Source organism: Acinonyx jubatus, chromosome C1 (genome assembly GCF_027475565.1).
Source record: "Acinonyx jubatus isolate Ajub_Pintada_27869175 chromosome C1, VMU_Ajub_asm_v1.0, whole genome shotgun sequence".
NCBI classification, from domain to species: Eukaryota; Metazoa; Chordata; class Mammalia; order Carnivora; family Felidae; genus Acinonyx; species Acinonyx jubatus.
The window spans coordinates 133,932,031-134,220,388 of record NC_069381.1 but is presented as its reverse complement, the minus strand read 5'-3'; the positions used below and the strand labels follow the sequence as shown (position 1 = coordinate 134,220,388).

The following is a 288,358-nucleotide window of genomic DNA, read 5'->3' as shown; positions in this document are numbered from 1 at the left end:
TGAGGAAGAAGAAAAAGTTGCCCAAGGCACTCACAAGCCCTACAAAGACTTTATTAAAAAGAAAAATACCCACAAATTTATTACCGATCCATCTAGATCTTTTACCGTGTTATGTCATCTCTCATGAGGGAACTATAACTTCAGAGATTTAAAAGCAAAAAAAAGGCACAAAAGCAAATTTTACAATGTAAAGAGTAAACCATTTAAAGATACGATTTTTTCTCCTACATACTTGAGAGAAAAATCAGAAGCTGCAGAAGGATCAAATCTGCCTTCCTCAAGGTCAACGAATGCTCACTGCAGTCGGTACACTAAATATTTACTAAAATCACAACTTGTATAATATATATTTTATTATTACGAAGTGTATTTATGACATTAGTGAGGCTTCCAAACAAAGGAAATAAATGTGAAGAAATTTAAATTATAAAGGAAAAATCATGGCACAATTGCATGTTTCAGTAATAGTTTATGACTTTAAATATTTTAAGGGTTTTTATGTCCTTGTTATATCTAAATTGTTGTCTCAAAAGCAGAAGGTGAATGAGAACTGTCATTTACCACGTGCATTTTGTAATAAATCCTCTCAGCTCTCAATCCAGTTAAATGCAATAATAATCTCAATCATACCAAAAGAGTAGGGATTCTCCTGGTTAAATTTTAACTCAGGCTTGTAAATAACTATTTTATAGTGAAATTTGTTTAAAATGCTGAAAGTACTAAAAGGCTGAAGTGAGTGGTAATAAGTAATAGTCTTACTGAAGGCGGTTGGGGAACTAGTAGGGCTCTGATTTTATAGAAGGAGAAATTAAATCATGGCTGGGAAAATTCAAGCATGTCAGACAGGAAGAGAACAGATAGTTCAAGTCCTGGTATTATTCATAAGTTACTCTGTTATATCAGATACAATTTTTGCCACTGTTTTCTAATCTCTGAAATGGAAATGATGGTTCCTACATACCTGAATGAATTCTCCTAAGAGGAAAACATGATAATAAAGATACCTTGGAAAATATCATGTAACCTAAGTGGTTTTATATAGGTAGTGAATCTCACACAGAGATACCATATATGAAAGTGCAACTGAAATTTGAAGAATCTAAACACAGGTGAAGTTTCTCCTTAGGATTATAACGACCTTGAAAGAGCAACCCATGCGACCTTACAACAACAAAATGAGCAAATTCATGTTTTTGTTTTTTTCCTAAACCTAGTGAAATGCTGAAGTTTAAGGATAACCAAGTAACCTGCAGTCTGAGAGATAAGAGATAGAAGACGTGAACACTGGTTTACCAGGGCAAGATCAAGGCAGACCCCAGCAGGAACTGTTCTGTGAGAGTGATTGGTGGGGACTGAGAATGCACGGGGAAGAGCTTGAAGTCCCTGGAGCCTCACATTAGTACCTTCTTGCAAGTATTTTCTCCATGAACCCCACGGGATGCTCAAAGAAAATACTGGGAGAGATCTGAAAATGTCCCCTCTCATGGTGCAGAATTGGGGGAAGAAGTAGCAGTCAGTCTGAAAGGGGCATCAAATTCTATTAGGACCCTCCTCCCCATGTCCCCAAATGGAACAAATGCCTTACTATACAGGAGAAAGGGCAATAACACTGTCACCTTTTGGGCCCTTTTGAAAACTCACTGAAACTACGCAATGGGAATGGGAACAAAAGCTATATCCTGGGCAAGGGGCAGGAATACAGTCTGGGCTCAGAACTACAGCTTTAGGGAAGAGAAGAAACACTGAAAAAACAACATCCATGAGACACAATGCAATGCCCACCATAGACACTTCATCAGAATAACAAAGAACACTCCCTCACACTCCACTGCCAAGCTGACATGTCATATCACAAGTAACTGACAAGAGTCAGACCTTCTTTGATATTCAGTGTAAAGAGATAACAAAAAGCTAATGGTAGACAGTGAAAGGAAAAAAGGAAAACACGTTGACACACCAGCCTTCACCATAAACACAACATATTACTAGCTGGCTTGAAGACTTTGGTGTCCTGAGGGTAACCATACCAATTACAAAACTCAAATCCAGCTCCACTTCTAATTAGATTAACTCAACTCCCTCACCCAAGGCCTAGAAGAGAAAAGCTAGGTCCATTTTGAAGCATACAACCTACTACTTCAATTTCTACTGTCTTACATAAAATGTTTGGCTTCAAACAAAGTTTAAAATATATGAAAGCACCAGGAAAGAAAAACAAACAAAAAAGTCCCAAACTCTTCCATAACAAAAAACCAAAGAACCTAATGAAAAAATAGGCTAAGGACTTGAATAGATATTTCTCAAAAAAATACATACAAATGGCCAAAAGGTATATGAAAATATGGTCAACATCATGAATCATCAGAGAAATGGAAATCCAAACAACAATGAACTGTCACCTCACATCTGTTAGGATGGCCATTAAGAAAGAAAGAAAGAAAGAAAGAAAGAAAGAAAGAAAGAAAGAAAGAAAGAAGAAAAAAGGAAAGAGAAAGGAAGGAAGAAAGAAAGGGAGAGAAAGATACAAGTATTGGGAAGGATATAGAGAAACTGGAACCCTGTACATTATTAGTGAGAATGTAAAATGGTGTAGCCACTGTGGAAAATAGTAGAATGGTTCCTCAGATAATTAACAGTAGGATTACCACGTGATCCAGCAATCGTATTTCTAGGTATATATCCAAAAAAAAGAAAAAATGAAATCAGGATCTTAAAGAGATATATGCACTCCCACATTCATTGCAGCATTATTCACCGTAGCCAAAAAATGACCTAAATTTCCATAAATGGATGAATGTATAAATAAAATATAATGTACACACACACACACACAGAGAGAGAAATATTATGCAGCCTTAAAAAATAAGAAAATCCTACCATGGGAGACAATGTGGATGAACCTGGAGAACATGATGCTAAGTGAAATGAGCCAGTCATAAAAGCTAGTCACTGCATGTTGCCATTTATCTGAAATATCTAAAATAGGTAAATTCATAGAAATAGTAGATTGATGGTTGCTAGGGTCTGGAGGAGGGGGAAATGGGAGTTGTTCAACTGGTATAAAGCTTTAGTAATGCAAGGTGAATGAGTGCTAGAGATCTGCTGTACCAAAGTGTCTTAGTTAACAATACTGTATTATGTACTTAAAATTTTATTAAAGGAGTAGATCTCATAGTAAGTGTTTTATCACAATAATAATAATGTAAACAAACACTTCCAAGAGACCTTCTTGCAAGCATCAGAAGTAGACTTGGAAATGATGCAGAAATGATGCATCTATCAGAGAATTTTAAATAATTCTGATTTTAACATTGTAATAGGAAAATATGACAACATGCAATAAAAAAATTTATCATTTCAGCTAGGACATGGAAACCATAAGAAGAAATCAAACAAAAATGCAAGAAATGACAAAACAGTGATAGAGATGAAGAATGCGTTGATTAAAAAAAAAAAAGGAAATAGAACACAGTCTCCAAGAACTGTGAAATCATATCACATTGAGTAACTACACATCCAAGAAGCACAGAAATACCAAAAAGGACACCCAATCCCCAAAACCTAGCCATATCAAACAAACAACTAAAGAGAGGGAGAGAGAACTTGAAGGTATCTAGAGAAAAAACACATTACATACAGAATATCAAACATAAGAATTTTGCAGATCGCTTCTTAGAAATCATGACAGGTAAAGGACAATGAAATGAAATAGTTTAAAGTGCTGTAAGAAGAGTAAAAAAACCCAAAATATTCACAAAAGCAAAAGTTTGGCTTCTAGTTAAAAAACGCAGATTGGCTGCCCATGTTTAACACCTCTCCCTCCTGAGGATTAAGTAAAATGATGCAAAGGGATAATAAGAACATGAATCCACTACAAGAGAAAGTTTAAGAGGATGTTCATTTTATAAAAATCTTCAAGATGTAAGTGAAAACCAAAGATAAACATGCAAAAATTAAAAATAATAAAAAAAACTTCTTAAGAAAGAGAAATCTAGGAAAGAGAAGAAAAGTTTGGCAAAAGGTTTATTATTGTACTCAGAGAAATTTTAGAAGATTCTGCATCATAAAACAAAAATAGGGTGTTATAAAAGGGAATAATCAGAGAATAAGAAAATGACATGTACAGTTTTTAATATAAATAATACCACAGAATACTGGAAGATAAATTTGAGGAAATCTTCCAAAGGGCAAAATGACAAAAAAAAAGAAAAAAGAAATGGGAAAAAATATGTGAGAAGATCCATTCCATCAAAGATACACACAACTGTGGGGCGCCTGGGTGGCTCAGTCGGTTAGGTGTCCGACTTCGGCTCAGGTCATGATCTTGCAGTCTGTGAGTTCGAGCCCCGCGTCAGGCTCTGTGCTAACAGCTCAGAGCCTGGAGCCTGTTTCAGATTCTGTGTCTCCCTCTCTCTCTGACTCTCCCCCGTTCATACTCTGTCAATCCCGTCTCAAAAATAAATAAATGTTAAAAAAAAATTTAAAAAAAAAAGATACACACAACTAGGAGGTGGAGTTATGAAATGAGAAATAAGACAACAGGAAAATTAAAATGCTCAAAACAGTAATAGAAAAGACTTTCCTAGAATAGGGAAAACATGCATATTCAGGTCAAGAATACCCAGTAAATGCCAATTAAAATAAATGAAAGTATAAACACAATAAAACAATTAGAATAAAAATTTCACATCAAAATAATATCAATTATTGTTTTAGACCACAGTTTTGTAAGCTGAGCTGAAACAAGGACTGAATGATATACTGAGCTTCAGAATGCTGCTTAGGTAATTGAAAATTAAGCAGGAAAGTGAGAATTCTTTAGGTCTCCCTCCCTGCCCCCCACACTCTTTCCAGGTGTCCTCTGGGTTCTTTTAGTTTGAGGTGGGACAGACGATTCCTTAGAGTTTTAATATAAACTTTGATGTGATTTCTTTAACCCCCATATTCTAAAATTTCCAACTCAGAGATTGCCTTTGTTTTTTGTGCCCAAGAGTTGGGCTCAGGAGACAGCAATTTTTCTGCAAAGAGCTAGACAGTAAATATTTTAGGCTTTAAGGGTCACACATTACACCTTCTTCTTCCCTCTCCTCTTCCTTTTCCTCCTCTTCCACTTCCTTTGCTTCTTTCCCACACTTCTTTGTCTTCTCCTTTTGTTTCTCTTTCCTTTTTTATTTTTCACAACCCTTTACCAATGGAACAAACATTGTTATCCAGACACTTACACAAAGTAGACTTTGGGCCCCAATTTTCTAACCCTGTGCTAAGTCGCTATCAGTGACTTTAGAAAGTCAGAGTTAGGGGTGCCTGGGTGGCTCAGTCGGTGAAGCATCTGACTTTGGCTTAGGTCATTATCTCATGGCTTTTGAGTTCAAGCCCTCCCTTGATCTCTGTGTTGACAGCTCAGAGCCTGGAGCCTGCTTTGAATTCTCTGTCTCCCTCTCTCTCAGCTCCTCCCCTACTGATGCTCCCTGTCTCTAAAAAATAAATAAACATTGAAAAAAAAAAGATTATTAAGCCGACTGGGTGGTGGATCTCCTTAGTCCCTTATGTAAACTGCTACCTTGAGTACATATAACTCATCAAAATGACTTAAGGACCTGATGCATCTATTGTCCCTGTTTTGTTTTGTTTTTTCTTTCCTTACTTTACTTTCTTTCATGTTTTCTTTCTTGCTTGCTTTCTTTCATTTTTCTTCCTTCCTTTCCTTCCTCTCTTCCTTTCTCCTTCCTTTTCTTTCTTTCTTTCTTTCTTTCTTTCTTTCTTTCTTTCTTTCTTTCTTTCTTTCTTTCTTTCTTTCTCTTTCTTTCTTTTCTTCCCCTTCAGTTCTAAAATTATTTCACCATTGACTTTTGCAATTAGATTGATTTAATAACTGTGTTCTAAACAAACCATGTAAAATCACCTTATGACACTGTGCTTCCATGACTGGGGTAGGTAGAAATTGTAAAACAGTTCCTTACATTTTTACCTCTGTGTACACAAGCTGTGGCAACTCATCCCATGGAATGGGGCAGGATTTGTGAATATGATTGGATTTCACTCTTGATACTAATCAGGCTGACTAATCTGCTGCATCTGAGTTCATTAATAAGGAGATTAACCTAGATGGGTCTGATTTAGTTCAGTGAACCTTTATAAGAGAGACCAGGCTGTCTCTGAAGAAGAAGGCTTCAAGCAGCAGACATTCTCCTTCTGGCCTTGAAGAAGGAAGACAGCATCTGTGAGACAGCCTATGGAGGGGCCACATGGCAAGGACTGAGAGGGGCTTGTAGGAGGGGAGAGTGTCCCCTAGATAACAAGGGCAAGAAAACGGGGACCTCAATGACATAGATGCAAGAAACCATATTCTGCCAACAACCCCATGAGTTTGGAAGAGGACCCTGACCTACAAATATTAATGCCACCAGGATGACACTTTGTTTGCAACATGGGTGACATGGAATGGAGATCCCAGTCAAGGCATGTAGGACACCTGGCCTACACAACTGGGAGATAATAAGTAGATATTCTAAGTAGCCAGGTTTTTGATAATTTGTCATGCGATGGAAATAATAAAAGCAATAGAAAACTAAAACAATCACCATGCTCAAATGCCCCTTAAAAAAATTAATGTCTGGGGCGCCTGGGTGGCGCAGTCGGTTAAGCGTCCGACTTCAGCCAGGTCACGATCTCGCCGTCCGGGAGTTCGAGCCCCGCGTTGGGCTCTGGGCTGATGGCTCAGAGCCTGGAGCCTGTTTCCGATTCTGTGTCTCCCTCTCTCTCTGCCCCTCCCCCGTTCATGCTCTGTCTCTCTCTGTCCCCAAAATAAATAAAAACGTTGAAAAAAAAATTTAAAAAATTAATGTTTATTTATTATTGAGGGACGGAGAGAGACAGAGTATGAGCATGGGAGGGGCAGAGAGAGGGGGAGACACAGAATCCAAAGCAGGCTCCAGACTCTGGGCTCTCAGCACAGATCTCAACATGGGACTCAAACTCACAAACTACAAGATCATGACCTGAGCCAAAGGTGAAGTTGGACGCTTAATTCCCTGAGCCACCCAGGCACCCCTACTCTCCTTCTTTTTACTTCTACAATTCCTATCCATGTTTCCAGTCCTACCTTCTTCCTGAAGTTCTAACTGAATCAATATTTTTACATAGTAACCTCCCATGTCTTATTAGCTTTGGCACGTATTGTCTGTGCCAGGGATGGAATATGTGATATAAACATTTTTTTTTTAAATCCTTGTATCATATCTTATTTCCCCTATTAAGAAGAAAGCGACTTCAGTACAGGGACCATCTCCTATACTTCTTTTTTTTATGTTTATTTAATTTGACAGAGATAGAGCACAAGTGGGGGGAGGGGCAGAGAGAGAGGGAGAGAGGGAGAGAGGGAATCCCAAGAAGGCTTTGTGTATCAGTGCAGAGCCCAATGCAGGGCTTGATCTCATGAACCATGAGATCATGACCTGAGCTAAAACCAAGAGTCAGATGCTTAACTGACTGAGCCACTCAGGATCCCCTTTTATAATTCTTTCTATTGCTCACAGACTCTATCACTAGCTGTCAGATACCCAATAAGCATTTGACAATTGCTTATAGCTTCACTTTCACAATATACCATTGCCATGATCCCTCTATTCAACCCATTCCTCCTGGATTCTAAATTAAATGGCCAGGAAAAACATGAAAAATCTAGAGCCACAGAGTCAATTGACAGGATGGCATTTTAGATTTCAAAATACTGTATTTGGGGCACCTTGGTGGCTCAGTCAATTAAGCTTCTGACTCTTTGTATTGGTTCAGGTCATGATCTCACGGTTCGTGAGTTTGAGCCCTGCGTCGGGCTCTGTGCTAACAGCGGGAAGCCTACTTGGGATTCTCTCTCTCCCTCTCTCTCTGCATGTCCCCTCTTTCTCCCTCTCAAAATAAATAAATTAATTTAAAAAATACTGTATTAGCAAACCCTGATCTATATCAATTCAACATAAGATTCAGCAGGAAAAACAGAGCAAAACTTTTGGACCATCTTTTCTGGCCATAGTATTTGCAAAATGGAGAGGAAGATTTGTAGATTATGACTTGGTGTGTGCACATTTAGAAGACGTTGCAAAGAGGCTCGGGCAGAGCACATACGTGCTGTTGATAGCCAGGCACATGCGACGCCATCTGCTGCCCAGGTGTCCTTGTCTCCTCTAACACTTTGATGGTGTCAAGTAACCTGTTTAAAACTCCCACAGTCTCCTAACCACAGCCACCTGGCTTATAATTATAGACTTTATTATAAATAGATACAAGGTTTGAGTGATTAGTTATTGTGTACAAAGTATTCAACCGTGGACCACCTGATTTTCACATACTGCCTTACCTTCTCCTTCCTTTGATACATCCTGGCTGTTAATAGAAAAACACCTGTTTCCTGATAGTCTTCCAAGCTATAGAGAACATACATTTATGTAGAAACAGCTGGGAGAAAGATCCTTGTGAAGGATGACCAAATACAATTCTTACCATCACGAAGCTTTCTCCTGCCACTGCTGATGGAAGCAGGTAAGCCTGCCTTGCATCACTTCAAGCTACAACAAAGTGAAGCTAGGGATAGTCTTTAACTACTTTGGGAGGATTAAGAAAATCCAGCAGCAATAAGGCTAGGATTTCCATCCCATCCTAGAAACAAACAAACAAAAAAATGTTTCTAAAACCACAGGTGAATGACATAAACTGAAAGCCAGGAGCTAGATTGCAAGCATTCACCGCTTCCCCGTCATGTCTTTTGCCTGCACCTGCACACACCTACACACTTTCCTTCCTGATACACAGACACATGGGACATCCAGCTTCAATGATAAACTGGGAGCAGCTAAAGAAAATGAATGATGACAGGAAATGAAAGTGGCAGTGACAGTTTGTGGTTGTTTGATTACTGAAATGCAATGAATGGTGGCCGCGGAGTTTCCTGTCAACAAGTGTCTGTATAGAAAAATAAGAAAGCAATCAAAACAGTAACTGACATTTCAGGGCATTTCAGAGAAGCCCAGGGTTTCATGCTCAGCAAAACCATCTGTTTGGTATTCTTGATAGGCACTACCACTCACCCTGAAAGGAGTCAAGATAAAGCTGAGGTGGGCACATGCTATGCTAGCTCAGGATTTTAACCTCCAAGGGAAGGTGGGCCAGAAGATGGAAGACCAGCGTAAATGACCTCTTTGTCACATCCAAAACAACAATTCCAGAAATGCTGCAAGATGTCAAATTGGGACATTGGTCCTAATGCAAATCTCATTAATAGTGTACTTATGTGATCTTAAATCACTTAATTTACTCTCTGTGTCTTAATTCCTCCTCATATAAAAAATGCTATGTTCCTTTCTTGCCATTAAGCCAGGACTCTGCTAGACCTCTGAGGTATAGCAAGAAATTCCACAGAATTAGAGGTATTAGGCATCAGTACACCATCATGCGCAAGTATGAATCTGGAAAGAAAGGAGAGACGGCATACAAATCTCAGTGCTGTGCGCAACATTGAGCACATTTTCTTGGCTGAGTGAACAGATTCTCATCCCACCATACTTTCAGCTTTCCTCTGAGCCTTCCCCACTCTCATGCCAGAGTTCTTGCCCTTTTCTCCTTTGACTCTGGGTCTAGTCCTGCCTCTTAACTTGTCCCAGTTAGATTTCTACTTTCACCTGCTCCAGCTAAACACCCCACTCCCTCCTGTCCAGGAGACAGCCCTACCAATTGCCTTCCTGCCAGTAAGCTCCTCCCACTCAGAAAAGTGTGAACCTATACAGCATGGCTGAGCCTTTGTCACTGAAATGCTTCTGTTCCTTTTTTTTTTCTCCTTAAAAAAAGAAAATGCTTTAGAGAAATATGACTGTAATTAACAACTGACAAAAATATCTGGGCTTGAGCTGAAGTGGGAAATCACAGAGGTTAGTTACTTATTTTCTCATGCATTTACCATTTGTTCTCTTTTCTCAGGGAAGTTGAAAGACCTGAGGTTCAAACTTAATAAGGCCTCATACTGTTTCTAGGAGTATTTACAACATACAAAGTATAATCCAGTGCATTGCTTATATTTAAATTTGTTTTCACTCATCTGAGTTATTACACAGTATGCCATCCCTAAACCTTTTATAATAAGGAGCACACGTTTCTCAGCCACGAAAGGGAATGAAATGTTCAGTAATTTGAGCTCTCTGGTACTGAGAAGGTGACAAAACATTTATATGCATCCCATCTATTCTACTGGTTCGGTTCCAGCATTAGGAGGGATTGCCTGGGGCAGAGTCCTTTCACTGTGTACATGTTCCTGGGAATTAGCAGGTGAACCAAATGGTCCATAGTGATGATAGTAACATTTTTCAAAAGACTCAACTTTACTAAGTGGATTCCCCAAATGCATTTCCCTTTCTGAAAAACAACAACAATTTTTTTTAAAAAATTTAATTGATAGTACAAATATTTTTTGCCCTTTTAAAAAGAAAATTCTAAGAACGCAAAGACTAAGCTATAAACAAATTGTTTTCACTTATGTAAGAATGTCTATGCAATCCACTTTCTACTAGGCATCTTTATATTTTTTTGCTGATTTTTTTAAAATCCACAGTCCATGGCAAATTACTCTAGAAGAATATCATGCTGTGATAATGATGACCTGGAACTTAATATTTACATCACTAGCCCTTAAAGATACAAAATAAGTAGAAACTTTTTCACTTTCTGGATCATTTTTACTCTTTGAATGGGGAGTAAAGAGATCTTTGCATTTGGGTCTCAATCTTGTAAATAAATATTTATGATATCTTGAGTAAGTCACTTAATTTTTCTGGGCTTAATTTTTCTTATTTGTATAATAGGAAATTTTAGATAATTCTTAAGCTCTCTTCACAAATTTTATGATTCCATTATTTGAGAATTTTAGTGCATTGAAGAATATATTTCCAAAGTTTAAAAGGTTTTACTTTTAAATTATGCTCGTAATACTACTTGTAGTTCTTGTATGTTTGTAATACTATAATCACCATTACTCATACCTTATTTAATATTAATAAAAATAGAAATAATACTTCACACTCAAAATATTTTGATTTTTTTGAAAATACTTTGAATGTTTATTAATTTTGAGAGAGAGAGAGAGCACCCCTGTGAATGGGGGAGATGCAGAGAGAGGGAGGAGAGAATCCCCAGCAGGCCCTGCACTTATAGTGCATGTGAGGTCCCACGAACCATGAGATCATGACCTGAGCTGAAATCAAGAGTTAAATGCTTAGCCAACTGAGCTACCCAAACACCTCAATTTTTAGAAAATATTTTGTATGTATTATTGCACAGAATAGCCTTATATGGTCAATGGGATAGAGATAATTATTACCATTTTAGGGTCATGTCTGTTCATGGTCAGACAAGATGTTAACAGCAAAACCTAGAACCAGGAATTTTAAACTTTGAGAGCCACATTCTCATTATAATTTGTATGGCACTGTGTCATTCAAATAGCAGCTCTAGAAAAGGAAATTTAAGAAACCATCCTCTTGAGCAGTCATTTACTTTCTGCCATTATATAGAGCTGGCCAAGAGGTGTCTTTGTGGCATTTTCTGCCCACATTATTTCTCATGAGTCATGAGTATGTTTTTCCAAGTTTCCAAGGTGAAGGCATGTGTATATAGCCACTGGAAATTCTCTAGGGGATAGTCGGATTTATCTTAACTCAGATATGTTTTTTACTTCATATACATTCAGAAAATGAAAAATAAGTGAATTTTTTTAAATTTTATTTTTATTATTTATTTTTTGAGAGACAGAGACAGAGCGTGAGTGTGGCAGGGGCAGAGGGTGAGGGAGACACAGAATCCAAAGCAGGCTCCAGGCTCTGAGCTGTCAGTACAGAGCCCAACGTGGGGCTGGAACCCATGAACCACAAGATCATGACCTGAGCGGAAGTCAGACGCTTAACCAACTGAGCCACACAGGCACACCAGTTTTTAAAGTAACGAGACAATATTGATAAGTGTCTTCCATATTACCAATAGCCACCACCCTCTCTTTCTCATTGCCACCCACAGTTCAGTGTTGTGATCTCCTGAACTAAGCAGCTGGATCAAGGACTACGCCTCAATGGCTCAACTGATTGGCGCAGACCCACTCAGGTCATTATCTCCTGGTTCTTGAGTTTGAGCCTCATATCAGGCTCACTGTTGTCATCACAGAGCCTATTTCCAATCCTCTGTCCCCTTCTCTCTCTCTGCCCTTCCCCTGCTCATGTGCTCTCTCTCTTAAAAATGAAAATTAAAAAAAAAACTATATTAGGATCAAGATGTTTTCCTTTTTGTTTATATTATACTCCATAAGAAAGTAGTTGGCACTGTTCTGTGGTCCTTGGGTAGACATTCACATCCCTAGATGAGAGGTTTTATTATAGGTAATTCAGTAGATATGATATTATACTAGTATGTGTACAATATCTCCCTCTTTGAATATCTCTAGAAGCTTACAGGCGGCATGACATTATTCATCTTTGGTTTGAGTGACCCAATAAAATTGAGACAGATATGGAATTGGCCAGAATGTTTGGTTTACTCTATGATGTGTTGAGAATCAGATTCACTCATTCTTTTATTCCTTCTGTAAATGTCTGTTGAGTTCTTTGAATCTTCAAGGTATGCTATTTTAGGTGCTGGTGATACACTGCAAACAAGACAGACATACACCTATTCCTGTGAAGTTGACATTATGTTTGAGTGCAGTGAAAAATGCCCAAGAAAGCATGAATAAACAAGGCAATTTCAGAATGGAATGATGCTATACAATGTGATATGATAAAGACTTTGCTTGGTTGGGGAAAGTGCTACATTACTTTGGAGGGTAAGAAAGTCCACTGTATGGACACTTGCCCATTCTGAGAAAATGAAAAAAGTAAAAATCCAAGATGTATAGGTAACCCAGTCAGCAAATAGAGAAATAGTGCTAGAGCAGTCTCAGGAATCTTCCCTGCTTCCACATTCATCAATCCCCAGAGTCTAGCAAATACCTGAAAATCCACTATTGAAAGGTTCTTTTTTTTTTTCCTGCTTGTTAAACTATTAACATTCAAATGCTCTTGAGAGGAGAACCTTATTAAGTCTATCCTCTTAATTTTAGTCTAAATTGGCTTAATAGATTTTTTCTACCAACAGCCATTTTTTTTTATTTTTGGCAATCATTTAATTCATCAAAGTATAATTTTCATGTATAAAATATTACACATCTTTGGTGTATAATTGTCTGAGTTCTCACAAATGCATACCCATGTTCCTATTACCCAAACCAAGATATAGAACATTTACATGACTTGAACATTCCTCCATGTTCCTTTCCAGTTACTCTTCCTGTATTTTCAGGGATGATCACTCTTTTGATTCAAATCATCTTGGGTTACTTTTGCCTGTTGTTGAACTATAGGTATAAATTGAATCATACATTAGTGCGTGTATTTTAATATCTGTCTTTTGCAGCCAACATAATATTTTTTAGGTTTGCTAATATTGTTGCATGTATAGGTAATTTGTTTTTGTTCTCTTTTAAACAGTCAGACAGCATTTGATGTGGGAAGGCCAAACCCAGAGACTGTAAAGGAGAAATGTGAAAACTAGTAGGCACAATGGTCCTCAAAGTGTGCTCTATGGACCAGTGGAATGAACATCAGCAACAATGGGAATTTGTTAGAAATATATATTCTTTGGTCCCACCCCAAATCTATTGAATTAAAAATGCCGGGGATTAGTTTCAACAATATGTTGTTGTTGTTGATGGTGTTTATTTATTTTTGAGAGAGAGAGAGAGATCACAAGCAGGGGAGGAGCAGAGAGAGAGGGGGACAGAGGATCTGAAGCGGGTTGACAGGAGAAAGCCTGATGTGGGGCTCAAACTCATGAACCTTGAGATCTAGGCCTGAGCTGAAGTTGGAGGCTTAACCAACTGAGCCACCAGGCACCCCCAACAGTGTTTATTAACAAGCCCTCCAGGTGATTCTGAAGCACACTGAAGCTTGAGAAGCAATGAGTAAAACAAAGCATAGATAGGGAATAAAATCTATTTAAAAGGATCTGAGAATCTTGAAAAACAAAATGTGTTTGTTTTGCTTTGCTGTTTTACCTAGAACCCCTGAGGTTCCAAGAAGAGAGGAGCAGGGTTCACAGAAATAACCTTTGCAAATCCTCTTCAGTACTAATCCATATCTATGCTTCACGCAGTTCAGTGGCCACTTCTGATTTAACCTCTGAGTTACCCTTCCATAATTCAGAAAAGTCATCCAAGATAGGTGGGTGACTTGTGGTAATTAACAATAGCATCCAATATCGAGTGCTAATCTAGTTCTCACACACAAAAGGAAGACTCCAAACTGTGAAAATGAATAAACCAACTCATCTGGACTTCGAAAATATTTTATATTTCTTACAAATTAACACAAATAAAAAGGCACCCTGTAATGCAAGCCTTTTAAAAATTATTTAATAATACAGGAATGTCTTTGCAGGAAATTCATTTTACAAATCTGTGTCCAAAAAAAAAAAAAGACAAAGAAAAAGAGGAAGAATTAACTATAGGGGAAAGCTTTATAAGAATACTAATCATTGTCTTGAAATTAGAGGAAAAGATCAGCAATCTTCATGAGGGTTTGAAAGAAAATATCACTCAATTCAATTCAGAATCAAAACCAAGTGCAAGGAAGTTCCAGCCGGACTTAGGTTCCTGTGACAAAGCCTTCTCTATTCTAGGAAGACCTTGACTAAAGTTATCTGACACGTTAGTTGTTATTTAACTTAATTTAATTATATTAGGGTTAGTTTTATCTCCAGATAGTCCCATGAATAAAGACATTAGAGCAGCGACAGCATAGTGCTTTAATCAGAAAAGACAAAAAGAAAAAAATACATATAAACGTACACATACATACGTGGATAGGTACAAAATCCATTTCTATGTAAGGGGCACGGCTGTCTAAAACACAATTGTTATACCCTTGAGGCACCCGAAGCAAAAGGACTAGACAATAAAGCAGAACTGAAAGGGGACATGGGTGATAAATGAACTTTCAAAACACACATTTGATTCTCATCATCAACCTTGAGCTACCAATTCTCCACTGGTCATAAAAGTCATTTTTCCTTTAAATGGAAACATACAATAAGCTAATCTATTGACTAGTTTTACACTGTATGTCACTCAAGAACATGTCACATCAACCTTTTTCCAGAAGACGTTTTCTGAGTCCCTTAAAAATCCGTTCATCAAGCTGAACTGAGTACATGAAAAGCAGATGATCAATTTGATACTGCTTGAGGTCAACACTGGGAGTTCGAGTAGGAATGCTTTAGTTACAGAGAGTCATAGACATCTCCAACATCTGGAAATAGTGATGGTCACCAAACCAAAGGATAGTTCCAAGTTCATGTGGACTAAAAGCAATCTCCTTTCTATAACTTTTGTAAATATCAATTGCAAGATAGGTAGATAGGTAGATAGATAGATAGATAGATAGATAACAAAGAGAACTGAGAAAATGGATTTGCTTTTATGTAAACCCCTACATCTTCAAAGGGCCCATATTCCCAAAAGACAAAGATACACATGTAAAATGTTCTCCCTACTAAGTGTTCTGAATGGATTATAATTTTACTACTCAGTGTTGCATGAATAATCAGTATCATCTGGAGGCTTGCTTGAAATCCAGAATTTCAGGCCCTAGCCTACAACTAATGAATCAAAATATACATTTTAACAAGATATCCATCAATTTGTGTGTACTTGAAAGTCTAAGATATACTATGCTGCAGGATTTTAGGTTATTAGTTTCTCTCTGGGATATTGTTTTCTCATGTTTACCTGATTATGATATTTACCTGAGAACATGTTAAAACTCTATCAAGCTACCCATAGTGACTGAATTATAATCTTCATATGTTTAAATAGTGTCCTAGTTTCTTATAACCCAAGTAAGTTTGGAAAATGATTGCTTTAGGCAATCATGGAAAGTCTTATTCCACATCTTTGTGTCTAAAACAGAGTCAGTTCACATGCAATTTAGTCTTATTTTTGTTTTCATTTGTGTAAATTTTGAGTATGTTTGGTTGTGGCAAAATAAATAAATGGGAAATATAAGGGACTAGAAAGAAATAAGGAAATGACAAGCTTGTTAAGATGGACAGTGAGAAGCTTCAGAGAGATTATGCGTACATGTCCTTGGGTGCATGCTCTCCCTGTATAAAAAACACCTGGTCAAATCAGTGAATGGTGTTTTAGACAAAGAAGGTTAAGATGGATTTCCCATTCTCAATCAATTGTATTCCCTTATAAACACACAGCCTTTTTTTTTTTTTTTTTTGTCTAAATATCTTAGGTTAGGTTCTCTAGGAAACAGATTCTGAGTCTAAGATTTGTATGCAAATGTTCATTGGGGATACTCTTAGGATCAGTTCTGTGGACAGATGGGTGTAAAAGACATAGGACGGGGTACAGGGAAGATATGAATTTGATGTAGTAACAACAAAAGACATTCCAGAAGAGAGACTCAGCTAAGAGCTGTCAGCTACCAACACTTTGCAGCTGGGGGAATAAATGCCTAGTCCTGAAGGGAATCTGGACAGCACTTCACAGCATTCATTACAACACCATCCACGACAATGGTAAATAAATTTTCCATTTTTAAATCTCTTAAAAGCTGGAAGAAAGGCCTCATGTCTGTCTTCTATCTTGGACTCTTACTTAAAGAATAGTCAGTGCAATTTTGTTTGTATTCTCTAGTTTCTTCTGCTGGTTGACAGCTTTTAAATAAACCCTTCCACATTTTGATTGTTTGGGGAACTACAAAGTACAGAAACTCTTTTTTTTTCTTCTTTTTTTAAAATCTGCTTTAGTAACAGATGAAGATTTTGTTTTATGTAGTCTGAAAAAGAAATCCTCAAAGGTGTCAAAAATTAACTAGGCCATTAACTAAAGTCCACATCATTTTCCTTAACTTAATTTTTTGTAAGATTACATGATTCATGTCATAATTTTCTGAAGGTGCTCACATTCCTGATTGGATTATTAATTTGTGTTTATTATAGAGACTATGGTATAATGTTTTATCTTAATTAGTATTTTTATGTGTATGATTTTAAATATGTATATAGACAGTTTTTATGCTGTTTTCCTTTCTAACATAACTAAGGTTAAGTGTTTTCTTTCAACAAAGGGAATTTATATTCAAATTAAAAGTAATTACAGATGCTTTATCAAAAATAAAGCAAATGGCAGTTCTGTGAATAGACATCTTCTCCACAGTTATAAAATGCAAACTGGGCAACCTCGGAGTTTATGGTTTTGATGATGTTTCTTCTAGAGAAAAAAAAAAGCAAATAATAAGTTTTATGTATAGAATATATTTGCCAACAGGGAACTATCTGTCTTCAATTCTTAGTGGGAGAGAAAGGTGACTTTTTTCAGGAGAGAAAGGTGACTGGCCTTCATATTCAAAGTATATCTAGAAAGTAGATTTAAATTATATAAAGACTGTAAAATAATGGATGTATTTTTTTTACCCTTTTTACAATGAATTGAGCAATTTTCAAAATATGTACACACCTAACATGTACTAACTACCCTTCTTTTTGTTAGCTACTGTGACAAATGCGGAGCTACAAAAATAAATAAAACAGAGTTCTGGTCCATCAGGGGTTCAAATTCTAGTGGACAAATTGTGTTGAGGTTCAATGATTAAGAAAATCAACAGAATTGAACAAATGTTCCATTTTCTATTTGTTTTCGTTGTCAAAAATCAGCTACTGCAGTAAATATAACCTCAGAATTATTTGTTTCCAAGGACAGATGAACAGTTCATTTGGACATTTAAATATTCACCAAATATAAAATTTTAATCCACATTTTAATTTTTTGAATAACAAAGGAAACAACTTATTTAATGATGTTAAAAAATGTAGATGTGACCATTCTTTATCCTCTGGCCCTGACTCTGTATTCAAAGTGTTAGCAATCTGAGAAAAAGACTAAGGAACAGAGCCCTGATCTCACACTGCCATCAAAATTTAATAATGCCTGTACTCCAAAGTTCTTAAGTGCAAAACTCTACATTCATAGCAGCTCGAGTCAAATGAAGCTTCAAACCACTGGCAGAGGAAGGACATGTAAAAGTTGATGTAACGTGGTGTCCTTCAACATGCTCTCAGAACCTTAATTTTCTCATCAGAAAAAAATGAGAGGGCCATTTATTTATTTATTCAAAAATATTTCTTGTTAATGTGCCAGTGAGGAGATTACACTTTGAAGATACAATTCTAAACAAAAGTAACGCATTGCCTGTTCTTACAAAGCTTGGAGACTTGTGGGATCTACCAAAAAGAAGATGGGAAATTGCAATGTGGTATATAATTACTACTCTGACTGATAATCAGTATGTTAGAAGGTCACATGTGATGGCTATACAAACTAGATTTTACAGTTTAGGGAACATTTCCTGAAAGAAGTGAAGTTTAACTGGAGGTCAGAGAGGTGACCAAAAGTGCTATGGTTTACGGCTAGGTGGGTATGGGAACAGGATTGTTAATGTTATACATAGGAGGGAAATTACGTGTAAAGGTTTAGTGACCGTGGCTGGGACCAACAAAGCTGGTGGTGGGGTGTGGGTAATAGGGGTGCAGAGGATGAAGCTAGAGAGGTGAGCAGGGGGTGAAGGGGAAACTCTTTAGTGGACGTTTTCCTAATTGAGGGAATTACATAACCACAGTTAAATTTTTGGAATATAATTTAGCAACGTAGGGAAATGGCTTGTAGTTCCTATGTAAGAAAAAGAGCCTTCCTTTCTAAAATGGAGATGCAAAGAAGTTCATAGATTTAAAAGAAGTTCAAATGTACAGCTAATAGGCCTAGTCAATGTTTAGATATCGAGAATGAGGGAAAGAATAGGGTCAAAATGATACCTGAGTTTCTGACTTTAGCAATTGGAAGAGTAGTCTTGCTATTTACTTAAGAAAATAGAACAGGCACATTTAGCAGCCAAGATAATGCACATTCCTTTGGACAAATTGTTTTGAAAAATTTCGAATCATAAGCTCACAAGGGGGTCACCCAGGAGAGTATGTAATGTGATATAGGTACTCCTCTATCTTTAGCAGAGGTTGGAATGAAAGCAAGTTGCAGGAGCAAGGAGAGGAAGAAGACAACAAAACTGGAGTTGGAAGAAGCAGTTGGAGATGTAGAAGAAAACTTGGAGGACAAGTCATAGTAGCCAAAGGAACAGAACATTTCAGAAAAAAAGTAGTGGTCAACAAAATCAAGGATTGAAGAGAAATCAAGTTAAATAAGAGATAAAGGATTCCCGAAGGATATAGTAAGAGGGGAATATCCAGCTGCCCCAGGACAGTCAATTTCACTGGGGGCAAGGCTGGTGGGAGGAAGCGAATGTGAGGAAAAGAGAGTGGAAGCAGTGCACGTTAGAACGTTCTCAGGAAGCCTGGATATTCAGGAAAGCTCAGAATCAAGGCTGCAGGATAACATGAAATCAAAATGTCTTCACTTGTCCAATGCGGAAAATGTTGAACGGTAGCAAAATACTACATGGAGGAACACAGTAAAGGATAGGCTGAGGATGAAATACAGAAGTGAAGGAAACTGACAGAGTAACTGAAGGGAGTTTCCATCGGGGGCTCCTATATTTGCTGTGGCCTTAGGAGGTGAGTTTATCTGCTGAGAGGGAAATTAGTTTTCTTGGTCAAAGGATTGAAGAAAAGGGAGTAGGCTGAAAACATTTGTGGACAAATAAGAGAGTGTAGGTATGGAAGTACTGGATTTCTGAGCAGGATTCAAACCAGCTGAGGTTGCAAATCATGGGATTATAGCTGTGATCAGAAATATAAGCAGACAAATGAGTTGGCCCATGGTAAACATTTTATCTGGAAAGTCAAAAAAAGATCAACAAGTCTTGAAGATGGGCATAATAGCAAGGATGGAATTAATGGCAAATGCCCCTTTAAGCTAGGTGTATAAGTAGGTGTTCTGATTTTATTAACTGCCATGTAACAACGCCCCCCACCCCAATTAGTGGCATTAAAACAACAATCATTCATTTTGTTGAAAAATCAGCAGTTTGGATGATTTCATCACTTTTTCATGGGTCATTATCTGGTGGGCTTGACTGGAGATAAAGAATCCACTTGCAAGATGTTTTACCTACAAGGTATTGCTGGGGAGTTAATGCTGGCTGATCTCTGGGAGCTTAGCTGGGCTGACAGCTAGTGGCCTCATCTCCCTCTGAGTGGGTCTCTTCAAGGGACAAAATGTTAGCTGGGTTCTAAGAGGAACTATTCCAAGAGACAAGAAGTGGAAGCTGATGGTCTCTTGAGGAATAGGCCTAGAAACTGGCATAATGTCGAGTTTCCTTCATTTTCTTGGTCACTTTTCAAGAGTCTATCAGGGCTTGTAGGAAGTCAGTTGAGTCTCGCTGGACTGTCTAGATTTCTAGAGTGTGTCTGTTGATATCCAATGCTGATATTCAGTGACACCCATTTGTGCATCTGTGTGTATTGTGTGTGTGTGTACATACACATGCTTAGACTCCTGTGCAGGGGCTAAAGGGTGAGAAGCCCGGGGTGTGGTGGAGGCTTCTGCTCTCTGAGTGTTGGCAACACCCTGTCCAAGGTGGGTTCTGCTGAGTACAGTCATCACTGATCACAAGCCCCGCCTTGCCAGCTACTCTGGGCAGAGATATCTGGAAAATGTGTGGCACAGGGATGTACACTTTAAGAGCAAAGATACAAATCATAATTCTAGCAATTATTGCAGCTCAAAAGGACAATGAATGAGTTAATCTTTTATTGAAAACTGAACTTGGGTAATCTTAGATTCCCATTATTTTTTAAATTGAAGTATAGTTGAAATACAAGGTTATATTACTTTCTGATATATAACATAGTGATTCAACAATTCTGCCTCTCTCTCTCTCTCTCTCTCTCTCTCTCTCTCTCTCTCTCTATATATATATATATATATATATAATATACTATATAATATATATAAATTATGTACATAGTATAATATATATATTATACTATGCTCACCACAATAAGTATAGTTACCATTTATCACCACACAGAGTTATTACAATATTATTGACTATATTCCCTATGCTAAACTTTTCATCTCCATGACTTATCTATAACAGGAAGGTTGTACCTCTTAATCCCCTTCTCCTATTTTACCCAACCCCCCACCTTCCTCCTCTCTAGCAACCACCAGTTTGTTCTCCCTATTTATGAGTATATTTGTGTGTGTGTGTGTGTGTGTGTGTTCATTTGTTTTGTTTTTGTGGTATACACACACATGCACACACATACACACAATGGAATATTACTCAGCTATAAAAAAGAATGGGATCTTGGGGTTCCTGGGTGGCTCAGTTGGTTAAGCGTCCAACTCTTGATATTGGCTCAGGTTGTGATCTCACTGTTTATGGGTTTGAGCCTTGGGATTCTCTCTCTCCCTCTCTCTCTCTCTGCCCCTCCCCCACTCACACACTCTCTGTCTCTCAAAAAATAAACCTAAAAAAAATGATATCTTGCCATTTGCAACAATATGGATGGACCTAAAAGGTATTATGCTAAGTGAAATAAGTCAGACAATGAAAGACAAAGACAAATATCATATGATTTCACTTTTATGTGGAATCTAGACTCCCGTCTTTAACTCATAGAAAAACGCTTGTTAATTCTACACTCTAGGTAAGTTCTCTTACCCTCTTCAGGGTTCTGAAGTATCCCAAACAAGAAGCTCATATTCCCTTTACTTCTTCTTTCTTTGTCCCCTGTTCTCTCACTTGTTCTCACCAACAGATGCCTTAGATTATTTCTATGATTAAAGATTGATAATTTCTAGGACGATAGTTCTTCCTTAACCCAGCAGTTCAAGAAGAGGCAAGGGTACCCTACAGGTTATGAAAAGATTTTTGAGTGGCACACAGGCATGGATATTTTGGGGGAATCAATTTCTAGTAATCCAAATTCCATATAAAGTTTCTTCCAGAAAATTAATTTACCTAAGAATGACCCTACTTTCAAAATAGTCCTTTTAACCATTTTACAGAAGAAATACACATCTCCAACCCATGCTAAATTTTAAGATAATGCATTGTCCTGCTGTATAAAAATCTAATGCTAGTCAAAGAGAAAATCAGGACATGGGGTTTGAGACAGCTTCTTTTACAGATTAATCAAAGCTTTCATTCCTTGTCTTACACATATTTCTATAAAAATGAAGAGTGGCATTAAAAACAGATTGTTTGGCCAGTATTGGAATGTCTCACATTCAAACTGCCCAAATAATATGTTATTGACACTGATTATTTTAAATGTAACTGGAATGTTTTCCAAAACAATTAAATTTTTCCAGATAACATTGAATAAAGCCAAAGATATAAAATTTTACGTGAGTTCTTTCAGATTTAGTGTACTTTATTTAATAAGGTATTTAAAACCTATCTTATCAATATATAGAATTTTCATTCCAATTATAGTCAAACCTCATCATATTTCATTTTCTCAAAGTGTACAATATTTTAATTTTCTATTATCAAAAGTTAATCTTATATAAACCTGTAACAAAAATCTTTATATGTCTTATGAATATGCAAAGAGAAGCACATAAATTTCAAATTTATTTTATAAGCGACCTAAGTACAAAAGTTTGAAGTTAGCAGTTTTTATTTGGCATAAATATATTTCTTGGAGGCTTAGACCCAGGAGCTCCTGGGGAGTCCCCAAACTTCCTCATTTTTCATCTGAATGAGTGTGTTCTGTTGAATACAGGCACATGAAGATGGTGACCTCTGTTCTGGGCTCATTCTTGGTGTGTTTCTCTTAGCAGGGGAAATTGATTCTACTATTTTTGGTGCAGAGTTGTCTAGAAGGTGTAGTCTTGCAAGGTCCTATGCTAAGTAATTTAAGTTTACTAGAGGGATAACTTCTGCATGGAAGCATTACGGGTCACCCTCAGGCCCTTCTGTTTCTATTGTCAATGGGTGCAGGCTGGGTGCAGGCCAGCAGACTGCATCCTGGCTCAATCTGACCATTCAGAACTCCCCTACATGCTCAGAGGCTGAGGTAGAGAGGCAATTAACCATTGGAGCTGTACCCTTAATTCTGCCAACATTTCTACATCCAAGAAGACAGAGTTCATGATATCATACAGTCTTTCAGAGAAGAATTGACTCACTAATTCTTTGTCACAAATAGGAAACATTCATTTGCACTAGCTTCCGATTCAGATCATCTAGAAAGAATTTCTAAATACTACTTTTTTGTACCAAAACCCATTAAATTAGGGTATGCATTAATGTGAAATTAATTATAAATAGACATGGACTAGATGGAAGCTTAACTTTTTAGAAAACTGTGTAAGAGCAAATGCAGTATATAACATTGCATTAGAATCCTTTTGAGAACATTTTCCCATGTGGATTTTTATGCGCATACAGTGGTAATAAGAAATGCTTTGTTTCTATTTGTTTTTTAAAGACCCTGGAGAACCTCCTTTTGTAAGCATTTAGATTTTATCATATGTACTGAATGTAATTGTCTGAAATGCGGCCTTGTGGCCCTAATTCCTAATAAGAACAAAATTAAATGAATGAAATATTTTTAAATATTCCAAAATTAAGAATTTTTATAACTTCCTCCTACTTAAATATAAAATAAAATTGAAATATTAATGAGTGAGGACACATGCAACTAATAATATTTAATAGCTTGCCTATTGCTTTTATGAGAGGCAGAATCATGTAATGATTAAAAGCATGGGCTTTGGAAACATTACTTCTTAGGTGCAAATTCCAGTCCTACTGCTTATCAGCTGAAAAACACATTAAAATAGCAATGCATTTTAAAAAATATATTGACATGTATTACAAAATATACCTACTTTTTCTTTATACTCAGATGGCCTTTCTCTCATTTGAGCACACAAATGTCTCTCATGTGGCTGATTTTGTGCTGTTCTAGTAACAGCAACATCTTACCTGGAAACATTGTTCTCCTTCCCTCAAGGCCCTATTGCTTTCCCTCCTCTAATTTCAGGGTGGATTTTTCTCCTACTGATCCTATAATCCTTTCAGACATTCATATTGGTTTCCACAATTTCATCAGAGATTCAGGTATACATCTGAGCCTCAAAAATTGAAAATGTCTTTATTATTTACCTAGGGGACTTTTCAACAAGCCCATGTCAACAGATTGAGGAAAAAAGAGCTGAAGGGTGGGAGAGTAGAAGGGATAGTTTCTAGGCTCACAGTAATAATCCTAGTTTATATATAGGGAACGAACTGAACAAATAGTCCAAAGAAAGAAGAGCATTTGTTTCCATATTATGAGATTATTAGAGATCAGGCATTTTCTATTTTCCAAACTTTCTAAAATGGTCATACCTTACTGGTAATTTACTTTTTCTTGACAAGATATTAAACAGTTAATATATCCATTGCATCCTCTGACTTTTGGCTGCTTCCTGGGTCCCTCTTCTTTTTATTCCACTTGGTCATTTATTCCTTTTTTATTTTTAATGTTTATTTTTGAGAGAGAGCGAGTGAGACAGAGTATGTAAGCGGGAGAGAGGCAGAGAGACAGGGAAACAGAGGATCCAAAGAGGGCCCTCCACCAATAGCAGAGAGCCAGATGAGGGGCTCAAACCCAAGAACCCAAGAGCCGTGAGATCATGACCTGAGTGAAGTTGGACACTTGACCGACTGAGCCACCCAGGCGCCCCATCCTGTTGGTCATTTCTGACAAGAAGTGAACAGGTCAAAACTGCATCTGAGATGACTATACATATATATCTGTCTTAGTAGGACATCCCAAAGCTACACATTAAAAGTCTGATAAAACCTCATTTTGGTGAAAAGTTTTTTTTTTCTCCAAATGACTGATAAAACTTCAGTCTCTTCTAAGACCACAATATTGGAATTTTAATAGAAAAAAAAAAAACCTTTATATTTGATTGGGCTTGAACTGAACTACATTATGAGAAGAAAGAGTTAAGAAGAACAAAACCCCAAAGATAATATTATAAAGGCTTTCCACAGTTATCAGACAAATGGAGAACAAGAGAAAAAGAGGACAAGCATGGAGAAAAATGTTCCCTTTCCCAAAAGCTCTTTTTGAAAATTACTTGGAGACTTAGAGACTCTGTTGACTTTAATTAAGTGCTTATTAGATTGACAAACTTTTTAAAAAAGTGATCCAGCTTGCCATGTGGGTTTTCATATGCTCTCCCGGCTTTTCCTCTAAATTACTTTAGAACCCTTTCAGAATAACTTGTTTATGCAAGGGAAATTACTCATAACCCTTTAAAGAATTCAGATAGATTTTTACGTCCTGTGGTTACTGCTTTATTATTTTTACACAGTTTTATAATTTTCACTGAAATCTCTTAACTCCTCCATGCAAAGTCAAAGTCTTCTTAAATAGGACTTAATTCCTCTGGTACCAGCAGGGAAATAACTTATAATCTTTGCAATCTCCAGAGTCAGATGTCAACTCAGACATAATTGAATAGGTAAAGTCCTGGAGGCTGGGGCCATCCCCAAATAAACAACGGAACAGTTCTTCCAACCATCCATTTCAACAGGAACAAAATAAGTTAAATTGGTTGTTACTGTGTGGACACATTACTACTATCTTGTGATCTAATGTTTTACTTTTAATGTTTTTACTTTTTAATTTTAAAGTAATTTCTATAGATCGTCTTAGTTTACCAAGGTGCTAGAAAACCTTAAAATAAACCTTGGAATGGATCACCACTAGGACATCATTCCTGGTCAGTTGTAAAAATGGCTACTTGTAGACAATATTACTTTAAAAAATATTAACATTCATTAACTATGATAGGGATTGTCTTTCATGGTTCTTTTCTTGTTTTATACTTCTCTCCATTTGTTATAGTATTAAAATTTGGTGTACTCTTTAATATTAAAGGAGTATTACTTTAAAAATAGGATTTAGAAACCAGAAAATGTATTGACAGCTACTTATTTTATACCTATTGTTTTTATTTATTTTTTTTTAATTTTTTTTCAACGTTTTTTATTTATTTTTGGAACAGAGAGAGACAGAGCATGAACGGGGGAGGGTCAGAGAGAGAGGGAGACACAGAATCGGAAACAGGCTCCAGGCTCCAAGCCATCAGCCCAGAGCCTGACGCGGGGCTCAAACTCACCGACCGAGAGATCGTGACCTGGCTGAAGTCGGACACTTAACCGACTGCGCCACCCAGGCACCCCTATACCTATTGTTTTTAGATCTTTTGGCTAATATCGACATCAGTGTATTACTGAAGGGTTTCGACAGACTGAAAGTTATGCCCGAATTCATACTGCTTGTTATAGCTATACCATTATATATATATATATATATATATATATATATATATATATATAGCTATACCATTATATGGTATAATGGATTTGCCTGGTTACATGGTCACAATTGTTTTTATTATTCACAATTTATTTTTAAATTCATAACTATGAGACTCCTAGTAAAGATAGAAAAAACTATATTGAAATTTAAAAACGAGGAGAATAAATATTGAATAATTCTTAAAACATGCTTAAAATGTTCTATACTATATCTGCTCCTTACATTAATGAATCTGATCTACATTCCTCTGGTACATGGAAAACTATGTCTAGCATTGCGGCAAAACAATGCTAATGAAGCTAGAATGAGATACCATTTCACATCAGCTAGAATGGCTAACATACAAAACACTGACAACAGCAAAGGTTGGCGAGGATGTGGAACGGATAAAGCTTTCATATGTTATTGATGGGAGTGGAAGACGGTACAACCACTTAGGAAAAGTGAATGTAGATTTTCACAGTTATGCATGCATCTGCTCTATCAACCAGCAGTTCCACTCCTAGGTATTTTCTAAGAGAAATGAAAGCATATATCCTCAAATAGATTTTGTTCCAAGAATGGATTATAGCAGCTGTATTCATAATAGTTCCAAACTGGAAACCACAAAAATGTCTATTAAGGGAATAGATAAAGAAACCAGGCTCCAGTCATATAATTAGACCCTACACAGCAAAAAAAAAAAAAAAAAAAAAAGAAAAAAAAAAGAAAAAAAATTATGGATGCCCCATATGAATAACATCGTTGGAGTTCAAAGATATTGTCATGGGAAAGGAGACAAAGACAAGATTACATACTATATGATTCTATATAAATGAAGTTTAAGAATAAGCACAGCTAATTTATGGTGCTAGAAATCAAAATCATTGCTGCTTAGCAAGCTGAGAACTAAATGGAAGGGGCATGAGGAAACACTCTGTGGTGGTGGAAATGTTCTTGATTCTGGATTGGGTGGGGCCTATATGTTTATATGCATTTATTCACTATGCATTGAATTGTACTGTCAGGTGTAGTAACTGATGTTATTAGCTCATTGAATTGTATACATATGATCTGTAAAATTATTCAGATATACACTTTAACCTCAATTCTTAAAAATATTAAAACACATAAAGTAATTATTATATCCACTTTGGCTTTTTGCTTATTAGAAATAAAGACTCTCAATACCCATTGTGCTAAGAAATGCTTTTTAAAAAGTAATCTGGGGGGAGGGGAGGGAGGAGCCAAGATGGCAGAATAGCATGGAAGTTTTTTGTGTGTCTCACATCCATGAAATAAAGCCAAACCAACACTAAACCATCCTGCATACCTAGAAAACTGATCTGAGGATTAACACAACAATCTGCACCACCCGGACCACAGAATTCAGCAGGTACGTGACATGGAAAGATGAACTGGGGGAGAGAGAAGCCGCAGAGGGCAGGGAGCCGCTTTTGTGTGTGGAGAGCGGACAGAGACAGGGGGCGGGGAGAATATGGGAAAAGCACCCCCCTCCAAAGTAGCTGGAGAGAAAGTGGAAAAGTGGAAACAGCCTTAGGGACTGAACTAAAAAGGGAGAAGGGAGAAAGGAGAAAGGAGAGGGTTTAAATTCCATTAAGAGTCTATAAACAGGAGAGTGCAGAGTCTGAAACTCCACAGCTGGTTACCTGGCGATGCTCTGGTGGGAAGAGCGAATCCCGGGAGCAGAGTGGGGTCCAGGAGGTTCCCCTGCTCGGAGGACACCTGGTAGAGGCTGTGTGCATCTCCCAAGGCAAGGCCCCAGTGGACCCAGGAAAACAACCACATTCGCTGGTGCTGGAACAAGGTCCTTAAGGATGAAGCCTCGTGCCAGATGTGTGTGGTAATTTTCCATAATCCCTGAAATGCTGCTGCTACACTGTCTCCCGAGCTTTTTCCAGGGCGGGCTGGCACCCGGCCACAGTCTCAGGGCACCGGCAGCAGCAGGGCCCAACAAGCGTTCCTGGGTGCAGCTGGCATTCAGCCATTGCTCGGTGAGACCCTCCCGCAGAGGGACGGAACAGGTAAAAGCCGCAGTCCCTCAGAAGTAAGGGGCTGGGGAAAACAGCCGCATCTGAGACAAAACTCAGGAAAAGGTGCTGCCTGCGGCTTGGTCACGGACCGTGTAAAAGCAGGGAGTGGATGGAAGCCGAAGACAAAGGACAGGTGCGTGATTGTTGATCGGGCAGAACAGAGCTCTGACACTAGAGACTGGCTAACCGGGTGACGTCATTTTCACCCGCACATGCGCATACGCACCTACAAGCCCCTCAACAGTCTACCATAGTAGGCTAGCAGCGCCATCTAATGGAGACGGAGCCATTACACTAAGCCCCGCCCAACGAGGCCAACTTCGCTCTTAAGGAACACAAGTCTCTCCACCTGCTTAGTTTACGGACTACAGCGCTTCATAGTTTGACTTCTAGGGTAAAACAAAGTAATTTCAGTCATATTTCAGTCTGTTCGCCAGTCCATCTATTCCATTTTCTTTCTTTCTTTCTTTTTCTTTTTTTCTTTCTTCTTTTATCTCTTTTCATTTCTTTTCTTTTTCTTGAATACAGAAAGAGAAAAAAATCATTTTTATTTTCAATTTTTATTAAATATATTTTTCTTTAATTTTTTTCTATACATTTTACTTTTGTGTAAATTTTTTCAAATGCTATTTTACTTCCATCATTTCACTTTAGTCGACTTCAGTGTATTCATTTTTTCAAATTTTCAAACGATTTCCTTTTTTATTTTCTTTCCCCTTTTTTCTCTAATCTATCAAGCTCCTTTCAACACCCAGACCAAAACACACCTAGGACCTAGCATCATTTATTTGATTTTGTGTGTGTGTGTGTGTGTGTGTGTGTGTTTACTTTTTTAATTTAAAATTTTTTTAATTTTAATTATTTTTAATTTTAATTTTTTTACCTCATTAATTCTTTTTCTCCCTTCAAAATGATGAAAGGAAGGAATTCACCCCAAAAGAAAGAGCAGGAAGAAATGACAGCCAGGGACTTAACCAACACAAATACAAGCAAGATGTCTGAACAAGAATTTAGAGTCACCATAATAAGAATACTAGCTAGAGCCGAATATAGATTAGAACCCTTTCTGCGGTGATAAAAGAAGTAAAATCTAGTCAGGATGAAATAAAAAATGCTATAACTGAGCTGCAATCTCTAACGGATGCCACAGCTGCAAGAATGGCTGAGGCAGAACAGAGAATCAGTTATATAGAGGACAAACTTATGGAGAATAATGAAGCAGAAAAAAAAGGGAGATTAAGGCAAAAGACTACAATTTAAAAATTAGAGAAATCAGTGACTCATTAAAAAGGAACAATATCAGAATCATAGGGGTCCCAGAAGAGGAAGAGAGAGAAATAGGGGTAGAAGGGTCATGTGAACAAATCATAGCAGAAAGCTTTCCTAAACTGGGGAAAGACACAGACATCAAAATTCAGGAAGCACAGAGGACCCCCCATTAGATTCAACAAAAACCGACCATCAACAAAGTATATCATAGTCAAATTCACAAAATACTCAAGCAAGGAGAGAATCATGAAAGCAGCAAGGGGAAAAAAGTCCCTAACCTACAAGGGAAGACAAATTTGCAGCAGACCTATCCGCAGAGACTTGGCAGGCCAGAAAGGAGTGGCAGGATAGATTCAGTGTGCTGAATCAGAAAACTATGCAGCCAAGAATTCTTTATCCAGCAAGACTATCATTCAAAATAGAAGGAGAGATAAGTTTCCCAGACAAACAAAAACTGAAGGAGTTTGTGACCACTAAACCAGCCCTGAAAGAAATTTTAAGAGGGATTCTCTGAGGGGGGAAAAGATGAAACAACAACAACAACAACAACAACAACAACAGCAACAAATCAATAAATAAAGACCAAAAGCAACAAAGACTAGAAAGGACCAGAGAACACCACCAGAAACTCCAACTCTACAAGCAACATCATGGCAACAAATTTATATCTTTCACTACTCACTCTAAACGTCAATGGACTCAATGCTCCAATCAAAAGACATAGGGTAACAGAATGGATAAGAAAACAAGATCCATCTATCTGCTTTTTACAAGAGACTCACTTTAGACCTAAAGACACCTTCAGATTGAAAGTAAGGGGATGGAGAACCATCTATTGTGCTAATGGTCAACAAAAAAAGCCGGAGTAGCCATACTTATGTCACACAATCTAGACTTTAAAATAAAGATTGTAACAATATATGAAGAAGGGCATTATATCATAATTAAGGGGTCTCTCCACCAAGAAGACCTAACAGTTGTAAACATTTATGTGCCAAATGTGAAAGCACCCAAACGTATAAATCAATCACAAACATAAAGAAACTCATTGATAATAATACCATAATAGTAGGGGACTTCAACACCCCACTCACAGCAATGGACAGATCATCTAATCAAAAAATCAACAAGGAAACAATGGCTTTGAATGACACCCTGGACCAAATGGACTTAACAGATATATTCAGAACATTTCATCCTAAAGCAGAAGATACATTCTTCTCCAGTGCACATGGAACATTCTCCAAAAGAGACCACATACTAGGACACAAATCAGCCCTCAAATAGTACAAAAAGATCAAGATCATATCATTCATATTTTCAGACCACAATACTATGAAACTCAAAGTCAACCACAAGAAAAAATTTGGAAAGGTAACAAATACATGGGACTAAAAAATATCCTACTGAAGAATGAATGGGCCAACCAAGAAGTTAAAGAGGAAATTAAAAAGTTCATGGATGCCAATGAAAATGATAACACCACAATCCAAAACCTCTGGGACACAGCAAAGGCAGTCATAAGAAGGATGTATATAGCAATCCAGGCCTTCCTAAAGAAGGAAGAAAGATCTCAGATACACAACCTAACCTTATGCCTTAAAGAGATGGAAAAAGAATAGCAAATAAAACCCAAAACCAGCAGAAGACAGGAAATAATAAAGATTAGTGCAGAAATTAATGCTATAGAAACCAAAAGAAACAGTAGAACAGAGCGATGAAACCAGAAACTGATTCTTTGAAATAATTAACAAAATTGATATACCACTAGCCAGTTTGATCAAAAAGAAAAAGGAAAGACCCAAATAAATAAAATCAAGAATGAAAGAGGAGAGAACACAACCAACACAGCAGAAATAAAAACAATAATAGAATATTATGAGCAAATATATGCCAATAAAATGGGCAATCTGGAAGAAATGGACAAATTCCTAGAAACATATACACTACCAAAACTGAAACAGGACCCATAAGCAGTAAAGAAATTGAAATAGTAATCAAAAATCTCCCAAAAAACCAGAGTCCAGGACCAGATGGTTTCCAGGGGAATTCTACCAAACATTCAAGGAAGAGCTAACACCTATTCTCTTGAAGCTGTTCCAAAAAATAGAAATGGAAGGAAAACTTCCAAACTCTTTCTATGAGGCCAGTATTACCTTGATTCCAAAACCAGACAGAGATCACACTAAAAAGGAGAACTATAGACCAATTTCCCTGATGAACATGGATGCAAAAAATCCTCAACAAGATATTAGCCAAGGGATCCAACAATGCATTTAAAAAATTATTCACCACGACCAAGTGGGATTTGTACCTGGGTAGCAGGGCTGGTTCAATATCCGCAAAAACAATCAATGTGATTCATCACATCAATAGAAGAAAGGACAAAAACCATATGATCCTCTCAATAGATGCAGAGAAATTATTTGACAAAATATAGCATCCTTTCTTGATAAAACCTTCAAGAAAGTAGGGATAGAAGGATCATACCTCAAGATCATAAAAGCCATATAGGAAATACCCAACACTAAAATCATCCTCAATGGGGAAAAACTGAGAGCCTTCCCCCTAAGGTCAGGAACAAGACAGGGATGTCCACTCTCGCCACTGTTACTCAACATAGTATTGGAAGTCTTAGCCTCTGCAACCAGACAACACAAAGGAATTAAAGGCATCCAAATCAGCCAGAAGGAGTTCAAACTCTCGCTCTTCACAAATGACATGATACTCTATATGGAAAAGCCAAAAGATTCCACCAAAAACTGCTAGAACTGATTCATGAATTCAGCAAAGTTTCAGGATATAAAATAATGCACAGAAATTAGTTGCATTCCTATACACCAGCAATGAAACAACAGAAAGAGAAATCAAGGAATCGATCCCATTTACAATTGCACCAAAAAACATAAAATACCTAGGAATAAATCTAACTAAAGAGGTGAAAAATCTATACACTGAATACTATAGAAAGCTTATGAAAGAAATTGAAGACACAATAAAATGGAAAAAGATTCCATGCTCCTGGATAGCAAGAACAAATATTGTTAAAATGTCAATACTACCCAAAGCAATCTACATATTCAATGCAATCCCTATCAAAATAACACCAGTATTCTTCACAGAGCTAGAACAAAGAATCCTAAAATTTGTATGGAACCAGAAAAGACCCCGAATAGTCAAAACAACCTTTAAAAAGAAAATCAAAGCAGGAGGCATCACAATCCCGGACTTCAAGTTATACTAAAGCTGTAATTATCAAGACAGTATGGTACTGGCACAAAAACAGAAACTCAGATCAATGGAACAGAATAGAGAACCCCGAAATGGATCCACAAACGTGTGGCTAACTAATCTTTGACAAAGCAGGAAAGGATATCCAATGGAATAAAGACCTTCAGCAAGTGGTGCTGGGAAAACTGGACAACGATATGCAGAAGAAGGAACCTTGACCACTTTCTTACACCATACACAAAAATAAACTCAAAATGGATGAAAGACCTAAATGTAAGACAGGAAACCACCAAAATCCTTGAGGAGAAAGCAAGCAAAAACCTCTTTGGTCTTGGCCACAGCAACTTATTACTCAACATGTCTCTGGAGGCAAGGGAAACAAAAAGCAAAAATGAACTATTGGGACCTCACCAAAATAAAAAGCTTCTGCACAACAAAGAAAGCAATCAGCAAAACTAAAAGGCAACTGACAGAATGGGAGAAGATATTTGCAAATGACATATCAGATAAAGGGTTAGTATCCAAAATCTATAAAGAACTTCTCAAATTCAACACCCAAAAAACAAATAATCCAGTGAAGAAATGGGCAAAAGACATGAATAGACACTTCTCCAAAGAAGACATCCAGATGGCCAACCGACACATGAAAAAATGCTGAACATCACTTGTCATCCGGGAAATACAAATCAAAACCACAATGGATATCACCTCACACCTGTCAGAATGACTAACATTAACAACTCAGGCAACAACAGATGTTGGCAAGGATGCGGAGAAAGAGGATCTCTTTTGCATTGCTGGTGGGAATGCAAGCTGGTGCAGCCACTGTGGAAAACAGTATGGAGGCTCCTCAAAAAATTAAAAATAGAACTACCCTATGATCCAACAATTGCACTGCTAGGCATTTATCCAAGGGATACAGGTGTGCTGTTTTGAAGGGACACATGCACCCCAATGCTTATAGCAGCACTACGGACAATAGCCAAAGTATGGAAAGAGCCCAAATGCCCATTGATGGATGAATGGATAAAGAAGAAGTGGTACATATATACAATGGAGTATTACTCAGCAATAAAAAATCTTGCCATTTGCAACTACGTGTATGGAACTAGAGGGTATTATGCTACGCAATATTAGTCAGAGAAAGACAAAAATCATATGACTTCAGTATATGAGGACTTAAAGACACAGAACAGGTGAACAGAAGGGAAGGGAAGCAAAAATACTATAAAAACAGGGAGGGGACAAAACATAAGAGACTCTTAAATATGGAGAACAAACAGAGGGTTACTGGAGGGGTTGTGGGAGGGGGGATAGGCTAAATGGGTAAGGAGCGTTAAGGAATCTACTCCTGAAATCATTGTTGCACTATATGCTAACTAATTTAGAGGTAAATTAAAAAAATAAAATGAAACAAATAAACAAACATAAAGGTAATCTTGGGCGCCTGTATGGATCAGTCAACTAAGAGTTGAACTCTGGATTTTGGCTCAGGTCATGATCTCACTGAGAGTTTGAGCCTGCATGGGGCTCTTCATTGACCATGTGGAGCCTGCTTGTGATTCTCTCTCCCCCTCTCTCTGCCCCACCTCTGCTCATGTTCTCTCTCAAAATAAAATTAACTTAAAAAATAAAAAGTAATCTCAAATATGTATTCTTATTTTTATTAATACATTTAAAATATTAGTAAATAGGGGTGCCTGGGTAGCTCCATCGTTTGAGCATCCTGACTCTTGATTTTGGCTCAGGTCATGATCTCAGAGTTTGTGAGTTCAAGTCCCACATCAGGCTCTGATGCTGGCAGTAGAGAGTCTTCTTGGGATTCTCTGTCTCCCTCTCTCTCTTTCCCTCCCTCGCTCTCTCTCCCTTTCTCTCTCAAAAAAAAATAAATAAACATTAAAAAATAAAATAAAATATTTGTAAATAGGTAATTTTGAAGAAGAAATAGTTGAGAATTTAAACATAAGATCATGGAAGCTTTTTGTTGTTTTTTTTAATTAAAAAATTTTTAACATTTATTCATTTTTGAGAGACAGAGAGTAACAAAGCATGAGTGGGGGAGGGACAGAGAGACAGAGGAAGACACAGAATCCAAAGCAGGCTCCAGGCTCTGTGCTGGTATGGGGCTTGAACCCATGGACCATGAGATCATGACCTGAGCCCAAGTAGGATGTTTAACAGACTGAGCCACCCAGGCACCCCTTGTTCTTTTATATGATGTTACAACACAGAGTTAAATTCCAGTCTTATTTTACTCTATTACTCAGTCCTAACACCAAATAAGACATAATATGTGATTTTAATACAGTTTTCAGCAATCATGCATCTTGTTATATGATTGACTTAACGTTACTTTAATTGTATATGGCACGTATTAATTTGTTGAGTGACTGAAAACGGCTTTGTATATTATAAATACAATTAAAATTGGACTTTATGCTTAAAACACTTCTTAAACCATAATCTAAAAATACATAAATTCAAAATTAGTTATTATGTTCTATTCTGAACTGAGCACATGATTTAAAAGCTTTTGCTGTTTGGATATATGGTGCTTTCAGACTAAAAAGGTGGGTAACTGTGGTTTAGTATATGGGATTAATTTCCTTTTTGATTTTGTTCATTATCTCTGCTAAATCACTGTGCCTTAAATTTCCATTTCCTAAAGGACCCTTGGTGATTTAGCGAGCTATATATGTAATATTCTACAGCTATGGCCAGAAAACTCAGCATCAGGTGCATAACTTTTGAGGCTCCCAATTCCTCATCAAAGATGTTGAAATTTCATTGTCCTGAACTCATGGCTGTGAGGCAGAACTTCCAACCACAGTTCAGATTAGATGTTCGTGTGTGTTGCCCCTCCCCAATAATATTTTTTTCTTGACAGAGGCCATCATTGCTTTGGCCCCAGGCATGAACATTTTGGAAATGTTTTTAGAGGAATTTTCCTTGGTTGGAGATTCTCAAAAGATAACGCATAGATTGCAGTCTTCTATCTACTTCACAATGTAAGTAATACCACCTAAAGACTACTTTAACAAAACATAGCAGCCATCGGGTTGTTTCTGTGATTCTCTGATGTCCCTGGTAATTGGCACCACCAAGATAATCTCTCCAAAGACCAGCAATCAACCACCCATGTTCCTGCTTGCTTGGTTTATCTTTGCCAATTCAATTAAGGGCATCTCAGCTTTTAGTTGATTAGGTCCTTAATGCTTACGTCCTAAAGCTTTAGCTAAGCCTGCACTTGCATGCGATTTGGATATGTTCATGCAAAACTGTAAGTATATTAGAAACTAAAAACATAAAATATTGAAACAAAATGTCAACTTATCAAATATTGTGTTTTTCTACAGTGAACGCAAATTAGTTGAAGGCAGTTCACTTTTAGTTAATATTTAATTTTTGCTCACATTTTGCTACCAAAAAATTGATTCGACTTCATATTTACCTGAATTAGAAACTAATTATTACTGAGTTACCAGGATTTACACTTCAGTGCCCCAAGTCAGCTCTCAGGTTGGCCCAAATAGCCAGATCAACTATTTTGTGGCCCATTATGTTCAACATGGAGCCATGGTCTGAAGGAAATGCCAAATTTGTGTTTCCTTGCTTTAGATACAAACTGACAAAAAGTTTAGATGACATTTCCGTACCGACAGCAACCACTGTAGCGAACAGGGTAGAAGGTAGGTAATAGCTTATACTAACATGCCTAGTGGACAAAAAAGGGCCCGTTTTCCATAATTCACTCAAACTACAAACAGCAACTTAATTTTCTTTCAGTTTTCAGTTTGAGATGCACGGCAGGGATCTCCTCCCCAAGCAAAAGGCAATATGAGGTGAGAAGAAGAACATGCTGCCAGCACAGGTATAGGCCTGCATAACGGAGCCACGGCACTCAGAAAGAGGCTTTTCATTTTAACAACTGTGATAGCAAGGAAGGAAGCATAATGAAGACGATGTAATTGAAGTGGGAGAAGGAAACATTAAACATGCATCACAAAGAAGACTTTGGGGCTTATCTAATTTGGACTTCCTCATTTGATCAAGCACTGAAACTGGTTGTGAGGTCAAAAGACTCCAAGAGGTTAGCACCTGAACCGTGGCAAACCACCGGCTGGATTCTGCAGTTTGTAGGCTTTTTTGTTTTGTTTTGTTTTTATAAATTATGTGGAGCCAAATTGTTCTGTTCTGTACTGCTCTGCGTTTTCTCATTTTCATAGGCATGTTGACTCTGGGATACAGACACCTGTGACAAGGATTTAAGTTATACATGGTCTGATGATGCCCAAACACCTCTCTTTTCTGATGCATGTGTCTCTTTGCCACCCCAAAATTCCATAGCCTGCACAAAGAAAGAGAAGAATAAAAACATTTGAAAATATACAACAGAACACAAGGAAATTGAGGACATGAGAAAGGATGAAAGCAAGAAGAAAACATACCAAGGTCTGAAGAAAGCAAGAAACACAGATGGTTCCAAAGGAGATTCAATTCAAAAGAGCTTAGAGAATCTTATAGTCAGATTTACAAAGGTGATACATGAAGTTAAAATCATGGGAAGTTGTGTTTAATTGGTGAGGTCAAATAATTTCTCATTCAGACAAAAATCGTGATCATGGATACATTTATGATCAAAACTTACAAAACAAAATCACATTTTAAAGGTATCTGTTAAATTCTTAGTAAGGAGAAATGCACATAAAAATGTCTGATAGTTTTCTATCAAAGAGTTTAGCTAATTATTTGGATTTCTAACCAATAGGTTTTCTGAACCTGCCAAACCTTCAATAAGTCTTTGGAAAAACAACCAACACAATTGAATGCACTGTGGACTTTACCCACGTTAGAGAACTCCTGAGGCATGTTTAATAGGAATAAACAAGAGATCTCTAAAGGAAAATTATATTTGTGTTTTACCTACAGGAAGCTCCTGAAGAATCCATTGAGGATAAGAAAGTCACTGTTTATTTTAGTTAGATTCTTATGTCTTTGACTCTATTGATCAATATCACCCCTGAATAGGTTACTATGGGATTGAGGCTTTGCTTGATTCAATAAACCCCAAGTTTCTTAACCCCTCCCATTTTTTTTAAAGAAAGGTGAGCAAAATACTTTTAAAAGAAGACTTTATCTTTTTTTAATGCCTTGAGAGATTCTTCAGCCATCACTTTAAAGGTATGTGGATGTTTTTGAAATGCATCTTATTTGGGTGTAGCCATAGGCTAGAAAGAACTTAAAATAATTTGTTTAGCCTTAAAAATCAATGTAGAAAAAAAAATGACACTCATGTAGGTACCAAGTAAACAAATACTATTTTATGCTGCACCACATATTTATAAACTAATATTTTAAATAAAAAACAGATCACATGTATAATCACTGAAACTCTGCCCACCTGCAAATTTGTTAATTTCTCTATCTGCATGCATTCATCTCTGTGTTAATTCATCCAATCAACTTTTATGCATCTATTGTACCAGGTCCTGTGTTAAGTATCAGAAATATGTGTTCTTCCTATGAGATCAAGGCCTAACATTCTTGGAACTCTATATAGAATTCAATAGGTCTCATGAGATATAATACCTGAGGATTGAGGATGAGATGATTTTACTTAAAACTCAGAGTCATGAACACGCAATTCTTATTTTACATTATAGAATTAATTAATCAAACTGTTAATTATAATTTAAGCATATTTTTATTGCACTCTAGTCCTGGGAATTTGGCAAGCCATGTAGGTGATATAGAATAACAGGAATGTTTAGTCAGAACATCTTTTTCCAAATTATTGTGGACTAAAACTGACTAACATAATTTTTCCATTTGTTGAGTATTCCCTATGTATCAAGCAATATAATATATCTTATATATATTTGTGTAACACTTCCCCTTAGCATATTCAGGCAAGTAGAGAGATCATGCTCACTATTTTGAATATTCATATTATCATTTGTTATAGTTTGTTGATTGCACATACATCATTAATTGACTATAAACAACACCTATCTATAAAGCAAGGCTGTTCTCAGTTATCCAAGTTGATGGAAGTGACACTACAGCACAGCAGACATTGCCGTTGCACTTACAATGTAATCTTTCTTTGAGTTCATAAATAATATTCGGAATTGGTTCATACGTATGAAAGCCCCAATCAAAATCCTCCCCTGCGACACCCTCCAATGTTGTTGCACCAATCTGTGCAAACTGTCTCAATAGATGTCTAACAGGTGGGGGCTTAGTTTTCAAACTCTCAATACTTTTTTAAGAATTCATTTATTTTGAGAGAGAGAGATAGAGATAAGTGAGGAGGGGAAGAGAAAAAGAGGAATAGAGAGAGAATCTCAAGCAGGCTCCATGCTGTCAGCACAGAGCTAGACATGGGGCTTGAACTCACAAACGATGATATCCTGATCTGAGCTGCAATCAAGAGTCAGACGCTTAACCAACTGAGCCACCCTGGTGCCCAAATAATTTCTAGGTAATTGGGATGTTTCACTCATTTTTATTGCAGACAAACTTTGCACTGTATCTGACAACAATGGCTGGTATAATTTAGGTAATTAGTTTATGTAAACAAATCACATGATGAAAATGACTCCTATCTTATACCGTTACTGAGAATAATGTGAGATGATCTAATACATAAGTGACAGGACTTATTTCTGGACCAAATATGAACCATTGCAAAGGTTTTTGTCCCCAAGTCTTGTAATACTTTCCTGGAAGCTAACTAGAGAATGCTCTTCAGTTTCCCTCTCAGGGCATTTCTTATCTCTCATCTCTCTCTCTTTTTTGCTTTGTTTGTTTCATTACTGAGATCATAATCCCTCCAAGTGATCTTTGATTTTTTTTTTTTTTTTACTTTTTCGGCCCTGCTTTTCTGTCCTCTCTCCATGTTGCCAAGTTTTTATCCATTAGATATTGACATCCTCATGCCCCACCCCTGCCCACCTCCAATCCCATGACATTAGCCGGTGTCAACATCACATCACCTCTACCTGCAATATGGCACTAGCCTCTTGTTAGCCATTTCTAGCCTCTCTTTTCCTATATTCAATGCATTGCACACGCTACTATTTGGTCAGTGTTCCAGAAGCCTGCTTGCATGCATTTAAATTCCCTGTAAGTTTAAGCCTCATTTAGGCAATCACGACCCTTTATGCTTAATCTCCTTCTACCTTTGTAACCTAAAATTTTATACACACTATTCATTTATTCACTCAACAAATACTGGACATATGTCATGCAAGGGGCTGGCTAAAGCATGGGCGGCTGCAGCATTAAAGACCTTCTTGAGCATCTTATTTCACTGGAGACCGTTGGTGCTGTGATGCTCTGCCAAGACATCCCGGTCAGAACAGACACGGTTCCCCCGCCAGCTTAAGCCAACTGACTCTTCCTACTTATGCCTTGGCTGGCAATTGTGTTCTATGGCAGGGAACTCCCTTGAGCAAGGTCCCACTCCCTTTTAGGAAGATGCTGGAAACCAATGGCCATCAGATGTGGAAATAAAAAGGCCTGGCCCACTAGCCTCAATTTGAGACAACCCCAAAGGGCCTTCCAAGCTCCAGAACTCCTTGTGTGGTGGATTGAGGCTTCAGCTGCAACCATACTAGGTTGCATAGGTCAGTATTTCCCTCTGCCCAACCCTGCTTTCCTCACTTCTACACAGGTATAATTCCAAAGAACACTCCCTTTCTGGACACAGTCTCTGTTTCAGAGTACATTTCCAGGAAACCTTATCTAAGATATGAAGTGAAACAGGTAATAACCAAGCAAATAGCATAGATATGGCACGTAATGCAGTAATTATATAACTGGTTGCAAATATTAGAATGCCATGCCCCTTCCTGTGGTGCATGAGAATTATATTTCATCACCTCATCGATACCAGCTTCAATGATATTTCTTGCTCTGAACACTATGAAATGTATGTCACTTCCGGGAAAAAGCTTAAGACTCAGCTTATGGTTCACCACTTTCTTTTTCATATTCCTCTGCCAAAACAATGAGTAGTGTTCCATATAGATGTTATTTATTATCCTGGGTCCCAGGGAAAAGATTGCATATAGTGGAGCCACAAGTGATCTGTATGGCTTACAGCATGTTGTTTTAAGATACTGAGCTTCGAGAGTCTCTAGTTGCCACAGCAGGGTCTAATCTAGCCTGTTGGAAAGGCCTAGTGATAGGTACTCTTCAGCAAAGAAAAGCAGGCAAGAGGAATAAGGGAGTAGGATGGGGGCCAGAGACATGGATTTAATATATATTTTTTTAATGTTTATTTATTTTTGAGACAGAGAGACACAGAGCATGAATGGGAGAGGGTCAGAGAGGGAGACACAGAATCTGAAACAGGCTCCAGGCTCTGAGCTGTCAGCACAGAGCCCCACGCAGGGCTCGAAATCACGGGCCCTGAGATCATGACCTGAGTTCAGAGTCAGACGCTTAACCGACCGAGCCACCCAGGTGCCCCCAGAGGCATAAATTCAAATAGGGTTGTCAGTGATGACCTTATGGATAGGGTGATATTTGGACAGAGTCCTATACCAGATAAGAGAACAAGACATCGAAAATCTTGAGGGAGGAGTGTCCTAAGCAAAGAGAACTACAATGTAAAGGTCCTGGGGCCACTGCCTGCCTGACATAAATAAAACGAATAGTGTGGCTAGAATTCCAAGAGAAGGGGAGTTTCAACAAAGATGAACTGGATCAATAACAGAATCCAAAACACACAGAGCCTTGCTGGTCATTTAAAAATTTGTCATTTTTCTCTAGTAAGAAGGGAAGCCTTTGGGGCTGTAAGCTAGTAGAGACTGAGAAAGAGTTGGATTCTGGTTATATTTTTGAAGTTAGAATGGGCATATTTTACTGACAGGTTGGATGTGGGTTATATGAGAAAAAAAAATCAAGGATAACTCTTTTTTTTTTTTTGACCTTAACAAATGGCAGGAAAGACTTGCATTTCCTGAGACGCCAACATTGCTGAAGTGAATTTTACAAACCCAGTCTTGTCAAATTTCTTTGCTTGTTCTCCTTATATTTCCTACACACTCTTTGTGTTTTTATCTTATCATTCACCAATCTCCATTATGTCTACATTCTATCTACTATTCCAAGTTCAGCTCAGATGCTACCTCTTCCATGAAACTGCCTATGAATATCTCCATTTGGAGTAAGGTACCTTTTTCTTTTTTTATTATTTTTTTAATGTTTATTCATTTTGAGAGACAGAGCATGAGCGGGGGAAGGGCAGAGAGAGAGGGAGACACAGAATCTGAAGCAGGCTCCAGGGGGATCCAACTCACAGACGACTAGATCATGACCTGAGCGGAAGTTGAACGCTTAACTGACTGAGCCACCCAGGTGCCACTAAGGTATCTTTTCCTTTTTTTTTTTAATTTATTAAACACTTATTTATTTTTGAGAGAGAGAGAGAGACAGCACATGAGCATTGGAGGGGCAGAGAGGGAGGAAGACACAGAATCTGAAGCAGGCTCCAGGCTGTGAGCTGTCAGCATAGAGTCCAACCCGTGGCTTGATCTCATGGACCATGAGATCATGACCTGAGCCCAAGTAGGATGCTTAACTGACTGAGCCACCCAGGAGCCCCAGGAATCTTTTTATATTATCATAATATTTTGTTTATGATTCTTTGTATTAATAACTTTTTCTCTTGTTTTATATTGTTTTTATAATTTTTGAGGTTCAGTCAAATAGAGATGAAATTGTTATTTATATTACTAATTAAAGATAACTTCAGATAGCTGCTGTGGTGAGATTATTATTTCAATTCTGTATTAGATTCACCCTAGCACATTCCCAAGAATGATCTACTCGCTCTCCCCGCCCCCACATACTCCTTCTCACAGTAGGTGCTTTCCATTGCAAAATTATTGAATCCCAATGTATGGAGACAGTTGGATCTAAGGTAGGTTTGTAGCTTCTTTTTAATTTCCAATTCACTATTTAGATAAATCAGCCTTCTTCACCTAAGGAGGTTTCCTAGTCCACTCAGAATTTTATGAAAAATTCCGTAGACTGGATGGCTTAAACAACAAACATTTATTTCTCACAGCTCTGGAGGCTGGAAAGGTCACGGTTAAGGCACTAGCAGATTCTATATCCCGTGATAGCCCCACATGGCAGAAAGAGCAAGGGAACTTTTGGAACTTTATAAAGGCACTAACCTCATGTATGAGGTTATGCCCATGACCTAACCATCTCCCCAAAGTCCCACCTCCAAATGCCATCACTTTGGGAATTAGGTTTCCACATATGAATTTTGAAGGGACACAAACATTCAGTCTATGGGAGGAGAAGTGAGCAAGGACATGAGCCAAGAGGTCAAGACTTTATTCTTTTGAAGAATAAATATCTGTCCACCATGCACACAATGCTTTCTGTCAGTCTTAGTCTGGTCTTGAATAAAATATACGTATGTTTTCATTGAATAACCTCATAGCTCCCAGTATAATATCTGTGCACATAAGACATCCTAAGTGTTTCTGAATGAATGTACCTCTTGACATCATCAAGAATACATGGAATAAAGTAATGGTGATAATGGGACCATGAAATACCATGAAATAAGATTTTTAAAACTTTAACTACAGGGGCATCTGTGTGGCTCAGTCGGTTGAACATCTGACTTCAGTTCAGGACATGATCTCACAGTTCATAGGTTTGAGCCCCACATCAAGCTCTGTGCTGAAAGCTCAGAGCCTGGAGCCTGCTTCAGTTTCTGTATCCCCCTCTCTCTCTGCTCCTTCCCCACTCATGATCATTTGCTCTCTCTCTCGCTCTCAAAAATAAATAAACATTTAAAAAAATTTTAAACTTTAAACAAATTTGGTTCCTACTTTTATTTTTACATATCTCTATTGCAACATGAAACTTTAAATATCATTTTCCTACTTACTTCTGCACATGACCTTATGCTAATTACAAATTTCGTACTAAAGAAAAATCACTATGCATATGTTACTAGTTTTTAAAGCCACAAGATGTTCAAATGTTATTTTAAAACCATGGTTGCATTTCCAACCATCTTTATCAACCATTAGCCTTTGAAATAAGAAATAAACTATGACTTTGACACTTTTAGAAATGAATGAAGAGATTTATTGGCCATACAACCTCTCACTATAGATTGGTCACTAGCCTATCATGGGAATTTAACCAGTTTGTTTCATGAACATATATATGGAGAAGAGGGGAAGGCAGTGGAGAAATTACTATTCTATTTATCTTAATATATATTGAATATATTTTGAATATATATTGAATATATTTATGTGAATGGTAAAAAAACAGTGGAATAGAGAAAGTCTTTCTGAATTAATTGAAATAGGGGAGAACTAGGTCATTCCCAAGTAAGAAGGCACTGGTAATGCTAGAAACCTGGCTTATAGTCTAAACACACAAACTCTATGCTCCATTTTAAAAGATCTCTCTTTTACCCCTATTTTTAAATCATGCCTACCATAAACTTCCAAGTTAATCAGTTTTAAGAAACTTTGAAATTATGTTAGTGCTTAAAAGTTAATAACAAAAGTTGACAAAAGAAAATGGTTCCTCATATAAAGAACACTTAGCAAAAGCCATCTATTATGCTGATGTGTCAAAATCAGTAGTTAAAAGTCAACACTGACTTTTAGGTTATTTGCATGCACTGAATAGAAAGAGCACTTAGCCAGGACTCTAGAGCCTTTCCTTACACTGCCAGAATTGTGTGAGTTTGAAGTTCCTTGATCTCCCTGAGTCTCAGTGTTGCCAAAACAAGAAGAGAGTTGCATTAGGTAATCTACTTGGGTTCCTCAATGGTCATGACGTCAGATTTCCTGATTTCATGTCCATAGATATCTAGTATGTTACAAGCTTTATCTTTAGATGTGTAATGCTTATCAATATGTAATCACTGATATATTTGAATGCATTTTTATGAAATTATCTGAGATTAGAAGAAAGTGCCCTCTGCCAATTAAAGGCTATGTTTAACGTACACCATATAGAGTGCTATCTTCCTAAATCTGCTTGATGCCATTAATAGTTCTATCCCCACCTAAGGACACGGTAGACTTGTCCAGCTAAGGCTGTCTTCCTCTGCAAATCATCTGTTCTTGAACTTGAATCCTCTTATTCTAACTTGCTTGACTCAAGAACAAGCATAATTCTCATTTTTTGTATCGAGTTACTTCTTTCAATTTGTTCCTTTTAGCCTAGAAGATTTAGACCCCCTTTATTTTCTTAGATTACTTCAGATGTGTACCATTTAAAATGAACTGAAGTCACCTCTGGTGTGTTGTTTTCCTTTAAGCCCCTGTGTTTCATATGGCACAGCTATTCCTATCCTCACTCCATATCACTGTACTCAAGTGCTGTATTTCAAAGAATACTTGTTATCACCCAACCTATTTTATGCCAGGTTGTTTATTAGAAAGAAAAATAAAATTTGTCCAGATAAAATAATTTTGTACAAATGCATATAGTTTGAAATTTTATGCAATTCTTCCATTTCATAGAATAGAATACTTCATACAGTCATAAAATGAGCGATGAGGATGTGGTTTAAGTTTTAAAGGGAAATAATTTTTAAATCAAAGAAACAAAGTCTTTATGATTGGTTAGATCTTGAAAAAGTCAACAGATTTATTGTAAAATGTGTCTAATCCTACATTTCAAATTGTAGCCAGATTGGAACCTGAGCATCTTTGGAATCCGTAATGACTCATGCAGGACACTTGTGTATCATTCAATCTTGACATGGTGCCAAAGCAACTGGTCACATCAATCAAACAAATTAGTTGAGCAATTCTTCCATGCCATGAAGACAATGTCCAGTTGGTTGTATTTTTCATCCTTTTACTAATGTCTGCATAATGGCAATTTGGCTGTGCTTCTGGTGAATGTGATGCTGTGTGTGTGATATATAGGACCTAAGGCTCAGTTCTTTGATGAAGCCTTTCCACAGAAGCTCTGAAGACTCCCAGGTATTCAAACTTCATGCCCCTTGGAACTCTAAGATTTTTGTATATTCCTCTAGAAAGCTCTGGTTCAACAAATCATGAGATCATATAGCACAAAGAGGCCCTTGAGAGAGCCTTTGGTCCAGCAGATGATTGTGTATATTTATTTCTTGGAGTCACTTGTGTTTATATCCATATATTTATGTTGGTGCTGTGTTCCCATTATATCAGAAGGTCTTTAAGGACTTGCCCTGTTTCTTTCTTTCTTTCTTTTCTTCTTTCTTTTTTTTCTTTTTTTTTGAACTCCCCACAGTCCAATAGAGTACTCTAAAATAGTGTTGGACTACTTTCTGTGAGCTGTCTGTGAAAAATTCCTATCATGCCAGATAACTAGGCAGAATTTACAAGGGTAGCAAAAACACTGGTCCTCTCCTCTCCAATAAATGTATATCCAAAGTATGGGTCACTTCACAAGCCACAAGATAATTTTAATCACAAGATATTTTTAAATGTCTCAAAATGTTCTAATTTTGCTTTCGACACAGGTTTCACACTTATTATTGGCCAATTCATACAGCCATATGAATTTGCATAGTTAAATAATAATAGAAACATGAGTGGGAGCTCATTGTTTGACTACTTTAGGACAATAATTAAAGCTAGACCTTAAGTGGCATGGGACAGGAAACAGGTCTGTCTGGCTGAATAGAATGACACATGGCAGGTATTCAGGTAATATTGGCTGAATAATTACAAAAGTAAAACAAAAGAGTGAAAATAAATTTACTATTATTTCTTCTAGAATTACTCTTTTATTAAAAAATAGAAATATTGGCCTACTTTAAGAAAGAAAAGCTACTGATTTTTTCTTTTATTATATGTGTTTTATAGTTGACTTTCGAGGTTTCTTAATTATCACTGCTTCTAAGCAATGGTTTTATTTATTATACAGTCAGAGAGTGAGTAACTTAGTATCCTTTCCCTTATTGAATTTTGTTTACTTTTTATGGATTCAAAAAAATCTATAATAATAGAATTGCTCTAATTTCATGATGATATAAACAGTATTGTATATGTGCTTTAAAAAATATTCATTTTAATTTGAGATATTTGGAGTTTGTTAAAGTCAAGAATCTAGCCAAAAAAAAAAAAAGGAACAAGGAAAAAATGCTCTTCAAAGCTGTTTAAGATACCAACCCAATTAAATATCTGATATAAAACCAACATATTCTCTTTTAATATAGTATGTTCTTTCTGATTAAATCTAAATAATGTTCAAACCACCATTTCAGATAAAGAAGTACACTGATAAAGTATAAAGATAATATAGCTCTTAATATTTGCCAATAACATTTTTTTCCTCTGGTCAATGCGTCTTTAAGGGGAAAGAAAAATTTTAACTTGTAAAAAAGGATCTTTTATGATTGCCTAGAAATTACCAGCTTGTTGAACTCACCTTTACTGGACAGATGGCAGGTGACAAACTGATCTCAGCCAATATAATCTGTCAAAACAATCTGCCATGAGCAGGTGTCAGATAATTATCTAAATGAACAGATATGTAAAGTAATAAACAAACTAGAAATAGGTACTAAACAGGGAACTTAAGCACCTACATTTCCGACCTAACCTTCAGTCATACCTAAAATGCAAAAATTAACTGGTACTTGGAGGGTATTGTGTAACTCTGAACAGCAGCGTATGTTTTCTTCACCTAATTTTTGCTTTGTGAAAGTAAATTTTAAGACTTCTATTCACACAGAACTCTGGTTACATCACTGTGATATGTAAATAAAACAATTTTTTTGTCCAAAATTTAAAAACATTTTCTTTAATGTTTATTTATTTTTGAGAGACAGAGTGTGAGTGGGGGAGGGGCAGAGAGAGAGAGGGAGACACAGAATCCAAAGCAGGCTCCAGGCTCCAAGGTATCAGCACAGAGCCTGACGCAGGCCTCGAACTCACAAACCATGAGATCATGACCTGAGCTGAAGTTGGACATTTAACCAACTGAGCCACCCAGGCACCCCTGTTCGTCCATTATTTTTAATCCCATATCTGAAGTCAAAGCAATAACTTGTATTCAAAGTTATTGTTGTAAAACATTATAGATGTCTATATATGATGTAAAATATTAAATACACAAAACTTATACAATCAAAGATTTAAAACATATACAACCAAATATATTAAGATCTTTAATTTCTTATTGACTAGTTCTACAAATTATGAGTGATACCCATATACACTGAACTATGGATATTTTTGTAAAAATGGCAATATCCTGGCTTACTTCAGTTGAAAGGTAACAATTGATCAATATGTATTTAGGAAAATATTATTTGCCTGCATAGTTAGACATTAAGTTTGCATTCTTTTTTTTTTCGTAATGTTTATTTATTTTGAGAATGGGGAGGGTCAGAGAGAGAGAGAAGGAGAGAGAGAATCCCAAGCAGGCTCTGTGCCAACAGTGCAGATCCTGACATGGGGCTCCATCTCACAAACTATGAGATCATGACCTGAGCTGAAATCAAGAGCCAGAGCTTAAGCGACTAAGCCACCCCAACTTCACCATTCTTAACAGCAAAATATTCTCTGCTGACCTGGTTAGTCATTTTGATTTAAGTTTATCTTGGAATCTTATCTTGCCATTAGCAAATCTGATGAGTAGCAGGGGCAGGGGGGTGGGAGGCAGTTAGATGAAACTTCATGTAGAGAAGCTGCCATTTACAAGTTTTCTCTTGTAAGGATATTTCTTACCTCTGAAAAATCACTTGCTGTGGCATCTTGCTTATGCAAATCTAAGTAACTTTAGCCAGCCACTCCCAGGCAGGAGAGATGTGTTATGAAAGAGCCTGTGACGGGTGCCTGGGTGGCTCAGTCGGTTGAGCTTCCAACTTCGGCACAGGTCTTGATCTCGCAGTTCTTGAGTTCGAGCCCCATGTCGGGCTCTGTGCTGACAGCTCAGAGCCTGGAGCCTGCTTCGGATTCTGTGTCTCCCTCTCTCTCTGCCCCTCCCCTGTTCTCACTCTGTCTCTCTTTCTCAAAAATAAATTAACGTTAAAAAAAAATTTAAAAAAAAAAAAAAAGAGCCTGTGACTGCATCCTAATACCTCTCCCAGAGCTGTAACTCAGGAGTGGTCACAGTTGTGCAGAACAAGGATTTCCTGGAGAGAGTGTTCCTTGGAGCTGTGACTCCATCCTCCTAATTATCTGCAGTGGCTCTGAGTTGTGAATGAGAACTGCCAAGAGGCAGTGCTTCTCAATCATTTAGCCTCAGGATCCATTTACACTTTTAAGTTTATCAATGCCCCTTAAAAAGCTTTTGATTATATGAATTGTATCTCTCAACATTTATCATATTAGTTGTAAAAATAAAGACATTTTAAGGTGTTTTTTTACTAATCATTTTAAAATAATAATGATGTTAAACCTGTTAATATAAAGTGCATATCTTATTAAAAATGGAGTTTTCAAAATAAAGAAAATTGAGATGGGTGACACCCTTTACACTTAGCAAATATTTTTAATATCTCACAAAAGACAGATAAAGTCTCATCTTGGCTCTGCATACGATCTCAGGTGTGCTATTCCAGTTGAATTATATGAAGAAAATTCAACGTCTCACAGCTAGGTAGTTTGAAAACTGAGATATAATTTCAAAGTTTATATACATATTTTGGATATATTTTGAGAAAACAAAACCCAACAAGTAGTAGTTTCTTAAAAATGAGTTGCAATGTGGACTCTAAAACAATATCAATTGTACTCTCTTACGTTAATACCAATTGATCTATCATTCATTTTGAATGAAAATTTTACCCATGATTTTGTTACATCGAGTATCAATCATCTAGAAAATATTGGTTCACTGAGTCATGTAGGTCTCCACAACGCATGTAGAAAACTATACAATGGTTTTGTGAAAGAATGGAAGTTAAAAAGTCAAGTAATGTCTTAGTATCATTACAAAAATCATTTTTGCCTCACAGACAACCCAGAAAGGATCTCGGGGACACCGCACTTTTAGGATCATTGCCATGAAGGAAAGAACAAATGCGACTTAGAGAACAACTCTGCACATCACAGACCAGATCACTGACAATCCTAAGCACATGGACAATAAAAACCAGTGAAGACAATGAGGTGCAAAACAACCAGCGAGAAGACGGCTGGTTCTCAGTTGCCTTGTAGGAGTGGGGATCAAATGTTGTCTCACCTAATTGTTAAAGATAAACTAGAAACCTGAACTTCTATAAGAAATCTGATTTGTAAAAGCTGTTTAATGATTGACTAACACTTAATGAGCCAAGGGGAAACCCCCTGCGTATTTACACCATAAACGAGTCAGGGACATGCAGCGGCCGGCGCGGTCTTTACATTGTATGTGCCTAAAGCCTGAAGTCATCCATGGAAGCTGTAACAGAGCAGGAGAAAGCACCTAAGAGCTGTAAACTTCCATGAACTTGGCACCCCTAATCTAGATATTCCTTAGTTGATGTGGGAATGTGCAGGAATCATGAGCTGGTGGAATCAAACTCCTAAGTCTGAAAAGGCATCATGACAGCAGTGGACAAAGGTACTGCAAATTACCTGGGACCGATTTCCAGTAGGGATGTGTATGCAGCAGTCAAAATAAGCATGGCAGAAAACTGGGCCCATGCATGGACGAGTCAATTTCTCCACTAGTCTTTCTGATTGGTATTTGAAAGACAGGGTTTATAGACTGAGAAAGCTCTGGGTTTCATAGACTATTTGAAAGGAGAGGCACTAAAACATAATGGTGCCCTGCCAGTTTAGGTAGATGGGAATTTGTGAAACAATTATTTCAATGTTACAAAGAGATGAATCCTTAACTGTTACTCAAACTTGGGAAGCAGGTTATGCTGGTATAATTCATATTTATATTATATTTATATTTATTTATGTATAATATAAATATCTAAATATATTACATTTAATGCAATAATAAACATAATTATTTACCTAATAATTATGCGTTTCATAATTTGTTTATGTTTGTTATTTAAATGTATTTAATAATTATTTATACAGTGATTATTTTATAAACTATATTAGCTATAACTTATATGTTAATATAAATATATTTATACTCATGACTTGCATTGTATAGTATACGTGTTTATGTGTAATTTGTTTTGTATTTTATATTATTAAAATAATAAAACACTTATTACATAGAGATATATTTATATATACTACAAATACATTTATATATGTATATTCCCTGAAAACAGAAAACAAAAGACAGGAATAACATATGTGACTCTATTGGTTCAGTCATTACTCTCTCGAAATGATCCCAAATAATTCTACCTTATCTGTGTGTATGCTACTCTTGTCATCAAGAGTCATCCCCTCTCAGGGCACCTGGGTGGCTCAGTCAGTTAAACACCCAGCTCTTGGTTTCAGATCATGATCTCACGGTGCATGAGCTGGAGCCTTGCTGTCAGTGCCCAGAGCCTGCTTGGGATTCTCTCTCTCTCTCAATCTCTCTGCCTTTCTCTCTCTCTCTCTCAAAATAAACAAATAAACATAAAAAAAAAAAAAAGAAAGAGGTGTCCCCTGTCACTGAACCACAGCTGAGCCAGGGAGTGAAACAGAAATGATGTTGCAAGACTGCTGAGACAAGGTCTTAAGCCTTCAACTTGTACCTTGGCCTCTAGGAATGTTCACTTGGAGTAAACCAGCTGCTCTATAAAGCCTGCATACCCTGAGATCACCACGCTATGAGGAAGCCAATCTAACCACATGGAGAGGCCACATAGAGAGAGAAGGATGCCTACCCCATTGAGAGCTCCTCTGGCCATCCAGGCCTAGACACCAGACGTGTGTGGGGCAAACAATGTGGGGTATTTCAGCCCCAGTCAGTGCCAGGTAAGGAATAACCTACCAAAGAACTGAGCAAACAGCCAGAACTGGGGGCTCATTATCACAAGCCCCCAGTGATGTGGACAAGTTATCACAACCATCTCAGCTGTGTAAATTAGCCACACTGACGCCGTGGGCATCATGGAGCAGAGACCTGTTCTGTCTGTGCCTACTTGAACTGCTGACCACAGAATCACCAGCATAATAAAACCAGTTGTTTCATGGACCTGAATTCTTGAGTGGTTTGGCACACATCAATAGATAACTAAAACAACTATGTTTCAGTTAGTACTTACCATATACTGTGCATAAGCCATGACGTTTGATTCACTCAGAACTATTATAATGTAAATATGATTATTTCTACTTTAGTTTGTGGAAGCAGAACCAGAAGTTTCCTCCTATTTTGGGATAAATTACCTATAATTTGCTCAAAGTCACACAATGATAAAGTAGTGATTGGAACATAGATTTTTGGGGATCAGTGGTCCTAGGCTTTACTAGGACTAAGTCCTAGGTCTCTACTCAATTTCACAATCTCAGGTTTAGTACAAAACATGGATAATATTCCAGATGTGAAACAGTAGGAGGAAAGAATTGTATCATAGCTTTACATTTTTCTCCCATAAATCTTATACCCATCTTAAAATTTAAAAAAAAATGTTTTTGATATTGTAAGAGTACAAGCCAGCCATAAGGTATGAGTGTAATTTAATTTGAACTATACATATATACACACATATGAAAGTATATAAATATATATAAATATGTGTATATAAATATTCTAAATATATAAGTATTGTATAAAATATTATATATGTATAGGTTCAAATGTATAGTCAAGTGTTTGGCAACAGCTATTTTTGGTATTGGCTGAACAGACATCACTTTCAAATTATGTATAGGTAAATGGATGATTTGGAATAATTGCAATGTGTATATATATATATATATATATATATATATATACATATACATATACATATATATATATATATATATATATATATATGTTCTAATAGTGAGCTTATTTGTTTGTTTTTTTCTACCCATAATATATCTGGAATACTCACAAGAGTCCTTGACTCCAGTAAAACAAGTAATTTATTTCAAAAAAGGGATTTCTTTTTTTAAGAGAGAGAGAGCACATGCAAACTGGGGAGCGGGCAGAGGGAGAGACAAAGAGGATCTGAAGCAGGCTCCTTGCTCAGTGCAGAACCTAATATGGGGCTCGATCCCACGACCCTGTGATCATGACCTGAGCCAAAACCAGATCAGACGCTCAACTGACTGAGCCACCCAGGAGCCCCCAAAAAGGATTTGTTTTTCATTTTTAAAATTTCACCCTAACTCAAAATTTTCCAATGCTGATAACTATGCTTTTCGTTATACACCATAGAATGGCCTAGAAAATAGTCCTTTATCTATGTACCTTGTGGAGGAATTTGCTGCTTTTATTTGGAGCTGCTATTTAAATAATATCGATTTTACCCCTTTTGACTCAGAGAGCTATTTGCTCACCAAAATATTTTTTCCTGTTCTTCATGGTAATAGAAACATAGCGCCTAGCTTCCCAGGAGTCTTCCATTGAAATTTTTCCATTGCACTTTCCTACCTCCTTTGCAGCTATGTGCAACTACAAGATGAGGTTGTAACAATGTGAACCGAAGTAATGTGTGCCATTTCCGTATCTGGGCCTATGGACAGGGGGACGTCTACTCTTTTTCTCCTTCCCATGAACACAGTCATGCCAACTGGAGCCACGCAGATACGGACAATAACTAGAGGTAGGTGAATACTTAGACTCAAGAAGGCCTGGGCCTTGAAAAGCAGTGTGGAGCAGGGCTACACTACCAAGCTGAACTGTTCACTATAGCACTAGATGCTATTACATAAAAGGCAACAAACTTCAGTCTATAAAACCATTGCAATCTTGAGTCCTTTTCTTTTACCTGTGAAGTCTTCAGACTAATTAATACATTCCCACTATTCTTTCTAAATTAGCTATGAAAAATATGCTTGGGGAACATCGTTACATTTTATCATTAAGGGAGCCCTCTTTGTGCATGACCTTGTTTATCCATGTAACAAAGTTGGGGGAAATTGATCAACTCCAATGTGTTACTGATGAAAATGCAGCAGTTCAAAACTAAACTATTCTGTGTGGTTTTTTTTCATTTTGGGTGTGTCTGCCCACCCAAAGGATAATGAGCTATAAATATATATGCTGATGTTAATTAACTCTTTTCAATACATTTTTATTGAGCATTAAGGGTGTAATTGAAGAAAGAATGATAAGAATCACTCTAGAAGTTTTGTCTATTTTCTACCCCCCTTGCAAATAAGCTTGTATTCAAAAGAACTGATCTCCCATAGGCAGATCTGTGATATGCATAGCTTTGTGCAGAAGAAAAGATTAAACCTTAAAAAATCATGACAGCATACAATGCTTTATATTTCAAAAGCAAAGCTGACCAAAGAAAGTACATTTATCCTTCTGAGATGGGTTTGACAGGGCTGATGGCATGAGGGTTGGGATTTTTCCTTCCCTATCGCGGTTAGCAGTCAGTTTTTCTCAGCCTATTAACTGGTTTCATTGCCAGCTCGTTCATCTAAGGGCACTTCAACCTGAGTGAGCACACTTAGACTGTAAACATTTAGGAGAAGATTGGAAATAAGAGTGCTCATTTCTACATCCAACAGAAAGATCTGGTAGCATCATGGAAGACCATGTCATGTTTGGTAATATAACATTGTAAATTAAAATAAATTTTCAAAATTGCTTTGCTCAACTACATGCTTGGGATTTTTTACCCTAACTCAAATGATATATTTTTTTAAATAAATAAGTAAGAAGAAGGGTCACATCATGAATCAATGGTCTACCATATTCTAGGTGATTTATAGGCATGATCTCATTTGGTCACCATCATTTTATGATGTCACTATAATTCCATTACATAGGTAAGTAAAATGAACACTGGGTTATGTGACTTAAGAAAGTCATGTTGGTAAGATGGGAGGCCAGAATAATGCCCCAGAAATGTGTGGTAATTTCCACACTAACTCCAAAGTTGTTAATTAAAAAATAAAATCAACCCTACACATAAACATCTTTTGAAAGAATACATCAATCACTCTGGATGGTACTTTACCCTGTATCATATTTGATTCTCAGTTACTAAAATAATTTACAGTTTTTAAAAGGTTTATTTATTTATTTTGAGAGTGAGAGTGAGAGAGAGAGAGAGAGAAAGAAAGAGAGAGAGTATGGGGGAGGGGCAGAGAGGGAGAGAGAGAATCCCAAGCAGGTCCTATGCTGTCAGCACAAAGCCTGACTCAGGGCTTGATCCCATTAACTGTGAGATCATGACCTGAGCCCAAATCAGGAGCTGGACCCTTAACTGATAGAGCCACCAAGGCACCCCTAAAACAATTTTACACTTAACAAATTTCCTGAGATGTTCTCAATCTAAGAACTTTGCATTTCTGATCCATTCAATGCATTCACATTTCCTGGTCCCTGCAGTACCACTTTACTGCAGATAAACTTCTGGACCTCTTGCATTGCTCTATGAACTCTATCATGCCATGGCCCCCTCCCCCACCCCCAAACACACCAGTTTCATTTCTCCAGTAATTTCTCTTCTATCAAATGGAGCCCTAAAGTTTCTTGTTCTGCAGTTTCATTGGTTGATCCTTCCTTTTATCCATGGACTTCTTAGCTAGACTCCATGGTGCCAAACTGGAAAAATCGTCTCACCATTTTAATGGCTATTGATTCTTTAGTATTCTATATTTATTCCTTCATAGTGCCCATGAAATAAATCACGGACTTGAATTCGTTCTAAAGTCAGCGTTTCTTCTTCCTACACTTGGATGATGAGTTCTGCTACAGGAAACCCCAAAACTCCTAAACTGGTCCTAAACAAATTCACTGGTCTTGATCTTAGTTGAGCTCTTAGCACTTTCAAGACTCTTTACTTGTTCTTGGTCTATTTTCCTGACCAGATACTCTAAATCTTTATATCTTTCTTCAACCCTCTGGTCAACACTTTCTCCATAAGTCTCAGAATGACATATTTGATAAATTTGAGTCAATGATATGTGAACTGCCTCAACGTATGCACCCCTCCCGCATTTACAAATATGTTTGTATTTCTGTTCTGTGAGCGGTTACTTCTGAAGTGGTTCCTAATGATACCTGCCTCATTGTATTCAGGCCATTGTGTGACCTTCTCCTGTCGTGTGTGGGATGGACCTAATAACACCTCTACAGAAGACAATATGAAAAAGTCATATAGTGATTATTATTTTTTATATTATAGAAACCTGAGAATTTTCATAAAATTCATAAAATATTAAAAATAATAAATTAATGCATAATATATGTTATATATAATAGTGTGTCATATGATTACATATTAATATATCACATAAATACATTCTTATATATTAATATATAACATGTTAATGTCAATAAAACGCAATAAAATATATCAGCTTTAATGTAAAAAAGCTACAAAACTGAAACATTTTTTGAAAGAATTTTTTTTTTCAATGTGCAAGACACCCAAATGTGTGTGGCAAATATTCTCTTGGTCTAGTTTGTGGAACTGACGTGGGAGGGTTTCAGAATCCAGACAAATTAGTGATAGGTCAAGGACAACAGCAGGAAGATTTGCAGATTTAGATAGGGTTTTGATTTTGCTACCAAAAATAAAGCACAGAAGTGTTCTAAGAGCACCCTCGACCAACAGAATATGTCCTCGCTGAAGCAGGTGGTCTGAACCAGGATCAGCCACAGCACTCAAGGGTGGGAATGCGGGGAACACAAATGTTCAGGCTGCACCAGAAGGAAATGATGAGACTGCTCCATCTCAGGTCCCAGGCAGACCAGCATTTCATTCATTCCAGCTCTTCCCATGCCATTCTTCAAGGGTGATTTTTATCACCTTAAAATAAACTATAAATGCTGCTTCTTTTATTAGGTGGCATTAAAACAAAAACAATTCCCTACTGCTTGGAGAAAATCATTTGGAGGCAAGAGGAAGAATATGCCCAAGTTATTTCAGTTAGGGTTACACACCTCTGTCCTTATAATCTGAAGCAGAGAAACCGGCCTATTAAAGAAATATTTTCCATGAACTCCTTAACCTCTTTTTAAGTAATTAAGACACCATGTATGATTTGTCTCCTCATTTACAATTTGTTTCTGTTTGTTTACAAGTTCTCTGAAGTGTGTGAACAGTTTAATAAATGACTGATGCTCACAAAACTCATTGGGCACCTTTCCCTGGAGACATCTACAGCCATAAAACAGTCTTGAAATAACTCAGTTAATGCCTGCTGCCTATGAATGGTCCAGACAGAGGACCTTTAGGCTCAGAGATCAGAGAGACTGTCCCTGGAAGCTGAATAACAGAGGCACCTGGTTGCAAATCCATAAAATGCAATCTCATAGGATGGTTTATCATTTCTCTCTTGTTTCTCCTTAGTTATTAAGCAAAAACCCTGACGAAAGGTAATATAACTTAAAGGCAAGAATATTGGCAACAGCCCTGGACAAACTGAGTTCTTCCCTCTCTGGTTTTGAACACTTCAACTGTTGAATCTGTAAAATGGGGGCAATAACACCTATTTTGCAAAGGATTCACGAGTAGTACATAAAATATATGCACAGTGGCCATTACATGCTGTGTACTCTTTAAATCAAAGCGATTTACTTCTTTGACACAATTGCATTTTTAGATAGAAAAAGTAGAAAAATTCCAAAGTGGAAACGTGTTCTTGACTGTAGACTAGAAAAGCTTTTGTTATCTAAGTGTTCATTGTCATACTAACCCATTAGGATGTTCTTACAAATAGATGCATTAACTGAGTGTGAGATGGATCATAGATACTTAATCATGGCTTACAACTGATGCATAAAAACGGGAGAATGTGTACTCTGCCTTTCCTCTTGGAGTCACTTCTGCATTATTTAGGGGTCAGAGGAGAGGCTACCAGGACACAGGATGCTCTGGGCCTTCTCTGATCTGGGTTTTGTCAGGACTAAAATTGTTATGGCATGAAAAGCACATTCCTCCTGAACTCACAGTTCTTTTTTTATTTAAAAAAAAGGGGGGGGAGAATTACTATAGTTCCTTTGATGATTGTGAAAAATAATGCATTTTGTTGCAGAAAGTTTGACTACAAGAAGCTATAAAGGATAAAATAAACATCACCAACCAGCGAAAAATCTTTGTTAAAATCTGTCTTTTTTTAAATGTTTTCTTCCTCCATGTGGATATATATATATATGGCTATCTACTACCTATCTATCCATCCATACATACGCATAATTACATGTATTATAAACATATATGTATTTATACATTTAATAGAATTTGATCATTTTACATTTAAAAATAAACCATGAGAATTCCCTACAATATTCAATACTTTTAAAAACTATCACCCACTATTTTGACAATATTTCATAGTCTAAATATTTTAGCTCATTCCTGATTATTTAACTTGTATAGTTTTGTTTCTTAACACTACTATAATTTATGCTGTGATTAATATCTACATGAAAACATCTCTGTGCATATCTCAATATTTCCTAAAATAAGTATCATTACTGGATCAGAAAATTAAAAAAAAATAAAAATAAATATTTACTAAGGATGTGATGCTTTGCAAATTTATCCATAGCTTATTATTTACATTTTAAGTATTTTAACATAAAAATTTTACATGCACGTTGTCAAATATATTAATTATTCCCCCTTTAGTATTCTCTCTGTTTTATACTTAAGTTGAATTTTCTTATTTGAGTTTATACTTATTTTAGTTTTATAAGTTGACTTATTTTATAGTGTTGAATTTTCCACAACATTTCTCAATGCACCTGGCTATGACTTTAGTATTGCTATAAGACAGTAATGCAATATTCTTTGCATCAAGGATCTAATGAATTTCCTCAACACGAATGATGGACTAGGTCCTTTTTTTTATTATTGATTTAAACATCCACCTGTATAATTTACTAAATTTTTTTCTATTAGGACTTCTTTTTTTCTCACTGTGCTGTGTTCTGGTGACCTATAGCTCTCTGGAGTTGTCTTTCTAATTATTAATTTTTTGTTAACTTGTATAGACCTCACTCCCCAAAGAATGATCTGCTAACTGCATCACCATTGTGGGAGCTTGTTAGAAATGCAAAATCACAGAACTACTCAATCAGAATCTCTGCATTATTCATATATACCTTCAAGTTTGAGACGAACTGGTACACAACAGTTTCTTTTAGCCATTGAGCTGAGTCTTGTTTTGCTGGCTGAGAGGAGAGTGTACTGAGGTCAGGAGGACTGCTAAGCTAACTTCCCATTGGTTTGCTGCATTTGGAAAAACATCACTCACGGAAGAAGAGGGTGCCTTTGCCCATCCCTGCTGTCATTCTGGCAAGTTCTCTTGCACTGTAAGACCACTTTTTGCAATAAAACGTTGACCTCTAGGAGGCTTCTGTTCTGTTTGCTTTACTTACAGCCAACTCAAACAGGAAAGAATAAAAGAAAACCATAATTTGAGAAATCAAAAAGGTACCAACCCAGGTACTTAAATTTCTAAAACGTCAGCTCTTGATGAAATAAAATAATAAAATAAAAAGTAAAAGAAAATGGAAATTCCAGTCCAGTCTATGAAATCAAAGTTGCTCAGGACTCTGCAGAATTTAACGATGTCTCAGTGAACCATTTTGTCTGCTATTGTTGAGATGTAAGCATTAAAGCAATGTAAAACTAACTAAGCCCTTACAAAAAAAGGAAAAAAAAAAAAACACCTCCCTTCTTGTCTTACCAACACTGCTATTATCACATAGTGTGTTTCACATGATAAGCCATTCATTAAAGCATCACCTACTGTTTTTTTCCTCTTCGGTACCAGCTAGAACATGATCTGTCTCTGCATGAAGACATTGGACCTCTGACCTTTTCTGTAGCTATTCCAGGCAAGTATAATAAACAGAGTTCACTAGGTTTCTGTAAATCTCTGATTATGTTTACTGTGAAATCCAAGTGTTCTTCTCAGGCAGAAAAATTAAGGTTGATTTTCAAATATTATGTACAAACTCTAGCTACTAAGCATTCCATAATGAGCACTTTGGCAATTTAGAGCACATTAGGGTTCCCACTAGGCAAGGATGCCATGCACTGCAGTCCAAGAAAGATAGCAGGTTGTTAATGGAGAATATTCACCAAGAATTTAAGATAAATCCAGAGAGCTCTACTCATTGTAAATTTGGGGAAAACAGTAGTACCGTCCTTCATTCACTCCTGAAACATGTGAGAGTCTTAAACTCTCCTCCTCTTCAAACTTCACCTTATGGAAGAAGGCTAATGAATCAAATAGCCCAGTATCAATAGGTGGTTCTTTAAGGACATGCCGATTGTGGGAAACCAGTTACCTTTCACACGATCATCACTGACAGAACAGCTCAACATACACAACTATTGCCAGAGATTAATGCAAGGGTTGATTAAAATGAGGAATGAACTTTTATTTTCACCCAAGCACAAAATCAAATCAGAATTGCACTGATTACATATGTCAGAGAACCAAGATGTTAGTTACAAGCTCATGATAGGCAAATTATTTGCATTATATATTTAATTACATAGCAATACGCATATGATGGGAAAGTTTAACTATATAGATAAACATAAAGAAAATATAAAAATCATCATTATTCCTACCACACTTACATAATCATGGTTAACTATAGTCTGTATCATCTGAGAATTTATACACACATATACATGGATAAGTTATTATATATGACGTGAATATATATGACAGAAGACTATATATATTCAGCTATAGTATATGTGTATATAGATACACAGTATGCATTTATTTATATATATATATTAATTTATTTGTCTATGTCAGGTTTAAACATGTCTTATATCTGGAAATATGTATGCATATATGCAGACGCACATATATGTATGTGCATTGATTTTCTCTCTGTGTCTATGTATGTATATATAATTTTTGTAAGTTGTTTTTAAAGTAATAATACACATGCAAATTTCTGTGTCAAAAGACCAATCTCATTTTTAATCATAGTCCATTTTATAAATTTTACTATCATTTGTATTACTACTGTTGGATATTTAGGTTGTTTCTAAGTTTTTTTACTATCATAAACAACATTGTAACAAAAATCATATATATAACTGTCTGATTATTTCCTTAAAAATAATGGAATTACTGGGTCACTAAATATGTTCTTTTCTGCCTTATGAAATATATTACTACACTATCCTCCAGAAAGTTTGTATTAATTTACTTTGCTCCTGGCAATGTATTCAAGTAAACCTCATCCTAAAACCAAAATAGATGTTATCATTAAAAATTGTTAATTTGATAAACCAAAACCAATGTATTCCTTTCAACTAAGAAAGTTGAAATTATTTTTCATGTGTTCTCTTACTTTTCCATTATTGTATTAATTTAGTCATTATTTGATTATAGGACTTTTTATACATTAAAAAGATTACCCAACATATATTAAATGTATAGTGAATATTTTCTTTTCCATTTTGCCACTTGCCTTTCACTTTGTGGTGGGATTTTTGTTTTGTGTTTTGTTCTGGCAATCAGAAGAAATTAAAATTTACATGGTCAAAGGTATCGATTTATTAATTTGTGATATCGTACTAACAATCTTTTTACGTTGCAATTCTAAAATCATCAGCCTGTTCTTGTTGCTTCTTCTGGGCATTATTTTTTGACATTTAACCCTCATGTCCTTCTCAAAACAACGGTGATGCCAAGAGTAAAGTAGGGATCCAATTTTTTTTTTCAGATACTTAATCATTATCTGACCAGTATCTATTAAATCTCTTTTTATACCACTGATTTGAAATGATATTGTCAACTATGATACAGATAAATATTACACACACACACACTTGAGTTTGTTTCCTAGATTTCTTCTTCATTACATGAGCATTCTTTTTTCATTCTGGAACCAGTCCCTCTCTATGATAGCTATTGTTATCATTTAGTATATATCAATTGTTTGCAGTGGGATTCCCCCCACTCATCTTTTATTTTCAGAATTGCATTGATTTTAGTACATGATTATTTTTCAAGTAATATTTAGAATGTTTTCCCAGATGGACACAAATTATTTCTAACTTGAATGGCATTGCATTAAATTAGGAAGATTTGAATTTATGGCCTTTCTATATAAAAGCAAAGGCTTTTCTTCCATTTATTTAACTTCCAGTGTCTCAATAAAGTGCATGGTGCTCTTCTTATGGGCCCTGCATCCTTGATTAGATTCATCTCTAGGTACACTATGTATTTTTGCTAACTAAAATTAATAGGTTTCTGGGGTGTTTTTATTTAGTATATAGGAACTATAATTATTTTGCAAGTAAATTTTATATGTCATGTATAAAACTCTCATCTTTAGACATAATGGTTTCATACCTTATTTACTCGGGTTTTCCAGTGACACTAGGATGGATGTCATTTTTAAGGGATTTATAATTAGACATGTCAAGAATACAAGTTTTAAGATCCATGCAACCCGACGAGAGAGTAACCAAATCAGAGTCTGGTAAATTCAATCATGTCTGTGTTTTCTCTTCCCTTAGTCTTAAACTCATCAGAGTCATGTTTTGCCCACTCCTCCTCTGTAGCATCTCGTTTTGAGAGAGTCCCATATGGCATCAAGTAGAGAGGTGGCCACTGGTCTGAGACCGTCTGTTCTCTGCTGCCTTTTTTTTTTTTTTTGCAACTCCCACGTCCCATTCGCTGGCGCTTTAGTTTTCACTTGCGTGTTCCATGTTCCTTTGTCCTGAATCATAGGATGCATCTTGCAAAGCTGTGTGTGTATTCCATCATGATAAATTTGGGATGTCTTTCGGCTCTAGCTATATTTCTCTTCCCCTCTTTCAACCTCTTCTTCCTCTCCATCTCTCTCTCTCTTTCTCTCTCTCTTTCTCTCTCTCTTTTCTATCTTTTCACCCTTCCTTTGATTTCTGTACTTGTACAGAGACATGGAGAATATTGTCCTGTTTTCTGGGGCTCTCTGTCATCAATTCCGCCCCCAATATCCTGCCCAGTTTTTCATGCTGTGCTTTTGTAGCATGGGACAAATCTGTAAGACCAGTGCCATCATATGCAATCTGGCAAGTATTATGTCATAATTAATGTGTATTAATTTGTATTTAGGGAAAATTAATTTGATTGCATTAAGCGTTTTATGATTGTGAAAATGACTGTAAAATAATTATTCAAATAAAATGTGAATTTTTAAAAAGTGTTATTTATTTGTTTTAGGGGGGTGTGGAGAAAGAAGGAGAGAGAATCCCAATCAGGTTCCACCTCAGGGGGAAGCCTGGTGTGGGGCTGGACCCCACAACCTTGAGATCATGACTGGAGTCGAAATGAAGAGTCCCATGCTTAACCAACTGAACCACACAGGTGCCCCTAAAATGTGAGTTTTTTTTTAAACTAATGTCATACAACAGTTTTTTAGAGGACTATGTCTGAACTTAGAGGACTAGTAGCCATATTTTGTTCAACTACCAAGAACTGCATTGGCCAGTATTTTATGTAGACTCTCTAACATTACATCCACTTTTTTTTTTTTTTTTTTTTTTTTTTTTTTTGCTTTTGGCAGTAAAAACAAAATCTTATAGGTAAGAAGGGTGGTAACATCTGCACATGCTTTTTGTAAAAGTGAACAATCTTTTCATTTGTAAATCATTACACTAGGTCCCAACCAATTACTATGGTTATTAATAACCATGTGAACGTTTAATAAACTATAATAGTAACAAAAGTTGCGCCCCCTATTCTGGAGTAGCTAGGTCTATAACCACTGCTACATGCCTTCTATATGTTAATATTTTTTGAAAACTTATGCACTTGCTTTTATTGTCTGTAAAGAACACCCTGACATACAAAAGTTAAAAAGTTTGTGAAAGGCACACACTTTGAGGGAGGCAGAACATGGATTTATCATCATAATAAGTCATTGTCTCCTGCCCTGAGATTTTCCATCTAATGGAGCACAGGCTATTGAGCCAGATTGGGTAGGTTCAAATCCCAACTCTGCCACTCTGTGATCTCACAAAAGTCACTTAACCTCTCTTTGCCTCAGTTTCCCCTTCTTTAAAATGCAAATAATCGTTTCAAATTCCTAGGCTTTATTGAGGATTAAATTAGTTAATACATGTGAAGTACTTACCAGTGCATAGCTAGCACTCAAGAAATGTTAGCTATTAGAAATACAATTCTATAACTGACAGTATAACTGTGTAATAATCATGCAAATTGCTATTATGAGCATATAATTATATTTATTACTATTGTTGCTAATTCAAGAACTTTGTCATACTATGGGTTCAATTATTTCTCCCATGCGATGAAATATTTACTGATCTTTCTGTTGCAATCCACTTTAAATCTGTAAGATAGATGTTAATCATGACACACAGAAGTCACAACAGGGCCCAGCTGTATCCAGGAACGTGAAGAATTCTTAAATAGAGCTTTACAGTTTCCAACGCACTTTCACATCCTTGCAGCCATTTACCTATATATTCCCACAAGAAAATGTTGCAATAAAATGCTTCATGAGTGTGTTCATTTAAAGTGAAAATGTACTTGAGAATTTGGGGCTTGAGAATTGCCTTTTATTTATTGGTCCAATAAAAAAATATCATATTATCTACTTCATCTACTTTTTCCGCAAGGTGCAATATTGTTATGAATATATTCCGCATGCATTCATGGATTTTATCTTTATCAAATTCAACTTAAATAGCAATTTAATCCAAGAAATCTGGTTCAAATGGGGAAAAAGTAACATGTGATCATTTTATATTTCTAAAAATCTGCTTTATTTTATTTAGAGATGGCATTGGAGCAGTTTTTAAATCTGTGCTACGTGTTTGAGACTATTCTGCCTAGTTGTTGATATAGGTGCTTCTAAACATTTATTTTACTAAGATGTTTTCTTTGTTTACATCTCACCATTTCTAATAGCTCCTCATTTCTTATGTCAAAACGATCCTTTTCCTTACTTGCCAAGTGCTGATCTTGAATTTCAACTTTGATTGCATTTTAGTCCTTTTAGTCAATACAAATAGTCTTACATTAAAGAATCTGGATTAACGTCCTGCTTTCTGCTTCAGGAATAACTCTATTGATATGACTGAAATACCAAGTCAATCTTTTGGTGGGGGTGCCAATTACAATTGATACTTTAAAATGTTCCTCTTCTCTTCACAGCTGCACCAAGCCCTCGAATTGTACGAAAGTTTTCACGTGGCCACATGAGATGCAAGTTTTGTCAAAGGTGATCGGGACCCCTTTGGAGGGTGGAGTTTCAAATTTATAATAATAGGTGCCAGTCAGGGAACTTGAATGAGCGAAGTCAGCATGTTCCAGAACCAACAGGGAGTGGGAAAGACGTCAGAGAACAAGAGAATAGACACCTTGTTGAAAGCCAGGCTGCTGTGGAACCCACTTACTTGCTGCCAAGTCACCATGTGTGTTCACTGTTGGCAGCTCTGAAAACTTTTTTTTTTCTGGAAATTTAGATTTTTTTTCAGTGTGAAATCTCCCAGTTTTTAAATGTTTGGAATCATTGCAATATTTTTTTTTTGAAATGCTACGGTTAACAAATGTGCCATTGCTGTGGTCATATCTGGTACACAGGCATCAGGTCAGTAAATTTTGCTTGGAGGCAATCTCATCTGTAACATGGAGTCACAGCATAGGGTCTAGAGAAAGTTCCACGTGTTTGTAATTGAAGATCTCTCTGCTTACAGGTTCTCTGCCCCTTACACCAAATCACGTCAAATTCTCTGAAGACTTCACACAGGAAAATGTATTTTAAAAACTGCATGTGTCTATGATTGCAAACTTGAATATTTTCTTCTATTGACTCCCTCTAAACATAATTTCCTAATGAGAACCAGCCCCTTTAAAGATTTCGCTTGTTATATTTGTCTCTTCTTATTCGTATTAAATGCTTTATTTAGTTCCAAAAAGAAAGCAGTATTCCTTCTCTCAGGCTTTACCTTACTAGTTTCAGACGTATGCCACATTGAAGACGAATTAAAAGACTTGAGGTTGAAAATGCACCATGCCAGACACATAATCAAGAAATTCACTCAAATATATGTCAGCCAGAGTGAGAAGTCCCCAAACAATTAGACTGTAGGTTCAAAACTATAGTTGGCCACAGCTCTTTCAACTAGCACACAAAAGTTTAGCCTACAATCACCACACATAACGTCCTAATGATGAATCGGCTGACAGAAGCCACACAGGCCGACTGGACGCTTTTCAGATTCCTACATATTTTTGTTCAACTTTGCAGGCCCAGAGTCCTGAATGAATTTGCTTGGGCAATTTAGTTCATTTGTCTCTTCTTTTTTCCTATCAATTCTCCAGCTTTTGAAAAACGTCCTTTTACTTTCCCTGCACCTCCTTTCCCTGGCTTTCTTCCTGGTTTAGATTTTACTTGGGTTATTTCATTCTATGTTATAACCTAATTTCTTTCAAAGCCTAAACTCTCTTTTACTTGAGCAAAGTTTTCAGTATATTGTTAGCTCACTGTTCCATATACCATTAAAAAAAAGGAGAGGAAAAAAGACTGTGATCGTGGGAACATTCCAATCATTAGCGCTTTTACCAGATTTTCCATAGTTATTCAATATCTTAACCTTGAAATTATTCATTTCCCCTCTGAGCACATTCTTTGGACTAAAGTGAAAGATTTGATATAAATATTTACTTTTCCCATTAAATTTGTGATCATTTATAAACAAAGCAAAGCCAATGCATACCTAAGTTTCCATTTCTCACAACACAGCTAACGTTTCAGATATTTTTTCTCATTTCAGACAATTAATAATGCTTTGCATTTGTCTAGTATTTTCAAAGACATCCATACCCATGACCTTACTTACGCTCCCAACTACTGTAGGAACGACAAGTAACCCTCACCTCCGCTTTTCTGAAGGGAAGCTGTCGAGCAGCGGATGGGAGAAACTGTAGTAACAGAAACTGAATGTTGCCGGGGGAACACACGTGCTCTATGACAAGGTATCTGGATGCTAAAACCACCTGGGAAAATTTCACATATTCCACTGAATGGGGGCATTATGGCAACTTCCAGTGGTAGCAGCTGCAAGAAGGCCGGATGCCTAAGCCAGTGACACAGTTATCCACTAACTGCTCGGGTATGTTTTAGACTTGACATGATTCCCCTTTTGCCTCTGAGATACCATGGCACAATCTTCCCAAAACAGAACAGCCATATTTCTACCTTGTATTTCACTTTTTTTTTTGGATGAAGACCTGTATCTACCATATTAAATTCAAATCCCTCCATATTCTACCAGAAATAGAAGGACATTTGGAACCACCGTATGTTTTCATTTCTGTTTGTTCATGTGTTCATTCATACAAATTCCTACTGATGCCTAGAATCCAGGAATTATTTGAGTAACAGGAATGGAGAGTATAAATAATATCCCTTCCATAACTTTAAAAGTTACCACTTCTAGGGATTTAGACATGTCCATAATCGGTTACAATATAAAGATGTGTCCTAAACAATGTTAGCCATTTGCAATGGAAATAAAAGAAGGAGAATTACTTGTGCCCTGAAATAAAATGAGAAAAGTTTTACAAAGCAGTGAATTTTCTTTGGGTTTTCCTGGATTCTGGGGCTAAAAGCATGTGGAAAAAAGGCATTTCCAGTACAGAGACCAATGGGGCAAAAGACTATGTCTGAAAGAACACGCCAGAACTGGGTAATGACGAAAATGGACTAGTGTAGTGGGACATGGAGTGCAAGCTGAAGCAAGCTGAGTTTAATGCCATGTGGAGACATCTCTACTTTCTCCTAAGGACAGCCTTTGAAGGCTACTAAGAAAAAGAGAGGGGTGAACCATTCGGTACTAAGCAGTACAGATAACTTGTGGCAGCAAAGAGGGCAGAGAGGAAGGGGAAAAAGCATCCAAGCACACTACCTAGGAATATGTTACAAGAAATCACACCAGTCCTTACCAGCTCAGTTTCCAAAGTCAATCAGTACTACCGTTCCCTTCCTTACAAGCCCGACTCCCTTGCCTCTCTTGCTGCTTTGCTGTACTCTCTGGCAAACCACAACAGTGGGTCAATTCAATTCTCTTCCTGCTCTGTGCCTGCCCATGGCTGGACAAAAAGCACAACATGCTGCTTACATTCATAAGCAGGGACCTTAACGTGTCAGACAAACGTGCTGTGCTTTTCTCACCTCGCTTTCCTAGATTACTGCATCCTTTTCTCTACCCCGAACTCCACCCCCTACAATCCACCCATATACCGGGTTTCCCACTCCACTGAGAAATATGAAGTGGTAAAAAGAGAGTTTTCACAAACTCCAAATACTACATCTACCCACCCACCAGCAACTGAACTATATAGTTCCATTACCAAGAATTTATGTGTGTGATAGATGTGGTATGCAGACACATAGAGTGACACAGGTGTAGACAGGCACAGATATAGCTATAACTGGTGTTTCTATCTGAAGTGAACCCTTCCATTTGTATACTAGACCCAATCCTCTCTCACTCCAATCATACCATCAATTCTCTCCTGCAGCCATCAGTTTTTCCCTCCCTGCATACTTCCACCATTACTCTATTTATCCCATCTTAATCCCTTTCTAAACCCTTTCCAGTTACTTCCCTTTCCAGTTACTACTCCAGTTACTATGTTGCCTCCCTTTACAGGAAATTTTCTCTCTTCAAGTGTTGTTGAAACTTGCTGTCACCAATTGCTCTACTCCCATTCTTTCCGAAGCCCACTTGAATAAGGTGTTTTATTAGAAACACCATGCACACTGCTTTGTCAAGTCCATCTATTATCTCCACATTGCTGTCTCTAATGCTTGGTTCCCAATTTCTCTCTGTCTTGATCTAGAAGAATTTTCCTCAATCTGTGGCTTCCAAGATGCCGCACGTCTTCGATTTTCCACCGCCCTCACTGTTTCCTTCTTCCTAGGCCCAGACTTCTCTTCTTCTCCCCAACCTCAGGATGCTGGATGCCATAGGACTTGATCATTGTATCTATTCTCCTTTTGACCTATACTCACTCCCTTGAAGGCCACATTCAGGCCCATGGCTTTAAATATCACCTATATGTCTATAACTCTCAAATGCTGCTCCTAAAATTGAAATTCTATGTTTCAGAGATTTAGTTTCAGCCTTCTACACCTACAGATATTTATATAAATAAAAGCTGGAGGTAACTTGAGATGAATATAAACACAAATGCCTATTAGATATTCTTTCTTTTTTTTAAATTTTAATGTATTTATTTTTGAGAGAGAGAGAGAGGCAGAGTGCAAGTAGGGGAAGGGCAGAGACAGAGGGAGACACAGAATCTGAAGCAGGTTCCAGGCTCTGAGCTGACAGCACAGAGCCCGACGCAGGGCTCGAACTCACGAACTGTGAGATCATGACCTGAGCCAAAGTCAACGCTTAATCGACTGAGCCACCCAGGTGCCCCCTATTAGATATTCTTAATACATACAAAATAATTTCTAGTAAACCAAATTTTCACACCAAAGCTGTTAGCCTATATTTTTCTCTCCTCCAGATTCAGCTATAAAGGAGAGAGGAGGTAGGAAAAAGAAAGGGTTAAACTTCTGAGGGGAAAAAACAACTCCTTTCATATGATGCACTATTTTCCCCATTCCTGAAGGGCTTCTATAGGAAATAGAGTTAGACTGCTATACAAACCAACTTAGGAAAAAAAAAAAAAGAAAGAAAGAAAAAGAAAAAAGCATTCTCACTAGAGACTTATCTGCTGACAATCAAAATACAAATCAAAACAAAAAAAGAATTAACTGATTGGTTGAGAATTCTTTGGTGCAAGATTTATAAAGCATGAGAAATTTGCATGGTTTCTATTCAAGAAGGCTAGATAATAACATTTTCCAAGAAAATAAATGAGGAAGAAAAAGCCTTTTTAACCCTACGGCTGCATACACTTACATAATCTTCAATCTGCAAATCAACTATGAATTACTCATTATTTCAGTATCTATATATTCCTACAGATATTTTCTATTGCCCAAATGTCTTTTTCATACAGTTGAAGATCAACCGTTATTTGTATTTCATACAGTTTTGCGGTCCACATATATAACCAATGAAAAGTGATGACTATTTAGGAATTTTAAAGAATTTTTTTTCTGATTTGGCTGACCAAGTTAACAGATGTCTCATGTAAGACTTTTTATACCAATTCTTCCTGATGTTAGCAACATTTCAAGTTAAAGACCAAATTATACTCTGCCACCTCTCACCCTCCAAAGCTGCTAATCCCTTTTTACTCAGTTTCTGCATTTGAGATTATTTAGATCTTCATAACCTTCTCGGCTTCCTGATTAAGAAATGTCTGATCTGTTGTCAATTTTAACTAACTAATTCATATATGGTGGACTTGATCCACACTTTAATAGATAAGACTCAAACAGTTCAGGACTTTAGCTGTTGATCTTGGTATTAAGTGTAATTTCTAATAAATTAACTGTGGGTATGTGTATGAGGATAGGTGGAGGCTTCTCAATTATTTAGGTATTGTTTTTTTTTTGAGTTTGTAGATCATAAAACCTAATAAGGTCTTTTTGTCTCTCGTTTTATCCTCGTTTTCTGTCACCTTGTGTTAATATCACTAATATAACTAATCAAAGAAAAAATACATATATAACAAAGTTATTCTTTCCATGGGGATATTTACTACCAGCTGATTCAGAAGCTTCACAATAGGAAAGAGGTGAAAATTGCTAAATGAAATGTTAGGACTATAAAACATTTTAAACACACTTAAAAAGTTCTATTCAAAATGATCTGAGGTCTTCTGCGTCTCTTGAATCTAGGTCTGCTCTGTGCTTTCGTGGAATTCCCTCATTGCCTTAAGGTCACATTTCAACAATAACAATCCACAGGATAAGGTGTTACATACTTGATCAACCAAGTGTTTTAATTTGGGCACAGTGCCAGGTCACCAATTTCTTACCTTATCCCCCACTTAATTGACAGATGGAGCCCAAATGACTAGTTGATCCCATCTCAATTAAATATTATTTGGGGTAGGAAAGGCACCACAATGTCCATGTTTTCAATAAAACAAGCCAATAACATGAGAAATTATTCTGGCCTCATCCTACCAAAAAATCACTGCATCCTTCAGCTATGGAACTCAAGGAGCACCCATTTCTCTGTACTAGAGAAATCGTTAATTAGCCTTTGGAAGTCTCACCTATGATGTTCAGAAATTCTGAACAACAACAACAACAAAACAAGACAAAACAAAGACCAGAACAAACACTAGATGATTAGTAAATGACAGCAAACCCATAAAGCAATGTCCTCAGTGTCAGGAAGGAAAAATGCAAGCAAACCCTAGGAGATGCTGTTGCAGATCTGTCCACAGCAAGCCTCTGTGTTGAGATGTTCTTAGTATAGACTTCTATGGGGTTCCATGTTAGCCAGCATGAGGTTCAACCCGAAAACAAACTTAGACCTCAAGATTTTTGATAGGGTCCTCTTCTTGGAAGGAGAAGTTAAATTTACTAAGATTATGAAAGATTAAGGAGCTGACCAAGATGATAGGGAGTGAGGCATAGTAACCAGGAGGGGCTCTAGAGTAGGGCAGCTGGGTTAACATGGAGGGTCCTCGTTAACTAGCTCTGTGACTTTGGGCAGTTACCATGTACATAATTGGAATGATAATAATAAAATATACATCCTATTTTTCTGAAGATCAAATAAGATCTAGGTTATAAAGTGTGTATCACAGCACCTGGCATATACTACACCTTCAATAAGTATTGTTACTGTAATTATTATTGAGCCAAGACTAAACAAATATCTGAGCTTCAACTCTATGCCAATCACCTCTCCCCTTCAATCGTGGTTATAGAATGTTAAATAAGACTCAGTTCTGACCTCAAAAAAAGACAAGTAAGAAGACAATTATAATGCAACAAGTTAATTGCTGTGCTAGAGGTTACTGCAGACTCTTCTGGGAACAGAAGGGTATAAGGGGATTCTTTCTGAATGAAATGAAAACTGTGCCCCAAGATTCTGTGAATACACATCACAAATACAGCTCTGCCTCTTATGGATACGGTGTAGCTTAGGTCAACTCAAACCTCAATTCAGGCCTTCTGGTTCCCAGGTCATGAGGGTTTGCAGAAAAAAAAAATGCCTAAATCACATACATTTCCTTCAGTTCTTTCATCCATTTCCTCATGTCTCTCTGAATCCTAATTGCCATAAAACAGCTATGGAGAAAAAAAAAATCGAAACAATAAGTAATTAAAGTAAAAGTAGGTATTTGAACTCTTCATTTTTCAATAGGATCTCCTTTATGTAGGCATACATAGTAGTTAAAATGTGGACCCAGTAACATCTGGAAGGAAATCCCAGGCATATAATTTACTCTCTGGCTCTAAAATTATTCTCTCTATATTTCTGATATCATTAATATATTAACCATAATTAAATTCTTATGAGTGTGAAGTAGGTTTTTACACCTTGGTGCCTCTCAAAACTGCATTTGATGAGTAATGTGAAAAATATATCCCCCCAACACCTGCTGAGTTCCAACTATAAAATAAGACCAGTAGTAGCAATTTTAGATTAGCATTCAACAATTACCTTACATTTATTAGTTCTTTTAAATGTTTTATTGGAATTGAAGCAACCAATATTTGCTCATGTTTCATTAAATCCCATTTTCAATGTTCGGCTCAAACCTAGTGATAAAGGAGGGTCCTTTGAGCTTAGTGGTAATATCATCTAAGCCTGAAAATAACAGAAAAGACTTCAGAGTCAACATCTCTTTGGTCTAAGGTAACAAGAATACCTGAATAATTACTCAAAATTATAATACTAATAAAACATGAATAAAGAACCACTTACAGTTCATCCGGTATGAATTATTTTAAGCATGTCTAATAAAAGAAAGCTTTAAAAGAGCATTAGCAGAATTTATTTAATTGCAATGTGTGCAGGGCAGTGTTATATTATGTACCTGTGGCTTTTCAGAATCACACACAGCCTTGTACTTAATGTGTATAATCAAACAAGAAAATAATAAAACTGGAAACTATTCTTCAATGGTAAATTTTTGCCCACTGAGCTGTCAATTGTGGATGGATTCATGATTGATCAGAATAATACACAATGGCACGGTGTAATTCTTTAGTGTGATGTTGTAAAATGGAGTATTGCTTCTGTTATTTTATCCAGTTTGCTTTTATATGACAGGGTTTATTGTGCGTTATGTTGTAGCTCATTCCTCTGTTCACAATGCCTACTGATGTGTAATTATGACTTGTCTGAACTGTAAGAAGGAGCAGTAAGTGAAAGGAAATCTGCAAGCACGCTTGATTTATGAGTCCTGATACCATATTACAGTCCTAATCTGCCTGCTTAACTTCGCTTCAGGCTAACTTACTGTATAACATGCTTACGATTAGCACTGTAGCGAGTTGTGGAAGATCTACTCTCAAGGAGCTACTAGACTTTTTTTTTTTTTAATGATTTAGTCATTATTTCAGTTACAGGTAAGGCAATAAATTATTTCTCTTATAAAGACTTCATGTCAAGGAATGACCATTTTTATGTGGTAACAAAGAGCAGTGTGTGGAATGTTTTCTCCGTGTTAAATATCATAATGTTATTGGTAATGTTTTATGAGGAAACCAGCCATGTTCTTCTTCCTCTTCTTCTTTTTCCTTCCCCATATACTATAGCTTTTGCCTGGTGTTACAAATGCACTGTGAGAATATCTATTTTGATCCAGGGCATCTGATTTTTTGCAAGATAGCCAAAAATAGAAATTACTATGGATGAGCAAATGAAAGCAAACCCATAAAGCAATGACCTCAGTGTCAGCAAGGAAAGATGTAAGCAAATTTGCCTTTTTTAATCACCATTCACAAAGACAGATACAGCTGGAGTTAAGCATCACAGTAGTGTTATTGAATCCTAACATATTCAATTCACATGCTTTTAGAAAATTAAAGTTATAAATTACCCTTTGTTTCCTCAGATCCAATCTAAATCACCAATAAGAAAAATAGTCTTCTCCAAAGCTTATTTGTGACCAGGTTTTGCTAAATATCTAGGAGGAAAAAAAAAACTTGAAAAATTATCCGTAGCTCATAATTTGGTATGAAATAAAAAGCTTTGTGCATAAGGACATGCAGGCCATCTCTGAGTCGTCACAGAAATATCCTTAAACAATATCGAGATGGATATTCCAGAATTTTTTAAAATCCTATAATTTACATCATCTTATTTTTTAATTGTCTTTTGTTCAGATTGAATTCTATTTCCCTATGTGCAATTTCTCCTGAATATTGCTTCCGTAATCAGCAACACATCACTTTGGGGACCCCATGAACTGAAATATAAATTATTAACTGATTACCTCATGATAAAAAAAAAGTTCCAGAAGAATAACATAGAATTACACTCATGGTGGACAATAGAAGGCTGTGACTATGAACACAAGTATCCTCAAGCTTATACAACTTTGGAAAAGTTAGTCAGAACAATGATCTTTTATAATGAACAATACACTCTATGACATTCTGGAATTGCAAGAAATGCTTTTGCAATATTTTTGGTCATTCCATGCTGAATAATTAGTCCCTTTTCTATTTCTCGGCACAAAAAGTCAGCCTAATTTTGGGTTTCTTGATGTGAATTCATGCTAAGGACCCTTCAACTGCCATAATATCATTCAGTAAATGTACGACTGACTAGGATGATTTTTCTCATTTGGGCATCGTTGTGGATAGTGTCTGCCAGAACGTGCAGATGATATTTCCTGAACCAAAGGTTTAACTTGTGGGAGATAGCCCCAAATATGTACTTCCTTTACCAATTATCAAATGAAACCTGATTCTTTGCCATTTGAACGGATTGTGGTTGGAAATCAGGATGGTTTATATGCACTGTGGATTCAAGTCGACTTCTTTTAATTTGGTACTTGTGAACTGCTTCTTTAATGGTCTAACTATCAATGGAAAATGAGGGATGAAACTGCATACCATTAGAGTGAGCCCATAAACCATGTACTGTTCTCGCTACACCAAATATTTCAAGGCTGGCATAGCTCACACTCAGAATAGACAACAACAAATCTCCTCTATGCAACCATCCTAATCAGTGAGAACATCATTCTCTTGAATGGATGGGTCTAAAAGCAGAGTTATCAGTTATTCTGATGATAAAATCATGAACTAAAAATAGAAGTAAAAGTGTTCTGGGTAGGAACTGTTGGTTAGCATATTTTTAACAACAATTTCTCCTCTCTTACACCCAGTGAAGCCACAGTTAGAGAGTCTCAAGTGACCATATATTTGACTACAACTCAAGGCATATCTTATTAATTTTCTTGAAATGGTGATATATTTAGGACTCTGAAACTATCGATATTTTCCTGTCTTTCGAGAGCTGAAATGTCCAATTATAGTCTCTGTGCTCAAGAACTTGAGTCTGATTCTCTAGTCTTCACTGAGGCAAACCTCCCACTGGAATCAGTGCTTAACACAATTAGGTTGTCATTATACTGTTTGGGAGACTTTCCATGGTGAAAATTCATACAGTGTGCACATTTGCAATCGTCCTTACACTAATAGGCAACAACAACAACAACTTCATGAGGTAAAAACTTTGATATTTGCCCTGATTTTTTCTTCCAGAGGATAATTAAGATATTCCTTGGTTTTCTTCTGACCCAATTTCTAAATAGACACATTTGAAATATCAAGAAGTCTAAAGGAAGCAAGCAAGGCACTCTCTGGTTGATAATTATTTTATTCAGGAATAAATGAATCGCCAACCTTAGAAAAGTCATCTTACACAGCTGCTTGATTAGCAAGCATTGCTATTTTCTCTCCAAAAGAGCCTTGAATCAGATGTTAGAAAATCTGGGTTCAGTTCCCTTCTCATTACATATTTCTCTGAATATTTGACATAAGCTGCTCCATATGTATCTATCTTTTAAAAGGTCTTAATAATTGCCTCAGATACTGGATTTTGTGGAAATTAAAGGCAAAAAATAAGTAGAAGAATTTTATAAACTGAGATCCATGTAATGTGTATGTGCGTGGTATCATTACCAACATGATCGTTACCACAGCACTTATTCATTTTAGCATCATCTCATTGGGTTTTCCATCACAACTTCCTCCCCTTAAATATTGCCATCATAGCAGCCACCCAGTTTCCAAAACCCTAACCGAATCCATCATTGGTCGTAGCTCATACATCGTAATCTTGCTTTTAGGCTCCAGGGTCTCCCGCTAAACTCCCAAAGTGCATTTCCTCTCCAAACTACCTCATTTTTTTTTCTTGCTCCTTTATGGGAACAAGCTAACACCTGGACAAATCTCTTCTCCAACATTCTTATTCAATTCCTTCAGAGAGGAATTTAAAAATCTACATCCTTTGAGAAATCTTTCCCAATTAATAGAGATTTGTTAGGCCATTTGCATCATCCCGTGCCACCTAATCAAGTCTAAGCCCTGTGTATAAACAGCGATAGCACTGCAGCTTATGAATCCAATGCTATTTATGTTCCTTCCTACTCAGTTTGTCATTTGATATGTATTATAGTCATGCCCGCATTTTTCGTTAAGTCTCAGAGACTAAATAAAGAACTAGGACTAACCATGCTCATGAGCACGTCATGTTATAGTGAAGCTGTGCATTTCCAGTAGATGCTGGTTTCCCTTTTTTCTGATAATTACTTGATGGGAAGACACAGTTATTTGAAAATAATGATACAACAAACATGTATTTACCATCTACTTGAATGACTTCTGCAAATTAAAAAAAAAAAGTTCTTGACAACGGACACCTATAATTTAAGCAATAAGTTATACAGGTGAAAAGGTGAAAATCTTTACAAAACCATATGCAGTGGATTATTACAATCTACTTTTCAATGAACAATTGAAAGTAACATATTATAAACTAAAGACTTAAGTTTTAGCCACACAAACTAAAAATCAAGCTGTTCCAGGATGGCGAATAAAATAAATCTAGTCACATTCAAAGTAAACACTCTACCATAATGGTATATATGTATCACGGTTCTATACAGAGGTAAAAGAACCATGGCTTGCGGCGCCTGGGTAGCTCAGTCGGTTAAGCGTCCGACTTTGGCTCCGGTCATGATCTCATGCTCTGTGAGTTCGAGCCCCGCATCAGGCTATGTGCTCTGTGCTGACAGCCTGGAGCCTGCTTCGGATTCTGTGTCTCCCTCTCTCTCTGGCCCTCCCCCGTTCATGCTCTGTCTCTCTCTGTCTCAAAAATAAATAAACGTTAAAAAAAATTAAATGTCCGACTTCCGCTCCCCTCATGATTTCGAGGTTCATAAGTTTGAGCCCTGTGTTGGGCTCTGTTGGGCTCTGTGCTGACAGCTCGGAGCTGGAGCCTGCTTTGGATTCTGTCTCCCTGTCTCTCCCCCTCCCCTGCTTGTCCTCTTTCTCTCTCTCCCTCTCAAAAATAAACATTAAAAAAAAGAATCATGGCTTTACACTACGGAAACATATACTATTTATGGTGAAACATGTAAAAACATGTAATTGTGATATTGTATTTATAAAGGATGGTGATATTTAACATCAGTATCTATTTGAGAGTAATATTGTTCTAAGTACTTACCTTAGTGGATTGCAACAAAATATCTGTCATTCAGATTTTCAGTACCTGCCCCTGAGATAGGCTCTCTGCACCTATTTCTGTGCACCTGAGCACCTCACTTGTGTCCTAGACTCCCCTGCTGTTGAGAAAAAGGGATATAATTATAGTTACCCCCTCTTACCAGCAGAGGATATGTTCCAAGACCTCCAGTAGGTGCTTGAAGCGGCATATTGTGACATACTCTGTATATACTATGTTTTTTCTAGACATACATAGCTATGATAAACTTTAATTGATGAATTAGGCACAGTAAAAGTTTAATGAGCATAACTCATAATAAAACATAACAATTATGATAATATACTGCAATAAAACTTATGTGAACGTGGTCTCAGTCTCTCAAACTATCTTATTATACTGCACGTTTTTTCCCGTGATGATGTGAGATAATAAAATACCCACATGATGAGGTGAAGTGAGCTGAGTGACATAGGCTTTGCGACACAGTGTTAGGCTACTATTGACCTGTGACAACACTCAGAAGGAGGATCGTCTGCTTCCACACCACAATTGACTGCAAAACAGTGAAAAAAGGGACCATCGTGCAGTCCTGAAAGGTGGGGTGGGGGGACATTTCTCAGTGCCTTTGTGGTCATCACCTTATCACCAAAAGGGAAGAAAATCTTTGCTAAATGGTGTGTATGTCTGCACACACATGTGTGTACGTGTGTATGTGTATAACAAAAATTCTTCGAAGATAAGAATGGAGTCTTACTCAACGGTATGTTGACAAAGCCCAATACAAACATATTGCATGGAGCAAGCACAGAGAATTTATTGAATAGATGAAGTAATTTAATCTTAAAATTTCCTTCTATTCATTATTATGCTTATTCTGTTCCACATTAACAGTGTAAGAAATGAATAACTGACAGGGGTGCCTGGATGGCTCATTCAGTTAAGCGAGCCTAGATGGCTCATTCAGGTCAAGATCTCACAGTTTGTGAATTCGAGCCCTGCATCGGGCTCCACATTGACAGCATGGAGCCTGCTTTGAATTCTTTCTCTCTGCCCCTCCCCTGCTCTCTCTCTCTTTCAAAATAAATAAACCTAAAAAAAAAAAAAAAAGAAGTCAATGATTGAAAGAACTGTTACTGGTTTCATACCAGTGGTGCTAAATACTTCATGACTTCTCTATACCCCAAAAAATGCTTCACAGATGAAAATTCCGACACAGTATGTTCCATTTGCTTATTTTAATTTCTTTATGGAAAAGTGTGAATCAAAAACTCTTCCAAAAATATTTAGAGTGAACTAAAAATCCATACATTTAAAAAAATAATATGCCAATCCACTTATATTTATGGATATATGGCTATGGATTTACATGTGACGGCAATGTGAAAGGTCTAATTTAATTACACATCTTCCATCATATGTCTCAGCATTATCTTTAACCAAGAAGGACATGCTTTTCAATAGCATCTCTTTGGTCTATTGGTTTCAATAATAAGCAGGCTGGAAGAATCTTTTTATGTTGTGCCATCCAAAATCTTCCCAAAGTCTCCCTTGATCAAAATATAATGCTGCTTAAATATGTTAGGCAACATGTATTCTACCTATTTGCATTTTGTCAAATGAACTGGATCATTCCAATATGGTACCACATGTGCATGGAAGCCTGTAGCATTTTATAACAGGTGTTGAGGAAATGTACTTGACAGAGATATTGACAGTAAGGTCAGCTGTAAGCATAAACATTGAAAATATCAAGAAAAGTATATATTCATTAGTGCTACAAGAGGGGGAAGAAAGCAATACATAGTAAGAATCAGCTGTGATTTCCCCCAAAACAAAACAACAATGAAACACACGTACACAAATATATATATTTCTTGTTAAAAACATTTATTTTGCCTCACAATGTCCTCTCTCTATGTCTCTCTCTCTCTCTCTTTCTGTCTCTCTCTTCTTCATTCTCAAATATGGAGAAAGACAGAGAAGTCTGAGACAGAGGGAGGTCATCACATGGCAAAAAGTAAAGCCTACATGACAAAGGAAATACATGAAGCAATAGAAAATAATTATTTTCTTAATTTTGTCTTCCTGCATTTACCTCCAAGAGAACATTTAGAACATTCTTCTTAACATTTTGGTTGTTGATAAACCTCTTCCTCACTAGATAATGTACTTCCTCTAATTTCTGAATTCCTCATAAAACCTAAAATAATGCCATTGAACATGGTATGTGTTCAATAAATATACTTTACAGCTGAATCCTAAATTGTAATTCTGTTTAGTTAGTTTACCAAAAACACACTGATTGCCTAATGGTTTATTGATGACTAACCAAAGATATGTTCAGGGGAAAGATTTAATTGTGACATAATCGTGTGACAACCTATAATAGCAACATGTCAGTGACATTATATTGATAGAGAATTAATGGAAATAGAACTAGTAATAAATCCCAGCATTTATGACCTAAAACTTTTGCCCTTACACAAGATTTTAAATATATAGTCATAAAACGCAAATGGAAAATTTGAAATTTAAAAATATATATAGCTTAGCTCTATTGAGAAGAAACAAATTTTAAAATATAGTTGCAAAGTATAACAATACAATGTCATAAAATAATGATAGGTATGTACATAGAAAAGTCTTTTCCGTGTTTCAAAATAAACTTCAGACATGTTTCCAATTCTCAGTGAGGCAAGCATTCCAATCTTCTGCATATTAGCAGGGCTAACTAATGATGGCTAATTTTTGCCTGTAGTATTTCCTTCAATCTGCTTGTGCACTTCCAGTTTCTCTGGCAGCAGCAGCATTTGTGAATTTTCTGGTCACTAAGCACTCAAGTACAATTGTAAGTGATCAGTTTGCAAGTGGCCAACAAGGAGAAAATATAGGGAAAAAAAAGAATGCTTGCATATATTTATAAATAAATGTCCGTAAAAATCTTGAAAGCTCTATGTGCACAAATTTTTTTTTCTGCCTACCACATGATTTTATTGTAAAAGCTAAATGAGAGAGACTGTCTTTGGGCCAGGAGGAGAAAACCACATATTTTGAATGAGCTTTATTATATTCCGTGGTTGAGAAATATTGTGCGCTCAGTGATTACCCCATTTCCATTTGTATTTATTTATTTGTAAATAAAAACTGCTACTTCTGTTACAGTAATATACAAAATGGCATCTTCTCATTACCTACTTTACAACTCAAGTATTTCAAATAATACATGTCAGAGATTGAAATAATCTTTCTAAAACCTGATATTTTTATAATACATTTGTCAAGACAGCAGAGATGCTAAGAAAGTGCAATTTTAATGAGAATATGTCCCACATTTAGAAATTCAAGAAATTAAATGTTTACACAGAGAATATTTAGCAAAAAGTCAAACTGCCATATTTTAAACTCAAGGAAAGCTGATAGGGAACAATTTTAATCATCGTATAGTCATTCCTAATTAAATTATTATTCAGAAACTCTCAGTACGTTTTGGGTAGGCCACATGGGACAAGCTCAGCTCCTATGAAAGAGCCATGTCACAAGGCTGATGAAGGCACACGTTTCATGGACACAAACCCCTGCTTCCCTGAGAATGGCTGTCTTCATTCCATGCACTGCACACCCAGGGATGAAGGAACTAGATTCCCCTTTGCAGAAAGCCTGGGGACTCAAGTACCTGAAAATACAGTATATCCTAGGACAGCCAAGGAGGCCATGCTGTGAATAAATAAGTGACTGAGATGTTCAGTTTCCAGATACATGACAGATCAGCTTCTATTCAAATTCCTTCACACTTTCCGAACATGACATTCCATGTGTATGTTTAAACTGTGTGTATTTGTCACTTGCTTTTGAATTTCGTTCAACTGATAAATCGCGAGCGTCCATTATTCGGCTGAGAGGAACTCCAAACACATAGGGCTTTAGTGAAACTGAGATGCCAAATTAGCTTTAAAAATATTTTACGTTATGGCTTAATTTTATGTTTTCATTGAAGCCCAATCATGTTGGCGGCCATTCAACAGGCTACAGAAATCTGATAGATGATGAATACAGGGATATTACAAATGAAGGAAAACTTGCCAATCAAAGGGAAACACAGTGTTTTTTGTTTTTTGTTTTGTTTTGTTTTGTTTTTTTTCTTTTTACCTAAGCAGAGTACAAATGTCCCCTTTACTTCCTATTACTAAAAATCACATACCCTGATTCTCATTTGTTTGAAGGGATTCTGTCCTAGTACATAGCTTGGAGATATTATAAATTATAATCCTAATGTAATAGAGCCAGAAATAGAGCCATAGAGAGCATAGAATGACCTTGGTGCTATTTCAAAAAAGGATCCCCTCTGGGCAGCAGAGGGAGTCATCTGGGAGCACAACCTGGTGTTTTTAGAAGACAATGCATGTGCCACTTTCTGGACTCAAGGGTTGCCCTGTTCCAACATCTAGCAGGTGGAGCACAGTCTAGTCTAGATTTTGACCCTCATTTGCTCCGTCTGGAGATCTTTCTGCTGCACAAAAACTGCACAACTTTAAAAGGTGACCTTGAGTCAAAATAAAAATAGCTTTGCAATTGCTTGGTAGTTCCTGACTTCTAAGTAATAATATTTGTGGTGCTCAATTCTGAGACCTGAATGAAAACTGGGGAAACTCAGGGACACCTGGGTGGCTCAGTCAGTTAAGCGATCAACTCCTGATTTTGGCTGAGGTCATGACTTCACAGTTGTTGGTTGTGAGATCGAGCACCTCGTCGGTGTTCCATGCTGGGTGTAGAGTCTGCTTAAGGTTCTCTGTCTCGCTCTCTGTGCCCCTCTCTCCTGCCTGTTCTCTCTCTCTCTCTCCTTCCACCCCCCTCTGCCCCACAAATATACAAACAAAAAAAAAGAAAGAAAATTGGGGAAACTAAATTCATTAACATTAGAACACCAGGATAATTCCAGGAAAAATTAAAGGGAAAGCAGGTTTTTTGGGTACATGGAAAGGGCCCAAAAGTAGATAAAGGGGAAGAAGAGAAAAGGGAGTAAGATGGAAATACCAATGAGTGTCATCAAGTACCAGGTGGCATTTTCAAGGTGGGATATGCTGCAAGTGACTTTACAGAGGCATGTTTGGTGTAGAGAGGAACGACAGGGGAAAGCATAAGAACTCAGGGCTAATAGCACCAAAGATATTATTCACCCCCGGACCTGAGGCAAGCAGAACAGAGAAAGTCCAGAGTTCAGGCCCGCGGGCTGCTTTAAAAAGGGGAGAATGTTCTGTCAATGGATACATCCATATACCGTGTTCAAGTTGACCTTTCAAGAGGGAACCCAAAAAAATATCAATGTAACTTTAGTTCCCGCCTTCCCTCCAATCTCCTGAGACCGTTTCCCATTGAACCAACCCCCAAAACCAAGAAACAGGGGGGAATCACACCTGTCAGCCTTGCAAGCTAAAAGCAGGGTGCAGTAGGGTTGGAGCGGAATGACTGCACTCCCATGGGGCTATAGCTTGCTTATTTCTTTTACATGTGGGGTTGAAGAGAAGAGGGAGAATGGGGACATTGCCATCCTCTCACACACTGTGAAAACCTAACGAAGACAATTTTTAGGATCTGTCATCGTCAGTTGTATGATTCTCCCTTAGTTATCCTCCACTGCCTGACAGATTACCCCAAAACTCAGTAGCTTAAAACAATTGTTCATTATCTCACAGTTGCTGTGGCCATGAATCCTGACTTGACTTATCTGCATGCCACTGCTCAGGGTCACTCATGAGGCTGCTTTCAAGGTATGGGCATGGGCTGCAGTCATCCCAAGACTTGACTGATGGAACATCTTCTGTAAAGCTCACTCACACAGCTGTCGGCGGTCTTCTCAAGATCCGTTTCTAAGATGACTCACGTAGCTGTTCATGGAACTCTGGCTCTTGCTGTCCGTTGGCTGGGAACACAGGTTTTTGACTAGCTGCTTTCACATAGAGGGTTACTGACAACACAGGAGTTGGGGTCCCCCAGAACAAGGGCTAAGAGAGGGAGACAGAGATAGCAAGAAACAGAGAGAGGGGTCAGTCTTTTTGTAAATTAATCTCAGGTGATATCCCATCAGGTTTTTATTAAAATTTTTATTGTAGACCCACATGCAGATTTAAGAAACTACACAGAGAGACCTCATGTATCCTTCATCCAGTTTCCCCAATGGTAACGTCTTGCAAAACTATAGTGAAATGTCACATCCAGATTACTGACATTGATATAATCCATTCATTAATCTCATTCGGATTTCCTCAGTTTCACTTGTACTTTGTTCCACGTGTATCTGATTCATCACAACTTTATCTTATGTCTAAGTTTTTGTATTCAAAATGTTGTCCTTTTATAATGGCACCCACTGTTTTCAGCCCATTCTACTCTATCCCTAATCCTTGGCACCCATTGATCCGTTCTCCACTTCTGTAATTTTGTCATTTCAAAATTGTTATATAAATTGAATCCTATTGTATGTAGCCTTTGGGGGGGTTGATGTTTTTACTCAGCATAATTATCTGGGGATTCCAATGTGTGTATATCAATAGTTTGTTCCTGTTTATTGCTGACTTGTATTCCACAGTAGGTATATGACACTGTTGGTGTGACCATCCACCTGTTGGAGGACATCTAGACAGATGCCAAGTTTTTTTTTTTGTTTCGTTTTGTTTACTATTATGATTAAAGTTGTTCTGCACATTTGTGTACAGGTTTTTGTCTGATCATAAGTTTTTTATTTCTCTGGGATCAATGCCCAGCGGTGCGATTGCTGGCTAAATGTGTGTTTGGTCTCATAAAAAACATCCCAACATTTTTGCAATACTCTTTGTGTTACAAATGAGTCACTAGGTCCACCCACACTCAGAAGGAGTTTATTACAAAAGGGAATGCACAACAGGAGACAAGGATCAGTGGGGTTTGTTTTAGAGACTCTTCTTTTTTTTTTTAATCTAACTCCTCTTTTTGCTAAACCTTCAAGGTGTTTGGAGTGCTGGCTGTATTTCTCTCAGATAGGAAAGCTTATATCAAATAGCCTTTCGGTGAAACCAAGGAGGCCCAGATTGACTCACATTTGTGGAAATGTTTTGATGAATTCTCCACTATTCCTGAGTTTGGTATTTGAACTCACTCATCAGGCTTTTGATTAGAAAAAGACTGAAGTTGAGTCTATTCAAATATGGAACAGGTCTGTGCAGGCTAAAAAGATCACACATATCAAATAACCATGAAGTCTTCAAGATGAGAGCTGGGCTTTGGGCAGAGACAAACTTATTCTCCCTCCTTAATATGACTCCTATTCCAGCCTACACCAACTCTTTCTGTCCATGTAATGATTTGAATCACACTGTTGCTCTGCAATTGCCATCTGCCCCAGGCAGCACCCTCTGTCTCACCCTGGAAAATTCTGGAGAAGACTTGAAACAACATCTCCACACTTGCCTCCCACACCTAGTTGTTTGGTGATTTGGAGAACTTAAGGGCATAGGTACAGACTGACAGTGTGCACTTGTTCCTGATTCAGAAAAAGAAAAATTAGTGAAATTAAGTCACATTGCTGTCACCTGTGTCTACAACATAAATATTCACCTAAATATCGCAATCAAAAACATGCAAACAATATTACATGAGGAGCTCAACATCTTAATGACATCCTTAACTTGTTTTAAAGTGAAAAAATGATACATTAAGAATAAATTTAGGGGCACCTGGGTGACTCAGTCAGTTGAGTGTCTGACTCTTGATCTCAGCTCAGGTCACGACCCCAGGGTCGTGGGATTGAGCCCCTTGTCGGGCTCTGTGCTGCGTGTAGAGCCTGCTTAAGATTCTCTCTTCTCTCTTCCTTTGCCCCTCTCCCCAACTAGTGTGCTCTCTCTCTAAAACACACACACACACACACACACACACACACACAAATAAATTTAGAAACACATATTAAACTTAAATATGAACATTCTGTTCCAGACAAAGATGTGACTGGAAATAGTGATTTTTGTCTGTTCATTTCTATGATTGCTTCAGGTAGGCAAGGTTTAACCTCCCTATTAGTAAGTTCTCTTAAACTCTCAGCATTGCCCAGTCTGTCCCTCACAGTGAGGGTCCCCTGCTATTTTATTACAGAACATATCCCTCAGCAAACCTAGTCCGCTGATCTGCTAACTCTGAGCATCTAACTTAGTTTCTCACCACCCTCTGCTTTTGACTCCTTTCTGTGCTGATTACCCTCAAAGATACCTTATATTCATACCACGGCCTCAGTTAACAATGTAATAGGAACAATGGAACAGACATAACTGAAATAAGGCAGGGCAGGTAGTAATGGCAAGCTCCTGAGAAATAAGGAAAAAATCACACAGGTACAACCCCATTTATAGTCCAGCCATCATGGTTTTTGTCTTCTCTTCTCCACAATATTTTTGTGCTCCTAATCTTTATATATTTTCTTCTGCTTAAATGTTCTGCATATGTTCACTTCGCTAATTCCTATTTCTGGTCTCTGCTTAAACGTTTTTTCATCAGAAGCCATTCCTGGATCTTCCAGATTAGTCTAGATATCTGAACACACACATCAGTAGCCCTTTGTCATGGCCGTTTGATCACATGCCTAATGTTAGCCTTGCCCACCAGCTTGTAAACCCTAGGGAGGTGGATAAGACCAGATGTTTTCTTCACTGCTATATCCTTACATTTAGCATAGATCCTAGAGCCTATTGAGTATTCAAATTATGAATTTTAGGTGGTTAATCATGTCTGAGTGACTCAATGATAAAAGCAGTGAATTTCTCATGAAATAGATAAAATTCCAAGCAGGGACCTTGTCATGATTGATACACACAAGAATGAGTAGCAGGAATCCAGTCACAAGGACTAAGATTCAAAAACATATCTCTAAACACTAAGAAAATTGCACCAAGGGGAGAAAAATTTCTATCACAGAAGGAATAGCACTGGGTACGCTTGTGTGACAAATACTGAGCCCCTAAAAAGTGGAAGATAATCCATGGACTTAATTTGAAGGCAATCTTAAACATAAATTCAAATAAAAATATTTGATGCTGAGGCACCATAATTTATCCACATAGCCAAATTTGTTCCAGAGACCAAGACGGTTTTGTGACTAAAGCTGAGAGCTTGGTGAGCCAACCCTGGGGATTGAAAGATTGAGTGCCAAGACGTCTAAGCTCACCAGTATCTTTTCCATTCTTCAAGTCCCTCACTGCACAAAGGGATACCGAAGGATAGCCTCTCAGGGAAATCTCAAAACGCACTATCCCTTGACATTCAATTTCCATAGTTCCTTTTTTACTATACATTCAAAAGTTTTCATGGGCGCCTGGGTGGCTCGGTCGGTTGAGCGTCCGACTTCAGCTCAGGTCATGACCTCACAGTTCGTGAGTTTGAGCCCCATGTCAGGCTCTGTGCTGACAGCTCAGAGCCTGGAGCCTGCTTCAGATTCTGTGTCTCCCTCTCTCTCTGCCCTATCCCCACTCATGCTCTCTCTCTCTCTGTCTTAAAAAAATAAATAAAATATTAAAAAAAAGTTTTCAACTATATATGCTTCACATACAACCTTTAATTGATATATACATATATATACACACATATATACATACATGTGTATACACACACACATATATACATACATGTGTATATATATACACATATATATACATACACACATACATACCTATGTGTATATACACATACACACATATATATATACACACACACATATATATACACACATATATATATATTTTTTTTCATTTTAAGTGTTCATCCAAGTTACTTATTTTTAGCAGGTCAATTTCCCACATAGGTGTGTACAACCACTCTTGTGTGAGGCAGTGGTACTATATGAATTCTGCTATTGGGTGTGGAGGGATAACTTTCTGGAGATGTCCAAGATAATACGAAACAAATACTATTCCCCTACCTTCGGGAGAAGAGTGCCCCCATTAGAACTGGCATGAAGCATTTAAGCACTCCATGGAGGCCTCACTGACATTCTCCAACTAATCCACTTTAACTTCAAAGTTTTCTTGTTGTTCCAATCAACTACAACATTATTTTGATAACTTAAAGTTTAATTTCCTTTTCCAAAACATCTTAAGTTAAAAGAACAGAAAGGGGAAGTAATTTTCCATCTACAGGACTAGACCAATAGAGACTGGATAGGAGTTCAGTAAAACCATTATAGTTTTTGTAATAAGATTAAATCAGCTCTTGATTGAAGTACACAGGCACTTTTTGCCAAATTATATTAGGCCCTTGGCAATTGCCACCATTGTAAGGGAAGGGTTATTTTTGAAGGCTATTTTCCCATCTTACAAATGCTATAGTGTGATGAATCATAAGTGCCTGCAAAGTATCTCAATGGATATCTTTCAGAGATGAATCCCTTTTCTTGTGGCAGGATAGTTAGTTGTCAATTTTATTGTAAGTTTTATACAGGGTTGTTAAGTTTTTTTTAACTGAAACACTAATATAAGCTAACCCTGTGCTAGTTCTAATAATTTCCTAAATATTAGGCAGTGCCTTTTCCCTCAGAATCCTCTATTACTCAAGCATTACTCTTTTTTTCAAGCACTATAATCTATATTGTATGGAATGTAGATTTCTTTACCCTAAACCAAGAAAAATGTACTATGTCACTAATATTTATTAAATAACATAATATCAATCTCCTTACATATGGAACCTATACATTTTATCTATTAGTGTCTATTCTTTTTTTTAAATTTTTTAATGTTTATTTATTTTTGAGAGAGAGAGAGCATGAGTCAGGGAGGGGCAGAGAGAGAAGGAGGCAAAACTCTGAAGCAGGCTCCAGGCTCTGAGCTGTCAGCACAGAGTCTGATGTGGGGCTCGAACTCATAAGCTGTGAGATCATGGCCTGAGCCGAAGTCTGACATTTAACAGACTGAGCCACCCGGGCACCCTTATCAGTGCCTTTTCTTATTTCTATAAATGGAATCAATGTCTTCTTTTAAAATTGCTAACCTTTCCATTCAGGTCATCTGTTATATGATAAATAAAAAATAAAATCCAGGTTTATTGAAAACTCCATATATATCAGTAGTATTAGGACTTTAACTAGGTAGTATTGTGTTTTCAAAAATCCCTTTTAATTCCTGGAAAAAATAACACTAATCAGCTGCTGGTATTGAACAGTGACCTTACCAAAAATACTCCTTCCTTACCCAGTAGTCACAATTTGCATTTGGAACCAAATTTGTCAATGAAAAAAAAAATGCTATCTAGTTTTAAAAGAAAGAGTTTGAAAAAATAGTTATCATAATAATTTTATTTTTGGTTAAATGTAAACTTTATCTCTGTACCAAAAAATCTTAAGATAAAAGAATTGGGACTGAAAACAAATGGTAGTATAAATGGCTTTTAAAGCAATACTATATTTTTAATATTTTAGTTATTTTAAGTCTTTGTTAGAAATATAGAGGACCAATTTCTGAAGATAATCTCTAGTTGTGAGAGAGAGCTTGGAACACAAGTTGCCATAGAGCTGAGGGACAGTTTTGATTTTGGCATAACTTGAGAGTCTAGAGATTTCTGATAGACTGTGCACTACTCTGTAACCTGGTATTTCTCTTTCTCTATGTTAAAGATCTCATCTTATTGGTGGTTGGGCTTATGTAGCTTTATTTGTAGCAAGCATTAATGAGATCTTTGGGGATTTTCACATCAATTTTGGTGGAGGTGACAATGACAAATTTCTTTTGGATTCAACACAAAGAAACTCAATTGAGAACCAGGCATCCATTCATAAGTAGCAAGCTGATTCACCTACTTCAGGAAACCACCTTTTTGCCTCTGTGGTGACAGGTGGGGATGAACAAAATGGTCCTGGAAGCAACACTGTCTTTTAGTTTTCTCACCCGCTAATGAAAGAGGTTTTTATGTTTGTTTTGGGAGGGGGGTTGTTTTGTTTTTGTTTTTGTTTTGCAGTGGTTCAACACCTTTTGAGACACATCTTCAGTAGTATAAAAATTAGGCATATTGCTAAGTTTAAACACTTGGTACGACCATTCTTGTCACTACCAATGGGCCTGTGACCGTAACAAGAACCATCTCCTTTCTCGTTTCAGTCCAAGACTTAACTGCTGAACATTTCCTCATGTACATGATTTTCCTCGGATTGGGAATACCTGCCGGTTCCTCCTACAAAGCGAGGGTTCCATTTGTGATTGGGCTTCCCTTTCTCGGGCATTTTGGTCCTGATTTTTCCTATTAACCTTTCTTCAAGTGTCAGCCTTTCTTGTTTTCTGGTTTCTCCTACTTAATGTCTGGTTTGGGGGCTATTTAACCACCATCTTTCAAGACAAGAAAGTGTAATACACTTTTTGACAGTCTTCTCTCTCTTCTTAAAATGTTTACTAATCAGAATTTTAAATAGCATAATATTAATAAAACGATTTCCATTTAGTTTTCTTCTTCCTAGTAATAAACATGCCAAGCATATTTTATTTAGTTAAATCTGGACTCTTAGGTCCATTCACTTATCTTATGTTGCTGCTATCCAGTCAATCTCATTTTTTTCCTATAGGACTATACCTATCCATATATAAGGACAGGAAATGGTAAAAAATCAATCAATCAATCAATCAATAATTTAAAAAGAGGGGGGGTTGCAAATCAGAACCAGAGATTTTTTTCACCACTTTTAGTTAATGCTAATGCACTTCTTATAATTCAGATCATTAAAATTCTTCACAATGTTTTGGAACCAACAGTTGTGAGCATACTGTCAGCATTGCAAGCAAACTTCCAATGTGAGTTTCTATCTTAATAAAAACCTTAATATGCTCTTCATCATATACATGCTACATAAAACAAATAGGCTTTACTAGGGCTATTTTTTTCTTTGTGTTTATAAGGAGCAGGATTACCAATAAGTGATGCAGTTCAATATAGTGCTATTTATTACACGTGGGAGTTTGCAGAAAACATAGAAGAACATCAAAAATAACTAATGTTTATAGTACTTGGAAAGTTTGTGATGAAATTACAGATTGTAAAATTAGTTAATTGACAAAGTTGTTATAACACTGAGTTTGCATTTTATTTTTTAAGTACATACACAAAAGAAACTACATCTATGAGGTAGTCATGAGATCGATAATTGCACCTGCTATTTAATATACCTGAATGTGAGACTGTTTCATCCACATGTATTATTTTAATGCCCTATACATCTATGAATTCAAAAGGTATACAGAACCATACAATTAATATTTTAGTTAACTGTGAAATATTACCCAGGTACTTTATTAATCATTATAATCAAATTGAGGAGAGGGCATGTGGCATTGTTGTATGTATACTATTTCTTCACACACATTTGTTGAATGAATAACTTGCTTTCAAATAATTAAACATTACTAAAAATACTCTTCACACTACAAATACAAAAAAAATAAAGGTTGGATTTATCTTATGATTCAGAAGATTATATTAAATTTCAACTTTAGGCAATTTCATGAAATCTGAATATATTCCTTGATACCATGGTAAAGGCACTTCAAAAAATTTCTGTTGTCAAAACTTGTTTATATAGTATTTGCTTCTTTCCTGAGAACTGAGAAGTCAAAAACGATTCCAGTTTTAATTTTGTTTCGGAATCAAGAGGGAAGTGGCAACCATTTTTATTTTGAATTTCGATTTCTATAAACTCTGCCTCCAACACAAGCGAAAAAATCCTCATCTGGGTGTCACCTGGGTTATTTATTAGTAAGGCTTTTTGAAGCACAGAGGGCCATCACACACAGCCTGGAGAAAGACAGTGTGGCACAATAGAAAGACCTGGGGCCTTTAAACATAAGTGCAAATCATTGCCGTGGCACTTAACAGGCATGTGAATTTGTGCATTCGTCAACCACAGGATTACAAAGTCAGCCTCATCCCTGACCCATTTGGTTCCAGATGGTTCTACATAATGATAGAAGGTGTGCAAATCATGTTTCCATTTAGTGCTAATCCATTGTTGTCAAGCCCAAATCTTATTTATGTTTTCATAAGCCATATTTCTTTCTCAAGGGATGTGTTAATAGCACAAAAAAACAACAACATGATATGGAATTCACCAATTGTAAAAGGAGATCAATGTAGGAAAATGACAATAAAGAAAGGAGCGTAGATAATATCTAGACAACTTCATGAAAAGCAAACAACCCAGAAAATGGGCTAGTGGGGCCAGCGCTATAGTCCCCGTGGGACAAGTGAATCATACCCTCATGAGATAGATTTCTCTCTGGAAACATTTTCTGTGACACACTGTGCTCCATGTTAAGTTTATCCTGCTAAGAAAAATTCCAATTCTAACACACCTAGTTTAATGTTGAAGCTGTGTGGTGAATATTTTAAACAGAAAGAGACAAAGTCCTTATACAATTTTTATTATTAAAAAAGACATCTGGAAAATTATAATAATGGTAGCTGTAGCCTTTGCCAGGTAAATACCCATAATATCTATAAACAGTCTCCTAAAGATAATTCTAATCCATGATGATTTACATGGCAAATATTTCTTTGAATAAAATTGCAGTTTGGGGTATAGAGACAGAACTAAGAAAAGAAAAACACTCTAATATAAATTTATATAGACCTGACATCTCAGAAAGAGTGGCTGACCATGGCATAAGTTTGACTCAAGGGTATCACTGTGTGCATTCTTTTTTCTACATAATTCAAACAAGGCAAACAGTTTTTATCAGTAAAATACAACAGAAACCAAAAGTTTATACTAAGTTTTTCATTTCATTAGTTGGAAAGCGGAAGGAACAGTTAAATACGATGATTTACCAAAAACGTTCTAGGGATCTTTTTTACATGTGAGCTTCACGCAGAAGTTAGGTCTAATCACACTTAAATCGGTGTAGACTCTGTCTCGAAAATAACCTGGCGAGTTGAAACCAGCAAAAATGTACATTGGGTTTGCAGTTGGATTCTGCCTATGATGGAGTTATAAGTTATATACTTAAGATATTCATAACATGGACTATCAACGAAGACATCACTATATTGAAAGCATTGTTGTATTTGGCAGAAATTTTTTCTTAAATCTTGAATGCATTATTTTTCAGGTCATTTGGTCCCTTTTGGAAACCTACAATTTATCACCAGCATATTTAACAATCAAATGAATTGTCACGTTTCTAAATAATGTACATATTTTAGGCATATTTAAGAAAGTCATTTCACTTGGGAAGAGAGTTACTATTTTTTATTCACCACAGTTTGCTTCTGAGGGTCATTTCAATTTCTTTTAATTGTACTTAAGTGTTTCTCCCCCACCCCCCACCCCCCTTGGTATTTGCTACTAGCTTTTAATGTGATTTCAAAATTATAAATGGCTCAGCATATTGGTAAGTGAGTTTTTGAGTTTTGAGATTTTTCCATATAGAGAAGTGAAGTAAACAGGGAGAAGTGGAGAGTGGCATTTCTTCCTAACAGGTTTCATTAAAGGGGGTACTGAGCTAATGAAAAATTTTCCTGAGAGCCTGGTTTACAGAATGTGCATTTCATCAATACTATTAACTTATTTGTGCTTTAACTAATATGTTCTTAAGATCCACAGAGCTTTATCAGCATGATGCTTTTACTATTATTATTTGCACTGCTATTAGGAGCAGGAATGCTGGCTGAAGATTTTCATAACCATTTTATGGGAGGCAAACTCAAATGTTAACAGGGGCTAGGCAGATAATGTAAGGGGCAAAATGGCTCATTGTAAAAGAATTAGAAATAATGGGGACTGAGAGAGGAATTCTCTTCCAGAGGGATCAGCTGTCACTCAGTCTTGACCCATAATAGTCACCCATCAGGTTGAACAAAATATGTCTCCGGGCCTACTTTAGCCTGCAGGCTATCAGCCTGCAATCTTTGTTTTAGAGATCAATTTGTCGAGGGTTGATTAAGTAACATAAACCAAACTAGACTAGTGTTTGTGGTGGGGTTGAAGCATAGGAAGATAAACTATCCCATCAAGGGCTGGCTTCATGGATGTACAAGCTGAGAAGCTGCAAGAGTCCCCATGCTTAGAAGGGCCCACACTTGGTTTAATTGTCTGCTCTTGTTGTCTTGAAATTCTCAATTATTTTTGAACAAGGGGCACCACAGATTCGTTTGACACAGTGTGCAGTAAATTACAGAGCTGGTCTGGATCCCATTCAAAGTAACATTTGAAGTATTTTTCTCCTGAGTGAGTTAATATACCTCTCTGCAAACTTAATTAACTACCGGGAAGTGTTAAAAATGGAGGGATTCCTATGTTATCTATTTGTTTAATTTGTTTCTTTTGCAGATTTGAATGTACCCTTTTCCTCTCCCTTCCTCTCTCTGTATTGCCTGTCCCTGAAAGAGAAGGCAAATGGCCTGATGCATCAAACAAAGAGGCTAAGGTAAAAAGTCAGCAGTTCTGGCTTCAAAATTACCTGCTTGATTTGCTAAAAGATTGACGAGTTTCCCAAAGATAGAGCAAAGACTTCCACTCTTTCTCTGAATTAAATATAAAAATAAAAAAAAGACTTACAAAAATAGTTCAGTGATCAATGATATTGACTAACAGGCATGTTCCCCCTCTTGATGTCACCTATTTGTAGGAAAAAATAAATTATCATTTAAATTTGTCATTAGAATTGGCCTTAACAAGTGATTTACACTCAATATCTGGTTTCAGAGCATCTCTCTGCAGTGTTGGAATAAAGTACAGCACAGACTTCTCTGGTGTTCACTAAAAAGCCATCTAACGTTTTTGTAGATCCCTAGACACCTGTAATCCACCAATTTCTAGCTCATAGGAAAAAGTATGAGCATTTAACTTCGAATCTTGGGAGCAGAACTCTTAGCTGGATTAATTTATTTTTGTTACCTATCAGTGTTTTAGATTTATATCCACTTTCTTGTTATACTTGATGCCAGCCTGCATTCCTTTGCTGTTGTGCAGGTATGACTAAGTACTGTCTCATTCCATTGAATGGGACATCATTTGTCTTGAGTTCTACAGGCTGGCTTGCATACACGACAGCACACAGTGACAGTAATTTGCACTGATCTGCCCCCACTGCTAGTCCTGCTGCTACAAATAGCAATTGATTATTATGCTGTAGTGTTATTGACTGTCACTATGAACACAAGCTTTATTTCATTTTTAAAGTAACATGCTGCAGATTTGTTTAGTATAAGAGCAAAACAGGGAAATATTCATTTCTAAGAATTATTTGCAGTCACAAATGCAACTTTAAATCCTGGTCATAAAACATTTACTTTACTTTAAATCAGAGTAAACAAAAACTTTATTGTGGTATTTATTTTAGTGTAATGTAAATAAATAATTTCCAAAAGCCATAAGAAAATCAGTATAAAACTGAAATATTTTTCCTACTCCCAATTTCAGGAGAGATATGCATGGAAAATGACTAGATACCTTTTCATCTTTTTTTTTCTCCCAATCGTAAATGCTTTCTCTGTTTGAAACAAAGTTGGAATTCTATGTCACACATATGTGTTTATTGACTTGTCTAGTATTCTAAAACTCTCAGTTCTTCTGGGATCCTATAGTATCTCATACCTTTTTACTTTTTTACCCCTACCAACTGACCAGAAAGTATTCCTGTGTTTAAAACTACAGTTATGCAGGTTTGTAGTGTTAATATTTATTAACATTATGTCGGTGGCAGATAGATCTTAGTTTATAAATTTGTGCATCTATAAACTACAAATTTAAATTTCTAAGTCCTTTAAGGCACAACATTACTAGGTAGCAAAACTGATTTATTTTATTATGCTATGCCATTGTGAATTTTAATATGCTTGACAACTCCAGTAAGTATACCATTTCTGACTCAAACTAAACATTTTTGTTTAGAGAACAAAAATAAAAATAAAACTACACAAAACCTCAAAGACCTTAACTACGTGGTACTTTTTTCAAATTTTTTTTAAAGTTTATTTTATTTTATTTTTCTGAGAGAGACAGAGAGGTCGAGAGGGTGAGGGGCAAAGAGAGAGGGAGAGAGAGAGAATCCAAAACAAGCTCCACGCTGGCAGCCCAGAGCTTGACTCGGTGCTCCAACCCACAAACTGTGAGACTAGGGCTTGAACCCACAAACTGTGAGATCGTGACCTGAGCTGAAACCAAGAGTCAGACGCTTAACTGACTAAGCCACCCAGGCATCCCACTATCTACCTGGTACTTTTGAACAACTCTCTGCCTTCTGAAGGCAATGCTGAGGCCAGCCGAATCCATGATGGAATGGTGGAAAGGGCCACTGGACTCTTCAACATCAGTCCTGAGCGATCCAACCAATGGGTGGGTTCCCATAGTTTGGGAAAATAGAAGAGTCTTAAAGATCCCACCTTGCCATTTATTTTGTGTGTCTTTGGTACATTTTTTTATCAAGTATTTTAGTTTATTAAAAAATAAATAGGAATCTGTTATGTAAATAGAGGTAACTGAAACAAAATAATAAACTCAATATATGTTTGGAAGGAAATCTATTCCATTGTCTGAAGTATACTGTTGAAAGGATGACTCAGGTATCTGTGGTTAGAAAGTGAATTTCATCTTCTCTCCCTTCCACCTTGAGACCACCTAACATTTAAACATCCACCAAATGCAATTTGTAAAGCATACTTGTGTTAAAATTGTTATCTACAGTTGATTTAACTTTTTTAAGTACTAACAAAGGAGGAAAAGCACGTAGAGGAATTACTGAACAGAAGTAGGGATAGTTAGTCTTACACTTTGTTTTAGATTTGAGCATATTTCCCTGTTAGGTAATATACAAAACCTGTTAAGAAATAGGCAGGCGTTAACTATAAAAGCATAATACAAATAGTCATGTCTTCTTGGTAAACTGAGGTTGTTAGATATTAGTAAAAGGGATTCTCACCAATATTTTAAGAATTGGATCTATCAAGGGTCTAAAGAAAGTGGGTAACATTTCTAAGACAGTAACTGATACAGTACAAAGTCCAGAAATATCTTTCAAAAGGTGTGTGTGTGTGTGTGTGTGTGTGTATTTACACGTGAAAAGACAATAACAGGTATTTTTCATTTCACAGCCATGACATCATTCAAATTAATGCTAAACAGCCATGTATTTATCAATTAGCATTACGTTTCCATCTCTCTCTGACTCCTTGTATTGTTGTAATTCCATCAAATAGTCATTTGCTTTTTTTATGCTAATAATCCCTTCACATTCCTTCCTTTCATCTGTATCCTTGTGTGCTATTTGTTGTTCTGCTAAATCCCTATTATAGAGGCCCATGAGTTCCAAGAGCTTGATGAATAATTGGAAATGTTTTATCCCTGAGCTTCAAAAAAGTGCTAGAAATAATTATAAGCAAACATCTTCTGTAGTGTCCCATATCAATCCAATCCCTGCTTTATGCTGTTTGTACTTTAGATAGAGAAGGAGACAGTGAGATCTTGGCTACCAGCTCTTGCAGTGTAAAGGGGACAGATGTTTCGGTTTCTATCGCTTTTTCTTCTGTCTTCTCTGTTCTTTCTGGCAGCTTGGGCTGCTCACTACAATACGTTCCACAGTTAGTCAAGCCTGTAATTTCACAAGGTACAGTTAATTATTGATCAATCAAAATGAACTTCATAATCCTTTTGACAACTTGTGCTGTACTTGAACTTCTCTCTTGCCCATAAAATAGCTTAATGGTCTATAGTATAATGAACATGAAGGATATGAACTAATGTTCAAAGCAGCAGGCAAATCCTACCTTTCTTGCTCATGCCAACTCAGGATTATTCTTCACATCCTACTACACACTCCTTATTTTTCTTCAGCAAATCAGCTAAAGATTCGAGCCTTTCCCCTATCCCATCCTGACCTCAGATGAGCTTTCATATCTTCTCCAAGAATTTGATTCAATTTAAGACATTTATTTAATAATTGACTATAAAAAGTTTTATTCTTTAGTTTCTACTCCATAAATCAATTTAGTCAAACCTTAAAGTAGCTCTCATGGGTCAGCGAGTTATGTTTTTAGTTAGTACAGCTATGTACTGTTTTTTCTTTCTTTCTTTTTTTTTGAACAGGCAATTATATAAAAAAAAAAAAAGAAGAGTGTCATGGGTCAAAGAATACTGACTCCCCTCCTTCTCTTAGTGAAAAACAAACCAAAGTGGAAATAAATCCCCAAACTCGCTTCCTTACAACATGTATGCTTAAGGATCTTAGAGCTAGTTTCTACACTCACTCAACACTTGTCAAGAGCCTACTATGTGCCAAAAGTCTTGCTCAGAGGGAAACATGGATGGAGACTGAGATATAAAAATCTGGACAGCTAAGCCTTGTCATAGGACATAACGATGAAGCTTTTGATGGAAAGGGTACAGCTCTGGAGAGTAAAAGAGCTGAGGGGAAAAGTATAATTATAATATGTGGATAACCAAGTTCATTCAGTCTGCTATCAGAATGGTATCTTCCTCTAAGAAACACACCGACTCTACAATCCTGGAGACCTTTAATCCTTCTGTGTACCATGTGGTGAATGCTCCCTGCCCACTGTGGTTGCAGTCCTAGCTTGCTACTATACAAAGATGAATGAGTCCTGCTTCTTCTCGGTAGGGTTTATATGATATTAGGCTCGACCAGTTAATGGAAACGACTGCCATCCCCACAGCTGCATAGGTTCTTACAGCTTCTCAACTTGGCTTCCATCTGGAAAGCTCAGTTCTAGGGCCGTCCCTGCTTCCCGTGAGACTTCTGCGTGCACTTTTGCTTTTTACAAATGCTAATAAGCAAACAGAAACCCACTAGATCTGGCAAAACCTGAGCGACTTCTTAATCCTTTAAAGACTAAAGAGGCTAGTCTAGATGCCTCGCACAAAGTGACCACCCTGCTAAGTGACAGTATAAAGAGCCATAAAGAGACGTAAAGACAAAATGCTCCAGAAAAGAAAGACCATTTGTGACTAGGGGAATCAACGAAGGTTTTCAGATTTTACGGCCAGTAGAGCTGGATCTCACAGAACAGATCATTTTCATCAAATGCAGACAGATTAGGGAACAACAGATGGTAAGCAAAAAGAAAGGAACTCAGAGCAAAGGTTCAGCGACAGGAAATGCAGTGATGTGTATTTAGTGTTTATTTACTTTGACTGTATGTATACCAGGTACCAACAAGCTGTTCCTAAAATTTTGATGCATTTGATAAGCACACAAATTAGAGTGAGTGAGAGACCCAATAAGTCTCAACAGAAATTCATTTCCCCCTCAAATATTCCACAGTTATCTTCTGCAAGATGCTTCTCCTCTCTACTCAGGATTGGGTTCCTCATGTACTTTGACTCTGGCCAAAGTGTCTTATTCCTACTCCTATTGCCCATGGGCTTCTGAGGGCACTGCTGCCCCAGAGACTGCCCCTCAAACCCAGGGAGGCTGAGCGATGGCTCTCTACCACACATCTTAAGTGCGAAGCAGGCTCTCCCTTGGATTCTTCACAGAAGAGAGGAAGTTAATCTGCCACTCATCCCAACATTCCTCAAGTTTGAAGATAATGACAGAGAAGATCAGCACGGAGCCACCACTGTATCCTTTGAGACAGCTCTCAGAGCTACACCCTTGGGGTCTATAGGCAGCACCAGTCTATTTAGATCCCAGTCTTTATCCAGGTGACAAAACTCAGCCCAGATCCATGACCAGGAGAGTACTAGTGTGTCTGAATCTTGGCCTCTGGCCCAGCCTCCAGAGATCTGAGAGAGAAGGCAGATTTCCTCTCTCAAACAGTCTAGGATACAACTTCAGTTTTACCTCTTTCCAGGATGTGTGATATTCAAGCTTCTGGGGATACTGTGCACTTACTTCCTGGGGCATTTGGTCTCAACAGGAAAATTAGGTTACGATGTAAATGTTCAGCCAGAAGCAGGTTTAATATGAAACTGAAGAAACCCAAGATTGAAGGCTTCCTCCAAGACTCTGTACCTAGTTTTGTGTTTTTCGTTTTGTGTGTTTTTTTTCCTTACAGGGAGCCCAAAGTATAAGAGTTTCAGGCACCACTAAACGTGGATCTGACTCTCCTTCCAATACTAGCACATTTTAGAGTGTTTCATCTGAAATCAGACCATCCCAGTCCCAGGCTAGAGCAAATTCCCAACTCTAGCCAGTCAACTTTCTATGTCTCACCTCCATCCTATGGTGAAGATCTTTTTTCATAACATTTATGCTGTACTCTGTCTTCAGGTTCTCATTACCCATAGGGTCTGATAGACAAGAACTGATACACAGACACACACACACACACACACACATGCACATCACATATGCATAATCTCTTTGATATATAGCAAAGGCTGTTTAAATGCACAGAGAAAATATTCTCCAGAAAAAAAAATGAAACCTACAGAGAAGTAATTCTGTCTACCCATCTCCATCATTAGTCATACAGGTATTTGTGAAGAGTGAGATGATTTTGATTCATCATGAAGAAATGGCCCTTTTAGAAAGATTTAAAACCAACCAAACAAGTAGAAAACAAAGACCACAACCCACAACCATTGCTAGTCTTTAGGTGACAACTTCTGGCATCAAACTTCAAAACTCTTGACTTCCAGGCAACGTCTCTCCCCCTCCCCCTTGCCTTTAGAAGGAAGACAAGTTGTGAAAGAGATAGCCAAGGAGATGCTTAACCTCAGAACACTAGGCATCTTAACTTTCTTCCTTGTTTTTGGACAATTGGTAAGGAGGGAAGTGACCTGGTCAGAACTAAGTTTTAGCAAAGTTAAGCACAAGCATAACTTGTGTCAGGAGGACAGATCAAGAATGGATGCCCTGTTTTTTCCAGCCCAGATCCCTCTGGGCCCTATAAGAACAAGCTTCCATGACTTGGAGTCACTGAAACTCTACATGATAACAGCAGTAGCATCTTCACTGATGACTTCAGCCCTGGGCCCTAGAAAGGTGGGCACTCTGAATCTGTGCTCACATTTTGGAAAATAAAAGCTTTACTTGGGGTCCTTCTCGTCTCTCATGAATTGCAGTGGACCTGTAGACCCCAAGGTTCCAAACCCTGATGACCCAGGGCAAAGCAAAATGAAGATCTTCTCTCCCTGTCCCCCCCCCGCCCAGTTGTACTAATTAGATTTTCAATGGAATAACCAAAACTTCCAGGGCTCTTCTAAAAGAGTGTTGGTCTCTCTGTCCTCACATCCCTAATGAAATTGGTCTCCAAGAGGCCTTTAAAATCTGCATGTCACAGAGCTCTGCCCTCAGTGAGGATACCTGCTTGTGTGGAAGCACTTGGAGCTACAGATTCAACAGATCTGCCGATGATATTCTAGTAAACTAAATGCTGAAACTCTGCCTCCTCACAAAGTTGAAAGGGAAAGTAACGAAAATGTTGTACCTAAAACACTTGACACCTAATAAGTACTCAATAAACAGTGGTTACTTCTATTAAATTCTAAAACAGTTTGGGGAAGGTCATGCCTGAGAATCGTTGCTTTAGTTAAACTGAAGTTATCATTTTCTTGCCTGTGGTTCATTGATTCTAAATGTAGAAAGTTTAAATAAATATTTATGTAACTTTTTTTTTCTCCCCTTCCCCTCCCCCATGGTCTTCTGTTAAGTTTCTCAAGATCCACATATAAATGAAAACATATGGTATTTGTCTTTTTCTGCCTGACTTATTTCACTTAACATAATACCCTCCAGTTCCATCCACGTTGCTGCAAATGGCCAGATTTCATTCTTTCTCATTGCCAAGTAGTATTCCATTGTATATATAAACCGCATCTTCTTTATCCATTCGTCAGTTGATGGACATTTAGGCTCTTTCCATAATTTGGCTATTGTTGAGAGTGCTGCTATAAACATTGGGGTACAAATGCCCCTATGCATCAGCACTCCTATATCCCTTGGGTAAATTCCTAGCAGTGCTATTGCTGGGTTGTAGAGTAGATCTATTTTTAATTTTTTGAGGAACCTCCACACTGTTTTCCAGAGCAGCTGCACCAGTTTGCCTTCCCACCAGCAGTGCAAGAGGGTTCCCGTTTCTCTACATCCTCGCCGCATCTATAGTTTCCTGATTTGTTCATTTTAGCCACTCTGACTGGCATGAGGTGATATCTCAGTATGGTTTTGATTTGTTTTCCCTGATGATGAGTGATGTTGAGCATCTTTTCATGTGTCTGTTGGCCATCTGGATGTCTTCTTTGGAAAAGTGTCTATTTATGTCTTCTGCCCGGGGCGGGGCAGGGCGCGGGGGCAAAATCATAAGAGACTCTTGGATACTGAGAACAAACTGAGGGTTTATGGGGGTGCAGGAGAGGGGAAAGTGGGTGATGGGCATTAAGGAGGGCACTTGTTGGGATGAGCACTGGGTGTTGTATGGAAACCAATTTTACAATAAATTATATTAAAAAAATAAAATATAAATAAATAAATAAATAAAATATTTATGTGAAAATCACTGTGTTACAAACTGATTTTTACATGATATCATATTTGCTAAATGTAGAAAAGTCTACACCTAGGTATAATATGCTTACCAGGATTTGGAATAAACTCTTTGGAAAAGATTAATTATAAAGTGTGTATGAGACAAATATATTTGTGCACATTGTTATAAAAAACAAAATTCAGAACGTTAAAAATAAAGGTATATAAAAATATATACTTTCTCTCTTCAGAGGCAACCTCATACTTTAACATTTTTTAGGGGGCGGAAGAATCAGGCGGCAATATTTTAAAGATTAATTTATGATGTCATCAGGGAACATGCAATAGCAAAATGTACAGCAATATACATTTTGCTGTATATTTTCAGCAATTCGATATTTCCTGACACTGAGAACATTATATGAAAATGTAAGTAGAAATGACAGTCCAATACTTAGAACTCTAGAAATGGGATACAGAAAATACAATTCTTACCAGAGAAGAGGATGGTATTTTGGGGTAGAACTGAATTTCCCTCCAACTTGTCCCACATCAACTTGTCCTTCCACAATGGAAAGTCATTGATCTAACACAGGAGTTTACCAACTTTTTCTGCAAGGGGCCAGAAAGCAAATGTTTTAGATTTTGCTGGCCAGACAGTCTCTCTGTAACTATTCCTCTCTGCCATCGCCATGCAAAGGCAGTCATGAACAAGAATGAACTAAATGGGTGTGGCTGTGTTTCGATAAAACTTTATTTACACAACAAGCAGCTGGATTTAGCTTATGGTGCTTAGTTTGCCGCACAGTTCTAAAGTAATATAAGACACAAGGAAGAACATACGACAAGGATAAAAGAACCTGCAGGAGGAGATGATAAAGTCACAGCAAGTAAGAGGGACTGCATGAAAAAGGAAAGCGGTAATAAAGAATGGGGTTTGCATTCTGTACCAACTCCTCTCTACCACTCTATGGCAGAACAATTCCATCTCAAGATGTAATGCTGGGTGTGCTGATGATGCCAGGTAACTTGTTTTATTGGGGATTTACATTGTATATGACAGACTGTATTATTTCCAAACCCCAGGGTTTGGATACTTAAAATAGTATGAAATCATTGAAATTACCTCATCTAGTTCCAGGAGTTTCATTTCAGCCCTGACCACTGCAATCCCGGCAACTGACCTCTGAGAAAATTTCATGTTTCAAAGAAGAGATAAATAAGCATTTTATCCCAGCCCCTTCCGCAGCCAGCATTAAGGCACCACCACAAACTCCATGAACCTAGTGTGAGGAGACACATTTGCTGCTTAATGCTACTTAGTTTGTGTTCTTTAAATCTGGAGCCTAAGCTCTGTGAATTCGTGGTGGAACAACTTTGGCAAATAGAAAAATAAACTTTGCCTCAGTGGAAGATTAGTCCGGGAGGCCCAGTGGACATTTCGCAGCAGTAAAATCCATGCAAAATGAATTTGGACAAGAATAGTCTGTCTAAGATATCAATTTGCCCAAATAATATATTTATAGACTATTATTACATCGAGGGAAAAAAAGCACCAGATTGAAACTGTAAAATTTCCCTGATAGAAATGATCCATTCTCAAACGTCAACCAACATTAAAAGGGAGAATTTGACACTTTTAAATAAAAAATGATGCACAAATTACACGAGAAATCTATGGAGACTCCTTCAGTCCTTTCTTCTCCTCTATCCCGCTCTGAAACATGCAATAAACCTTTTTCAATTGGAGAGGTTTAATCTATGTGTATAAGGAGAGTTAAAGGCAATGCCTTCTCTTCCTGGAGGCCTGTGTGAGGGCTTTTTTCAGATATTGATTGTGAAAGTGATATCACACCAGAAGGTGCATTGATATGGTGTCGGGTAAAAGAAAACGGCAAAGAATCCTTATAGTCTAATCAAAGCTCTGCCCAAGCCCCACACTCTGATGAAATCCAATCAATAGAGACGATTAAATGACACATACAGAGTCATCAATATTAAATACACTCCATTTCCTGTACAAGAGCTGGAGAACACAAAGTGGACAAGATAAAACTTGACTCTGCAGGTTTATTTACAGGATCTGTGCTATATTTAAACATGACTACGAAAGTTTGACTTAGTTGCCATTTGGCCAAAAAGTCAGGTGCCATATGGACATTTGCAGACCGCCTTACGTTGAGCAGACTAGGAAGATGAGCATATGGCAGAGGGTATGACTTGACAATAAGCACTTGGAGGAGGCCAGCATTAACTTGAACATCTGGCATTTGGTTTTATGACGGAAGACACACAGGAGACAAGGACATAATAAGAGTAACAGTAAAAATAGGTACGATTTACCGAGAGTTTGCTACAAGCCAGCCAATGTGCTAATTGCTCTACAGTTATCAATCTCATGTACAAACCTTATCTCATCGTCCTTTTTTAAGGTCCAGGAAACTGAGATTAAAATGTCTTCAGTGGTGTGGAAGTGAGCTTGTTGGAAACTGAACTCAGCACTTGCCTAATTCCAAAAGTCACGCTCTCCACAAGGAGGGCCCGAATCCATTGCTAATTGACTATGATCTTGGAAAGCCTACCAATGTCTGTTTCATTGAAGTCTCTTTCTTCTTCTGTAAAGTGAGAGGCTTGAACTAAGTAACCTAACGTGCCTCTCTTGATCTAAATTTCTAAGAATTGGTAGTAGCACATGCCTGACTGCCAGGTATTTATAAAGTGTGAATAATATCACTTCATCAAAATTGCTCATTTATTGCTAAGAAAGGCTACGCTTTCAAAGGTTGGGATTTTTTTGCTCCTTATTTTAATAGGGATGACAGACCAAGAAAATAAGCAAAGGTATTCGGAGGCAAGGCATAGTTCTCGAGATTCAGTAAGGATCTCTGGACTTTCAGCTAGGACTTTTAGCTGCTTTTGTGGCTCACTCTAGTACAGATTACAAAAGAAACTGGCTGGTTTCAGCTACCAACTGCTTCTCCTTAGATTCGGGCAGTGGGGTTCAAAATGTTTCCTCATCACTTTTTAAAAACAAAATCATTGTGCAATCAATTTAATCATACTCTAAAAAGGATATTAAATATACACACTTCATCTTTTTTCTTCAAAGTCTATTTATTTTGACAGAGAGAGAGAGAGAATGGGCAGGGGAGGGGCAGAAAGAGAGAGAGAGGGAGAGAGAGACAATCCCAGAGCAGGCTCTGCACCAGGAGTGCAGAGCCTGATGCAGGGCTCAAACTCATGAGGAACTGTGCAGTCATGACCTGAGCCTAAACCAAAGGTCAGTCGCTTAACCAAAGAGGCCACCTAGGCACTCCCACACTTCATCTTTTAAAATATTTCACAAAGCACACATAAAGCTTACTGTGTCAGGTACCATTTGAAATACATTGTAACGATTAATGTATTTAATACTCAGAGCAACCCATTGAGGTAGCTACCTTTATGTTATCCCATTTCAAGGATGCAGAAACTAAGACAGAGAGAAGCAAGTAACTTGCCCAAAGTCATCCACCTGAGGCATGGATGGAGTCAGTATTTGAACTGAAGCTCTAGAAAACTTGCCCATAACCATTAGTTTCTGCTGCCTGTCTCTGTATAATCTACCATTTTTTAGGAAGTTTTATAAATAAGATAGACATTTTTAAAGACATTTAGGTGGGGTACCTGGGTGGCTCAGTTGGTTCAGCATCCGACTTCAGCTCAGGTCATGATTTCGTGATTTGTGGATACAAGCCCCATGTTGGGCTCTGTGCTGACAGCTCAGAGCCTGGAGCCTGCTTTGGATTCTGTGTCTCCCTCTCTCTCTGCCCGTCCCTGGCTGGTGTGTGCATTCTCTCTCTTTCTCTCTCTCTCAAAAATAATTTTTTTTAAAAAAAATGAAAGATGTTTACAAAAAGTAAAATAAAAAACCTTTTATGCTATCAAAAGGTGTGATTGGAAGTGAATAGACCTACAGAAAATGTTTCCCTTGAAGAAAGTCAGGCTAAATTCACTGCTAAAGAAAGGACAGGAACAGGTATGTCCGCGAATTCAATTCACACAAGTCCCCAAACAGCTGGCAGGCAATCATGAGTTTTGACTACTGTTCGTCACTGCTGACATGTCAGACACGCAAACAAGCATCAGGAAAGTCTGACAGAATTCAAAGTATCAGACAGTACTTCTGGACAGTGGCTTCCTTGAAGAAAAATCTTGTTTGCTAATCATTCTCAAGAGGAATGCATGTTTTAAATGCTTTTTAGAGCTAGAATAAGGATAAACAGTATCTGCTTGTGTAAGTTAGTAGCCTAATTCTATCAATAGTCAATTTCAGTATTTTCCTGCCCTTTGCTTTCAAGAAAGGCTTCATAGCCACCAGCCTTACCTATGTCATGGTTATTTTTTTGGTCTATCTTTTCTTTTTCTTTTTCTGTCTCTTTTCCTCATGGTAGGTAATCTCACTGATTTCCTTTGTCTAGTTATGCAAAATAACAAATGTCAAAGCTTGGAAACTAGTAATTTGGCAATTTTAGACAATCGCCTCATAACCACATTTTAGTACACCTTTGAAGCAGCAGAAGTTCAAAGGCTTTGAAAAGACGACTATTGCCCTGCCTGTTACTATGAGTCATTGGAAGTAATTGGTCTTGTCTGATGTATGTTTTGAACTGAGGAAGTAGAGCTTTATTACCACAATCAGATACAGGTTTCTAGCCGAGGAAGTGGGGTTTTCCTCGCAGATGTAGATGCATGCTTGATAAGGCAGAAAACAGACAGATGTGCCTCTATGCACCAGGGGAGAGGTGTGGAGAAGGAACAAATAAAACAGTTGAGAAAATTCCATGAAGCTACAGTGAAGTGCTTTTGGAAGCAGTCCCAGTTAGGAAATTTCTCACAAGCAAGCGGCTCATAATTTCGATGCAGACTTTGGCTTTAATTTTGATACCAACCCAAACCTCCCTATTATCCTCATCATGTTCAAAGTGGGCCAGTGATTTGCCCACAAGTAGACTGGATAAAAGAAAATCATCTTCTTAAGAGAATATTAATCAGTCTCTCAACATTACTTTTACAAATATGGTTCCTGAGGTAAAGCTACTTTTGACTTCAATGAAGATGGTTGTTTCACGGTCTCTCTCATGAAAAATAAAAAGCAAAAATTTCAACTACAGAGAAGTACCCATATACTTTACTTCTTTTGGCATTTTCCCTCAAAAACAGTTGTTAATGGTTTTCAATGTGTGTATATGTTTGTAAATAAAGGAATAAGACCAAAAATAAAACAAAAGGAAGCAAACACATACACAAACACGCGAGTGTGCACACGCATGCACACACACACATTTCAGACAAGGTGTGACTACTTTGTAAGTATTTCTCATGTAACATTCAGTCAACAAATATCTATTGAATGCTTACAATGGGTCACGTGCTGGGCTAGCAATTAGAGTACAGAGATCACTGTAATCCCTATCTTAAAGGAGTTTACAATCTAGAAGATAAAAGGACAAAATGACATGTGTAATAATAAGGAAAACTCATTGAAGGGAAGCATGCACAGAACAGAATAAACTAAGTCTTCCTAAAAGATGTTAGTTAACTATTTGGATTTTGATGGACTCGGTGCCTATGAGGGGACTTTCCAGAAAAGGGAAATAGTCTATGCTAAGGTGCAGAAACATGAAAGGATATAAACCACCTATAGTTAATGTAGCTAGAGTTTGCAAGACCATCAATGAAAGGCTAATTTTATTCCATGTGTTTTATGTTATTACTATAAATCATATTTTACTTTGCAAATACTCACTACAATTGTTTCATTTATATTTATTGTAAAAATACAATTGACTTATTTCAGTGACCTCATATTCTTGGCTTTGCTAAAATCACTATTATTTTAAGTAGTATTCTGTACACTATTTAGGATTTTCTACAACACAATCATATCTTATGAAAGGAATTTTACTCTTTCCTTGCATTCATTAAACTTTCTATTATTTTCTTGTCACACTACAGTTGTTAGTTTAAACACTAAACATGAAACACTAAATAGAAACAAAGTAAATTATTCCCTCATTTCTAATCTTAGCAGTAAAGCATTCAATATTTTACCAATAAAAAAGATGTTGAGTTTTATGTAGATGATTTTTATTAGATCACAGTGAGGTTTTTTTTTTTCTTTCTGTTACTAATTTCCTGTACTTTCTTTTCTCCCTTTATGAATGAATATTCAGTTTGGTCAAATGCTTTGTCTGCATCTACTGAGAGGGTCATGCTTTTTGCTTTTTTTTTTTTTTTTTTTTTTTTGCTGTCTGTTAATATGGTGGAATGATTTGATTGATTCTTAGCTATTAAACCAACCTTGCATTTTTGAGATGAAGTCCACTTGGTCTTGATGGATATATTTGTTTGTTTATATATATATATATATTTGAGAATACAAAATGGTGAAAGCCCTGTGGGAAACATTATGGCAGATCCTCAAAAACCTAAACATAGAACTACCATATGGTCCAGCAATCCCATTTCTAGGTATAGATCTAAAATAATTAAATGCAGGACCTAGAACATACATCTGTATACGAAAATTCATAGCAACATTATTTATAATAACCAAAAGGTGGAAACAAACTATATGTCTATGGACAGGTGTGATAAACAAACAAACAAACAAAAAACATGTAAGACATACATACCATGAAAAATTGTTCAGCATCCAAAAAGAATGAAATTCTGATATGTGGTAAAACATGGATGAATCTTTAATACATTATGCTAAATTAAATAATACAGATACAAAAGGTAAAAAAAAATGTCTGAATCCTCTTCTATGAGGTACCTAGAAGAATCAAATTGATAAAGACAGGAAGGAGAATAGTGGGTACCAGGGGCTGGGAACAGGGGTAATAAGCAGGCAACGGTATGGAAAGTTCTGCAAATGGATACTGGTAACTTTTTGTGCAACAATGTAAATGCACTTAATGCCACTAAGTTGTTCACTTAGAAATGGGTAAATTTCTATATTGTGTATATTTTCTGCAAGAAAAAAAGAAAATAAATAAATAAATAAATAATAAAAATAAAATATTTTAAAATAATACAATAATAAAAAATTTAAAAGATGATGGCATACCCGATAGAATGTCTTACTGAATGACTGTGGAAACAGATCCTTTAAACCATCACTACCTCTCTTTCTGACCTGCACAGACTTTGTAAAGTGGTTACTACAGCATCCAGCAGCTGCTAAACCTGCTTGAGAAAATCTCACAAACTGGGCATTGATTCCTTGAAAAGTGTTTTCATATTACCTTCAACCGGGCCCTGAGGCCTTCTTAATCATCTTTTTATTTCCTCTTTCTTTGTCATTTTTCAGAACCAATGCTCAATTTTACCACTTCCTCCAAATTTCAGACCCTGTGTATGCCCACCTAATTGTTAGAAGAGAGTTTTTCCTCTAATTTGTTCAGTAAGTGGGTTTCAGTAAAGATTTGTCTCGAATTCTCTCCACTCTCTTTCACAATTGCTTATTCCTTTGTCTGACTTCCCCTCAGTCTCTAAGAAAATGGTGTCTCTCTTTGTTTATAACAATAGCTATTACTTCTATCACATTCACGATATGCTTGGAACACATACAGTAATAATACATCACCACAGCCACCTGAGTTAGGTCTTATTATGTTCCCAATTTTACACATGTGGACCTGAGGCATGGACAGCCTTAACAACATGCCTGGGGTTACAGCTAGGAAATGGTGGAGATGAGGTACAAACCCAGGTAGGATGTTCTTAACTGCCTTCCTAATACTCTTATATATATATTCTTTATTTTCTTTTCTTATTCTTAATCTTATTCTTAATTTTTAAGATATATATCATATATATCATATATATATACATATATATGATATATATATGTATATATATACACATATATATGTATATATATATATGATATATATATTTCCATTACATTATATTCCCACATGACAACTGTGTTCTCATTCTCACAACTCCAGCCTTCTTCCAAAGCTATCACTTCCCCTCTCTCCTTCCTTTTTCCCATCAGAAGAGTTGTTCATAATTCTCACCTTAAATTTAGGTTTTAAACACTGACTACAAAAAAATTTCTTGTTGCAAGTTTATCCAAGGCCAGTTGAGCAAAGGTCAATATTGTCCTAATGGTACAATCAGTGCAGATCTATTTTCAACCTTCATCACGCTGATCTCTTTATCAATGTTGGCTTGTGATCCCTTGTTTCTCTATCACTACTTTCGCCTATCCTTTTACCTGTTAGAACATTCTTTCCTGTGGTCTATTTTTATTGCCCCTTCCTTCCTTTTCTTAAATGTTGATGTTTCTCAAAGTCTTGTTTTATTTTTCTTCCCTTTCTTCCAAGTAGCTGTCCCAATATCCTCAAACTCACTGACCTATAAATACTTCATTGATAAACACATATTGGAAGAGGATGATTTAACTTCTTGCTCACTTGCAAAGGGATAAATGATACAAGTCTTGGTAAGCTATCTCTAAGAGCAAACCTTATCCCTGCTCTATTTTGACAATATTAGACCCAGTTAGCCCTTATTAATTCATCACTAAGTTCCAGGCATTGTTCCAAGTGCTATGCTCCTCATAATAATCACATGAGACAGATATTATTATTATTTTTAAAATCTATTATTGAAGCATAACAGACATATAATATTATGAGTGTCAGGTGAATTGCACAGTGAGTCCAAAATTCTATACATTATGCTATGCTCACCAGTCACCATCTGTCACCATACAGTGTTATTATATTATTGATTATACCCTCTATGTTGTACTTTTTATCTTCATGACTTATTTATTTTATAACTGGAAGTTTGTACCTCTTAATCCCCTTCACCTTTTTCTCACTCCTACCCTACCTCTTTTCCAGCAACCATCAGTTTGTTCTCTGTATTTAACAATGTGTTTGTTCATTTCTTTTTTTTTAATTCCATATATAAGTGAAATCACATAGTATTTGTCTTTCTCTGTCAGACTTATTGTACTTAGCATGATACCCTCTAGGTCCACTTATGTTATTGCAAATCAAGTTCCTATTCTTTTTTAAGGCTGAGTAATATTCCTTTGTATGTATACATGGTGTGTGTGTATATATGTGTATACATATGTGTGTGCATATATATATATGTAGTATGTACATATATATGTAATATGTATATGTAATATATGTGTGTGCATATATATATACATATATATGTGTGTATATATATATACACATATAGTCTTCTTTATCCATTCATTTATTGATGGACACAGGTTGCTTCCATATCTTGGATATGTAAATAATGCTGCAATAACCATAGTGCATATAGCTTTTTTAATTAGTGTTTTTTTTTTTTTCAGGTAAATACCCAGGTATGGAATTACTGAATCATGGTATTTCTATTTTTTTATGTTTTGATGAATCTCCATACCATTTTCCATGGTGGTTGCACCGATTTACATTCCTACCAACAGTCCACAAAGTTTCCCTTCCCTCCACATCCTTGCCAACACTTATTCTTGCCTTTTTGATACTAGCTGTTCTAACTGAGGTGATATCTCATTGTGGTTTTGATCTGCATTATTCTCACGATTTGTGATGTTGAGCATATTTTCCTGTGTCTATTGGCCACATGTATATCTTCTTTGGAAAAAAAAAGATGTGTATTTAAGTTCTCTGTTCACTTTTTTTTTTGTTCTCTGCTGTAATTTTTTTTTCTTTTTTTGGTGTTGAGTTGTATGAGTTCTTTATAAGTTTTGGTCATTAACCCCTTATCAGGTATCATTTGCAAATATCTTCTCCCATTCATTAAGTTGTTCTCTTCATTTTGTTGATGGTTTCCTTTCTGTGCAAAAGATTATAATTTTGGTATAGTCCCAACAGTTTATTTTTGCTTTTGTTTCCATTGCCAGAGGAGACTTGTCCATAAATATATTGCCAAGGCCAATGTCCAATAAATTAATACCCACATTTTCTTCTAGAAGTTTTACGGTTTCAAGTCTTACATTTATGTCTTTAATTCATTTTGAATTTATTTTTGTGTAAGAAAGTGGCCCAGTTTCATTCTTTCACTCTTTCATTCTCACATGTAGGTGTCCAGTTTTCCCTCACCATTTATTGAAAAGACTGTATTCTCCCCACTGTATATTCTTGCCTCCTTTGTTGTAGACTATTTGACCACATGGGTGTGGGCTTATCTCTGGGCTCTCTATTCTATTCTGTTAATCTGTATGTTTATATTTGTCCCAATACCATACTGTTTTGATTATTATAGCTTTGCAGTACCTCTTGAAATCTGGGATTGTGATACCTCCAGCTTTGTTCTTCTTTCTCAAGATTGCTTTGGCTGTTCCAGGTCTTTTATGGTTCCACACCAATTTTAGGGGTATTTGTTCTAGAACTGTGAAAAAATACTTCTGGTGTTTTGATAGAAATTGCATTGAATCTGTAGATTTATTTGGGTAGGATAGACAATTTAACACCATTAATCCTTCCAATTTGTGAGCATGATGTATTTTTCCATTTGTTTAGGTCATCGTTAGTTCCTTTTGCCATTTTTTTTATAGTTTTCAGAGTACAGGTCTTTCACTTCCTTGGTTATATTTGTTCCTGAGTATTTTATTCTTTTTTGGTACAACTGTAAATGGAATTCTTTTCTTAATTTTTCTTTCTGTTTTCATTATTAGTATATAAAAATGTAACAGATTTCGGTATGCTAATTTTTCTGTATACAACTTTATGGAACTTATCCATTCTAGTAATTTTTTGGTGGAATCTTTAGTGTTTTCTATATATAGTATCATGTCATCTGCAAATGGAGACAGTTTTACTTCTTCCTTACCAATTTGGATGTTTTTATTTCTTTTTCTTATCTGATTACTGGAGTTAGGGCTTCCAGTACTATGCTGAATAAAAATGACAAGAGTCAGTATCCTTGTATCCTTCTTTCTTTTTTTTTCTTTTTATTTGGCAGAGAGAGAGAGGGAGGGGGAGAGAGAGAGAGAGAAAGAGAGAGAGAGAGAGGGAGAGGGAGAGAGAGAGAGAGAATCTTAAGCAGTCTTCACACTCAGCACGAAGCCTGACATGGGGCTTGATCCCATGACACTGGGATCATGATGTGAGCTGAAATCAAGAGTCAGACAACCAACTGAGCCAAACAGGAGCCCTTATCTTGTCTTATTTCTGATATTAGAAGAAAGCTTTCAATTTTTCACCATTGAGTATGATGTTATCTGTAGGTTTTTCATATATGGCCTTTATTATGTTGAGGTATTTCTGTAAACCCATTTTGTTGAGAGTTTTTATCATGAGTGGATGTTGTATTTTGTCAAATGCTTTCTCTGCATCTATTGATATGATCATTTTTGTTATTGTTGCTGCTGTTGTTATTGAAGTAGGCTCCACACCCAACGTGGGGCTTGAATTCCTGACCCAGAGATCAAGAGTCCCATGCTCTACTGACTAAGCCAGACAGGTGCCCACGCAGAGTTTTTATTAGATAATATTTGTATTTCCATGTGAGAGGTGGAGAAACCTGAGACATAGAAAAGTTGACTAACTCATCCAAGGATCCCCAGCAAGTAATTGGTAGAGCCAGAATTCAAACTAAAGCAATGTAGTTCCAGGACCATTCTCTTACCTACTATGCTACATCATGTTTTAATCAATAAATAATGTTATTGTCAGGACTGTGGCACTAAACAACTGTAGTGGCTCTTTCCCATAAATTATGCAGAGGCCCTGACCAACAGAAAGGTGATCACTGTTGTTTATCTACTCCCACACAGACAAGAGAGAGACAATGGCATTTTGAAATAAATCTTGTAATCTCATATATCACAAACCTGTCGTGTTTCCACTGTTACATGTATAAGAGAAAGCAATGGCATTCAAATTAAGTAATGGATCTGAAACAAGGAAAAAGAGTAAAACTCATACTCTGCCTCCATCCTCTTGGATGTCTTATAACATGGAACTTCTAGATATATTTTACTTCCTAGAGGGCTAGAGAGATGCATTCAACAGCCAGATAGATGTCTTTTTAATGCAAATCATATCATATCACTACTCTGTATTGAATTCTTCAATTCCTTCCACTACACCTGGAATAAACACTAAATGTATTAAGGTGCACATACATGTCGGCATCGTCAGACTCCTGCCATTTTTCCCAATCTCATAATGTCCACCTCTCCCCCTTGGTTGCTTTGTTCCTTCCACCCTGGTCTTCTCTTCTCTCCACTCGGGACACTCATCTTCTAACTCTTGGCAAGACTGGCTCCTTTTTATCCTTCAGGGTCTCAGCATAAATGTTATCTCCTTAGAGAGATGTTCTGTGTCCACTTGATATAAATAGGTGACCCCCACCTCCAATTACTATCTAGCATCTCACCTTGTTTGCTTCCTGGCATGATCCAGAAGTAATTAATAATGAAATGATTAATTATTGAATTATTCATTCTTTGTCTACCCTACTAGAAGTAAGCTTTTTTGTTCAGCATCACATCCATGATATTAACACAGAGCCTAGCACATAGCAGAAGTTAACATACTTATGATACTAAGAAATAAGAAGTGTATATTACACGGAGTTTCCCAATATTCCTTTGCCTGCACACTCATACAAACCTCACCTTCTGGTGTATATTTACCTGAAAGAGCATACAATTTGGAATTGAACAGACTTAGATTCCTATCTACCTCTGCTACTTACGAACTCCAAGATCTTGGGTGTGTTTGTAATTTAAAATTTTTCCTTTCACTTCATAAAGAAAAAAGTGATATTTACCTCATGGATTCAGTGTGACCACTAAGTACAACAGTATCTGTAGAAATGATTCACTCTATTGCTGGCACTCAGCCACCAGTTAATAAATGTTTGTCTTCTTTATGTCTTTGGCACTTGTAAGCGCCACTATCTTACAAGTTCGTGGATCACAGCAACATATTAGAAAATGAAAGTTAAGAAATAGAAATGTTTTTTAAGTTTCAAATCTCTAAGCAGGAAGCCTTGCTTTTTTACATCACAAAATTTAAACAAGAGGGGAAAAATTACACAAAGGAAATAGAAGAGAGGCAGGAAGCACAGGAGGGAAAGGTGAGAAAAGAAAGAAAGAAAGAAAAAGAAAGAAAAAAAGAAAGAAAGAAAGAAAAAGAAAGAGAGAGAAAGAAAGAAAGAAAGAAAGAAAGAAAGAAAGAAAGAAAGAAAAAGAGAGAGAAAGAAAGAAAGAAAGAAAGAAAGAAAGAAAGAAAGAAAGAGAAAGAAAGAAAGAAAAGTGTTTGCATCTTGCAAGGATACTGACAGACCATTCCAGTTCTGGCCTGGTGTTCACCGAACACACACACAGAACATACAGGCAGTTCTTTCTTGTTGGTTGATTGCTTCGAGTACCTGCCGCCAGGCCCTACATGCTAGTGCAACTTGTCATTTTTCAGAAGTGAGCATCATTTTCTCAAGTGTTTTGGCCAATGTGAACATTTCACGGATGTTTTATGTTGAAGGAACACCTAGTTTCTTACATGTTTTTAAGGGACGGGAAATGTGGACATTTAAAGGCAAAACAACCCAATATTTAGCATCTTAGAACTCGGTTATATTCTAGCACATTTAATGACGTAGTGGGAGAAAGAATTTTCTTAAAGCAAAAGCCTCAGGTATTTCTGGAGGCATATTTCAGATTCTCAAGGAGGGCTTAGTAGGAAATATTTTTTGCTGAGATGTTTGACATGAGTCCAGACGATTCCTGGAACTTTCTTTATATAGAAGCAACACATATAGATAAGTTAGAGGTTACCAGCAGGTTTGAAATGCTCCAAAATGCTCTCATGTCAAAGGGCCACCGTTTCTAGTATTAGGTGAGTGCACCAGCCATTTTATTTCTTCTCAGTATCCCTATTCTGTCCCTATTGGTATATTTGTAACAGGAGGAATAGCCTCGCATGTCCTAATAGACAAGTCTCTTGGGTAACATTTGCCAGGCCAATGGCGTGGAACCAGGATAGATGGCATTGCAGATAAAAATAAGGTTTCAGGATACAAAATGACATCGCATAACAATGTCAAAACTTTAAATGAGCTTTAGCTGGTCTGTTTATGTAACAGTCTGGAAAATAAGTAACTACTGTTACCAAGTTGATTAGTGAGGTTATCTTAAAATCTCTCCAAAGGGGATCGTTTTGAACTGGAAGAGTTTTTAAGAATCATCCTGCGAGTTCAAGTCAGATTTGGTGAAAAGCAATAAAGGAAAGTCCTGGGTCTTCAGAAATGTACATCTGTTCTTCAGTTTAGGAACTGTGTGAATCTGGAGTGCAAGTGCATGGGATAGATGGAGCAGCCATTAGAGGGATTTCAGTTTGTCCCTTCAAAAGGATTTACACCAATAGGGATTCACCTTATCCAGCAAGGCTTTAGGACAGATTCTTCCCGTAGGCCTTCTAGCAGGCACCTTCTGTGACTTACCAAGAACCTCTTGCTTCTGTCTGCTTCACTTCTTTTGGGATCTGATTGCCATCTGTGGGGCTTCCTCTGACGCCATCTTGCCTCTTCTCAAACTTGCTTTGACTTTATGGAGACTGGCCATGGTTACATTTTTAGAACTTGACATGAACACCCAAATCATGGAAAGATGGGATTATTTTCTCCATCTTATTAAAAACGCAGACAATCCATCATTTTTCTTTCCTTCTGTGGAAAAGTTTGTAATAAAAATGTTCACACATTAGTGCTTAATAAGAAGCCCAATGGATGTCCTTTACTATTTAGTGTTCATAGACTTGTGATAATTCTTTTAGCTGAGGACTCTAGAATCCTGTGACTTGGCTATCCAGATGTGGAGAAACAAGGAAAACCCTAGTAAGAAAGCCAAAATCCTGTTCACACAGGAATTTGGTGGAGAATTCATGGCCTATTTCATTTCTACCCACCCATGGCTTTCATGAATCCTGCTGTTGCCTGACCAAATCGGGTCTGTTTATAACGCCCTCCATTTTAACTTGAACCCCTACTGGTTTTCCTACTTTATTTATTTATTTTTGTGGAGGGTATCCTCATTTCTTTTTTTTTCCCACACACTTAGCTGAACTCAAGCTTGAGTCCAAACAAGACCGCCTTGAGTGGATTCCATAGCAGCGTTCCTCAGCTGGCTAGGTCCCCTTGTGATGGCATTCCCAAGGACCCATTGGCTGGGATCCATAGCATTCCACTATCAGGACTGCTGACAAAGGTTTATTTTTTTTAATACACTTTAATCTAATGCTTAAGGAAGGAAGGGATGTTTACTTATATGAACCTTAGTTTGTGGTGGGTTTTTGTAAGATTCCCAGGGCATTCTGAAAGCATGGGATTTAATGCTCTGCATTCTCTGAAGGTAAAACAAGACAAAACAATAAACTTATTTCCCTTTAGTATCTCTCCTTCCAACTTTTTTTTTTCATCCCTTTGGGAAAACATCACTCTTTCCAAATTGAAGACTCTCTTCAGAAAAGGAGAAATCAAGTGACTAACATTCTTCCTTTTGCAAGAAAAATAAAAATAACACACACACAAAGAGAGAACATTAAGTGATTTCCTTTCCAGTGATCTTTGACATGTTTTTATGAACATATCTCCAGACTTCCCTTCTCCCAAGATACAGCTCCACGCATCAGAGTTGGATTAAAAAACAATAAAATTAATTAATAAATTAATAAAAATAAGTGAAAAAATGTACATTGTTAAGCTTTCTTTAAAAAGTAGAACCATTTACATCTTCCCAAAAAAGAATGGCTTTCAGTTTTATCCAACACAAGATAGTATTTACAATAGGACAGAGAAAGAGATGACCCAGAAGAAAATGAGACTTGACCAATCAGTGGGCCTGTTAAGAATATTAATATCATTTCCTGATGAATATTACTAAAAACACTAACAAGTGACATTTACTGAGCACTTTCCATACACCCGGTATCCCCCCAAGCTCTTTACATGCGTTATCTCACTTAATCTTTAAGCTAACCCTGAGATATAATTTAGGGGTTGGAAAACATATCTATAGAGGGCCAAACAGCAAATATTTTAGCCTTTGTGGTCACATAGGGTTTCTGTTACATGGTCTTGATTCCTTTTGTTGTTGTTTTCTTTGTTTGTTTTTATAAACCATCACAAATATACACACCATTCTTAGCACCTGGGCTGCCCCCAGATAGGTGGCACATTGAATTTGGCCTGGGGGCTATGGTTTGCTGACCCACTTTGATCAAAGTAGAACGTATATTATTTCCATTTACAGAAGAGGAAGTTGAGACTTAGAGGAATTAGGTTAATCTGCCAAAGTTATATACCTAACAAGTGGCACAGGACTTCAGTTAACCATGTAGACCTTAGCAAGAGAAAATGAATTGCAGTTAAATCTTAGAAGTCATGAAACTAGGAAATAAATATTGAGCATTTCTAATAAACCCTATATAGTTAACTATGATTCGAGATGTCACTGGAGTATCAGCTAGTTTATAAATGCTTTATTGGATATACTAGTAGATATATGCTATTTGCACTTAAACTACTGGTGCATCCAATATCAAATGATGACTATTTCATGGGCACAAATAGAAGGGTTTTACTTTTAGAACACTGTAATATTTTCCAGCCTTAACTAGTATAGCCCTGATTTTAATTTTTCCTGTTCTTTACCATTTCCTTTCCTTAAGTTACAGACAACTAACGTAAATACACATTCAACATTTCAAAAGCACAACTTAGCTGAAACTGAAAAAGAAACACACACACACACACACACACACACACACACACACACACACTGGGCCTAAGATTATTTCTCACTATATTCCTCAATCCAGAATTTGAATGCAAATCATTCTAAATTTTTACTGGTTATCTGAAGTGCCATAAAAGGAAAAACATAGTGAAGCATTCAAGAAATACAAGATTTTTTTCAAAAAAAATTGATGGATCAATTCTGTGGTTTGAGTATAGAGTAAATTTGAGTCCATTGAAATCAATGTTTTTGAGGTTAAAAATCACTAATTAGGAACATGTATATGTGGTACTTATATGCACTATGCTGCTTTTCCCCTCAGAAGTAAATTATGTTGAGTATGAAAGACTTGACCCAAAGTATCTACTGCAACTTTTAAGTGCTCATTGTTCATTATTAAGTATTTTATTGCAGATTTTTTTGTCTAGATAATAATGCTAACTCCAAAGCAAACAGCAGGAATCAAATCAAATCAAATTTGGGGAATTTGTAAATGATAGGCATGTCTAAAATTAGGAAGAGAAAGCATATCCAATAGATAAAAATCCTTCTCACCTATATTCTTTTTAACATGTGTCTTTAAAGCATCTAAATCCAGACTCCATTGACTCTCACTCCATTGAGAGTGATGGAGTAACATATTTTGAAAGTTTCCCCAAACTTGTAATTTTTCCCACTAGATTGAAACAACTCCTTTTATTGTCTTGGCAGTTTTTAAAAACCGCCTGCCTTTATTTTTATCTAATATCCAGAGTCCTATCAATAAATAATACACATTAAATAACCATCTTGGTTGATTTTTAAGAAGTCTTTTTTTTTTCTTTTGGAATAAAACTAAGCAAAAGGAAACTTAGAAGTGTACCTATATATACAAACTGGCCACAACCAACAAAACACAGGAAATTGGACACACTATGGATGGAGAAAGAATTTCCGATTTCTATCACAGCTCATTCTGCGAGTAACACTGCAGTTCATTGTCAAACACAGGAGGGCCTGGGGTGCTTAGGAGAACAGATGGCAGCTGGGTGAGGCCAGACAGGAGAGAGGGGAAGGTGTGGCCACCCAGGAAGTGATTGTAAATTATGCAGCTTGCTCTTCTCGCCTTCAGATGAAAGGGAGAAAAAAAAAAGTATTTAGAAACGTGTGTGCCAATGGTCAGCGCTGCGGCAGCCCCGAGGCATGTCCAACTCAAGATACAAAGCAAGGTATAGACCGAAAAGCAATCAGGGGTTTTCAGGGAATGTTAGGAGATAGATGGTGATGCAGCAGCGCAGCGACCACGCTGGGTCAAGCAGCGTGCTTGAAATAAAAACAAAACCCAGTGAAGTTTGCAGACTCAGTTTTTCCTTCGCGAACCTAATGCTATTTGAAAGGTAGGTGCGATACAGGACTCTAGTGAAATGAACAGACGCAGCCTAGGAGCGCAGCTGTTCTTGCTTCTCACCGTGAAGTGATCAAGAAAAAACAAATAGACTTCCAGAGAAGCAGAAGGGAATAAAGCTGAGATTCAAAACTGTGGGACCCGGGAAATTTAGGGAAATGGTAACAAGGGAGATTATGGAATCACCTAAAGGATTATCTTTAAAAGACTCAAATCATTATATCAGCATTATTTAAAAAACCTGGCTGTTTTCTTTGGGGGGGGGGCAGGTAATGGCATATCAAAGTATAATAAGATGTCAAACAAATTTTAACTTAACTCTTGGCCAAACAGCAAAATAATTTGTTTCCTGTACATCTTCCCTGTGTCATTTCTATTTTGTATATGAGCATGCTGTGCCTATATCAGATTTTCCTAAGTGCATCATCAAACTTCGGGGGTGTTTTAACAGTAGTCTCACAGTGCCTAAGTCAGTGTTGTGCACACAGTAAGTGCGTATCCACCAAAACTACAAAACTGGGAAGTTCATGAAGTTTGAGTTCATAATTCCTGCACGCGCGGACTTCCCAAGTGTTACAGAGCTCCGCCCATCCCCTTGTGATTTTGCTCAGAAAAGTAATGTGGGGGGCTGGCAGGGAAGGGGTAGAAGGAGACAGTGTTGCAGATTCAAGGAGTAACATGTAAGAAAAAGCTCAAAGGTGGGGAGGAGGAGGAAGAGAGAAAAACACGGGAAGGGTTTTCGCAAGTGAAAATAATTCAGCAATGGCTCGAGGTAGTAGTGGTGGGTGGGGAAAGGCAGAGAGAAGTGGATAAAGGCGAGGCTGCCGGCGCCTCGCAAAGACTATTGCAGAATCTTCTAAACCAGGTGAGAGTTTGGGTTTGGGCTTTCTCATGTGGGCAATGGCGAGCCATTGGACCGTTTTAAGCAGGGAAATTCATTCCCAGAGATAAAGTTCTGTAATGTTCTTTCTGGGCGCAGTGAGAGCAGAGATTGGAGAGAAGGTAATCTTGAGGCTTAGAGGTCAATTTGGAAGCTTCGGCCGAATCCAGAAAAGAAATGATGGCAAATTGCATGGAATTAAATGAACTAGGACTGGGAGATCAGAGTGGATTTGGGGAAAAGAGAAAAAAAGAGAGAGAGAAAGAGAGAAAGGGTGAAAGCCACATTTGTGGTTTCACATAGAGACCACAGCAATGAGGGTAGGTTTGGGGGAGAGAAAGTGCGTCTTCCGAACTGTAAGTTTTGCTTTGGCTCTGTCTGAAGATACGGCTTCCGAAATCCCTCCACCTCCTCTCAACCCTTCCATTAATTATTAGAGGATTCTGCATAGAGATTGGTTATTTGTATTAAAATTGAAGTGTGCGAAATACAAAATGCCCTAAATTATCACAATCAGTAACTCTAATTGGTATCAATTAAGACCCTGAATTCTTCCCTACCTAAAATTAATCTTTTTCTGTCAGAAAATATTTCTGAAGCAATGTGCAAACCATTGCCATCTTATGAGCTTGTAAAATACTGAAGTGTTTGCTAAAGTATTTTCTTTTCTACATTCTATCTTCTACTAAGTGAATTCTTTATCTGATATTTTGTGCTAATCTGATAACATATACATTTACATGTACAACATGCATACACAGATAAAGGTAAAATTCGTAGCTTTCCTAAATTGCAAATTCAATATTTTTGTACCAGTTCCAAAATTCCTATTCACTATTTAGAAGCTTTCCTACAAGACACAAAATCCATTGTGCTATATATATATATATATATATATATGTATATAACCAGACTGCAGGAGTGCAAAAGTATACACTGTTTCCTTCAAAAATGGAATCATCACTCACAGATGTAGATGTGTACTTCTTATGCCAAGATGAGACAGATGTGGTTCTATTCACTCAGGGACAGGTGCTACGGAAAAAGAGATAAAACATTTGTAGAAAGTGTAAGCAACTACATCACTGTTGCTAAATAAATAAACTCACTGCCAAAAAACTTTATTTGCTTATTTCTCCTGCATGTTTATTTTAAGATCTGGTAGAGCTAAGCTCTATTCCATTTTATTTTCCTGCATTGGTCACAAACGGACAGGGCGTACATATGTGCTTGAATATGTTCTGTAAGAATGAATGGCACAGACAGTCCCCACGCCATGCTATACTATTATTAATTAATATAAATCAAGCTTACCCCCTGACGTACCACACCCACAATTTGACACACTTCACTTCTGGCAAGATCATGTTCACCACCCTTATAAAAGAAAACAGGTTAAAATGAGGGCCATGAAAGCTAGGCTTTCTGGCAGGAAAAGCCAACTTCATATTATTTTTCTGAGAAACATTTCGGGGAGCCACAGACTGAGAACAGTACCGGGGGCAGAAATGTGCAGCTGCTAGGCTAGGGCAAGGAAACAGAGGATGATTTTGATTTTAAATATTCGTATTAATTCTGACTCCAAAAGAAGGATCGGGTGGGAATCAGCAGCTGGGAGAGGGAAGGCGAGTGGAAAAGATGATTTTGATTTTAAATGTATTTAATCATAATGCAAAGTGGAGAACGAAGGAGATCTGCAGCTGGGCCAAGGAAGGCAGAGGGCTGAGCTGGAAGATTGTCTTTCTTTCAAATACGCAGCTTTGGCTTTCCTGGAGCCCAGGGGGACCAGGGAACTTGCAAATACAAGGAAAGGTTTTATAGCTTGAGGGGGCTGCAAATAGAAAACTCTGCCTGCCCATGTTGACATTAAGAAAAAAAAAAAGATAATAAGAATAGTTAGTAAATTTAAATGAGATTAATCCCAAGATTGAAAAGGCAGCAGAAAACTCAAGATTAAGTGTTGGCTGTGGAGTGCTCTAATAAAAACAAACATGCTGATTATTTGATAGTTATCTCTCATATAAAAGAGTTTTATTATCATTCTTTAAGAATTAGGAAACTAAAAATACAGTGATCATTGAAATTATAGAGAATATAATGTACTCTTTTAGTTGATGATTTTAAAGGAAGCTTAGGGGCTCTTAGAACATTATGTCAGTGCAGTTGGGGCTTGGTAAACGTTTGTGGAATGAAAGTAAAAATTAATAAATAATCATTAACCTATATTTTAGATATGGTAGGACAAAACATACACTGAGCCTACAATATTCTCCAAAAGCTGTTTTGTATATTGGCTTGTTATTTTGTTATTTGTCTCACAAAATACAGTGTCAAGAAAAACTCAATTGAACTTTCTTTTCTTTTCTTTTTTTGGTATTCTGAGTAATGTGAGTTGTTTAAAGTGTGAAATTTCCACGGCACATTGATGATATTTAAGATACTATTTAAGAAGCCGAAAAGATATATATAAGTGTGTTGAGAATGCCCATAAAGGGGAGAGATGTTCAAGGGAATAATCTCAACTAAGGAATCATTTGCTTTTAATATGAAAATGTAAGTATAACATACGTTTCATACTGCCAGGTTGAGAGAATCTTTGTTTTACTTAGGGTTATTCACTATTTTGAGAGTCTTTATTTCATTTGAGTGAGATGTGATTTATTTTTAAGCCCAGCTTCTGTGTTTCCGTAATGATAATCCCTTGGATACAATAGATAGCTTGTCAATAAAAGGTCATGTCGTATTTCTTGACAAACAAAAAATTCCATTTAGGACCACGTTAAAAGACTGTGTAAACCTCCATCCACAGAATTATCAACATTCTGAAATAGGTGGTGGCCGTGGTGGTGGTTGGGATACAGAGTGGGAGGAGCCTTGCCCAAGAATCTGTCTTTAATTTTTTTTAAGTCGATTTTGCTCACCAGGTGGGGGCTTTATCCATGCTTTTCAAAGCTTGACCAATGAATCCAGCTTAAGACAAATATTTCCCTTTGTAGGCAGAATAGTCAAAGCCTTAACTGGTTTAAATCCAAGTAAGAGATTTTACTTTGTCTGAATGCCAGAAAGCATACAAAAAACAATTATCAAGGGCATAAAATTCATCTTTATATCCATCATGAACCAGTGGAGTCGCAGTGGATCTCCGTTGTTCAGTGTCATTCTATGTATTCTTAGCAGCTTTCTAATTCTAAATATGCTATTTGATTTTATTTTTTGACAATTTCTGTCAGTGTACGTCCTGAAAGTAGGTTGTATTTTTCCCTTTCAGTGAAGCTGGAAGAAGCAAGTATATAAAAAAATACCGTTACTTCCTTACATTTATATTTTGTACAACCCAGCATTGATTTGCTCCTTATTTAAGCAACATTTTCTTGATAAATTAAAAAAGCAGCAATAGCCATTACTGCAGGCTATATACAGCCTCTAATATCACTTAAGCATATTACAGAATATAATATCTGGTACTTAACGACTAACTTGCATATGAAAGCTCACATAATGTCTCATAAAACCCTTAAAATGGCTTCAGTTTAAGAGTCTCTTTAAAAAAAAACACCTTCAGGGAATATTGTAAATGAAGTAGCACTCCAGCCTTGGAAAAAAAATTCACACACTTGCAGAAATTTTTAATATAAATTGAACACATTAAAAATTAATTTTGCATGACCATTTCGCATTGCGGTGCCAATGCATAGTTAAGATAAGGCCTTAACTCTTCTTTGTTTAAAGTAACATGGAAGCTCTTTGCTTTCTCTCTTTGCTTTCATCTGTACATAATTATTATTTTCATTAATCAGAAAATGGACCCCCATTTTCCTATTCTGACAGCCTCAGCTGGAGTTGATGGAAACCCTACCTGAGTCACCAGGGTAACCTAACCATAAACTTCTAGGAAACTCATTAAAGAAAGGTGTGAGCTGACAATTAACCAAGGCAGTTTCCATCATCCTTCCTTTTTTGAAACCGAGGGGCTTGGGAGAAAAGCTTACTCATCAGAAAAGTAGCTTTGCCCTGAGAAGTAAACCTGCTCTGGCTTGGCCATCACTCTCCTTTCCCAGACCCCTGATTTGTCTCTTCTTACTTGCTTTCAACTGGATCGGGTCTCTTCTTGAAGATTTGTGTGGCTTTTAACAGGAGTATTAAAGAAGTAACACAACGCACATTTTCTGTTAGGACACTCATTTTTCGATGGAAATAAACAGGGGCCAAAATAATAACCAATTGCACCTTTTTGTAGTTGTGTAGATTTTTTTTTATTAGTCTCCTGGCCATCATTTTACAACAAAAATTCCCAAAGAGGGCATCGGTTGCAATAAGACATTGACGGATGTCTTTCTCCGCGGAGAGCTGGCGTTGCATAGATCTGACATGCTGTGGTTTTCTGTGGTTCTGACATGAGCAGCCAGTGAGTGCGTGATGCCAGTGGGAGCTCAGAGGGAGTCGCTGGGGTGATTCACAGATTACATCACAAGTGATCAATTTTAAAAAGGTGGGGATGGAGCTGACCTAAGAAAGTGTCCTAGACCTTAGGTCAAAGGTGCTATATAAATTTAGCAAACAAAGAAAGAACCCCAGAGCACATGTTCCTTAAAGAAGCTTGCGTTCTATCCTTTCATTGTTCGTATCAAAGATTTAACTATGCAAATCTTAAAAGCTGAAAATAAAATGAGAAACCTCAGGCTTAGTTCAGAATCTGTGGTTTAACCTACTGGGATGGGGATCGGAAGTTTTGGGTCAGGGGACAAGTTTTACAAGAGTATTTTCTTAGCTTTCTTAAGCTTCCAGAAGACCTTGTGAAATATTACAAAATGTATTCCCTAGTTCTCTCTTAGTTCTTATACTCCATGTTAATACCATTTATAAGATACAACAATAAGACAGACTCTAAAACTATTGAGAAGACATTCATTGCTCACTGCCAGAAAAGGTATTAGACTGGTGGTATCTTATCTTGAAAAAAAAAATCATTCAAACTGTAAAAATGTAGTGAAGCCAATCTGTCTGGAAGAATTGGAAAAGAACTATCCAACTGCTTGCAGACACACACACACATTTTCTAAGATCTTCACCTAGCACAATCATTGTTACCCGCCAAGCATTGTGTATGGAATTGTTTTCAGAAACTTGCAGCCTCATTTTCCATTGAAATGTTTCCAGTCAGACAGATTTCAACCATCGGTTTATTGCAATGCAAGAAACAATCCCTTATACTGTAACTCCATTCATGTGAGTCCAGTGTGCCCCCCTTTTTAATGCAAATGTTATGAACAGGATAAACACTGTGAGAGCTAGATATTTTTTTACTCCTGGGTGGACACAGAGTCATGCAAAATCGCCAAGTGTACTGAGTTTAGATATGTACAAAAGAAAACAAAAAAAAATCCATAGAGAAGCATCCTTTGTGGCTTCAGTAATTCTCAGTAAATGGCATGTAAACTTAATTTCTCTCTCATCTTCTCTCTCTCTCTCTCTCACATGTGCACACACACACAAACACACACACACATACACGCACACACAAGCAATCAATGACAATACACGAAGTTCAAACTAGAAAACAGTTATGTAAAATTATTTTAACATTTGTGGAGAATATCTTTTCATAGTCACCTGGTACTAACATGATCAGCTGTTACTGGAGGCAGTGGAGATACAAGTATCTATAAAATTGAAATAAAGGTAAATTTTTATTGAATTGTTACAGTGTTGAATCCACAAGGAAGTAAATAAAGACAAATCCCCAAAATCTAATGGGATGCCAAAACCCAGAATAATCCAGTTTTCACGTAAAGTTGAACACAAGTAGTAATTCTTTGGAGTCATTTTGGGTGTCTCAATAAGTAACTCCAAAGAGCTATGAACCTACTAAGGCAGAGAAGCAACCCTACATTCCTAAGTCCCCTCCTCACCATACGGCTTCTAGGATCATACAAATCAGGGAAAAATAATAACATAATAAGCATGGCATGTGCATAATACTACCACATTTATGCAAGCTTATATATGTAACCATGAATGTATACTTTTATGATATAAACAATAAAAATTCTATCCATCAGAATTTTTTTCATTAAAGCACTTAAGATCAAAAGTAACACATCTGTAGAGATGTTAGCATGTGTCCCAAGCTGCGTTCGTTCTTCTTGAACAAAACACAATCTCCAGTCACCTTCCTTCCTAATGGAGTATATATTCTTTTGCTTCTCTTCAAAATTGAGGCCTTGACCAGACACAGTAGGGTTTACAAGAAGACTGGGAAGAGGTGGTGAAGAACAAACATACAGAGGTCATTTTGTAAATCTGCCCCTCCTCTAATTTTCTACAATTTGCAGTTGATAAGGTGTGATAGGCTGAATTGTGTGCCCCTCAAAGTTCATATTTTGAAATTCGAACCCCCAGTGCCTCAGAATGTAGCCTTATTTGGAAACAGGATCATTGCAGATGTAATTAGTTGTTTAGACCATACTGGAGTAGAGTGGGCTCCTAACCTGATGTGACTAATGTCTTTATAAAAAGGGGAAGTTTGGGCATAGACACACACACACACACACACACACACACAGAATGCCATGTGAACATGACAGCACAGATAGAGGTGATGTGTCTTTAAGCCAAGAAATGTCAGAGATTGCCAATAAGCCACCAGAAGCTAGGGGAAAGGCATGGGACAGATTCTTCCTGACAGCTCTCAAAAGAAACAAACCCTGACAGTGTCTTGATCTCAGACTTCCAGCCTTCAGAACAGTGGCATGATAAATTTCTGTTGTTGAAGCCCCCACACCCTTCCCATTTGTGCTACTCTGTTACAGCAGCCCCAGGAGATGAGTGCAGGAGGTTTCCATCATTATGAGTCTCTGGGTCTACTTTCCAATGAGGAATAATCATAATAACAAGCATAGTAGAGACCTAAGGCTTTATGAAGGACCTCCTATTCCACAAACAATTGAGAGGTGTGTGTTAACACTGTGGTAGACATCCAAAGAAGCGACGTAAAAGCAACCCAAGTGTCCACTGATAGATAAGTGAATAAAGAAGAGGTGGTATATGCCGGCAATGGAATATTACTCTGCCATAAAAAAGAATGAAATCTTGCCATTTGCAACAACATGGATGGAACCAGAGGGTATTATGCTAAGTGAAATAAGACAAAGAACGACAAATACCATATGATTTTACTTACATGTGAAATCGAAAAACAAAAACAAATCAAGGGCAGAATCAGACCTATAAATATCGAGAACAAGCTGATGGTTGATAGAGAGGAAGGGGTGGGGGATGGGCAAATAGGTGAAGGAGAGTGGAAGTTATAGACTTTCAGTTATGGAATGAATAATCCATGGGAATAAAAGGTACAGCATAGGGAATATAGTCAACGTATTATAATAGTGTTGTGTGGTGACAGATGGTAGCTACATTTGTGGTAAGTATAGCGTTACATACAGACTTGTGGAATCACTATGTTATACACCTGAAAGTAGTGTAATATTGCCTATCACCTATACTTCAACAAAAAATATAGAAATGAAAAATAAATGAAAAACAAAGAAGCAATTTAACAAAATTAATGTGGGTTAGGGAAAGACAGCAATACTACAATAATAGTATAAATGTTGGAGCTATTGTTTGTTTGTTTATCTGTTTGCTTGCTTTTTCCAGAGCTTTTGTTTATAGAAGAAGCAAGAGTGACTATAAACATCAGGAGTAGAAGTTCAGTAGAGGTTTTCTATTGGGAAAGGACAGAGTTCACTTGTGAGTATTTAACGTGTACTTGTTACATGAATAAGTGAATGAATAAGCAATATCTAGCAAAGCTTCAGAGAGGAGGTAAAACTTTAGACCCTGATTGCCTGGAGTGGGTAACATCTCATTTTACACAAAACCAAATCAAAGCAAAAATGACATTTTACCCAACCATGATAGAGTGGTAAATTTTTGAAGAGGGGAAAAAAAACATTTACAAGCATTTCACAACCGTTGGAACCAAGTGGTATGACACAAAATATAACTTGTTATCAATATTCACAGTATATTGTGAATTTATTTTTAGATTGTTGTATAATATAAAAATAATAAAGTAGTCAATGATACAGAATCTTGGGAAGATTCTCAATAGAATACTATGAGACAGTTAGGATGTATGCACTTATGTGTTCTTTGAAAGAAAGAATACTGATCGTACCCGACAGAGTAGCATGATCTGATTTTCCTTTCAAGGTTTACCTGGTATTTGGTTTCTCTATAAAGGAAACTTCTCTATATGTGACATACACACATGCACCTGTGAACATATACATGGGCAATATGTCAAAAACAATCTGGCACCTGCTGAGAACAAAGGGATGCTTTTTTTCGGTCCAAACTGGAGTGCTCTCCCCACCCCAAGGGGCCTGCTAAGGAAGAAGACAATTGAGCTCTCTTTTCTTGCTCGAGCAAACCACGGTCAAAGACTGCATGTAGTTATTAACAGGATCAACATTCTGTTTCCCTTCTTGCCTTCCTCTTTCAAGGTCATTATAGGTATAGGAAAGCAAAATAAATCAACCGTTCTCTTTAATTATTTAATGGGATATGAGGAGTTCCATGAAGAGAAATAATATCATAAGTGGGTTGAGGTGGGATAGCAGTCGTGAATTGATAACTGTTCCTACTCATTTGACTTGTGTCACACTCCATACTCTACAATACAATGCAGGAAATTTCATCATAGAGATGAACCAGGAAGCAGCTATAGTATCTTTACACAACATAAAACATTCATATATTATAAATAAATGATATACGGTATAAATATGATTGCTTATTAACTAATGGCCTACACTCAGGCTTCATCTATGACCTATATAAAGGATTTTTGGCATTTAACGCAAAATATACACAAGAGTATTTCCTTGCTTTAAAACTTAAAAAGTGTATTCTCATTAAACAGAAACCTCAAAATCAAGTTCAGACAAAAGCCAAAAAGAATGTCATTCTCCCTCAGATTTTAGTTGTATTAAAATAGTGCTATTGCACCATAGATGTTCAGGTTACCCAAAACAGAGTAAGATAAGGAGAAAAGACTGCTTAGAGGGAAGACAAAATACCTTGCATAAATAAATAACAGATAATTCACACACACACACACACACACACACACACACACACACACACGCCAAAGTTTCTCTAACTTTAAAGCTCTGTCAGCTGCCATGGAGAAACCACTGGCAAATTTTCTCCAAAAATAGGACAAAAGAATTATACCAATTCGATGAGAGATGAATGGCAGAATGTTTATCATTAACTAATCTTAAATATATTATTTACTTTGGAAATATTCCCACACCCCCCATGCCATAAATATTAAAAGTTAAATTTTTTCTATTGCTTGTATCTACTTATGAGTTTATTTATCGAATTCTCCAGAACTACAGAAGATATACCTTTTGGAAAACAACTTCACATTTTTGTTTCATGGTAGCATTTGAACCACAAACTTAATTCAAAATTTATCTTAATCTTAACTACAATATCTAATTTCTTCTTATTCAACGGCTTCAAGGATTTCTATGTCTATGGTTCTAACAACAGGTCTAAACAACAGACATAGAACCATGAATGCTCACACTGAAGGAAAGTGTTAGAACATTCATCTTCCATGAGAACAGCCCAAATGAGGACTCACCAAGGACACACCTCATTTGAAAGCCTGCCCTTAATGATTGCATATAGGTAGTTAAAATAGAAAGGTCTACCATAAGTGAATTATGATCCCTTTCAAAATATGATGTCTCCTTGAGTTTCAAAACTTGCAAAACTTGCAAAAACTTGTTTTCAGTTTGCAATGATTACTTGATTTATTAATCACCTTAGCTATCTTTTTCTTTTCTTTTAAAATTAATTTGAATTAATTTGACATATTACATTCAACAAAAGAATTCTGGGGATTCCTGGGTGGCTCAGTTAGTTGAGCATCTGACTATTGGTTTTAGCTCAGCTCATGATCCCACGGTCGTGGGATCAAGCCCTGTGCCAGGCTCTGTGCTGAGAGTAGAGCCTGCTTTGGATTCTCTCTCTCACCCTCTGCCCCTCTCCCCTGCTTATGCGCGCTCTCTCTCTCTCTCTCTCTCTCTCTCTCTCTCTCTCAAGTAAAAAAAAAAAAGAAGAAGAAGAAGAAAGAAAAGAAAAAAGAAAAGAATTCTGAAATTTTAGGATATTCTCCCCAAAACATGTTTTTGAATATTGAACATTCATTAATTGGGATTGGCCACACACTGTAATTTATGGGGTAAAAGGACTTGGTAAGCTGTACTATTTCTTTCCAAAGAACAGAGACTGTATTTCATTTCAGCCTGGGATACTTGAAGAATGTGTCTTCATTTCTTCTCACTGCAGGCTACAAGCACTGCTGAATTGCTTAGTGGAAACTAGCATCAGAATTAATATCTACCTTCCCCTATGTCTTTACAAGCTTTGGGAGTTGACAAGAGAGTAAAACAATAATAACAAAAGCAGATTCAAAGTACTTATAATTCATAATAAAACCTCCATAACAGTGCTTCTTAAGTCTAACATTTTTTATTCCCTCCATCTCCCCACCCACCATTTTTTGCTAAGTGCAGTACACCCATATGCTTCAACTAGTGGCCCTCAGCTTTGGCTGCACATTACGATTACCTGGAGAACTCGCAAAATGAAATATGGATGACTAGGGCAGGGCTTAGGTTTGGATAGTTTTAAAACGCCTCAGGTGATCCCAGTTTTCAGTCAGTGAGGAAAACAGCTGTATTAAACCAATGGTTTCCAGACCTTTCCAATAACCAGAAACACCTGGGAGACTTTTAAAAGCATGGAACCCTTTGCTACTCTACCATACCTTCTTTTCTATCTGTGAAATGGAATCGGAACTTGTGCAGTATCTAGTGTTTGTGATTATTAGCAGCTCCTCTATTTTCATGAATCATCAGCTTTGAGAACCACTGAATACGCACTATAATTCAACCAAAAAGGGGGAAAAAAAGGAGTTCTGATCAAATATATTTGTATCGCATCAGAATGCGGTCTCATGTTATCTGAATTTCATGGTGAAATCGTATGTGTTCCTGTGCATCCATTCAGTAAATGTGATGATTGGTCTGCGTGCTGAACTGCCACATAGGACTTAAGGTTCTGTGTTCTGAGAACCTCTCTGTAGTCTCTCCACACTGAGGTGCTAACTCTCTTCGCTGTTCCATTGCTCTCAAGCCTAATACTGTTACCGAACTTATCACCATGGACAGTTTATATGTCCAATCTGTATAAATTCCTGCAGAGGTACTATGCTTTATGTACACTAGCAGCTTCCTATGGGCCGGACCCTAAAGTGAGTGCTGTACATGTATTATCTCAGAGTTTTTTCACAGTCTTAATTTCCTTATACATAACATGGTTGGTGGGACATCACTTTCTGTTAGTTTATTAAACTGGTTCTCAACTGACAGGAGACTTCTCTGTTAACATTAAAGTGTTATTAATAAACTGAAGCCCTGGGACCTCCAAGGTTGAGGGACGTGAGGACAAGCAAACATTGGGTTAAATCACTCAAAGATCTCCTTTCTGCATCTTTGGCAAAGAACTGACCGCTGCGCATCAGACAAAAGAGTAAGGGAAGAATTTTACCCACTTAAAGCAGAAGGATTCTCACTTTTTCCCAAACCCAATGGGAACTTCTACTATGGACATGCCTTGGAACTTCTGACCTATCTTGAGTAGTTCACAAGTTCTTGAGTGAACTACTCAAGATAACCCAGGAGGCAGTTCATTCAAGAGAAAAAGAGAGTTCATTTCAAGAAGTGTTTTTCTCATTGTGATTTCCTAATTTATTTATAATTTTGTTTTTCGTGCATATTGAATAAAATCACCTTTTATGTCAAATGTCCATTTAGAAAAACTGTTTTTATCCCATGCTCATAAGTCACCAAACAATTATATTCAGATTCTCTGTATGATATTTTGATTTCAGTGTCTCCCTCATAACCATTTTTCTGAACCATTTTTCAGAAAACTTAGAGCTTTCAAAAGTACCCTATCTCCTCTTCCATCTAAGTTGCCTGAGATGTAGCATTTAGGAATCTATGTAGAATACTGCTGCTGGATAGATTATACCTAGCCACAAGGACCCACTGGAAAGACACTAGGCCAGTTGAATACTTTATTTTCACTGAGTGTCAGGTCTTGTAAAAATATAAAAACCCAGGCCTTATTCTCTGAAAGTCTGATGTTTTTCAAGTGAGGATGGGAGTATGTTGGCTGGAGACACGTCAGGGAAAGAGTGGAGCTAAGAGATAGAAAAATCTGGGGGAATCCACAAGTTAGATTTCTCTAGAAGTAAGATTTCTGATCCCCTAGAATGTGAAGAAAAATTGAGAAAACCCTTTTATATGGCTCCAATTTGATACAACATATTCTTAAAAAATACTGCTTATAGAAGCTTACAATTAATTCATTAAGTATAGGGAACTACTTGGGTACTTGCATTTCAGAATCACCTAGTTTTAAAAGAATCCCCAAAGTCTTTTTTTTTTTTTTTTGCCACAATGGGCAATGGTGAAGCTAATGGTTTTCAAAGTGGGATGCCTGAAGCAGCTTCAGAAGCACCTGGAAACTTTTTAAATGTAATTTTTTTTTTGAGAGAGAGAGAGTATGCACACATGCAGGAGAGAGAGAATCCCAAGCAGACTCCATGCTCAATGTGGAAGCCCGACACTGGGCTTCCTCCCATGACCCTGGGATCATGACCTGAGCCAAAATCAAGAGTTGAACACTCAACTGACTAAGTCATCCAGAAGCCCTAGGAACTTTTTAGAAAAGAAGATTCCCAAGCCCATCCTAGACTGACTGACTCAGAATCTGCCAGTGGGGCCTAGCCCTTTGTGGTTTAACAAGCCTTTCAGGTGATTCCAATTCCTGAATTTTGAAAACATTCTGGTACAAACCAATCTGGGCAGATAGCATCTTTCACAGCTTATTAGAAATGAAGTAGAAGAGCAAGGCATAACTTCTTTCCCCTGGTGACTACATGTTAGCACCCAGCTCAGAGCTTTTCTACTTCCTTAATCACAAGGGATCAGAGAACAGCATGGTGTATGAAGCCATCATTATGTGATTGCAGTAGGCTAAGCATGACTCCTTTTCGCAGCTACCTGAGGATCTGCTCTTGCTACAGGTGCATTCAGTCTGCATGGAAACACCAGACTCCTTGTGCCTAATCTAAATCCTTTTTATGGAAATTAAGCTTTCCTCTTTGTTTAGTTTGCAGTGGCAAGGAACAGCTGGTGAGTAAAATTAGTATGAAAAAATCTTCATATACTTAATGGCCATGATTTAAGTCATTCCTGAGTTTTTTCCTCAAACTAAAAAGCACCTTTTACTCTTACTTCAGTCTCTCTCATGAACTAGTATTCTGCTATTTAAGTTAGGAAAATATAAATTAATTATCCATTTTTAAAATCCATAATTCATTTTAAAAGAGTAAAACCAATATGTCTTGCTCTGCATAAAAATCACTGCAGGCTCAGGAGACAAATACAGACAGAAGCTTGCTAAGGGAACTCAGATGATTTCCAAAATATGCCTGCTTTTCACAAATGTATAGTGATCATTATATCAAGGTTAAAGTTTAACACTAGCACCTTTATTTTTATTTTTTTATATTTTGCTCATTCAGAAAAAAGAAAATGCATATTCTTGGAATATTCTGCTAGCACACACTTCCCTTGGTTGTTAAAGCACCCTAATTGTTGTGCTTTTCTGTCTTGTGACTTACGTGGTGGTTCTGACCTCACCTTTATTCCAGGTGTGAATTATGCAATTCAGACTAGCCAATCAGACTCTGCTTCTTCCTACCCACGCTGTTGGATCAGAGATAAGAGCTTTCTCCAATTCAGTCTGAAGAGAGACACTAAGATTAAGTTCTTTGACTTCTTTATCTAAGATTTTGAGGAAGGGACACTGTTTTTTTAGCTGGAATTGTTAAGAGGATGGGCTGAATGTAGAGCCCTCAGCAACCATCTAATTTGGTGAGCCTACCAGCAATGGAAACAACACAGAGATAAAGCAAAGCTAAGAGATGGAAAGACCTCTAAGAAGGCCCAAGAATTTCCACCATAAAGCTGATTAAGACTGAACTTTTCAGGTAAAAGAGCCATTGATTTTTTGTTCTTTTTATTTTTTAAACAAATTTATATTGTATTCTTAATCACTTGCAACCTAATGGGCAGGATGTTGTGACTAATTGGTTTTTGAAAAAGGAAAGATAAATCAACCGTGTCTGTAGGATTTTGGCATGAGTAATGGGGTAGATGGTGGTTCTTTTCCCTGAGATTCTGACAGAACTAAACAGAAGGGCAGGTTTGGGGAATGTTGTATAGAAGTGGGTGATATAGATAAAACTATGTTGGTTTTAAACATTTTTATTTGACTATACCTGTGAAACATTTATTTAAAAACGTATCGTAGGTCACTGATTATGTAGGTCTATACTTCTTTAAGAGGTCTAAGCTAAATGTGGCTATTGGGGAGTCATTGAGATATATGCGGTAGCTGGACTAAGAAAACGCCAGAGTGTAGAGGGTGTTCAACATTTATTAAGCCGTGTTATTACCTCCGTGACATTGAATGGCTCGGGTAAAGTAAGATAATGACAGAAAATTTAGTTTGAGTTGAAAGCTGGAACTCAATGGAATGTACTGCAAAAGCAAGGTTGCCGTGGGTAGCAAAGTGACAGATAAAGAAGCAAAGATGAACACAGATCATTCTTTTAAGAATCGTGGTTGTAATGGAAAAAGGGAAAGAAAGTACCCTTTACCTAAATGCGTTTGGATAATTATATATGTATTGCTGTTTGACTCCTAATTCTTTATATGGGTTCAAGGGTGCTATTACCACTTTCACTTTTGCTGCCAGAATTGTCTGTTGCCATTTTAATTTAACATTACTTATTAAAATGTGGGAGTAGTGTCCAAGCAGATGGTTGTCAGTAAACTGATGACTACAGTTATGGATTAGTGTCCAAATACAATACTCAAAACTTGGTACACTACATAGTTTCCTGAATGTGACTGCCAAAATAAATCTGGCCTGGAAAATAATTTTGAGGATTTTCCCCTCTTGCTTAAATTTTCTTCACTATTTTAAACTAAAGATCTCCTTAAAAAGCTGAGGCTGTGCACATACAGATGAACCACAATATTCATTGAATACAGCTGTAGGCTTTCTTGATAAGTTTATTTAGGAAAACTAGCCCAGTGCAAGGCTCATGTAAACTCCAATTCCATCCAACATGTTTGTTTTCTTCCAGAGAAAAAATCTGAAACCATTGTAATGTAAAGTATTTACTCACTGTATCTGTGTTGATCAAGTCTTAAAGTGAATTCTCACTGGTATTTACCTTATTTGACAGTTCTTGTGCTCAGTGACCACCATAGGCTCTAGAATCTTTCCCTGTCTCTTCTTCTCTAACCATAGCTACTCCTTTGGTTTATCTCTTAGCAGAAGGCAAGTTGTCTTTTAGTTGGGAAAAGCTGTCACTAGGTCCTCCGTTCCTCCAAAGACCTACTCCCTACTCTTGCTGCTTGGAAAAACAACTGGAATTACAATAAATTGGCTGTGCCCTGAGTAGTTCCCAGCAAGTACAATCTCTAATACACTGCTGTTGTAAATCTATCAAATGCTTGATATTTATGAAGGCTTACCTGAGAGATAAGCAGTCCCTCGAAATCCTCTAAAATTTACTCAGGATTAAGTTAAACCAGCAGAGAGTCCTATCCTTCAATAATAGTTCTCCACCCAAGCCTTTACCTAGTGGTATTTTTCTGGCATGATGTCACTGGACAGTGTTGAGGGGCGCTGTAGGAAACAGCCTCATGTAGCGGAGGGCTCTGTCTGAGATAAAGGTGTCAGTGAGGGTGGTTTTCATCCTGTTACACAGTGTTCTTTTTATAAGGACTCCAGGGAGAAATTTTTTTCTGGCTTTAACACCGGCAAAAGTTATTCTCTTAAGCATTTGGCTTGTTTTTATCTTACGGACCATCCCATTTTTGGCTTGAAGCAGAACTAATATGTTGTTTAAGATACCTGGCGGCAAAGAGGTCAGCAGGAGGTCATGCTGTCTTCTCTGTGGTGAATTAGGGACATTCATTCATTATCTTTCCAAGTCCTCATTAAAACAGCTTTAATGTGGTGACCATTTGATGGTAGGCATACGCTTTAATCTTATGAATATCAAACCCACCTGGGTTACACTTCCTGTTACGGACAGTTAGCAGAAGCAGGTTAATATGATATTTTAACTCCTTCATCTGCAGCATTTGTGTAGGAATCAGGCTCACTGGTCATGTGAATTTGGCTCAAATGGTCTTTGTAGAGTCCTGATTTATTAGGTTCTGTCTTCAAATCTCTGCTTGCTTAAGATACTTTTAATCATCTGTTTAATTTTGCACCTTACCTTTTTTTTTTTGCTCTGATATATTATTTTTCAGGTTACTCTTTAGGCCTGGATATGCCCTATTTTTCTTCCTCATCTGACCTAGATTCAAATTTACACACTGTGAAATAGCTAATAAATTCCCATTAAGGTTGTAAAAGGTGAAGGTTCAACCAGTGTCTAAGTCATCAAATTCTCATGTAAAACTGAATGATCCTTGATATTAACAGCTTGGCAAAAGCACGCTACAGGTCCTTAGGATTTTATGAAAAAAAAATTTTAAGTCATTTGGCTGAGGGCAACCTACCTACTCTAAAATGACTTGAGCATTTCTACAATTTCCATGTCACCTAGGGCAAATCTCCCCTCTCCTAATTAATCTTAAAAAGTAATCTTTTCCCTGGAAATCTGCCCATAGTTCTATCTTTACCTGTACTCATTGTATGATTTTTTGTGTGTGTATGTGTCTTTGAGGCTGGACATTAAAAGGGAAACTTTCTGTTCATATTTGGGCTGTCGGAGTCTAGGGAAAGTGGGACAAGAAGCCCCATTGGGAGCTATCCGCCCCCCCCACCCCACCCCTGCAAGCAATAGAGAGTATTACAATGATTTACAGAGACACGTTGAAAGTAAATTATGTTGTAAACGCCTGTCCCCTGGGCCAGCTAAGAATCACAGGAAAAAAATGTAAAAAGTTTGAAATTCCCAACAGCAAAGGTTGACAGGAAAATATGGTTTTGTTTTTCTATGAGTAAAAGTAACTTTTATGTTGTGTTTTCCCATGAGAAATTATAAACTTTCAAAGGAATTTGAGCCTCTTGCATGCACATATAAGAGCAATTTATCTGGTACTGCCCCAGTGAAAACACTCTTAAGACTTTAAAGCTGTTAGAAGTGGGGCTGAATTTCTTCAAGACTGCTACTTCTTATTTGTCCTTACTGTCTCCTCTTGTCAAAACATTTACTCAGACTTCGAAGAGTTGCAAGTTGGCACCATGTTAATAATATGAAAATGCATTTGTGCAGCCCGTGTGGCTGCAATTTTTGTATATATTCATCACTTATTTAATGAATAATGAATCCTTTACGGTAGCTAGGCGACACAGAAGGATATGCAGCAAATTAAAGGAGAACTTGTCAATATAAGATACTGCAAGTGTTGCCAAGGTAGCTTCGCCCCTTTGTAGCCTCCGTGAGGCTCAAACGGGGCCTTCTCAGACCCCTGCCTTCCTCTTCCTTCCTCCCTTAATGAGCACCAGCTACAGGAATTCTACAGCCAGGTGGGTAGCGTAAATCATTCAAGTCCATCCTGTGGTTATGGACCTTTTTTACTCCCAAGATATAAAGATCTACCTTCATGTTAAGTCTTTCTTCTTCAGTGTCTCAAGTTAATTAGAAATTAGCCTAAATGATTTTTATTAGAAATTCAAATTTTTCAATGCCATGATAACAGAAATAAGAGATGGCCCTAACCTGCTACTCACCCTTCTCTGCAGCTAAAACTCCTATCATTAGATTCTTCAGCAGTGTGGCTTAGCAGTGGCTTCTTTTCATCCAGATATTCTTGGTCAGACTCTTTGTCCCCACCCCCTCTCATAATCCCTCCTTTGCCAAAGGTCCAAGTTTTCTCTAGTGTTTATAAACTCTTGCTTGTCAAAATACCAGATAGTCTGTTTTTCCCCTAGCAGGGGGAAAAAAAAAAAAGATGTCATTTCAGGGACGAGGAGCAGACAACAGTAATCCTCCTCTGCCATTCCAGCATCAGCATCAACACTTAAGTGTGCATTTATTCTCCATCCCATCTAACAGGACTTTCAGGACTTTGTTCCCTTTAGACCTCAGAATTAATTTTAAAGTTTGTATAAACGTCACCACAAAATCTTGGTAAACCTATAAACCTGGTAAAGTGCATGCACATTATATTGACTTAAGGAACTACAGTATCTCTGTGTAATATTCCCACAACTTCAGTGATGAATAGAATGAAAGCTAACCCAGCATCATCCTCATTTTCTCATGCTCTGCTAGACACACACTAAAACCCTGCCGATATGCGTTGTTTCTTTCCCCACCCCTTCATTTTCTCTGCCTGTGATAGACATATCCTTATTTATGGATTAACAAGTACGAAGATCATGTCACTTCCTGACATAAATGATAATGTACTTTTTGTCCCAGAGATATATTTAGATCAAAAAAAGAATCCTCGTGAAAAGCATCAGATTGAGTTGTTGGTTAAGCAGAGCTACTTAATTAAAATATCACATTAAAATGCTTTTTAGTAAAGAGAAAGCTCAAAGCCAGTGCTTCATTTGCAGTAAGGTTGGGAAAGACATTCCAAATCCCTTCCAGTCGTGCAACTTAGCTTTACTCCAATGTGACCATTAGTCCTTAACCTCGGATAACAAACTTCTAGGGAATGTGAGGCATAGGGAGTCCTCAGAATCATCCTGTGCATGCCTAATCAATAAAAGCTATCCCTTAATTTCTTGGTTAATGATCAGCAAAGGGAAAAAATTTTTTTAACTGGAATTTTCCTGTGTTTAAAAATAACCCCTCTCTGGGGCACCTGGGTGGCTCAGTCGATTGAGTGTCTGACTTCAGTTCAGGTCATGATCTCAGGGTTCATGGGTTCAAGCCCTGTGTTGGGCTCTGTGCTGACAGCTTGGAGCCTGGAACCTGCTTCAGATTCTGTGTCTCCCTCTCTCTCCCTTGCTCATGCTCTATCTCTCTATCTCAAAAATAAATAAACATTAAAAAAAATTTAAATAGCTGATCTAAATCTACTAAATATTTTCTTGAAGTTTAAATATGGTTGTGTAAAAAGGCCGTATAGGTTGTATAAAAAAACGTACTTCCATTTTTGTAGTAAATAACATTAAACTGCTTAAATTATAGACCACTGGATGGATAGACAGATGGATAGATAAATAACAAGGTACAAATATATCTTGTCTTTGTTCCTAGTTCCTGGAACAAAGCTTCAGAAATCCTTGGAATTTCCTGAGTGATAGAAGTGTCTCTGTTATGCCAAGGTGGTGACTCCTGGGAGCCTCAAGATGGTTCAGGATAGGAGGAGTCTTTCACCAAAAAGACCAGTCTTGTGATTAGAGGGTTGGAACTTTCAACCAACCTTGCTTTCAGATGGAGAGAGGAGGAAGGCTGGAGATGGATTTCAATTATGTGGTCCGTGATTTAATTATGCCTAAGTAATGGAACCCCAATAAAAACTCTGCACCATGAACATGGTGGTGCCTCCTGGTTCATAAACACACTTATGTGCTAGGAAGGTGATATGCCTGGATTCCAAGTTCCCCTAACTAAGACCTTGCCCTAAGTATCTCTCCTTTTGGTTGTTCCCAATCTATGTCTTTTATAATAAAACTATAATTATATGTATAATGCTTTTGGTGAGTTCTGTGAATTCTAGAAAATGACCTAACCAGAGGGGATTGTAGGAACACAATTTATAGTCTGTCAGTTGGAAGTGGCACCCAAGACTTGTGACATCTAAGTGGAGTGCAGTCTTTTGGAGAACATTGCCTCTAACTTGTGGAATCAGGCACACGTGGTTAGTGCCAGAATTGAATTCAATTGTAGTTGGTGTCAGAATTGGTGTCAGAACAGAGATGAAATCTTTTTTGAAATTTATTTTTGTTTACCTAATGGTTCAATTTTTCTAAATTAATCAAAAGTTGGAAAAAACAGAAGCGGTAATAGCGAAGAAAGGATTCAATTATTCAAGTACTGAAATAAAAGGACACTTTATGAAGGTGCTGAAATATAAATTTTCACAATTTCATGACCTAGAAAATGGTTAGGTTAATTGAGAACACAATTTAAATTTTAGTTATCTGTATTTTATAAAATGTATATATTACATATTATATATTTATATTAATATCGGTATTAATGTTTATGCTAACTAAGGTAAATAAATTTAATTCCAGTTGAATTTTGAGGCCCAAGAGCACAGAGAGTAATAAGAGAACATCAAGGCAAATAAATATAGGACCTAGTTGATGTTAGGATTTCTCTAGCATAATTGCATACTTTTTCAAGTGCATCTTTAAATTCTTTCGTGGCAAGAGAATTGTTTTCTACCCTGAGTATTGAAATGGTCACTTTTCACTTTCCTCATCTGCAAACTAGGAATAAGTCTAGCTCCTACTATTCAACAGTGTTGTGTGGATAAAAGAAAACGTTGGTTTGGGGAGTGTTAGAATTCTACATGTGGTGCTGGGCAATGCCCTTAGTTGCCTTACACAAAAGACCCATCTGTTCCCTGACTCCACCTCACCACTTTGTCACCTCCCCTGGACTTCTGCTTGCCAATATTTCTCTTCAACGGCCTACCAAATACTGAACTCAAAACTGATTTGTTCCGACCAATGAAGAGAACACAAAGTTGTCACTCCCATTCCCAGAACGAAGTATTTCTCCTAATTTCTGAACAATTCTACTACACTGTTGATCCACAGCAAGCCTGTGACAAGGAAATTCCTTCAGTTCAGTAGTGTCTGCTTTTAAATCTAAATGCGACTTTTACATTTATTTGTATTGCAACGCAATTCCTTTCGTTTGTTTCTAACTTGAGTTTAACGCTTCTAAGGTAATCATAAATTTATCCTACCTTTTTAGTATTTGTTACATTTGCATTTGGTAACCTGGTGTTACCTTAAAGGGATAATGTGGTTAGAACACTGCATTGGCAGTTAGAAGCAAATCAAAAAACCAAATAAATATTTGAGTTTAGATCTGCTAGTTATGCCATTTCAAGATCATTTTGTAGTTAAAATCTTAGGTTTTTATCCATAAACTTGAGATTATAATATCGTCCTCCCTATATAATAGAGTTTCTGTAGGGATCAAATTAAATAAGGAAAACTGTTTTAAAATACTCTATAAAACTGAAAAACAATATTCAAATATAAAGTAGAATCACAACTAATTTATTTTATTTTATATTTTATTTTATTTATTTTTTTAAGAATAACTTGGGATGAAAGCATGAGTTCTTTAGCCACTCACTAGAGACCTTCTCTTTGTCCTTTATCCAAGTTCATTATCCTCTTCTCTTTGGTTTGCTTGTTCTCCAGACCCTTGACCTAGATTTCCCCTCCTCCATAACAATATGAGACTGTTAGATTAGTTATACCTAAGGCTCCATTCTAATGTATTGATAATTATTTTATCCACTTTCTACCAGCTACTTCTTGCTGAGTTCTCTAGCTTCAGCCTTTGGAAGTTGGGGGATAGAATGTTAAGGATATTGGTTAAGAAGCCAAATAATCTTTGGTTGGAATCTTCAGTCACTCCCTGGCTAAGTGACCTGGGACAAGTTATTTTACACCTGTATATCCGGGGTTCTTCATCAGTGAAATATTCTTTCCATGTAAGGAAAGTAAATTTCCTTATAACATTAGTACAGAGTTTGTCAGAGATAATATATCTAAAGTATTTAGACCAGTGCCAACTACTTATTAACTTAAAAATATTTGTGGTGAAAGCAGGCTTAAAAAACGGGATGGGGGGAAGCATAGGGAAATGACTGAATTTTAATTCGGACCTTACTCCAAATGTTTTCCATGTAAGTGTTATGTTAATTTCAATTTTTTGAGATAGTATGCAATGTCAGATAGAAAGCAAAGAAGCTTTCTGTGGCATTTTCCTGGGTCTCCAGTTTGTAGACAGCAGGTCATGGGACTTTTTGGCCTCTATAATTATATGACCTGATGCCTTATAATAAATCTCTTTATTTTAAATATATGTATCATCTATTCTGTTTCTCTAGAGATGCCTGAGTAATACACCAACGTAAGGCAGGAAACTATTAGTTGCATGCCCTTCTTATCCTCCAGCTGCCCATTCAAGAAAGAGTAGGTAGTTTCATATCAATTATCACCATTTTTCCTAATAGTTTATAAGCCATATATATTTAATATGCTTAAAGTGGACTTGATAATTCTGACTCCATAATTTTAAGAATCACTCCTTCCTTCCTCTCTCAACCAGAAAGATATTTTGTCTTATGTAGTCATAGTTAGAATCTATGTATAGGACACAATTGTTCCCTCAGGAGAAACCTACACCGGACGTAGAGATTTGAAATCAAATTAAACAAACAGATGTTGGACTTTTCTTTTCTCATGTGCCCTAGAAGTTCTCCTTAACCCTGTGGTGTTGATTATGCTGTCTTCTACTTGAATTCTCACTGATCCCGTGGATGACCTTAGGAAAAGGAAGGGAAGTTAATAGTCATTTATGATGGCTAATTTTGTGTTAACTTTAATAGGCAAAAGGATGCACAGATAGGTAGTAAAACATTATTTGTGAGTGTGTCTGTGTGGGTGTTTCTGGAAGAGATTGGCATGTGATACAGCAGACAGAGTAAAATAATCTGTCCTCACTCATGTGGGCAGTCATCTAATCCACTAGGACTCAAGTAGAACAAGAAAGTGAAAGGCAAATTGTCTCTGTATTCTTCAGCTAGGATGCCCATCTTTTCCTGACCTTGGACATCAGAGCTTCTGATTCTCAGGCCTTTGGGCTTGGATTAAATTATGCCAATATCGTTGTTCTGAGATTTTGAAATAAAATCCTATTCTTTACGGAGAGCATGAACTATACATCTAAAACAGAATCTTCTAAGTAATATTTTATAGCACATTGCAATTCATTAATTACATTCACATTTATCATGTACTTAGATACACAAAATTTTGGAGATTTAGAATAGTCAGATTGCTCAAAGTCACCAGCTGGTTGAGGATAGGTCAAACTGTTATGATTTTAATACATTTTCTCAAATAGAAAATCAGACCAGGATATACTCTCCAAGTTTATTCTCTCAAGTCCCTCATTTTACAAAAAAAAAAAATAGACATGCTGGCAATTATGACAGAAACCCTGGTTTGTTAGCCTTTCCCACCTTATCACTGTACATTCAAATGTAATGATATTTGTAGATATGTAGATATTTTTAAGCATTAGGGACAATACCTGTGCTATCCAAAAGTCATGCCAAAAAAGGAACATTAGGCATGAAAATAAAAGTATCGATTCCCTAATCAACAACCATGAGCCTTTTGAAGTCCCTTGAGAAACCTGTAGGCTGATAAATATTTCTGCCCGAATGCCAATTAGCCAAAGCCTTGCCTGCTCCAGCTGATTTTTAATAGCCGTTCTCTGAACCTTTCACTTAGGTGCTTGAAAGCAGTAGCATTGTCACAATGAGAATACCATCTCCCCAGCAATCTTTGAAGATTCATGTCTGATGCAGAAGTATTAGAGGCGGTTCCATCGTTCCATGTCACTGTTCCATTTAGAACTCTGAGATAGTATGATGACTTCTTTTCACAAATTGAGACATTTCCTTCCTTTCGTAGTGCCACATACTGCCAGAAAAGCACATTTGCATAGTATGTTGAAACAATGTGCTCTCAGTTTTGGGCACTCCATGTAATTAAATGATAACACCATCTCAGCAATCTTTTGGTGCTTCCCCCTACCTAGGATGTCATCTACTCATGACTCTTATGTGATTTATAATCTGCGCTCTGTAAGTTTCACAAAAATAAAACATAAATGCCAGGCCAGAATGACACAAATGGAGAAACAGCCCATTCCCCACCTTCAGCATGATTTGTGATATTTACTGACTAACCAAACACTAGCATGGGATCAGACCCAAATAGCCTTTCAAGACTGGAGTGGTGACAATTGGCAATGGTTAGTGTGGTACCAAAGTATGTACAATATTTGCAGTGTCATAGAACAGGGCTCTTTCCAAAGGGGAAATGCAGCGTTACTGCACAAAGGAGACTGGGAGATGATGTGGGCACAATCCATCCTCCTGGGTATAGGAGGGAACCTAGAAATGTCATAAAATCCCTCTTTGATCTGTTGTCGCTACTGTTGGTTGTATGGGAAATTAACATATTTAATTAACTGTCTGACCAAAGCAGCTGTTACCTTATATAAAACCTTGAACATTGGTGCCTGGCTCATCCCACTAGGTGTTTGAATGTGCCAGGGGCATAAGACTGATGATATTTTTATACTGCATGGCACAGCATGATTCCTCTTGCAATAGGCTCAAGTCAAGATCTTCTTTAAATTCTTCATGGAGAATAATGATGCTCCAGACCAAATTGCTTAATAACACCCTATGTCAGGCCAGCCAACAGGAAGCTCCATGCACAACAAAATGAACTCTGGCCAATCCATTCGTTTCCAACTTCCAAAAAGGCCCCTGCTGCATAAGCCCTGGCAAAGTCACGCATGCATCTTTCCTCTTCGTCATCAGGATGCTATTTTAATTACAATTCACTTCTCTTATGACATTATTTGCCTTCTATATATATATTTTTAAACTCCTTGGCTGAAATATTTCTAAATGGAAAGAAGTACTTTGGAGTCAGAAGTTACTTTCATTAGTTTGCTAAGTTGTTGGTCCAAAGCTATTATGGAGATGGTGTAAAATAAATTTAATGCATCTAATTTCATATGGTACATGGATTGGTTTGAAGGATTTCTGTGAGGGGGGTGAGGGACGGTAGAAGGTGGCTTTTCTGGCCATTGAAAAAGCTTTCCTTTACTTGGTTTGTTATTTCACCCAATTGTGAGAGAGTAAGAATCAGGCATTTTCTATTTTGGATGGCTTGAGCTGTGAAGTGATGAGTTTATCTCTAGCAAAGATGGAGGCCAGAATTTTCAATACCTTTCTCGGGGTAATGTGGTAACACTGGTTATCTTGATTGCCTGTGCTGCTCTTTTTCTGAACAAATTGACTCTGCCATTGAATGTGTCTTCCTCATCATACCTTTACTACTGGATACACTTAATATTTTCTTTTGTGCCATTTCTGAAATTCTTGGAAAGTCTTGCAAAGTCTGCAGTTTCGGCTAGGACCATATGTAACTTACAAACAGTTTGCTAGTTCAGCAATTGAAGGGCTCAAAATCCTGATTAGAGAGTGAGGCCCCCATAAAAACTATAGAGAAAAAAGTTAGCTAGCTAGGACTTTACTGTTGGCATTATTATAGTCCAAACTTCTAATAATAAAATATGTGATAGATATATGAAGTAGGTATATGTGATTCTAAAAAGTGATCAATATTTTCAAAAATATAAAACTAAAAAAATTGAATAAATGTTAGCATAGACTATCTCATTCTGAATGAGCATATCCTGTGTTGTACTGCATGTGGTCAAAGACCCATTCTAGTTATTTGTTGGAGCTATCATATGAGAATCTCCCAGGATTTAAGGAAGCAAGATAGTGAATGGTTGGCTTATTTTTTTATTGATCCATTGTAAGACGTGTGTGTGTGTGTGTGTGTGTGTATACACACACTGACATATATATATATATATATACACACACATATATATGTGTATGTATGTCTATAAACCTATTCATACGATTATATATTTCTATCTATATAAGATATGAAAATTATTCTTTAAAACCACATTATTAAAACATATGGGATAACATCACATCTGAAGGTTGGAAGAGCAGCTTCAAGCTTCTAGAATTATACATGTTAGAGAGATAGTGGCCTTCTGTCATTGTTAACTTTAATTAGGAATAGACTGCTCAGGTAACTAGGTGATAGTCTCCCTGGTATTATATAACTGATCTTTTGATGATGACCAATGGAATCCTGATTGCTATATTTAGATGGAATTCACCCAAAGCATTCTTATTATTCAACAAATATATACCATATACTTTCCTTGGACACTGGGGAAAAAGTGAGGAATGAGTAAGTAAAGTATTCTGTGTGTCCTAATGTTGCTTATAGAATAGATATCTAGCAATGACTATAACTGGAGAGTTTCTTTAATAGATATTTGATCAGTATAAGAAACTATATGTATTATATAATATGTTACTATTATGTATAGATTATATGTTACTATATAGCTAATATAAATAGAATTAACAAACTAGGTGATATAGAGTGAAGTTCTGATAATAATTTTTAACCTATTTGTAGCTTTCATTGAATAAAGTATTGTGTTAAGGGATTTATGCACATTCTGTCATGCATTCATAATAATACACATAAGGTAGCTACTGATAGTATCAACATGAAATTGATCAGAACATGAGGAGAGCGCTTAACTTCTAGGTCAATTGTCACCCATAAGTGACAGAAGTTTGTCAGCATAGGTTTTCCATCACAGATGTGATGTGCTGACCTATCACAGAATTCTTCCTGTTAAATGAACTGGTGAAATCTCTAGAAGTCTGTTCTAGTATGCTTCAGGTAATGCTTCTTATGATCACAACTTCGGATCCTGAACTGACTTTCACCTATGCTGTGCTATTCTGCTTTCTTTGTAGGACGGTTGGTTGGTCGGTTTTACTATTTGCAGAAAGTGCTTAAAATTTTGGTTTGTAATTGCTCACTGCTCTGTGACTATGTTTAACAGAGCTTGCTTTACTCCAGTCGTCTTTGCTAAATGCCCACTGCCAGGTGTTCATCACCCCTGCAACGTCACCTCTTTCTATTTTTGTGTCCTTGTAACTTTCTCTCCACTTTCTACCAATATGTGCCGGCTCATGCTGCAAGGTAGTCTTGTGAATTGGGCAGGACCTGATACTTAGAGGATAAGAACCCATATGAATCTTCAAATTACCTCTTTTATATACATACCCCCACTGTACCACTTTCTGGGAAGGATGCCTTTCCACCTGTGTATCCTCAAGCCCTGGTACACTGCTTGTCTTGGGTGGAGTAGGCCATCAATAAATATGGAATGTTAATTGGAATAAATATATTTACTTAAATGCAAACATATTTAATTTGGAAATTCATTCTTCTTTTCATAATATACCAAACTTTTGGGGGGAAAAATTATCTCTCTCCAATGGTCATTGAGTTTGAGTATTCGAAGTAGTGTGCCCTCTCCTAGGCAAATGACACAAGTCAGGAAAATAAGTGTCTGTCACTGTCTCTGTGCATGTCTGTGTCTGTGCATGTGTCTCTTTTTCTGTGTGTCTCTGTGTGCATGTCTCTGTATGTCTCTTTCTCTGTATCTCTGTGTGTGTGTCTCCTCCTCCATGTGTGTCTCCCCTTCTGTATCCCTCTGTCTTGGTGTATGTCCCTGTATCTCTCTCTGTCTCAGCGTGTGTCTGTGTATCTCTGTTTCTGTGTGGCCCTCTCCCAGCCCTCCCTGTGTTCCTCTGAAGTCCCTCCCTCTGTCTCTGTGTTCCCCCCTTCTCTGTCCCTCTGTCTTTCTGCACCCCCCATGCTTCTGTATGTGTGTCTGTCTCTCTCTGTGGCCCTGTATGTGTGTCTGTCCATGTGTATCTGTCTCCCTCTACGTGCATGTGTCTGCATGCATGTGCTAGTCTCTATGTGCCTTTCTTTGTGTGTGTATGTGTCTCCTTGTGCATACAGTGTCCATGTACATGTGTGTGTCTATCTCTGTGTGTCTGTCTGTCTCTTAGAATTAGAGTCGAAAGAAAAAGGACAAAGATGGGGAGGAATGGTCAAAGTTCATCCATTCTAGTGTAGACTTCAAAGTATGTGTGTCTTAAGTATTCTGCTTCCTGTCGTTTCCTGAGCCTTATGAGTTCTATTTATTTTTTAACAGCATTAAGATATAATTTACAAATAATAAAGTGCACATATATATAAATGCATAATTTTAAAAATGTTGACCTATATATCCCCCCATGAAACCATCATCAGAATCAAAATAATGAATATATTCCATTACCCAAAACATTTTCATTTTAGCCCTTCATAATCCCTCCCTCTTATTTTTCAGCACCCCATCCTCTACCAAATTTAGCAAATACTGATCTTCTTCCTGTCAGTATACGTAAGTTTGTACTTCCTAAACTTTTTAAATACGTGGTATCATGAATTAGGTGCTCTTTCTTTTGGTCTGGATTTTTTCACACACCATAATTATTTTGAGATCCATCCATATTGTTGTATATTTCAGTAGTCAGTCATTTTGCTGGTGCTGAATAGTATTTTTTTAAATATTTATATATTTTTGAGAGAGAGAGTATATATGAGCAAGTGGGGGAGGGGCAAAGACTGAAGGGGACAGAGGATCTAAAACAACAGGCTCTGCTCTTGACTGCAGAGAGCCTGATACAAAGCTTGAATTCACAAACCATGAGACCAGGACAGATAATGCTTAACCCACGAAGCCACCCAGGCACCCTGAATAGTTTTCTATTATGCATTCACCTGTTGATGGGTTTGGGGTTGTTTTCAGGTTTGGGTTATTAGAAACAAAGCAGATATAAACATTTTTATAAAACTCTTTGTGTAAACATAGGCTTTCTTTCTCTGGGGTGACTTCTTGGGGTGGAAATGGTTAGATCCTATGGTAGATGTGCGTTTGACTGCTTTAAGAAACTGCCGAACTATTTTCCAAAACAGTTGTATCATTCCAATATTAAAGTGTTTACTTCATTTTGAGTTAATTTATTGTACAGAGTGAAAGGTATACATAGAGGTTGATTTTTTTTTTTTTAGCATATGGATATCCAAGTTTTTAGGCCTCATTTTTCATAAAATATTTTCTCTGTTAATTTATCTTTGTTCCATTAAAAATCAGTTGCACATATATGTATGTCTATTTCTGGGCTTTCTATTCTCTCCATGAATCTGTTTTTTTTTTTCTAATTTTATTCCAGTATCACAACTCTCTTAGTGTAGCTTTACAATGTTTTGAAATCCAGTGTTCTTAGTCGTCCAAATTTGTCCTGACTTTTAAAGCTTATTTTGGCTATTCCAAGTCCTTTGCTATTTCCATATGAATTTTAGAATCAACTTGTCATTTTTTTTCACAAAATGTTCTACTAAGATGTTGTTTTTTATTGTATTGAAACTGTACCTTAATTTTAAGAGAATTAATATCCTTAATATTGGGAAATTTAAAACATGTTCATGATTTCTCTCAATTTATTGAGCAATCGTTTGTAGAATTTAATATGCAGGTCTTTCACATCAGTTGTCAAATTTACCTCAAGTATTTCATATATTCTATTATAAAGGGTTTTTTTCAACTTCACTTTTAATTGTTCATTGCACATATATAGAAATAGAATTGGTTTTTCTGTACTTACCTTGTGTCCTGCAGTTTTGCTAAACTCCTTTATTAGTTTTAAGAGTTCTTATAGATTTCATTGGACAATATTCATAGAGGATGATGTCCTATATAAATGTCAGTTTTACTTTTTTCTTCCTAATCTGGGTATTTTTTTCCACCTGTCTCACTATGCTAGATAGAACCTTCAGCACAATGGAGAATGGAAGTGCTAAGAATGGACATCCTTGTCTTGTTTTCTGATCTCATGGTGGAAAGCATTTCACAATTAACTATGATGTTAACTGTAGGTTTTCTATAGATTTCCTTAGGTTGAGGAAGTTTCCTTTAGTCCTTGTTTGCTTGTAGTTTTTCTCAGAAATAGATGTCATTTTGTGTGAAATTGGATTTTTTTGCATCATTTGAGATGATTTTACATTTTCCTTTACTTTGTTAATATGATGAATAACATTGATTTACCTATTCAATATTAAACCAGCCTCTCATGCTGAGATACAATCAAGGGTACTTTGCATTCTGCTCTTTATATATTGTTGAGTTCTATTTGGTAAAATGTTTACAGCTTTTGCATCTACTTTCATATAGGATAGTTATTTCTAGGTTTATTTTAATTGTTGATGTATTTGTTCATTTAGTTTCAGGATAATATTGACCTCAAATGAGTTGAAGTATTTATTCCTTTTCAATTATTTGGAAAAAATATATGTAAAATTGGTGATTTTATTTTGTAAATGTTATGAAGAATTTCCCAGTGAAGCCATCTGGGCTAGAAATGTTCTTTGTGGAACATTATATAATAAAAACTTCTATTCCTTTAATAGATATGGTATAATTTGTCCATTTCTTCTTGAGTAGGCTTTGGTAGTTTTTGTCATTTAAGGAATTCTTTATTTCATCTAACTTGAACTTGTTGGCATAAATAACATTAGATTGTAACATTAGATTATATGTCCCTTTTCTAATTTCTGATATTGGTAACTTGTGTTTCTGTTTCTGGTCCACTTGGCTAAAGTTTTATTAATTTTAGTGAATTTTTTTATACAAGAACTAGCTTTTTGTGCCACTGAATTAATCTATTTTTTCTCTTTAACTGATTTCTGTGTCTAGCATTTATTATTTCTTTCATTTATGTTAAGTTTAGTCTGGTTTCTTAATGTGAAACCTGAGGTCATTTATTTAAGAACTTTCCTTTTTCTAGTGCTGTAAATTTTCCCAGTACTGCTTTTGCAATATCACAAAAGTTTGAATAGGTTGCATATTAATTTTTTAGATCAAATACTTTATAATTTCTTATTTGATTTCCTATTTAATCATGTGTACTTTGGTTTATAAATATTGTGGATTTTTGAGACCTCTTTTTTTTAATGATTTCTTATTTAATATCACTGAGATGAGAGAGCATATTTTGAATGACACAAACTCTTTAAATGTTATTGAAACTTGGGGCACCTGGGTGGCTCAGTCGGTTGAGTGTCTGACTTCAGCTCAGGTCATGATCTCAGGGTCCATCAGGTCAAGTCCTTCATTGAGCTCTGTGCTGACAGAGCCTGGAGCCTACTTCAGATCCTCTCTGTCTGTCTGTCTCTGTCTCTCTCTCTCTCTCTCTCTCTCTCTCTCTGTCCCTTCCCTACTCACATACTGTCTGTCTCTCTCAAATATAAATATTAAGAAAAAGACTTTAAAAGTTATTGAAACTTGATTTATGGTGCAGAAAATGGTCTATCTTGGTAAATGTTCTGTATGCACCTGGAAAAAAGTGTGTATTTTGCTGCTGTTGGGTGTTATCTAAATGGCAATTGGGCACACTTCATTCATAGTGTTGTTCAAATCTTTTCTTTGCATACTGATTTTCTATTTATATGTTGTATTGATTGAAGGAAGGCTATTGAAATGTCTGACTATAATTATGCTTTTATTTATTGTTCTTTTTAGTTTTATTAGTTTTTGCTTCATATATTTTGAAAAACTTTTATTAGGTGCATATATACTTAGGTTTACTATATCTCTTAATAAGCTGGCCCATTTATTAAATGATATTCTTTATCTCCATTTTTAAATCTACTTTTTCTGACACTTAATGGGTATTCCACCTGTCTTATTAGCACAGCATAACTTTTTTCATCATTTTACTTTTATCCTATATTTTTCTGTGTATTTGAATTGTGTCTCTTATAGGCAATAAGTAGTTGGGTCTTGTTCCCATCCCTATCAGACCATTTATACCTCTTAATTTGGAATTGTACCACATTTAATGTAATTATTTATATAAACCTCTGTTTTCTACCTCCTATTTGATATGTAAAAAAAAAATAGTGTTTTAGGAAGTGGTTGAAAAATATCTACTCGTACAGATTTTCAGCTGAGATTCCAGAACCTGAACTGCCTACCCTTGCTCCTTATGTTGTCCTTTTATTTCTTTTGTGGTTGTTGTTTTTATTGGATCATGTTTCCTCTCGTTGATTTCTGCATGAGAGTCTGTATCTTAAGCTGTGGTATCCTTTTTGTTTTGTTTTGTTTTTTCTGTCCTAGTTTCTAGTTGAGTGCTTGTGATATATTTTTAAATGTTGGGTTTAACAAAAATGCTTTTTATATGTTAAATATTTTTATTGTTTTGTTTTTATTTTCTTAGTTGGATTATTTCCTATAACTGTACCATCTCAATGATTGTTTTAGAGGTTATAATATATATATATTTTCTAAGTTACCATTCTTGATGGTCTTGACTCTGTGTTGAAGATGCAGATTTATCTCATCACTTCTGTCAAATGTGGTTTAACATCATTTATATTGTCAATATTTTAGTGATAAATTTTTATGTATTGAAATATCTTTGCCTTTGTTTTTGAAATATATTTTGCTGGGTGTAGAATTCTAGGTTGACCCTCCCTTTTTTTTTCCCCTTTAAATACTATAAACATGTTGCTCCACTATTTTCTCACTTGCCTTGTTTCTAGCAATAAATCTCCCATCCTTAATCTTCTTATTTTTCTTTCTTTTTTTTTTTTAAGTTTTCTTTTTCTTTGAGCCATTGGTTGTGATGTACCTTGTGGTTTTATTTTCTGTGGGTGGGTGGGTGTATGGGTGGGTGTTTATTGATTTCATTAGGTTTCTTGGAGGTATAGATTATTATCTTATCACATTTAGAAAATATTTGGCCAGTTTTTGTTCAAATATTTTTCTCCCATACCATCTTTCAGGGACTCCAATTAAATCTATATTAGCCACCTTGAAATACTACAGATACCTGATATTCTGTGCATGTTTAAAATTATTATCTTTGTATTTTATTTCAGATTGTTTCTATTATATCTGAAGTTCACTACTTTTTTCTTCAATACCTAGTATGCCATTAATCCCATCTATCTCATTGTATAATATCATCTATACATTGTGGTTCTTATGTGAGAGTCCTAATTTGGGTCATCTTTATATCTTCCACTCCTTTTTGTCTCAGTTCAACTTTTTAAACATTTGGAATACATTTGCAACAACAGTTTTAATGTCTTTGCCTGATAGTTTATCATCTGTGTCAGTTTTGAATCTCTTTAAACTCATTGGTTTATCATCATAAAGGTTGTATATTCCTGATTCTTTGCATGTCTGGTCATTTTTATTGGATGGCATACATTGTGAATCTTAACCTGATGAATGCTAGATATTTTTGTATTCACATAAATATTATCAAGCTACTTTGTGAAACACAGTCAAATTTCTTAGAAATGGCCTGATACTTTTGGGTCTTACTTTTAAGGTTTATTAAGCAGAACTAAAGCAGTACCTAGCCAGGACTAATTATTTTCCACTACTGAGAAAGATTGTTCTCAGAAATCTACCACTGTCCTATGAAAGAATAACCTCTCTTTGAGTAAAATAAAGAGATTTATGACATTGGTTACAAAGCTTAAAGCAGCAAGAGTCACAGATGACTAAGTTTTCAAGTCTGGCAGAATATAAATGTACCACTGATAAAACAGAAAAGTCACTAGTTGGAGTCAGAGTAAAGTGTTGGGCAGGGGGGAAGTAAAAATGAATACAACTCTATGTGCATGGATTTTTAAATCTCACAAATAAAAACTGCAACTGTATGTTGTCTTCATTCATCACACTGAGGAATATTTTTTTAATTATAAAATCTTCTTATCAAACATTTACTTAACATGCATCCTTCTGCCAAATACTATTTCCACAGCCATGTTAATGTGTGTATACCCTTTCAATTTTAGTAGTTCACACATTTAATCATGGGTGAAACAAGAGAGACTTAAATGAATTTCCACAAATTCAGAGTCAAATGCTCAAGATGTGAAAAATATACCAGATTCTGAAACTAATTAAAATATGCAAGGAACATGTTAAAATACATTTCCTATTGTAAATTAAACTTTACCTAAGAGCTATCCAGCATAAGAAAAGTTTTGAAGAAAAACATCTAGCAAAATGTTTCTGCCTAATTCCCAGAAAATATGGAGCACTGTGCATGGTTATAAGTTATGTTTCTAACACAAGCCAATATACTTTCCTTAATTTGCTTGGCTAAGACCTAGTAATTTAGTGATAATGTAACACATTCAAAGGGATAGGGAAAGAACACTCGTCAGCATCCACCACTGCCGTGCAATAAAATTCCAACTTTTTTAAAGAAGAAAAATATAGCATCAAACATAAAAACCTGGGATAAAACCCACAATATGAAAGTAACTGCCTTAATGAAATATTAAAATTGCATCAGGAATACTGTTCTGGCATTAAAAATAAACAATAACATTTTTTCTAGTTATGGTTCACTTCAATTCTTTAAAAATTAATTATTACCTCTTTAAATATTTGATTAAATTAGATTTCAGTGGGCTATCACTATCCACAAAACACAGGGTATGGTGTATAAATTCTCATATCTCAATTTCTGATGTGCTTTGTCATGTTATTTCTGTGATGACTTACTCTACTTTTTATTTTTTTTTACTTTGGTAGCTTTATAAAATGAGCACGACTAAAGCTCTCTTATTTTGAGTGCAAATATAGTATATTATTAAGCTCTATAAAAAGTAAAACAAAACATAACAAAAAACCTGTGACAATAATATTTGATACTTTCCTATCCTATATTGCCTAACTTTCTCACAAAGCCCATTGCAATTCCACTCCTGAATCCTATCCTTTAAATCCTATATAATTGTAAGGCAAGAGTCCTATAGCCCAGCTTTAATAGTGTATACAATTTGGCTGCCAAGTCAAACATTTTTCACACCTATCTATAACTAGCAATTAAAAACACTTTTTAAGGAAAATAAGCATTCTGAACTGTGGTTCAATTTTGAACTGTGATTCAATTTCTCTAGTTTCAGAGTAAATTTTTGACCCTGCTCTATGTTTAGAGATGTGGCACATAGATGTAATCTTGCCATCAGTATGTTTACTGAGCCACTGTTTTTCATTTCAGAGAATGGTCTTAACATTCATATTGTGCTTAAATTTGCACAACTATACTTGTTGTTTAATTTCAAATGTCAGTCAATGAGCTTTGGAAATTATGCCTCAGAGGACAGCCAGAGGAAACTGTTTACCAGGTTATCTACATTAATTTCGGATAAAAGAAAAGGAGTTATCAGGTTAGATTGAAGAATAAAGATATGGAAGACATGAGGGGACTTTTATTTAGACAAAGCTGTAATTGGTTTAATTTCTCACATATTAAGAAAAAAAAACTTTATGACCCAGTGATAAATGAGTCCGTTTTCTCCAAGCTAAACTCACAAGGTGTGACAAACTAGTTTTTTCCCCCACTAGTTCTTACATTTTATTTCCTAGCTCAGCCACCAGAATTGTAATTTCGCGAATCACTCAACCTGTGTTAGACTCAACACCCTACTCCCACCCCAACTTTGGCGTCCCCCATGTACACTTTGTTGCCAAGCAGAGTAGAGCAGATTACGTGGTGTTCCTCAATCCACAACTCTATAATGACTCCATAATCTATTCTGGAAGGAGAAGAAATAGACAGCCATGTTGATGATTTTAGCCCCTGGCCATAGTTTATTGGATTAAGTATAGACACCCTACTTAAACTATAATAACAATCTTTTCTCAAGAATGTGAAGTAACAGATGCAGAAGTTCTATAATAACTGTAGTTCTTTGGAAAATGAGATGTTACATCGTTTCAATATCCAAAAGGAACTTGAATCAGGGAAATTCAGTCTTGTTAAAAATTAGAATAAAATAGAAGTACAGAGACAAAAAGACTTCTGAAATGATGTAGGCCCAGAAAGATAGGGAGGTTAGTGTCATTTTCTTATCTTCCAGTCCATTTTTTGTCCCCACTGAATCCCAGGTATGCTTCCTGGTTTTGGATTCCAACAGATGCTGTTGTACACTTCTATTTAGTTCCCCTCTAACCTCGTTGACTGAGCTGGTTTATGTCTTGAACTACTATTTCTCACAATTAAAGCCTTGACTAAAATGTTATGAGAATATCTCTCCTCACATTTCTTGTGACTGTACTCTTCCATGTTTAGTAGTGCCTTCACACTTTGAGTAATCATTTCTGTTACAGCAAATACTCAGTGCCCAGGAGGAGACAAGCGGCATGCACTCAGGGAATCAGGAAAGACTGTTTGTTTCACACCCATGCCAGCCCAGTGGAATCACCTCCAAAGGCCGAACCCTGAGCCTTGGTGTTGGCCTCTTTTTATGGGTGGGATTTCAGGGTCTCAAGAGAAAAAAACAAAAAACAGGGGCAGGGAACAAAGAGAAAAACAAAGAAAACAAGAGAAAAAAACAAAAGGGGCATCAGTTGTGCTACATGGGCAGTTGGCAGATGCAGGAGGCAAGCAAGATTACAGAAGCCAAAAGTATGCAAAGGGAGTATCTGGCCTCGGACATCTGCCGGTCCCCTTTTATATTGCTTTTACCAGCTTTCTTTCTCATTCCCCCATCTTGATTCTCAAGCTGCTGTAGTAGACTTAGAGAAAATCAGTTTGTGGGGGCCAGGGAAACCTTTGCTGCCATGGGAGGAGGGGCAAAGAATGTTCTGGCTTCTTCCTGCTGGACAGGGATGTTGAAGGGAGGAGTGAGATAGCTAGGGTTCTTCATCCAAAGGAGTGTAGCAACAGCTAGAATGGTCCAACTGGAGCATCATCTGGAGTTTTATAGCTTATAGGCAAGAGGAAAAAAAACGTGGTTAGCATATTAAGAATACAAGGACCAAACAGGAGGGCTATGAAAAGCATTAGGAAAGGACCAGATAAGGGGAGGAGCCAGGGTACCCAATTCCATATATTGCTCCAGGAGTTCCATGAGTCTGCTAATTCCTGCCTCCATTTGTTGATTTGCTTCTCTAGCTGCTGGACCGTATCTCGGACTATCCCTGATTGGTTGACATAGAAGCAACATTCTTCATTTAGGAAGAGACATAGCCCTCCCCTTTTGGCAGTTAGCAGGTCCAGCCTTCTTCTGTTTTGTAAGACTACCGCTGCTAGGGAGTCTACTTGGTCTTAGATTTGGTGACCTGTTCTATGCCATCTGTTAGGTCCTTGGATAATTTATGATAATAAGTGGTTGAGAAGACCATTCCTCCTGTTCCCATGCCCATCCCTACCATTATCCCCAAGGAATCAGCAGGGGTATGACTTGAATGGCTTCTCTTGATTGAGTGTATGCTGCCGAGGGTACTATAAGAGACTGATTGTTGGGTACAGTGCTTATTTGAGGAGTGAGGAAGGCCAGGTACAGATGCCAGTCCAGTTGGCAAGTAGACACACATAGGTGTCTGGCCCCCACATAAAGAGAAGCCCCGGAGGGGCTGACACCAGGGTTGGGTTGTAGGAAGATGATTGAATTTCTGACTGTCAAGGGTCTGGTTGCATTGGCCAATGGTCAGATTGCCGACTGGCTCCATTCCCATTTTGTTTGTCAGGCACCTGGGAGCTGGTTGGGACAGTTTGACTCCAGTTGGTACAGGTCTCACCATGTGGGGGTCTGGGTCTTTAGCTAACAGGGTAACGTTTACAGTTGCCTGTGTTATAGGAGTAGCTGTGTAACAAGAGGATCCTGTGGACAAGCAGAGCCAGCAGGTTCTGGCCAGGCTGGGATTGGTATTATTGAGGAGGCGATGTGTTGCATTTAATATTTGGTCTAGATGGGGATCTAAGACAAATGGCCTATCTGATTCATGGAGGTTGAAGGATTAGGTCAGAAGTGACCCAGCAGGCATGAGGAACTTCAGGGCAGGTTGGATCAGAGAGCCCCCAGTGGCGTTTTATTTTTATTTTTCCCACCCCAAAATTTTTTCTGCTTCTGGTACAGGGAGTGACCCTCTTGGTAATATAACATCTATTCGGTATGCAGGGATGATACATGGTGGCACAGGGGCATGGCGGTGGTGTCGTTTTATCTCTGTGGACTGGAGCAGCAGGAATTTGTAGAGGGGGAGGGGTTGGAGTAAAAGTTGGGAAGGGTACAGGGTACAGTGCAACCCTGTGCTCCTGTACCATAAGTTTGACCCTCATGAAGACAGTAGATGGGGTTCAGCGGTTGGGAGCAGAGAGTGGCCCTTTGGGCCTTGGGGGAATGATAAGTCATGCATTTGCATGGCAGGAGTAAGAAGATTCTTTTTGGACAGGTTAGGAACAGGAATATGTGCAACAGGGACAGGAGATAGGGCGATCCCATCCTGGGGTTGGAGACTGTTACAAGGGCAGAGAACAATATACAGAGGAGGACATCAGTCATAACTCAGATCACATACACCTAAGGAGAATAAGGCATCCTGACACTCATAAGTAGAGGGAGGCTAACAAGAGTTTGTGACTGAGGAGCCAGTCTGTGGGAGTAACTTGGGTCAGCCCCATAGCAAAGAGTATAGCAGCAAGTATGAAAAGAGAAAGAAGTAGGGGATGGCAATGAAATCTGAGAGAATGATTTGCTAGAGTTCATTTAAGTTGCTTGGTGATTTCCTCAAGCTTCTGGTTACAGAGAATTCTCAGGTGTTGGCTGCAGGCCTCTTATTATCTGCTACCTTCTTAAGGGTGATCTGTAGAGGATTGTTCTGGTTAGCAGTTACTTTCCATTTCAAGTGGTTGTTAGGTGATAGATAGGGTGTCTTTACTTGAGAATGGTGGATCCAGGCAGTTAGTCCTGCAACCTTGAGAGCTGTGGGTGTGGTTAGCACAACTAAATAGGGTCTCTTCCAGGTAGGTTTGAGAGGTTCCCTTTTCTAATCTTTTATCCAAACCTGATCCCCAGGTTTGTGAGGGTATATACTTATTCCTAGGAAAATAGGTATCTTGTCTGTCACCATCTATGTATCTCAAATACAGTTTCTCCTAATCCTTGTCATTGTTTTTGTATTTCTAAATTCCCTAGTTCTGTCAAGGTCCTCCTGAATTTGACTAGTGGAGGGGGTCTTCCATATAGGATCTCGAATGGGGAGAATCCTATTTTTGCTTGGGGTATACAGTGGGGGAAGAGCTAGGGATAGTATATCTGGCCAGGGCAAGTTAGTTTTCTGGCAAAGTTTTGCCATTGCTGATTTAAGGGTCCAGTTTATACATTCCACTTTTTCTGAACTCTGAGGCCGATAGGCTGCGTGGAAGTTCCACTGGATACCTAGGGTTTTGGCTACTTGTTGCACCACCTCTGCCACAAAATCTGGACCATTGTCTGAGCCTATGGTTAATGTAATGGCATTCCATGTCTGGGAATGATACCCCTTAGCAAGGCCTTGGTTACTTCTCTTGCCTTTTCAGTGCATGTGTGATAGGCTTCAACCTAGCCCGAAAATGTGTAAATGAATACCAAAAGATATTTGTATCTATATGGCATTATTTTGGTAAAGTCTACCTCTAAATCTTCGAAGGGTGTCTGACCACAGTGTTGGATTGCCATGGTCCCAGTGGGGTTTTGTTTGGCGCCATTTTGAGTACAGAGGAGGCAGTGTTGAGAGATCAAGGCACAGAGGGATGGGAGTTGGGCAATTACATAGTAACAGCTTAATAAGGTTTCAAGGGAGGGTTTTTTCCTAGGTGGGTGAGATCATGCTGTTGGAGAACCACCTGGTGGGCTAGCTGCTCTGGTATGTAGACTCTTTGGTCTGGTAATACCCACCATCCTTCTTTTGTCTGGCCTCCTTTTTCCTGTTGTGCCTATTTTGTTTCTTGGATTGTGTACCTTGGGGGAAGTTGGCAGTTCCGGGGCCAGCATGATTTTTGAGAGAGTTGTTTGTTTTCCTGCTGCTTGTTTAGCTGTGGCATTAGCATGTCAGTTACTATCTGACACTGAATCCTTTCCTGTTTGGTGTCCCTTGCAGTGGATGACTTCCACCTTCCTCGGTTCCCAGACTGTCCTTAATAGTTTTAGGATTTCTTCCTGATTTTTGATTTCTCTCCTTCCTGTGGTCAAAAGTCCTTTCTCCTTGTATAGAGCCCCATGTACATGTAGAGTGGAAAAGGCGTAGCACGAGTCAGCGTATATGTTGGCCCGTTTGTCTTTACTCAATTCTAGTGCTCTTATTAGGACCCACAGTTCTGCTCTTTGGGCTGACCATTGTGGCCTATGGAAGGGCCTTTGCTTCTATGACCTCAAAATCAGAGACTACCATATAACCAGTGTATCTTTTGCCTTTGTTCATGAAGCTGCTGCTGTCAGGATTTTGTAAGGGCCTGTCTGATAGGTCGGATCAGCTAAAATAGACTCCATCAAGTACCTCTAGACAATCAGGCTCTCAGGGCCCCACCACTGTGGGCAAGAAAGTGTCAGGGTTTAGGGTTTTTATGGCTTCCAATCTTAATCGTGGGTTCTCACATAGCAGTTCCTGATGTTGTGTCATCTGAGCCTGAGTTAGCCAGTGTTGCCCTCTGGCATTATCAGGGTAATAACAGAATGGGGAAACTCAATGTTCACGTTTTGCTCTAATGTGAGTTTGTCTGCTTCCTTGATTAAAAGTGTGGTTGCTACCAGGGCCCTCAGACAGAATTGCCATCCTGCTGCAACTGAGTCAATCTGCTTTGAAAGGTATATGCCCCTGTTCTCTGCCAAGGTCAAAATTTCTGGGTGAGAACTCCCAGGGCCACCCCATTCTTTTCATGTACAAACAGGTTAAAATTTTGTGATACATCTGGGAATCCTAAGGCCACTGCCTCTGTGAGTTTTGTTTTTATGGTTTTGATTGCCTTTTCTTGATTAGGGCCCCAGAAAAGGGGTGCCTTTTCTTCCCCCTTTATTGCCTCCTATAGAAGTCTAGCGAACTCTGAGAATCCAGGGATCCATATTTGACAGAATCCTGCAGCTCCCAGGAACTTTCAGACTTGCCGGTGGGTAGTAGGAACCAGAATGGTACAGACTGCCTGTTTCTATTCGGCTCCCAGCATCCGTTTGCTCTGGGTAATGTTGAAGCCCGAATATTTAACTTCTTGTCAGCAAATCTGTGCCTTTTTCTTTGACACCTGGTATCCCGCCTCTGCTAGTAGCCTGGGTAGGGTCCTGGTTCCCTCCAAGAACTGGGTCTGTGTGTGACTGGCTAGCAGGAGATCATCCATATATTGGAGTAGGACACATCCTAGGTCCCATCCCAGAAACCTGGCTAAATCAGATGCCAGTGCCCCAATGAATAAGTTTGGTGAATTTTTGAATCCTTGCGGTGGTCTAGTCCAGGTGAATTGTTCCTTTGCCCCTGTGGTAGGGTTTTCCCATTCAAAAGCAAATAAGGGTTAGCTATTAGATGCTAGCTGGGAGATAGAAGAAGGCATCCTTTAAATCTAGACATGCGAACCATCCTGCTTCCAAGGGTGTAAGTCCTAGTAGAGTGTATGGATTAGGCGATGCTGAATGCAGCATGACAACTGATTCATTAATGGCTCTTAGGTCCTGTACAGGGTAGTAATCATTTGTCCCAGGCTTTTTCATTGGCAACGGGGGAATATTCCATGGGGACTGGCATCGTTTTAGAAGTCCCCGTTTGAGTAGCCTGTCCCAAGTGCATCTGGATCCCTAGGCATGCCTCTTTGGGACCATATATTGGCATATTTTGACAGGTTGGGCCCCAGGCTTTAGGTCAATTAATATTGGGGGGTGGTTTTTTGCCAGACTAGGGGTGGTTCCTTCCACCCAAACTGAAGGGCATTCAATTCCTAGCTCGGGGACTGCAGTTGGCTCTCTGGGAGGGGAAGTCTATAATATCCATTCCTCTTCCTGGAAGAAGGAATTGTCAAGGACAAAATCATGGGTTGGACCTTTTTATTTAAGTGCAATTGTGTCTGTCCATCTGAGATGAAGGCTGTTTCTGTATCCAACTTGGCTAGGAGGTCTCTACCTAATGGTGAGACCAGGCAGCCTTGTAGATACAGGAATCTATGAACTATTTGGTGACCCCCCCCACCCCCCTAGCTGGCATTGTCAGGGACCACAAAATGGCCTTTGGGTTTGCGTCCCAGTAGCTCCTACGATGGTGACTTCTTGACCTGAGAGAGGTGCCACCTTGTATGGCACCACAGAGTGTTTGGCCCCAGTGTTGATCATGAAGTCTATTGTCTGGCCCCCACCTTCATTTTGGCTGTGGGCTTATGGAGACCTAGTTGGATAGAGCCTGGTCCTTCCTAATCAGAATCCACTCCTGCCAGTCCAATCAGGTCAGCCTCCAGTAGTTCTGGTTGGTAGCAGCTGGGTAGAGTGGATTTGGTTTTCCTTTTTGGCAGTTGGGGCATTCGTTTTACCAGTGTCCAAATTCTTTTCAGTAGGCACATTTATTCCATCCCAGTGATGCCCTTCTTTTTTGTTCTTGAATCCCTAGTGGTTTCCATGGGGGCCTTTCTGGAGGGGGTGGTCATCCCAAGGCTGCAGACAGGAGAGCTGCCTTTTGTTTCATTCTTCGGTTTGCCTCCTTTCTGGCAGCTTGATCCCGATTTACAAAAACTTTGTTCGTGATTTCCAATAATTTGGTGGTGATCTTTCCAGTGAATCCATTCAATTTTTGGAACTTCTGTCTAATGTCACTTTGGGCCTGTCCCACGAAGGCAATATTGACCATGCACTGATTTTGGGGGGCTTCTGAGTCAAATGGGGTGTAAACTGTGAAGGCTTCACATAATCTTTCGTAGAAATCAGCCAGACTCTCTTCTGGCTTTTCGATGACCCCAGATACCTTTGCCATGTTGATGGCTTTTTGGCCCCTGCTTTTACTCCCTGGAGAAAGATGAGTTGGTATCTTTCTAATCTGGCCCTTCCCGCCTCTGTGTTGGGGTCCCAGCAGGGCTTCTCTTCAGGTATAGCCTTCCATGCCCAAGCCTCAATGTCTAGTTGCCCATCTGGTGCCAGAGTCTGGAGCCATTTTCTGGCTTTGGTGGCAGTTTGTTGGTACTCTTCCATGTTGAAAGGGGTAAGCAGAAGCCGCTTACATTTGACCCAGGCAAGGCTGTGAGTCTGGGTATGGATTCTAGGAGATCTATCATCATCTGCAGCTTCTCAGAGTAGGGCGGCATGTGGTGTGTCCAGTTGAGGAGGTCAGTAGTGGAGAACAGTTCGTAGTAGAAAACCGATTCCCCCTCTTGTAGGGTCCTGTTGGGGCCTGTTCTCTGGGGACCCCTAGTCTCCCGCAGTGGCATTTGCATTGCCATTGAGGGCCTTGGACCTTGAGCCACTGGCCTAATGCATCTTCCTGCCAGTTCAGGTGTCCCTGGTTGGGTCAGAATGGCTGCTGGCGGACGTGAAACTTATGGGGGTGGACTATGAGGCAGGTGAGGTTCCTCTCCCTCTATTGATAGGGTGCTGGGGCCATATGGTGGCAGAAATGGAGGGACTTATTCTGAATTTTCTTGGAGGATGGGGGGAAGTTTTTTCCTGCTGTGAGGTCCTCTTCTCGGCCTGTGCCACTAAGACCCTACAGTGTCCCTTACTATTAATGCGGAACTGAACCCAAAGAGGCTTGACTTGGGCTATTTCCAGCTGCTTATCAATGTATGGGAATTGATCTGGGTGGCTAGGGTTTCCACTAACTACTTTATAAACAGACTGTGGGGACATCTAGGGGGCCAACCTACACCAAATGTAGGCCATTCTGATTCACAGAGGGTGTGTAATTTCTCGGGGATCAATTTGACCCCATAGTCACCTGAAAATCCCTTTTTAAAACTCTTAATGATATACTCCAAAACAGTTGGTTTTGAGGAATTTCTCCCCATCCTGGTATCCTAGATGGATCCCTCCCAGCGTATAGTGTCACAGGATACACACAAGGGAACAGGTCACTTCATCCTCCTGGCCTCTCCCCTCATGCGGACTTAGATGCCTCTTAGCATTGGCAGATCAGTATAAACCCCTGACTCAGATCAGGCCTTTGTGGACCTGATTCTGCCTTGAGCCACATGAGGTCATCACTGAATCGCAGAGTAGGACCCACTCAGGCTCCGTAGCCAACACTGTGGAGCACGGGCCCTCATGCACACATTCAGACAGATTGCAGACTTCTACCAGGACTTTCCTGTGTGGTGACTATGTCACCCGGGAGGTGATCAAGCTCCCCTTCCCACTCTAGGACGGGCCTTAACTCAGTCCTGGGTCCCTGGGGACACTTACCAGATCTGATGTTCCATCTGGCAGAATTTTCTGATGCCCCCTGGACTCCGTTTGTTCGAGTGCAGCAGGGGCCGACTATTGCCAGGCCCAGCGAGGGTCAGGGTCCAGTGAAATCACCAGCTGCATGCCTTCCTTTCCCTGTCAGGGGCCTGCGATGAGTGGCCTCTCCATTGGCCCCCTACACTGACGGCTCAAGGGGCCAGCAGGGGTGTTGGTTCCAGCCAATGCACCAAAAAATGTTACAGCAAATACTCAGTGCCCAGGAAGAGACCAGTGACACCCACTTGGGGAATCAGGAAATACTGTTTGTTTTGCACCAGTGCTGGCCCAACCGAGTCACCTCCAAAGGCTGAGCCCTAAGCCTTGGCATCACCCTTTTTTTATGGGTGGGATTCCAGGGGCGCAAGAGAAAAGAAAAGAGGAGGGGGTAGGGGTGAGGGGAGGGGAGAGAAAGGGGAAGGGGGTACTTACCAGTCATGCTATGCAGGCAGTTGGCAGATATAGGAGGCAAACAAGATTACAGAAGCCAGGAGCATACAAGGGGAGTATCCAGCCTCGGACATCTGGCTGGCCCCTTTTCTCTTGCAATTACCAACTTTCTTTCTCTCTTCTATTCACTAGGTTTTCATTCAACAGTATTTCATTGAGACCCAACTAGGAGCCAAGGATTCTTCTAAACCTAGGGTGGTGGTGTTCAACAAAAATACAGTCCCTTATCTCCTGAATTTGGAATTCAGTGGGGAAATATTAATTAATTATGTTAAATTATTATACAATAATGAAGTGAGAAGCGCAACAAAGTGAAAGAGCATCTTTCTGTGAGTGTTTATAAAAAAAAATTGACGTAGTTTCAGGATGAACGGCTTCTTTGAGGATATGACATTTTAGCTGATATCTGAAGGAACAGTAGGTATGGATTTCCAGAAAAGGGGAGGAGCTTGGAAGTATTTTAAGAAAAGTGGGGAGAAGCTCGTAATTCCCTGTTATAAGGAAACCCAAATGATATGTGAACTAAGGTCAAATAGGGCTAGAGTGAAAGAATAAGCAGGAGATGATGTAAGATGTTATTGGGAAAATGTCCAGGGCCAGATCACACATTTAAGGGCATTAAATAAGTTGGAATTTATTTCAGAATAATGGAATGCAATAGAAGGCGTTAGAAGTAATGACTTCGTGTCAGTCACTTTAGTATTTTGAAAATATTATTCTGGCTGCTGTGTCGAAATTGTATTGGTGAGGGATCAGATTAGATGTGGTGGACAAATTAGTTGTTAATTATAGTGCTCCTAGCCAAGAAATGCCACTAGTCTTGTAGTTTGGTATTGGAAATGGAGAAATATTTAGAAGCCCAATTAACAGGACTTGGTGATGATTTACATACAAGAATAAAAGAAGGGTTGGCCACTGTACATGACTCTTGACATTTATGGCTAATGTAACTAAACTCAGGGAAGTAACCCTTACTGAGATATTCTGAAGTTAACCAGGTTTGGAATAAATGCATAATAAAGGGATAAGTGGAGGAAAATTTATTAATTGTCAGTTAGATATGTTGAATTTGAAGTAGTTTTACATTTTGAATCAACAGCTGGCTAGGGGCACCTGGGTGGTTCAATTGGTTAAGCGTCCAACTTCGGCTCAGGTCATGATCTCGTGGTCCATAAGTTTGAGCCCCATGTCAGGCTCTGTGCTGATAGCTCAGAGCCTAGAGCCTGCTTCAGATTTTGTGTTTCCCCCTCTCTCTGCCCCTCCCCCCCCTCAAAAATAAGTAAATGTTTTAAAAAATTAAAAAAAAAAGCTGGTTTAATTAGAATTTCCTCCCAGGACATAGAGGCTGAGAAGCATCAATATATCAAGACAGTCATTAAAACTATGAACATAGATAAGATTACTAAGGGATAAAATAAAAGTGAGAGGATAAGGAAATCTGGGACTAAATCAAGAAGAATTCCCAAATTTTGTGGCTGGATACATGAGGGTAAACCTGAATACCATAGCATGCTAAGAGAATCTTTCAGAACGATTGGGTCACAAAGTCAAAGCAAGAAGGTATTTACAGAAAAAAGGTTGTCAAGGAAGAGGCATGCTAAAAAAAAAAAATTTAAAAAATTAAAAAAATGTATGTACTGAATTAAATGATATTGACCTTACTGTTGACCTTACTAAGAGCTGTTCATGTAGTAATAAGGCAGAACTGAGTTGGAAGGGGTGGCAAAGAGAGTAGGAGGTACAAGAAGGAGGTAGTAAATGTTGAGCTTTCTTTCATTTTTTTTTTAAAGTTTACCTATGAAGAGAGGGGGTGTTGTGTTGCAGTGACTAGAGGTAAATGGAGCTTCCTTTCCTCTCACTGAATATATGTACTTGGGTGCTGACTTTTAAAATACTTGGAGTATATGATGTTTTAATACAGTCATTTTGATTGAACTTGTTGGAGGTGACTATTAGAACGTTTCCAAAAGGCCCTCTTTGCAAGTAATGTACCCAACAGGGAGTTGCATCATTCCTCCCGTCCTTGAAACTAAGCCTGTCCCTGGGTCTTGCTCCACATTCAAGTCTGTCCCCTCTCTTACTGATTTCACAAGGCATTGTTCGTGTCATTTCATACCTTAACCCATGATGGCATTTTGGAATAAAAGGAGACTACTCTTATAAATTATTAGCGTAATGCTATAATCAACACTCAAAACAAATTTGCTAAGCTTAATTGCCTAATTACATAGGCAAAATAAATACATTAATTTTCATACATCACCTGGGAAGTGTTCTCAGATATAAGGTGATGTAGGTGTGAGGAATCAGTAACATTGCTGAGGGTCTAAATTTAATGAATAGGCTGGCTGGATTATCTAAAAAGTTTCCTTCCTCCTTCCTTATCTGTGGGTATAAGAGATACATATTACTGACAATTGATTATAAAGAATAAGGACACATTTTTGTTTTGCCAAATAATAACATATAATTTACTTTAAGGATACGTATGTGTAGGATCCCAGGAAAAACTGAAAACAAGATGCCCAGATAAGAAATACGAGCATAGTTCTGGATTAAAATAAATGCTAAGAGGTCTTAGCCATTGGAGTTTCTGGATCTCCTAGGCTGCCAGTTATTCCCAGTTCTTCAGTTATTTGTCCATTGGTGTGTCTGCTCCTCAACTCCTTCTTATTTTAGTTATTTTCTTACCCTGTCTTTAAGCAATGTTTAATGTGTGTGTATTTTCTCCTCCACCTCAAAGCCAACTTTGAAGTTAACTGTACTTTGTGCTCTTTCCTAAATTCTGACTGCATATGGCCCAATGAGAGCCTTTCCAGTGTCTCTGTTATGACTTTTCACTTTTAGTGCATGTGGATATCCCCATTATTCTTTTCTCATTTGATAATTCAAATGCCAGAGGGAGAGAATCTAATTGGTCCAGTTTTGAGCCAAATCACAATGTAGGATTTCTGCCATTCTGTTGTTCAGTTGCCCATGGGTCAGATGGCAGAATCATTCTTATTTAGGAGACCAGTTGACTGGAAATTTCATGTAGAAGCATCTATGCACTTAACAGAAAATGTAGTTTAATATTGAGAGCAGGCACAGTGCTCAGTAAAAACTTGTTGATACATTAGGTACTATCGGCCTATGATGCATACTCAATTCCTGCCTGCATATCAAAATCACTTGGTGAAGGTTTTGGGAACACTAATTCTAAGGCCTCAGTCTACCTGTTCTAAATTTAGAATCTCTGCGGATTCGGTTTGGCAGTCTAGTTTGTTTAAAAAGCTTCACAGTTCATCCTGATCTGTCTTGCAGTCCTGTAGGGTTTTTTTTCTTCATATAAGCAGTACCTGAAGCTTTATCAGTCTTCACTCATTTTTCAGTTTATTTTCTTTTCAAGGAGTTTACCTTTTTGTTAGATATTGACTCACTTTCATTATGGATTGCCTAGTTACAAAGCTTTTATAGGTGTATCCATTTTGTCAGAGATTCTAAACTAGGACAAGAAAATTGGTAAACATTATAAGCTAAACATGCAACTGAAAGAGAGTCCTCCTAGAAGATGGGGAATGATGAGGGCTTTGGAATATCAGAGAAAATATGCTCCATTTAACAGGGCCAGTCATTATTTAGCATATCTGTTCTTGTGCAAAAATGGGAGATTGGTGTTGCCAGAATGTCTGTTTTGCAAAGAAGATGATACAGGCTTTTATGAAAATTTCCACAGTTTCTATATTGACAACTTATTAAATTCCTTCACACATTCCCATTCTCCTCTCTGCTGGTCAAAATTTATAACAACTGTATGAAAAGACATCATTGTACTGCAGTTGTTCTTAGAGAATTCCTTCACACATTCCCATTCTCCTCTCTGCTGGTCAAAATTTATAACAACTGTATGAAAAGACATCATTGTACTGCAGTTGTTCTTAGAGAAACAATTCACTTTGAAGAAAAATACATGATACTCTACTTTGGGTATAGATAGTGAGGCCTAACAGTCAGGGTTTGTGAGAATAAAGCCATTGGCCCATCATTCTGCATTAGAAAAGAGAAATTCAGGGTGGAGTGTAGTAGGAGAAAATGGGAACAGGAAGATAACAATAATGTTGTAGTCTATCTAAAGAAATATAGCCTGTGGTGTTTAGGTGAGGTTAAAATAATTTTAAGAGTCATTTATTTATTTATTTATTTGCATTTTTGTGATTTAATTATCTTCATTATCTCCCCAAACGTGTAATACACACTTCTCCATGTACAAATAATCTCTGTAGGAAAGGAAAATCGAACAAAAGCAGCTGAGTCCCATGTCTAGCTTTCAGCATCTTGTGGAGAATGGAAATAAGCCATGGGAATGGACATGTGTGTGGAAACAAGAGTTTACAGTTACAACAGCTGGAATCCATCCAAAGGGGATCACAAGAACCAAAGATCCTGGGAATTCCCAGAACTTGGGGGGATGCCATTGAACTTCTCAGAATTTGGCATAGAGACCAAGATCCTATCCACCTCTCAATGCTAAGTCACCCTAGGTACCCTATGGGTTACAATAATAAATTGCACGTGACAGTGTTCTTGGCTCTAAATAGCTTATATATCTTATTCAAGATAGAGTTTGGTTATCCTTATCCTCTTCTCTTTAAAATCTGGTACCAAGAACTAAATATGCACAATGGTGCTTTAAATTTGAAGGATGCTGTATAGAGAGTGAAGGCCTCACCCTTGCCATGAAATATTCTAAAATGGCAAAATAACAGGAAGACAGAGAATAACAGAAGCCTCCTGTTGTGACAAGTCAAATTAGGGCTTTAATGGTATGATCTTAAACTATTGATCATGTAGAGTAAGGCCTGGGAGAAGCAATGAGAAAATGGTAAGCTTACTATGAGGTGTTAGATTAAGACAGATGCAACAATTCTTACTTTTTTTTCCATGGAAGATTTTGAATAGAGATTGAATAAGAAAAAAAGAACTTCTCCGATATCTAAGTAATTATGATAAGAAATTTGAAATACGGAATTGGAAAACAAGACAGGAAATACCACCAGACTTGATGTTGAAATAAACACAAGAATGTGAATATTTGACTTTGCTGTTTGCAGTCTGACAACTATGGAAAAATTACTTAATTCTTGGTTGTCCCCTCTATAAAATGGTAGTATTTATTCCAGTCCTCTATAGCTGTTACAAAGATAACAAGAAAGAATGTATTTAAAGTTAATTGTCACAACTGTTAAGTAATGGTTGAATGAATTAGTAAGGACCATTTTTGGGGTGCCTGGGTGGCTCAGCTGGTTAAGCCTCCAGCTGTTGACTTTGGCTCAGGTCATGATCTCACATTTCATGAGATTGAGCCCCACTTTGGCTCTGCTCTGAGAACATGGAGATGGTTTGGGATTTTCTCTCTTCCTTTCTCTCTGCCCCTTCCCTGCTTGCTCGCTCTCTCTCTCTCTCTCTCTCTCTCTCTCAAAAATAAATAAATAAACATTTAAAAAGATGATTTTTAATGACTATAACTGAAATTGAATATAAATAAATGTTCTTGCAACTTGCTTAATGACCATTAATCAAAGGAATTATTTCAACTCCTGACACACTACCTCTTAGCTTAAAAAAGTGCCTAAATCTCTTTTATTAAGTATAAGAAAAAAGATATGCATTTCTTTATCACCTTTCCTTTTCTTTTAGTCAGCAGTTAGTATACACCTTATTCTCATACTATATTTGGAATCAATGCATACTTTTTAGTTTTTTATTTTATTTGCTTTTTTATTTACATCCAAGTTAGTTAGCATATAGTAAAATAATGATCTCCAGAGTAGAATCAGTGATTCATCCCCTACATACAACAAACACCCAGTGCTCATCCCAATGAGTGTCCTCCTTAATAATCCTTTCCCATTTAGCCCATCCTCCTACCCATGAGCCCCCCAGCAACACTCAGTTGTCTATATTTGAGAGTCTCTTGTATTTTGTTCTTCTCCCTGTTTTTATATTGTTTTTGCTTCCCTTCCCTTATATTTGTCTGTTTTGTATCTTAAATTACACATGAGCAAATTTATATGATATTTGTTTTTCTCTAATTATGCTTAGCATAATACACTGTAGTTCCATCCATGTTTTTGCCAATGGCAAGATTTCATTCTTTTTGATTGCCTAGTAATACTCCACTGTGTGTGTGTGTGTGTGTGTGTGTGTGTGTGTGTGTGTGTGTACAAACCACATCTTCTTTATCCATTCATCATTCGATGAACATTTGGGCTCTTTCTATACTTTGGCTATTGTCAATAGTGCTGCTATAAACATTGGGGTACATGTGCCCCTTCAAAATAGCACACCTATGGGGCACCTGGGTGGCTCAGTCAGTTAGGCATCCAGCTTCAGCTCAGGTCATGATCTCAGTCTGTGAGTTCAAGCCCCGCGTCAGGATCTGTGCTGACAGCTCAGAGCCTGGAGCCTGTTTTGGATTCTGTGTCTCCCTGTCTCTCTGACCCTCCCCCATTTGTGTTCTGTCTCTCTCTGTCTCAAAAATAAATAAACGTTAAAAAAAATTTAAAAAAATAGCACACCTATATCCTTTGTGTAAATACCTAGTAGTTCAAGTGCTGGGTTTTAAGGTAGATCTATTTTCAATTTTTAACGAACTTCCATACTGTTTTCCAGAGTGGCTGCACCAATTTACATTCCCACCAGTGGTGCAAAAGGGTTCCTCTTTCTCCACATCCTTGCCAACATCTGTCATTGCCTGAGTTGTTAATTTTAGCCATTCTGACAGGTGTGAGGTGATATCTCATTGTGGTTTTGATTTGTATTTCCCTGATGATGAGTGATGTTGAGGATTTTTCATGTGTCTGTTAGCCATCTGGATATCTTCTTTGAAAAAGTATCTATTCATGTCTTTTCAATACATAATTTTTAAATAAAAATTACACTATTGAGTTTATATAATGTGGTGGGAACAATTCCCATTGTTTCCCCTAGGCAATTCTTTTTATATCTTCCCTGTACGATATCCCAGAAGAATCAAAGATTATGTTTCTGTGCCCCTGTTCTTGGCAATGATCTCATCAAAATGTCACAACCTCTTGCTAATGATCTGAATAATTTTCTGGAGTACTTATTACATGATATCCTGGGATATAATTGTTTTAAAATATACATATGAATGCAATAGAAGTGTACTATGTGGAATCATGATCTACCTAATTCTGACTCTGCCTCTGTCATAGGAAACCTGCAGAAATTAGGTTGTCTACTGTTTTTGGTCACTAATGTTAGATATGGAAAAAATTTCAACTGTGGACTTTTCCCAGTCATGGAACTTGGTTTTATAAATATTTTAAAGGGATTTTCCCTTCTGTCACCAATTTCAGAGAATAACTGATAAAGCAGCTTTTCTCATGCAGACCTCTTCTCCTTGGTGTGGACTTCCCATACATTATATTTAAAGGTTAGAATAAAATCCATGAGCAATATCAACTGATAACCTATCCAACATCTAACAACTTTCATGAATCGATGTTTTCACAAAACCTCTTGACAAATTATAACCAATTAATAAGAGTAACTATAAGTTAGTTATCTCTTATGATTAATACAATTTCTTCATAATGCAGTATCAATTCAGCTCAATATTTTTCTGAATAAAGGGTAAGTCAAGGCAGTTTTTAAGTATAAACTACAGCAAATTATTTGAAATTGACACTTTAGAAGAACAAAAATGGTTGCCTCAGTGATTACATTATGGCTCAACCCAATATATCCATATACCTCAAAATATTATTTTCTGGGTTTTTTTGCCTCATAAAAGCCTCAACATGCATCTCAAAGCTCATGTACTTTTTCTAGACACTCCATCTAATTGACAAAGTACCTCATGAAGCTATAATGGCTTCTAAAAATTAGACAGAATATCTACCATTAAGTAATGAAAAATTCTAAACATTTCCCCATTCTGACTTTTTTATTGTACAGCTTTACTTTTTTATTAATAGCATAAATCCAGTTAAATACCTTATATAACATTTGAGAAGCAATAAATTATAACTTCTTGAATTTATTTTCTGCTTTCTCAGAAGAGTTCATGTCACAGACCTTGTCTTATTGTTCAAAAATCTCCTGAAAATTAGGTAGAGATTATTTTGTTGAGCATTGATAGAACTGCGAAGAGGAAAGGTACACTCCAGCTGACTCTGCGCCTCCATTAAATCTTGACTTGAAAAAGAAGGTACAAGAAAAATCTAATAGCTGAAAGTGAAGCTGATAGAAAGTTTAATAGATTTTTTTGCCTACTATTAGTATAAAATCCATGAGTCAGGGATCATGTGTGGCGATACGATGAAGTTTTGGGGTGATGGGGGTTCATGGGGCCTGGAGCTGACGGCCAGGAAAGAATTCTGGAAGACATGTTTGGTGTAAAAAGGTGATTTTATTAAAGCACAGGGACAGGACCCATGGGCAGGAAGAACTGCACCCGGTAAGTGTTGGGGCAATAGTTTTATGGAGTCAGGGGATCAAGAAGCAGTTTCCAAGAGACTTTCACATGCAGAAGAGTTACTGGAGGCCTAGCTAATAGTGGAGCTAAGGTTGTTTTCCCTCTAGCAAATCATTAGCATTAAGACAGTAGGGAGTTCCTGGATTTTAGGCTGTTGATGGGATTGCCTTTTTCTGGTAAACTGGTGGAGACTCATCAATTTAACCATTTGTTTTCTAATCCTCTCCTGTTATGGGGTAGATGGGAGTATCCAAGGAATATCATACTTGTCCCACCTGGGGGAGGGGTGTGCTAGCTTGTGCTTGGACCCTCAGCCTGCCACATGCTTCCTCACCACTATTACATCTCTAATTTTCAACAAGAATGACTTCCAAGTAAAAATGCTTTATTAAATAGTTTTTAAATGAATACTTAGGCCATTTATTGACATACTTCTATGTTATACATATTTTTTTGTCATACTTGAGTTATTTTACCACAGCCATAGGAGAATAGAGCTATGCAATTATAGAACGTTTCCCTGCACTTGTAATTTTGCATATTAAAAATATACATATCAATTTGTTTTTTAAATAGAAGTCATTATTTATTTTTTTATATTTTTAGATGAGTAGACACGTTTAGGAAGAAAAGTTGGGGTAATTTGCCCAGAATTCGCAGAGACTGGATTCAATCCTTGGTGTGTATAGCTTCTAAGCCCTATATCTTTTCTCAGTAATATATTACATTCTCTTATTATTGTGATTTTTTTTTTTGCTTTCTTTTTAAATGTGTGCTTTAAATGTTAATTTATTTGGTTGAATGATTTTTTTCATTCAATTGAGTTGTTAGCAGATAGCCATCATTTCCTTACTTCTTATATTAGAGCTCTTACTAATAATAGATATAAAGAAAAATGAGAGGAATTGTAAAAACTTAAAATTTAGAAAACATTCATTGGTCAAGACAATTCTCTGGAACTTGGCAGAAATTTGCATAAAGTCCTTAAAAAATGGAAAGATGGTGCCTATAATTTTTATAATTACAATCCTCCTTCGACCCCATCCCATGCAGAGAATTCACATGACCAAAAGAAACAAAAACTGGCCTGAAGGAATGAATGAGACAGGGTTCTGAATGGAAGCAAGGCCTTAGACTTTGTTCAGTTGGATTAAAATCATCAGCAAATGACATGGAAAGGGCAAAGAAGTGCTTTATTCTGCAGAGCAGTGCTACTCCCCAAAATGATGGTAAAAATTCCATTGGTAATGATGTTTGCAAATCAGATACATCTTGAAAACCTTCAGGAAACCCAAGGGTAGTCCTAAGGGCTTGAAACAGAGTCCTGGTACATACCTCTCAGTAACACATAGTTAAGTCAAATTTACACAGAAATCTTGTAAGGACCCACTATTTTTTGCTCTGCATCCTGAAATCCATTTACAAAGTCACAAAGAGTTACAAACAAATTTAATTGGTACAGCTCTGAGTTCCTTGTGTTTGAGTGGAAATTAGCACTAAAGAGTAGAAAAGTTCTGTTCAATTTGCAAACACTAAAAGAGGACGCAACGATTTCTTTCTCCATATTCTTTTTTTTTTTTAACATTTATTTATTTTTGAGACAGAGAGCATGAACAGGGGAGGGTCAGAGAAAGAGGGAGACACAGAATCTGAAACAGGCTCCAGGCTCTGAGCTGTCAGCACAGAGCCCAAAGTGGGGCTTGAACCCACAGACCGTGAGATCATAACCTGAGCTGATGTCGGATGCTCAACCGACTGAGCCACCCAGGCACCCCTCTTTCTCCATATTCTAATAAACACGATTTCTGTGAAAAAGTATAAGATCCTTTTATTTCTATAAGTAACCCCTGTTCTCAGTAATTTATTTGTAATCTCCATTATAGTTTAAATAAAGGGAAAAAAAAATCACAGGAGCAGACTGATGAATCTTAGCAGACTTTTTTTTTAAATCTTTTTAAGATCATAGACTTTATAGAAATATGGCAAAAGCACATGCAAGCAGAAAAAAGTAAACCTAAAACATCACTGCCTTAGAAGATGAAATGTAAAAACAAGGGCTTTCAAAGTGAAGTAGGTGGAAATATTGATAACTGAAGAGATTTTCCTCACACATTTTATGTTTTGCTCAGACATTTTATGGATCTGGAAGCTGCTATGTTTTGTTATCTCAGGTAAAAAATAAATAGTAGTTTGTTACTCTCAGTCCTGAAAATGGCTGTACCTCTATTACCTAATGTAGTAATGATGCATAATAGGTACCCAATAAATGTTTGAGAATGGTTGAACAAATGAATTGCAAAGTCAATAATGATTCAGTTTTGTGAGCTTAATAGGTTAAAGCAATGTGTTTTTGACACTATATCTGTATATTTATGGTATTTCTTAGATATAGCTAAATATGTATTACACAGTGGTAATCTCTTGTGCCTATTGGAATCACTGTGATCATCTAAAATTACTAGTGCCCTCCATCCTGAGAAATTCTGATTCAGTTGCTCTGGGATGAGACCTAGGCAGGAGTACTTTTAACCCCCCCCCCCCCCAAGTTAGGCAACTGTGCAGTCATGATTGGGAACCACAAGAATTTAGACCAAGTTGTCTGTATTACCAACTAAAGTTTATGATCATCAGCTGTAAGTAGGAGATAGTCACTGTCAGGCATCTATTTCCAGCAGTAATCCAAGTAGAATAAATTTTTGGTCACACTGATATTGCAGTGGTGGACATATTTAAGACAAACTCAATAAAAACTCATTACCTGAGTCTATACGTATTTATTTAGCAGGCATAAACTGGGTGTCTACTTTGTGTGGGCAGTGTCCCAGCCCTGGCAACACTGTAAGGTGTAAGGTAGACAAGGTTCCTACTCTAATGGAGGAGAGACCACTCTACCCCATACCAAAGTATTAGAGTCACACACACACGCACACACACACACACACACATATTAGTGTAGGGCGGGAATATCTACTCTAGATTATGAACTCTGGACAATCTTCCTGGAGGGAAGACCTTAAATTGGAACAACAGGGGTGAAGAGAGCATTCTAGGCAGAGGGAATATATATGAAAAAGACCAAGAATGGCAAAGAGCTTTTGAAGTGGAGGAACTGAAAGAAGGTCATTGTGGTTGGACCATAATGAATGGAAGGGCAGACTTAGTCTCAGCTGAAACTTTGCTTGGATCATGAGAATGGGGATCCTTTATATTTAAAAGATTTAACCTCCTGAAAATGTCGATTCTGTCCAATTTTCCTGTTCTCCTCATTCAACTTTTTTTATATCCTCTGTCACCAGCCTAGTCAAAGCCACTACATCTCTTTCCTTGTTACCCCTTCGTGTCCCCTCACTGAAACTAGCATAATCCTCTAAAGGTAAGTAAGATCTGGTTATGTCATGCTATGGCTTAAAACTTTACCATAATTTTTCACTGACCAGGAAAATGTCCCTAGGTCTCACACACTTTTCACGAGCATTCTCTCCTCTCTCAGATCATGTTGTCACTGTCACTCTCCTACCTTCTCCAGCCATATTGAATTTCTTTTAATTGTTACAATTTACCAGACTCTCTCACACAGATTTCCTCCTTAGCCTGCTTGTCCTGTGTGATTTAACCTGGTCATCTGAGAACTTACATATATAACTGTTTATTTTTTTGTCCCCAGTTAGACTATAACGCAGCATGTAAGCCTCTAGCATACAACCTGGTCTTTATTTATTGAATTAACCCATAAGAGAAAAGATAATTGCACTCAGATTCTTTACAAAGAAGTCCTACACTGATCAAACATGAGATTTTCCTCCCATAATTTCCATCAGAAAACTATAGTTTTTAATAGCAGCACATGATCATTTTTATTCTACTTCTAACACTACTTTTTGAAATCAAAAAAATAGTTTGTGATATCGTTAAAACTGGGGGATTTTTCTAAGCTTTGGAAAAGATCAGAAAGTGATGGGTAAAGAGCAAAGCACCCTCCACACAACTCTGCGAACACAGAACTAGTCATTTACTATACGCAACACTTAGCCACTTCCACAACTCACTCTGACAAATCTTACCACAAAACCACATGCTCCTCCAATTGCTTGACAGAAGTTCAACTTGAAAAGGTTTCCTTCAGTGTAGATTTTCTGTATGTTTCCAGTTAGTGATAGAAGGGAAGCCTGTCACAGCTTGTGTGGGCTTGGCACTCTCAAGGGGCTTGGGGACCCAAATAAAGGACCAGGGGAGGCATGGAAGATGAGAATAAAGGAAATCATCAGAAACAAGAAAATAAGACAACCCATATGGCTGTTCCCTGTGATGCAGGTTCAGATCTCCTTTGAGGACCTAAATGATCTGGTAGGTGAGACAAGACAGTAATTTTTGCCAAGCAGTAGAAATGCTCAAAACTTAGGCATGAGGTGAACTACATTTTGAGGTGGTTAGTTTGGAGGAAGATTTAATTCCTGGGAGCTGCTAATCTATGCAAAGAGGTGAGAGAGCAGAAAGAAGTTGTGTGACTCTTTCAAAGACTTCTGGGCCAGTTCTATAATGAAGTGTTCAAAGCAACTCTTCATTTCCACAGGGACGCGTTTACTATAAAGAAGTTGGAAACCCAGCAAATACAATAGTAAAGAATGTGTGACCCTAGTTGGGGCAGAGGGGCCTCAGGTGAAGACCCAGTTCTACTGGCTGACAGGTTCCCTGGGTTCCCACAGATACAACTAATACCGTGAGGGCTGAAAACTTAATTCGACCCCCAGTTGGCAACAGAGATGGAGCTTTAGTCAACTGTCATGCGAGCCAAGTATTGTGGCACAGGACCTGATGGAGACAAAGGTTGTTACCTGAAAAGATTTCAATCGCTGTTCAGGCCAATCATGGAAGTTAATTATGGGGTAGGGAAAATTGCCTTTATCACTTGTTATCATTTGATTTTGCTGCCTTTGATGCATCGTTCTGGCAGCCCACGTAGACTTTTCCCAAGTTAGTTCTCCACTGTAACATTTTATACTTCTCAGACATCCTTCTCTTCAGTGAAATATTTGCATTCAACAGATGTCTCTTTGCCATGTTTTTAAATCAATGACACTGAAAAATGCAGTCCTTCTGGCAACGAACAGAGAAGGGAAAGCTTGGGAAAAGAGATAGCATGATGCTAAAATCACAACTTCTGGCACAAAATTGCCTTGGGTGTATATACCAACTATAGGATCATGTTAACCTACATGGCCTCTACTTCCTTATCTGTAAAATGAGAATAGTAACAGCAGCATTTATCTTGTTGGACTGTGGTAAAGATTGAGTGAGAAAATCTAAGCAACATACTGGGAATCGTACTCAGTACAAACTAGTCTTCAAGAAATCTTAGTGATTATTGTTTTTTGGAATTACTCAAATCATAGCATTACAGTAGCTTTCCACTCACCCAGCATGGGATGAGAGGTCAGACCGAAAAGATGTAAACACATCTGAACCACCCAAACCCATGCAACATCATCTTTAAAATTTCTTCTAATTGAAATACAGTTGACACACAAGGTTAATATTAGTTTCAGGTATGTAATGTAGTAATTTGACAAGTCTATAGCTTACTCTATGCTTACCACAAGTATAGCTACCATCTGTCATCATGCAGTGCTGTTACACCATCATTGTCTATGTTCCCTATACGGTACTTTTTATTCTTGGTGATCCGTTCATTCCATAACTGGAAGCCTGTATCTCCTACTCTCCTTCCCCATTTTGCCCACCCACCCTCTGGCAACAGCCATCTGTTTGCTCTCTGTATTTACAGTTCTGATTATATTGTTTTGTTTTGTTTTTTAGATTTCACATGTAGCTGAAATCATATGGTACTTGGCTTTCTCTGTTTGACTTATTGCACTTAGTATTAATACCCTCTAGGTCCATCTGTTTTGTTGCAAATGATAAAACTTCTTTTTTAGGATTGAGTAATATTCCAGTGTGTTTGTGTGTGTACTCCATCTCCTTTATTCATTTATAGATGGACACTCGGGCTGCTTCTATATCTGGGCTATTGTAAATATACTGTAGTAAGGGTGCATATATTTTTTAAGTTTTTATTTTGAGAGAATGAGAGAGAGAGAAAGAGCATGAGTGGGGAGGGGCAGAGAGAGAAAGTGAGAAAGGATCACGAACAGGTTCCATGCTGTCAGTGCAGAGCCCAACGTGGGGCTCAAACTCACAAACCAGGAGATCATGACCTGAGCTGAAATCAAGAGTTGGATACTTAACCGACTGAGCTATCCAGATATACTAGGGATGCATCTCTTTTTAAATTAATGTTTTTGTTTTCTTTGGGTACATACCCAGTAATGGAATTACTGAATCATATGGTATTTCTATTTTTAATTGAGAAAACTCCATAATATTTTCCACAGTGGCTTCACCAATATTACATTCCCACAAACAGTGCACAAAGATTTATTTTCCCCACATATCTTGCCAACATTTTTGTCTTTTTGACTCTAGAGATTCTGAAAGGGGAAAAGTGAAATCTCATTGTAGTTTTGATTTGCATTTCTTTCATGATTAGTGATGTTGAGCATCTTTTCATGTGTCTGTTGGACACCTGTATGTCTTCTTTGGAAAAGTGTCTGTTGAGGTCCTCTGTCCATTTTGTAATGAAATAATTTGTATTTTGGTATTGACTTGTATATGTTTTTCATGTATTTTGATGTTAACTCCTTATCTGATATATTATTTGCAAATATCTTCTCCTATTCAGTAGGTCATTTTATCGGTTGTTTTCACTGTGCAAAAACTTTTTACTTTGATATAATCCCAATAGTTTATTTTTGCTTTTGTTTGCCTTTTGTTTAGGAGATGTACTTCTAAACATGTTGCCACAGCCAGTGATGATGAAATCAGTGTCTCTGTTCTGTTCTAGAAATTTTATGGCTTCAGGTCTCACATGTAGATCTGTAATCCAGTTTGAGTTTATTTTTGTGCATGGTATAGGGAAGTGATTAAATTTAATTCTTTTGGATGTAGCTGTCCAATTTTTCCGTCACCATACGTTGAAAATACTGTCTTTTCCCCACAGTATATTCTTGCCTTCTTTGTCATAGATTAATCTTCTTTGTCATAGATTAATTGACTATGAGTGTGGGTTTATTTCTGGCCTCTCTATTCTGCTCCCTTGGTCTATGTGTTTATTTTTGTGCTAGTACCATACTGTTTTAATCAATACATGTTTGTAGTATATCTTGAACTTTGGGATTGCAATACCTCCTGTTTTGTTTTTATTTCTCAAGATTCCTTTGGTTATTTGGAGTCTTTTGTAGTTGCATACAAATTTTAGTAGTTTTGTTGTAGTTCTGTAAAAAATGCTATTGGTGTTTTGGTAATTTGCATCAAGTCTGTAGATTGCTTTGGGTAGTACAGGTATTTTAACAATATTAATTTTTCTAATCCATGAGCATGGGATACCTTTCCATTTGTGTAATTTTTCAATTTCTTTCATCATTTTATAGGTTTTAGATTATAAACATTCCATCTCCTTGGTGAAGTTTATTCATAGGTATTTTACTTTTTGGTGTAATTGTAAATGGAATCATTTTCTTAATTCTGTATCTGCTACTTCATTTATAGTGTATAGAAACACAATTGGCTTTTCTCATTAATTTTGTATCCTGTAAATTTACTGAATTCTTTATTACTTCATATATATATATATTACTTCTTATATATATAAATATATACTATTACTTCTAATATATATATATAAAACATATATGTATGTATATATATTACCTAATATATATAAAAACATATATATAAATATATATTATATATATATAAAAAACATATATATATATAATATATATTTAGTGGAATATTTAGGGTTTGCTCCACATAGCATCATCTTATCTGCAAATGTTTAACATCTACAGTTTAACTTCTTCTCTTCTAAAAACTTGGATGCTTTTATTTCTTGTCTGATTCCTGTGGCTAGGACTTCTAGTACTATGATTAGTAAAAGTGGTAAGAGTGGACATCCTTATTTAGTTCCTGATCTTAGGGGGAAAACTCAGTTTTTCACCATTGAGTATAATGTTTGCTGTGGATTTCTTGTATTTGTGGAGAGTTTTTATCCTAAATGGATGTTGAATTTTGCCAAATGCTTTTTCTGCATTTATTGAGATGATCATATAAGTTTTATTCTTTGTTTTCTGGATGTGGTGTATCATGTTGATTGATTTGTGAATATTGAACCATCCTTGCATCCCCAGAATAAATATCATTTGATTGTGGTGAATGTATCGTTAAATGTGGTTTGCTAATATTTTGTTGATGTTTTTTGCATTTATTTTCATCAGGGATATTTGCTGCAATTTTCTTTTTTTGTAGTGTTTTGTCTGGTTTTGATATCAGGATAATGTGGGCATTATGAAATGTATTTGGCAGGTTTGCTTCCCCTTCCATTTTTTAGAACAGTTTGGGAAGAATATGTAGTAACACTTCTTTAAATGTTTGGTAGAATTCACCTGGGAATTTATCTGGTCCTGGACTTTTATTTATTGGCAGTTTTTGATTACCAACTCAATTTTATTTCTAGTAATGATATGTTCAGATTTTTTATATCTTCCTGATTCCGTTTTGGAAAATTGTATGTTTCTAGGAATTTATCCATTTAAGTTGTCCAGTTTTGGCATGTAATTTTTTGTAGTGTTCTCTTATAATCCACTGTATTTCTTAATGTAAGTTGTTAACTTCTCTTTTATTTCTGAATTTGATTTTTGGGGTCTTGTCTCTTTCTTGATAAGTTTGGATAAAGGTTTATAAATGGTATTTATCTTCTCAAAGAACCAGCTCTTGGTTTCATTGTTGTTTTTTTATTTTTCCTAATTTTTTAAGTCTCTTTCATTTATTTCTTCTCTCATCTTTATTATTTCCTTACTTCTAACTTTGAGCTTTGTTTTTCTTTTTCTAGTTCTTTTAGGTGTATGGTTAGAATGATATTTTTCTTGTTTCTGGAGTTGTACCTATATTGCTATAAATTTTCCTTTTAAACTGGATTATTTGCATCCCAAAGAATTTGGATAGTTAGGTTTTAATTTTAATTTCTTCCATGCATTTTTTTATTTCCTCTTTGATTTTCACTGGCCCATCAGCCATTTAGCACCATGATGTTTAGTCTGTGTGTGTTTGTGTTCTTCCAGTTTTTTTCTTTTTTTTCTTGTGATTGATTTCTGGATTCATATGGTTGTAGTCAGAAAAGATGCACAATACACTTTCAAACTTCTTAAATTTATAGAAACTTGTTTTGTGGGTTGATATGTAATCCATCCTGGAAAATATTTCATATGCACTTGAAAATAATGTCTATTGTTTTTTGGATGGAATGTTTTGTATACATCTGTTAAATTCATCTGGTCTAATGTGTCATTCAAAGGCATGGTTTCCTTGTTGATACTCTTCTTAGATGATATATCCATAGATGCAAGTGAGTTGTTAAACTCCCCTATTATTAATGTATTACTGTCAATTTCTCCTTTTAGGTCTGCTAATACTTATTTTGTGTACCTAAGTGCTCCCATACTAGATGTATAGATATTTATACTACTTATATCCTCTTGTTGGATTGACCTTTTTATCATTATATGATATACTTCTTTGTTTCTTGTTTCACCTTATTTTAAAGTCTATTTTGTCTGATATAAGTATTGCTACTGTTTTGTTTTTGTTTTTGTTTTTGCTTCTATTTTCATGTTCTATGTTTTTCATCCTTTCACTTTCACTCTCTGTGTCTTTAGGTCTGAATTGAATCTCTTGTAGGAAGCATATAGATAAGTCTTTTTTTGTTTTGTTTTTTAAACCATTCTGCCATTCTGTGTCTTTTGAGTGGTGATTTTGACCAGTTATATTTAAAGTAATTATTGATAGGTATGCACTTATTGCCATACTGTTTTCTGATTATTTTTTGTAGTTATTCTGTAATTTTTGTTATTGTTCTTTCCTTGTGGTTTTATGCCTTTCTTTGTTGTTATGCTTGAATTTCTATTTTTTGTGTATCATCATGGATTTTTGGTTTAGGGTTACCTTGAGGTTCACGTATAGATGGTCATTTAAGTTCATAAAAAATTCATAAAAGAATTTTTTTTACTCCCTCCTTCAGGTTTTATGCATTTGTCATATTTTATATCTTTCCACTCATAATTGTCTTCCAATTATGGCCTATTCTTTTCCACTTAAAGTCCCCTTAACATTTCTTGTAAGGTCGGTTTTGTGATGATGAATTCTTTAATTTTTGTTTGGAAAACACTTTATTTCTTAATTCTGAATGATAATCTTTCTGTGTAGCATATTCTTGGTTGTAGGTTTTCTTTTCCTTTCAGCTCCTTGAACATAGCATACCATTCTTTTCTGACCTACAAAGTTTCTGCTGAAAAATTAACTGATAGTCTTATGGGATTTCCCTTGTAAATAACTTTTTGCTTCTCTTTTGCTGATTTACATTTTTTTTTCTTTAACATTAGCCTTTTACATTCTAATTATTGGGTGTCTAGATGTGGACTTCCTTGGGTTCATCTTTTTTTGGAAATCTCTTAGCTTCTTGGGCCTAGATGTCTGTTTCCTTTCCCAGTTAGGGAAGTTTTCAGCTATTATTTATTCATATAAGTCTTCTGCCCCTTTCTGTCCTTCTGGAAGCCTTACAATGTGAATCTTTATTTGCTCAATGTTATCTAAGAGATCCCTTACCCTATCTACCTTTTAATTAAATTCTTTTTTCATTTTACTGTTCAGCTTGGGTGCTTTCCACTACACTGTCGTCTAGATTACTGAGATGTTCTTCAGCATCTACTAATCTATTGGGGATTCCCTTTAGTGTATTTTTTAAAATTTTACTTATGGCATTCTTCTTCACCTGATTGGTTCTTTCTTCTAATTGTTATCTCGTTGAATTTTTGAGATCCTCCACTCCTCTCTCAAGTCTGGTGAGCATCTTTATGATCACTGCTTGAAACATTTTAGGAAACACAGTGCTTATCTTCATTTTATTTAGTTATTTTTCTGGGGTTTTGTCTTGTTCTTTTGCTTGGAGGATGTTCATCTGTGTTCCCACTTTGCTGGACTTTCTGTGTTTGTTTCTATGAATTAGGCAGAATAGCTACTTTTCCTAAAAATAAAAGAATGGCCTTGTGTATGGTCACCCGCTGTATAGAGTGTGTGTGCCCGGTGACTTTGGCTGTCTGGCTGGAGCTGTGGATGCTGTGGGTTGGGAATCCTAGGGTACTCTGTGCTGGGGCTTCCCTGATGGGATAGCCAGAGCTGAAGTGGGCATGGACTGTGGTAATCCGGGCTCTCTGCACAGAGAGAACCCTGGCGGGATAGCTGAAACTGAATTGCTTGTCAGCCTGGGGGTCCACAGCTCTCAGCATAGAGTGTGCCCTGGCTAGACAGGTTAAGGTGGAATGGCCTGGTCCAGGGATATCCCTGGTTTCTCCACAGAGAGGCCATGCTAGCAGTATACTTGAAGCTGAACTGGATGCAACCTAGGATATCCCATGGCTCTCTACATGAAGGGCAGTCTGGAAGGGTAGCTGGGGCTGAGGCAGGGCATGAGACAGGGGTACCAAGTGTTCTGCACAGGAGACACCTGGGTAGGGCAGTTGGAGCCAAGGTAGGTGGCACCCTGGAAGGACACCTGTGGTTGACATGGGCACTGTCCACAGCAGTGCCAGAACTTTCCACACAGAGGGCTCCCTGGGAGGACAGCTGAGGTTGAAGTGGGTAGAAGCCAGGGTACCTTGGGGTCCTTAGTGCAGGGGGTACCCTGACAGTGTGATTGGAGCCAGGGGCAGCATGGGCTGGGGTATCCTAGGGCACTCCACACAAGGGGCACCTTGGTGGCTTAGCTGGGGCCAAGGTGGGGTGCAGGAAGGGGGTCCTTGGGCATTCTACAGAAAAGACACCTTGGCCGGGTACCTGAAGCCAAAGCAGTTGTGAGCCAGGAGATCCCAGAATGCTGTGCCCTAGCATGCTGTCTGGAGCCAAAAAGTGTGGGCCCTGAGTGTTCTGGGGTGCTCTTGTCTCTATCACCTTGGTGCAATGACTGGAGCTGTAGTGTGTAATGAGCACTGACTAGGGGTGCATCCTGGTGTATGCCACTGTGTGGCTGCCTTTGAGGTATGGCTGGGGCTGGTGTGGGCTAGAGGTCTGGTGCTTGTGAGGCAGCAGGCCAGCTATGGCAGCTGAGACACCGCTCTCTTCTGAACTACCAAGATGGAGGGCAAACATCAACTGTGGTGCTGCCAGCTCTTCTGACCCAGATAGATTTCCAACAGTTCCCCCGCTCTTTGGTGGAGTTCCAAGGCTGGGTCTTTTATATACCAATCACTATTGTAAACAGCAGCTTTTTTTTCCATGCCCCAGGGTGGATGTATCGTCTCACTCTCCCTCAGCACTTCCCTTCCCCACAGTAGCTGGCCGCTTCAGGGGTGGGGGTTTCCTTCATTACTGGCGCTCTCTCTTTTGCTTTTTTCTTTGTGGTCTATCTTTGGTTGTGCAGAAACTGTTCAGTCAGCCCTCAGTTTTTCTTTAGGAGGAATGGGTCTATAAATAGGTATTGAATTGGTGTGTCTATGGAGAAAGTGAGTTCAGGGTCTTCCTACATTGCCATCTTGGACCAGAATGCTTATTTAGTCCGTGCAACTTTATTTTTAAACTCCATACCATGTGTAAAGTACTTAACGTATCTGAAATACTGAATGTTCAACTACCTATAAATAAGTTTCTTACATATGCACTTGCACTCTTTAGATAGAGCTGAGTCTCCAATAATCGTCTAAAGATAATAGCAGTTATCGCTAAAGCTGGCTAAATTCATCTTGCTGTCGTTTATCTTTCCTTTGACTTTATAGTACTTGAAAATATTGATCTATTTTACAAATGACCATCGTGTACTTTGTCTTTCTTAATTTGGGCATCATTTTTTCTCTTTTCTTTCCTGCCCCACTCTTGATATCTCAAACAAGGCTTTCTCTATGTGTGTGATGAATTCACGTTACAGTTAGGTAATAAGATGTGTCCAGAAAAAGGTAAATGTTTTTCATAATTAGCCTTAAATAGAAGAGAGTAATCAATGACTAGATGGATAAAAGAATCTTACCCTTTGAAATGTTCTGATTTTACTAAGTTGCATACACAGTGAGATCTGAAATCATAATTTGTAAATAAATCACATTTAAAAACTGCAGCCTGTCTTATTTATGCATTGATTTAATACGCATGGATTCTGGAAACAAATCTATCATTCACTGTGTGATTTTTGGCAAATCACTTAAGTTCTCTGTGCTCTAGTTACACTATGAGTTGTATGAGGATAATAAAATTACTCCCTTATAGGGTTATGATGAAAATTATGTGAATTAATAATAAAATGCTTAGAACAATGGCTCAAGAGCTACATAAATGTTTGCTATTTTAAAATACAGTAGTGGAGCCCCTGGGTGGCTCAGTGATTTAAATGTCTGACTCTTGGCTTTGCCTCTGGTCATGATCTCACAGTTTGAGTTTGAGGCCCAAATCCGGCTTCACACTGACAGTGCAAAGCCTGCTTGGGATATTCTCTCTCTCTCTCTCTCTCTCCCTCTCTCTCTCTCTCTCTCTCTCTCTCCCTCCCTCCCTCCCTCCCTCCCTCCCTCCCTCTCTCCTCTGCTCGCTTTCTCTGTCTCTCAAAATAAATAAATAAAAACTTAAACATTTAAAAAAATACAACAGTAATCACAGGGTCACCTGGATGGCTTGGCTGGTTAAGCATCCAATTCTTTTTTTAAAAAAAGTTCTTAACGTCTATTTATTTTTGAGAGAGAGAGAGAGAGAGCAGAGGAGGGACAGAGCAAGAGGGAGACACAGAATCTAAAGCAGGCTCCAGGCTCTGGGCTGTCAGCACAGAGTTGGATGTGGGGCTCGAACCCACGAACTGTGAGATCATGACCTGCACTGAAGTTGGACGCTTAACCAACTGAGCCACTCAGATGCCCCAAGCGTCCAATTCTTGATTTCAGCTCAGTTCATAATCTCATAGTTTGTGGGTTCAAGCCCTGCATCAGGCTCCACACTGAAAGTGAAGGGCCTTCTTGGGATTCTCTCTCTTCCTCTTTATGCCCCTCCCCAGTTGCATGTACTCTGTCTCTGAAAATAAACTTAAAAATAAATAAAATACTGTAATCACATAGCAAGAGTAAACACTGTAAGGTATTCTTCATGAAGTATAAAAAGACAAACTGATAGACTTGTGAATTTGTCTTTCGAGTTTTCATAGAATCAAGGTGAGAGCCAGAAGATTCTGTGTGTATGTATGTATGCACATGTGTGTATGCATGCATGTGTATGTTTGTCTACTTTGGCTCCTTCTTTAATATAGCGACTCTAGATCACACTCCATTTAGCTAAATGAAAGATGTTTACATTTCCTATAAGGCTGTTGCTTTTCCAGTCCCTCTGGCAGCAGAAAGAAGAGAATAACATCCTGCTTTGCATGGCTAAAGCCACCTCGGCTGCAACAAAACATTGTATTGAATGTGTCTGAGGAAATAAATGATAGGCTGTTCTCACAAAGACTGTATCATGTTTAAGAGAAGTTTAGTCTTTACCTTTCAATTTTCCATGCAGTTAGCTATTATCCTGAAACATTCCTGGACTCCCAGAGTGCAGCCAGCAGCTTCAGGAACTGACAACATTTATAAGCCACAACTGAGTGGTTTCACTCTGTTGATCCCCCGTTCCAAAGTATACATGTGGGTTTTGGTCACAATTGGGAAAAAATTGGTCACAATTGGGAAAAAAAATTGATTGTGTATTTTAAGTGGAAAGCTCTTTAGCCATTTTAATGTATATGTGAATTGGAACAATTTCACAGGAGTACTTAAAAGAGTTTTATAAAAAATTAAAGGATCCATAGGTTACTTATCCTTTTTCTAGTGATTTAGCATTAAGAACAATAAAATTTCTAGTATTTTTTATTAAAGTATGGTTGACATATAATGTTGTATTAGTATACAGTGTACAACATAGTGATTTAAGAATACTTCTTAATCTTGGACTTTTTAATCTTCACCTATTTTGCCCATCCCCCCAACTCCCTTTTCCTCTGGCAACCACTAGTTTGTTCTCCGTATTTATGAATCTGTTTTATTTTTCAGATTTTATATATAAATGAAGTCATATGGTATTTGTCTTTCTCTGAATTATTTCACTTAACATAATACCCTCTACTCCCTTCCATGTTGGTAGCAATTGGCAAGATCTCATTCTTTTTTTTTTAAATTTTTTGTAGCCAAGTAATATTCCTCTGTGTGTGTGTGTGTCTGTATGTGTGTGTGTATAACATCTTCTTCATCCATTCATCTGCGGATGGACACTTGGGTTGCTTCTGCGTCTTGGAAATTGTAGATACTGCTACAATAAATATGGGTGCATAAATTTTCAAATTACAGTTTTTATTTTCTTTGGGTAAAAAAAAAACAATAGTGCAATTACTGGATCATATGGAATTTCTACTTTAATATTTTTAAGGCATTTTTACTTTTTTTAAAAAGTTTATTTTGAGAGAGAGAGACAGCGTGTGTGCATGCACATGAGGGAGGGGCAGAAAGAGAGAAATAGAATTTTAAGCAGTCTCCACACACCTCAGCCTAGAGCCTGACCTGGGCTCGATCTCACAAACCTCAAGATTGTGACCTGAGCTGAAATCAAGAGTAGGATGCTTAACCCGCTAAGCCAACCAGGAGCCCTATGGGCATTTTTAAAATGTATTTTTTATACATATTTTTATTTGATTGTAGTTGACACACAATATTCCATTAATTCCAGGTGTACAAAATAATGACTCAACAATTCTATACTTAATGCTGTGCTCACCACAAGTGTAGCTACCTTCTGTCATGGTCTGTGTTCCCTATGCTGTACCCTTTATTCCCATGACTTATTCATTCCATAACTGAAAATATGTATCTCCTGCTCCCCTTCACTCATTGCCCATCCCCCTACCTTTGGCAACCATCAGTTCTCTATCAGTCTGATTCTGCTTTTTGTTTATTTGTTTTGGTTTTTTTAGATTTCACATGTAAGTGAAATCATATGGTTTGTCATTGTTTGCTGACTTATTTCACTTAGTATAATACCCTGTAGGTCCATCCATGTTGTCACAAATGGCAAGATCATCCTTTTTTTTTTAGCTGAGTAATATTCCAGTGTGTGTGTGTGTGTGTGTGTGTGTGTGTATTTTCATCCATCTATCCATCTATCAGTGGACACTTGGGTGGCTTCCATATCTTGGCTATTGTAAATAATGCTGAAATAAATAGAGGAGTGGATATATCTTTTTGAATTAGTGTCTTTGTTTTTTGGGGGGAAATACCAAGTAGTGGAGGTACTGGATCATATTTTAACTCTATTTTTACTCTTTGGAGGAACATCGATACTGTTTTCCATAGTGGCTTTACCAATTTATGTGTCCACCAAGAGTACACAAAATTTCTTTTTGCTCAACATCCTTGCCGGCACTTGTTATTTCTTGTCTTATTCTAGCCATTGTGAAAGATGTAAGGTAATGTTTCATTGTGGTTTTGATTTGCATTTCCTTGGTGATTAGTGGTGTTGAGCATCTTTTCACATTTGTTGGTCACCTCGTATGTCTTCTTTGAAAAGTCTATTCAGGTTCTCTGCCCATTTTTTAAACAGATTATTTGTCCTTTAAGTTTTTGTTTTGTTTTGTTGTTTTGGTATTGAGTTGTATGAGCTTGTATATATTTTGAATATTAATCCCTTATCAGATATATAATTTTCAAATATCTTCTATTAATTAGGTTGCCTTTTTGTTTTGTGGATGATTTTCTTTAGTGTACAAAACCTTTTTATTTTGATACAATCCTGGTAGTTTATTTTTGCTTTTGTTTCTCTTGTGTGAGGAGATCTAACTGTAAAAGTGTTACATTAGCCAATGTCAGTGAAATTACTGCCTGGGTTCTCTTCTAAGAGTTTTATGGTTTCAGGGGTCACATTTAGATCTTTAATCCATTTTGAGTTTATTTTGTGTGTAGTGTAAGAAAGTGGTCCAGTATCATGCTTTTGCATGTAGTTGTCCAGTTTTCTCAGCCCATTTATTTAAGGGACTATCTTTTTTCATTGTATATCCCTTCTTTCTTCATCATAGATTAATTGACCCTATAAATGTGGGTTTATTTCTGGCCTCTATTCTGTTCCATTGGTCTGTATGTTATTTTTGTGCCAGTACAATGTTGTTTTGCTTACTACGTCTTTATAGTATATTTTGAAATTTGGAATTGTGATATCTCCAGCTTTATTCTTTTTTCTCAAGATTGCTTTAACTATTCAGGGTCTTTGGTGATTTCATACAAATTTTAGAATTATTTGTTCTAGTTCTGTGAAAAAATGCTATTGGCATATTGAGAGGAATTGCATTTGAATCTGTAGATTGCTTTGAGTAGTATGGGCATGTTAACAATACTAATTCTTCCGGTCCTGATCATGGAATATTCTTCCATTTGTTTGTGTTATCTTCAATTTCTTTCATTAGTGTTTTATGGTTTTCAGAATACAGGTCTCTTCCCTCCTCGGTTAAGTTTATTTCTAGGTATTTTATTCTTTTTGGTATCATGGTAAATGGGATTGTTTTCTTAATTTCTCTTCTTGCTACTTTGTTATTAGTGTATAGAAACACAATAAGTTTTTCTGCATTTTGTATCTTGCAAATTGAATGCATTTATTACTTCTAATAGTTTTTTGTGTGTGAAGTCTTTAGGTTTTTCTATATATTGTATCATGTCTCAAAATATTGACTGTTTAACTTCTTACTTTCCAATTTGTAAGGCATGTATGTATGTATGTATATTGCCTGATTGATTTGGCTAGGATTTTCAGTACTATATTGATAAAAGTTGTGATAGTGGACATCCTTGTCTTGTTCCTGATCTTAGAGGAAAATCTGTCAGTTTTTCACTATTGAGTATGATGTTAGCCGTGGGTTTCTCATATTCGTGGAGGATTTATGTAATGAATGGGTGCTGAATTTTGTCAAGTGCTTTTTTTGCATCTACTGAGGCAATCATATAATTTTTATCTTTCCTCTTGTTAATATGATAATTCCTATTGATTTGTGAGTATTTAACCACCCTTGCATCCTCAGAAAAAAATCCCACCTGATCATGGTGAATGATCCCTTTAATGTATTGATAAATGCAGTTTGCCAATATTTTGTTGAGGTCCTTTGCATCTATTTTCATTAGAGATATTTACTTAAAGTTTTCCTGTTTTGTAGTGTCTTTGGTTTTAGTATCAGGGTAATTCTGGCCTCGTAGAATATATTCAGAAGCTTTCCTTTTTGTATGTTTTTGAATAGTTTGAGAAGAATAGGTATTAATTCTTTAAATGTTTGGTAAAATTCACCTGTGAAGCCATTTGGGTCTGGAATTTTCCTTGTTGATGTGTTTTTGTTGTTTTTGTTGTTGTGCATTTATTTTTTGGACTTTTTTTCATTAATATTACTACTAGTAACAGGCTTTTTAGATCGTCAATGCATGTTTCTAGAAATTTATTTTTTCTAGGTCGCCCAATTGTTTGGGATATAATTTTTCATAGTGGTTTCTTATAATCCTGTTTTTCTGTATTATTGGATATTACTTCTCTTTTATTTCTGGTTTTTATTTGGGTTCTCTCTTTTCCTTGATGAGTCTTATGGAAGGTTTATACATTTTGTTTCTTTTCAAAGAACTATCTCTTGGTTTTGCTGATCTTTTCTATTGTTTTTTTTAGTCGCCATTTCATTTATTTCTCCTCTAACATTTATTATTGTCTTCCTTTCCTTCTACTGACTTTGGGCTTTGTTCTTTTTCTGTTTCCTTTAGGTGTAAGGTTAGATTGTTTGAAATTTTATTGTTTCTTGAATTAGGCCTGTATCACTATAAATTTCCCTCTTAGAACTGCTTTAGCTGTGTGCCAAAGATTTCAGATAGCTTTCATTTTCATTTTTCTCCACGCATTTTTTGTTTGTTTTTTTCTGCTTGATTTCTTCATTGACCCATTGGCTGTTTAACATTAGGTTGTTTAGCCTGCATGTGTTTGTGGTTTTTTTTCCAGTTTTTTTTTCTTGTGATTGATTTTCTAGTTTTACTCCATCATGGTCTCAAAAGATACATGATATATATCAATCTTCTTAAATTTATTGAGACTTTTTGTGGTCTAAAACATGATTTATCTTGGGAAATGTTCCATGTGTACTTGAATATAATGTATATTCTGCTTTTGGATGAAATTTCAGGCTGTATCTGTTCATCTGGTTTAATGTGTTGTTCATAGCACTATTTATTGATTTTTGTGTGTGTGGATGACCCACTGATGTAAGTAGGGTATTAGTTACCTATTGTTGTATTACTGTCAATTTCACCCTTTATGTCTGTTAATATTTGCTATATGTATTTATTTGCCCTTATATTGGGTGCGTAGATATTTACAATTGTTATATCCCCTTATTGGATTGTCTCTTTTTATCATTATGTAACATCGTTCTTTGTTTCTTGTTACAGTCTGTTTTAAAGTCTATTTTGTCTTTTTTTTTTCTTCTGTTTTCATGGAATAACCTTCTCTATCCCTTCACTTTCAGTCTGTATGTGTCTTTAGGTCTGAAGTAGTCTCCTGTAAGCAGCTTATAGATGAGTCTTTTTTTTTTAAATCCATTCTGCCACTGTTTGAGTTTTAGAGTATTTAGACCAGTTACATTTAAAGTAATTATTGATAGGTATGCAGTTATTACCATTTTTGTGAATTGTTATCTGGTTGTTTTTGTATTTTGTTTTTCTTTTTTCTTATGGTTTGATGGTTTTCTCTATTGTTATGCTTGGATTCCTATTATTTTTTATGGGTGTGTATCTATTACAGGTTTTTGATTTGTGGCTATGATGGGATTCATATATAACATCTTCTGGGTATAATGGTTATGTCGAGGGTCACTTAAGTTTGAACACATAAAGCACTGAACTTTTATTCTCCCTCCATGTTTTATTTATTTATATATATATATATATATATATATATATATATATACACACACACACACACAATGTTATATTTTACATATTTTTACATTTTTTAAATATTTTACATCTTTATCCCTTGAATCATTTTTGTAGATAATACTTAAATTTTATTACTTTTTATGTTTTAACCTCTTTACTGGCTTTATAAGTACTTAATCTTATTCTGTGTTTGCTTCTACCTATGAATTTTTTCCTTTTATAATTTTCTTCTAGATATGGCCTTTCTATTTAAAAAATCATCTGTAACATTTCTTTTAAAGTTGGCTTAGTGGTGATGAACTTCTTTAACTTTTGTTTGTCTGGAAAACTCTTTATATCTCCAATTCCAAATGATAACCTTGCCAGGTATAGTATTCTAGTATTGTTGGTTGTGGGTTGTTGTTGTTGTTTTTTTTTTTTTCCTTTCAGTACTTTGAATATTTCATGCCATTCCCTTTTGGTCTGTATATTCTCCTGAAAAATCAGCGACTGTCCTTATGGGGTTTCCCTTGTGTATTATCTGTTGCTTCTCTCTTGCTGCTTTTAAGATTCTCTATCATTACCTTTTGACATTTTAACCATTACGTGTCTTGGTGTCAAAATTCTTGGCTTCAACTTCTAGGGGCTGTCTGTGATTCCTGGATTTTCTTGCCCTGATTAGGGAATTTTCCAGCTTCTATTTCCTCCAATAAGTTTTGCCCTCTTTTTTCTCTTCTCCTTGGATTCCCCTACAGCACAAAGGTTATTACACTTGGTGATGTCTCTAAGTTCCTTCAACATATTTTCATTCATTTTTATTTTTTATATTTACTGTTCAGCTTGGTTGCTGTTACCCTGTGTTCCAGATCACTGATCTGTTCTTCTGCATCCTTTAATTTGCTTTTGATTCCCTCTAGTATAGTTTTCATTTCAGTTATTAAATTCTCCAGCTCTTATTTTTTTTATATATTTCTTTCATAATTTTGTTGAAATTCTCACTGACTTCATCCCTTTTTTTCTCAAGTTTAGTGAATATCTTTAGGACCATTATTCAGAACTCTTTACCAATTTTATTACTTTTCTTCATGCTGTTTAGGGCTTTTTTTTTTTCTGTGATTTTTGTCTTGTTCCTTCACTTGGGACATATCCCTCTGTCTCCTCATTTTTGTCTAACTCTCTGTGTTTGTTTCTATATATTAGGTAGGCCAACTATATCCTCCTGGTTTTGAAAATAGTGGCTTTGTGTAGAAGAGATTCTGTGCTGTCCTGTAACTCAATCCCCCTAGTCTCCAGAGTTAGGAGCTCCAGGGGTGTCCCTTTTGTGGGCTGTTTGTATCCCTTTGTTGCTCAGCTATGATTGCTGTGGGCACATTGGTGGTTGGGGCTGGCACTTAGCCCAGCTGGCTACAGTGACCTGCTTTGCCTATTGTGGGCACACTGGGAAGAGTTTGCTCCTAACACTGTTAAAGCCCACATACAGGTGCCATGAGCTTGCTAGTGTACAAGACTGGCCCACATCCTGGTTGTTTGTGTTTATCAGCTCTGACAGCTGTGGGTACATGAAAGGTTAGGGCTTGCTCCCTTTTTAGCTAGCTTAGGTGCCTGTGGACATGCTCGTATGTTGGGTTATCTTCCGACCCCCAGGGCAGGAATCATTTTGGAGGAACACCAATACCATCTGGAGCTACCTGATGGTGTGGTGAGGCAGGAGCCACTTTGGAGGGTAACCTGCCAAGGCAGGCAGTTTGGGTGGGACAGATCTGGAGGGGACATCAGGGCAGCTCACATAGTGCTATCAAGGTAAATGGGGAGTGTTAGAACTAGCTCCCACAAGCATCCGGCTATCTAGGCTGCAGGAGGGCAAGCGAAATAGCACCACTAATACTTTTGTTCCTGGAGAAATCTGCAGATCCCTGCCGCTTTGGCACGTGTCCTAAAATTGGTCAGTATAGCTTCACATACGTCCCAGCTACTGTTTTCAAGCTGTTTCTGTGCTGTACCTCCAGCACAGTTATTTAACATACTGTGACTCAGTTTGTTATTGCCCTCTGGGTCTCCTGGAGTTAAGCCCTGCCAACTTTCAAGGCCAGATGTTATGGGGACTCATCTTCTTAGCATGTATCCCCAGGGCCAGAGATACCTGGTATGTGATCTGATCCCCTCGTTTCTCGGTGCTAATCCCTCTCATTAGTGGTCAGTCAGGCCAGAGGTTTGGTTCCTGACCACATCCCTGCTCCCCTTACGCTTTCTGATGTGGCCTTCACTCTATAACCAGTTGTAGAAGGTCGATTCTTCCAGCATTCAGCTTGTTTCCGGAGGTAGTTGTAACATAAGTAGTTGTTTTGGTGTGTCCATAGGACAAGGTAAGCTCAGGATCCTCCTCCTCTGCCATCTTCCCTGCCCTTCTCTGAAATATCTAGTACTTTCATCAGAGATGTAGAAGTAAAACTTCTTGCCTGGCCTCCTTAAAAATTTTTGGAAAGAAAGGAAGAAAAAAAGGACAGTTCTCTATCAGTTCTTTTCACAATAATTACATAAAAATCATCTCCAAACTTAGAGACTTCTCAGTCACAATCTGCAGGTGTCCAAAGCTGGGCTAATCTAGGCTAGGCTTAGTTGGACTTTACTTCAGAATGTGGGCTGGATTCAGATCTGTCCCACACATCTCTCTTCCTTGGGCCAGCAGTAATATGTATTTGAGGCATGTTCTTTTCATACAATAATACAGGAATGTAAGAGCACAAGTCTGACAATGTAAGAATATTCTGAACATCACACCATCTCATAATCTAATATCCAATTGTCCAAACAAGTCAAGGAGTAGAAAAGTACATTCTGTCCACCATGAGAACATAAAACTAAGTTAGGGATAAGGAGGGGATAAATATATGCTGAAAAATAATTTAAATGACTACACGAACAAACCTGTGGATAACCAACTAAGTTTTCAAAGTAAGAAGTACCAGGGTAATTATTTCTAGGGGCTTGATATTGGTCAAAATTGTCTTTAAAAGGCTTAGACACATGTAATTAGGGTCCTTTTGTGCCTTCAGACAGAAAGTGAGAATATTCTCTCCCTTCAAGGCCCTTAGCCCATACCCTCCTTGCCTCACCATAAACATTTGGTGCCAGAAAATCACCCTTGATTCATGCCTCAGGCCACATAAGCTTGAAGGGAATAGCTTCTATTCTTTTATAAAAATTACTCCTCAATCTTCTAGTTTCTTTCTATCACTCTTCATACCATGAAACCGTAATCCATATAATTAACAGAAATCTCTAAATTGCTAAATTCAAAGCAATAGTGTTTTATATCTGTGAACTCAAAGTTTAATTACTTTATGAACCATAACTGTGACAAATGGTAGAGATGCAAGGTTGAATAATACTCCTGATTCCTGCTCTTATGGAAAGTACATATAGTTGGGAATAGATACAGATAGGCTATATATAAAAACTTGCATGATAACATGAGCAGAGCATGATTGATAATGGACGAAGGCATCAAAAAAGGAGAATTGAGCTTTTGGCTTTAGGAAGCAATATTTAAATTGATACCTAAAAGGTTAGTGAGAGATGAAGGATGGTGTGTGTGTGTGTGTGTGTGTGTGTGTGTGTGTGTGTGTGTGTATTCTGTAACCCAGAGACATGTATTGAACTCAGTGAATGTCGAATGTTTGAGTAGATTAAAACTGTAATGAATTTGTTGAATCAATTCATTCTTTCATTTGACAAATATTTACTGGTTTCCTACAATGTTCTCGATGTGTTTCAAGGTGTGGGAGTTCAAACAGCCAAAACACAAAACAAATAAAATATTGTGTGATAGTTGTAAGTCCTCTGGAGAAAATTCGAACAGGAAAGGCAATATAAGATGTAAGTAAGACTCAGATTTAATTTTAAATAATTTGGTCAAGGAAAGCTAAGAGGGTGACAAGACAAGGAAGTAGGCATAGAAAAAGTAAAAAGGCTTGAAGTGGAATAGTGGTGAATTCCAGGCATAGCCAGGAGGCCTGTGTGACTGGAGTAAAGTACATGAGCAAAAGAGTGGTGTAATTTGAGCTTTGTTTTAATAACATCACTCAGCTTGGTGGAGAATAGGCTGTAGGGAAATATGTCTGTTAGCATAAAGGTAGTAACAATCTGAAAATACCAGATTCTTATTAAAATTGTATTTATTGTTCACACAAACTCCAATGTTGATGTCCCTGGATGAGTAGCTCTCTTGGATCATGCTCTTTTAATTAGTGACATATGGATCCATACTCCTTCCATCCTGTGATGCAGTGGCCTTCCGCAATAGATCTCCATGGTTTCTGAGGAAGAGGAATGTGAGAAGTAGTTACTGCATATTCAACAACCTCCACTTAGAAATGTGACCCAACCAGTTGCCTTCCATTGGCTATAATTATTCACATAGTTCCACCAATGGACTAGTAGGCTTGGAATTTTAGTTCTTGGTTCAGTGTCCACCTTCAAGGAAAATAGACATACAAGTCTAGAAATTTCCGCCATAGGAAACAAGAACAAAGGCAGGAAAACCAGTTTTGAGGCTATTATAATAATATATGCAAAATTTTTTTTACATATATGAGAGAGAGAAACAGAGCATGAGCAAGGGAGGGAGGGCAGGGAGAGAGGGAGACACAGAATCCAAAGCAGGCTCTGAGCTGTCAGCACAGAGACCAACGTGGGGCTCAAACTCACAAACCGTGAGATCATGACCTGAGCCAAAGTTGGATGCCTAACCAACTGAGCCACCCAGGTGCCCCAATTCTCAGACACTTTAATAGTTTAACATAGATTGTGGTATAATATCAGGAAAAGGGATTTGAATTCTACCTCAGCTTCTTTCCAGTTATACAATATTAGGCAAGTTATTTAATCTTTTAAAGAAAGATGCATAGGGGCGCCTGGATGGCTTAGTCAGTTAAGTGTTGGACTCGATTTTGGCTCAGGTCCTGATCTCACAGTCATGAGATCTAGCCCTCTCCCTCTTTCTCTCTTTTAGGATTCTGTCTCTCTGCCTCTGCCTCTCCCTTGCTTGTTCTCTCTCTCTCTGTCTCATAGGTTAATTGGATTATTAATAAGTGTGTCACTTGATGTATATAATATATAAAACATGTGTTTTATATCACATGGGGCTCTGCATTGGCTCTGCACAGACCGTGTAGAGCCTGCTTGGGATTCTCCCTCTCCCTCCCTCTCTCTGTGCCTCTCCCCTGATCACACTGCCTCTGTGTCTCTCAGAATGAATAAATAAACTTAAAAAATCTAGTAGCATACATAGACCCCTCAGTGGGGGCATACATGGTATGGTAGAGTACAAAAATAGTGATTAAACATTATTGTTTTGAATATCATCACAGAAGCATTCCTGTTTAGAGTCATTCTGGTCCAGATTAGATGAGCTATAAGTCAAATCACTTTCTACTTGGGGTCCTACTTCAGTATTGTGAAAGTTTCCTTTTTGCGCTCCCTGACCCATGTGCTTGAATAGTAAATGGCACAATGAAGAACAAAAGCCATTTTGCTTTAATGGATATGAACTCATCTTTTATCTGGATTAAATCCTTGTGAGGTCAGGGATAAACAACTGCTTTCTTCTAATAAGGACTTACAGCCTAAAAATGTCCGTCGGTCTGTTGGCCTTCCAGCCACTTCTGCATGTCCTCTAGTTGTCCTTTTGCTCTGAGTAGTGGTCCTATTCTATACTGCTTAAGTGCTTAGGACGCCAACACTATGGAAATACCTTCTTAATTAGGAATCAAGTGTTAAGGCTTTGAAGGCTCAAGAGTTCAGGGGAGGTGTATGAGGAGGTATTAGGGCATCAGCATTGGCCCCCAGTGCAACAGAGCTGTATAGAGTCTGTCCCTGTTTTTGGACTGAACCTTGAACATTGTGCATTTGAGGAAGACTGAGACCTCTTTGAGTTTTATTCCATGAAGTAACAAGAATAACTGTCACAAAAAGATAATGACTAAAAAAATAACAAGCCTATTCTAAAGAAATAGTTTTCATCTCTCAAACTAATCCAGTGAAGATTAGAGGTGAATTTGTTAAGACCATAGATATTTCTCATTATTGCTTTGTAATTTAGCTCTCCTGCCTGGAATTAGTACACAAAGATGTGAGATATGGATAATGTCTATCTTTAGCATTCAATAATCACATTTATTATCAGATAATGTTATTTGTGCTTTATATTTTAAAGTGGCACAGAAAGTACTGAGTAAAAGAATTCATCAGAAGTGTTGACAAGATTTTTAATTCCTTCTGTTTCCTTTGATATTTTTCTTAAATAGAATATGTAAGCAATACAACCCATACGTAAAACACATCTCAGTTTGTTTATTCTGCTTTTTATTGCACATTTGAAAATTAATAATTCAATTTTCTAATATTAGCTGTCATCTTAGCTGTGATAAAATTAATTATTCATCAAAATATCAAACAAATGGTGCCTTTTTTGTTTTAGATGAGAAATCGTTCTTTCAGCTTTTTTCTTGTGTTTCGGGTCAAATAATATTTAAGCATTTAAGTTATAATTATAATGTTTTCATATTAAATATAGAAATCTGCATGTATCACAATTGATAATAAATTAAAAAAAAACTTTTTCTTTCTACACTTGGTTATTCCTCCCGTTGCTTATTTCTTGGCAGATAACATTCTTTAGAAAATCCACTATAAGAGTCATGTTTTGGAAAAGTTGAATATAAATGATTTCTGTTTGGTTCTGGTCAGTGCTGTACTCTGCCTTTTACAGGCCAGAATTCACTATAGTGAAATGATGGGTGCAATAATCAGGGACTCTGAAAATTTTTTCTGAGAATAATATATTTCCTTTGAATCTTCTGGAAAGTATTTTAAGTTAAAATGTGATCTTAAAACACTAGTTTTGAAGAATCTTTATAGTTTTTATTGAGGATAAAAAAAAAAGCTTTGTCTCTTGTTAAATTTATATTTGTTTTGGGGCTCCTAGGATTGTGGGGGTAGGGGTGATAGTAAAGTAGTTTATATAAATCCCACCTGTTTCAGGGATGTCTGAGTGGCTCAGTCGTTTAGGCATCCGACTTAGGCTCAGGTCGTGATTTCAGGGTTCATGAGTTCGAGCCTTGTATAGGGCTCTGTGCTGACAGCTCAGCCTGGAGCCTGCTTAGGATTCTCTCTCTCTCTCTCTCTCTCTCTCTCTCTCTCTACTCCCTCCCCCACTCAAGAATAGATAAACATTAAAGAAAAATTTAAATCCCACCTGTTTACTTTCCGTATTTGTTCTTGGGTAAGTCACCGGGAGACGTTTGTGATGCCTGGTAAAAGACTGCAGTTTGTACAAAGGCTTGTTCTCTTTACTCAGCCTGATTTTATGGACCAAATTTGTAAAATAGGGGATTTATATGTTCGGGGCCCCACTATAAAATTCTATATCCTAAATCTTGCAAATCTTACAGACTCAGGAGTCTAAAATGTTCAGGTGTGCTAAGGAGTGAAATTGTCCTGGGCAAGTGTGAAGTTGTGTAAACTGTCTCTTTATGGTGAGTTTGCCCCTTTTTGACCTATTGCTGCAACTCCAACTTACCCAACATAAATTTGCATTGCTACCATTTCAGGTGCTTGTAAAAACATCGAGTACCAGCCCAGTTTTAGATTCTATCGAATTCAATGAGACCAGAGCCCAGAATTCACTCTGTAAAATAAGGACGCCAAATAATAATGCCAATACGAGTGGTCCCCTCTGGGTAATGATCTTTCCTAGCCTGATAGTCCCACCATTACTCTTAATACTAATAAATAGACATTATTAAGCACACCCCCCCTTTAAGTGTTTAGGTTTGGATGCCCGACAATGTGCTCACCCTACCCATAGACCACACTTTGGGAAATGCATAATTTCTGCCTCTTGGTGAAGCACAGCCCCCAAGTTTGCAATTAGCACTTGGAGGTTGTGGACTAGAAATGATTGTCAGATTGGCAATAAACTTCTGTACCTTGAAATGGTTGTCTTCTTCCTGGTGACTCTTGCCACTGTCCAGTTTGCTGTGTTCTTTTTCTATAAAAATGCATTCAAACCTTGTTAGTTTGTGTCTGAATTATCCAAATAAGCCTGCATTTTAAAGTTACTAGCATTCACACTAAAATGTGGAGTTTTTGAGTCTGTAAACCTAGAAAAAAATTGTTTATATACTTTAAATCTACTTTGTGCAAAAGATCCTGATAAATCTGTCAATAGAAACAAAATAAGATGACATAATAAAAAGTCTATTTTTCCTCCTATTTTTCACAAAGTGAGTATCTTCACAGCAAAGAGAAGCAGTCCTAAAAGTTTTCCCTCATTTGCTAAAATTTATTACAGTAATTCATTTATCACAAGTTTCTATATAAGGATAATATTTCAACAAAGACTGAATCTCCACTAGAAGGAAGGTAAGGTGTTAGGCCCTATAGGTGCCAAGTAAATAAATAAATAAAAAAAAAGAAAACGCAGTCCAATAATCTAGTACACCAAGTAGACCTATTTCTTTAAATTGTGACACACTGTGGGGTCATGTGGAAAATACTATGGGAACACACACGATGGCTAATGCATTTAATTTTTATTCCAAAAACTGCAGCACTATCTTTTCTCACAGACATCTAGGTAATGAAACATTTTGTCAGGGAATCCATTAACAACCAATTCCAGTTGAGGACAGTAGTGATCTATTACAGTAATTTTTTTTATGAAGTTTTATTCAACCTGCATTTGTTGAGTAAGGACTTACTATGTGCAGACTCCTTTACTTGGCACTGAAGGTGTAGAATGATGACGTCCTATTCTCTGCCCTGTAAAAGCTTGGAGGTGGCATATAACACACAAAAGAGAAGGTGGTTTGTATAAAAAGAAATTTCCTAGGGGCTGGGGAAAACGTGACCCTCTATAATTTTGAAGGTTATATTTCAGCTTAGACTTTTAACATATTTTTCTGTGATAATTTTCTAACCAAAATATTAAGTATTCTGATAGACTAGATGAACAAATATCTTTATCTTGTGTTTTGTTGTTGATACAGACTAGACTATGGATCTACTCCCAATTCACTTTATTTAGGACCCCAAAAGTCTCCCCTGATGTAACTGCACTTCATATCTCTGGGTCTTATGTGCAGATTTTACAATATGACAATTCTTATTTAGCTACATGATCCTTCATAAAGAGTCCTCGGGGTCTGTCATGCTCTGTAAACTCACATTAGATGGGAAGAACCTGGAGAGCAGAGACCTTATGTTGTGTAGAATTTTCTTATGGCCTTCAGTACATCGGACCAACTTTCTATTGGCTGGAACTGATTGGAGGGATTGAAGTGTCTCAAGAATCTGCAGTCTGAAATTATGGGGAAGTAATAAATCTGTTCACTAATTAAACATTTTGGTGTTACAGTATGCCAGCGCTATGATCTGGATTTTTATGTCCCCCTCAACTTCTTGTTAAAATCCTAATGCCCAATGTCATCTTAATTAATAGAGCTTTGGGAGGTGATTAGATCATGAGAGCAGAATGAAATTAGTATCCTTATCAAAGAGACCGCAGAAGGCTTTCTTGTCTGCTTCTACCATGAGAAGGTTACAACGTGGAAGAGGGCCTTCACCTGCTCATGTTGGTATCCTGCTCTCCGACTTCCAGCCTCCAGAGCTCTGAGAATAGGTTTCTATTCTCCAGAAGCTACCCAGTCTGTGATATTTTGGTACAGAAACCTGAACAGAGTAAGACAGTCAGGTAGCTGGGAGCACACAGAAGCTACAAAGATGAATTAAGATACAAGTCAAACCAAGCAATTCTAGTTCATTCCAGGAACCACATCTCAAGTGACATTAGGTTAAAAATTGAACAGAATCCCACTTCAGCATTAAACATTCTCTTATTTGTTTCTTTCTCTTCTGGGGCAGATAAATAAAAGCTACAATGAGGAAATGACTTAATAACTAATAAAACAATATGATTGAAAAACATTTGTCTTACAGAGACAGGAACATTGCACATGTCTGTTATACAGCTTAAGTTCTCAGTACGACAAGTCGGAATTCTTTTCTCCTGTATACCCCGAGGGCATGTAATACTCCATAATATTTGAAACTGGCGAGTCAAATTTGCTCGGGAAATTTCAAAATTACAAACTTTTTGATCCGAGTTTTCTTCTTCCTATTAACCACATATTTATTGAGCTTCATTTTTTGTTAGTATCAAAATCTATTGATTCACAAGATAAATATTGACCTGACCTTGCCTTCACCTCAGTTTATATCTACTTCTTAAGTCAATAAATCTAGAAACTGATCTGACAGCAGTCAATATTAGTTTAAAATTCTTAAAATAGCAGCTTTGCTCTAAGGTAATAATTCAGTATTTTATAGATTCCGCCTCAAAGAAGCAAAAAGGCAATGTAACTTACCAATTTGCTATATAAAACTATTTCTGTGTCATTGGGTTTCACTCATGCCAGAGAATATCTCTACTTTAATGCCTGTATATCTTCTAATCTCTGACCCGAGGTATTTGAAATACTTTATTCCACTTCCTGGTGGCAGTTGAATACCAGTGTCTTGCTTTGATTCTAATTATAATTAAGCTATGTAATTATTCTTCAAATGACTGATGCTTTCTGTTGGGCTCAGTTCCCTGTGGACTGAATTTTACCTGGAGGTATAATAAATATAGTCAACAGCCATACTGGACTTTGGAAGTTAAAGGCAATAATACATTTGTTACCTCATTAATCAGCTTGTTTTTATCTTTTCAAAGTCTAGGAGAAATAAAACCATGGGTCAAGATTTGCATATATTTATACTATAGATAAAGGAGGTAAAGCTTAGGGGCCTAGTCGTAACCAAAGCAATGTATTCTGCAATTTATTACTTTTTTTTAAGGCCACAGCACTCATCTTTTACTTATACTATTTCTCAGTGCTTTGGGCGATAGATGACATACTCATACCACAGAATTCCATAATGAAATCACCCAAAATGCATTTAAAGAAAAGTTAACTTTAATTTTCCTCATAAGTAACAAACAAGGAAATTTCATTTTGGAAATAGCTTATACCTAGTTATGTTCTAAAGAAATAGGTTGTGACATTAAAATGTATATAATCAGGGGGGCCTGGGTGGCTCAGTTGTTGGGGGGCGGACTTGGGCTCGGGTCATGATCTCACAGTTTGGGAGTTTGAGCCCCGCGTCGGGCTGTGTACTGACAGCTCAGAGCCTGGAGCCTGCTTTGGATTCTGTGTCTCCCCCTCTCTCTACCCGTCCCCTGCTCAGGCTCTGTGTCTGTCTCTCAATAATAAATAGATGTTAAAAAAAATTACATGTATTTAATCAGACGATCATTTAGAGATTGTGCTTAAATGTCATAGGAATAAATGACGAGATCAAAACAAAAAAAAAAAGTTATCCTATACGGAACATTTCAAAGTGTAATGTGAAACAGAAGTTAATCTTATTAAAAGTTTAGTCCATTCTTTGCAAACAGCAGTCTAACTAGAGAGAAATCATGCAAATTGGCCAAAGCATGCAAGGGAAATACAAATGCTTCCTGAAATACTGATACTTCACTTGAAATCACATTAGAAAAACTTTTGAGCAAAGCTAATAATCCCTCCAGTAAATTTTAGTTTCTGACAGTAGATCTACTACCTTGTTTATATTTACAGTTTTCCATGTATGTAACATACTTTGCATATATATGGCCCTGAAATTCATATAGTTACCATGACAAACTCATGCAAATGACTTTTGTTCCATGTAGATTTAGAAGACTCAGTAGATACAGGAACTAACTATAAGTCTTGATCATGACATGACATGATTTGCCACATAAGATGATTAGAGCCAGGTCATGAAGGAAAGCCTCATAGGTAATTAGAATGATAAAGTTAGTATCATTCTTTCATTTATTAACTTTTAATCCCACTGTTCTTAGAAGTTGCTCTTTCATTTTATCCCATACTATTTTTTATAGTCTTTTCCAGCTCCAAAATTATATGTTTATCCTGAATCTAGCATTATGAAAATATAAATACCTAACTGAAAAGAATTTAGACAAGGTCGTTTGAAATTATCAGTTACCTAACTGTCAATGAATTGCATTTTGATAAGTTTAGATAGAATTATTTTCTTTACTTTTTATATTACTAACTCCCATCCAAAAGGTTTTTTAAAAAGTTCAGGGGACCTCCTCACCTAATTATTCAGCTCTCTTCTCCTAAGAAACTGAAAATGGTTAAAGAGAGACCATTATTTCCAGAGAACTGGCATTTGAAATTCAACAAAGTGAATTCTCCCCTTACCTAGAATTCTTTGTTGTTTGTACTTAGTTTTGGTTAACAGAGAGTGCTACTTACAGTATCTCTCATTTGTGTAAGTGAAAAATAACTCTGTTTTTATTACTTAAAATATTACAAAAAGGGACAATATGCTAAAAATATGCAGTGAACAAATATCATCTGTACAGACTGGAAGAGAACCTTCATAAATTAACCTTATTAGTGCATTACTGTAAGCGAATGCCAAAAAACCTCCTAATTTGCATTAAGATAGATTTTTCAGGTTGGCTGCATGATTTAATTAAAGAAAAGATTAAGAATCATTAAACAAGCTGCTCTACCTTGCAATAACAGAATTCATATCTGATTCAGGTTAACGAAAACACAGATGGTGATTCAGTAACTGTTGAGTTGCTGTAACAGAATGAAAATGATCCCATTAGTTCTCTGGAAATGTGAGGGAATTTGGAAATTAGTATGCAGATACATTGTATGGTGCTAGACAGCTTGGTCTGCTCGGATCATCGCTGATTATACTTTGTTTGGGTTGGCAACACTGAACTTAATAAATGAAAAAATGTTCCAGTATACCACAGTTGGAAACTGTTCAAGGTTGAAATAGGTGTGCAGGATTTCAAAAGGAGAGAGTTAAGTAAACAAATGTCAATCAATTCAGAGCTGGCAACTTTCTTTTTTTTCCTTTAAAGAATATGTCTGTTCTTGAGAAGCAAGTGTCATAAAAATGGAAACCCTTTACTGGATACATATGTCTGTGTGGTATTTATTATTACAAAAGTATTTTAAATGCACAGGATCACTTTGAGAGAGATGTGTAAGCGTTTTAATAGCTTTTTTTTTTTTTCCTGGCAGAAACAGAAAAAATTCAGTCACTATGAGGATTATTTTTCACAAAAAGAAATCAATATAATTCTGATGGAAAATGTTATGACAGGATAAAAAAAAAGCGTAAATATAATGGCTATTGAAAGTTTAAAGGTGTCAATAAGGACCACAAAGTAATCCTCAAGGAGCCTTCTGGGAAAGAACAACTTAAACAAGTAGCAGAGTCAATCACAGCAGCTGACAGAAATAGCCATTGCATTCAAGAGCTCAACGACACACATGGCCTCCATTTTTAACACCTGGTTCTGAGTGCTCAGTGTCTGACCCTTTGGAACAAATCTGCATGATGGCAAAAGCCCATCTGGACAGAGTCCGAGTCAGGAAGCAAATGACCCTGGTCTGTTAACTTGTTACCAAAAATGGAGGTGAGACGTTCTAGATAAGTCTTCTCAGAATATTGAACTGCACCAAAAACTTTATCCTACATAAGCAAATTGCATTAAAACATTAAACAAATTGCATCAAACAGTAATGGACATCCCGACTTTCAATGTGATAATACTAATCTTACAGACATAACCCCCTTTTCAGAATTAGCACAACAAATTTTAAGCAGGCTGACTTTTCTCTGGCTGTCCATGTATTTCACTGAACTTCTAAAGAGACTATTGCCATTTTTTTCTAAAACTTACTAGAAGAACTTGAATCTATTCTGCATTTTAGACTGGAACACTTAGCAATATCTAAAAGTACGCATGTTATAAACATGAGTGTCTTAGTTACAAATGACATCTCCCCTACATCCCCCATTATAAGCCCTTTTTCTGGCTTTCAAACTAGATCTCTCAGGAAATCATACTATTAAGAAGAAATGCTACAAAATGCTTTCCACACAGTGCAGGATACAAAATCAGTATCCGATTATAAAGGTCTTGATACACCACCATTCCTTTTAACCACAACTTTAACTGCTTGATCTTTAAAAAAAAAACAAAACAAAAAAACTCCAGGGCACCGTGGTGACTCAGTAGGTTTAACGTATGACTCTTGATTTCAGCTCAGGTCCTGATGTCACTGTTTGTGGGATGGAGCCTTGCATCAGGCTCTGTGCTGATGGTACAGGAACCTGCTTGGGATTCTCTCTCTCCCTCTCTCTCTGTCCTTCCCCTGCTCACTCTCTGTCTCAAATAAATAAATGAACATTAGAAAAAAATCCATTATGGTTTCCTGCTGAAACTATACATACTTGATATGCAATATATCAAGAAAGACACTGGGCACATGAATTGTACATGCAGTAGATGGTGCCAGTTTAAGTGGAGACGCTTAAGAAAAAATCTCGATCAAGTTGCTATTTGCCACTATATTGCAGTACTGTCCCTGTTTGGGATCTAAAGGGAGCCACCTTCATGCTGAATGTACAATGATCTGTTTAACTACATTTAAACCTGATTACCTGAAGAGTTGCAGTCTCCTCCCACAATGTTCAGTAAGGATTCCAACTACACTTTTTTTTTTTCCTTGTATGATGCCAGTTTTATCTATAGGTCTGAATATTAGGTAGAAAGGTTTGAAGCCAGTGGAACAGATTTTGAAAAGTTGATACATGGCGATTTTGTAAATACTATTTACAATCAACCCATTTCCTTTAACACCAGAGCCTATGTGGTGGCAAATTGGTAGTTGCTTTTTTTTTTTTTAATTGTTGTGAAGCTGTTTATAGGTGTTGCAGTATTAGCTTTGCAATAGCTTGGAGAAATCTATAGAAATTAAAAAAAAAACAGTAGGCTTGTTTTATAAAAAGCTTCACCATAGGATTCTTTATAATAAAAATATTAATTCCTGGTGGCTGTAATTTATTTATAGAGTAAAGCAAACATTTACCCACATTTTAGGTAAACTTTCCCATATGACAAAGTTGAGTAAATAGATAGAACTTTGTGAAATTTGATTAATACTATTTTGTTTAAAAGGCCATTAAGATTAAAATTTAAATACCAAGTCTGTTGAAAAGAATAAAGGCTCAATATCACCTTTAGATGAGGTGCATTTACTCATCATTTCTTAAATCAACGTTTTAAAATTATCTCCTTTATTCCACATTAGAAATAAAGACATTACTTTATCAGTATTGCTGTTATTACTTTCACCAATTATCAAATTGAAATTTAAGTAAATTACCAAAGTTTGCATAGCTAAGCAGGATTTGAACATGGCACTTCTGATACCAAATTCAGTTATCTTCCCTGCAATAAATATTAACCCTAACTAATGTAATAATTGTAACCTTTACTATACTTCTGACTTCATGGAGCTATGTAGTTGTAAATAATGCAGGTGAGGGGCATTTCTGTATTCAATTTGTACTGTGCCAAATTGATTTCAACTTGTTGACATGTTGCCTTGCAAAGTGTTCTGTAACTTGTTTCTCACATGTGTGGTCTATTTTTCCAACAGTGCACAAGAAATAGAAGTACTGATCTTGGTCACCAGTGTGTTCAAGACGAAGAATGAATGCCTCTGGCACAAGAATCCAAATCCATACAGGAGAGGAATCAAGGTTTCCACTGGAGAGAGCCTTTGTTTACTCATAACAAATAAATTATGGAATATATTCACTTATCAATTCCTAATTGAACACATTGTTTCCATTATGTGGTGGGGAAGCATTTCTGGAGAGAAATCAAGACTCTGTTCAGAGAAAAGAAGGCCCTGAGCTACTAATTTTTCAGCAACCAAGTTAATCTGCCTACCTGCCCTGGAAGAAATTCTGTTCTTGTTCTTTTCCAGAGTAGAGCCACTGTTCTACATGCTCTGCTTAAGACTGATGTGCTCTTAAATAGAATGAATTTCATCTACTGCAGAGGCAAAGTCTAAAAATAAATTAGTGGACGGGGGAGAAAGTGTTCAAAGAACAAATTATGACTATCCATAGAAGATAAGTAAAGGCAGGGGAAGGGAAGGAGCTTATTGGAGAAGAAAGAGGAGGAGGAAGAAGAAAGAAAGGGAGAGAGGAAGGGAAGAGAGTAATCAAGGTGCAAAAAACAAAAAATGATTAAAAAACTCCAAAGAGGAAGTGGGGACAGGTTGTGAGAAGACAGATGGGCAGATTCTGATGATCCATATGCCAACACGAAATTATCACGAATTTAGAGTTTTCTCTTTTCCACAACCAACATCCCACCCCTTTCCTCTATCCGCTCATGGAAATACATGGACTTAAAAGTGGTTAAAAAAGTGGTCCTTGTCAGGGTTCTTGTTTACTCCCCAACCCACAGACCAGCCCTTGTAAACAAGGTGTGACAGCATAGTCACTAGATTAGCACCGTCATCAACAACAGACTACCAAGGGGAATGAAATCAACGGCAGTAATTTTTACAGGCAGACTAGAGGTACATCCAAGAGGTCTGTGTGAAATCCTTAAATATCTTAATTATTAACAAAATGAGCCAATGCCTTGGTACTTTTTTTATTTGGGTCATCTCCTATTTTCTAACTATAATTTCCTCAGGGGTCAAAAAAGGATATTAATATGTAAACAGAAAGCGAATCTAGCAAATATGATCTTTATGCATATATTTTAGGTTTCTTCTGTAGATAGCATCACAAAGGGCCAAAGCTTCAACATTTCTATTCCCTTCTGCATTATGTTACTCTACACACTTATGAATCCATAGCTGCTGGCTGCCACAACTCCCTTCAAAATAGAGGACTCCATGGAATCCATAAAAGGGATTCCTCAGTGAAGTCTCAGCCTAATGCTGTGCTGACTGCATTGTCATACACACTGGTTAGGTGTGTAAAGGTGACATCAACATGGAAACAAGTGAACTGAATAATTGAAGACAGAATGGAATTTGTCATAATATCTACAAAATATCTACATAATATCTACAAAAATTATAAAATATTAAGCATTCAATACATATTAGCTATTGCTAATTTTTTTTTAATGTTTATTTTTGAGAGAGAGAGAGAGCGAGCGTGAGCAGGGGATCGGCAGAGAGAGAAGGAGACAAAATCTGAAGCAGGCTCCAAGCTCTCAGCACAGAGCCCCATGCAGGGCTCAACCTCACGAACTGTGAGACCATGACCTGAGCTGAAGTCAGTTGCATAGCTGACTGCACCACCCAGCTGCCGTGCTATTGTTACAGTTTTTATTATTTAGGAAATGTGTATGAGGAATGATGTAGAATGATATGAGGAATCTTGTGGATCAGTATAAAAATTAAAATTTTAGACATGAAAACTTTTTCTCTCCCGAAGACAACCCATCTTTCTCTAAAATCTGAAGTCCTTCTGAATGGCAAGTTGAGAATTTTCAGTGTCATAAAATGATCATATTCTCTTTAGCCTGCTTTGTATTTGGGGAAAATAGAGGTTAATTTAACTGGTATACAACTATTTTGAAAGATTAAGATGTCTGAGTCAGTCATTTTCCTGGGATGGAATTGGATTCATTTTTAATGAACGCTGAGTAATGCCATTCAAACCATTAGTTTCATTCTTTGTTTCTCCTTACTACATATCATGGCAGTAGATACTATAGAACATACATAAAAATAAAACTGGGGAAATTAGAAAAACTTCCTGGAGACGTTGTTTGAACTGGGGAATAACTGTTGCAACTGTTATAAATCTAAGACACAGCTAAGGAAAGAATTAGCAACTTCCAGTGACAGCTCTAGTTAATAAAGAATACAACTCTACGTATGTCCTAAAGATTTACAGAGCCTGTGGCAAGATGATCATTGTACTTTCACATGAGATGTCTCCTACCATTGCGAGGTGCTTTAAGGGTAGGTTAATTTATCCTAATATGCACCGGAGAATATTGTAGAAACTGTACCACACTATTAACATACTCTAAAGCACAGTTCTTGGTCCGTGGCAAGTAACTAGTATGTATTGATTACTGTGCATGCTTTAAAATTCCGGAATGGGCATATTAAGAAAATGTAATTTTTCTTCTAATAAGAAAAAATAGATTAATGAAAACCAAGGAAATTTTTTTATACAGTCTTGTTTTGAAATTTACAGCACATACTCAATTTGAAGTCTTTTATGAACTTGAATAATAATTTGGTGTAATCCAATCATTTTATAGATTGCTACCTAGAGATCAGACAGATTTTAGTGAACTTTTAAAAATCATGGAGCTAAAGGTCTATAATCTAATAATTAGAATTAAAACTAAAGTTACAAAAACTTACATAGCCAGATCAAAAGGTCAAAATGACAGTTTGATGTAGTCACTGACAGGCCACTCAAAAACCTTTAAAATGGTTATCCAGAACCCAGTTACCTGATTCTTGGAGACTCACCTTTTCTTTGGGAATCAAAACAGAGTCAAAGTTCACAATTAAGATAGTATTGTATAGTGAGTTTTTAAAAAGAGCCTCTGAACTGCTATTAAACACTTCTCCTGGGAGCTGGGTTGGGTGTGGTTCCTCAAGCCTAGAAAAACCTTATTTACATAAGGATCCTTCTTTGAAAGGGAACAATGGTGCCTGTGGCTGTTTAGTAACTGTGTTGGCCACCCAGTCTTGTGCCTGGGTACAGGTTGGGGCTGCACTTGCAAAGTGTTCCTGGGCCAGAGGATGTGAGTAGTCCAGCGTACCCAATGGGACCCATCTGGAAAAGAGGGCCTACACGTGGCTTTTGGGATTCCTGTCGGAGACCAGGGCAAGTCCCAGTAGGGCATGGACCCCAGCAAGGAGAGTTTGGGAGCAGTGGACTTTGGAAGACTAGGCAGTGAGGAGGAATGACAAAGGAATAAAGACACAATATCCATGCCACAAAACATTGCCAGAGGAGCCCTGCAGGCAGGAAGAACTAGTAAATGTGCCTGTAGAATGACAGCTTTACAAATCTGCCCCCCAAGAGGGTCTCAATGCTGATAGACAACGGTACCTGCCACACCGGGCTAGACTATTCACCATGATATTTTGCATCTCAGTTTGATCAATGAAGCGTCAGAAGTAGCAGAATGCTAGAGGAGGAGAAATGGATGGCAGGGAAAACCAAGTAGAAGCCCGTGCTGTGCTACTTTTTCCTTTGACCGCAAGTAAGCCCTGGCCTGGGGGGAAAGAAGATTTAGTGCCAGATCAATTTAGGGATCGGGACTATGACAAAGCATGAAGGTTCTATTTTCTGAATTGAGACTAGGTTTGTGACTGAAAGCACCCAGAGGACTTTTATCAGTGAAGGCCCAGAGGGGAAATGGACTTGCTGGAACTTCTCTAGTGACTGGGAAAGGCTTTCTTTGACTAAATTTGAAAGGGATAGTGGCAGCCAAAAATAAAGCTGTAGTTTGCTTATGTTCCAAACATTCTACCTGAGCTTATAGGACTGTTTACTAATGCAATTTCTGAGTGTATAGGAAAGTACACATCACATTTATTGATATTATGGTATTAAGCCATAAAACATTTCCAAAATAATTCAATAAATTTTGCTATAAGACTAGAAACCTATTTTCAGGTTCTTCTACCCCTTTAGCTAGTAGGAATCAATACAACTACAGATTAAGTTTTTTTTTTTTTTTTTTAGAGCAGTGATTCTCATTTGGGGTGATTTTGTCCTCCAGGGATATTTAGCAATGTCTGGAGACATTTTTTATTGTCACAACTGGAGTGGGGTGGTGTTGCTGGCATCTAGTGGGTAGAGACCAGGGATGCTACAAAACATCTCACAATGCATAGGACAGCCCCTATAACAAAGAATTATTCAGCTCAAATGTCAATAGTTTCATGATTGACTTAGAGCATAGTTAGGTAAGTATTGTAAGTTAGCCAGCAAGGCTGAGAAAAGACACCTTGCATAGCTTGGATATTTAACGAATGAAATCCAGACAGGCAATACACTATCTTCCCACATTCTCACTGGCTACTTCTTGTCAGTTCCATCTTGTAGCACTTCTTTCTCTGATCTGTTCTTTGAGTACCTTAGGACTCATGAAGACTTCCCTACTCCTGGGTCCCTAGTTAGTGTCATCTCTTAACCAATTTTTGAAATAGACTAGATAAGATGATCATTTGGGTTCCTTCCACTTCTGACATTGCAAGACTCATGTATTTACCAAATTTTTGACAGAAATCCACAAAGGGGGAAATAACAAAATAAATCCACACATATATCCGTTCGTTATAAAAACAAAAGCTCTAGAAGGAATGTGCCTGAACATAATAAAAGCCATATATGAAAAATCCACAGCTAACCTCATACTCAGTGGTGGAAAAAAACTGACAGCTTTTCTTCCAAGATTGGAAACAAAGATATTCACTCTCACCACTTTTATTCAAAATAGTACTGGAAATTTTAGCCACAGCAATCAGACAAGGGATCCAAATTGGTAAGGAAGAAGAAAACTTGTCACTATTTCAGATGGCATGATACAACACATAGAAAACTCTAAGGGCTCCACCAAAAATCAGAAGTACTGAATTCATTGAAGTCACAGGATACAAAATCAATATACAGAAATCTCTTGTATTTTTATACCCTAGTAATGAAGTAGCAGAAAGAAATTAAGAAAACAATTCCATTTGTAATTGCACCAAAAGAATAAAATACGTAGGGGAAAAACTTAACCAAGGAGGTAAAAGATCCATACTCTGAAAACCATAAAACACTGATGAAAACAACTGAAGATGAGAGAAACAAATGAAAAGATATTCTATGCTCCATATTAGAAGAATTAATATTGTCAAAATGTCCATATTACCCAAAACAATCTACAGATTCAATGCAATGTCTATCAGAATACTTTGGCATTTGTCACAGAACTAGAACAAATAATCCTAAAATTGGTTTGGAATCACAAAATAGTCTAAATAGAAAAGCATTCTTGGGAAAGAAGCACAAAGCTGGCTGTAGCACTATCCCAGATTTCAAGATATCCTGCAAAGCTACAATAATCAAAACAGTATGGTACTTGCACAAATATAGACGCATGGATCAATAGAACAGAACTGAGAGCCAGGAAATGACCCCCCCCCTCCTTACGTGGTTAATTAACCTGTGAGGAAAGAGGCAAGAATATGCAAGGAAGAAAAGACAGTCCCTTCAATAAATGGTGCTGGGAAAACCGGACAGAGTAAAACCAGACCATTTTCTTACACCACACACAAAAGAAACTCAAAATGGATTAACAATCTAAATGTGAGAACTAAAGCCATAAAACTCCTAGAAGGAAACAGTAATATCTTTGATATCAGCCTTAGGAACATTTATCTAGATAGGTCTTATCAGGCAGGGGAAACAAAGGCAAAGATAAACTACTAGGACTACATTAAAATAAAAAAGCAAAAGAAACCATTGACAAAACAAAAAGCCAACCTATGTAATGGGGGAAGATATTTGCAACTGATATATTCATTAAGGAGTTAATATGTAAAAATATATAAAGTACTTTTTAAAATTTAACACCAAAAGACCCCCAAAAATTGGTTAAAAAATGAGAAGACCTGCCCAAATAGAATTTTTACAAAGACATAAAAATGACCAAATACGTGAAAGGATGTTCAACATCACTAATCATTAGAAAAATGAAAACAAAAATCACAATATCACCTTACTCCTGTTGGAATGGCTAATATCAAAAGGAGAAGAAATAGGGTTGACAAGGATGTGGAGAAAAGAGAATCCTTGTGCAACATTTGTAGGAATGTAAATTGGTACAACAACAGTGGAAAACAGCATGCAGGTTCCCCCCAAAATAAAAATATAAATACCATAGAGTCTTTAACCCCTCAAAATGAAAACACTAATTCAAAAATTACAGCATTATTTATAATAACCAATACAGGAAAGCAACTGAACAAACAGACACTTAAATACAGAGAGCAAACTGGTAGTTTCCAGAGGGGAGGTGGGTGGGGGATGGGTGAAATAGATAAAGGGGATTAAAAGGTACAAGCTTCCAGTTATAAAGTAAATATGTCACTGAGATGAAAAGTACAGCAAGGACACCTGGGTGGCTCGGTGAGTTAAGCATCCGACTTCGGCTCAGATCATGATCTCACAGTTTGTGGGTCTGAGCCCTACATTGGGCTCTGCGCCGACAGCTCAGAGGCTGGAGCCTGCTTCAGATTCTGTCTCCCTCACTCTCTGCCTCTCTCTCTCTTTCTCAAAAATAAATGAACATTAAAATTTTTCTTTTACATAAAAAAAGAAAACTACAGCATTGGTGATATGATGATATTGTAATATTATTTGGTGACAGAAGGTGACTATATTTATTATGGCAAGCATGTATAGAGCTGTCAAATCACTATGTTGTACACCTGAAATTAATGTAACATTGTATATCAACTATACTTCAATAAAAAAATACATGAATAATTTGATACACAAAACAATTCATACGAGTAAATTAGTATGGATTTTCCAATACATGTTCCAACTTGATAGATTTAAATTTATGTAAAATATAATACTTCTCCCTTTTATTCTAATATTCTGATTTAAGGATGATGTAAGGGGTGAGCTTATTGGTTCCTGATATGGTTTCTGGAAGCTAAAAGATATTCAGTAAATGTTTGTAATATGAAATAAAATATTTACCATTGTTATTGAGGAATCACCTTTTGTGATTCTTTCTAGATACATTTTTTTCTGGGAGGAAATTTCCTTCCCTTTACTCTGGACATATTTCCAAGCAAGTAGAATTATTTTCCTATAAGCTCAGCTCTGAAATATTAATAATCAGGGACGAGTGGTCAGTGAAATCAGTAGCTACTCTCATGTAATAATTGCTTGAGCAACCTGTCTGCTTGGTAAGAAAACTTTGGCTAAACTGATGAGATGGTCTGTACATAGATAGCTACACTTCCATTTAAGGAAGAACAGAATTTGGAAGATGAGCACAGAGGGAAAATTGAAGCTAATCTAAACATACTCTACATGAAATCTACTAAAAACCTCTTCTCTTTACTCTCACATTTTTCCTGATTTATTAAATACATAGGGAGATTTGTGACTCTTCTACTTGAAACACACTGTTGTATTAAAAAATTTACCACATGAAAAGAAATCCAAACCATTTCATGTCTAAAGATGCATTTCGACAAAATGGAGAGATACCATTAATTTGAAATAATTTTACAGTGCACCTGGGTGGCTCAGTCGGTTCAGAATCTGACTCTTGATCTCAGCTTAGCTCATGATCTCATGGTCTGCAAGCTTGAGCCCTGCATCAGTGTACAGCCTGCTTGGGATTCTGGCTTTCCCTCTCTCTGCTCCTCCCTTACTTGCTTCCTCTCTCTCTTTCTACCTCTCTGTCTCAAAATAGATAAACTTTTCTTTTAAAAATTGAAGTAATCTTGAGAGGAAATAATGTCACCAAAATGTCCCTTCTGATGCTAAAATGAAAAATTCAGTGTTTATGAAAAAGATGCTCAACATCGCTAATCATTAGAAAAATGTAAGTGAGAGATCATTTCACACAGGTCAGGTGACTAATATCAAACAAATGTTGGCTGGGATGTGAAGAAAAGGGAATCCTTGTATATTGTTGGTAGGAAAGTAAAATGGTACAACCACTATGTAAGACAGTATGGAGCTTCCTCCGAAATTGAAAAGAAGAGATACTATGTGATCCAATAATCCCACTGCTGGGTATTTGCCCAAAGGAAATGAAAACACAAATTCAAAAAGATATGTAGCCCTTATGTTTATTGCAGCATTATTTATAATAGCCAAGATATGGAAGCAATCTAAGTGTTCATTGGTAGATGAATGAAGAAGTTGTGTTTTATATATAACTCTATATATAGATATGTCTCTATATCTCTACATATAGATATGTCTCTCTAAATATCTCTCTATATAGGTATGTCTCTCTCTATATAATATATAGAGACATATTATATATGTAGTGGAATAGTACTCAGCCACAAAAACGCATGAGAACTTGCCATTTGCGTTAATAGTGATAGACCTCGAAGGTAAAATGCTAAATGAAAGAATTCAGACAGAGAAAGACAAATACCATATAATTTCACTTATGTGTGGGATCTACAAAACCAAAACCAAAACTAAACCAGAAATAGACCCATAAGTACAGAGAACAGAGCAGTGGTTGCCAGAGAAGGGAGGGTGGGGTAATGGTCAAAGTAGGTGAAGGAGATTAAGAAATAAAGTCTTCCAGTTATAAAATTAATGACAGAGATTAAAAGTACAGCATAGGAAATATAGTCAATAATATTGTAATCATGTTATATGGTGACGTTATAACTACACTCATGGCGAGCATTAAATAATGTATAGAATTGTCAAATCACTATGTTGTACATTTGAAACTAACATAACATAGCATACAATTGTATACAGTACATCTATACTTCAATATTTTTTTTAAAAAATTCCTTTAAATTCCTTTAAAAATTTTTTAAAAAATTGAGCTTAATCCAGAAGTAACCATGTAAGAACAATTTGATTTCACGGTGTGAATTATGCATAAATTTATTTGCACTCTCAAATAGACTATCATCATTCAATCAGATAAGCTTTAAAAATGCTAATCTTCCTTATCTGTTCCTGTCCCCTCCTCTTTTCACCTTTCCCTTTCGTTCACTGCCCCCCCTTTCCTGACATCACTTATTTTATATTTCAAAATTAGTTGCTTTCCTAACTTAACTAAGAACATGAAATCCATGAGCTACTTAATGTTACCCTGAATTGCTAAAGTTCCATGTATGTGCTAGGTCGATAGCATATAGCTCATGGGTCTTTCTTTCTCTAAATAACAATATTTTTTTGTTTGTCCTTTTGTGTTCTGTTACTCGGCATTAGAGGTATTGTGGCACATTACTGACTTGCACCATTCCAGTTAGATCACGCATAATACAGTACAATTCAGCAGGAGTGATCATAAAAACAGAATTATCTTTCACCCTAGGAGGTTTGCCCTTCCTGGTAAAGGTTGAAAGAAATGTATGGAAGCTCGCACTAATGCTGCTCGCAGCTTAGGAAGCTGTGAATACAACACAACTTTAGTAAGGACAGCTCACTGGGCATTTTTGAGTAAGCTGAAAGGAATGTAGTGAGGAGATATAAGTAAAAAGTACCTGCCAGCAAAACCCATAGTAATGGAGTTCCATCAGTACATAAGTCTTAAAAATACCAGCATTATCCAATTGCTAAAGCATTTTAAGATAAAACACTGAGATTTCAAATTCACAATGCATCTTTTTGTTGTTTTTATTTCAGTGTTCCATGGGGAGAGGACAACACTCACAAACATTCATTTATCTTAATAAGATTGTGCTTCCATAAAAAACAAAAAAACAAAAAAAACAAAAAAACAAAACATTAATTCTAAAATGAGTTTAGATGGGACCTAAGGATAGAGGTAGAGTAAAACTAAAACACATTGCCTCTTTCCCCACAATTTCCCCTTTCTGCTCAGGAAAAATAAAAAAAGGATACCCTCCATCACCGTGACTACCTCAACAACAATGGAAAAAAAGATAAACGTGATATAGAAGCCAAGGATAGAAAATGCAAGATTCATGTGTAGCTTGTAGTTTTGCTGGACTGCTAGGTCTTCGTTTTCATTACCTAGAGATAGTTCGGGAGAGACAGTGTGAATGGGCAAAATTTAAAGAAAACTATCCAACTTAGAAATAGATTAAGCATGAATAGCTGCCTGGGTCAGAGGTGATCACAGAAAAGCTAGTGGGAGAAGTTTCTAGCTACAGTGACATGATCTCAGCGGACAAGGTAGAAAGAATCACTTGGGCTTTCCCCATCATAAAGGATCCTATTTTGGGCCGGGTAATGAAACCATAGAGGTAGCAGCTAACAATTAAAATCAAATGAAGCTTGGGTATCTGGCTGGCTTAGTTGGTAGAACATGGGACTCTTCATCTTGGAGTTTTGAGTTTGAGCCCCATGTTGGGTGTAGAGATTACTTAAAAATAGATCTTTAAAAATAAAATCAGGGAAGAGTGCCTAGGTGGCTCAGTCAGTTAAGTGGTTAAACATTGGACTTTTGATCTCAGCTCAGGTCACCATCTCAAAGTTCAGTTCGGCCTCATGTTGAGCTCTGTGCTGATAGTATGGCACGTGCTTAGGATTCTCTCTTTCTCCCCCTCTGTCTGCCCCTCCCCTGCTGGTGCTGTTTCTCTCAAAATAAAATAAAGACACTTAAAAAAATCAGGGGTGCCTGGTGGCTTAGTCATTTAAACATCTAATTCTTGATTTTGGCTCAGGTAATGATCTCATGTTTCATGAAAATTGAGCTCCACATTGGGCTCTGCACTTGGCATGGAGCCTGCTTAAGATTCTCTCTTGTACACTTGTGCACACTATTTCTCTCTCTCAAAAAAATCAAATGGAGCTAAATGTCTCAGGTAGTAAAATGGAATTTACTATAATTGAATATAAGGAGAAAATAAATAAGATAACATCTTTAGAAGTAGAAAAATTGGGAGGGCACAGAAGAAACTCCAGATGCTACGTGACCTCCTCTCCCCCAGCTGTGAACATTGGTGCCATAGGCATCCTAATATATTCCCTATTTGATGCAGATTCTGGTTCAGGAAATCTGGGGTGAGGCCTGAGATTCTGCATTTCTAACAAGCTTCCATGTGATGCTTATTCAGCTGGCCCATAAATACTTCAAGTAGCAAAGAAACAGAAAAAATCAATAAGTGGTGGCTCTGGGATAGAAGCAAATGTTTTAAGTTTAATCAGGAAAAGATAGAGGGATGACAGGGGAAAAGAGGAGAGAGTGTTTGGCTCGTTCAAAGTTCTGGATCATTTCTCCTATGTTCCCAACTACTGTGTCAAAATCTCAGAAAAGAGCAGAATCTACAACCTCCAGCAACACATACATAGCCCAGCTGAGCTCTGCTTTCTCCCCTTCAGCCCCATACTTCATCTATTACAACTATAGAAAAAGCACATTGTAGTTCTGAGGTGAAAACAACCTATCCTTAAATAAGATACCAAAAGGGCACAGGAGAACTTACCCATATTGGAACAAAAAAAAGCTTGAAATAAAGATTCTCTGTTAAGCCAAAGCAAGGAGAATAAAAAGAAAGACAAAGACAAGATGTAAAAATATTTTAAAGTAAAAAAATAAATGAATATAACATACAAAAAACACATGAAGATCTCAGTCTAGAAGAAAATATAACACAAAGGTCAAAATAACAAAGTTCAAAATCATGTTTCCTATGAGTGGTTCACACTGCAGAGGAATTTAAACTGGAGCTATTCAGAGATGAGGGACTTAAAGAATTAATTGAAAATTTGTGTACCTAAGAGAACATCACTACAAATAAATGTAAAAAAAATAAAACAATGTGTACATGACCCATATTCCTAACAGCAAGGGAGCCTTCATAAAATCTTTGTGATTGTAGAGAAGAGATAAAGATACTGAAGAAATAACAATATTAACAAAGTCACGAACATACAGACAATATAAAAATACTTAGTGTTACCAAATTAGAGATGGGAACATATAGAAGTGCTCAATGAGTTAACAGAAGCTTCTAGTTAACGATGTTTAGTCATATACACAAATTTATGTCTGGTTTTATCGATTCAATAAAAAGATAAACTGAAGCAAGTTAAATGCATATGCTGGGTATTGCTAGATTATCCTGTATATAGATTAAATATAACTGAAGGCAACTATAGTTGAGCAACTTACAGGCATAAACACTAAGGATAACTAGCAAACAAAGCAAACATAAAGTGGACAAGGCCATTTGAGTACATCCTTCTAGGGAAATTACTGAAAGATGGGCAAACAAGAGGGTAATCTAAGAAGGACACAGGAATATAATGTAAGAAAGCAAATTGAATATTCAGGCAGATGGTGAGGGGGACCTGGGGTAATAGCTGTGTGGCAAGCATGAAGAATAAACATCTAGTCCAGATTAGTGGGCTCAGGGAGGGATGTCCCAAAGATTATACAATTGGAAGACAGTTGAGCGTCATGTGGGTGGCTGCATTGGTTAAGCATTGACTTTGGCTCAGATCATGATCTCATGGTTTGTGGGTTTGAGCCCTGCGTCAGGCTCTGTCCTGACAGCTCAGAGCCTGGATCCTGCCTCAGATTCTGTCTCCCTCTCTCTCTGCCCTTCCCCTGTTCATGCTGTGTCTCTCTCTCTCTCTCAAAATAAATAAACATTAAAAATTTTTTTTAAAAAAAGCAAAGTAAGACAATTGATGTGTTTGGACATATTGAAATGATGTTTCTACTAGGTAAGATTTTGGAAAAAATTAATAATACAAGAGAAACTAAGCAAACAATAAGATAACTATTAACTCCAGGGAAAAACCACAAGTTGTTCATACAAGAAACTTAAGTATAGTTTCTTATGTGGATCGTTTTTAAATAGCATTCACATAGTAAAAATATGAAATCTGTGATAGAATTATATTGTAAGGATGTATAAGATCAAATAACTATAACCATGTAATATTTTATTTGTATGAACTCATTTAAATACACCATCCCATTTTTCAGAAAGGAATTTGTCTAACTTTATTTTTTTAAATTTTTTTATGTTTATTTATTTTTGAGAGAGGGGAGTGGAGAGAGACAGAGCGCAAGTAGGGGAGGGGAAGAGAGAGAGAAAGACACAGAATTCGAAGCAGGCTCCAGGCTCTGAACTGTCAGCACAGAGCCCAGTGTGGGGCTTGAACCCACGAACCATGAGATCATGACCTGAGTCGAAGTCGGACGCTTAACTAACTGAGGCATCAAGTTGCCCCTAACTTTATATTTTTAACAATAGCATAAAGGAATATTTTCTTGAAACATAAGAAAGGCCCATTTGTGTTGCAGTAATAAGGGTACAAGGAAAATCAATGCTAGAATATATTCTGGTTAAGCTATTGAAATTTAAGATTTATTAAAGAACTTTTTAGGCACCTGAACAGTAATAAAATTCAGGCTAGTATCAACCAGTATTCATTTGTTCATTCCACAAATGCTTATGAAGCACTCTCTGAATAAGACTTTGTTCAGAACACAAGAAAACAAAACAGACAAAACTACCTTCCCTCATAGAGTTTATCTTCTCACTAATTCAATACAGAAGACAGTGGAACAATGTGTAAAAGTTCTGAAAATATTAAATGCAGATTTGATACTATTTAAATATAACAGGAAGAGAAAAAACATTTTCAAACATGAAAATGCTAAGATAATTAAGCACCAATGAACTTTTTTATTTCAAGCCAACCAAGAGTTAGTTCCAAATAACTAACTCAGAAATAAACTGTGATACAAGAACCAGGAATAAGCATCTCCATAAATTTAAATGTAAACCTAATTTGAAATAACTGAGAATTTTATTATGAAATGTAATAACGTTATAAATTTTAACATCACATGATTACTTATAATTTAAAAAATCATTAAGAGCCAAAGTAGATAGGTAGAAAAAGTACATTTTCATGTTCCTTTGTATAGCGTAACAAAAAATATTGGCCTTAGCTTCTTAATATCTGCCATAATCTTCCTTAAGAGAGATACTTTTAGTAATGTGTATGTCTATGAGTGATTTAAAATTCATTCAGAGGTGGTCCAGGGAAGATGGCAGAGTGGGTGGATCCAGAGCCCATCTCGTGCCAGAGATACACTAATATAACATCTACATCTGTAAAATTAACTCTAAAAATGACCTGAAGAGCAGACCTCCCCCAGTTAATCATAGAGACGAGGACACATCAAAAATAGTTGGAAGGGTGAGACATGGTTGTGAACCCACAAGGCAACCTCCAAATGGGATGGACATCACAAGCATGGAGAAGTAGAGAGGACCAGATCTCACACCAGTCACCTCTGGCACTGGGATCTCACACTGGGAAGACAAGTCCCCATCTGGCTTTGAAAACCATTAAGTCTTAACTTAAGGAACTTTAAAATTCAGTAACTTTAATGCCCAGAGAGAACCAAAAGGTAATAGAAACTGAGCCTCTGCCTTTAGGCAATAGAAAACTGAGCCTCTGCCTTTAAAGGGTCAGCATAATAAATAACTTGGCCTTAGACACAGAACAAAAGCAGCAATTTGAAAAGCACCCATGATACAAGTGAAGGAAATTTATTGACTAATCTTAGAATGTGTGTTGGAGGGACAGAGATCTTCAAGAGATTTCTTCAGGAGCAGAAGTGCTGCCAGGTGTCATTTCTCTTTCCATACCCCAGCCTAGATAGCCAGACTCTTGCTTGAGGCAGTTCTAACCTTGTCTACATTGCTAGCATCACATGCCATGCTGTGCTGTGCCATACATTGGCATCCCCCTGTGAACCAGCCCCATCTAACCTATTCATGTTGGTAGGCATTCCTCCAGAGCTACTCCTGCTCTCCCACACCCTGCAGGCAGCCTTGGCAGTGAACTGTGCCACACCAAAGTGACTTGCCCAGGGAAGGAAGGCAAATATCCCCACACACCAGCATGCCTACAATTCCAGCATTACATCCAGCTGTCTGTGCAAGGAATAAGCCCTGCCCTTTGGTGTACCTGCAGTTGTGGCAAGAAGGCTAACTGCAGATACCTAGTCAGATTGCTGTTCCTTCCAACCAAGGAGCTTCCAGACAGGCCCCTCAATGGTACAGGGACAAAACCTTGCCAAGTGCACCCACACAGACAAAATGGGTCATCACACCCAGCTGAGCTGAAGGTAATCATGGTTTAGCCACAATAGTAGGGCACACATTGTCCACACAAGGGACACCACTATAGCACCTAAGTTTAGAGACCAGGGGGACTGAGCTACAGAGCATTACAGAACTTCTACCCAAGACCACTACTTTCAAGACAAGGGGATATAGCTGACCTACCTAATACATAGAAACAAATACAGAGAGTTAGACAAAATGAGGAGAAAGAGGAATATGTCCCAAATGAAAGAATAGAACAAAATTACAGTAAAGAAGGTAAGTGAAATGGAGATAAGCAATATGCATAATAAAGAATTCAAAGTAATGGTCATATGTACACCCACTGGACTTGAGAAGAGTGGATGCTCTCAGTGAGAATTTCAACAGAGATAGAAAATATAAAAAAGAACAAATCAACCAATCAGAGATGAAGAATTCAATAACTGAAATAAAAAATGCACTCAAAGGAATCAGCAAATTAGAGGATGCAGAACAGATAAGCAATCTGGAAGACAGGGTGATGTAAAGCAACCAAGCTGGAAAAAAAAAGTTAAAATTAAAAAAAAATGAGAATAGTTTAAGGGAAATCAGTGACATCATCAAGTTTAAAAACATTTGCACTATAGGGCTCCTAGAAGGAGAAGAAACAGAAGGGGGCAGAAATTTTACTTGAAGAAATAATGGAAATTTCCCTAATTTGGGGAAGGAAACAAAAATCCAGATCCAGGAGGCACAGAGAAGCCCCAAAAAGATGAACCCAAAGAAGTCCACACCTAGACACAATAAGTAAAAGGACAAAAAGTAATGATAAAGGGAATTTTTAAAGCAGCAAGAGAAAAGAGAACATTTACAATAAGGGAAACTTCATAAGGCTTTCAATTGATTTTCAGCAAAAACATTGCAGGCCAGGAGGGAGTGTTATGGTATATTCAAAGTTCTACAAGGAATTAACCTACAGCAAAGAATATCCAACAAGATTATCATTCAGATCTGAAGGAAAGATAAAGAATTCCCTGGACAAACAAATGTTAAAGTAATCATCACCACTGGTTCATCACCACTGAACCAGTCTTACAAGAAATGTTAATGAGAATCCTTAAGTTAAAAGAAAAGGACATAACTAGAAGAAAATTATAAAATAAAACAATTACAGTAAAAGCAAACATATAGTAAAGGTAGAATAATCACTTACAAAACCAGTGTGGAGGTTTAAACACAAAAGTAACAAACAAACAAAAAACAATAATACCTACAAATATTAGTCAAGGGATACAGAAAATAAAAGGGTGTAATATAAGACATAATGTACATAAAAGGTAGAGTAGGAATAAAAATTTAGTGCTTCTGGAATGTATTTAAACGTGAATAACCATTAACTTAATGTATACTGCTATATACATAAAATGTTATATATGAACTTAGTGTAATTGCAAATCAAAAAATAAAGGAATCCAAGCACAACACTAAAAAAAGCCATCAAACCACAAGGGAGGAGAGCAAGAGAAGTAAGGAACAGGAAAGAACTACAAACACAATTAGAAAATAATTAACAAAATGGCAATAAGTACATGTCAACCAACAAATATTTTAAATGTAAACTGTCTAAATGCTCCCATCAAAATACATAGGATGATCCAATGGATAAAAAACAAAACCCAGCTATATGCTGCTTACAAGAGACTCACTATAGATCTAAGGACATAGACTAAAAGTGAAAGACAAACAAAATGCAGAAAAAAATGCAGGGTAACAATACTTATGTCAGATAAAACAGAATTTAAAGTAAAGATTGTAGCAAGAGACAAAGGGCACTACATAACGATAAGGATATCAATCCAACAAGAGGATATAACAACTGTAAATGTCTATGTTCCTAACATTAGAACATTTAAATATATAAAGCAATTTATTAATAGACATAAAAGGGGAAATTGACAGCAAGATAGTGATAGTAGGGGACTTTAACACCCCACTTACATCAATGGATAGGTCATCCAGACAGAATATCACAAGGAAACAGTGGTTTCAAATGACACATTAGATTAGATGAACCTAACAGATACACAGAGAACATTCTGTCCAAAAGAGTAAAATACACATTCTTTTCAACTGCATATGAAACACTCTCCAGGAGAGATCATATGTTAGGGGAAAACAAAACAAAATAAGCAAACAAAAAACAAGTCTCAACAAATTTAAGAAAATTCAAATCATATCAAGTATCTTTTCTGACTACATAGTATATGAAACTGGAAATTACTAGAAAATATCTGGAAAGAATACAAACACACGGAGGCTAAACAACTTGCTACTGAATAATGAATGTGCCAAGCAAAAAAAAAAATGTTAAAAAATACATGGAGACAGATGAAAATGAAAACAACAGTCTCAAAACGTTGTGATGCAGTAAAGGTAGTTCTAAGAGGGAAGTTTATAGTGATACAGGTCTACCTCAAGAAAAAAGAAAAATCTCAAATGAACAACCTAAGCTTATACTCAAGGAAGCTAGGAAAAGAACAAAGATCAAAACTAGTAGAAACAAGAAAATAATAAAGATCAGAGCAGAAATAAATGAAATGGGGACAAAAGAGAAAAAAAGCAAGAGCTGTTTCTTTGAAAATATAAACAAAATTGATAACTCTTTAGCCAAACTTGTCAAGAAAAAAAGAACTCAAATTAAAAATGCAGGAAGAGAAATAACAACTGGCATCACAGACTTATAAAGCATTATAAAAGAATATCATGAAAAATTATATGCCAACAAATGGGACAACCTAGAAGAAATGGATAAATTCCTAGAAACATACAACCTCTCAAAACTCAATCAGGAAGAAATAGAAAATTTGAACAGACTAATTATTAGTAATGAAATTGAATCAGTAATCGAATATTTCCCAACAAACAAAAGCCCAGATCCAGATGGCTTGACAGCTGAATTCTATCAAACATTTAAAAAAATTAATACCTGTTCTTCTCAAACTATTCTAAAAAAAATAGAACAAGAAAAACTTCCAAATTCTGTGTATGAGACCAGCATCGCTCTGATATCTAGAGCAGAGAAAGACACTACAAAGAAAAAGAAAAGAAAAAGAAAAAAAGAAAGAAAAGTACAAACCAATATCTCTTATGAACATAGATGCAAAAACACTTAAAAATATATTAGCAACATAAATTCAAAGACAATTAAAAAATAATCCACCACAATGTCCACGCTATAAAACAATCATTCACCCTTTCACCAAATGGGATTGATTTCAGGAATGCAAATCTGTTAAGAGGAAACATCATATTAACAATAAAAGAAATTATAAAAGTCATATAATCATTTCTATAGATGCAGGAAAAAGCTTTTGATAAAGTACATTTTTATGACAAAACTAGAAAGTGTTTAGAAGGAACATGCCCTAACATAATAAAGATCATATATAAAAAAAAACAAAAAACAAAAAACCAGAGCTAACAACATATTCAATGATGAAAAGCTAAAAGATTTTCCTCTGAGATCAGGAACAAGGTAAGGATGTCCACTCTTGCCATTATTATCAACATAGTACTAGAAGTTCTAAATGCAGCAATCAGACAAGTAAAAGAAAGAAAGGAAATTTGGTAAAGAAAAAGTAAAACTGTCACAATTTGCAGATGACATGATAGTATACACAGTATCCTAAAGGTTTAACCAAAAAAATGATTCAAATAAGATATATTAGATTAAATGAGATAAAATATTAGAATAAATTCAGTAAAGCTGTAGGATATAAAATTAATATGTAGAAATCAGTTGCATTTCTATACACTAATAATGAAGTAGCAGAGAGATTAAGAAAACCATCCCATTTATAATTGCACCAAAAAGAATGTAAGAATAAACTTAACTGAAAAGGTGAAAGACTTGTATTCTGAAACGACACAACAATAATGAAAGAAACTGAAGACAATTTATAATAAATGAAAAGATATACCATGGTCATGGTATGAAAATTAATATTGTTAAAATGTCCATACTATCCAAAGCAATGTACAGATTCAATCCAATTCCAAATGTCAATAACATTTTTCACAGAACTGGAACAAATTATCCTAAAATTTGTATAAAACCACAAAAGATCTGGAACAGCCAAAGCAATCATGAGCAAGAAGAAGCCTGGAGGTATAACAATCCCAGATTTTAAGATGTACTACAAAGCTATAATAATCAAAACAGTGTGGTCCTGGCACAAAAATAGACCTATAGATCAATGGAATAGGATAGAAAGCCCAGAAATAAACTTGCACCTATATGGCCAATTAATCTACAACAAAGGAGGCAAGAATCTACAAGGGAGAAAAGACACTCTGTTCAGTAGTAAATGGTGCTGGATCACTGGACAGCTACATGCAAAAGACTGAAACTGAACCACTTCCTTATCCCATACATAAAAATAAACTCAAAGTGAATGAAGAACCTAAATGTAAAACCTGAAAATAGAAAACTGGAAGAAAACATTGGCAGTATTCTCTTTGACATTGGCATAGCAGCATATTTATGGATAGGTCTTCTCAGGCAAGGGGGAAAAAAGCAAAATAAACTAGTGAGACTATACTAAAAACTTTTGCACAGGAAAGGAAACCATCAACAAAATGAAAAGGCCACCTAATGAAATGGACAAGATATTTGCAAATGATACATTTGATGAGGAATTAAAATTTAAAATATACAAAGAAACATACAACTCAACACCAAAAAAAAAAACCCCACAAATAATCTAATTAAAAAATTATCAGAGGATTTGAATAGTCCCAAAGAAGACACATAGATGGCTAATAAATACATGAAAAGATGCTCAGTATCATTAATCGTCAGGAAAATTCAAATCAAAACCATAATGAGATATCATCTCACACCAGTCAGAATGGCTAGTATCAAAAACAAAACAAAACAAAACAAAAAAACAAGAAATAATAAATGTGGGAGAAAATGGAATCTTCATGCACTATTGATAGGAATGTAAATTAGTACAACCACTGTGGACACAGTATGGAGGTTCCTCAAAAAAATAAAAATAGAAATACCATATGATCCAGTAATTCCACTGTAGGATATTTACCCAAAGAAAATTAAAACACTAAATAAAAAAGATACATGTTTTATGTTTATGGCAGCATTATTTACAATAGCCAAAATATGGAAGCAACCCGTTGTTCATGGATAGATAAATGGACAAAGAAAATGTAGTGTGTGTGTTTGTGTGTGTGTGTGTGTGTGTGTATGTGTACACACAAAGGAATATTATTCAACCAGAAAAAGGAACAAAATCTTGGCATTTCTGACAACATAGATGGACCCAAAGGATATTATTCTAAGTAAAGTTAGTCAGAGAAAGAGATACACCATATGATTTCACTTATATATGGAATCTAAAAAGCAAAAAAACACTTAAATACTGTGAACAAACTGGTGGTTGCCAGAGAGGTGGTGGGTGGGCAATGGGTGAAATAGGTGATGGGGATTAGAAACTTTCATTTATAAAATAAATAAGTTATGGACATGAAAAGTACAGCACAGGTAATATAGTCAATAATATTGGAGGGGTACCTGAGTGGCTCAGTCGGTTAAGCATCTGACTTTGGCTCAGGTCATGATCTCACGGTTCGTGAGATTGAGCCCTGCATCAGGCTCTGTGCTGACAGCTCAGAGCCTGGAGCCTGCTTCAGATTCTGTGTCTCCCTCTCTCTTTGTCCCCTTCCCCACTCTCACTCTGTCTCTGTCTCTGTCTCAAAAATAAAGATTAAAGAAAAAAATTTAAAAATATATATTGTAATAGTGTTGTATGGTAGCAGATGGTGACTTCATTTATGGTAATCACTGAATAATGCATAGAATCACCAAATCACTGTGGTACATACCTGAAATGAATAGAACATTGCATATTAATTATACTCCAATAGAAATAAAATGTAAAATGCATCTGGACTTCAGCAATTTCTTCAACATTATTTTCAGGGTTTTCTTTTTAATTCTTATCTTAAATTAAAGTGAAATTATATTTGATAGTTTGTTTTATATGCATGTGACTACACATATATGTATATATATATATACATGCATATATATATACATATATATATATATACACATGTATATACATATATAAAACTTTGATTTTGGGATATGATTTTTTTATGCTTGCTTTATTTCTTAAGTATTTATAATAAAATATATCTTTTCAACAAATAATAAAGACTATACGTATAGAAATATTTTGCAGGTTTTCTTCATTGTTTTGCTCTTATTTTTCTAAATACTTCTTTGCATCACATTTAGACGAATGTTAAAGTAGGATAAATATCATCTTTATACTCCAATCAAGAAATTGTTTTGTCATGAAAATGATCAAGATATAACAAAACCTTCCTGGTACTGCTGCAAAATCCAGACTACTAGGGATGCTTTGGTAATTACACCAATTCCAGGTGAAGGCTGTTGTTATACAGAAACAAATTGGTCATTTCCAGGACAATAAAGGATTAATAAAAATCACGTTGCAGGGCATTGGAGAGGACAAAATGCCTTGGAATTTCAAGATGGTTCTAAAAATAAACTTTGAACAATTACAAAAATCTGTAAAATCTGAAAACACTGGGAAATGACCCCTTTTTGAACCAAACATAGCATCAGCAAATTCACAAAACATATCAAGTAGAGAAATGCAGGTAAGTCCAACCTAGATACTGTTCTCTCATCCATACCTGAAGAGACAGACATTGGTGACACTATTGTAAGTTACTCGGTTGTAGTAGTTGTTTACAGTTTAATACACACAAGGGGAATCCAGCCATGTCCATTGTGTGCACTTAGTTTGTCTCAGTTCATCATTTTATTGACTTGATGCAATTAAAGAACTTTGACTTGTTCTGGATGAAAGAACCACATGACATGTTTTGATAAATCAATTCAAGCAACAGATATCTAGCGAGCACTGATATGTGGTAAGGATTCTGCTAGGTGCTAGGGTTGCAACACTGAGGCTAGTTCCTACCTTGGGGAGTTTAGAACCCAGTGGAAGAGGGTCAAACAAGCCAGTCTAAGGCAGGGTATTCCCTCTTACTTTTGCAGCCAAACTCATTAGCAAAACTGGAAAAGAATGTCATTTCCAGAGTGCTGGCTTTCACAGGGCCCATTTACAGACAGGTGTTCTGGATGTTTCTTACATACCTTGGTTCTTTTCCAGTGAAAGCAGATGACTCTAATCTCACCCACTCTCATGATCTTACCTTGTTCCCTTTGTGATTATACCACCTTTTCTGTACATGGCTGATGCAGATTAAGGTTTAGACGTATTTAGAAAGCCTAAACTAAGATTCCATGTTTAGCTTCAATCACATTAACAATCACCTTTAACCAATTAGAAAAAGTACAGAGAAAATAGCCATGTATCATAATGCTACATCAACCCATCTTTTTAACCCTTGCCCATGGATTTCAGAGATGGTTCTTGGATCGTACAGGGTGGCAGGCACCGTCACCTGTGCCAGCCCTTTAGCCAAACTTAATCCCTTCAATTTTCCCATGCTCATCCTTCAACTTTTTTCTATTCTGAAATCTTGCTCTGGTCTCTCTTTCACCTGAAATGCCCTTTTCTCTGCTTCTAATATATCTTGTTCCTGCTCTCTCTTCACATCCCAGTTTAGGTTCCAGATTTCGTAAGCATCCTCTCATCATTTCAAGCCACCTTACTTCCTAATCCTTTCCAGAAATAGTTTCCTCCAGAACTATGTTGATACTTCGTATGTCATGTTCAGTATTTCCAGTTAGCTTTCATTATGCTGGCTTTCTTCAAACTGAAGTTCTGACACTTTTCTATGTGGTGTCCTTTGCATGTTCTACCCCAGAACACCACTCCTGGCAAGAATTTACTAAAGCTCAGTGAACCTTTCGCTTGACTGTCATTTTCCCATTCCCTGCATTCTCTTTTGTAGTGCTCCATTCTGTACGGCGGAAGCCACGAGGACTTCCCAGAATTCTGCATGCAGGTACTGAGAAGCTGAATAAAGCTGCCTGTTCTAGGTATGCATTTCTGCCTCTACAGGTAGCCCCTACTGTGGTAGATTGGAAAACGTCAAATTGCAGCAATCACCATCACGCGTTGGCATACGGCATCGGGAACTGCAGCTCAGGAAATGACAGACCGACAAAACGAAAGAGGGAAACTTGAATGGAACACTTAGACCAGAAAAATAAAACCTATCTCCAGATTTTTCACATTCGAGGTTTCATATTTCCCAAATACATATGCCAAGTTCTGCCTACATTTCCACTGGCACTCCATTTCGTAAAGTAGTTTTGTTAAAACACTTAACGGGCCTCAATTAGAAATTTAAGTATATAAAAGCGTAGGCTTGCGCAAAGGGAATGTGACAAGGTAGGTCGAGTGTAGAAGAGGGGGAACAGGGATGGCACAAACAGCCATAACAGATGAGCTTTCACACCACGTGTCGGGACGTGAGGGAGTCTCCCTTTCCCGCTCTTTAGGGATATGTAGCCATTTGAGAACACCCAAGATCAAATCAAGACTATCAAAGACCCATGCTGCATCATCACATTGCTGGTGGCCAGGAGCCAGCGCTGTCATCACTTGGTTTTGTGCTGCTTAGGGCAGAAAATCTGATTGTTCAGCAACGTGTAATCAGCTTAAAACAAATCTGGAAGATGTTACCCAAAGACTAGATGATATCCAGGCCCTGGAATTTTCTGCAAAGAAAATGAAGGATTTGCCTTAAGATAAAAACTGTATCCGAGGAAAGAAATTTGAGACCTTGGGACAAAACTCAAGTCAATAAGTTTAATAGTAAGGCTTTAAGAAACTGGGATTACAACCCAAACAAGCCAGGCAGGTCCTGCAGCGCAGTGAGAGAAGCCAGGGTCCAGTTTCTAGAACTAAAATATTCTCTGTCTTCTATGCCTAGATACCACTTTTGTTCTTCAGAGAAGGCACACTCCCATGAGAAGTGGGATTACATTTAAACACCAAGATGATAGAAGTCTTAAGAGCTGAACAGAGTCATGATTTAACTACTTATCATGTGGCCTATGAACTTGACTATGTCATTTTGTCTCGATTAACCATTATTTTCCTTTGAAAAAAATACGGATAGCGGTACTAGTTTTAGTAGTATTTTGGTACAAATCTCTTTCTTCCTTCCACATTCACTCCCCCGCTACTCCTGGTGTGCTAATGTAGCAGCAGAAGTGGGATTTATAATATTATGTGTGGTTGGAGAAGGAAACAGACTCATTTAACATAAGATACTGCAGCACATATAGGAGCAAGAGGTTACTCTATGAAATGTAAAAGTCTGCTTTCTGAGAAAGTGCACCCTAAGCCTTTTCCAGTCAATACCCCGGCCCTTTTTTCTCCATCTTCAGGAGATACAGTATGGCCTCCAGCCTTAATGACTGCCAGGACAGATGAATGGGTGTAGTATGAGGGTAAGCATGAGTAAGTCTTGAAAGGTGAGTAAAAAGAGCCAATGTTTATTGAGTGACTACTATTTTAAGTAAATAGACCATTTTAAGTAATTTTTATATATTTATTATATATAATCTATATATTTATACAATATATTATATATATATTATATAATTTAATCCCCATAACAAACCCTTGAGAAAGGCACTCTTATTATACCCATTTTTGCAGCTGAAGAAAATGGGGTGAGGAGAGGTTAAGTAATTTGTGTATCACGTCACATGGAGTAAGTGGTAAAGCTAAATTTCTGAGGTCTGAACCCAGACCACACTCTTTTCCATTAAGCTTTACTGTTGAGTGTGGAATTGCCCAGGCAAAGAGGGAAAAGAAGATGTTTGGGATAAGGGGAGTCACATGAGCAAAGGTGCAAAGGCGTGATATAGGATTCGTGTTGAGGGCTCTAGAAAGTTTGGGAAGTATATAGGAGAAATTATCAGGAAGTCAATTATAGCCAGATCTAGAAATGTTATGATTTGCTGATTCACAAATAGCTGGATAAGCTTTTAATATTAATGGGTGTGCTTTCCTTTTTATCTCCTATAATCAGTGACTTCTCCCTTGTCTGCTAGGCTATGGGGCATCAGTTGTGCCAACAGACGGTTGATAAATCAGAACAGAAAATATCATCAGTTTGAAAACGGCTTTGGAATGCCAATGAATATAAGATTATTGTGTTCGTGAACACTAACGTATTGTGCAATAAAATTTTGACAAGACTTGGACTGATTCCTAATAAGTAAGAGTAGGTCTCCTCGGATAATACAAAGAAAATTCTACAGGTTGAGGAAGGGCAAAGAGGAAGGTAAGGATAATACAGCCCTTGCCTAGGGTTGGGATGTCAGAGAAAGGTGAATGTGCCCTAGAATCTAAACAAAGTCCAGCAATCCAGCAAGATCCAGTGTTCCCCACTACCCAGCCTCGTAAATGGGCAGTAGCATAGAAATGGCTTCATGGAACATGTAGATAGAAAGACCTTGGCAGCAGCATATCTCCAGGAATTCCATAGCAGAAGCAGATAAAGGTAATCTGTGAGCCAGAGAAGAGCACGATATCTCTTGTGAGAGAGCTGGACTGGAGAGGCCTAGGGTTCACAATAAGGAGAAAAGAACAACATGCATTTGCTGAGAAGCAGAGGTCACATTACAAAGAGGTCACTGGGATCAGATGAGGACAACCTGGACCAGATTCCTCTTGCCCCACCCATCTCTTACCATGTTGTCTCAACACCAGGTATTCCTTTCTCAAGAACAGAGTTTAGGGATGGGAAACTATATTCAATAGAAATTTAACTTGCAATACAAAGTGAAAGGAAGCTCAAAAGAGAAAATAAATTCAGTTATAGAAAAATTAGATTCCTTAGACACCTCAATTTGTGACCTGGCATTCATGCCTACTATACAGCAAAGTTTACTTTTCCAGATGTAGATACAGACATAATCTACAACGTATAAGCAAACTGAAGGGACTACGTCTGAGATGGATTTCAAAGAAAGCCATCAACTGGGGAAGGATAGATGACTCGAGAATCGGAAGGAAGCAGTTAGCCAGACTGGCAGGGGGAGTAGAATGAACCCCTGCCTGATGAGCAGGTCTCATAAACAGACTCGATGGCAATTTCACAAACTTTACAAATTTCACATTTACTTAATTAATCTTAAGCAAATGTGCTTCTTTTTCACCCTCTCTGTATATGACAGCTACAGGACACTCACTCTTTCCTTTCCATTTGTAGACTCCTCATCCTGTGTGTGGATTTGCTCCAGACAACTATTCCAGCCCTTTCTTGAACTAGCCCTGCCTGTTCTATCCTTGGGCTGACTTAAATATTTACATCCTCATTCCTCAACTGACCCCTATCAATTCAGGATGAGGCATTTTATTTATCTTTGCAAAAGTTCCTCACCCACTCCTGGAGAAACGTGTTGCTATCATTCAACTCTATAACACTTCTCTGAAGTTTTCAATTGTGTTGACATCCTTTAAGCTTTCCCAAACTTAAAACTATGAAGGTTGTAGTGACATTTGCTTCTGAATTGCAACAACAGTACCATGTTTGTGAATGTTGAGGATCCACTTTAATTTGAACCATTTTATTTATTATTATTTTTAAAATATTTAATGCTTCTTTATTTTTGAGATAGAGACAGCTAACAAGTGGGGAAGGGGCAGAGGGAGACACAGAATGTGAAGCAGACTCCAGGTTCCCGCTGTCAGCACAGAGCCCGACGCAGGGCTAGAACCCATGGACCACGATCATGACCTGAGCCAAAGTCGGACGCTTAACGGACGGAGCCACCAGGGTATCCCTAATTTGAACCATTTTAAACAACCATAACTTTGTGCAGCTCTAAATTTTCTTTATCTTACCTTTTCATATGTTAATATAAACCAACATACAACAGCACTTCCCAATGATCTTAAACACTTTTATATAATCATTAATTTCTCACCTCAAGCTTCATTTTTATTATATCCACATACTTTTAGCAGTATTGGGATAATTATCTTTTTCCTGTAGTACATGTTCTAAATCTTGTCCTATTATGACCTGGATATGAAGGACAACTAAGTTACTTAACTTGTCTAGGCTCAATTTCCTCATCTCCAAATATTAAGAAAAAATATTTATGTAACTAATACTTGCATGGCACTTGCAGTGTGCTGGGTTCTGTTCTAAGCATTCTACAAATATTAATTTGGTTCATCCTCATAAGGTCTCAAGGAGTAGATACTTCTAGTATCCCTACTTCATAAAGAAACGATGGCATGAAATGGTTAAGTAATTTGCCCAAGGACACACAGCTACTAAATTGTGAACTAGGAGTCAGCACCTGGCACTTGACCATTACAAAGGCTGCCTCCCCAGTTAAAACAAGCTTAGACTCTTTCTGCATTTCTAAGTTAAACCGATATAGTTTCTACTCTGAAGGCACTGACAATGTCAGTCAGTACTAAAGTACCAACAGTTAAAATGCTGACAATTTAGTACAGATGCTTACAGTCAAATGATCAATAATACTCATCTGCTTCAACTGACCACTGATGATATGCCTTCGAAGCACTGACCATACCTCTGACAGCCATTGAGCTTTCCTAAATGCGGACTATAATTACACACTAAAGACACTTTGATAGGCTTGCGAACCATTTGTTAGTCCATAGGAAACTTCTCACTGGTCATAATCAGCCTGCGGGCACATAGCAGGTGCCTCAAAGGAGTCTTGACCTGAAGAAAACTAAGATATCTTTGTCAACTTCTCCATCTTTCAATTTCCCTCCACAATATCTACCCTTTTGGACACCTCAGACAAGCACAAAGAAGTACCTTAAACTCATGCTCTGAGTGAAATTTGCCATTTAAAGTCGTAATTGACATTTGCATGGTGCCCAACTTTCCAGCACAGTCTATCTCCCAAGGTGAATATCTCCTAGCTGAAACCTACATTTGTCACCCTAAAAAGCAGAAGGTAACAATCTAGGATCACCTCAAGGAGTTTTGCATTGCTACAGACAGTGGCTTAGACATTCTCTCTTAAGAATTTTCCTACACATTTTATTTCTGTGTAAAGCCTTGAATAACAAGAATTATAACAGCTCACAAATTTTGGGGTTTTGTATGTGTTAAGCACAATTCTGAAAACTTCACATTTTCATTCTCAAAACAATCATTGGAAGCAGATGATATCAGTACTCTATTTTTGAGATGTGAAATTGAGGCTGAGAGGTTAACCAACTTCCTCAAAATCCACATACCTGTTTAGGGCTGAGTGTGTGTTATTTCTTAAAGCGCTTTCTGGTTATCTATTGCTTCACAGCAAATTTCCACACAACTTAGTGGCTTAAAATAACCATTTGGTTTCACTCACAAATTGGTAGGTCTGGAACGTGGGAAGGGCTTGGCTGGGTTCATCTCTGATCCATGTGGCATCATATGGAGAAGCAGCGGCTGGAGATCTACTTTTCCCTCACATACCTGCTGCCTCAGCAGATGATATTGTGTCTCATCATCCAGAGCCTCCCAATGTAACTTGGGCTTTTCACAGCACAGTGGAAAGCTGACTTTTTAGAGCAAGTATTCCCAGAGAAAAGGAGCAGAAACTAGCATTCCTCTTACAAGTAGACTGGGAACTTTACCTCATTTTAATGTTCAAAGTAGCCAGAGGCTGCCTACCTACGTTTGCAAAGAGGAAATAGGCGCCACCTTTCAATGGGAGGAGTGTCAAAGCATTTGCAGCTATAGTCAATCAATTAAGTATTTGCAGCCTATTCAATCGATTAAACAATTGTAGTCAGGTGGCGGCTGGGGTTGAAGGCATCTGAAGGCTCCTTTGGGCTGCACGGCCAAGTTGGCTCCTTCACGTGATTGCAAACTAATATTGGCAATTAGTTGAGAGCTCAGGAAAGGCTGTTGAGCAGGGTGCCTACCCTATACACAATCTCACTATGTAGAATCTCAAGCGTGGTGGCTGGATTCTCAAAGAATCTTGACGGTTATCATTGCAGGAGACACAGATCTCTGCCTCAATCTATTTATTGGTCAATCCTTAAGAGCAGCTGATTCACAGGGCACCTGGATGGCTCGGTCGGTTGAGCGTCTGACTTCAGACTTCAGATCAGGTCATGATCTCAGAGTTTGTGGGTTACAGCCCCGTGTCGGGTTCTGTGCTGACAGCTCGGAGCCTGGAAGCTGCTTCGGATTCAGTGTCTCCCTCTCTCTCTCTGCCCCTCCCCCATTCACACTCTGTCTCTCTCAAAAATAAATAAACATGAAAACAATTTAAACAAAGCAGCTGGTTCACAAGGAGAGTAGACTCCACCTCTTGGTATGAGGTGGGGCACCAACTTCTACCACGGTGCAAGGCCTTCTCATAAAGTGGTTGCCTTCTACCAGAGAGCATGCTTTTGTTTGTTTGTTTGTTTGTTTGTTATTACTAGTTATGCATTTCATACAATGAAAGTTGTGGTTTATCGTATTCGTGAATACAGAATGCCTTCCACTGAGAGACGCTTAGCAGAGGTAGATTGAACCATATGAAATGTCTAATATTCAATCAGCTTTGACCAACAAGAATTGCAATGTCATGATTCAACTTAAAATTTTAGGTGTCCATCAACATTGAGATGTGAAGTAAAAAAAAAACAAAAAACATTTTGTATAAATATTTAGCAGAATCAGAGAGAAAGCTTTGCTATCTTAACTCTTATAGAAAAAGGTCATTTTATGCTAGCTCAGAATTGTCAGACCAACATTTCTATCTTCTTCTTACTTATATCCTTTAGTCCCGATCCCTGAAGCCCTTCCTGGCATTGATTCTCTAAGTTTATGAGGCCAATGCTTATATTTGGTGAATACTTGTAAAGGCCTGCTCTCCAACCTTTTCCCCATAGGAGGGAATAAGGTCAATTCACTGTGTCAATAGCAATGAAAGTGTTCTCCTTCATACCAAATCTTCTATTTTTCTTTGTGACTTTCCCAGTGTTGCTCCCCACATGAAGGACCCGTCTTACAATTCACTTCTAACAGAAAAGGTTTTCAATAATAGATTCCCCTGTGAAGCTCCCCACAGCTCTTAAAATGAGGGAAGGGAGCCAAACCTCAAAGCTCAAGACTACTTGCTGAGGTGGTATATTTTAGGAAGGAATTATTGTGTGTCAATAACTCTCTTATACTATGGTTTATATGGCACGAAACACTCAACAAATGTAAATTAATAACAGTGATGTGATTTTGACTATAATTCCATCTCCTTTGTCTTGCCGTTACTCAAAGAGCATTAATCGAAGCAGATATGTTTTCTATCTGTCACACCTCAGAAATTTTAAATATGTAATGATATGTGGCTGAAACACCATAGTGTCTTCAGCCTCTAAGCGAACAAGTCTCATATCTTCTTGGTGAGGTTCTAACTCTTAACATTGGGGGTTTAGGGATTCTACTTACTATCTGAAACACAACATTCTGACAATAACACTCCTGACACCAGAAAGCGAGGGTGGACAAAACTCGAAGTGGGAATTGGAGCAAAAGAGATTGTCTCTCTCAGTGGTATCCTACAGTGGATTACAAGAGGGTGTGACCTCATGATATGTAAGTAGAAAAGAAAGGCTGCTAGCATCAATTCTATCTTTAAGAAAGTCTGGGCTCTGCTCAGTGTTTGGGCTGAGATACAAAACAATTTCTCTATTTTCCCAAATAGTTCACCCCTCCTTAATTATAGCTCTCAGACGAATGTTTTGTTACCATCAGAAAGCAGGCAAAGCAGGAAGGAAATAATCAGGCATTTTCACTTAGAACACTGAATTTTAATACCGCTTTTCCTCTTGCTAACAGACCTTTCAATTTTACTTCTTACATGTTTTAAGTGTGATCAATTTTACCTTTCAAGATATTACTCCTCATCTATAAAATTACACAAAAATTGCCATAAACAAGCTGACTGAAAAGGAACAATCGTTGTACATTAAAAAAAATAACCTTCATGTTTATAGAAATAATAAAGCCCATGCAGTACTTCTTTTAAAGATCTTGCTCTAAACAAACTGAATTATTCATGCATAGAATTGTACAGCATTAGAACACCTGTTTTCAATCATGCATAATGTAAAATCACTCATTACCTCACAAGAGCCTCTACATCTCCAGCAATCAAATGGCATTGAAACAGCAAAACAGGTGCCTGGCAGGTGGATCCAAGCAGATGTTTTTGGCTTGCGTGCCTTTTCTTGTACAGGTGTGATGATGTTGTTTTCAACTGCATAATTGCTATTTAAATAGGTAATATTTGATTCTTATGCACTTTAATATTTATTTTTGCTTTTTCAGTTCCTCTCGCATAGCCACTGCCTGGGCTTGAGGTGGATTTGAAAGCTTTGGGGATCCTGTAAGGTGCAGAGATGCCAGCTGAAGGTGCCATTCCACTGTCTTTCACTGACTTACAATGGCGAAGGGACCTTCTGTGAAAAGTATGGTTTCTGAGTGAACCCGTGGAGTTTCAGCAGCATGGCTAACTACTGAACAGGAAGGAAAAAGTTTCTCTCCCTCGTTAGGTATCATCCAGAAGTCATATTTAACCATTCCCACTGTGCATACCATGAATTTTAAATGAAGTCAATGCAAATCTATGAGTACAAATCAGAAAGAGAACATCTTTCTTCAGCTGCCGATACACAATATATTGAACGTCTACAAAGATAGCTCTGTGTGTATCTTGCTTGGGAGCCATCAAAATGCATTTGCTTAAGCATGTTTTAGGAAAACATCTTTAAGTCCCAGCTGGAAATAGGGCTTTCACTTTGTACTAGATTTATCTAATATAACTTCATTCAAGCAGAATAAGTAATGTAGCTTTCCACAGGGGGTGTCACAGCCACCTTATTTCCCTGTTTCTTTCCCCAGTTCTTCCTTTAAAAAAAAAGTGATCCACAAATTTAGTATCGTGAAAGGTGCTGTATTGAAAGATGTAAAGACAGGCAACTTTATTTGTGAGAACACGTGCAGCATGAATTTGTGTGCTGTTGCAACCATGCTGTCATTCTCTGCAAATCTTTGGGGCTGTTTTTCATGGGTTTGCAGTGAGTGAGACTGCCAGAGTAGAATCACAAGTCCACTCTGCTGACACAGTTGGAGGTTTAGGCACCCATGTATCTCAGAAACTAAGGCCACTGTCATGCCAGGCAAGCGAACACACGGACCATACCATGAGCAAAGTATGTCTTTGCCACGGTACATTATACCACTGGTATTTTGGATAACCTATGAAAAACATCCAAATATTTCTATGTAAAGGGATCACTGTTTGCAACCATCCAAATATTGTATTGAAACCCATTCAAGTTTCTAAGTATCTGGACACGTGGGATCATTCATGAAGACCAAAGACCCAGACATGGCCACCCTCCCTTCCCCTTTACACCAGATGGTCTGGCTCTGTGAAGACATGGCCATGCTATTAGTTATCCATGTAATGCTCTTTCCAATAAAAATACCCTAAAATGAATTAAGAGGTAAATTATATTGCAGTTATTTTATCACCTAAAATGTTAGAATGATTTAAACTAATTTAATGGATTTTTGGTCTTGTATTTTCACCTAAGTATTGATAACTTGCTATATGACTGGACATAACGTTCTCTTGAGGTTGATCTCTAGTGTAAATAAAATGAGAATAAAATTCCTGTTGCAGCATATATTAAGCCTATAGATCCAAGCACTTCATATCTATTATATTTATTCTAATTCTATATTTGTTATTAATATTTTATTACTATGCACTATTTTAACTATTAGCTTCTCATGAATTAAAATCAGATTCCATGAACTAATCATCGGCATCATCATAAATCACAGTCACTATTAGTGCTCCACCATTACCAACATTTATTGAACACCTATTGTGGGCCAAATATATTTTTAAAAACTTTACATGAATTGGGGCTCAGTGGGTAAGCATCTGACTTCAGCTCAGGTCCCGATCTCTCAGTTTGTGAGTTCAAGCCCCGTGTTGGACTCTGTGCTGACAGCTCAGAGCCTGGAGCCTGCATCAGATTCTGTGTCTCCCTCTCTCTCTGCCCCTCTCCTGCTTGCTCTCTCTCTCTCTCTCTCTCTCTCTCTCTAAGATAAATAAACATTAAAAAAAAGTTTACACAAACCATTTAAATACTATATTATACATAATACACACATTATGTTATCTTTACCATTTTTTGTTATTTGAGTACATCAAAAAATTCAAACCTACCAAAGTCAGAGAATATGAAATCCATTGTTAAATTTTGGTTTCAAGTTCTTTCTCAGTATAACTAATTTGGGCTTGTCAGGGAGATTTCTGAATCTTCAAGACCTGAGTTGCGGGATACACATTTGATATGATACCCCACCATATTCAGTAGGTGGCACTGGCAGGATAAAGACAAGGTAATTCTAAAGAAAATATTTCCAAAACATTTCCAATGGGCTTCTCGTATACAAACGTTATCCTAGCTAGGGATCCACTCTATTCTTAAGTGTATGCATATGTGTCTCACATCCTACCGTTCGTAATCCATTTTTGCTTTTCAAAATGCAAATACTTACTTGGTGTTTGACTACCTAGTGCAAGAATCCAAGGGTGCACTTTCTCTGGAATCAATTGTCCTTTTTAATACAAACACAAAAGACATTCTGTGTCACCTATAATTAGGTAGTAATAGCAACTGAAGACACTAAATAAGGGCATTAATTACAATCTAACTGAACAAAATATCTACAATAAAAACACAGAAAGTAAGAATACCTTTACCTTGAACAGTACCAAAGTTTATTTAGAAGGAAATTAGAATAGGTAGAAAAATAGAATAGATAAAACATGTCAAGAAAGCTCCCAGGAGTGTGGAGCATCAGTAAAATTGAAATTTAGGACATAGAGGACTAACAGGTCATCAAAAAGAAAGAGCTACACCATGATTTTAACAATAACTCATTACTGATACGCTTTGAAAATTTTGAAGTCTCACTTAATACGTGTGTTCTCTGAATGTATCCTAACTTATTCCACTAAACACAATTTTATCATTCTATGATTTACATTCTTCTACATACATGTTGGGACCAGCGAACACTGAAACGAATTAGTGTAAGCATACCAGGGCCTCTCAGAAGGGGGTGACTGAGTTATTACAGAATTCTGCCCAAATAGAAGGAAATGAAAACACACAGAAAAGCCAAGCCAAAAGTTAGGAGTTCAGGGATTAAATGTTTTACATTGGACATTAAATTGTATTTCCTGGAAACAGGTAAATAAACAAATGAAACATTTGATGAAATACTAATGAATTGTTTCATTCTCAAAGAATGAATCTAATTTGGAGATAGTAAGGGGTGTGGTAAGTAAGTCTGCTTGCTGTAGTTCTTTTCCTACTATCTGCTATAAAGAAGTCTTAAGGACACTCTCTTCCACTGAGGTGGAGAATGGCAGGAGAAAGAAATACCCAAGTGTGTACTGAGAAGGTGTGGAAAATGGACATCAACCTCACTTACCTAGAAGGATACCAATGTTAAAAAGCAAGTTGTAGCTTAGAAAACAAGACAAATTTATTTTTCTAGAAAACACTATACATGGAACATTGAGGAGAATGAGATAAATTGGCACAGAAATATTCAAAGAAATAATTGCGATCTCTTCAACTCAATCACACACTCCAAAGCCAAGATATTTCAGCATATTATATAAAAACAACATTTCCAGAGATCCATCCATCAAGAGGCCCGTTCCCAAAGCAGACTTTTGTTAACAGTACAATCTTAATTTGAATGGAACTCTGGTACCAAGCAGAATTTCATTACAAATCTACTATGAAAAGAACAAAACACTTAAATAACAAAAATATTCAGGATAGCTGTTTAAAAATATTAAAATAGATCTACCCTATGACCCAGCAATAGCACTGCTAGGAATTGACCCAAGGGATACAGGAGTGCTGATCCATAGGGGCACTTGTACCTCAACGTTTATAGCAGTACTTTCAACAATAGCCAAATTATGGAAAGAGCCTAAATGTCCATCAACTGACGAATGGATAAAGAAGATGTGGTTTATATATACAATGGAATACTACTTGGCAATGAGAAAAAATGAAATCTGGCCATTTGTAGCAACGTGGATGGAAGTGGAGGGTATTATGCTAAGTGAAATAAGTCAGGCAGAGAAAGACAGTTACCATGTGTTTGCACTCATATGTGGGTCCTGAGAAACTTAACAGAGAACCACGGGGGGAGGAGAAGTGGGAAAAAAAAAAAGCTACAGAGAGAGAGGGAGGCAAACCATAAGGGACTCTTAAAATACCGAGAACAAACTGAGGGTTGATGGGGGGTGGGGAGAGGGGAAAGTGGGTGATGGGCATTGAGGAGGCACTGTGTGTGGTACGGAAACCAATCTGACAACGAATTATATTTAATAATAAATAAATAAATTAATTAATTAATTAAAAAAAGTATTTTATAGTTGAGTACATTTTGAAGATGTTGAAGTTGGTGGTAGCCACTGGACTGATACATCTGTGATCTGGTTATCGTTCCTTAAGCATCACAGGCTTCTATCTGCCATAGAGAATCTCTTTCATTTGTGATAACTGCAAAACTGGATCAGTTTTCCAGTTCTTTCCCTTTAAAACTCTATGTAGATTTCCTGAGCTTTCCAAAGTTGGGACCCTTCTCTTTGTATGAGGCTTCGAGGATAAGCGTCCACAGGGTCTCCTACCTCATTAGTTCTTTCATGCCACAGTTTGCATATCCCATTGTGTATTCTGACTCAGTTTCCCCAAACCAGTGCCAGTTTTAAGTGTTCATTTCTTTGGTCTATAATGAGTACCTGTAAGGTTGCACTGTTAGAACTCAGTAATTTCTGGGGCATATGAGTGGCTCAGTCGGTTGAGAGTCCAACTTCGGCTCAGGTCATGATCTCACAGTTCCTGAGTCTGGCTCTGTGCTGACAGCTCAGAGCCTGGAGCCTGTTCTAGATTCTGTCTCTCTCTCTCTGCCCCTCCCCTGCTTGTGCTCTCTCTCTCTCTCTCGCTCTCTTTCAAAAACAAACATTAAAAACAATTAAAAAAAAGAACTGAGTAATTTCCTGTATGTGTGCAGTGCTGTAATTTTTGACTATATCCTATAGATACAGGGTCATGGACTTTTCTACATCATCCATATAAAAATACCTTGAACCACTAAACAAGATCAACATTTTACTAGATTTTTCTTTTACATATTTTATAAGAATTCCTTTTCAACACCTATTCTCTTAAAACCTGCTTGCAGAATCTTTAAGTCCTCAGCAATTGAGTTTTCCAACTGTTGGGAGAAGTTTGCTTTCTTCAGAGAGAGGGGACTTGCAAAAACCTGTTCATAAACTGAAACAAACTCCAGGCCACAGATTTTCAGCATCACCTAGAAAGCCAATGATCTAGGACAGCATATCATGTCAACTCAAATTATGACTGGAATAAAATGCACACTAACTCCCCTATCAAGCTATCTGGGCCCATTTCTTCAAGATCGTAATAACCGTCCAGCTGAGCAGATAACGTCACTCTCTGCCCCTAGTCCTCATTTTTATCATACCTGGATGTGAGATGCCAATCAATTGTTTGAAAGTAATTTGATCATTCATAGTGGACCACTTGAATGCCAGCAAGAATAGGCTATTACCAACCCATAAACAAGTGGTAAATGTTTGATAAGATCAGCATAGTATGAACGTATCCTCTATCTTGCCCATTATTAGTCGGCTCTCTGTCCAAAACACTTTTATGTATTCTAAAGTAGATAGCTAACTTTCAAATGAAGAGAAAGAAATAAAATTGACTAAGGTAGTAAAAATAGTGTAATGAGATGATTCAACTGGTCTTATAGGAGTTTAAAGTTTCTCAGTTATCATTTTGAATATCAAATCTTATTCTAGTACATATGGGCAGATGGAGGTTCAAATGGTTTTTCACTTAGTAGAATGCCAAAGCTATATTGTGTGCTTTTAACATTTTGGCAAATAATTAAGTTAATATAATTTGTGTTTTCTGTCTTAGGATTCCTTGTTGAAAGAAATTGTTCATGTTCTCACATAAATCATGTTTCTGTATGCAATTATCAATCATTTTTACTATGGGTACATGGAGATTTTCTGTTCATCTTGGACGGTGCATGGCAACATTCAATGAAAATTGGTCAATTGAATTAAATTTATAGGAAAAAAGCTAAGAATTTCACTTAAAATCCTTAACTCAGGTTATACTGAGATAATTTTTCTTAAATCGGTCAGTCCAAAATTAAATGTAAAAGCTTTATAAAGACAATCAAGAAAGTGTTATTTGGAAAAACTTTTTTTCCCCAAGTGCTTTATAAAGTTTAATTTAAAATCAATCATGTGTTATCATTTAATTTTTTTTAAGTTTATTTATTTATTTTGAGAGAGAAAGAAAGAGAGTGTGTGAACAAGGGAGGGGCAGAGAGAGGGAGAGACAGAATCCCAAGCAGGCTCTGCATTGTCTGCTCAGATACTAAGGCAGGGCTCAAACTCGCGAGATCACGAGCTGAGCCAAGATCAAGAGTTCGATTTGAGCCACCCAAGTGCCCCTAAAACATTTTTGTTAATATGAGTATCTCTAATATCTACATCTATTATCTATAATATTATTCAAAATATATAAATAATTTGCATTGATGTTATTCCTTATGAATACTTATATAAGCCACTAAGACAATCTTATTTCTCACATAAGAAATATTAGAGTAACTGTACATACAACTCAAAACTATAAAAGCATTAGTTATCAGGGATATTCACATACTTAAGAATTTAAAGTTGTTCCATTGTTTTTTCAAATAAGTCAGTAGAAGGATGAGTTTCTTCTTGGTAAAGTGAGAATGGTGTTTAGTAATCAATTTACTTAGTTAACTGCATAATTAAATACATTTTCCTTTGTGTGTAATGAACCCAAGAGAAAATAGTAAATCAAAATAGCAGCTCTAGTGTGGCACAGAGGTCAAATATTAGAATACTTTGTTTAGTAAGAGGTAATATGATATCACATACAACAGTCAAAAAATACTGAGTGCAATTGCTTTTGAGTCAATATTTCAGGAACTTGGTTTAGATTACCGGACAAAACAAACACCTCTGCCCTCATGGGGCTGAGAGTCTAGCAAGAAGAGACAGAAAATAAAAAATCAAACCCAGTCAAGAAGCAGATTATATGTGGTATGAAAGAAGAACAAGGAGAACAAATTAGGGAGGAATGAGACCACAAAATATAGGGTGTACATTACAGTATCAGATAGGGTGCTCACATCTGAAAGAGGTCAAGGAAATTAACAAAGCAGAGATCTAGGAGAAGAGTATTCCAGGAAGAAGAAACAGTGCAAAGGCCATAGGGCAGGAGCATTTCTATACCAGTGCAGCTAAAGCACGGTGAGTGGAGGGGAGGAGGGTTTGATGTTACAGAGGTAACAGGCGCTAGATTTTGTAGGTCAAGTTCAGCAAACTTTACTGCAAAGAACCCAATGGCAAGTATTTTAGCCTTTGGAACCCATGCAGTCTCTGTTGCAACTACTCAATTCTGTATATGTAGTGCCAAAGCAGCTACAGGCAAAACTTAAATGAATGTGAGTGGCTACAATCCAATCAGCTTTATTTATGGAAACTGAAAGTTAAATTTCATATAATTTTCACAAATCCTATGGTAAAAAACTTGTTTTAACTGTTTAAAAATATAATACCATGTTTAGCTCACAGGCTATTAAAATATGGTGGTGGGCACAGGGCACCTGGGTGGCTCAGTTGGTTAAGCGTCTGACTCTTGGTTTTGGCTCAGGTTTCTCATGGTTTCATGGGTTCGAGCCCCAAATCAGGCTCTGTACTGACAGTGCCCAGCCTACTAGAGATTCTCTCTCTCCCTCTCTCTCTGCCCCTCCCCAACTCACGTTGTTTCTGTCTCTCTTGACATAAATAAAAAAAAAAAACTTAAAAAAATATTTTAAAAAATGGTGGGCAGATTTGGCATGAAGGCCATAGCTGAGGTGATATCTTTGGCCATTGTAAGGACATTGGTTCTCACGGAATGAGATGAAGTTTTAGTGTGGGATTTTTAGCAGAACAACAGCATGACAGGCTTACTAGCTTTCAAAGATTACTTGGGTGGCTGTGTTAAGACTACAAGGGGCAAGGATAGGACTGGGGAGGCTTGTTACAAGGCCAGTAGAGAATCCCAAGGGAGAGATGATGGAGGTTGAGACCAAGGTGGTAATGGTAGAGGTAGAGAGAGGTGGTCGGATTCGGGACCTATTTTGAAGGAAGAGCCTGTAGCCTTCCTGACTATGTGTAACAAGTGTAAAGTAAAAAGGAGGCATGGAAGTTGCCCCTGAGGAAACCGAAGAAAAAGTAAAGAACTTAGGATCGGATGTACCTTGATCCAAACCCCATTGCACCACTAACGTGTATCAGGCAAATTACTTAACTCTCTCATGGCTTGGTTTTCTCAGAGTAAAATCAGGACGGTAATATTCAACTTATAGAGCAAGTCAAAGTGCAGAGCAAATACCACGCAATGGTAACACTGAGGTATGTGATCTGTGCTTCAACACTTGTCATGATGAATTCTCCTACCACCCAAATAGGCAGGTCCTGTCATGTCCTTATTCTGGACAACCTAAGCACAACCACAGTGCCAGCTGTTGGTTGCAGGGCTGTGTTTGAAACTCATTCCTCCCGACTCCAGAATCCATGCTTTCAACCCTTATGCTAGCTAAGCTGCCTCCATGAAAAAAAATGTTATTTTTCATAAAACCAGACAACCAACCAGCAAAGAACTTATTAACTGACAGAGTCTATCCTAAAGCCAGATAGAATAGATAAGGGGCTAGAAAAAAGGGAGCAAAATAATAACTAAGCATAGACTGATATTTACAGGGTGTAAAAGGATTGTAACAAGTGTGCATGGGAAAGAAATTAGGAAAGAGAAAATTTAAGGCAAATAAAAGTTCACATTGGTTCTTGATGATTCATGAAGTCACCTTCTCTTCCTTGGCAAATTCAAAAAATTCAAATTCATTAATTCATCGGATACATATTTTGGAATGCCAAAAATGATTGCTGAAACTTAGGAAAATAAGCAAATAAGCTAGATGTGGCATTTGCCCTCTTGTAGAAACCATCACTAGCAATTAATTGGAACTATTTTCAGTGGGGTTAAGAGAACCTCAGTACTCTTCTTCCAAAAAATCAGAATCACAGTCACGTAATTCAAGCCTTAAGGAGAAAGAGTGCAATTTATTGAATTTGTGATAGGAATTCTGTTTGCCGATTTGTGAACACCAAATATTAAATTGATTGGGTTCTTATTAGTCATTTCTCAAACTGAAATGACTCTCTGGAATAGGGTGCTGCTCTCTCCCAGATTGTTAGAGCCATAAGTATCAGCCAATGCTGAGGGGGTCAGGACGCAAAGGAGAGGAGAAAAACTAATCAGCTCAGTTTTGATAAAGAAATGCTTCTCTCAGGAGACATGTATTGATCAAGCTAAATTTGCTTAATAATAGAAAATACAAATACCAATATAAGAGCATATGGCAACAAAAGCCTTGAAATTATACAAAGTATGAAGAGATATACTTGTGGATATTATACGTTTTGATTTATTCACAATCAAAATATATTGATCTCTCCATGAATATTGACAAGAAAGAAGAAAATACCTTGAAGGAAAGAATACCACATCAGAATCAGCTCGATAGCAGAGATCTCCATAGTTTCAGCTCAGTTCTTTATTTTTTTCCTTAAAATCTCAAATCCTGAGCCAGGCATGTCTCTGGCGTCTGGTGGTGCTGTCACCCCTGTGCACCTAGTATTGCCTGCTGGCTAGTGACAGTATCTCCTTGATGAGCAGGCCGGGGCCAGTCCCAGGCAGCTCCACTTTCAGCCTGACAGCTGCATATCCCAGGTGGTCTGACATTTGAGATGGAGGCTGTGGATAAGATTGAAGGTGTTTTAGGGGAGAAGTAGGCTGTGAATAACACCAAGACTTCATCCAGATGGAATCACTCATGAGACAACCTGAGATACTCTATTACTGTCCATATGTCTCCTAGGTCTCCAAAGGCGAGCCTCCATTGATTTATTAGAAACCCACTATTTATGTTTTTGGCTCATCTCACAACAGACTACAGTGAAGGATTTAGCAGAGATGCTGCTGTTTCTAGTGGTGATTGGAATTTTATAAGTTCTTTAAATAAAACAGCCTCCATAAATATCCTAGTAAACATCACACAATAAAGTAAATATTTGGGGGTGAGATTCAGTTGATTTCCTCTTAATATACACCACCTTTTTTACAAGTTTCCTTCTGAGTGGAGCCCCATGGCAAAACCTTTTACAGAACATGCCTATTTTAGGTAAATAAATAAATATAGGATTCCAAAGAAATCAAAATTACTAGATATTGCTAACAGCACTGCTTAAACACGATTTTTTTCCCTTGCAGATAAACCTTGGATGAATTATTTCATTGTTCTACCAGCACAAACAGTTGTTATTAGTGTATCTTATTTATAGATGGTTCTTTGAGGGACTATAGTAATATAGCAAAATATCAGTTATTTCATCACACTGGTGAATTTAATGAACCTGAAGGTGTGTGTTATTTTAGCACTTGCTATATAGCTCCTGTGAAAACCCAGTGGTGCTAAAATCTGTAAACCTGTCATTGCTTAAGTAATAACCTTGTTAAAAGCATCTTCATTTAACTTACTTTAGCTTCTGCAGGATGTAGTTTTATTTTATCAGTGCAGAGAGTAGGTGTTTCAAACCCAAACCACTTATTGTAAATATAATTAATTGTAGTTCATTAATTTATTCCCAGTGTTATTGCTTTTATTTTAACACTTAGGTTAAATTAAATATTGTCTGGAATCTTAGTACCCATTTTCAATTTTTTACCAACTCTTAATTTATATTGAATTTCCGTAGTTACAGAAGTAAATTTTAGTCTGCACTAACAAAATGTTCATTTTAATCTTTAGTACTTCTTTATACAAGGCACAACAGACTCTTCCCCTCCCCTGTATACACTGTAGATTTTTTTGTAAAGTGCAGTTTTGTTAATCTGCTTGGAATGGATTTGAGTTTATTCTGGCCTTTTAAAAGTATGAAGAAAATTGGATATTGATGGTAGGTGTTCAGAATTATCAATTGATTTCTACACGAGCACATCTACAATTATTGAAATGCTGGCAATAAAAGTGGGAACTCCCTCCTATTTAGAACTAGACACGAAAGGAGGGAGGGGGAAGAGAGAGGGAGAATCAGAGACAGAGACAGAGAGAAGATTAAAGAGGATAAATACTATAATTTGTATAATTATAGCTTTAAGGCAAAAACAAACTTTCTATAATTACCTAGACAGGCCAAGAGCAAGGTGTATGATAAAAGCTATATGTTAGCAACCACTTTGAAATTCTTGGCTAATTGCAATAATGCAGTCAGTAAATACACACATTACACAACCACATATAGAAGAACTTTATACAAGGTATCGGTGGCCAACCACTATTTCACTGCTGAGTGAAATTAGTCAAACAGCTCCCAGCCTGATAGGTAGGCTATGATTTATATCAAATTGTCTTGTTCCAAAAGGTGTCAATACAAATCCAGGACAGAAATAGTATAATAAGTCCATTTGGCAATAAATTGAACCTGTCAAGGTAGTTTTCTTTCTGAATCTATTATTTTTAATCCAATTTTTTTTATAAAGTCATGAAATTCTTGTTTGATTTATGTGAAAGTCTTGGAAAATTGATAGTTGATGTTGTTCACTTCTACAAAAAAATCTGCAATTTAACTTGAGCTATAGTGCTTTAAAATATATCAAACTGATTATTATAATCATCAAAATATTTTTGTAAAATCCAAAAAAATGATAACGCTGTTATTGGTCATTGCTTTCCAACCCTTTAAATGTAAAAATTGATTTTAAATTTGGGGCTAGGAAGAGAGAAGAGAAGAAATACTTCAAGAACTAAGACAATTTCTTGGGTTATTTCCAGTGTTAAAAATAATACTGAGTTCAAACATTGTTTTTCTATGTAATGATGTTTGTCTTATATAGGAAGATTTTTAGAGTTATTAATGTTCAGATTTTTTGAAGTATGGGTCATTCAAATAATAGTATATTTGAATATGCAGTGGAAAAGCCAGCTTTAAATTTGCATATGTACAATTACTCTCATTATTAGTCTTTTTTGTAATGTGTTTATCTCTAAAAACTTTTTTTAGTAATTCAGTTAATGTTTATATGCCTTGAATAAATGACATTTTTAATCAGAATATTAAGCAACTATGTTAATATTTGTTTGGTCTGAAAGTTAGTATAGTTTCTAAATAATGGCCAGACAAGAGATTACACAATTGTATCTTTCAATAAGATACACTTTAAATGTACATTAAAGTTAGAAAAATTTAATGAAATTCACACTTATATCAAGGATTTTTTTAATTAAATCTATTGGTTGTTGGTATCTGTGAACTCTTAAGAATAAACACCTGCAGTGTTTTATTATGTAAAAAGGTGGTTTAATTGCATCATATTTATCACAGAAAAATCAAGCCCTATTCAGAAGATAATAATGACACAGTAATTGGATCAGTAATTGGTTCAGGATGATTCAATATTGTACTAATAATCATAAATACTGCTGTCTTCTGCTCTGATACAGGGCTGACATGCTAATATAGATTGGATTTAGAGCAATAAATATTAGTGAACTGGATCTAGTATTAATGTCTGGACCTTTAGTTTGGCTATGCTGGCCAGAAACAGATACAAAACTTGCAAATGTATATATTTTCAATTATGATATGAATTCAGTTAATACACTTGATTGGCTTTTCTTATTCATCTCTGAAACTAGTATCTTCAATGTATAGAGTGGAGGGGAGTAGAAATAAAGACAGTTCTTGATTTTTCTGGTAAAAGTGATCATTTTGTAGGAGCAGTATAGTTTTTACATTTGATGGAGCCTGGTTACCACAGCTGATGTGACATGGTGACCTGGTGGGCAAAATTATTCACGTGCCAGTCATGTAATGATGGATAAGAAAATCATTTCCATTACCACACTGTGTTCAGCAGACACTTGGCGGTGAAACAGGACTATTTCTTAGCCAGTGTGGTGGCAGCCTTTCACTGGAGCCAAAGGAGAGGAGGCTCATTATGTAGGAAACAATGATCCTTATTCACTCAACATGGAAACTTGCCTTACAAGAGCACATTGGACGGCTCTGGGCTGGAACAAAAATGCTATATCCCCTTTTATCAATGGAGCAGAAACCCAGGATCAACATGCCTGGCTTGGAATGCAGCCTACTGGTGATAGAAATGGATATATTCAGGCATTTGTTTATTTATAATAATTTCTATGGATGGTGGTGGTTGGAGGGTGGGGGAAGGAGAGTTCCTTACCCTCTACCCCTGCTGGAATAGGTCTGTTTTGTGGGAGACGGGGAGGGGCAACTCACAGGTGCCAATAAAGAATGTAACTATGCAGGTATAACTCTGAAACTACACCATCACTGGAGACGACTAATTAGATATGTAATGTTTACATGGCAATGGGAGAATATTTTTTCTATTATCTTTAATCCAAATGTAGGATAATGGTATGCATGATATCTATGCATAGGACTGAAAGAATGTTATAGGGTATATAAGGAACCAATGTTTCCTGGTAACAAACTCAAACAGAATGAGGCAGTTCCTGAGGATAATAGAGAGAGGATGATGGGACCAATGAATCTGCAGAAGATTTTGGCTATCCTGTCATCCATCTCTTGCCTTGGGTTTTGTTGTTTACAAACTGGGAATCTGAAATGGAATTTACTCTCCAACAGGCCTTATGAAGAAAATGAATATAAAGCTTATCAAATCTATTATTTATAAAAATGCTCCAGGATGAGTATTGCGATTCTTGCACATAATTTATCTCCCTTCTAATTATTTAAACAATCTTTGAAGGCAGGCATAGAGTGGAGCGATTATTTTCTCATTGCCAAAGTCAGGCAGGAAGCACAAGTGGATGAACAGTGCGTTGGGAAAAAAAAAGAGCCCGAAAATACTGTATTGGTGTCCTCAAAGAGATTTTAGATAACTTCGTAATTCTCATTCAAGGGTACTGGCTTCAACTTATACTGGCCTTCTCACGCCTCCCTCTTCATGCAAGGTATAGATGACACAAGTTTCTCAGCATACACTCAGTTGAGTATTTCTAATGGCATCCACGTTGGTGCTATTTTCTATGGAGGCATGGAGGGATGTCTTCATCATTGCAGGAGTCTGGGGTTACTGCCAAAGGCAATGATCCAACTCCACAGGCGAGAGAAATAGATAATTTTGGTTCCCGAAGCAGCACTGAGTCCAGTAACACCTGAGCAGTGAAAATCCTGTGGTGTCTTCATTCAAGAGCCAGGAAATTCCATGTGTTTACGGAATCAAGTTCTCTCTTAAGCAGAGTGGCTGTTTATTGTTATGTACCCATGAAAGGAAATCTGTAGTCAAATAGCCGCCAGACGGTCACACATTCACCATGCATCTATGCCCCTGTGTCTCCAGTTCTGAACCAACTGCTCAGGAGTTACGGATAACTAAGCCACTTGGTCCTATGTCTCCCTGAAACTCTACGGGGAGTTGTGGTTCCCTGGTTTAGTGATGTGAAGGAGGGGAACGCACCGCACTTCAAATCTCTCATTACACCTTAAGGAGGAGCCCAGCTAGAAATATCAACGTTTTAACAACCGTAGCAGACAAGGTTGCTTTTCTTTCTTTAACCGCTTATTGGAAAGCAGATCAACATTTTCTTCTTCTTGCTCCACACTGAGAATCCACTGTCAGTATCCCAACAGGAGAACTGAGGCTGTGGTCTTTCAGCCTACCTCCTCAGTGTCATCAGAGACCGTGTAAGAAGTTTAACAGCCACCACAGAAACTATCTCATTGAGTAACAAATTGGTAATTAGGAAGTTTTTGTTGTTCTTACAAGTTTTCTGCATTTGTGGATGGTGGTTGTTGTTGTTGTTGTTGTTGTTGTTGTTTAACCAAAATTTGGCCCTAAGTCATCATAATTTTTCTTTGTTCTTGGTGTGTGAGTTAGTAAATTCCTGAGTAATTTTTAAAAATTCCACATTCGTTTTGACCTTAGAAACTTGTCTTGGGACCACAAGTTACCAGTGTTCTTAACTCACCCGAGTAACTTCCTCTGTGAGGTTGAAGTTTGCTGTAGATAATTCATCTGGATGCTTGTAACATCTGCATCATAAATAGTAAAAAGCTACGTTTTAGGTGCCAGTGTAATAAACGTCCTTTATAGCAAAATAGGGATAACGTCTTGTTTTACCTATTTACAATTATTTAAATATTTACTTTCCACCACCACAAGGTTGCAATACATTTCCAATTAACAACGAAATACAATTAAATCATAACTTCAAAAACCCCTTTAAATCAAAGAAAGAAGACAAACGTACTAAAATTTAATCTCTCCTTTGGGGCAGGACACAGCTTACAGGTTCTAGTCAGCCAGCTAAATGACAGTCAGAGAAGATCATGTGACTGGGGTCTAAAAACTAATTAATCTCCATAAAGCTGTAAGTGAGGTAGGTAAGATGACGAAATCTGATTACATTATTGCATTTAAGGGGAGAAAATGCAACATGTATTTTTCATGTTGATTTTAACCACCTGAGCCCTTAATGACGTTTGTACCTTGGAAGAAACCTCATATTTCATCCATATTTAAAAAGAACTACAAAGATGCTACCATCATTAGTGCATAATTTACACATTTGGTATAAATAATATGAAAATAAATCATGTAGAATGCCTTTGTAAAGTTCTCAAAGAATAAGTAATTCTTTGAAAAGTAGATTCATTGTAAAAAAAAGAAGCCATAAATCCTAAGAGTAAAAGAAATTGACAGAGATATGTAAAGGAATTAATAATTTTACTCTTCCTACCCCTATTTCCATAAAAAGCAAATGATTAGGTAGTATATTTTAGCTATTGGATATTTATGTGCTACATTTTTATTAGTTCTAAAGTTAAAGTCCTATTCAAAATAATTCTGAAAATTGATTAAAATATGGTACCTTCTACTGCTTCCATTATTCTAGTCACACACAATATATATAAACACTTTGAATGTTAGAAGGATTCATTCAAAATCCCATAGAACCTTCTTATATATTTCACAGCTAATTTTTTTTTTTACTGTTTTAACATTTAACTAAAAGAGACTTCCAAGCAATGGTTCTTTAAACACACCCTCCTTTTATCTTCAGCAGAAAAACAAGGATTATAGAATAATAATTTGGAACATGATGTCTGGAATGCCTTGAAAATAATCCTTATTAGATTAGAATGAGCCCTGAAGAGTGTGCATGCAGGGGTGGGAGTGTGAGTATGTGTATGTAAGGGAGAGCAAGAGAGAGACAGAGATTTGGAGTTCTATTAATAAACATTATCAATCATAAACTATACAAATCATAAACTGTCTGCAAAAACATTTTACTTAAAAAAATTGGAAGTACTGTATTTGACTAAAAACATAAGCCAGGGAATTTATTACTTACCACCAGGTAATCCATTGCGTACTGAACACAGAGAGAGTTGACAGGCAGAATATATTCTCTACTTTGTTTTATTATAATTATAATTATTTTTTATAATAATATTAATGAATGTGTAAGAAGACTCATGAAAATAGAGTACCTCTCATTGAAAGTCTGAAAGCACTTTGCAGATGAAAGGCTTTTTCCACCCTATTTTACATGAACAAAGTTTTTGTGCGCTAAGGTGTATCCACTTAGGACAAAAGTGTCATTTCTCTTCTTGGCAAACAGACTAAATGCTAACTCAAGTTTTGCCCGGTATGCAAACTTCAGAGGAACCATAAAGAGTGGATATAATTTAAGATTCAGGAGATAAGGGATATGTTTGCTCCTTCATTTTTCTTGTGTCTAGTCTCCTTAAGGTGAACGTGCCAGTATACAGACTGATGTACGCCCCGAGATGCATTTGTGTACTCAGTGAGACGAGGAGCAGAGAGAAAACTGTAGGGGTTCTTGAACGAGGCAGAGTGATGGCAAACCACAGAATACTGTGTCAGGAAGGAGAGTCACTCCATCTCGTCTGACCTCTGCCTTCTCACCCACCTAATCTGCTCTGTATCCCTTCCTATTACCCTCTATCTCTCCACTTTGCCTTTACATACAGAATATGGAAAACATTTTCTCCTGACCTGAATAAGCATTTATGATCAGCAACTTCCTGAGTTCAGTGACTATTTTTGGACCCTAGCAAGCACAATAGTTGTAACTTTCTATGAATGATGATAGCAGTTAAATTTTTGTTACAATTATTTAAAATTGCTGATTTGCTTAAACATTCCAGGTCTGGATTTTGAATCCCTGAAGATCTGAAGCATTAAGGGAACTCTTGCTAATGGGTAACTTGTCACTATCCGTGGTTAAAACTGAAAAGAGGTAAAGATAATAGCCGGAAAATTCTGAAAGTTTGTGTCAAGAATTTCTAAAATGTTTCATATGCAAAATGGTTTACAAAAATATTACTTTAAATCGTTTTAAAGAATGTTTTGTGGGATACAAGGGTATGGCTGTGGTATAAGGGTAACAGACATCTGTGCGTGGAACTCTAAATTCTAAACAGAATTCTGTTGGATCATGTAATGATGCGTGAATGTCTGGCCATTCCCACCAACTGCACCACAGAAAAATCGTCTGAGCCTATATACAGTCAACTCACTGCCCTTACATAATCGAATAGACAAAGCTTGACACCCAGGGTTAAGAAAAAAGAGATGAAAAGGAAAGAAAAAAAAGTTGAAAACGAGAATTCAAAGAAAAAGCGGATGTAATTCTCTATCTTGATATCTCACAACTTTGTTTTTTTTTTTTTACTCTCAATGTTACAGAATTGTTCAGCAGTTCAAAAAATCCTGAGATCCAAAATGTGTCAACAGTACAACACATTGAATTTTTCAGCTGCTTTCAAGCATGCCCTCAAAGTCTTGGTTTTTTTAAGCAGTAATTTGTATAAATGGCATAAATCGTCAACTCTTCTGCAATCGTGAATTGAATTCTGTTTGGGCTGTGGAATGAGTTTTCTTCTTTCACTTCCTTTCTGTCTGTCAAGGTATTTTTCTAACACATCTGAAATTTGGGTTTAAATTGAGACCTAAATTTGACAATTGAGGTACAGATTTATGAAGACCAAGACTCCTACCGGGTAGTTTGTTTTGAGTGTGTGTGTATATATGTGTGTGTGTACTTATTTACTTATTTTTTTCATTCATTCATCTACTTACTTATAGACAGAACATTAGATAAAAATCTATTTTGAAAACACTCTAATAAGAAAGATACTAGGCAAATTCTTATTTAATATAAAAGCCACTTCAACTATTAATCATGATTACAGAAAATTCCCATTGTGACAGAATATCATTTAACTTCCAAAAACTAGAGGCAGTGACAGCACATATTTTTTAAAGCTCTCCTATGTAATAATTTTGTGTAAAGAAAGATTGTACAACCTAATCTTTGAAAGAGCTTAAATTACCAATCAAATATACATAACCTATTTCGTTTGTTAAGGTCTTGATTTTATATATTATTTTGGCTTCATTTTAACAAATATACTTGGCCATAATGAAAATAAACCTGCTGAAGTCTCCGAGGTCTGAGACAAGCTATAACACATTTCTGCACCACGGGGTGGGCTCCTGGGATACCTACTGAGAAAATGCATGCCCACTGAGCATGCCCAGACTATTAAAATGAATTGACATGTTAATGCTGACAGGAAAAGAGCACAAGAGAGCTTGCTAAATTACTGCTCAGTCAGGCACTAGGAATTCCTGAGTGGCTAACTCCTGAGCAAAACCCACAGCAAGCACAACAACAACAACAAAACTTTATTGTCAAATGCACCAAAACAAACAAACACTAACAGGGTTGTCATGTTAGTAATCCACCTACCCATAAATCATATGGATTTTAATCATACCTGCCACCTTAGCTGCTTATCCCCAGAGAAATTGTTTTCTTTTTGCTCCCTCCTTCATTCACTTTCAATTATCTGGGAGCTGTTTCGCGTGTTTATTTATTTATCTAAAGTTCACATACAGTATGCATGCACAAATTTTCTCCAGGGGTCTGGACCAGGCAGATCATACGAGGATGCAGTGGAGCGTAGCAGCTAACAGCTCAGATGAATGTACTCAGTCTCAAAAACCTGCTTTGGACCATGAGGACAAGGAAGGGGGAGGACAGAAAGTAATTAGTGTGTGTACAATGATTGATTATGGCTTAATATTCAGGCATTTCACCTTTACACCACGACAGGTAGACGTAGAGAATGATGAAACAGGAAATCCTTGTGGTTTTTGATAAGTGAAGGGAAAAAAAAAACAATAACAAAAAAGACTGGCTTTCCACATTTAAGTCATTAGCTTTCTCCGCTGTGGAGGTGGAATAAAGTTTATTCACTTTTAAACGCGTAACGTTTGATCAGTCTATTCAACGCATCTAAGAATTGTTCAAAATCTCACATGTTAAGATGAACGCGAGTAAGTGACTTCTAGCCCTGGGCAGTCAGAGAGGAGACAGAAGGAAGCCGTACATTTCAGATGAAATTCTCTAATCTCGCCCTCGTGTTGTCTTACTCTCATGAACAACTTCAGAGAATAATACCAATTTGGCTACTCAAGGAATAAGTAGTGAACTGCTCGTGACCTTTCCTCAGCTCCAGGAAGTGAAAGAGTAGCACAGATCCATTGTGGAGCCCGTAACCTTTAGACACAAAAATCATTTTCATGAGACAAAATTGGGCAAAAGGTAGGTATGTTAGTGAGGGGAAATGCGAGAGAAAGGAAACTTTCGTTTTATTATATCTGTCAAATTCAAGGGTTTTGGATACTGTGGTGTAAGTCACCATGGCTTTTTATGCACATTCTGATCTATACTGGCCAAGCTGTGTATCAGCTGCATCTCTAGCTAGAATCTGTTTAGAACACCCATAGAAATTAAAAGGATCACATGGAGTTTGACATTTTGCAAAATGAAAGAATAATGGATGTATTATGTTGTGGTTTTTTTTTTCTTTTAATAAAAATGTCTAACTGACCCTTGGGAAGCTGGGCTCGAAGTTTAGAAGTCTGAATCATTTTTCTTCCTCTTTATGCTTAAAAAATATAAGGATGTAATTTTTCAACTTCATATTTTATTTGATATTTCAGTAAATTTAAGTTATCTTCCTTGCTCATAAATCATAAATGGAATAGTCTCAGTTTACCCTAAAATAATTTGGTGTCTTCTATTAGTTTATATCTAAATGTCCAATAATCAAATCTCCCTGCTCTATTTATTTGTTTTTCTTCTTATAATTGTGGCCAAGAACATGCCACAAAACACAAGATGTGTTAGATTTTTAACCTCAGGTCTGAACAGTATAAATAATCCATATCATATTACATGTAAAATCATAGTCTTCCAAAGTGCCAGATTATTGATGCAAAATAGGCACTTAAAATATTTTGAGGTAGAAAATAAATCATTGAATCACATTTCAGAGATATTTTACCATTATACATCTATATTTTACAGTTTATGATCATGATTTTATATTTCCTATAATCTTCCCTAAAAATTATAATCATTAATTTATTCAGTGGTTACTTATCCAGCACCTAGTATATTTCAGGTAGGTATCAGATCACAGTGTCTTAGAGATAATTGTTGCATAAATGTAGATACAGATATGGATAGACCAATCTGTTATCTATCCACTTCATTTCAAAAATATCAACTTCAAAGTTCATAATTAGATGAAACTGAGCATGGTTTAGCTGTACTGAAATAACCAAAATATGCCAGTAACTTTTTTTTAAGTTTATTTTCTTATTTTTGAGAGAGAAAACATGTGTGTGAGCAGGGGAGAGGCAGAGAGAGCACAAGAATCCCAAGCAGGCTCCGTGCTGTCAGCACAGAGCTCAACATGGGGCTTGAACTCATGAACCGTGAGATTATGACCTGAGCCAAGAACGAGAGATGGACACAACTGATTGAGCCACCCAGGCGCCCCTCAATAACTTTTTTTTAATGTTTATTTGTTTTTGAAAGAGACAGAGAAAGAATGCGAGTAGGTCAGGGGCAGAGAGGGAGGGAGACACAGAATCCAAAGCAGGCTCCACGCTCTGAGCTGTCAGCATAGAGCCCGACACAGGGCTCGAACTCATGAGCTGTGAGATCATGACCTGAGCCGAAGTCAGATGCTCAACGGACTGAGCCACCCAGGCACCCCTTAATAACTTTTAATGTGCCAAAAGAAAAAGGCCAACAAGACTCTGATTACCCAGTCTATATTGCTCTATCTGCATCACATGGATGACAAGACAAAGGAGCCCAGAGCAGAACATAGTGCATCACAGAACTGCAAGAAATCCCCAAGGAGGCTGAGAAGGAAGAGTTGAGGAGAGAGATTAAAGGAGCCAGGGGAGTATGTGAAATGGGAAGAGAATATTTCAAGAAAGAGAATCCGATATTGTCAAAAGGTCACACAACATAAGGACTGAAAGGGGTCCTTGGTTTAGTAAGAAGATGCCATTGCTGGTCTTGCAGGAGTGGTGGAGTAAAAGCCAGATGGCAGTAATCTTAGAAATACACAGGAGGAGAAAATGAAGATACAACTAGTATGGAAAAAGTATTTTAGAGTTCTTCACTGAGAGGAGAGACAGAAAAATGAGACCATAGCTAGAGCAAGCATCTGAAACAGGAGGAAGATTTCAGGGACACCGTACTGCAGCTACCTATACTGTAGTCTGGGTCTGGCTCCTCTTGGAGGTGTGCCTTACACAGACAGTGCAGCCCTACGCGGGCGCCATTACTGTTTATGTGTTTGTTCAGTAATTTTTAAAATAGGAGAATCTTCGGCACATTGAAGTGCTCATGGGAAGCGGCCAATAGTGAAGAACAGATTAGAGATATTAAGGAAGGAGAGAGATATTCAAAGCAAGTGCAATGGTCACAGGGGTGCAGTGGGGGTATCTCTTCTTATTTAAACAAGTATGAATTCAGGTCAGCCTGTACCACTTACAGTTCTTCCAGTGATGTACATGTGGCTACCCTTTGTCAAACAGCCCATTTCCACCCTAGCCAAGCCACCTCTAAATTTTACTTTTAGAAATTTTATCTTTTATACCATCTATATGTGCCATTATTTGAAGCTTTTTCTTAAAATTTGTTTATAGAGAGAGTGTGAGCAGGGGAGGGCAGAGAGAGAGAGAGAGAGAGAGAGAGAGAGAGAGAGAGAGAGAGAGATTGAGAATCCCACACAGGCTCCTCACTGTCAACATAGCTCCTGACACGGGCTTGATCCCAGGAACCATGAGATCATGACCTGAGTCAAAATCAAGAGTCAGATGCTTAACCGACTGAACCACCCAAGTGCCTGTGACTTAATTTATTTGACGTAGAAGGTTTCAGCTGTTTGTCCACTGATGTATCCCTAGCTTCTAGACCACTGTCTACGGGAGGTGCTTAATTAATATTAGCACCAAAATGTCTATGTTGGTCATTTTATGATACAGATAACTTGCAAAATTGTGTTATTTTCTTGAAGAAGATACAACTGTTTGTATAGACAACAGAGAATTCACACTTTTTTCTCATGTTGGTAGACATTGATTTTGTTCACATGTATCCACCATCTATTCCCCAGGAACTCAAGAGTATTGTAATTGGTCTTAGCAGGTTGCAGTTGGCCTAGGTATGCATGGTATCCAGAACTGGCCAATGAGATGCATGGAGTCGCTGTCCTATGGGATTCTGGAAAATGTCTCTGTGCTAACAAAAAAAGAAACTTAGAGAAGAACTGTATCCTTATCTTCCATCTATAGCATTTTATCTCCATTTTATACCTGCAGCTAGGGCACCCATGTTATAAGCATGGAAAGAATGAACTTGCTGAGATTACTGGAGAAGAAAAGCTTCGGCCCTTTTATTTACTCCCTCAAGTGTATCCCACTACCACCTTACCAAGTGCCAGGGGTAGAAATGACAGCCATAATCCCTAATTTGAAAAGTTTACAATCTCCTGGTTTTGAAGACAACATGTCCACGTATAGGTTAGAGGACACACAAAAAGGTTAATAAGCAAGTGTTTCTTATCTGAAGGCTTGCCTAGGGACAGTCTACTTACAAATTGATTCAGGCTGTTGACAGATTTTTAGCAAGATAATTCTAATGTAATGTAACATAGTCTCAGGAGTGACATTCCATCGCCTTGTGCAGTCTGTTGGTTAGAAGCAAATTACAGGGGTGCCTGGGTGGCTCAGTCAGTTAAGCATCTGACTCTTGATTTCATCTCAGGTCATGATCTCTCAGTTCATGAGGGCAAGCCCCTGCATCGGGCTCTGTGTTGACAGTGCAGAGGCTGCCTGGGATTCTCTGTCTCCCTCTCTCTCTGCCCCTCCCCTGCTCACTCTCTGTCTCTCTCTCAAAATAAATACACTTAAAAAAATAAAAAAGAAATAAGTTATAGGCCCTACCCCCAATTGAAGAGGGGATTATACAGGGGGTTGAAAGTGGACTCTTGGGGCACCTGGGTGGCTCAGTCAGTTAAAGCATTCGACTTCAGTTCAGGTCACGATCTCACAGTTCGTGAGTTCGAGCCTCGCGTTGGGCTCTGTGCTGATAGTTCGGAGCCTGGAGCCTGCTTCCGATTCTGTGTCTCCCTCTCTCTCTGCTGCTTCCCCACTCACGCTCTGTCTCTCTCTGTCTCTCAAAGATGAATAAACATTAAAAAAAATAAAATAAAATAAAGTAAAATAAAATAAAATAAAATAAAATAAAATAAAATAAAATAAAATAACAAAGTGGGACTCTTCAGGGTCATCTTTCCTTGTTGACCACATCAATGATTAACGTCCTTTCAACATGGAAAATAAATTCACCACCTTCAAAGTTTCCAAGAGTCTTATGCTTGTTTAGCACCAGCTCAAAATTCAAAAACTCATTATTTAAATCAGGTAAGAATGAGATTTCTGGGTATAATTGTTAAGAATAGTTAGCTTTCAGGCCTTTCTCTCCTGTAACACTAAAGACACAGTTATCTGCCTCTAAAAAATTCAATATAAAATGGCGGGACACAGAAATAAGTTCTGAAATCCAGCCAAGCAAATGTTTGGAGTTTCTTGATTAGAATTTAAGGACTGGGAATAATTCTCTGTGGCTCTAGGCTCCCTGCTATGGCTCTTAGTTCTGCTTTTTGAGTCACTCTTCTTTAAAAAAAAATTAATATTTACTTTTGAGAGAGAGAGAGAGAGCACGAGTGGGGGAGGAGCAGAGAGAGAGGGAGACAAAGAATCCAAAACAGGCTCCAGGCTCTGAGCTGTCAGCACAGAGCCCAACACGGGGCTCGAACTCAGAAACCACAAGATCATGACCTAAGCTGAAGCTGGACGCTCAACCAACTGAGGCACCCAGGCACCCCTTAAGTCACTCTTCTTTTTTCATGAAAGGTGCACAGGTTTTCAGCTAAGTAGTTCTATCAGTACCTCCTGTCAGTAGAATTGTGGTAGTCTGACATTCTTTTTTCATACTGTACTGTTTTTTGTTGGTTTTGTTGATTTGTTGTCATGTATATATAGATATAAATAGATATAGATATAAATATAGTGTCTATATGTATATATACTGTCTATACACACACACACACACACACACAATTATACAATGGAATATTACTCAGTCAAAAAAAGAATGAAGTCTTGCCATTTGCAATGATGTGGATGGAGCTACATAATATGCTAAGTGCAATAAATCAATCAAAGACAACATATAATTTCACTCATATGTGGAATTTAAGAAAGAAAACAAATGAGCAAAGGGGAAAGAGAGGAGGCAAACCAAGAGACAGACTTTTAACTATAGTGATAGTGACCTCCTTATCGCAACAATTATTTCAAGTATTTTCTAGGTCTCCTGTGGATTTCTACGGGGTTCACATCTTCAGACAAAAACCAGGCCCATGATCTTTTGAGATAATCCCTCTCCCCTGGTGTCCTGATAAAATGCCTACGGAACACCACACTCAATTTAGCAGAATGTTTATGATTTGATTGGGAAAATCTGTGAGGCATATTGTTTATCTCCCGATAGGCCCATTTTTGTGACTGAATATCCTAAACTTTTCCCCTTTCTGAGGATTTAGTAAAAGGTTGTAGAGTCACACCTTCAGCTTTTTCTCCAGAGCAAACATTTCTGACAATGAATCTCTTAATATTGATTTTCCCCCCAATCTGCAGAGACTGGGAATTTTCAAATCATCAAGTCTTGGTTCATTTTTTTTGTTGGTAACTCTTCCCTCAATTTCTCTCATCTTTAACTACAATCAGCAAGAATAAACAAGACAGCACCTCTACCACATTGCTTAGAAAGCATGGGGCGCCTGGGTGGTTCAGTCGGTTAAGCGGCCGACTTTGGCTCAGGTCATGATCTCGCGGTCCGTGAGTTCGAGCCCCGCGTCGGGCTCTGTGCTGACAGCTCAGAGCCTGGAGCCTGTTTCGGATCTGTGTCTCCCTCTCTCCGACCCTCCTCCGTTCATGCTCTGTCTCTGTCTCAAAAATAAATAAACGTTAAAAAAAAAAAAAAAGAAATCAGCTGTATTACCGAATTCATCACCTACATTTCCGTTTTTCATATAACTATAGAAGACAATTTTGGTAAGCTTTCTTACACTGTATAACAAGAATCCCTCTTCCTCTAATTTTCAATAACATACTCTTCCCTTCATTGTGAGCCCTCAGTGACAGCGTCCTTACTGTCCAGATATCTGCCCAAACTAGGCATTTTCTATCATGCTATCAAAATTCCTCTACCTATACCCATAGCATGCTTCAAAGTCACTCAAGGATTTTTACTTAATAGTTTTCTATACCATGTAACAAATTACCACAAGCTTAGTGGCTTAAAACAAAATATATTTATTATTTCACTGTTTCTATGGCTCAGGAGTTCAGGCTGTGTTTTGGCGGAGTCCTCTGTAAGGACACACATTCAAGGTGTTGGTGAAGGCTGTGATTGTCATTGGAAGGTTCGACTGAGGAAGAATTCACTTCCAACTTGACTCAGGTTGATGGCAGAATCCATATTTATTTTGACTAAAAAATTGAGGGAGTTAGCTTCTTACTGGCTACAGGCCTTAGCTTCTTCCCATGTGGGCCTCCTAAGATGGCCTCTTTTTATTTCAAAGCCAATAAGAGAGAAAGTCTCTAAAGCAAGTCTGCTGACAAGACAGGCAGGTTATTAAAACATGTTACATAATCATGGGAGTGACTCCAATCACATATGCCATATTCCACTGGTTAAAATCAAGTCAATGTTCTCACCCACTCTCAAAGGAGATTATAAGAAAGTAGTGAACATAAGAAGGTGGGTGTTATGGGTTGAACTGTGTTCCTCCAAAATCCATTTGTGGAAGCCTGATCCCCAGTACCTTTGAATGTAATTGCATTTGGATATAGGGTCTTTAGAGATATAATTAAGTTAAAATGAGGTCCTTGGGTTGTGCTCTAATCCAACCTGACTGTTGTCTTTATAAGAAGAGATTAGGAGACAGACATGTACAGGGGAATGACCATATGAAGACGAAGAGAGAAGATAGCCATCTACAAGCCAAAGAGAGAGGCTTGAGAAGAAATTAGCCTTGCTGACACTTTGATCTCATACTTCTAACTTCCAGAATTGTGAAAAAATATATTTCTGTTGCTTAAGCCACCCAGTCTATTGCATTTTGTTATGGAAGCCTTAGCAAACTGATATATTATGGTCATTGGGGTTAACCTTAGTGTCTGTCCTCCACAATTCCAGAAATTTTTGACGGTTGTAAGACATTGTCTCAAGGAACTTGTGGTGTTCTTCTACGGTGCCTTAGAGTCCTCCTCCCAAGAGGTAGAGGTAAAACGGGCAAACATACAGGACTCTAGAGCTCTTAAATCCAGTTCAGTGAGAGAATTATACTTTAATTTGTTCTAAATACGAGAATTCTACATCATGAGAACTTTTCAAATTCAAAGAATCTCTGTAGTCTTATCTGATATGGCCTATCCCAGGAATATGTTCTTCCTACAGAAATTGTTTTGATTGTGAAAATAGCACTGGGTTAGTATTTAAGAGATTTATTAAACTCTAACATCCACTCTGATACATGCCAGTCTGGCAATTTTGAACAAGTCCCCTAAGCTCTCCAGGTTTTTGTTTCTTTACCCATGAAACGAGGAGTTTCTACAAAATACCTCTAGATTCTTTCCTATCTCTCAGTAATGTGAATCACAGCCATGTGTATATTTTGTGGTTAATCACTTTGCTTCCATTTCTGTACTAATCGGGGAGACATAATAATACTCTCTTATACAAAGTTTGCTCTGCCTGATCGATGATGAAGATTTCTGATAATTAAAGGCAAAACGTATCTTGGTACTGAAAAAGAATTTGGCAGTATTCCTCAGCATCAGAAACATGAATGGAAGTTACACGTTGAGCCCTGACTGTGGCTTTTATTTCTCGGTTACTTGTCTTTGAGAAAGGAAATGAAATTAGACGTAATAGATTGGAACTTACTTTTATAAGTTCTGTCCGTCTGAAGAGAAAGTCTTCCCAGTCAATCTGAAGAGAAAACATTCTTGTATCTTAAACCACAAATCGTAGTTTTTAACCTTTGTGTTTTCAGAGCTGACTTTATAGAGCTGAGATGTCTCTTTGGTGTCTGTGTAAAGCAAGGAAACAAGTGACAAATTAGAAAGTAAAAATCAACTTCTTTTGTTCAAATGCCAAGCATCTCATCTGTATCTGTATTGCTTCGAGATTTTTCACTCACTGATATGGGAAGTTGAATCAATGACAAATTCTTTATCCTCACACCTGTAGTAGTCTGAACTGGCTGCCACAGTTAAAAATTTGTAATTTTCCTGTGTACTGTCAAAACTCAGCCCAGAGACTACATACACATTCACCTTCATTCACCGTAACATTCTAAATATTCATTTCCTTTAGGCAGGGTTTCAAAATTTGAGGTCAGCATGAGTTAAGAAACTTTCAATGTTCTTTTCATTCTTAGTTGTCACCTATCCTATCTTCAGGATTCAGACGCCTTCTGTCTTCAGTTTCCCCAGTGAAGGTCCCTGAATAAAATTCTCTGAATACTTAAAAGACCGTGTTTCTAAAGCGATGTCAGGCTAGCATGAGCTGTCTGATGTACAGGTGACAGGCAAGGAACTAAATTGGCCGCATTTGCTGAATTATCCAAACCCATAGGGGGCAGGATTCCACCTGGTTGGGATCTTCCACTGGAGTAAACTCAGGGACCAGCTTTTTATGAAATGAAATGGGCTGTAAGGGAACAGCCAAAGTGACGGCAGATTTTGTGTTCAGTGACCGTATGGTTTTCATTATCTTGTTCTCAACGAAGAATTCATCCAAAGAACAACCAAATGAAAGCAACGTGTAAACCATGTCAACCCATCCTTGGATGAATGTGTCACATTTGCTCTGTTATCTAGCAGTGATCGGTGATGGTGTAAAGGTGGGGAAGAATGAGGAGAAGGAAAGGTAGTGCAAAAAGAAAGTATGGTAGGAGCAAGGAAAAAGAAATGTGTCAGCCATTCAGCTGTCTCATTATGTAGCTTCCCACACTCACCAAAGATGTAATTCATCCTGCAGGTGCAAACATTGTTGGCTTTCTCATAGACTCTTGACGGATGGACCGGATGTATGTTTCCTTACCCCAGATGCTCTTTAAGAATACCGGCAATGAGATAGGGGATTGTGTGCACCTGAATCAGCACATTCACTGAGTCTTATTTGTCTCATTTCTTGTTTAAAGAACCAGTGGTATTGTGCACAGAGAAACAAAAACTAGGCAGAGGGCTTTTTTTCTTTTACTACAGAAAGATGGCCAATCTAAACACCTTCTTGAGTCACTTTTTATAACTGCCTCTGAGATAAATATGACATGACTCTCTTGATTACTCATCACCAAGAGACACATTAGTGGACAATTATCAGAACACATGACAATATTGCATCCTGAAATAAAATTCATCCTTATGTTTCCTATAAGGTTTTCAAGGATCTGAGGTGGATTTTCCACTACAAATTAAGGGGGGGGGGCATAGAGGTTTTCTTTCAAGTCATTTGAATGGGTAATATAGTAGAAATAGGAATGTCCATTCTATCTGAATCAGTGGCTCTCTTCCCTTCCCTGCTTATTAGCTCCCACCAACTCTGAGGATCCAAAATCCCAAACAAAACTGATTCTTTTCTGGTTGAAGTTCCATTGACTCTTGGCAAAAAGCAACTTCCTGGTTCAAAGAAAAAAGGCTTATAAAAAAGCTCACAAGGCTTCTTAGACATCAAATGAGTCTTACGAAACCACATTTTGATGAGCTAAGTGTAAATGAATCAGAAACACATGGATTAAATTTCCCTTGAAATACACATGGGTTTGAAAATCAAGGAAAAAGTGTTTAGCCAAATGTGTTTTGGGTTTTCTTGAACTGAAAACATTTGAAAAAAGTTGAGGCATTTGCTAAACCCTAATACACTGTTGTGTTTGCTCAACCCTCTTCTAAATCAATTAAATTTCCACGAGGCTTCCTCTATTCCCTTGTGGTTTGTCTTGTCACCTCTGTCTTGACACTTTATAGACCAAACCAAGTTCCCATTGAAAAAATAGACTGTTCTTCTAGATCCACTTAAATGTGAGGTAGTTATTTAGAAACCCAGTGAATCAGAGACATTAAGGGATGGAAAAGCACCCATTAGGTCATGTATTCTATCTTGAGGGTTGGAGCACATGCACTCACAGCTCTCTAGTGCTTTATCCAGTATAGTTTTAAATGTCTCAAGTGACAGGATTTCCACCACCTCCCTTGGGAGAGTGTTGTGCATTCTAATAGATTTTGCCATTAGGAACCGTGCCTAAGTGTGTAACAGAGGCACAATGGGATGCCTGAGGGGGAAAAAAAGGTATTATGGATAATTAACTCTTTCACTTCTCAGTATCAATCACCTGTAGCATGCTCAGCAACTTTCTTTGGCATTTCAGCACTCCCAATGTGCTAGACATGTGGATTACTGCATTACTAGTTTTCACTTATTAAAAAAGAAAATTTTGTTAGTGGTATAAAATTAGGCCTATTTTAATGTAAGATAAAGCTCCACAGTGAACAGATCCATCGCAATAGAAATATGGACACTCATAGATATATTTTATTTGATAATACTATCTTAATATTCCTTAAATACACACGACTTTGAATGTCAAGGTTTTTATTGATCAAGATGTGGCGTCCAAATGGCCCCAACCCGAACCTAAACACAAGCACCCCCCGTATATGTATTTTATTACCTATCTGCTCTCCAAACTGCCTTCCTTCTGCCGCTAGTATCTTTTCTTTAAGCCTCTTTCACAGCAAATTGAACTTATTTTCCATTTCTCCTGCTCCTAGACAGGCCACCCGTACGGAGGAAATATGTTTGTCTTTCTAGGTAGAAAGGAAAACCTAGCTTTCAATACAACTAACATGTTTTTAGAGGTCTTATGGCAGAGTTTACATTAATTTGCTCTCGTTCTCATTCTACTTACAAATGAGTTATAAGTCACATAATGACTTACATGGCCTGTCATAGTGCTACTATGCTGACCTTTTCAAGATTCTGCATTGTGAACAGCTGACAGGCATACCTCTTCCATGCCAGCTACTGCAACCTATCAAACTTAACCAGTGAAGTGGCAAGAAGAATCAGGTAAGGGGAATGGGAAACTGCATATTCCTGACTTCTCTTTTTAATTTCTCTCTCATATGAGGTGGCTTTTCATGTTTCACATTATCTTTTATTTTCCTTTTAAAATGAGCATTCTCCTGTGCCTTCAGCCTGTTCTTTATGTTATCTTGCCCCTCTCTGTGCATTTCTGGGTCAGTCATACAAAATGAGTCCCCATTTGGGGGCATAGAGTTGAGACTTTTGTATCTAAGTCGCTCTCTTTTTTCTACTGTGTTAAGATTTGGGGAGGGGAAGTAAGGATTGGGATAAAATTTTTTCAAAATTCTACATTCATTTGATGATTATCACACCTTCTCACTTTAAATTGTGTTTCTTAAAGATATTTTAAATAATATTTACGGCCACGGACTTGCTTTTCAATTACTCCATTCTGCACCGAATAATACTTACCTTAGTAAATGAGCTGGGCCATTTTCTCCCTCTGTTACAGCAAACTGAGAAGTTGCTCTATTCAGTCTGTTTATATTACTGCGGCAGCTTTGGTTATCATGGTATTTTCCTGCAACAGATACAGCTTTCCTTTTTACATTTTTCTTTAATCTTCTAAGTCAACCCTCGTGGCCCTTTAATAAGAGTGTTACTCTTTGAATTTCTTCTAATGGTTCCCCTTTCTCTCTTGCTTAAGGGGATTGCTGTTAATATTTAACAATTTCAAATTTCTGTTTTTAAAAGAGGATATTGGACTTTTGGTATCTAGGCTGCTTTAAATTTATATCAACTTTTTCACAGCAAAGACTGAAAAACACATACACAACTGTCATTTGGTAGCAATCAGGACCAAAAATGGGGAGAAATACTGTTTTCTTTCTTCCTTAAAAAATATTTGATATTCAAATGATTACAAGCACAGTGTGAGAATAATATTCTGACTCAGGCTACTTACTTCTGTATTCTAATCTGAATTTGGTAAATTTCTGAGGAAAGGGCTATTTATTTTCCCATCTAGAAAATGCTTTAAATCAGGTCTCATGTTCAAAACAAAACAAAACAAAACAAAACAAAAACAAAAACAAAAAAAACAACTGAGAAATAAAGGGCTGAGTTCCTCATGTCGAGTTAAATGTTGAGATTATGATAAGCATATGATGCATGCTGCCATATTATGGCCACTAGCTTGTTTTTTTCATTAATGGCAAAAGTGAAACCAGATTCTGTTATGTATACAATGCGATGCCTTCAGCTTACACAAACTTAGTGCAGTCAAAAAATCTATCAGGAAGAGCTGAGGGTGAGGCTTTGTTCTAGTAAGTTCAAATATACGTATTTTACTTTCTACTTGTTATATAATGGGCACCTTTAAATAAATGTCAATATGCATTTCATCTTAATAAGCACGTCAGATGAGTCACTGTATGAGAGGGAATTTGAATTCAATGTTTGTTTCTTTAAAATGCTTTTATTCTATCTTACAAATACACGTTATTTCAAAAGGAGATATTAATAAGTTCTCAAAAGCCAATATTTTCTATGCTACAATCATTCCATAGACATTGGGAAAGAGAGAAAATATTTATAAAGCATTTAGTGATGAGTAATTCACAAGGAAATAATTATAAATACAAGTCAAACAAATTGGCAATTGTTTGCATTTCAAATTAGAAGTCACATAAAATGAAGCATTGCTCTGATTTGCTTCATGAGCATTTAGGGAAAGCTATTTCTACCTACATTTGTGGGGCTCACATGGAGGTCTGGCTGATAGAACATTAGTCTGAGGGTCTGGATTTCATAAAGTCACTCCTGGCTCTATCAGACCTCGCTGTGTGGCCTGGTGGAATTTACTCTGGATTTTCTGTATTTCAGTTTCCTCATCAGTGCAGCTGGGGATAATAAGAAATTAAAAATATATATATATATGTATAAGGTATTTATGGTCAAGCAGGCTAACAATTTGTTCAGATCAAGCCGTGTTTTTCATAACAAACACGTTTCCCCTAAAGTCACTAATATTCGTAATAGACTCAAGTTCATCTAGACTCTTTAGGTAATAATGCATATCTACTTAAGAGATGAGGAAATTCAGCTGAAGAGATAACAAGACTGACCCAGGGCCACCATGGGTATCAGAAAAACCAGCTAATGACTTGTTTATAGAACAAATATTACTTAATATGTTCAACAAATATTACTTGATATAATCTTATAATGCTCAAACTAAATTAGCCACAGACAGACTTTCCTTGGTTATTAACTCCTTAATTGATGCTGTCATTACTATCTGCTTGTCCTTATCCTATATGAATACCAAAGAGCAAAAAGGCGAAGGTTTCAAATATCTTTTCAAGAGGTATGCTTAAAAATCCCCAAATAGTCAAACTTACTTGTATTCTCAGCCAATGGAGAAGAGTGAGTGACCAGGGAGGGAGAGAGGTTAGCATAGGCAGACAAAGTCATGCCAGCCCTTGAAGTAATTCAAAAGGTAATGCTTCTCGCCACACAGAAAATAAGTTCAATAAGAAAATAAGTTTAATAAGAAAATAAGTTTAATAAGAAAATAAGTTTAAGAAAATAAGTTTAATAAGAAAACTTATTAAAATATAACTTATGCAAAAATACATACATGACCAATTAAATTTGTGATCATGCTTTTGTTTGACTCATGTGTGGTTCAGTTGAGCCACGCACAGCCAGTAACAGCAATGACTATCACATAGGGGAGATCATGTTCCCAGGTTTACTTGGACAGTCCAAATAAGCACTTGTCCTTGCTTCTTCTTATCATTGTCCTAAATTTTTCACCCATTATTATTAGAGTGGTGTTCAAATGAGTTGGGATGGTTTGGTAGAACTCTACCTTCCAGTCATTTAGCCACTAAATATATATACACACACACACACACACACACACACACACACACACACACATATATATATACACACACATATATATATGTATATATATTTCCTTTCATGTCTTGTGGGCTTTTTTTGGCCTTCTGCAATAACATATATAGTTTTATTTTTAAGTAAAATATTTTTATTATAATATTAAATATTTTAAAATATTTTAATGGGAACTTAATGAATTTCTGCTTGCCAAGAAAGAAGATGAAATTTTAAGTTGCACAAAATGCTTCTTGTCATTTATTATCCACTATAGGAATTGTAATGCTATCAGTAAATACATGGAAAACAGAGATGAAACTCCCTTGAAGAAGCATTAGCATCTACTTCAAAAGTTAGGAGCTATTTATAGATGACTGTGCCAAAGAAGATAATTTGACAAACATAGCTTAAAATGGTAGGTTTTCATATGTCTCTGAAAACAAGGCTTTTCATTTAGATCAAATTAATCTACATTAATTTTGCTCGTGCTGAAGTCAAAATTTTCTGGGGTACATAAAAAAAGGAAGGTGATGACTGCTAATGTATTGGCCTTATTGGCAGAACTTCGCAAATGGTTAAGTGATGTGAATTCTATATCCTTGTTATTAGCTCTTTCCAACTGACAATTCTAACAGTAGTTCAATTTTTCTTATTTATAAATTCAAGAGGTTATGGTAGTTCATTTTGCTAAAATAAAACATCTGGCATTGTAATTTAAACATTTTGATAAATAAAATTATTTGTTTTTGTACTGATAACATAAACATAAATATTGGTGAAGAAAGTGTCATGTTAAAAAAAATATCAACAGGAAGCCTATGGAGCAGAAATATACTTGGAATTGCCTGTGGTGAACACATAGTTTATACCTCTGCTTCCAAACAACTGTGAAAGTCTCCAATAAAAACAGAATTAGCTGTAGGCAGACTAGATTGGTTCTTTTTTTCTGCACAGTAGGACTGACTAAAATACAGAAAATTTTGTGTTGTGTTCCTGATGAATTAAAAAAAAAGTATGGTAATACATGTTCTCTCTTTTCATGGTTCACCAACAAACAGACTTTAGAAAGTTTATCCTTTATAAACATTTTATCCTTTATTCTATGAAGAACTGCTTCATAAGCAAACCTAAGTAACACAGTATTAAAACTCTTTTATAAGTTTTATATCACTGTGTTAAAAATTAGAACATAAAGAGAAAATCTTAAAATTTGTATGCAACCACCAAAGACCTCAAATAGCCAAAGCAATTTAGGAAAGAAGGTCAAAGTTGCAGGCACCACACTTCCTGATTTCAAACTATATTACAAAGCTACAGTGATCAAAACAGTGTGGTGTTGGCATAAAAACAGACACATAAATTGATGGAACAGAATAGAGAATCCTAGAAGTGAACCCATGCATATATGGTCAATTAATTCACAACAAAGGAGCCAGGAACATACAATGGGAAAAGAATGTACAAGGCTCTTTCCACATACTTTTCAGTGTGTGAAAAGAGCATTGTACACTCTCGTGTCTGTGAGCATCTGTGCTTTATCTCGATTTATCTTGTACATCTGTTAGCAAGATGTATCCTAAGGTATCAGAAAAGCCTGAGAGAGGCTATTTTTTGACTCTGGAAATGCTTAGAAATGCTTCCATATAAATTAATGGTAATCGCTCTTTTGCTTTATGTCATTTCAGCTTATGAAAGGTTTCATAGGAATGCTCTACTCTCAGCAGAGGAAACCTATGTATGCAGATCTGACTTTAACAGATCTACCTTAAAATTACACTGTTTATGATAACTTCATTACTCCAGATCCATCATAAAGTTGTAAAATCTCATAAAGGTAAGATGACATCTAAACAGGAAGCACATTTAAGTGTGCATACAGTTGTTCTTAGTTAGGAAAACACTAACTTGCTTTCCCGTACTAAGTAGACAGGAAATAGAGACGAATTTATCCTTATCAGTCCAGGCTCAATGAATAGAGGGCAGGCAGCACTATGATTTTCAGCATGCATCTTTATGCCTCCTAATTACATCAACATAAATTCTCCCTTTCACCCTGTCCACTCAACGTGGTCCCAAAGGTCATCTTGGCCAGGTCTACGTTTCGTTCTTTCTAGAAAGGCTCCTAGCTCTATTTTGGACTCTCTTGGTTTATTCATGATATGAAGGTCCAATCATCTTGCTCCTATACTCACCCTCCTGTTCAAATTCTACTCTTCTTCAAAGATCTAGTTACAGTCCCACCTCCTCAGTGGAGCTATTTCAACGCACATAATTCAATCTGCTGAATTCTAATGACACGTATTGCCTATATTATACAACATACCACTGAACTTATGTGTATATACTATTTACACACAGATGCATACATTGTATATATTGGGGTTTTTAAATGTTTATTTATTTTTGAGAGACAGAGAGAGATGGAGTGTGAGTGGGGGAGGCGCAGAGAGAGGGGGAGACACAGAATCCGAAGCAGGCTCCAGGCTCTGAGCTGTCGGCACTGAGCCCGCCACGGGGCTCAAACTAACTGTGAGACCATGACCTGAGCCCAAGTCTGATGCCTAACCGACTGAGCCACCCAGGTACCCCTGTATATATTGTTTTTAACATCATGATATTCATTTCTCCCTAGTAAATTATAAACTTTTATGGAAAGAATGGAGTCTAAGATTTGCCTACTTCTCCATTTATGTGCATCATTTCGCTGACAGACACTTGTATTCACTTAATTAAAGGCTTTCTTTCATTTTGATTTGTTTTTAAGGCATTCATTTATAACAAAAGGTCTTAGAATTATGATCGCCTTTACCCCTAGTTATGTGCAATAAGAAACACAGAATAGGTCCTTATATTCAAGTAGCTTTTATAAGTCCTAGAAAAGCATGATTTTAGGAGTCCTACATTCCACCAGGCCTGACATCTATCCACATCTTCTGCAATACGTTGGAATTTAGCTGTTAGCATGCCCGGTCCTCGAAGATGTGGCAGTCGGTGTCCAACATGTTGATTCGAAAAGCAACAACTTGGATCCGATTTCCCTATGGAATGTCAAAATACAAGACACACTGTGACCTCTATTCCATATCTAACCTGACTTAATAGCCATTCAGCCCTTGTTAAATTTCCTTTAAGTCGAGATCATATTTGCTGCACTTTGAAGGGTTGAGTGAATGTGTGTCTCAATCAGCAGAGAGAAAGCATATGAAACACTAACGGAACATTGATAAGTGTATGGAAGTATTAAGATGCAGAACCGTGGGTTTCATTTTCTTCTGTCTTCTTTCTTTCTCATCTTTCTCTCTTTTTCTTTTTTCAAAATCAGGTTTAGGAAAAGCTCTCGTCAATATAAAATATCTTCTTTCTACTGTCTATCAACAAATGTGTTTTAAAAAAGAGTATATGAATTCTGTTCCAATAGCGGGATTCAGTAAATAAAAACAGTAGCAATGTACTACTTTGAATGAAATCAAGATACATCAGGTTAAAATATCCTAGGAATCATAACCACTCAACCATTTTATTTTACACAAAATAATAAAATATAATGATCAAATATCAGCACCAGACATGCAGAGGATAGGAAATAAAATTCCCCGTTCTTTTTTTTTTTTTTTTTTTTCCAGTCAAGACCTCTTTTCTGGTACTGAAATTTTCATATTCTGAAGATGTGGCTTGTTGAAGGTCTCTACTAACATTTTCTAAATAATTTATTTTTTTAGATCTATTAACCGTTTTTTACATAAACATGAGTTTAAAGTTCCACAATTGTGTTTAAAATCAAAAGAATTAAAATATATTGTAGGTTATCTTACTATAACAATTTTTTTTCAGTTTCCCTAATTCCTATAGCTTATTATATAAGTCCATATGCATATGTATCTTGTTGAATAATTATATCTATATATCCTTACCATATTCATCATTTTGCATAAGTGAAGCCATAACCTAGTAAAGTGATACTTTGTTATTCAAATGATGCAAATACTTGAATTATCTTGTTTGAATTAGGTCTCTCCTCTTCTGCTTTCACCAGTAAGTGTTGTGTTTTATGTTACACTCATTGCACCACAGGAATTTCTTGAAGAGATGAAAGAGGGAAGACAAGGAGAGAAGCTCCTTCTTGCAAAGTTTATACAGTGATTCTATTGCCTCTGTTGCAGTGTTAAATCAAATATGCTATTTTATTAGCAAGACCAATTTTATTTGCATATAAAAACTATGTTGTAGAGGTGTGGTTCCTTTGCATTGGGCATTGTCATTAATAGCTCTTTGAATCTTTATTCTTTGAGAAAAAAACATATATCAGTGATGTCTTTACAAATATAATTTTTGCAGTATTAATTTTTTAATGCTTATTTATTTTTGAGAGAGAGAGAGACAGAGAGAGCATGAGCAGTGGGAGGGACAGAAAGAGGGACACACAGAATCCGAAGCAGGCTCCAGGCTCTGAGCTGTCAGCACAGAGCCCAATGCAGGGCTTGAACTCACAAACTGTGAGATCATGACCTGAGCTGAAGTCAGATGGTTAACCAACTGAGCCATCCAGGCGCCCCCTGTAGTGTTTCTTTATGGTCATTCTTTGTATTTTGTTCTTAACATGAGCACCATTCGGGTTCTTTTCACGAATGACTACTTCGTACTAGGAATACCCTCACAGACTTCTCTGGACATTGCATAGACTCCACACAAGATGTGTGGTTCAATTTGGTACTCATGAGTAGCATGCCATAAGGAGTAACACACAGCCATATGGAACAGAGGTGAAACAGCTTCCTTTTAGATATTCCACGTGGCACAGAAGATTTACATATTTGGACAATGTTGAGAACTATGAGTGGACAGGTTGCCGGGGAGTAGATTATAGAAGAAATCCATTGCCAAACCAATGAATTACATGAATTAGCAACTTTTTAGTGGAAAAGTAAAAGGAGTAACTACATTAAGCAGATTCATTGCATAAGTATATAAAGTGGAAATGCAGATCAGAACAACAAAAAGGGGGGAGGGGGACATGAGAGTCTTTACAGTGCCATAGCCTGAGGGATAACAAGTGAGTGACAATTAATTGGTTTCTACTTGGATAGGCCCAGAAAAATAGCTCACCAGCATAAGGCATGTCACCACGAAAGGCAGGAAGAGAACCTGAAGTTTACATAAAACTGCGAAAAGGAGATGGGAGTCAATACTCACAGTGATGAAAGCACTAGTGTCCATTGCTGTAGTGCGGGCCCCCCTCCCCCAATGTTTAATGCTTCCTTCAGTGACATAGCGTTAAAGGTTATTGACCCGCTCTGCAGAGGTACATTCAAAGTGGTCCCTGAACACTAATCTTTGCACCGTCTCAGCCTGACTTTAAAAGAGTTGTTCTAGGGGGCTGAGAGGGAAGGACTAATTAAAAACCCAGATTTCTGGTACCTGATCCCACAGATTCTGACTCTGTCAGTGTATCTGGGACGGGGCTTGGAAATATGTTTTATTTTGTTGTTGTTGTTGTTGTTGTTGTTGTTGTTGTTGCAAGGCATGTCTGAATTAAAAGATGTTACCAGGTAATGCCTTCCTAAGATTGGTAGTTGTTATTAAACCTAACAGTGTATTAGAATCACCAGGAGAGACTTGTTAACCCACAGATTACCTGAGAATCTGCATTTTTAGCAAGTACCCAACTGATACTGATTTTCCTGGTGAAGGAACCATAAATTGAAAAACACTTGTGTGGAGTAGTTACATATTCAAATACCAGTAAAACCTAAATAAAAATATATTTGCATGAATCAGACTGAGCATAAATAATAAAAAAATGAGGGATCTGTGTGAATTAGAGAGGGCATGCCCAAACTAAGTGTATTTATAATGTAGTTTCTTCTAAACTATTCTACAGGTCAATTGAAAGTTTTCTGAGATAAAACTCTACTCTATGCCCTTTAATGTGCGATTTCTAGCTCTGAGAACTTAGATTGAGCATAGCTTTCTATGAATGTGGAAATGTCATTCATTTATTCATTCATTCATTCCAGTTATTTATTGACTAACTTGTGTATGCTAGGTGCTGTTCTTGGTGGATGGGATATATCAGTAAATAAAATTGTAAAAAAAAATAGTCCCCTTATGAAGAAATGTACATGGAACCTACCCACTTCTACATAATTTTAGTTTAAAATTGAAATATAATTAATCTTAAGGTCTGCCTCACTTATTAGTTAAAATTCCCAAGAATGCAACCATTGCATATCAAACCAAAAATAAATGTCTAAGTTTCATAATCTCTTAGTAAAATACTTACATTGCTTAGATCAGCTAACTGCTAAGAAAAGAGCTTGTCTGAAAATTCTAAGGTATAAGTGTAAAGGCTAAGGTTTGGGGAATACCAAACCTTAGCACTCCTTATCAAATATATGCAAAAGAGGTATTCTATGAGATTCTGAGAAAGGTGAGATTGCAAGGATACAAACATGATCATTGAATACAGCTATTTTCTTTTTTTTTAATGTTTGCTTATTTATTCAATTATTTATTTTTGAGAGGGGGAGGGAAGGGGAGAGGGAGGGGAGAGAGAGGGGAGAGGAGGGGAGGGGAGGGGAGGGGAGGGGAGGAGAGGAGAAGGAGCAAGAGCCTGCAAGCCGGGGAGGGGCAGATCCTAAGCAGTTGCTGTGCCAGTAGCAGCAAGCCCTACGCAGAGCTTGAACTCAGGAACTGTGAGGTCATGACCTGAGCCGAAGTTGGAGGCTCAATTGACTGAACCACCTAGGCGGCCCATAATACAGCTATTTTCAATCTCACCTTCACATAATTGTCTAAAATGCTTTTGAAAAATAGCAATGCCTGGCTCCAGCTGCAGAGTTGCTATTTTCCCTTGTTTGGGAGTGGGCCGGGGCATCCCCAGTTTAAAAGGCTTCCCAAGGGATTCTCGTGTGCAACTATAATTAAAAGCCACTGATATAGAAAGTGTCATTCATTTGTTTATTTCTTTGCAAACACTTAGTGTGCACTCCATGAGCGTGTGTGAGGATACATTTGCGAAAAAAGAGAAACGGAATATATCCTCATGAGTATATAGTTCTTTAGTATTTTAAAGAACTGTAAAAAACAGAAAGCCCTTTATTGGAGATTTGAGTGTACTGAACACCGAGCCTTCCACATGCAGACTCTGGGTCATGTTTCTGAGCAGCCTGGCTTGGTGGGCAAGTTTGTCTTGAAGTAACACTGGAACTGCAACATATTGGGAGTGTGTTAATATCACAAATAGCTTTTGAACATAATTTAAAAGGATATACTTGAAACATACTCTGTCCCAGATACATTTCAGAGTCTTCTTCATTATAAAGGAAGGAAGTAGATATTGAAGGTGCAAGTCCTATAACAAGTCAATTGTCTTAAGGCTACATGAAAGAAAACAATGTACACAATGTTCTCAGCAGGACTTGAAGATGTCTATCCTCAGAGGACTAAGAATTTAAAAAGAAAGTAGGATTTTAATTGGGTGAGAAGGGTTGATTTTGAACTATGGAATAAATTACCTATTCAAAGAATTTAGAAAGAGCGTTCTGTAATGCTCATGATAATGTTAACCTGTCTCAGCACTGTTTCCTAGGAAATGATACTTTTACTCTTTTCTGAATTCCTTTTAAGAAGCTTCTGATATTAAAGGAAAAGATGTTCTTTCTAAATATTTATAAAACACCTAAGGCCAAAAAATGCATAGGTTTCTTCCACAGATTGTTTTATTTTTTCATGTGTTCTTTTTCTATATACACAGCTATAAGATGTTTTTCATACCTCTCAGGATCCTAAGAAACCCTACAGGTTATTTGATGACACCCTGTCCGCCCCCCCCATCCACTCTCAATTCTGTATTTCCTTTCTCATCACAGTTTTTTGTTTGTTTGTTTTTGTTTTTGTTTTGGTAGGGAGAGAGAGTGAGAGCTCACATAAGCAGAGGAGAGGGGCAGAGGGACAGAGAAAGAGAGAGAGAGAGAGAGAGAGTCTTAGACAGGGTCCATATTCAGTGCAGAGCCCTATGCAGGGCTTGATCACAAGACCCTGGGATCATGACCTGAGCCAAAATCAAGAGGGGGACGCTCAACCAACTGAGCCACCCAGGTGCCCCCCTCATCACCATTTCTAGGAAGCATGATTTTATTCATTTCTTTCCAATTTTGTCCATTATACTTTGGACATCTTTTTTTTTTTTTTCCTGCAAGAAGGATATCTCTCTTATTGTTGCTACAGATTCTGTGCACATATGGTGATAGGCACTATGCTAGCTGTTTTGAATGCATTATTTCTAACCCTCATATCAAATCTTAGAAGGTAGGTATTTTCCTCAAATTATGAGCATGGAAATAGAGGTGAAGAAGAGAAGGATAAACTTGTTCAAGTTTATAGAGTACCCGGTAAGCCAGAAACCCATGCCAGGTTTGCTCCAGTACAATGCCTATAACATTTTTCTAGCTTATCTCTCTAAGACTTCTATAAAGGAGTTCTCTGTCTTCTTCTTGATTATGAAGAATAATTTTAATCCTTTTTGACAAGTCTGCTATTCATGGCACATGTACTTTTTTAGACCTTTCTAAAGGTAATCCTCATTTCTGGTGACTGTTCCTTACGTGTGGTCGTTTTTGACTGCCTCTACTTGCCTCATTCCAGTTTCTTGTAAACTGGTCCGTGTGGGTCCCCCAGAGCTGACTGAACTCTCCGGGTGCTGTGTTTGCAGCATCAGGTTGAACTGCACCGTTCCTTGCCTTATTCTAGAGCAATGCTTCTATTAATCTGGCCTCAGGGCCCATCAGCCTTTTTGGCAGCCACATTAGTCTTGACTCCTACTGAGCTTATTGTCAACTAAATACCTCAGTCTCTTTCACAACTGCTGTTGCTAAGTCATATCTCACCCCTGGTCCTACCTTTGTGCATTTTGTTTCTGAATCCATGTTTAAGGCCTTGCAATTATCCCTAATGAAGTTTTTTATTTATTTATTTGAGAGAAAGAGAGAGAGAGAGAGAGCACGCACGCAAGTGGGGGGGGGAGGGAGCGAGGGAGAGAGAGAGAGAGCATGCAAATGAGGGGGGAGGGAAGGAGGGGGGAGGAGGAGAGAGAGAGAGAGAGAGAGAGAGAGAGAGAGAATCTTAAGCAGTTTCCATGCTCAGTGTGGAGCCCAATTCAGGGCCCAATTCATGACTTGAGCCAGAATTGAGAGTCAGATGGTCAACTGACTAAGACACCCAGGAACCCCATCCCTAATGAATTTAATCATATTAGAGTCACCCCATTGTTCTAGACTTTTAGCATTTTTCAATATCTGTTAGCATCTGGGATGGGGGCAGAGAATAGTGGAAAGAGATTCTGAATCTACATTTGATATAGTCACTCTTTCTCATGACATAAAGTTTTTTGCAAAAGAGTCACATAATTTTAACCTATGTTTAATTTATTGGTAAATTCCTTAACTGAGTAAGACTTGGTGCTGACCACCAGAAACTTCTGTTCAGGACGAAGACAATGGCCCTGAGGTAGAGAGAGCTTTTTGGCTATAACCTGAGCTTTGCCTCTCAATATGCTATACTCAATATGTCCCCAAATATGTGGATCCTGCTGGGTTCATATGTGGGTTTCAAATAATTGTCGAGAATTTGAGTTGAATCTCAGGTAAGTTCAGGTGAGCAAAAACTCATAAGCAGCTTCAAGAAGCTTCAGCAAAACTGCTGCTAGGTCGTTCACTGAAACTAAATGTCCACACATACTAAATCATGGGGGAAATAAAAAGGTACCAAATCATGAGAGCATTGAGAGGGGATTAATGCTGTATACTGATTTTGTCACCCAAAGAATCACTACCTGTTTAAAATTAGGTAAATATTATGACTCCATGCATGGCAAAGTTTTTATGTGAGGTCAGAGATGAAAAATATGTTTGAAGGGAAACAATTTTTTTTCTCTCCTATCTCTTGGCCTTATTCTCTCCTTTGTCTCTTTTTCTCAATTCTTAGACAAATACTAAGTGATCTAAAAAAAAAAAAAGAAAGAAAAAAATCAAGAGAGTTCCATGCCAGATAGTTTTTAATCTTCTTCCTCTAACAGTTTCCAAGAAACTAAAAAGGGAAAAGTGGAGAGAGGAGGAAGATAATCAGGGTTGATTGTGAATCTGGGAAAAGTCTCAACTATGTATTGAGATTCACAAAAATGAAATATGAAAGATCACAAGAGAGGAAATGAATAACCATTTTACCCATTGCCAGTGTTCTGCTCCCCATTCTTCCAGCTGCGGCCGATGCTTTAGCTTTACCCTCAGCTCGGAGTTAGAGGCACACGCACACATCTCAGCTGCTGTGCTTTCTGGTACTGTTGTTTGCCTTTCTTTAGAATGCCCTAAAGATAGCATTCTTCCCAAACACACTGTCAGGCTGAGAAAATTTCATCAGGGGGATGGAACCATCCTCTCTGGTAGGAAAGGCTTTTCCACCTGCAGGGTGTATGTAAACTATTGGAAATATACAATTTTTTTTAGTGGCATCAGCAGCCAAAAAAAAAGTTCCTGATTCAGCTCTCCAAATACTTTTCTCATCTCTACAGAGGACTTGATGTAATGGACCTATGATGGCCATCTTCATCACGTGTCCTGTGTGTCTGGCACATTGTATGGCCCATACCAGGCATTCAACAAATATTTGTTGACCAAATAGATGAACTTTGGCTTGAGTCATCTAGGATGAGCTGGTTCTTTCAGCATACGTAAGAATGAGCAGACACTCGCACAAATACGTGTGTCCTATCGAGCAGTGAACATTGCCAGGTAAGGAATTCTTTCAGCTTTCACAGCTGTTTTGTTGGTGGTGATTTCACCATGTTTTCCAGACATTTGGAAATTGAATTGTTCAGTATGATATAATAGAATATTTTGTATCTGAGTATACAGAAGTTCAACCTTCCCTTTAACCTTGAGAATTTCTCATCCAGTTAATTTGATAACTGAATTTGGGGACCCTAAAGCTTGCATTTTTAACAAGTTCCCAGCTTGTCCTACTGCTGTTGGTTGAAAACCATTGCACCAATCCAATCCCTAAATGACAATGGCGAAGGTAGGCTGAGAGTGTGGGTAAAGAAACATATCAGTGTGGTTGCTCAAGCAGCGCCCACACCCTCCTTTCAACTGAGGCATTTTTCTGTTTTCCCATGTGACCTCTTTAAGTAAAGGCCAGCGGAAGGAAGAGAAAAAGATGGCAAGATCTCAGTGAAGTAAAATCAGCATCAATAAATGAGAACAGATCTTATGTGAAATTTGTGGGTTCAATAAAAAGTTTTTACTTGTTTTGAAGTTCTCCAGGGCCAAGAGAGAGGTTCTATTATCTCCATCGCGAGCTTCTTCCACATCTAAAAACATTATTCAGAACATTCCTGCTACAAACTTAAGCCCATTTCCATTGCTAATGAGGCATCCTATATTATACTACTAAGGAGCTGATGTTGGAAAATAAATGTGTCTATGAAGTAACTGCATTAAAAAAATAAAATTGAAATAAAAATAATTAAATGCAGCCAGCTGCTTTAAGCAACCTTTTCATCACATGGTAAGAAAAGTATTCAAAAGCAATCCAAAATCTGTTCTCCTCTGTTACTTCTTGCCTTATTGCCTCACCACAATGAGCCGTATCAGAAATGGAAACGACTGTCTCCACGCATTTCCTTACGCTATGGCCAGTTCTGTGTCCTTTCAATGAAACCATCTTCATTTATTCCTTTGCTCTTATCTGGTTTGGCCATAGTCATATTAAAGGATAAAAAAAAGCAAACAAGTGTACTCAGTCACTAAGAGGTAAATTTCTCTTCTCCTTAGTCTTGCTAAAGACAATGTTGGAAAGGGAATGAAGTGGGCCATGTACAGCTTCTCAGGATGAGAAGAGTTGTACTGTTCCCAAAGAATTAAATACATCATCTTTCTCAACCTGTGAAATCACTTTTACGTGACCCAAACTTCTCACACATATACTTGTTTGTTCTTGAAAAGATAAGGTGAAATGGCACAAAGTGAACACATATATACATTATATACATTAAACACATATATACAATAAAAACATTTATGTTTGTGAAAAGAAAGCTTGGCTGCACTTGTCTAGACAACCGGACAAACTTGTGTTGCTTATACTAAAAGATTAACCTATTAGAATACAGAGAATTAGGAAGGAGGAAGACTCATGATTTCTTTTGGTGGTTAATGCCCTGATTTGGTTGGTTTGCTTTTTTGTTTTAATCCTTTAATGTTTATTTATTTTTGATAGAGACAGAGCATGAGTGGGGGGAAGGGCAGAGAGAGAGAGAGAGAGAGACAGATTCTGAAGCAGGCTCCAGGCTCTGAGCTGTCTGCACAGAGACTGACAGGGCTCGAACTCAGGAAACACAAGATCATGACCTGAACTGAAGTTGGATGCTTAACTGACTGAGCCACCCAGGTGTCCCTATTGGTTGGCTTTTAGTTTAACTTCTCTTTTATCTAGATGATACGAGCAGGTGAGTAGTTGTCTTTATACTTAGCAAGGTGTGCAAACCTAAAATACTAAAAAGCAAAACAGTGCCCTAAACCCCAAATACCAATTTTCTTACACAGTATATAAGGATATGTCCAGTTGTACTGAATATATTCCCTGAAACTTTTAGCATGTAAGGAAGCCCATGCTGGACAAAGTCACAGAGAAAGGGTTTTAGTAAAATGCATACATACATACGTGTTTATAGTTAAAACAAAACAAAATCCACCAAATGATTTCCCCTCTTATATCATTATACCTTATAGATAATTGCCATATTTTGAGCATTTTTCTAAAGTTACCAGAAAATTGAACTTTTCCTACGCGTTAATATTATTATTCTGTATATACCTGATTATATGTGCTAGATATATTCTTAGAAGTTATGTGGTAAAAATAAGAATTTTGGAAGTAGATATCTAATTTAACTATCCTGTTAAAACTATCAATGTTTTACAAACTGTCCTTAAATAAAACAAAGCAACCCCAATTTATACAGCAGACACACACTCACAAACACACATAGCTAACACAAAATGTTATACAATAATTTATGCTAAATGAGATGCATTCTGACATTTTCTATCCTATCCTGTTTTGTTCTTTAAAAAGTGTTGGTCATGCCCCACTAAATTGATTTCAGTATACACTGAATTTCACAAAAATCTCTCCCTTGAAAAACTGCTGTTTTTAAAAATTCTATAATGATGATTAAATCACCCTTACCTATGCTGATTAGCTACCTTCTGATTTGCCTCTGTAGCAATTTCAGGTTTTGACATAATGAGCCTTCAATCTACACTCACTTGTATTTGACTGGTACCTATCTGAAGGTAACTACAAAATCTATGTTGTGCATATGAAGACAGTGCAGTGTTTAATAACGTTATGGTTGCTTAAGATGCAATTTTTAATGAATGCTTTGCTGTTGCTATCTCAATCTGGTGAACTGAGTACACAGCCTACTGTCTCAAGCCTAGTACTTTTGTGTTTCATTTCCCTTGGGCTGATCTATACTTGACTTTCTATACATTAGATCACTCCGAAGAAAAGTCTAAAAAAGCATCTCTAGCAATCTTTAATTCATATGATTAAAAATTCAAAAGAAGCCCTTGTACCAGCTGTTAGACTATGTTCGTAAGCTGTAATTCAGAGTTCAGGCCCCAGCAAATTGAAGGT

At 37.1% G+C, this 288,358-nt stretch overlaps 2 long non-coding RNA genes across 2 annotated transcripts; one reads left to right on the top strand and one right to left on the bottom strand.

Moving 5' to 3' along the window:
* The first annotated feature begins 120,906 nt into the window (after window positions 1–120,906).
* LOC106966955 (uncharacterized) lies at window positions 120,907–210,213 on the top strand. The gene is made up of 3 exons (XR_001428856.3): window positions 120,907–121,025; window positions 128,697–128,789; window positions 209,726–210,213. It is a non-coding gene; the product is annotated as an uncharacterized LOC106966955 (long non-coding RNA).
* LOC128314025 (uncharacterized) lies at window positions 198,356–268,751 on the bottom strand. The gene is made up of 3 exons (XR_008295331.1): window positions 268,613–268,751; window positions 202,118–202,179; window positions 198,356–198,445 (listed from the first exon to the last, which is right to left on the bottom strand). It is a non-coding gene; the product is annotated as an uncharacterized LOC128314025 (long non-coding RNA).
* Between the last annotated feature and the right edge of the window lie 19,607 nt (window positions 268,752–288,358).